Raw genomic sequence first — 260,785 nt, 5'->3', positions numbered from 1 at the left:
AATATGTGGTTGATTGATGGGTGTTTTTTTATTTCAAGTTTTTATTTAAATTCTAGCTACTTAACATATAGAATACTATTGGTTTCAGGAGTAGGATTTAGTTCTTTCATCACTTGCATATAATACCCAGTGCTCATCACAAGAAGTACCCTCCTTAATACCCATCACTCATTTAACTATCCCCCACCCATCTCCCTCCATCAACTCTGTTCTCTATAGTTAAGAGTCTCTTATGGTTTACTTCCCTGTCTTTTTTTTTTTTCCTTTCCATATGTTCCATATGTTTATTTGTTTTGTTTCTGAAGTTCCACATATGATTGAAATCATATATTTGTCTTTCTCTGACTGACTTATTTCACTTAGCTTAATACACTCTAGCTCCTTCCATGTCATTGCAAATGGTAATATTTCATTCTTTTTGATGATTGAGTAATATTCCATTATGTATTTATTTATTTCTACATATATGTATATATGTATTTATCCATTCATCAGTCTATGGATATTTGGGCTTTTTCCATGGTTTAACTATTGCTGATAATGCTGCTATAAACACCAGGATGCAGGTGCCCCTTCGAATCAATATTTTTGTATCCTTTGGGTAAATACCTACTAGTGTAATTGCAGGTCATAGGGTAGTTATATTTTTAACTTTTTGAGGAATCTCTATACTGTTTTCCAAGTGGCTGCACCAGTTTGTATTTCCACCAACAGTGTAAGAGGATTCCCCTTTCTTCACACCCTCACTAACATCTGTTGTTGCCTGTGTTGTTATTTTTAGCCATTCTGACAGGCGTGAAGTGGTATATCCTTGTGGTTTTGATTTATATTTCCCTGATGATGAGTGATGTTGAGCATCTTTTCATGTGTCTACTAGCCATCTGTATGTCTTCTTTGAAAAAGTGGCTATTTATGTCTTCTGTCCATTTCTTAACTGGATTATTTGTATTTTGGGTATCGAGTTTGATAGATTCTCTACAGATTTTGAATACTAACTCTTTATCAGATATGTCATTTGCAAATATCTTCTCCTATGCCATAGGTTTTTTAGTTTCGTTGCTTCCTTCACTGTGCAGAAATTTTTTATCTTGATGAAATCTCAGTAGTTCACTTTTCCTGTTGTTTCCCTTGCCTCTGGCAATGTGTGTAGTAAGAAGTTGCTATGGCAAGGTCAAAGAGGTTTCTGCCTGTGTTCTTCTCCAGAATTTTGTTGGTTTCTTGACTCACATTTAGGTATTTCATCCATTTTGAATTTATTTTTGTAATGGTGTAAGAAAGTGGTCCAGTTTCATTCTTCTGCATGTTGTTGTTCAGTTTTCCCAATGCCATTTGTTGAAGAAACTATCTTTTTTCCATTGGATATTCTTACCTGCTTTGTTGAAGATTAGTTGACCATATAGTTGCGGGTTCATGGATTTTTATTTATTCTTTTAAGTAATGATAGATTTTGTGCAGGTACACAGTTAATCAGTGGTATCCTGTCTAGGTTAACCTTTGTAAATATAAAGAATCCTTTAATCTGGAACTAATTCAGCTCTATTACTAAGGTGATGCCCTACTGAGAATTCTATCTAGTGACCATGTATTATGAAATCTTCCATTCTGACTGCTGAGAAGATGGATTATTTCAGTCTTGTGTGAACTCCAAAATTGTTTTGCCTCTCTCTCTTTGGTATTTTTTCCTCCTGACCTTGAATAATTTTCTTTTACATATTTGCAGATCAATACTCAGCCAAAGACTCAGTGGGATTCATCTATAGATCTATGGGGCTTTCTGTATAGAGCTTCCTTATCTTCATTACTTTGTCCAGCAAATTATTGTTGCTTTGATTTCTGTTACTGTCCTTCCTTCCTATTTTGTGGACTGGAAATGGCAGTCTGCAAGCAGTAAGCTGATGAGAATGTACAGCTCAACATGTTTGCTTCCCATCCCTCAAGGATCACAGTCCTATGCTGCTTGTTGCTATGTCTGGAAATTGTTTCTTCTATTTGCCCATGTATTTAGTCGTTTAAAGTAGGAGAGTAAATTTGGTCTTTATATTTCATCTGGTCAGAATTTGAAGTCTACAATATTATTTTTAATATGTTCATAGAATTCCATTTTAAGGATATACTGCAACTTAACTAGCTACCTGTTGTTGGATATTTACATTTTTCCAATCATAAAAATTCTTATGTATAAATATTAAGAAAATAATTATGCATACATATGACTACACTTCTTTAATTTTTTTTAGATAAAAATGTATGGGTCTGTATGGGTCAAATAATATAAAAACCAAGGCTCTTTGGTAAACTGAATGGATATTACTTTTCTCTCTTAAAATAGATACTGGAATTCGGAGGGAGGGGCAAGATGGTGGAAGAGTAAGGGTCCTCAACTCACCTAGACCCACTAACTTACCTAGATAACTTTCAAAACATCCTGAAGACCTATGAATTTGACCTTAGATTTTAAGAAAGAATAGTTGGAAAGCTACAGAGATAAGTTTTCACTTTTAACAAGATAGGAAGGTGGGGGGGAGGGGGAATAAAGTCGGGGTGGGGAACCGTGACTAGCGAGCCTCCGTGGCAGGAAAGCCCGCCCTGGAGAAGCTGGAACTTTAAAAATCAGCGCCAGAGTTTTCCCTGATGGAAAAGTGCTTAGCAAGAAGGGGGGTCAGTGAAGCCTCAAAACTGCTAGAGTCACTACAAGAGGAGGGGCACCCCGGAGACCTCAACCGAGGTCCGATTTCAGTAAAGAGCTGGAGCACCACAGCCCTCTGGGGTCATTTGGGAGAAGCCAGTCAATTAGGCGGGCCAGTTATGGAGCTCCCTTTACCGTATATCCTGGCAGTGGAAAGAGGTAGCTGTGCCCCCCATTCCCTTTGGGAAAGGCAGTCCCTGGGAATGTGGGTCCAGCAGCACAGGGCCCTGGATCCCAGGGTGCCCAAGTGGACAAGGTCAGAAATCTTCCATGCCCTCCGGAACAGGCAAAAGTGTGATGGGCACAGGAAAGCAAGAACTCTCCTGCCACTGGGTGTCCCCAATCTGTGCAGATCAGTGTACTCACGCCTTCCCCCAGGAGTATCTGGGCCAGTGTGGACTGGGAGCTGCAGTTGGTTACTCAGAGGGAGCTGATCCCAGGTCTGGAGATCTGGCTGCTGCCATTTTGTTTTTCCTTTTTGTTTCACCGTGTGCCTGGGAGGGGCGGGGCCACCAGGGAACAGAGGACTCACAGGGTAAACAGCTCACACTGATCCCGGCACCTGGCAGGGGGGACATCTCCCCCAGGTACACACACCTGAAAGTCAGCAAGGCAGACCCACCTTCCCCAGAAGATCAGCTGGAAGAATTAGGGAAGAGCAAGGTTATCAATCAAGTAGCACTGGAAAGCTCCAGGACTGAGGGAAAATAATATATATAACCAAAGGGTCTTTTTTATTTTTTCTTTTTCCATTATGACTCGTTTTTATTTCAGACTAAAATGTTCCAATACTTTTTCTCTTTTCTCACCTTAACTACAATATTTTGTAGTTATTTGTAGTTATCTTCACTTTTAAGGTTTTTCCTTCTTGACTTTTGTATTTCTACAATTACATGTTGTAGATATATTTTTGACTTCTGGATTCTCTTCAATGTATTTGATTTAATTTTGGTAGATAGGGCTGCATCTGTGTCCTCTCTCTCTGTGTGTCCCTCATGAATAAATAAATAAAATCTTTAAAAATAATGCTGGTAGATATACTAGATATGGGATTTTTTTTTCCTGCATCATTCTGTTTTATAAGGGTGGAAGTTAGTGCCTTCTAAAACACGACCAACATACACCCAGAACCAAGTGGAATACAATATTGGTTTATTCTATGAGATCATATTCTCTCTTCCTTCCCATTCTGCCCCCCTCTTTTATCTTGTTTATGTTTTGGTGGTCAATGTTGAGGCTTTCTATAGGTATTGTTGGTTTATATAAATTTAGGATTGAGCATCTTTTAAATATAGAACAAAATAAACTCAGAACCAAGAGGATCACCCTCTAGGACACTCAGGTAGACTATATTCTCTCTCCACTACCCCTTCCTCACCACCACCATCTTCTCCTTTTTCCCCTATTTTTCTTTCTCCTTTGTTTTTTTTTTTTTTTTGCCTTTTCTTTTCTTATTCTTCTTTTTTTTTAAAATCTTTACTCCTTTGTTTTAAAATTTGTTTTTCATTTTAGTGGTCCTTTTATTTTTTTCTGTTAATCTTTTCCTTTTATTTTCTGGACTCTGACCTCTTTGGAATCATCTAGGGTGTATTTTATTTAGGTCATGGTTGATATTTTTGACTCAGCCTACTCATACACCCACTCTGCACTGGACAAAATAACTAGAAGGAAGAATTCACCACAGAAGAAAGAACCAGAAACAACACTCTCTGCCACAGAGTTACAGAATATGGATTTCAATTTGATGTCAGAAATTCAATTCAGGAGTACAATTATAAAGCTACTGGTGGCCCTGGAAAAAAGCATAAAGGACACAGGAGACTTTGTTACTGCAGAATTGAGATCTAATCGGCCCAAATTACAAAAAGATTAAAAGAGATGCAATCCAAACTGGATGTTCTAACTGCTAGGGTTAATGAGATGGAAGAAAGAGTGAGTGACACAGAAGACAAGTTGATGGTAAGGAAGGAAGCTGAGGAAAAAAGAGAAAAACAATTAAGAACCCACAGGAAAGGCTTAGGGAAATAAATGATAGCTTGAGAAAGAATAGTATACATCTCATTTGGATTCCAGAAAAGACTGAGAGAGAAAGAGAGGGAGAGAGGGGACCACAAAATATATCTGAACAAGTCATAGCTGAGAACTTCCCATATCTGGAGAAGGAAACAGGCATTCAGATCGAAGAGATAGAGAGGTTTCCCTCCCAAATCAATAAAAACCATTCAATACCTCAACATTTAATAGTGAAACTTACAAATTTCAAAGATAAAGAGAAAAGTCTTAAAGAAGCATGAGACAAGAGATTCTTAACTTATATGGAGAGAAATATCAGATTAATAACAGGTATAGGTCTCTGTGTCTCTTGCCACAGAGACCTGGCAGGCCAGAAAGGGCTGCTGGATATATTCAGAGTCATAAATGAGAAGAACATGCAGCCAGGAATACTTTATCCAGCAAGGCTGCCATTCAGAAGAGAAGGAGAGATAAAGAGCTCCCAGAATAGGTGGAAAGTGAAAGAATATATGACCACCAAACCAACTCTCCAGGAAATATTAAGAGGGACCCTGTAAAAGAAAGAAGGAGCCCAAAGAAACAATCCACAAAAACAGAGACTAAATAGGTAATACGATGACATGAAATTCATATCTTTTAATAGTTACTCTCAACATGAATGGGCTAAATGATCCCATCAAAAGATGCAGGGTTTCAGACTGGATAAAAAAGCAAGACCCATCTATTTGCTGTCTACAACAGACTCATTTTAGACCTAAGGGCACCTAAAGCCTGAAAATGAAGGGGTGGAAAACCATTTACCATTCAAATGGTCCTCAAAAGAAAGCTGGGGTAGCAATACTCATATCAGATAAATCAAAGTTTATCTCAAAGACTGTAGTAAGAGATGAAGAAGGACACTATATCATACATACGGGGTCTATTCAACAAGAAGATCTAACAATCATGAATATTTATGCCCCTAATGTGGGAGCTGCCAAGTATACCAATCAGATAATAATCAAGGTAAGGAAATACTTAGATAATAATACAGTAATAGTAGGAGACTTCAACAAGGCACTTTCAGCAAATGGCAGATCTTCTAAGCAGAACATCAGCAAAGAAACAATGGCCCTAAGAGATACACTGGATCAGATGGATTTCAGATATATACAGAACTTTCCATATGAACACAACTGAATACATATCCTCAAGTGCACATGGAATTTTCTCCTGAATAGACCACATATTGCATCACAAATCAGGTCTTAACTGATACCAAAAGGTTGGGATTGTCCCTGCATATTTTCAGACCACAATACTTTGAAACTGGAACTCAATCACAAGAAGAAATTTGGAAGAAACTCAAACACATGGAGGTTAAAGAGCATCCTACTAAAAAATGAATGGGTCAACCAGGAAATTAGAGAAGAATTAAAAAGATTCATGGAAACTAATGAAAATGAAGATACAACCATTCAAAATCTTAGGGATGCAGTAAAAACAATCCTAAGAGGGAAATACATTGCAATATAAGCCTCCCTCAAAAAATTGGAAAAAACTGAAATACACAAGCTAACCTTGCACCCAAAGGAATCAGAGAAAGAAGACCAAGTAAAACCTACACTAGGCAGAAGAAGGGAGATAATAAAGATTCGAGCAGAACTCAAGGAAAGAGACACTAGAAGAACTGTAGAACAGATCAACAAAGCCAGGAGTTGGTTCTTTGAAAGAATTAATAAGATAGATAAACCATTAGCCAGCCTTATTAAAAAGAAAAAAGACTCAAATAAATAAAATCATGAAAAAAAAGAGGAGTGATCACCACCAATACCAAGGAAATATAAATGATTTTAAAAACATATTATGAATAGCTGTATGCCAAAAAATTAGGCAATCTAAAGAAATGAATGCATTTCTGGAAAACCACATGCTACCAAAACTGGAACAGGAAGAAATAGAAAACCTGAACAGGCCGATAACCAGTGAGAAAATTAAAGCAGTCATCAAAAACCTCCCAAGACACAAAAGTCCAGGGCCAGATGGCTTCCCAGAGGAATTCCATCAAACGTTTAAAGAAGAAATAATACCTATTCTACTAAAGCTGTTTCAAAAGATAGAAAGGGAGGGAATACTTCCAAACTCCTTTTATGAGGCCAGCATCACCTTAATTCCAAAACCAGACAGAGACCCCACCAAAGAGGAGAATTATAGACCAATATCCCTGATGAACACAGATGCAAAAATTCTCACCAAGATACTAGCCGATGGGATCCAATAATACATTAAGAAGATTATTCACCATGACCAAGTGGGATTTATCCCCGGGATGCAAGGCTGGTTCAATACTTGTAAAACAAATCAATGTGATAGATCACATCAACAAGAGAAAAAACAAGAACCCTATGATCCTCTCAATAGATGCAGAGAAAGCATTTGACAAAATACAGCATCCATTCTTGATCAAAATGCTTCAGATTATAGGGATAGAGCAAACGTTCCTCAATATCTTAAAAGCCATTTATTAAAAGCCCACAGAAAATATCATTCTCAGTGGGGAAAAACTGGGAGCCTTTCCCCTAAGATCAGAAACATGACAGGGATGTCCACGCTCACCACTGCTATTCAACATAATACTAGAAGTCCTAGCCTCAGCAATCAGACAACAAAAAGATATAAAAGGCATTTAAATTGGTAAAGAAGAAGTCAAACTCTCCCTCTTCACAGATGACATGTTACTGTGCATAGAAAACCCAAAAGACTCCACCCCAAGATTGCTAGAACTCATCCAGCAATTCGGCAGTGTGGCAGGATACAAAATCAATGCCCAGAAATCAGTGACATTTCTATACACTAACAATGAGATTGAAGAAAGAGAAACTAAGGAGTCAATCCCATTTACAATTGCACCCAAAAGCATAAGATACCTAGGAATAAACCCAACCAAAGAGGTAAAGGATCTATACCCTAAAACCTACAGAACACTTCTGAAAGAAATTGAGGAAGACACAAAGAGATGGAAAAACACTGCATGCTCATGGACTGGAAGAATAAATATTGTGAAGATCTCTATGGTACCCAGGGTAATCTACACATTCAGTGCAATCCCTGTCAAAATACCATGGACTTTCTTCACAGAGTTGGAGCAAATAATCTTAAGATTTGTGTGAAATCAGAGAGACCCGAATAGCCAGAGGAATATTGAAAAAGAAAACCAGAGCCGGGGGCATCACAATGCCAGATTTGAAGCTGTATGACAAAGCTGTGGTCATCAAGACAGTGTGGTACTGGCACAGAAACAGACACATAGATCAATGGAACAGAATAGAGAACCCACCCAGAAACAGGCCCTCAACTCTATTTTCAGCTGATATTTGACAAAGCAGGAAAGAATATCCACTGGAAAAAGGACAGTCTCTTCAATAAATGGTGCTGGGAAAATTGGACATCCATATGAAGAAGCATGAAACTAGACCATTCTCTTACACCATACACAAAGATAAACTCAAAATGGATGAAAGATCTAAATGTGAGACAAGAATCCTTCAAAATCCTAGAGGAGAACACAGGCAACACCTTTTTTGAACTTGGCCACAGTAACTTCTTGCAAGATACATCTATGAAGGCAAGGGAGACAAAAGCAAAAATGAACTATTGGGACTTAAGCAGGATAAAAAGCTTCTGCACAGCAAAAGAAACAGTCAACAAAACTAAAAGGCAACCTACAGAATGGGAGAAGATATTTGCAAATGACGTATCAGATAAAGGGCTAGTTTCCAAGATCTATAAAGAACTTATTAAACTCAACACCAAAGAAACAAACAATCCAATCATGAAATGGGCAGCGACATGAAAAGAAATATCTCAAAGAAGACCTCCACATGGCCAACAAGCACATGAGAAAATGCTCCGCATCCTTGCCATCAGGGAAATACAAATCAAAACAACAATGAGATACCACCTCACACCAGTGAGAATGGCGAAATTAACAAAGCAGGAAACCACAAATGTTGGAGAGGATGTGGAGAAAGGGGAACCCTCTTGCACTGTTGGTGGGAATATGAACTGGTGCAGCCACTCTGGAAAATTGTGTGGAGATTCCTCAAGAAGTTAAAAATAGATCTATTCTATGACCTAGCAATTGCACGACTGGGTATTTACCCCAAAGTTACAGATGCAGTGAAACTCCAGGACACCTGCACCACAATGTTCATAGCAGCAATGTCCACAATAGGCAAACTGTGGAAGTAGCCACGATGTTCTTTGACAGATGAATGGATAAAGATGTGGTCTATATATACAATGGAATATTACTCAACCATCAAATGGATGAATACCCACCATTTTCTTGACATGGATGGAACTGGAGAGTATTATGCTGAGTGAAGGAAGTCAATTGAAGGACAATCATCATATGGTTTCACTCATACAAGGAATATAAGAAGCAGTGAAAGGGATTATAAGGGAAAAGAGAAGGACCGAGTGGGAAAAGTTAGAGAGGGAGACTCATAACTCCGGGAAATGAACAAAGGGTTTTGTAAGGGGAGGTGTGTGGGGGGATTGGGATAACTGGGTGACGGGCACTGAGGAGACCACTGATGGGATGAGTACTGGGTGTTATACTATATGCTGACAAATCAAACTTAAATAAAATAAACCGGCGGTGCTTTCGGCGGTCCTGCGGATCTGTCTCTTGCTTCAACAGTGTTTGGACGGAACAGACCCAGGGACGCCCCTTCTACCAGCCAACGGCCACCCTCCAACCTTTTTTCCAGTCGCAACCTTCGGAGCCATCTTCCTGGCCGTCTTCTGCCACCGGCAGCGAACACCCAAGTTTGAATTTAATTCCTTGTCCAGGATCAACCATGAGCTCCCAGATTCGTCAGAATTATTCTACCGAGGTGGAGGCCGCCGTCAACCGCCTGGTCAACATGCACCTGCGGGCCTCCTACACCTACCTCTCTCTGGGCTTCTATTTCGACCGTGACGATGTGGCTCTGGAGGGTGTGGGCCACTTCTTCCGCGAGTTGGCTGAGGAGAAGCGCGAGGGCGCCGAGCGTTTCTTGAAGATGCAAAACCAGCGCGGCGGCCGCGCCCTCTTCCAGGACGTGCAGAAACCGTCCCAAGATGAGTGGGGGAAGACCCTGGACGCCATGGAAGCCGCCCTGCTTCTGGAGAAGAGCCTGAACCAGGCCCTCCTGGATCTGCATGCCCTGGGTTCTGCCCGCGCGGATCCCCATCTCTGTGACTTCCTGGAGAACCACTTCCTAGATGAGGAGGTAAAACTCATCAAGAAGATGGGCGACCACCTGACTAACCTCCGCAGGCTGGCCACCCCCCAGGCTGGGCTGGGCGAGTATCTTTTCGAAAGGCTCACTCTCAAGCACGACTAGGAGCCCCTGGAGACCAGCAGCCTTTGAGGGGCTCCTCTGGCAACCCCCCGGTGCCAGGGCTTGTGCCTGAACCTTTTCCCATGCAGCCACTAGGCAGCTTTTTAACCATTCTGGAGCCCTTTCCCAAAACGTGGACCAAATGGAGACAATAAAGCTTTTTGCAGCAAAAAAAAAAAAAATAAATAAATAAATAAATAAAATAAACCAAAAAAAAAAAATACTGGAATTCCTTGGAAACTCACGTGATGTAGCCATTTTCTTCACTACCTAAATTTTGAACAAATATACTAATGCAAAAAGTTATAGTTATAGGCCAAAATAGCATCTCTTTTGCCTAGATAGGGTAAGTTATATCATGTGAAGATTAAGTAAGTCAACCTTTTTACAGCACTCCAGGTGAGTAGAATTGCCCAAGAACAAATAGTGCTGGAGCATACGGAACTGCACCATAGGGATAGAGTTTGTCTCTCAGGGAGACATGGGTGGCATGTTCCCAGTAGGAAGCTACTAGCAACAGTTTTCCAAGAGGAAACGGGAAAAGAACTGACGTGACAACTCCAGTTTATTCTTCCCAAATCTACCAGTCAGATAAGTCATTTCACTCCCTGGGATAGATGGAGTGATGTTTTTTTAAAGACAACAGCAGGGCAGCTTGGTGGCCCAGAGATTTAGTGCCGCCTTCAGTCCAGGGCCTGAACTTGGAGACCCAGGATTCAGTCCCATGTTGGGCTCCCTGCATGGAGCCTGCTTCTCTCTCTGCCTCTCTGTCTCTCTGTGTTTTTTTTAGATTTTATTTTTTATTCATAAGAGACACAGAAAGAGAGAGAGGCAGAGACACAGGCAGAGGGAGAGGCAGGCTCCATGCAGGGAGCCCGACGTGGGACTCGATGCTGGGTTTCCAGGATCATGCCCTAGGCCGAAGGTGGAGCTAAACCGCTGGGCCACGGGGCTGCCCAAATAAATAAAATCTTTTTAAAAAATAAAGACAACAGCAGTTGCACTAATTAAGGTCTTTCAATATTTAGGAAAATATCAGGAAGAAGTAAGAAATATTTCACTGCTAATAGCATGTATTAATCATTGATAACTTACTAAATGCCAAGTAACGAGTATTATTTCATTAAATTCTTACCTTAATTCTATGAAGTAGGTATTATTTTAGAAGAGATACTGAAGATCTATACTGCAGGGGACTTAGAATTACTCAGAGTTCATGATATTTCTCAATGTGTGGTTTGCAGGCCACCTGCATCAAAAGTACCTAGGTAGCTTTTAAAAATGTAGTAGGTAATGCAATTCCCAACATCTGTGGAAAATATAACTTACATAAAATTTTCATGTACCTGAATTTAATTTATGCTTAGAACCACTATCCCCAATAGATGACAGAAATATTAATTTACTGACATTTAGTTAAAGCAATTCATGAATTGTTTTGTCATTGTAGGTTTAAATTTATTCATATTCAGTATTATGTTCCACCCCTTTTCCTAAGGCTGTATCTAAGTTCCAAAATTGTTTTTTTAATGATTCCATGGCATCAGAGCTTTGATCTTAATTGTCCACTAAACTTGATTCTTGCTGCCAGGAATTTCACATTACGGCTAATTCTATTCTCCTTCTGCAAGGTTTCTGTTTCTGTAATTGGGCAGATTTCATCTACTCTTGGTTTGGAGGTTGGGGAGCATGGGGATGCTATCTGACTCTTACCCAAATTCCATTGTCTATGTTGTAATCCCTGGATTATTACTGTTCAAACTAGGTTCCCCATCTCTTAAAGTTGTGGGCTCAGTGGAATTAAAATTTCTCTTGAAAACTAATAACTGGAGGCGCTGGGTGGCTCAGATGGCTAAGCAGCTGCCTTCAGCTCAGGCCATGATCTCCAGGCCCTGGGATTGAGCCCCATACCAGGTTTCTGGCTCAGCGGAGAGTCTGCTTCCCCTGTCTTTCTGCCCCCTACCCACTTGTGCTCAGGCACACTCTCACTCTCTCTCTCGCAAATGAATAAATAAAATCTTTAGAAAGAAAACTAATAATTAGATTCTTGTTAATTTTTTTGTCCTGAGATAATGCTGCCTGACTGAATAGGGAAAGGACAACAAGAAAATGTGGTGATAGGAGTGATAAATGGGGAGAGAAATCTCAGTTATTGTTTCAAAATATTAGTCTCTTTTGTAAAAATGCAGAAGGATATTTTGAATCACAACCTCTGGGCATGGGGCTGGGGAATCATCATTTTAGCAGAGTCCCCAGTTTGGACACTGGTGTCATATGGATTCCAGAGGTTGTTGAGGAAGTAGGAGATGATCTAAAGGGTGTTATAATAATGTGAATACTTGGCTTCTCAGACTAGACATAAACATTTACTCAGATTTATCAGAATGCATATGCTACAAAGCCTTCTGTAAAGTATTTTATCTTTCACTCTTTTATTCTGTACTTTTGCCTGGATCTCGGCTTTTTCCCTCTGTACTTTCAGTTTTATTTGCCCAGGGTTCTACTCCTTCCATCTCCTCGTTGTGGGAAGTGGGTTTGAATGGGGTAGAAAGATTAATAGTTATTGGGCATCTATGATGCTCCAGAAACTTTATATGATCTCAGTTAATCTGCAAAACATTCAGTTAATTCTCAGAAAGGTTAAATAAATTGCTCAAGATAGCACAGGTAGCAGGTGGCAGAGCTGGGATTAAAATCCAAACCCATCTGGTGTTGAAACTGGGCTTTAATTACTTTACGTTACTGCTGTCCTTGACAGAGGCTTTAGTGATACCCCTTATTCCCTCATCATCAACATTTCCCTACTTCCTAGCCCTATGGAAGACCAAATATTCACTTTTAATTTTTCCCATACTCATTATCATACTGAGTCTGTAAAAGAAATGTCATGTTATATTGTCTTTTCTATTTTAGATTTCTAGTAAGAGTACTCTTGTTTATATGGCACTTTACAAAGTACTCTACAGTTGTGATTTAAGGCATCTTTATTTATACTGACACAGGTTTGAATCTCAGGCTAACAGAGGGTGAACAAGTTAACCCCTGAGATCCCAATATTCCTCTTTCAGTTTCTGTGTTAGGACCCTTAGAGGCTTAAAAATACATATATTTTTAAAAGATTTTATTTATTTATTTGACAGAGAGTGTATGTGCAAAACAGCACAAGCAGGGAGAGAGGCATAGGGAGAAGCAGAAGCAGGGTCCCCACTATGCAGGACCCCAGGATCATGACCTGAGCCTAAGGCAGATGTTAAACTGACTGAGCCACCCAGGCACCCCCCCCAAATACATATTTTTAAAACACAATATATATATATATATATTTATATATATAGTATACATACATAAGACTCCACATACATATTGTATATATATTTCTTTTATATTTATTATATATTGTATTTAATATATAAATATATTAAATATATATTATATTTAATATATATTTCTTATATATTTATTTTCTTTAGAAAAGAAATCTAAACACGCAGAGGAGGTTCAGCAGGGCTCTTTCCAGCCCTGTGGAAAAAAAAATATATTTTTTATACACACACACTTCTTCTGAATGAACTTCTTCAGATCTGAGGTACCTAAAAATTCCCTTTGTGTGAGATTGTCTTTCTTAATAACATTTTGGCTCACAGTGGCTTAATTATGAATTGTTAAGAGAAGACATAGGAGAACTACAGGGGAAGTGGTAGGAAAAGAGTTTCCAGAGAGAAGGAGAAGGGACAGGGGCAGTTATTATTTGTTTTTTGGCTTTCTGGCCCTTTCAGGTTCTCCGAGGTCCAGCATCCTTTAACACACAATGTCACCTCTTTGCTGGTCTCAGGTGGGTGTGGCTGGATACATCCAAGGACTTTCCTTGTCCATGCAGCCTACTGAGCTGATGCATGTGCCTTCTGTTTTCTCTACATCTCTGGAAGGTGTATATTCATATACTTCTTGATGTACTTCAGGGCTGCGTAGTTTTTTTTTTTAATTTTTATTTATTTATGATAGTCACACACACAGAGAGAGGGGCAGAGACATAGGCAGAGGGAGAAGCAGGCTCCATGCCCCGGGAGCCCGCCGTGGGATTCGATCCCGGGTCTCCAGGATCGCGCCCTGGGCCAAAGGCAGGCGCTAAACCGCTGCGCCACCCAGGGATCCCCAGGGCTGCATAGTTTTAAAATTAGTTATCAAAAACATTTTTCCCTTAATAAATGAGGTAAAGTGTGGATCCAGTTACTTTTTGCATCTATGTAATGGGGGTGACATTAATATAAAAATCTTCCTTTTCAGCTCCGCTTTCCTGGGTTATATGGATTGTACCATAGCAAAATCTAAACTAGCCAATTAAAAGTATCTGTCTCTTGGTTTTAAGTGGTCTAATTTTGTGTATTCAGACATTTCAAAATTCAGCTTATAAGGGCTCCCCCTCTTCTATCCTATTGGAAGGATGATAACTGGATTTAAGAGGTCTTATATGCCCTGATGGTCTTTTTAAAAATATTTTATTTATTCATGAGAGATCTAGAGAAAGAGAGAGGCAGAGACATAGGCAGAGGGAGAAGCAGGCTCCCCACAGGGAGCCCAATGCGAGACTCAATCCTAGGACCCTGGGATCATGACCTGAGCCAAAGGAAGACACTCAATCTCTGACCCACCTAGATGTTTCATGTCCTGTTGGTCTTGGGAAATGAGGAGATTGAGCTTTGTGGGGGTTTGGGTTTTCTCTGAGCTCTGGGCAATGCTCCCTGTCCCTCCTCATCATAGGCACCTTCATGGACTCACTTAACAGAAGTCTGAGGCTAATGAAACCTGTGGTCTGGTCTCTGGATATGACCAGGGCGTGGTGATCCACCATTTACAGAGATAGCTCCACCTTATCTTTGTGGAATTGCTGAGCCTCAGCAGCTTCAACAGTGATGCTGCTTATTTCTCATGTCCTCCTAGTGGGCCTTCTGGCTCCTAGCTTTACTTCACAACAGTTTCTAAATCTCTTATAGACTCCACAGAAAAAGACTCAAAGGTGCTTATTCCTTGGCCGCTATGTTGCCCAAGTGTTACACCAGTTTCTAATCTCCGTGAGTTTTTCTGAGTTGATGATGGGCACCTTAGGTGGTGATCTGCTGGACTTTCAAATGAAAAAGAGAAGAGATTGTTTACCTCCCATTCTGCTTACTTGTATATCTTAATATGGATTCCTCCTCAGAAGCAGCCCCAGAAATACATATTCGAGTCACATATTTGGGAAAGAATCAATGGTAACAGCAGTAGGGGAAATGAGACCAGGAAGGGAGGAAAACCATGATAGAATGTATTATCCAGTGACTCATGATGTGGTTTGAAACAGAGGAGATAGAACATAATCCTCATAACATAGTTATACCATCCAAGGCAGCAGGGAATTGGGGTATTTATATACCATGTCCACCAGTCATTGGTTGAGGGTTGATCTTGTGGGGCATTCATTTTCAAGAATTTTCTGTTCACAGTGTGTGGAAGCAGAGCAGCAGGCTTTGATGGTCAGAGAAAGCCACCAGGCAAAAAGAGATGAAAATGCTGCAGTTGGAATTCAGGCTGGCATTATAGGGATATGGCTGGGGCATCATCAGCATCTGTTATAGTCTACTGTAACTCTTGATAACTCATGGCCTATGATGACTTTATTCTGTCCTGTCACTGATTCTTCAAATTTGTGGCTGGTCACAACTTCAAAAAAAACAAAACAAAAAAAAACAAAAACAAAATAATAGCTATACCCCCAAGTAAAGTATTTGACATAAAAGGGCTAGTGGGACAAATTACAGATCCCATTTCTGTTCTTATGCTGTGGCTATAACTGAAATTTATTTATTTTCCTCCTCTATTACATATTGTAGATTCTCCTCACCTGTGGACAACATTTTTGCTCACTCAAGTATTCCAAACCTTCATCCCTAAGGAGTCTGAGCTCCTAGTTACTATGCCTTTGTCTGGCTGTGGTTGCTGTAATTTTCTGCTTTTTTTTCTATTTGTTGTTACTAACAAGAATGTAGGCCCTGAGAGGCATGTCAGTGAATTTCCTGAATTCCAGACGTATTTTTTCTATTTGATACCAGCCAGTATAGCTACTGAGAAAGATAATCGGGTAATATAGTAGTTTTTCTCTATTGGAAACAGATAAGTGACAGCTGCAGCTTTAGGTTTATTGGAAAACTTACTGTATCTCCTGGTAGAAGAACTTGGGAGTTCTTGTAAGAGCTGACATTAAGGGCACCTGGGTGGCTCAGTTGGTTGGGCATCTGACTCTTGATTTCAGCTCAGATAATGATCTCAGGGTCCTGGGATGCAGCACTCTGTTGGGCTCCATGCTCAGTGGGAGTCTGGTTGAGGATTCTTTCTCTTTCCCTCTCCCCCTCTTCTTCACTCTCTCAAATAAATGAATAAATCTTTTTTTTAAGAGCTTACATTCCTTCAAATAAGTCATAAGGGGTAATGGTATGGGAGGCCATTCCCACTGCCATGGATTCAGCATCATATAATTGCCATAGTTTCAAAGATATAGCTCACCTTGAAGGACAGCAACTAGTGTGACTGGATGTCAACCCTATTTAGCAATAGGCTTCACCTTCAGAGGTCATTCTAGTGTTTTTTTAGGCTTGTAGCTTCTGGATAATGCTGTATCTGGTAGGATAGGAGATCCACTGATTGTGTGTCTTATTTACTTCATTATAAAATGTTTGCAATGTATTAGTACTATCTCAGTTTTTATCCAATAACCTTGTAGATTTTGGGGTATTTCACTTTCTTTTTTAAAAATATTTTTAATTTATTTATTCATGAGAGAGAAAGAGAGAGGCAGAGACACAGGCAGAGGGAGAAGCAGGCTCCATGCAGGGAGCCTGACGTGGGACTCGATCCCAGGACTGCAGGCTCATGCCCTGAGCCGAAGGCAGATGCTCAACGCTGAGCCACCCAGGTGTCCCATTTTACTTTCATCACTGTAAAAATTCTTTTGGAAATGGTTATGGGTTATTCTGGTGAAGTATAAGGGGAAATCACTATTATATATACTTGTAGTGTGCAGGTTCCTTCCTCAAGGAGTTTGGCTTTCCCTTTGATCAATGGGAGCTGGGTCTGAGCACTGGCCTGGATCTGGAACCTGGGTGAAGGATCATGACATTTAATTGCAGTGGCTGACACCTACCTTCTGCTTATTTACTCTTGATTTTTTTTTCGTTATATAGGTGAAGCAATATCCATATTTTCTGTCAAGGTTGCCTCTTGGAACTCCAAGGTATATTAGCTGTTGCCATATGGTCCTTGTGAGTGAAGAGCTCTCATTGTCATTTGAGTTTCACTGTCTGTATGTCCATCTTGCTTCTGGAAATTAAGTGCTACCACCTGGTCTGTCCTATTTTGGAATCCTATCTTCCCCCATTGAAACTAGGGGACCCAGTGCCACTAGAGTATGCCATGCTATTATCTCTGACTTAAAAAGAGCAGCCACTTCTACTCAGTGATGTGATACTGATGCCTTCCTTATTGCTCTAATGAAAGGAGCATTGTTAAGGCCCTTATGCAGAATATAGCTAATGTGTTCTCTGGTCATATATAATAAATCCATTTTAACGTCCTTTTCTCTGAGCCTTTTGACTCCATCATCAATACTTTCCCAAGGCAGTTCTATCTCATTTACTATAGGTTAGTATCATCTCCACATTTTAAGCAGCTACCCCAGCAGCATAGGATTGGCTCAAAGCATCTTTGTTCTGAGTCACAGGAGAGTGTCTGTGGATCAACAAACCGAAAACTGCTCTATACCTGCTCCTCTTCCATCCTAAACCCTAATATCCATTTTGGGGCATGTTTTGTTGGTTCTCACTATACACATTAGTCAGGTTATTTGGCCTTTTTTTGGTAAATAACATCTTTCTTTCCAACAGAGATAGTACTTCCCAAATGGGGATGGGCTGAAAGTTTTTCCTGAATATTATGCTAAAATGGTGGTTGTAGAAACTGATCTCCAGACCAAGCAGCATTAGCCTCACCTGGGATTTTGTTAGAAAATAAGATTCCCATGTCCCATCATAGACCTACTGAATCTGAAATTCTGTGGTTGGGAGTTCAGTATTCTGTGATTTCATATGCACTTCAAAGGATGCTGACGCAAGCTAGTTTGGAAGCCACTCATCTAGAAGCCATGAGCAAAAGTGGGGGCAGATCTGGAGGGAGGCAGAGATCATCTTATGGGGCATCTGCCTTAGGTGAGGACTTTTCATGGTCTCCAGCTAAGGAGGGGAGAGTTGCTTTTGCTACAGAGTTTTAGAAGATTTAGCATTCAGGGTTCATATGTGTGCATACCCAGAAGTTCTTATTTCAGATTTTAGGTCCCTTTCTTTCCTATTAGGGCAATAAATTTAGCATGAGGATTTGCCAGGGAATTGTAAATTCAGCTTTTATTTGTAACTGTGCCTTTTCTAATAAGACCTATAGCCTGATTTTTCAGCATACTCTACCTTCTGGCTCCTGAAGATGAAAAGTCTGTAAATACTGCTACAACAGACCAGTGGCTTTCACACTATGTCTTGAGTTGACAGGTGCCTGATATGACCTTGTGATTTTTTTCCTTTACCACTTTGATGGCCCAACAACACCCAAACACCTCCACAGGTCATATCATTACTACTGTCCCCTTGCTCTCAAATCTCTGGGATGTTGCATAAACCAGTGTATCTTCTCCGGCATGAATCCCATCCTAATTTGCCAGGGGTAAGTCTCATTGTGTTGCTGTAGTACTATAGTACACCATCTCATTGCTGTCTTAGTTTTGGTGTCTGTAGAAGAATGTTCTAAGACAAGCATTCAGTTGCATCTAGATTTAGCAACTCCCATCTCATTCCCCTGGAACTGTGGCACATGGCTTAATTGTATTGATGACTATTGAAGTATTTCATTTTCCTACTCACTATGATGGAAAGCAGCAGGAGAGGAGGGGAATAGAAGTGTATATTGACTCAGCCAAATAGCAATGTTTGCTTCATAAAGTATGTAAAAAACATTTCACGTGAACATACATGCATGTAAATGCATATATATTTTATTCTAGCTTCCATTCTTTTTCTTTTAATATTTTGTTTATTCATGAAAGACACACAGAGAGAAGCAGAGGCATAGGCAGAGGGAGAAGCAGGTTCCATGCAGGGAGCCTGATGTGGGACTCAATCCCAGGACCCCACAATCATGACCTGAGCCAAAGGCAGACACTCAATCACTGTGCCACCCAGGTATCCCTCTAGCTTCTGTTCTTATAATGATGTACATCTTTTAAAGTGTAGAATGAATAGTGGGATGATGGTTGATCAGAAGAGATGCTATAAATGACAGAAAAGTGGGGTCTGTATTTAGAAGGGCTGGAGGATCCCTGGGTGGCGCAGCGGTTTAGCCCTTGCCTTTGGCCCAGGGCGCGATCCTGGAGACCTGGGATCGAGTCCCACATCGGGCTCTCTGCTTGAAGCCTGCTTCTCCCTCTGCCTATGTCTCTGCCTCTCTCTCTCTCTCTCTGTGACTGTCATGAATAAATAAATAAAATCTTAAAAAAAAAAAGAAGGGCTGGAAATGGTGATGTGCTTCTGCAATACCAACAACAGTTTGTGGGGTTGTGGAAATTCTGTATAGACTTCTTTCTGTATTTAAAAGCAGTTTTAAGTAGATAGGAGTTGAGAGAGCAAAAAGTTTGCACAATAGATTACTGAGAGGCTGCTAAATCACAGAGAAAAAGATGGAATGCACAAAATAATGAGAAATGGAGAGGATGCACAAAAAGATTGCTCAACAATTTTTATTGACCAGAAATGAGTTTGAATTCTTACAATCCTGTAGACCTGAGTTGCTTAGACTAAATCAGGAAGTTCTTCATTTCCTGTTTAGGAAATTGAATGGTAAGGTTTACTTACCTGGTTGCCTTTCATATAGGGAAAACTCCTAGTGGTTTGCAGAACTTCATTTTTAAAAGGTAAGATAAAAAAATAAAAAATAAATAAAAAAATAAAAGGTAAGATAATATTAAATTAAAATTTGAAACCTGATTCTAAAAAGGAATTCTTTTCCCATGTCTTTTTCTAAGATTTGGTAACAATATTAGCATTCTGTCCTACAACAGCACAAACAAATGCTTAGAATTTTGTTTCCACTGAGAGAACCACATCTGAGGGTGGTTACCTCCATGTCTTCAAGTAGGAAAAAGTTAGGATTGGAAACAGCAAGTCTGAAATGTACAGTTTTTGTTAGACAACAAAGAAATTTTTAAGAATGTCAAGGGATAAAGACTAAAAAGACAAAGAAGCTATCTAATAACATCTAAGTTATGAAAATTTGAGCATCAAAACACAGTAATAATGATCATTAATTGACATAATTGAATGTATGAAAGCCTATGAATTCATAATCACATGTCAAAAAGAGTTATAAGTATGAAAAGTTTGAAAACCAAAAGGAAGACAATGTAGCAGAGTAGGATTATTTTTTATTTATTTTGAAAAGTAGAGGAAAGATTTGCTTCTTCTATTAAGCATATGAATTTTGAATATAGAGAACAGTGAGTAGAACAAATGATCAGTATAATACTGGTGTATGATCGGTGGTCATACACAATAACAAAGTAGACAGTAGAAAAATTGCCTGTGTATACTGAAATGACAGATTAGTTGAATTTCCTACAAAGGAGATTTACATTCACATAATTTATTATTTTTTTACATAATTATTCTTTAACTAGGTGATGAGACTTGTAGATGGCCCTACTGACTATCTGAGATACAGATATCAATAAATTTCTAATTGTAAGCATCCTTTCTAGATGATTCTTGTCTCCTAGTGTTCACATCCTTGTGTGATCTGGCCTTGCCAACTTATTTACATCTAATGAATAGACTAAAACAAAAGTGATGAGATATTATTTCCTAGATTATGTTTTAAAAAGTCTTTTAAAACTGGCGCCGTCATTCATGGTCTCTCTCTGGCTTTATTGGCTTGTTTGCTCTGATGAAGCCAACCCCAAGAGCCAGTATTGGCTCTTGACAGCCAAACTGTCAAGTTGTGAGCTGCTCTATAGAGTTCCCAACAGTCAGTAAAGTACTATTCCCAACAGTCAGTAAAGAACTGAATTCTACCAACAGCCAAATGAATAAGTTTGAGGGATCATTCACTTGAGCCTTGTGATAACTGCACTCCTGGATAACAGACCCCTTATTTGCAGCTGTGTGAGAGACTTTGAACCACAGGACCCAGCTAAGCCATGCCCAGATTCCTGACTTACAGTAACTGTGAGATAGCAAATCGTATCATAAGCCACTAAGTTTCAGAGTAATTTGTTGCTCGCTAATAGATAATGGATAATCAATATACCAACAATGATAATGCCAAAGAAATGAAGTTTAAGTGCATCCTTATCCCATGTCCAAACAGAAATAGACTGGCAGATGATCCAGAGTTTGTTATTTGTGCTAGAGACAAAACTTTTTTCATTTGTGTCTGTTGAGGTTTCTACTAGGAAGATACATCTGCTAAACTCACTCATATATAAGAATAAGAATGTGCATTAGGATAAGAAAAGAGCTAATAAAGAAAGAAAATGTAAGGATTTTATATATCTGAAAAAATTTAACTGGTTTTAGTGCAGGTGCAATAAATTCATATCACTGTTACTTTTGTGCATGTATTTTCTCTATTTCCTAAGATGTTTAAGGCATTAAGAGATTCTAATATAGTAATATATGAGATTCTGGTATAAATAGATTTAAATTAAGTTTTAGAATAATTTCAACAAATAAGTTTATAATCAATGTTCAGATGTTTGGGGGAAATGTTGGCTTATTAATTAAGCAATATAGTGTAGATATTTATAAGAATGTTAATTTTTAATTCTTGAAGGATTATTACATTTTAATATTTCCATTGGGTAAATAATTTGGATGTTAGGAATATTTTTCTTGATGCACTAAAGTTCCTTGGACATTAAAAAATCTTTCAATATTAGCTATTGATGAGGATTTCTTAAATTTTAAATGCCTATGAAATGCCAATGCCTCCTTAAGCTTTCTTCCCCCTGTTATAAATGTGAGTGACTTCTAATGACTTTTAGTGTTAACACATTCATATCCAATATAATTTCTCATTTACCTTTTAATGGTAATTATTGAAACTAGATGATATTCACTGTTGGTCAAAAATCAAAGGTGAGTATCTTGGTTATCAGATGTGTTATTGAACTGGTTATTGCTATGAATGAAGCCCAGCACTCTGCAGAGTCACACAGAATACACATAAACTTTTTTCTGCAAAAGACAAGAAAAGCCAAGGCTTTTATCCAGTCTGTCTCCATTTGGTTGAGTGTTGTCCTTCAGAATCTTTGTACTTCTGTCTAGGAATCCCAATCCAAATACATGCAAGGAAATCCAATTCAAATGAAAGAATTCAGAGTAACTCATTCTTAAGTAATTTTTTAGGTAGCTAATAAAGGGCTATATTTACTTTGTAATCTCCCATGTTATACTCAAATTCACCTTAACAAGTACTTTCTTTTTTTTCATAGAAACTAAATGCAGAATGGTGAGCATTGTAGGAGATTGTGTGATATATCAGTTAGTGACTGACCCAGAGAAACTTCTTTCCCAGCTATTGGGAGTGGGTATTTTTGCTTTTCCCCCACTCCTGAAGTCTCATTCTACAAGGAAGGAATAGTCATATCTCAGAGATATTGTGGGTTTGATTCTAGACCACTATAATTAAAAGGAAATATCACAATAAAGTGAATCAAATGAATTTTTTGGTTTTCTAGTGCATATAAAACTATGTTTGAGGCCTCCGAGTGGATTAGTTGTTTGAGCATCTGGCTCTTGGTTTCGGCTCAGGTCCTGATCTCGTGGTTGTGGGAATGAACTCCAATGTCAGGCTCAGTGTGGACTCTGACTCTTCCTCTCCCTTCCCACCTCCCTTCTTCTTGGCCCCTCCCCCACTCCCCACCCCCAGAGTGCATGTGCGCACACACACTCTCTCTGTGAAATCAGTAAAATCTTAAAAAATTATGTTTACACTATACGAAAGTCTGCTAAGTGTACAATAGCATTATATCTAAAAACTACATATCTCAATGAAAAATACTTTATTGCTAAAAAATGGCAACCATCATCTGAGCTTTAGTGAGTCATAATTGCTGATCACAGAGCACAATAACAAATATAATAATAATGACAAAGTTTGAAATATTGTGAAAATTACCAAAATGTGTTACAGAGACACTAAGTAAGCAAATGTTATTGGAAAAATGGTGCCAATAGACTTGCTCAGTTCAGAGTTGCCACAAACCTTCAATTACTGTAAAGCAAAGTGCAGTAAAATAGGGTATGCCTGTATTTAATTCAGGTGACATTCATGGCCTCTGCCCATGTCCTTGCTCCCCCCTTAGAGAAGAATGAGCAACTTATTTGATAGTTGGGTTTGAAAGGAGAAACTAGGCAAGCATGGTTGATACGTCTTGACTCCTGTTTCTTTTGGGATCTAGCTGTACAGAGAAAACACACTTAGGATTTGACTCTTCCTGCCGTAAGTTTTAGAGTTGTAGACCCCTCCACTCGAGGTGTGTGTGGTAAGTTGTTGGCTGTGATTTAATGAGTAAGTATGAGGAAAGCCCCTGGCCTGTTAGCAAGTCTCAGTGGTAAAGGTGATATTTTGATTTCTGTCTGCTTGATTCCTCTTTGTGTTTCTCCTAATTAATACAAAATATGGTTATGAAAAGAAAGATGTTCTCTATTATTCCTAACTTGACATTGTCCTACCTTTAAATCACAGAAATTTCCTGGCAGGCTTTTCCTTTTTGTTTATACTTACTTAGAAATGCCAATGACTATAAATGTTTTGGGACTTTTTCATGAATTTAGTTCCTCTTCCACAAATATCACATCTACAGTTAGATTTGCATTTTTTTTCCCAAGTCAGGTATACATCCCCACAACTTTGATAGAACTGTGATGTACCTTTAGTCATTCTTCTATGATTTTGCTTTCTCACAAAACCATTCTTAATGGACAAAAGATATTTTTCTTTTCTTGGTTAATAACAGTCATGTTGCCTGTGGTTAACTTTACTAATTGTTATTATGACAAATTGCCCTTTTTTCAGGTATTAAAATGGACTGTTTAATGACAATCATCTTCATATACAGATACTATGCTAATGTGGGTTCCCTGAGAAAGGCTGAGACAAGCCCTGTGGGTGCTGCTAGTTTCTTTGGCTGGAGTGAGGATGGAGGTGTGGTTAGAAGTTAGGAAAGTGTGAGAGGGAAGGAAAATCTATAAAGGGTATACTATTAATTTGGTTTCTGTTGTGTGTAACTGGAGCTTCATTCTACAGTGAGTCCTCTGAGGAGCCATATAGAAGGCACTCAGAATTGTTCCTCCAGGCCAGGTCATTTGTCATGTGAAATTTTCTCCTCAATTGATGAGGGTCACCCTTGGGAGAATTACCCCCCCCCCCAACTTCTGGGCTTCCTCTGCACAAGCAGAATGAGGCAAGGTGGAGTGATACGGCAGGGACTTGAGGAGGGTGGGGAGATGTGGATCTTGTTCCAGATCTGTCTGCCACAACAGCAGCTTAAGCCGAAATGAATGGAGGAGATGTAGCACTGGGCTCCAAAAGTGTCGGCTTCAAGTGTTCAGAAAATAGTTGAATGAGAGCAACCATTCACTACCTTAATCCCATCAATAAGCACTTTAGCTATCGACCTGATATGGCTAAACAATTGTTTGATTTTTCACAAATGAAAATTAACTAGCTTTGAGTCCTTCCAAATTCCAGAGCAGTCAGATACATCTGTATCTTTGTCTAGCTATCTCTATCTCTCTAATGACCTAGTCAAGACTTCCGTTATGTTTCACTGACTTCGAGTTAAAAATGTTATTTACTTGAGTAATAATTGTGTGTTCTTATTGACTTGTAAGTATCATCAATTGACAGTTACTTAAATTGGTCCTTATAAGAAAATTGCTCCTCCTTGAGTTTTGTATATGTGTAGCTCTGGTACAAAAGTTGGGATTGTCCCGTGATTTCATGATGGTGATTGTCCTGCTGTGACTTACTTCATGAGAGTTAAGTCAGGGATTCATAGGTCACAAGGTAGGTACCCTCTAGAATGGTGCTATTGACAGGGAAAGAGGGCTGTCTCCAGGGAGGGAACTAAATTTGAAAGTTTGGGTTATTGAGTGGTCGGTGCTGAAGAGAATCTCTCTCTTGGAAGCCAGTCATTCTGGATAGGATGAACAACTTAAGCTCCAGAAACAAAAATCATTATTTACAGTCCAGATTCTCTACATTGAGGTTTTTTTTTTTCTTTGTGTATTTTCCTTTGTTATCCTCTGGCATCAAATACGATCTTATTAAAATGTTTTAGTTTCTTTTCCATCATGATCATGGATATTCTTTTATTGCCACCCTAATTGTGGAAACTTCTATTTTTTATTTTTTAATTATTTTCTTTATTGAAGTTCAATTTGCCAACATATAGTATAACATTGAGTGTTCATTCCATGAAGTGCCCTCCTCAAGGCCCGTCACCCAGTTACCCCATCTCCCAACCCACATCCCCTTCCACTACCCTTTGTTCATTTTCCAGAGTTAGGAGTCTCGCATGGTTTGTCTTCCTCTCTAATTTGTCCCACTCATTTTCCCTCCTTTTCCTTTTAATTCCTTTCACTATTTCTTATATTACCCATATGAGTAAAACCATATGATGATTGTCCTTCTCCGATTGATTTACTTCACTCAGCATAAATCCTTCCAGTTCCATCCACGTTGAAGCAAATGGTGGATATTGGTCCTTTCTGATGGCTGAGTAATATTCCATTGTATATATAGACCACATCTTCCTTCTTTCGATGGACACCAAGGCTCCTTCACAGTTTGGCTATTGTGGACATTGCTGCTATGATCATTGGGGTGCAAGTGTCCCGGCATTTCACTGCATCTGTATCTTTGGGGTAAATACCCAGTCGTGCAATTGTTGGGTTGTAGGTTAGCTCTATTTTTAACTGTTTGAGGAAACTCCACACAGTTTTCCAGAGTGGCTGCACCAGTTCACATTCCCACCAACAGTGCAAGAGGTGCCCCTTTCTCCACACCCTCTCCAACATTTGTTGTTTGCTGTCTTGTTAATTTTCCCCATTCTCACTGGTGTGAGGTGGTATCTCATTGTGGTTTTGATTTGTATTTCCCTGATGGCAAGTGATGCGGAGCATTTTGTCATGTGCTTGTTGGCCATGTTTATGTCTTCTTTTTTTTTTTTTTGTTTATGTCTTCTTTGATGAAATTTCTGCTCATGTCTTCTGCCCATTTCATGATTGGATTGTTTGTTTCTTGGGTGTTGAGTTTCATAAGTTCTTTTTTTTTCACACTATAATAGTTAATTTATTTGTTCAAGGCTTATATTGTAAGTATTAAGCCAAGCTTGGGCTTTGATTCTGTGAGCCTGGATTCACATATTTAGGAAAATAAAAGCAAACTGTGATCCATGTATAGTGGATGAAAAGTTAAAGGCTCACAGTTAATCACATCATAGTTTTACATTTCTACAGCCTAGAAGCCAGAAGTCACAGATCTTTTAGGTCTTTCTGGATGTCCTACAAGGTATCTGCCCTTTTCTTGAGCTGGGTAACCTCATCATTCTTCAGCTTCTGGTTGATCACACTGGTTAAGCCCCGAGTGTTCAGGATACATGGAAGACTCAGGAAAACTTCATTCTCGATACCATACATGCCATTCACCATTGTTGACACTGGATAAATCCTGGAGAGATTTTTCAACATGGATTCAATGAGATCAGCCACACTTGAATCCAATAGCTCAGTTGGTATATCATTTTAGCTTGATGACTTCTTAGGTACTTTCAACAACCATCTTATGCACTTCCTTCCAATTTTCACTGTTGTTTTCTGTTCTCATTTCTGAATTGAGTTCCCGAAGAGAAACATTTGCCACATTCACTCCACTCCACACAGCCACATTTGAGTCGCCATGTTCTCCCAAAATCCATCCATGGCAGCTGCTGGGATGAATGCCGAGTTTTTCATTCATAAGATAGCAAAATCTAGCAGAATCCAGATTACACCCACTTCTATTCACACGGTGCTTGGGTAGTCCATTTAGTTTCCGGGTAACCAATGTAAGAATATCCACTGGGTTGGAGACCACAATTATGATACAACCAGGACTGTACTTGACTATCTGAGAAATAATGAATTTGAAAACATTAACATTCCTTTGCACCAGATTGAGGCAGCTCTCTCTCTCCTGCTGGCAGACTCCTGCAGTCACCACCACAATCTTAGATTTGGCAGTCACAGAGTAATCTTTATCTGCCACAATTTTAGGTGTCTGAAGAAATAAGCTCCCATGCTGTAGATCCATCATTTCTCCTTTGAGTTTATCTTCTAAAACATCCACAAGGGCAAGTTCATCAGCCAGAGACTGTCCCAGAATGCAGATGACACATGCCATACCAACTTCTCCAACACACACTACAGTGATATTATTGTTTGGGATCGCTGCCTCTTCTTCTGCAACTGGTGCAATCAGTTTTACTGTAAGAGTCGCCATTGTGCCATGTGACAACTGGCTTTAAGAGTCCTGTGAAGAAGACAATGTTAGCTGCGTGCATCTCCTCTGGCGCAGAATCTGCCTCATAAGTTCTTTATAGATCTTGGATACTAGCCCTTTATCTGATACGTCATTTGCAAATATCTTCACCCATTCTGTAGGTTGTCTTTTAGTTTTGTTGACTGTTTCTTTTGCTGTGCAGAAGCTTTTTATCCTGCTTAAGTCCCAATAGTTCTTTTTTGCTTTTGTCTCCCTTGCCTTCATAGATGCATCTTGCAAGAAGTTACTGTGGCCAAGTTCAAAAAAGGTGTTGCCTGTGTTCTCCTCTAGGATTTTGAAGGATTCTTGTCTCACATTTAGATCTTTCATCCATTTTGAGTTTATCTTTGTGTATGGTGTAAGAGAATGGTCTAGTTTCATTCCTCTGCACGTGGCTGTCCAATTTTCCCAGCACATTTATTGAAGAGACTGTCCTTTTTCCAGTGGATATTCTTTCCTGCTTTGTCAAATATCAGCTGAAAATAGAGTTGAGGGCCTGTTTCTGGGTGGGTTCTCTATTCTGTTCCATTGATCTATGTGTCTGTTTCTGTGCCAGTACCACACTGTCTTGATGACCACAGCTTTGTAATACAGCTTCAAATCCGGCATTGTGATGCCCCCGGCTCTGGTTTTCTTTTTCAATATTCCTCTGGCTATTCAGGTCTCTCTGATTTCACACAAATGTTTTTTTTTAAAGATTATTTTAAAAGATTTTATTTATTCATGAGTGACAGAGAGAGAGGGAGAGAAAGAGAGAGAGGCAGAGGGAGAAGCAGGCTCCATGCAGGGAGCCCGACGTGGCACTCGATCCCAAGACTCCAGGATCACACCCTGGGCTGCGGGCGGCACTACATGGCTGCACCACCGGGGCTGCCCTGATTTCAAACAAGTCTTAAGATTATTTGCTCCAACTCTGTGAAGAAAGTCCATGGTATTTTGACAGGGATTGCACTGAATGTGTAGATTGTCCTGGGTACCATAGAGATCTTCACAATATTTATTCTTCCAGTCCATGAGCATGCAGTGTTTTTCCATCTCTTTGTGTCTTCCTCAATTTCTTTCAGAAGTGTTCTGTAGGTTTTAGGGTATAGATCCTTTACCTCTTTGGTTGGGTTTATTCCTAGGTATCTTATGCTTTTGGGTGCAATTGTAAATGGGATTGACTCCTTAGTTTCTCTTTCTTCAGTCTCATTGTTAGTGTATAGAAATGTCACTGATTTCTGGGCATTGATTTTGTATCCTGCCACACTGCCGAATTGCTGGATGAGTTCTAGCAATCTTGGGGTGGAGTCTTTTGGGTTTTCTATGTACAGTAACATGTCATCTGTGAAGAGGGAGAGTTTGACTTCTTCTTTACCAATTTAAATGCCTTTTATATCTTTTTGTTGTCTGATTGCTGAGGCTAGGACTTCTAGTATTATGTTGAATAGCAGTGGTGAGCGTGGACATCCCTGTCATGTTTCTGATCTTAGGGGAAAGGCTCTCAGTTTTTCCCCATTGAGAATGATATTTTCTGTGGGCTTTTAATAAATGGCTTTTAAGATATTGAGGAACGTTTGCTATATCCCTATAATCTGAAGCATTTTGATCAAGAATGGATGCTGTCTTTGGTCAAATGCTTTCTCTGCATCTATTGAGAGGATCATAGGGTTCTTGTTTTTTCTCTTGTTGATGTGATCTATCACATTGATTTGTTTTACAAGTATTGAACCAGCCTTGCATCCCGGGGATAAATCCCACTTGGTCATGGTGAATAATCTTCTTAATGTATTATTGGATCCCATCGGCTAGTATCTTGGTGAGAATTTTTGCATCTGTGTTCATCAGGGATATTGGTCTATAATTCTCCTCTTTGATGGGGTCTCTGTCTGGTTTTGGAATTAAGGTGATGCTGGCCTCATAAAAGGAGTTTGGAAGTATTCCCTCCCTTTCTATCTTTTGAAACAGCTTTAGTAGAATAGGTATTATTTCTTCTTTAAACGTTTGATGGAATTCCTCTGGGAAGCTATCTGGCCCTGGACTTTTGTGTCTTGGGAGGTTTTTGATGACTGCTTTAATTTTCTCACTGGTTATTGGCCTGTTCAGGTTTTCTATTTCTTCCTGTTCCAGTTTTGGTAATTTGTGGTTTTCCAGAAATGCATTCATTTCTTCTAGATTGCCTAATTTTTTGGCATACAGCTATTCATAATATGTTTTTAAAATCATTTATATTTCCTTGGTATTGGTGGTGATCACTCCTCTTTTTTTCATGATTTTATTTATTTGAGTCTTTTTTCTTTTTAATAAAGCTGGCTAAGGGCTTATCTATCTTATTAATTCTTTCAAAGAACCAACTCCTGGCTTTGTTGATCTGTTCTACAGTTCTTCTAGTCTCTCTTTCATTGAGATCTGCTCGAATCTTTATTATCTCCCTTCTTCTGCCTAGTGTAGGTTTTACTTGGTCTTCTTTCTCCGATTCCTTTGGGTGCAAGGTTAGCTTGAGTATTTCAGTTTTTTTTCCAATATTTTGAGGGAGGCTTGTATTGCGATGTGTTTCCCTCTTAGGACCACTTTTGCTGCATCCCTAAGATTTTGAATGGTTGTATCTTCATTTTCATTAGTTTCCATGAACCTCTTTAATTCTTCTCTAATTTCCTGGTTGACCCATTCATCTTTTAGTAGGATGCTCTTTAACCTCCATGTGTTTGAGTTTCTTCCAAATTTCCTCTTGTGATTGAGTTCCAGTTTCAAAGTATTGTGGTCTGAAAATATGCAGGGACAATCCCAAACTTTTGGTATCGGTTGAGACCTGATTTGTGATGCAATATGCATTCTATTCTGGAGAAAGTTCCACGTGCACTTGAGAAGAATGTGTATTCAGTTGCATGGATGGAAAGTTCTGTATATATCTGTGAAATATATTTGGTCCAGTGTATCACTTCAGGCCCTGTTTCTTTGGTGATGTTCTGCTTAGAAAATCTGTCATTTGCAGAAAGTGCCGTGTTGAAGTCTCCTACTATTAGAGTACTATTATCTAAGTATCTATTTACTTTGGTTATTAATTGATTGATATACTTGGCAGCTCCCACATCCACAGTAGGGGCATAAGTATTCATTATTGTTATGTCTTCTTGTTGGATAGACCCTTAATTTATCTTGTATGAGGATTACTACCTCAGCTTTCTTTTGAGGACCATTTGAATTGTAAATGGTCCTCCATGCCTTCATTTTCAGGCTTGAGGTATCCTCAGGAATAAAAAGCGTCTCTTGTAGACAGCAAATAGATGGGATTTTATCCAGTCTGATACCATGCATCTTTTGATGGGATCACTTAGCCCATTCATGTTCAGAGTAACTATTGAAAGATATGAATTTAGTTTCATTGTAATACCTATTTAGTCCCTATTTCTGTGGATTATTTTTTGGGCATCCTCTTTCTTTTACAGGGTCCTCCTTAATGTTTCTTGCAGAGTCGGTCACATATTTTTTCAGTTTCTGTCTATCCTGGAAGCTCTTTATCTCTCCTATTCTGAATGGCAGCCTTGCTGGATAAAGTATTCTTGGCTGCATGTTCTTCTTGTTTAGTACCCTGAATATATCCTGCCAGCCCTTTCTGGCCTGCCAGGTCTCTGTGGAGAGGTCTGCTATTTCTCCTCATATAAGTTAAGAATCTCTTGTCTCTTGCTGCTTTAAGACCTTTCTCTTTATCTTTGGAATTTGCAAGTTTCACTACTAAATGTCGAGGTGCTAAATGGTTTTTATTGATTTTTTTGGGAGGTCCTCTCTATCACTTGGATCTGAATGCCTGTTTCCCTCCCCAAATTAGGAAAGTTCTCAGATATGATTTGTTCAAACATACTTTGTGGTCCTCTCTCTCCCTCTTGGCCTCTTCTGGAACTCCAGTTTTACATAGATTCTTCCTTCTCAAGCTATCATTTATTTCTCTAAGCCTTACCTCATGGTCTCCTAATTGCTTTTCTCTTTTATCCTCAGCTTCCTTTCTTACCATCAACTTGTTTTCTGTGTCACTCACTCTTTCTTCCATCTCATTAACTCTAGCAGTTAGAACATCCAGTTTGGATTGCATCTCATTTAATTGATTTTTAATTTCGGCCTGATTAGATCTCAATTCTGCAGTATTGGAGTCTCTAGTGTCATTTATGCCTTTTTCCAGAGCCACCAGTAGCTTGATAATTATACTTCTGAATTGGCTTTCTGACATCGAATTGAAATCCATATTCTGCAACTCTGTGGCATAGAGTACTGTTTCTGGTTCTTTCTTTTGTGGTGAATTCTTCCTTCTAGTTATTTTGTTCAGTGCAGAGTGGCTGTATGAGTGGGCTGAGTCAAAAATATCAACCACAACCTAAGTAAAATACACCCTAGATGATTCCAATGAGGTCAGAAACCAGAAAATGAAAAAGAATAACAGAAAAAAAATTTTAAAAAGGACCACTAAAATGAAAAACAATTTTAAAATAAAGCAGTAAAAAATAAAAGGCCAAAAACCCCGATGAAGAATAAAAAAGTAAAAGAAAATAAGAGATAAAAGAAACATAACTGGGGGAGACTGAGAGATAGTGGTGGTGAAGAAGTGGTAGTGGAAAGAGAATGTAGTCTACCTGTGTGGTCCTAGAGGGTGATCCTCTTGGTTCTGAGTGTATTAAGTTCTGTATGTTAGAAGATGCTCAAATTTATATAAACCAGCAATACTTGTAGAAAGCCCCAACACTGACCACCAAAACATAAACAAGACAAAGGAGGGGGGTAGAATGGGAAGGAAGAGAGTATATAATCTCACAGAATTAACCAACACTGTGTTCCACTTGGTTTTAGGTGTATATTGGTCGTGTTTTAGAAAGTATTAACCTCCACTATTGTAGAACAAAACAAGGCAGAAAAAACAAAAAAGAGAAAAGAAATACCCATATCTTGTATATCTCCCCAAATTAATGGAATATGTTGAAGGGAATCTAGAAGTGAAAAATATATCTAAGACATGTAATTGTAGAAATATGAAAGTCAAAAAGGAAAATGCTTAAAAATGAAGAGCTGGTAAAATATTGTAGTTAAGAGAAAAAATGTTGGAAAATTTTAGTCTGATATAAAAATGAGTTGTAATGGGAAAAGGAAAAAACAAATTTTAAAAAGGGACCCTTTAGTTCTATATACTGTTTCCCTCAGTCCTGGAGCTTTCTAGTGCTGGTTGGTCAAGAACTTGCTCTTCCCTTATTCTTCCAGCTGGTCTTCTGGGGGAGGGGCCTTTTGTGCTGACTCTCAGGTGTGTGCACCTGGGGGAGCTGCCCTGCCCCCTGCCGGGCTCAGTGGGGGCTGTTTATCCTGTGAGGCCTTTTTGTTCCCCGGAGGCCCTGCCTCTCCCAGGCACAAAGTGAAACAAAGAGGAATAACAACAATGGTGGGGGCCAGATTTACAGCTCTTGAGTCAGCTCCCCATGAGTAACTAACCACAGTCTCCCAGTCTGCACTGGCCCAGATGCACCTGGAGGAAGGCGTGGGTGCACTGATCTGCAGGGATCTTGAGGGTGCCTGGCGGCAGGAGAGTTATCACTGTCCTGTGCCTTCCCTGCTTCCACCTGTCCCAGGGGGAGTGCAGAATGGTAGGGTGTGTCTGCTTGCCCAGGGATCCTCAGCCCTGTGTTGCTGGACTCGGACTCCTGGGGGCCACCTCTCCCCAAGGGAATGAGCACAGCCACCTTCATCCAGAGCTGGCCCACCTAACCGACCGGCTTCTCCCAAATGCCCTGAGGGCTGCAGCGCTCCAGCCCTTTACCAATATCGGACTGTGGTTTGAGGTAAGCTTTCCCCTGGGCACACCTCCTCTAATAGTGACTCTGGGATTCTTGAGGCTTCACAGCCCCTCCCGGGATTTTGCCTAATTTCCCTACTAAGCACTTTTCCATCCAGGAAAACCGGCTTGGATTTTTAGAGTTCCCACTTCTCCAGGGCTGGGCTTTCCTGCCCCAGAGGCTCTCACCACTCTGCTTTAGCTCTGCTACTCATGGTGCCCCTCTCCTACTTTATTCTTATATTTATTTATTTATTTATTTATTTATTTATTTATTTATTTATTTTTTCCACCTTCCTACCTTGTTAGAAGCAAAAACGTTTCTCTCTATAGCATTCCAGCTGTTCTCTCTTTAAGTCTCAGGTTGAATTCATAGGTGTTCAGGATGTTTTGAAAGTTATCTAGGTAAGTTTGTGGGGCCAAGTGAGTTGAAGACTCTTACTCTTCAGCCATCTTGCCCCTCCTCCTGATCATGGATATTCAATTGATTGTGTTCAAAATTGGCCCTTAGCATTAAGAAATCATAACATTTATGTCTGGTGTACGGGTGGTGGTTTATGCATAAGGGAATCTCCAGTTCACACACGGAGAATTCCCCTTCTTTGTCTTTTGTTAAAGAACAACAAAGTACCTATTCTGCCCACTACCTTTGGATCTTACTATAAATAGTTAAAGGTCTCCTTAATTATTGTTTCACTTTCTACACCCATTGATTTCATTCATCTGTCTTCTAAATAACATTGATTCAAAACCATCTTTTGTACTGCGATAACAAATGTAGGGTTTAATTCTTCTCCATAAATTGCTTTACTTTAGTGATCTATTTAGCCACTTAGCATTAGGGATGAGTTCGGAGGCTGATCTTATTAGCATCTTAATAAATATGTGGGAAAGAAAGTGTTCACTACGACATTTCAGAGTTTTCCAGTGACCTTAAGTTCTGGTTAATGAAATACTGAGCTAATTGGGATAAGCTGCTGGAGGATCTCATGAAGCTGTGCGGATTGGACAGAAAATTGATATATGAACCTCAGAAAGGACAAAGATAAGATAACGAACCAGCACAGGTAGGAAGAAAACAGTCCAGAGTATACTTGCAAAGTAAATGGGCTTGAAGTTGTTCATTATAACTCCAGGATCATTGTAGACTCTTCTCTGAAGACAAAGATGAGTCCATTAGAGACTGATAAAATTCTGGCAATCACTAGAAAGGCGAAAGAAGAAAACAAAACATAGTATCCTTTTCTTACAGAAAATCATTGTGCAGATATACCTCTTATTCATAGTTCTGATCACTATATTCAAGAACATAATAAAAATAAAAGCAATATAGGGTAAAACATCTGAAACAACTGAGAAGAATGGCAAGACTACCATGTGATATAGTCTAAAAGATATAAACCTAAAATAGAATGTCAAAGTTTGAGAGAATAGAGCCAAAACCTCCAAAATATTCTGTATGTTAAAACTGGCTAATTCTCTTAAAAGAGGCAAAACAAAGACAAAAAAGCAAAGCCATTTTAATTGATAGATTCAACAGAGAGTGGATTTATGAAACTTATTTCTTGGAGACAGGGTTCCTGATGAAAGTAGAATTTCCAAAAAGAATTTAATAAACTCATGTGGCTTGCATTTAAGTTGTTATTTAAAGGGAAATGCTAATTGTGGATTTATTTCTAGCTTTAAGGAGAATATCAGTACGTATATATGCATCCTCATTACCTATTCTTTGGTATCCATCAGAGGCAGGAAAAAAAAAGGCTGCTCCTCAGGACCAATAGTTTCATGAGTTGTGAAGTTAAAAATGGATATGTATAATTAGTACACGAGTTTCTCAAACATCTGTCACATCATATTGTTTAGTTATTATTGAGACAAGGCAGTGAACATCTAACAGATTTAATCTTTGTAAAACAGAAACATTTCTCAACATTTTTCTTTTTTAAGAAAATCAATGAATTCTCATCTGGGGGAGACCAGTCAATATTAGCAAAATCTCTGTGGAAACAATCTGAAAACTCAGGAATTTCTTTATGATTTGGATTTATGTGTTTAAAAATACTGGATCAAAAAAAAAAAAAAACCAATACTGGACCACAACCTTAATTGTTTCCATACGGTTGATTTTCAATACCTAATTAAGAGTATCCTGAGTCAACTACAGTGTGACTCGCACTTGGTAATATTTGAAGACAATTTTAGAATGGTTAATTTGATAGCCCGGCATAGACACAGTCTACTTCTAGGAAAGTTATACTTTGCTAGCTACAATCTATTCTCATTTGTCTACTAGATTTTTTTTAAAGATTTAATTTATTTATCCATGAGAGACACATAGAGAGAGGCAGAGACATAGGCAGAGAGAGAAGCAGGCTCCCTATGGGGAGCCTAATGCAGGACCAGATCTGAGGACCCCAGGATGACGATCTGAGCCAAGCAGATGTTCAACCACTGAGCCATCCAGGTGCCCCTGTCTATTAGATTTTTAAGGGTGAACAATAGTAAAAAATGTTCTATGGTGGGGTCAACAAATATTTTTTGAAAAGGTCCAGATAAGAAACATATTAGGCCTTACGGATCATGTGGTACTTGTTGCAATTACTCAGCCCTGCTGTCATAACACAAAGACAGCCCTTGACAATACATGAAAAGTTAGGTGAGACTATTTGTCCTACAAAACTTACTTTCCCAAACAGGCACCAGACCTGATTTGAACTCTGGGTCAGCTGACATCTAAACTAAGGGGGAGATGAAATTAATGAAACATAACTTACTATGTAAGCTTTCCAAAGTAAAGGCAATAAATAGAAGCATCTATTTCACAGGAATCCCCTTTAATTTAACTTGTGTATGTGATACACTTTTACTTTTAAGACTTGTTCTGCTTAGCCTGGGTTTTATGTTGAAAAGAATCTGGGATTTGCAGAGAGATGGCCTGGATTCCAGCCCTGTACTTCCACTTGTTACCTGTGTGTCTTTTGAGTAAGGGGCTTAACTTTTCTAAGTTTTGGTTCTTTCTTCATGAAACGGGACTATAATAATATTTAGCTGTGAGAATCAAATAAGATTAACGTAAAGCATTTTGTTAAAATCACCCACAAATACTAAAATATAGTAGCAGTTACTGTTACCACCATCCAGGGTTGCTGGCCATTTTTCTCTCGGTATCTTTCTAAGCTTATCAGGTCCATGTACTTTCCCTAAATGAGAAAAATGCGAATGGAAGGAGGGTCTTGCAATATAATATACTTCATAAAAATAATTAAATTGTCCATTAATACTAAGCTTTTAAGAAATGTACATTTGTAGAGAAAAAGAAACCTTAAAGTTTATAAAAATAAAAATAAGAGAAGTCATAGTAGCTGACATAAGTGATAATAGAAATTTAAGAAGAAAAGAATATTAGAGGGTGAGAAGTTAGAGAAAATAAGTGGAAGATGAAAGATAACTCAAGGGGCAAAGCCAAATAGGGCTAACAGCGGGAGTTTAGGAGGGAAAAGAACTCAAAAGGCAAAGTTAATGAAAGTATGTTTCGTTCAAGACTAGTATTAGAGTCTGCAGCTAAGCACTGTATAGAAAGTTTGCAGCTCTGGGTTTATCAGTCCCCATTACCAGTGTGACCATTTGACTTCTATACTTTGTTTCAGTTATTAGACTTAGGACCTTTCCATTTGTATCTGTATTTACTGACAGGCATCCAAAGACAAGAACCAGGGAAGCATTTAAAATAATAGCCCACAGTTTCATTGGTTCTGTATTTCTAATCAGAGAAAGCTTCCTTGAGAAAAATGATGCCCATGTGCCCTGACTACAAAATGAGTTAAGATAAATGAAGATTAAATAGCAGACTTGTTAATCAGGATTTGGGGTAGACTTACATTTTCACAGTCCATTTTCTCGCTCTCACTTTCTCGCTCTCTCAAGCCTGCATTCCTGCTTATACATTCTCACAACACACATCCACACCCACGCACGCCTGTCATACTTTCTCTACCCAGATGGATGAAATGGACTGAAGTTGGGTGCACCAATGTGTCTTTTATAATCAGTATTCACTGTCTCAGAGTCAGACAAATGAGGAGAAAATAAAGAACATACTTTTTTTGAAAACAGAGAAATGACATTCCTATTTTTCTTCCTGATACGACTCAAACTAACCTATCTAGGTATCACGTTCATATTAAGTGGATATTCAGTTGTACCATCTGGCAAACAGAAGGTTAAAAGTATGACTGTTTGAGGAGAAACAAACAATTCAAGAGGGTTTTATTTTCACTTCAGAAAAGAAGTATTTGGAATATGTCTCCTTGTCCCCAAACACAGTTATTTTCAGTCATTGGATTATATGTGGACTTGGCTACACCAGCAAAAATATAAAAACATACTGAAGAACTGTGTCTTACTTCTGTTAATTTGGGTTTTTAGAGGATTTGGGAGTTTGAGCTTACTGGGAAAAGAAGAACAATTAAGTGACGGGAACAAGAAGATTAGGGGTGGCTTGATACGTGAGAGAAAGGAATTCATTGCTTCGTGGAGAAACATTCTGAAAATTTTATGAAATACTAACTAGGGTTCCCAAAGATAGAAATCTTTCAGAAAAAAATTTAAGGTCAAAACACTAATGACATTTTAATATTTTTTGTGAGTTTAAGAATGAAAGAGAATGTATTTTTGGATACGTCCTAAATATCCGGAGGGTGGGGAATACATATTCTGGTGATAGTACTATTTCTCTTTGTTTCATTTTCAGTGATTTAGGTATCACTCTGTAATGAAAAGCAGATTGAATAGGACTTTTCTCCCAGCCCCAGACCCTCCATTTTAATAAAATAAACCATTCTGTGTTCTTCTTTTACAGCATTTCTTCTTTTTTTTTTCTAATTCCAATTTATTTAAGCCCCTTCCATGCAAAGGAAAAAACTTACTAGGACTATGCTTTCAGTATATGTTCTTCCAAAACGATTGAGATAGTCCATCTAAATTTTATTATTTTTAGCCAAATTGATGGAGAAAGCAAGAAGAAAAGATGAAAGTGTTTCAGGTTTCCCTCAGAACTCTCCTCATCCCAAGTGGACAGTATGATCTTATCCCAATCATCCCAAATTACTCATAGAACAGTTTCTGAAAGTAACAAGACCATTACTTTAACCAGTAACCATAACTAAAGTGAAGACTTAAAGGAATGACCTGAATTGGATTGAAATTGCTTATCTCTAGTTTGCCTTTTAGATAATTATGGACACCTGAAGTAATCAAACACATGCATGTAAGCTTGCAGAGCAGCTTGTTAAGTCTGTTGCTTAAGAATATCCTGCTTTTGCTCTTTTTTTTAAAAAATGCATTACAGAAGAAACACTCCACTATGGTAACATATGATGAAAGTGACACTGATTTGGAATGTAAATATATGCAGGATGTTTAAAACCAACAGCATTCTGTATGAAAAAGTACTTTTACAAATATATACCGTATTTGAAATTCAATTGACAGAGAATAAAACAATAACAATCATTCTATTGTTATTTTTAAAGTGTACGTTGAAAGAGAATATTCACTCAAGAATATATATTTTTTTTACTTTGTAAGAAAAGAGTGAATATCTTACTCAGTTATTTTTTTTAACACTTGGCTATGAAGTGAAGCTGGTTGAAAAAATAGCTTTTTATTAGGTGAAATCATATGAAATTGCAGATATTCAAGTTTTTTAACCAACACAGAGGGTAATTTCACATGGTTCAACTTAAAATATAAGGCTTCCTTAAAGGAACAATATCTCTCCCTCAAAAAAAAAGGGATACTCTTTAAAGCAGTAACCCTTTTGTGATTTTTATATTTTGAGTGGTATCTAAAGATTTGCAATTATATCACTTATAATTTATTCCTGCAATATCTCAGGGCTATTTTCTGGAGATTGTATGTAAAATTTAGAATCCACATGGATTTAGGGCTCTAATCTAGACTCACATTTTTTAAAGTTTTGAATATAGCCACTCGTTTGCCAGGATAATTTAAAACAGTTTATTACATTTAAACACCCATAAATCCACCACCACAATCAAAATGTAAAACATTTCCTTCACCCACTTTTCGCTACCTTACAGTCAAAGCTGCCACATACCTAGGCAATCACTGATTTGACATCTGTCACTATAGATAAATTTTACTTTTTAAAAAATTATTATTGGAGTTCAATTTTCAACATATAGCATATAACCCAGTGCTCATTCCATCAAGTGCCACCCTCAGTGCACGTCACCCAGTCACTCCAACCTCCCACCTACCTCCCTTTCCACTACCCCTTGTTCGTTTCCCAGAGTTAGGAGTCTCTCATGTTCTGTCTCCCTCTCTGATATTTCCCGCTCATTTTCTCTCCTTTCCTCTGAATTCCCTTTCACTCTTTTTATATTCCCCAAATGAAAGGGACCATATAATGTTTGTGCTTCTTGGATTGACTTACTTCACTCAGCATAATACCCTCCAGGTCCATCCACCTTGAAGCAAATGGTGGGTATTTGTCGTTTCTAATGGCTGAGGAATATTCCATTGTATACATAGACCACATCTTCTTTATCCATTCATCTGCCGATGGACACTGGGGCTCCCTCCACAGTTTGGCTACTGTGGACATTGCTGCTAGAAACATTGGGGTGCAGGTGTCCCAGTGTTTCACTGCCTCTGTATCTTTGGGGTAAATCCCCAGCAGTGCAATTGCTGGGTCGTAGGACAGGTCTATTTTTAACTCTTTGAGGAACCTCCACACTGTTTTCCAGAGTGGCTGCACCAGTTCACATTCCCACCAGCAGTGCAAGAGGGTTCCCCTTTTTCCACATCCTTTACAACATTTGTTGTTTCCTGTCTTGTTAATTTTCCCCATTCTCACTGGTGTGAGGTGGTATCTCATTGTGGTTTTGATTTGTATTTCCCTATGGCTAGTGATGTGGAGCATTTTCTCATGTGCATGTTGGCCATATCTACGTCTTCCTCTGTGAGATTTCTGTTCATGTCTTTTGCCCATTTCATTATTGGATTGTTTGTTTCTTTGCTGTTGAGTTTCATAAGTTTTTTATAGCTCTTGGATACTAGCCCTTTATCTGATACATCATTTACAAATATCTTCTCCTATTCTGTAGCTTGTCTTTTAGTTTTGTTGACTGTTTCTTTTGCTGTGCTGAAGATTTTTATCCTGATTAAGTCCCAATAATTCATTTTTGCTTTTGTTTACCTTGCCTTCATAGATGTATCTTACAAAAAGTGACTTTGGCCAAGGTCAAAAAGGGTGTTGCTTGTGTTCTCCTCTAGGATTTTGATGGATTCTTGTTGCATATTTAGATCTTTCATCCCTTTTGAGTTTATCTTTGTGTATGGTATGAGAATGGTCCAGTTTCATTTCTCTGCATGTGGCTGTCCAATTTTCCCAGCACCATTTATTAAAGAGACTGTCCTTTTTCCAGTGGATAGTCTTTCCTACTTTGTTGAATATTAGTTGACCATAGAGTTGAGGGCCCATTTCTGGATTCTGTATCCTGTTCCATTACTCTCTGTGTCTGTTTTTGTGCCAGTACCACACTGTCTTGATGACCACAGCTTTGTAGTACAACCTGAAATCTGGCATTGAGATGCCCCCGGCTCTGGTTTTCTTTTTCAATATTCCTCTGGCTATTCAGGGTCTTTTCTGATTCCACACAAATCTTAAGATGATTTGTTCCAACTCTCTAAAGAAAGTTCATGGTATTTTGACAGGGATTGCATTGAATATGTAGATTGCCCTGGGTACCATAGAGATCTTCACAATATTTATTCTTCCAGTCCATGAGCATGCAGAGTTTTTTCCATATCTTTGTGTCTTCCTCAATTTCTTTCAGAAGTGTTCTGTAGGTTTTAGGGTATAGATTCTTTACCTCCTTCGTTAGCTTTATTCTTAGGTATCTTATACTTTTGGGTGCAATTGTAATGGGATTGACTCCTTAGTTTCTCTTTCTTCAGTCTCATTGTTAGTGTATAGAAATGTCACTGATTTCTGGGCATTGATTTTGTATCCTGCCACACTGCCAAATTGCTGTGAGTTCTAGCAATCTTGGGGTGGAGTCTTTTGGGTTTTCTATGTACAGTATCATGTCATCTGTGAAGAGGGAGAGTTTGACTTCTTCTTTGTCAATTTGAATGCCTTTTATTTCTTTTTGTTTTCTGATTGCTGAGGCTAGGACTTCTAGTACTATGTTGAATAGCAGTGGTTAGAGTTCCCCTAAGCCTTTCTTAGGGGAAAGGCTCCCAGTGTTTCCCCACTGAGAATGATATTTTCTGTGGGCTTTTCATAGATGGCTTTTAAGATGCTGAGGAATGTTCCCTCTATCCCTACACTCTGAAGAGTTTTGATCAGGAATGGATGCTGTCTTTTGTCAAATGCTTTCTCTGCATCTATTAAGAGGATCATATGGTTCTTGTTTTTTCTCTTGTTGATACGATCTATCACATTGATTGCTTTATGAGTGTTGAACCAGCCTTGCATCCCAGGGATAAATCCCACTTGGTCATGGTGAATAATCTTCTTAATGTACTGTTGGATCCTATTGGCTAGTATCTTGGTGAGAATTTTTGCATCTGTGTTCATCAGGGATTTTGGTCTATAATTCTCCCCTTTGGTGGGGTCTTTGTCTGGTTTTGGAGTTAAGGTGATGCAGGCCTCATAGAATGAGTTTGGAAGTATTCCATCCCTTTCTGTCTTTCGGAACAGCTTTAGTAGAATAAGTATTGTTTCTTCTTTAAACGTTTGATAGAATTCCCCTGGGAAGTCATCTGGCCCTGGACTTTTGTGTCTTGGAAGGTTTTGATGAATGCTTCAATTTCCTCCCTGGTTATTGGCCTATTCATGTTTTCTATTTCTTCGTGTTCCAGTTTTGGTAGCATGTGGTTTTCCAGAAATGCATCCATTTCTTCTAGATTGCCTAATTCAATGGTGTATAGCTGCTCATAATATGTTTTTAAAATTGTTTGTATTTCCTTGGTATCGGTGGGGATCTCTCCTTTTTCATTTGTGACTTTATTAATTAGAGTCTTTTCTCTTTTGTTTTTAATAAGGCTGGCTAATGGTTTATCTATCTTATTAATTCTTTCAAAGAACCAACTCTTCGTTTTGTTGATCTGTTCCACAGTTCTTCTGGTCTCTATTTCATTGAGTTCTGCTTGGATCTTTGTTAGCATTCTTCTTCTGCTGGGTGTATGTTTTATTTGCTGTTCTTTCTCCAGTTCCTTTATATGCAAGTTTGCTTATGTATTTCAGTTTTTTTTTTTCCAGTTTTTTGAGGAATGCTTGTATTGTGATGTATTTCCCTCTCAGGACTGATTTTGCTGTATTCCCAAGATTTTGAATGGTTGTATCTTCATCCTCATTAGTTTCCATGAATCTTTTTAATTCTTCTCCAATTTCCTGGTTGACGCTTTCATCTTTTAGCAGGATGCCCCCATGTGTTTGAGTTTCTTCCAAATTTCTTCTTGTGATGAGTTCCAGTTTCAAAGCATTATGGTCTGAAAATATGCAAGAGAGAATCCCAATCTTTTGGTATCTGTTAAGACCTGATTTGTGACCCAGTATGTGGTCTATTCTGGAGAAAGTTCCATGTGCACTTGAGAAGAATATGTATTCGGTTGTGTTTGGATGTAAAGTTCTGTAAATATCTGTGAAATCCATTTGGTCCAGTGTATCATTTAAAGCTCTTGTTTCTTGAGATGTTGTGCTTAGAAGACCTGTCTTTTACAGAAAGCACAGTGTTGAAGTCTCCCAGTATAATCTTTTTTTTTTTTAAGATTTATTTATTTATTCGTGAGAGACACAGAGAGAGGCAGAGGCACAGGCAGAGGGAGAAGCAGGCTCCATTCAGGGAGCCCAACATGGGACTCGACCCCGGTTCGCCAGGACCACACCCTGGGCTGCAGGCGGCACTAAACCGCTGCGCCACCGGGGCTGCCCTGAAGTCTCCCAGTATAAATGTATTATTATCTAAGTATGTCTTCACTTTGGTTATTAATTAATTGATATACTTGGCAGCTGCCACATTAGGAGCATAAATATTCATGACTGTTAGGTCCTCTTGTTGGATAGATCCTTTAAGTATGATATAGTGCCACTCTGCATCTCTTACTACAGTCTTTGGGATAAACTTTAATTTATCTGATATGAGGATTGCTACCCCTGCTTTTTTTTTTTGAGGACCGATTGAATGGTAAATGGTTTTCCAACCTTTTATTTTCAGGCTGTAGGTGTCCTTAGGTCAAATTGAGTCTCTTGTAGACAGCAAATAGATGGGTCTTGCTTTTTTATCCAGTCTGGAACGCTGCGCCTTTTGATGGGGTCATTAAGCCCATTCATGTTCAGAGTTACTATGGAAAGATATGAATTTAGTGTCATCATAATACCTATTCAGTCCCTCTTTCTGTGGATTGTTTCTTTGGATTTTCTCTTTCTTTTACAGAGTCCCCGTTAATATCTCTTGCAGAGCTGGTTTGGTGGTCACATATTCTTTCAGTTTCTGCCTATTTTGGAAGCTCTTTATCTCTCCTTCTATTCTGAGTGGGAGCCTTGTTGGATAAAGTATTCTTGGCTGCATGTTCTTCTCATTTAGGACCCTGAATATATCCTTCCAGCCCTTTCTGGCCTGCCAGGTGTCTGTGGAGAGGTCTGCTGTTAATCTAGTACTTTTCCCCATATAAGTTAGGGATCTCTTGTCTCTTCCTGCTTTAAGGATTTTCTCTTTATGTTTGGAATTTGCAAGTTTCACAATTAAATGTTGAGATGTTGAATGGTTTTTATGGATTTTTTTTTTGGGGGGGGGTCTCTCTATGTCCTGGATCTGAATGCCTGTTTCCCTCCCCAAGTTAGGCAAGTTCTCAGCTTTGATTTGTTCAAATACACTTTCTGGTCCTCTATCCCTTTTGGCGCCCTCTGGAACCCCAATTAAAAGTAGATTTTTCCTTCTGAGGCTGTCATTTATTTCCTTTAACTTTTCCTCATGGTCTTTTAATTGTTTTTCTCTTTTTTCCTTAGCTTCCTTCCTTGCCATCAACTTGTCTTCTATGTCGCTCACTCTTTCTTCTACCTCATTAACCCTCGTCGTTAGGATTTCCAGTTTGGATTGCATCTCATTTTATTGATTTTAAATTTTGACCTGATTAGATCTAAATTCTGCAGTCATGAAGTCTCTTGAATCTTTTATGCTTTTTTTCCAGAGCCACCAGTAGCTTTTTAATCGTGCTTCTGAATTGGCTTTCTGACATCGAATTGTAATCCAAATTCTGTAACTCTGTGGCAGAGAGTACTGTTTCTGATTCTTTCTTTTGTGGTGAGTTCTTCTTTCTAGTCATTTTGCTCAGTGCAGAGTGGCTAAAAACAAGTTGTACTTGTTAGAAGCGCAAACTCTTCTCTCTGTAGCGTTCCAGCTGTTATCTCTTTAAATCTCAGGCCGAATTCATGGGTTTTCAGGATTTGAATATTATCTAGGTAAGTTAGTGGTGAGAGGTGATTTGGGGACCCTACTCTTCTGCCATCTTGGCCACCCCCCAATTTTGCTTTATATAGAACTTAAGAAAGTGGAATTATATAGGATGTACTTTCTTGTTTCAGACTTCATCCAGCACAATGTTTTAGTCATTCATCCATGTTGTTGTATTAGCAGTTCATTTCTTTTTATGGCTATGTTGTAGTATTTCTTTATATGGATACATCATCATGTTGTTTATACATTTAGCTGTTGAATGGCTGTTATTAGTGTTTCGCTATTGTTAAAGATGCTATGAATACTTTTGTAAAAGACTATTTTTTCATTTCTCTTAAGCAAGTACCTAGCAGTAGATTTGTTGGACCATATAGTAAATGTATGTTTACCTTTGTGATAAATTATCAAATTATTTTTCAATGATTTTTGTTTCATAGCCTCTTTATTAATTTTCTCATTGCTGCTGTAACAAATTGTCATAAGTTTAGTGGTTTAAAACATCACATATTTATTATATTATAATCCTGAGCAAAAGTTGCTCTTTACATATAAGTTAATAGTCACGAGTTCCGGGGCTATGACCTGGATATTTTGGGGGCCCATTATTCAGCCTACCCTACTTTCTAACCTTGTAATCAAATAATTTCAATGAAAATCACTCATTCAGCCAAAACTCTAAGGTGCATACATTTTTTTTTGGTCTAACTTCCTTAGGCTTGGTAGCTACTTGCATTTAGTGGTTACTCTGTGCTAAATACTAGTGTGTAGAGTTGTCAAAACTACAGAATGATGTAGAATCTGTTTTTTTCTTTTTTGTCATTTGAAGGAGATGTAAGTGTGATCAGCTGGTGGGAAGATGGAAATCTGAGATGACATATTAGTAAGCTGTAGTGGTGACCAGAAAGGGCCCTACTTCCTTATATTTTGGGGAGTTTAAACCTCAGAGGGAAGGCAAAAGTCTGATCAAATCTATGGGGATCACAGAGCAGATGGGACCATAGTGGAATTCCATAAGTTTCAATTTCCAAATTGCGAAGTTTAGAGAAGCCCCAAGTCCAGCATCATACCTGAGAGGTAGATTGGCAATGCTGGTAAAGATATTTGATCACTAGGTTCAAGAACAACCACTCAGAGCCCCATGGCATGCTAGTGGGAGAGGCAAGAGCAAAATGTAAGTCAGTAATCCCCAAAAGGGCAAATAGCTTATCTGCTAATATCGGGAGGCTACAACAGGACTGGCTTGTCAAGGACAGGGCAGCATCAAGTGTTCCAAGTTTCCCCAAAGATTGAGTGAACAAAACCGTCATCGCTGGTCACGTGAAGACTGAGGATGCACATTTCATAGATATTCCTGGCCTGTCTAGAGACGTAATGTAAGCCTCATAGAATTTAGATTATCCTTAGGAAGAGGGAAAAAAGGAAAACAATGAAATAATAGATTTTTAAATCCAAAGAGATTGAGGCATATCTGGGAGTGACTGAGCAACCTTGGATTAGGAAGACTAAATTTTCCAATAAAACAAACTTGAGAGTTAAGTGAAAATCATTTATAGAAAAACAAAGGTTACATTTTAGCAAACCTGACATGTTGCCTGAGAGGGTCATGCTCCTTAAATAGGGAAAGATTTTATATAAATACTTTAACAAAGGTAATGCAATTACCAGGCTTGATGAAGATTATTTGACCATACATAATGTTCCTTGAGATTTCAGATTCTTTGTTCTTAGGATCATCAGGAGTGTTAGCTTTAAGATATTTTTTTTTCCCAGAGATTAATCTTAGAGGTTCACCTTCCTTAAGATCATGGGGAAGATTGTAAGAGGCAGTATGTGTGAAAAATTCATGGAAAGTCCTACTTGCATGTGAAAGACAATTTGTTGTCATTTTTTAAAAAGATTTTATATATTTATTCATGAGAGACACAGAGAGAGAGAGGCAAAGACACAGGCAGAGGGAGAAGCAGGCTCCCCTCAAGGTGCCTGACGCAGGACTCCATCCTGAGTCTCCAGGATCACACCCTGGGCCAAATGCGGAGCTAAACTTCTGAGCCACCCCGGCTGCCCTGTTTTCATTTTTTATTTTTATTTTTTAAAAGATTTATTTATTTATTCATGAGAGACATAGAGAGAGGCAGAGACACAGGCAGAGGGAGAAGCAGGCTCCATGCAGGGAGCCCGATGTGGGACTGGATCCTGGGATGTCAGGATGGCGCCCTGGCCCGAAGGCAGGCCCTAAACCACTGAGTCACCCAGGGATCCTTGTTTTCATTTTTTAAATGGCAAAGCCATATTCTCTTACCTGTGGTCCATTTATTTTTCTATAGTACCAGCTACATCATATTTCGTGTCATGAATTCCCTTTTTCTGCCTCAACCTACTATAAGATGACAGCATCATATGATGGGAAAAAGGAAAGTGCTCAAGTTCTTCCATTTTCGAATCACACAAAGCAAGGGAATATTATTGGGAGTCTGACTAGTTGTTGATAACAGCTTGAAAATGTGAGTGTCACTGGGCTGTGAGTATTTTTCTTAAGTTCACCATTTTGGCAATTTACTGTGAGATATTTCATGGGGCGGGGGTAGGAGAAGATGCCGATTTAGCCTAAATTTCTTGTTGATTGTAATCACGTTTGTCCCTCACCTGTTTGAACTGCTACAACCCTATAGGAAGCCTCCTGTTTAGTGGAAAAAAGTCTGTCCTGCCTCTTAGCAAATCATGGTAAACATGTCAACACATTATGGGATGTGGTAAACTTTTTAATATATGAACATCTGATGAGGAGATCTTTTTGATCGGAACTTTTATGTTGGTTCAATAGGCGGGACTAGTTATCCACTTTGTTTACTTTCAGGTATCTGTGACAGTTATGCACACATGCTGAGATCTGAGGGGTCAGCTCTCTGTGAAATGTATGGAAACACATCTAACACATGGGCTTTTGAGTTCCCCACCAAACCCGGCACTGCTCCTAGTATTTTAAATGGAGGTCCTGCCTCTACGATGGTGCCTAGATATTCTAAAATAGATACATTAAATCAAGTACAAAATGTGGTTAGATTTTTTTTCTGGGTTTTTGCAGCACATTTGCAAAAGTTGTTAAAAGACTTGTTTTGCTGAATTTTCCTTAGCACATTCTTAGTGAGATAGTAACATTCAATATCACTGACAAATATATTGGGCATCTCTAGTAAGAGTTTTTCTAATTATTGGGTCTGTAGTTATTCAGGAGTTGGCATAAATTCTAAATACTAATAATTTAAGGAATCTAGTGATTACTGTGATGACCTAATATTCTAAATAGTAATAACCCCAGCTACACTTGTTGAACATTTACTGTGTTCTGGGCATTTTTTACAGCGCTTTCCATGTGTTGCCTTATTATTCACAATGACCCTCTGAGGTAGGTGCCACTATTATCTGCCTTTTAAAGATGAGGAAACTGAGAATTTTTAAAAAACACTGTGCTCTAGTTTATAAAACTAGTGAGTGGTAAAGGTGTAATGTGAACAAAATCAGTCCAGCTCACTCTGTGGCTTTTCTTTTCATTGCCTTGGCATTGCCTATCCTGGAGCTCAAGCTTTTAATTTTAATAAAGTCCTGCTTATCAGTTATTTCTTTCATGGATTGTGCCTTTGGTGTTGTATCTAAAAAGTCCTTGCCCCACCCAAGGCCATGTGGATTTTCTCCTAAATTGTCTTCTAAACAATGGATTGGACTTCTAAACAATGTCTATAGTTTTAGATGTTACATTATATTTAAGATCCATTTTGAGTTAATTTTTGTGAAGTGTGTATGTTCTGTGTCTAGATTCATTTTTTTTCATGTGGATGTCCAATTGTCTCAGCATCATTTTTTTTTGTAGTTTTATACATTGGTTTGTTAATCAGTGGTTAGTTCTATTCCACAATAACTGTAGAATTCTGAAATGGTGGCAAGTACATAGGTAGCCAACACATAGAGCTTGTTTGGTGAATCTTTATCCTCATTAATTTTCTGGACAACTGCACATGGATACAGTATGGAATGTTCCTCATTCCTTTGGCCCAGATAGCTTTGTTGAGCATGGTGTCATTGCACACATCTGGAGTTCCCATCTCCTTCATGGCAAATTTCTGGATCTCTTTGAATGCCTGAAGGGCACGCTTCTTGAAACCACTCCATGGATGTGCTTGTGAATGTTGATGGTGTATTCCCTGGTCAGTACTGCTTTGGTGGCAGAATGGCTTTTTTCTTGCCACCTTTCTTTGTGGGAGCCATTCTGCAGGCCCTGGTTGGAAAGCTCAGCACCATTTATTAAAGAGAGTATCTTTGTTCCATGTATTGCCTTTTGTCTTCCTTCTATTTATAAGGGTCTATTTCTGTACTCTCTATTCTGTTCCATTGATCTGTTTGTCTATTTTTTTTTTTTACCAATACCACAGTATCTTGATTATTGTAGCTTTATAGTAAATCTTACCCCCCTCTTAGTGCTATCATAAAGGGGGGAATCTGAGCTTGGTAAAGGTTAGAATGTGAAACTGATATGACTTCCCTCTTTTTATCTTTTTTCTCTTTTTTCCTGCCATATCCCTAAGTCTTCAGATTAAAGGAACTTTAGAACACTGTGGATGAGAAAATATCCTAAGGTTTCCCTACTTAAAACTCACTATTGTTGGTTTTTTAAAAATCGATTTGAGAGAAAGAGAAAGAGAGAGCACACAGTGGGGAAGGACAGAGAGAAAGAGAGAGAAACTCAGTAAACTCGGTACTGAGCGAAGAGCTTGACTTGGGGCTTGATCTTGTGACCGGAGATGGTGACTGGAGCTTAAATCAAGTCAGAACTTGACTGACTGCACCATCCAGGCACCCCTAAAACTCACTGTCTTGAGGCTACTTTCCCAAATTGGTTCTAGCCCTTGTAAATAAGTGTTTATGTGTTTGTTCATTTTGGTGGTTTTGTTTTGTTTTTTTTTTCTTTAACTATTAGCATCCCATCAGTGGGGAAACTTAGGTTCTAAATCCCAGTGAATGGCTGGGCCATTGCTCCTACAGGTACAACCAGCCTTTCCACAAAGTTTTAAGAGGATTATACTCTATCCAGTTTTTACTGCTTTGTATCAAATGAACATCTTAGTGATAATCTAGTTTTCCCCTGATGCTGAGAACTGATGCTATCTAGAACTTAAATGCACTCAAATAGTTTCTTGAACTACTCCTGTCTCAGCACTTAACATAAAATTTACTTTCTTATCTTTCTCTAACCTCTTTGGAAAAGATGTTTTATTATTATTGTATCTTAAGGACCTAGTAATATTGATTGATTGACTACATAAAGGCCTGTATCAGGTACTGCTGTTTCTGGTTCAAACTAGCTTAAGCAAAAAAACAAAACAAAACAAAAACAAAACAACCCAAAACAAAGCAAAATCCTCCAGCACATTAGTTCACGTAACTGTGAAGTCCAAGACTCAAGTAATGTTCAAGAAGCTTGTCTTTTTTTTTTTTTTTTTAATTTTGCTCACTCTGCTGTGTTTGGTTTCATTCTCAGGCTGGCCTTTGGATGGAGGCCCTTGGTACAGCAAATGCAAATTTTAATTCTGATGGACCCAATTGAAGTCAGATAATATCAATAATCCAACTTTGCTCTTCTTTTTTCAGTATTGTGTTGAATAATCTGGGTCTTTTCTCTCCTTACAAATTTTAGAATTTGTTTGTTCATACTCACAAAACAACTTGCTGGTATTTTGATTGGGATTAAATTGAATCTATAGACTAGGTTGAGAAGAACTGAATTTCTTGAGTCTTCCTCAATATGAACATGGACTCTCTCTCCATTTATTTAGTTTTTTCATTTTACTCATCATACTTTTATAGCTCTCTTCATGTAGATTTTATACATATTTTAAAAGATTTATACCTAAGTATTTCATGTTTAGGTGTCAATATAAATGGCATTGTGTTTTAAATTTCAAATATCATTTGTTTATTGCTGGTGTAAAAGGAAGTAATTGGCTTTAACCTTGTGTCCTGCAAATGTGTTATCACTTCTTAGTTCCTGCAGGGGTGATGGTGGTTGTTGTTGCTGTTTTTTTTTTTTTTTTTTCAGATTTTCTGCAAAGAAAATCATGTCATTTGTGAACAAAGATAGTTTTATGTTTTTTTTCCCAATCAGTATTCCTTTTCTTTCTTTTTTCTTGTCTTGTTGCACTAGATTAAACTTTGGATATGATGTTACCTTGTACCTGATCTCAGTGGGAAAGTTTTGAGGTTTTCACCATTAAAGTAGGATGTTAGCTCTAGGATTTTATAGATATTCTTTATCAAGTTGAGTAATTCTCCTCTATTCCTAGTTTACTGAGAGTTTTTTTTTTTTAAGATTTTATTTATTTATTCATGAGAGACACACAGAGAGAAAGGCAGAGACACAGGCAGAGGGAGAAGCAGGCTCCATGCAGGGAGCCCGATGCAGGACTTGATCCTGGGCCTCCAGGATCACACCCTGGGCCAAAGGTGGCACTAAACCGCTGAGCCACCTGGGCTGCCCTTTACTGAGAGTTTTTATCATGAGTCAGTGCTGGATATTGTCAAATGCTTCTTCTGCATCTAAATAGATGCTCATATGATTTTTATTTTCTAGCCTGTTGATGAGATGTATTACATAGATTTTAGAACATTGAACTATATATATTTGCATACCTGGGATAAATCTTACATTTTATACATTGTTATATTCAATCAGATAATTTTTCATTGAGGATGTTTGTATCTTTGTTCATGAAAGATATTGGTCTGTAATTATCTTTTCTTGTTATGCCTTTGTCTAGTTTTGATATTAGCATAATGCTGGCCTCATAGAATGAATTATGAAGTATTCTCTGTGTTTCTATCCTCTGAAAGGGATTGCAGAAAATTGGTACAAATTTCTTCTTCTTTTTTTAAAAATATTTTATTTATTTATTCATGAGCAACAGAGAGAGAGAGACAGAGCATAGGCAGAGGGAGAAGCAGGCTCCCCACATGGAGCCCAATGTGGGACTCAATCCTAGGACCCTGGGACCACAACCTGAGCCAAAGGCAGATGCTCAATCACTGAGCCACCCAGGCATCCCACTGCAAATTTCTTCTTGAAATATTTTTTAGAATTTGCCAATGAGCCCATCTGGTTCTGGTGCTTTCTGTTTTGGAATGCTATTAATTATCGATTCAATTTCTTTAATAAATATAGGCTGTCCATATTGTCTATTTCTTCTTGTATGAATTTTGGCAAATGTGTCTTTCAGAAAATTATTCTATTTCATGAAGGTTATCAAATTCATGGATATTTTTTCATGGTATTCTTTTCATGGTATTCTTTTGTTATCCTTTTAATGTTTCTATGATTTGTAAAAATATCTCCTCTTTTATTTCTGATATTAGTAATTTGTGTCCATTCTTTTTTTTTCCTGAGTTAGCACGGCTTGAGATTTATCAATTTTGATATCTTTTCACAGAATCAGTTTTTGATTTTGTTGATTATTGATTTCTTATTATCAATTTCATTGATTTCCACTTCAATTCTTAATATTTCTTTTCTTCTGCTTACTTTGCTTTTCTGTTTCTAATTTCATGAGTGAAAACTTAGATTCTTAGTTTTATATTTTTCTTCTTCTATAGTAGATTAATTTAATGCTGTCCATTCCCATTTAGGCACTGCTTTTGTTGCATCCCACAAATTTAAATAAGTCCTAGTTTCTTTTTCCTTTAGTTCAAAATATTTTAAAATTTCTCTTGAGATTTCTTTTTTGATCCTTGTGTTATACTGAACACATATATTTTGGATTATCCAGTTATCTTTCTGTTACTGATTTCTAGTTCAATTCCACTCTAGCCTGAGAGATGTATGATTTCTGATCTTTAAAATTTGTTAAATGTGGTGTTGTCACACTGATTGTGCTCTGTCTTGTTCCATGTGACCTTGACAAGAATGTGTATTCTGTGGTTTCCAGATGAAGTTTTCTACAGCTGTCTATTGATTGATGGTACTGTTGAGTTTAGCTATAGTCTTACTAATTTTCTGACTGCTGATCTGTCCATTTCTGATAGAGAGGTGTAGAAGTTTTTCCCAACTATGATAGTGGGTTCATCTATTTCTTCTCGCAATTCTATTAGTTTTTGCCCCACTTAGTTTGATGGTCTATTGTTAACTGCATACATGTTATGTATTAGTATGTCCTCTTGGAGAATTGATCCTCTTATCATCACATTGTATCCTTTATCCCTAACAATTTTCCTTGTTTTGAAGTCTATTCCATCTGAATTTAATACAGCCCCTCTTGCTTTCTTTTGATTAGTGTTAGTATGACATATTTTTCTCCATTCTTTTGTTTTCTTCTATATGTGCCTTTATATTTAAAGTGGCTTTCTTGTAGAGAGCATATAGTTGGGTTGTGTTTTTTGATTGACTCTGACAATCAAATTAGTGCAATTAGACAATCAACAATAATTAGTGCATTTAGACTAGTGATTTCAAAGTAATTATGGTTATAGTTGGGTTAGTATCTATCTTATTTGTTACTATTTTCTTTTTGTTACCCTTGTTCTATATTGCTTTTTTTGTTTCCATTCTTTTTTTGCCTTTTGCATTTTAGCATTTTATATGGTTACATTTCATCTCCTTTCTTAGTTTATCAGTTATACTTCCTTCCTTATTTTTTTTTTCAGTAGTTGCCCTACATTTATAGCTAATCCAAGTCCACTTTCAAATAATACTGTACCACTTAACAGGTACTGTGAGTACCTGATAATAACAAAATAATCCTAATTCCTCCCTTGTATCATTGCTGTCATTAATTTCACTCATATAGAGGCATATATTAGCATAAGATATATCCATAAAATATTCATACAAGCATACATAATCAAATACTTTGTTGTTACTATCATTTTGAACAAACTGTTATTTGTTAGGTCAATTAAGAATAAGAAAAATAAAAGTTTCTATTTTAGTTTCATATATTCCTTCTTTGATATTCTTTCTTTCTTTATGCAGATCTGAGTGTCTGACCTACATTAAGAACTTTAACATTTCTTGGAAGGCAGATTTACTGGTAATCAATATCCTCAATTTTTATTTGTCTGAGAAAATTCCTCCTTCACTTTTGAAGAATATTTTCATAGAGTACAGAATTCTAGGGTTTTTTTTTTTCTTTATCAATACTTTAAATATTTCACTCCATTCTCCTCTTGCTTGCATGGTTTCTGAAGGGAAGTCAGATGTAATTTTTATCTTTGTTCCTCTGTATATAAAATGTTTTTCTTCCTCTGGATTTTTCTGTATTTTTTTCTCTATCTTTTTGTTTTGTTTTTTGTTTTTCTTTATCTTTGATTTTATGTAGTTTAAAAATGATATGCATAGGTTATAATTTTTTGATATTAAAAAAAATTTTTTTTTGTATTTATCCTGTTTGATATTCTCTTAGCTTCTTGGATCTCTGGTTTGTTGTCTGCTATTAATTTGGGAAAATGCTTAACCATTATCGTTTCAATAGTTCTTCTTTTCTTTTTTCTATCTTCTTCTGATATTCTTGTTGCATATATGTTATACCTTTTAAAGCTGTCCCACAGTCTTGATATTCTGGCTTATTTTTGTCAGTCTCTATCTGCTGCTTTTTTTTTTTTTAATTCTCAAAGATTCTACTGCTATCCTCTAGATCAGAGAGTCTTTCCTTAGCTCTGTCCAGTCTATCAATAAGTTTATCAAAGGAATTCTTTATTTCTGTTACAAAGTATTTTATCTCTAGCATTTCTTTTTGATTCTTTCTTAGGATTTTGTTTCTCTGCTTACATTGTTCACCTGTTCTTACATGCTGCCTACTTTATCCATCAGGTCTTAGCATATCAATTATAGTTGTTTTAAATCCTTGATCTGATCATTCCAGCATTCTTACCATGTGTAGTTCTGATGCTTGCTTTGTCTCTTCAATTTTTAAAAAATAAACAGACATGTTGTATTACTGCTATAAATAAGCTTTGAATAACATGGTGAGATGTCAAGGAGGGGAAATGAGTTTTTACTTTTTTCTTTTTTTTTTGAAATCTTATTTTATTTTTTTTAAAGATATTATTTTAGAGAGAGAGAATATGCGAGTGGGAAGGGGCAGAGAGAGAGGGAGAGAGAGAATCTCAATCAGACTCCCTGCTGAGCATGGAGCCCATGACGCTGAGATTATGACCTGAGCCAAAACCAAGAGTAGGACACTTAATGGACTGAGCCACTCAGGTGACCCAAAAGGGGACATGTTTTATAGTCTATGACTAGGTCTCAATCTTTGACTGTGTCTATGCCTCTGGACTAGGAACCCCACAAGTGTTTCTCAGTCTTTTCTTCCCCTTAGTTGGGATGAGATGTCTAGAGTGTGCTGGAGTTGAATATTACCCTCCTTTCACGTGGAAGAGTAGAGCTGGCTGGAGTTGAGTATTTCTCTTTTCCTGGAACCAGTTAGGCTCTGATAACAACCCAGTAGGTTAGGTTCTGGTTAAGTAGTTTCCCCCAAAGGAAGAGTGCTCTGGCATATTTCCAAATGGTTTCTTTTCTCCTCCCCTTGCTAGAAGCACAAGAGGATTTTTCTCTGGTATTTACTATGGGAACCTGGCCAAGCTCTTGTAGTTAAGTCTCACAATATTTTGGAGACCCCCTTATCATGGAGTTCCCCTGGAGTTTTAACTCCCTTATCATGGAGTTCCCCTGGAGTTTTAACTCTTAGGCTTGTCCTCACTGAGCCTCTATCAATTTTTCAATTACAGTTCTGGTTTCATACACCAGCATTTTCTTCCTTGATAGTGTCTTCTCATGAGTCTATCCTCTGGTAATCCATGACTCCTTGTATCCATTTGTCTGTCTTTCCAATCTTGCAGGCAGTGGTTTTCCCCCTCTTTTATAGATCCAAGAAGAATTGTTGATTTTTCAGTCTCTTCAACTTTGTACTTGTTAGAGTGGACTGGTGTCTTATGCATGGATAAGTGGCTTCTTATACATGGAACCAAAAACCATAAGTCTAATCTCTACCTTTTGCTTTCCTTTTTTATTTTTTTTAAAACTAATTCCCCCTAATTCTGTTTCTTGTTCTTCCTTTCTCTTTCTCTACATCTTCACTACCTCCTTTCCTCATTTTTACTGGTCTTCTTTGCTTCTCATGCTCCCCTTTTCCTTCTCTTTTTCCTCTTCACCTCACTTCTTCTAAGGTTACATTTTCCAAAGTGCTTTAAATGTAGAAAATGTATCACTAAACAAACATATACATTGGTACCAAGGTTTTAATTAGAGACTTATTTTTTAAAATAATATTTATTTATTTTTTCATGACAGACACAGAAAAAGAGGCAGAGACATAGGCAGAGAGAGAAGCAGGCTGTCTGCTGGGAGCCCAATGTGGGACTCAATCCCAGGACCCCAGGATTGCGACCTGAGCCAGAGGCAGATGCTCAACCACTGAGCAACCCAGGCACCCATCAATTAGAGACTTTTAAAGAAGAAAATAGGTTAGAATCATGAGTTCTAGCATTGAAAGAAGTGAGGTGAGGGAGATTATTTCACCATTTGGGTGGAGGCTCCATCCAAAGTTATTTAAGGCATTGAATTTCATTGGTATTCAATATTCTGGTCCCAAATATAGTTTTTCTTTTTTCTTTTCTTTCTCCAAGGGAATTAGGAGAGGAAAAAAGCAAATGATGAGGCAGTATATAGAAGTGATTCACTAACCATAGAATGGTTTAAAATGTGAACAAAACTGGGAGTGGGAAATGACTCATGAGAAGCAATCCAGAATAAATCTCCTATGAGAGAAAGAAAAATATTAGTTGAGAGATAGGTGGCCTTTGGCAAAGTTGTTTTAGGTCTTCAATAGGCAGAATACCTGGGAGGTTTGTTCGTGCCTGAAGTTTATCAGTAATTGTCTAATGTATTTTAAAATATAAGAATAAGGGAGCCTCGGTGGTTCTGGTGGTTGAGCATCCAACTCTTGGTTTCAGCTCGGGTTATGATCTCAACGTGGTGAGACAGAGCCCCATGTTGGGCTCCATGCTGAGCGTGGAGAATCTCTCCCTTTCCCTCCCATTCTGCCGCTCCCTCTGCTCCCACCTGCTTTCTGTCTCTCAAATAAATAAAATCTCTAAAATACAAAAATAAACTATAAACAGGCAATATTCATACAGAGCATCCTATGTACCAGGTACTTTCTTTTTTTTTTTTTTAAGATTTTATTTATTTATTCATGAGAGACATAGAGAGAGAGAGAGAGGCAGAGACAGAGGCAGAGGGAGAAGCAGGCTCCATGCAGGGAGCCCACGTGGGACTCCATCCCGGGTCTCCAGGATCACGTCCTGGACTGAAGGTGGCGCTAAACCGCTGAGCCACCAGGGCTGTCCTGTACCAGATACTTTCTATGAATTATTTTATACTCACGGTAACCCCATGAGGCATAGATATCTGCATTTTTAAGATAAGAAATCTGGGAAGTAAAGTATCTTGTCCAAGAATACACGGCAAGGATGTGACAAAGCCAGGACTAAGTTGAGGCCATCTGGCTCTAGAGTCCAAGCCTTACTCTGTTGGGCTGCTATCACAGAATACCATAATTTGGTGGCTTAAAGAATAAACATTTATTTCTTACAGTTCTAGAGGCTGAGAAATTCAAGATCAAGTCACCACAGAGTCAGTGTTTGATGAGAGCCCACTTCCTGGTTCATAGACAGCCTGTTCTCCATGTGAGGACATAGTAGAAGGGGTAAGGGAGCTCTCTGGAGTGAGTGTCTTTTATAAGGGCACTAATCCCATTCATGAGGGCTCTGCCTCAGGACTTAATTATTCACTTTGGAGATTAGGTTTCAACGTAAATTTGGTGAGGGGACATAAACATTAAGTCTGTAACAGCTCACCAGCATGAACACTTTTTAATATTGCTTTCTATTATCAATAAATGATTAATTCTTTATTGAAGGCATGGGAAGATAATAATCTCTTTTTTCTCTGATAGGAACGTTCTGAGAAAGGATAAGAGAGATTGAGTGACTGGAAGGGAAGAGAAAGGAAGGTGAAATATAGCAACCATTGAACAGGAGCAAAGGGTGATAATACTAAAAATAAAAATAATAATACAGTTCAAAAAAACAAATACTCTGATTTAAAAATGGGTAGAGGACCTGAATAGACATTTTTCCAAAGAAGACATACAGGTGGCCAACAGACACATGAAAAGATGCTCAACATCACTAATCATCAGGGAAATGCAAATTAAAACTACAATGATATATCACTTTATACTTGTCAGAATGGCTAAAATTAAAAATGCAAGAAAAAGGGATGCCTGGGTGGCTCACCTGTTGGCCATCTGCCCTCGGCTCAGGGTGTGGTCCTGGAGTCCTGGGATTGAGTCCCACATTGGACTCTCCTTGAGGAGCCTGCTTCTCCCTCTGCCTGTGTCTCTGCCTCTCTTTCTGTGTCTCTCATGAATAAATACACAAAGTCTTTTTAAGAAAAAGCAAAAAATAATGTGTTAGTGAGGATGTGGAGAAAAAGGAACCCTTGTGAACTATAGGTGAGATTGTAAATTGGTTCAGCCACTGTGGAAAAAAGTATGGAGATTCTTCAAGAATTTTAAAATAGGATTATTATATTATCCAGTAATTCTATTACTGGATATTTACTCGGAGAAAATGAAAACACTAATTTGAAAAGATATATGCACCCCTATATTTATTGCCATATTATCTACAATAGCTAAGATCCACCCAAGTGTCTAGTGAAGATGAATGGATAAAAAAAAGATGTTTTACACACACACACACACACATACACACACACACACAGTGGACTATAACTCAGCCATAAAAAAGGACGAAATATTGCCATTTGCAACAACATGGATGGACTTGGAAGGTAAAATGCTAAGTGAAATAAATCAGGGAAAGACAAATACCAAAGGATATCACTCAGATGTGGAATTTAAGAAACAAAACATAGGAGAAGGGACGGAAAAATAGAATAAGATAAAGACAGAGAGAGAGGCAAACCATAAGAGACTCTCAAATATAGGAAACAAACTGAGGGTCACTGGAGGGGATGAGGGAGGGGTGTTCGGGTAATAGGGTGTTGGGCATTAAGGAGGGCACTGGATGCAATGAACACTGGGTGTTACATGCAACTGATGAATCACTAAAATCTACCCTTGAAACTAATACTACATTATATGTGAACTTTAACTTGAATTTAAATAAATCTTGAAAGGAAAAAACAAATAAAACAAATGAACAGACAAAATAAAAAAAAGAGACAAAGAAACAAAGATAAAACCGGACTCTTAAATACAGAGAACAAACATGGTTGCCAGAGGGGAGGTACATACAGCGGCTGGATGAGGTAGATAAAGGAGATTAAGAGCACATTTATCTTGACAAACACTGAGAAATGTAGAGAGTTGTTGGTTTATTATAATGCACAATTGAAACTAGTATAACACTTTGTTAATTATATCTGCAATAAAAAACTATAATAATAACATTTCTTCTGTGTTCTGGTTAGGGAACTCTGTTAGGTAACTTGTATATATTACTTCATTAAATCTTCAAAAATACCTTATAGGTAGATGCTTTGATTTTACCTATATATATATGAAGAAACAGTCATGGAGAAGATAAGCAACTTGCCCAACATTGCACAGCTAATACATGGCAGAGCTAGGATTTGAACCCAAGCCCAACCATGCAACCATTTTACTGGGCAGATTGGAAAAAGCCTCATAATGATAATTTGGAGGTAAGTCTATCTCCGTGTAAAGGCATCTTTTGGGGTCTCTGATATTTTACTTACAGTTTAATCATTATAGTCTAAGTAATCTGTACTCCCCCCAAGAATTGTTATTGAGAATCACAAGATCGAGCAGAGATTAGAAGATTCATATGGGGATAGCTATGTTAAAATTTTAACAGGGAGGCCTAAATTTGTAATATTTTGACAGTCTTACTGACCATTCTCCCTTCACCCTGCCTGGGGGACATGTAGTTATAAAGGAGTGAATGAGGACTGCGATGCTGAGTCAGGAGGCATGCTTAACTGGAGAGTGGACAGTATGATCCAGTATAACATAACAGAAGGACTTTTTGAAGGGAAGATATTATGGAGATACAAGAATTTCAAAGTCTTGACAGAGGAAAAGGCTAGATTTGGCAGATAGTAAACAGTATTGGAGGTGGTTATGGTATCACTGTGGCTTCTACTCAAGTCAACTCTTCCTGATTTTATTTTATTTATTTATTTTTTAAGATGTTATTTATTTATTCTTGAGGCACAGGGAGAAGCAGAGACATAGGCAGAGGGAGAAACAGGCTTCCTGAGGGGAGCCCAATACGGGACTGACTCAATCCCAGGACCCCAGGATCATGACCTGAGCCAATGGCAGATGCTCAACTACTGAGCCACCCACATGCCCCTCTTCCTAATTTTAGATGGAAAGATGAAAGGATCTTGGTCTCTCAAGGACCCAGAGGACTAGAGGCCAGAGGCAGTATGTATAAAATGGATTGGAGCAGAGTCTGTGTTCAAACTTTATGGTTTAGTCTAAGGCCTATTTGTTGAAAAAGCAATACATCCTAGTGGAGACTGCAAAATTCTCTGAGTCTTTGAAGAAGCTTGAGTTCCGTGGAGTGGTTTGCTTGTGCAGTGGTTGACTACTCAGCATCCCAATTATGAATAGCCTCAGGAAAAGTTCTTCCCAGGTGGCAGCAACATTCACTTGTTTACTCAACAAACACTTGCATTATCATACTGCCAATAATGAGATGGAGAGATGGACTGAAGGAGGTTAGAGCAGAAACCAGAGGACCAAATGTCAAGTTAAAAATGCGAAGATAGAGATTTTTGTTTTTGTCAGCATTATAGATCATTTAAAGATAAAGCATTTATCCCCAATTTTCTAACTCCTGCTGTTTAACAAATTTGTGCCTTATTTTTAAGGAACTAACTTTTGACTTGACTGGTCCTCTTTATTTGTATGTTTGTTTTTATTAATTTTTTTTCTTACATGTTTTCTTCTCCCCCCGCCGCCTCTATTTTCTTTAGGCTGTTCTTTTCCTCTATTGAAATGGGAAAGGTGTGGGGGGGGGGGTGGGAGGGGAGACTGAGTGGCTCAATAGTTGAGCATCTGCCTTCAGCTCAGGTCCTGATCCCCAGGTCCTGGGATCCAGTCCCACATCAGGCTCCCTGCAGGGAGTCTGCTTCTCCAACTCTGCCTGTGTCTCTGCCTCTCTCTCTCTCTCTGTGTCTCTCATGAATAAATAAAATCTTTTTTTTTTTTTTAATGGGAAAGTGATGCTTAGATAATTGAATTTCAGCCTTGTTTTCTTTTGTATGTTCATTTAAGGATAATCTCAGATTTAGCTGCATTCTGTGAATTTTGATAAGTAGCATTTTTACTGTTACTCATTTATTTTCTGGACTTCAAGACTGCTTTCTTCTTTGGCCTTCCATTGTTTAGAAATGTATTTATTATTTTTCAAACAGATATATATATTTTTTATTATTGGTTTTAGTTTCTTTCCACTGTGGCCATCCTTTGTACATACTTTGTATACAATTTCAGTTTACAGTCCAGTGTATGGTCACTTTTTGGTCAGTATTCTGTGGGCATTCAAAAAGAATGTGTATTTTACAACTGTTGAATGCAGTGTCTGTTGTTACATGACAGTAGTTTATATTTGTTAACCATGTTGATAAAATCTTCTATACCTTTCTTAAACTTCGGATTGCCTATTCTATTAGTTTCTGAGAGAAGAATGTTATTATATCCTATTATGGTTATAGATCTATTTATTTTTCTCAATTCTGTTTATGTTTTTCACATTTAGAATTAATGTATCTTCCTGGTGGATTGAGCCTTTTATGAAGTGTTCTCTGGAGTCCCAGTAGTGTTTTTTGCCATAAAATCTTTTTGGTTTGATATTAATAGGGCCATATCAGCTTTATTTTGGTCAATATTTGCAGCACATATCTTATATCTTTTTACCTTCAATCTTTCTATATCCTTATATTTGTTTCTCTGTAGGCAGGACATGGTTGTTGTTTTTTTTAAATTTCACTTTGATAATCTGTCTTTTTTGGGGGACACTTAAGCCATTTACATTCAGTACAATTACTGATATATTTGGCTTTAAATTTCTATGTAATTTCTAATCATCCCAACTCATCTATTTTTTATCTCTTATTTTTCCTTCATTGGATTGATTCCATATTTTTTCTATTTTTCTAATTTCTCTCTCTGTGTTATCTAGTAGTCATATGTTCTTTTACTATTCTTTTAATGATTAAGCCAGAGATTAAGGCATGCATCCCTAAATTATCAAAGTAACTTAAATTAGTACTCTTTTCTTTTTTCTGGATTATATGAGAAGCTTAGTTTAGCATACTTTAACTCCATTTATCTTCGAAGCCTCATGGTTTTTATGCTATTGTTGCCATCTGTTTTGATTCTTAGTAAATATTAAAGTTCATAAAACATTATTATTTTTGTTTAAATAGCCAATATTTATTTAGAATTAGAAACTGCTTTTGATTTTTTTCTTCACTCTCTGAAATTCTAAGACTTTTCTTTTTGCTTTTGATTTTTTCTTCACTCTCTGAAATTCTAAGACTATATACCTCCCGGCTTCAATACTTCTTAGAATTTTCTTCAGTGTGAATTTGAAATAAAAATAATTTATTTCTCCTTAGTTTTTGGATATTGTTTTCTCTCAGTGGCAAATTCTGAGTTGAAGTTATTTTCCTTAAACTATTCCATGGCTCTGGCTTCCAACATTTCTATTCATCTTTCCCAAATCTCTATTTCCTTGCCTTCTTGGTTCTCTAGTTATACCTGTGTTATATTTTTCTTCAATGATTTTGTTTGTTTTTTTTTTAGAGAGAGAGAGAGAGCAGCGAGAGGGGCAAAGGGAGAGGGAGAGAAAGAATCTCAAACAGACTCCCCACCGAGCATGGAACAGGACCCTGAGATCTTGATCTGAGCTGAAATGAAGAGTTCATCACTTAACTCATTAAGCCACCCAGGTGCCTCTCTCCAATGTCTTTTATGCTTTTAACATATTTTCTCCATTTTTCATACTTTTGTCTTTCTTTGAATCTTTTCCTCTGACTCATCTTCAAGTTCATTAATGACCTCTTTACCTTATTTAATCCACTTATAAACCCGTTACATAAAGTTCCTAATTTTGGTTATTTGCATTTTTCTTTTCTAAAGTGTGCTTTATTTGTTCTCTGTCAAAATCATTTTATTTCCTTTACTGTATCAAGCGTAGTTATTTTAAAGTTACTGTTGACATCCCCGTGGCTCTCTTTTTATTTTCTTGTGTTTTTTCTTGTTTTTTTTTTTTTTTCTTCTTCTTGGTTTTGATCAGATTGTTATTTTATCTTCTCTTATTGCTCTTTTTCAAAGATTTTTATTTATTTGTGTGTTTGTTTATTTAGTGTGTGAGTTGGAGGAGGGGGAGGGGAAGAGGGAGAGCGAGAATCCCAATAGGACTCAGCACTGAACATGGAGCCAGAGGCAGGGCTCAATATTACAACTCCAAGATCATTACCTGAGCCAAAATCAAGTCAAAGGCTTCACTGATTGAGCCACCCAATAGCCCCTTCTCTTATTCCTCTTGAATTTGGATTGCATGTCTGACATTGCATATGGAACATTATAGAGATAATTTCAGCCCTAAGAGTTAGTGTCTTTCTACAGAGAGATTTTACATTGGCCTATAAGATGTAGGGGCACTCTTCAATGGCTTTATTTCAAGAAATTAAGATAATTTGAAGCTTGACTCCAAAAGACCTATTTTCCCTTCAGCTATCACTGACGTTTTCCAGTATTCTGAAAACATGCCTTAATTCTTACCCTACCACCCTACCACCAAAGAATGCACTAATATCTCTTGATTTTCTTTTGTGTTGGTAAGGCAGGTACTTTGGTCCTTTGTTACACATCCTCTTTGCCCCATTTAATATTAGCCCTTGCTACCATGTTTCATTTGTTTGTGTAGGCTCAGATTCAGTCATGTTGATAGCATTTACTATACTTAGTATTTCTACTTTCTTCTTCGGGGACTTCTCCGAAGCTATAGGAACCTTGAGTGGTGCTTCTTGGAAGTGTGGGGATATTAACACTCTCAGGGTGGCTCTCTATCAAAAGAGTCTGCAGGTAAATGCTGCAGACTCCTGTTTCTTGAGTGGACAGTTATGTGAGTGTTCTGTACAGAGGTAAATGGTTCTAGTGGAGTGAGGGGAGGGGATTGAGCTCCTATCAACTAGAAAGTAAACTTGATTATAAAACTTTATCTTGGGTTTTTTCCTCCCTGAATTCATCCCCTCCTCCCTCATTCCTGCTTCCAGAAGATGTTTTCCATATAAACTACATCAATCAGAGTCCTTGTCTGATGCTCTATTTTAGAAAACTCAGAGTAAGACAGGTAAATAGTTCTTTTTAATGAGTTTATGTATGGACTAGACTATATTCATTTAACAGGTATTCACTGAGGCCCACAGTATTCCAAGCACCACTCAAAGTTCTGCTAGAGATAAAGAATGAAAGACACAGACAAAGGAGCTCCCTTCATCAAGCTTATATTGTGGTGCAAATCACAATCAAGTCCTCAAGTTTTTCTGTAGAGAGTATATCTGGATTACGTGTGAAAAGGAGCAAAATTGGAGAAGAGGGAGAGAAAGATTCAGAATCTGAGATGGAGGAGCTGGTATTGGTTCCTTAAACCAAGAGAAGCAGGAAGCCACTAGATTCCTGGAGGGAGAGAAACATATTTACAATTTGTTAAAAGTTGAAGATGGGAAGGAGCCAGACCCAGCTCTGCCTCTGTCATGATTTTTCAGAAAGACTAAACTTAGTTAATAAATAGATGCTTAATAGTTATTGATCTGTGCACAAATTGAAGTCCAAATTCTACTGCTTACTTTTTAAAAAATATATGTGTTTATTTATTTATTTGAGAGAGAGCATGAGCAAGGAGGAGAGGCAGAGGGGGAAGCAGACTCCCCATTGAGCAGAGAGCCTGATGCAGGGTTCAATCCCAGGACCGCAACCTGAGCCAAAGGCAGCCACTTAACCTACTGAGTTATCCAGGTGCTCCTCCATTGCTTACTTTGACATGTAAGTTAACTTCTCTGTACTTATTTCCACATCTATAAATAAGGTTAATAGCAATACTGACTGTTGTGCAGTGTAAATAAAGGATTATAAGTGAAAAGCACATTTTAAATTATAAAGCAGATCTGAACATCAGTTGTAGGGTCTGAAGTATAAAAGAATACATCTATTAAAGTCAGGTTAGCAAATGTGTGTGCCAGCATAGTTCAAGGTTCATATGGAAGGTTCCATGACTACTGAATCAGTCATATTTTGCTTTCCCCACCTCCAATTATTATACAGTTGGGTCTAAGCACCTCAAAGGTCAAGCTACTTATTAATTTTGACATCTGATAGAGGCATTGTCAGTTTGCTATGGCTTATAGTTCATGCCTAATTTAAATGGTGCAGAGTTTTCCTTTGAAAATGACATTATAAGTGTGAACACAAGGAAAGCAAGAACACTGCGCTTTTAAGAATAACCACATAATGGTATTCTTTTCATTTGTGGACCAAGGTGGAAAAGCCTGAGCTTCACTGATGTTAAACAGCATGGCTCTATCACTCTGCATATTTTCTTTCTTTTCCCCTGCATGCTTGAAAATGCCAAATTAAAAAAGAAAACAGCATCCATGCGCTCCATTGTCCTCAGAACTATTAGGCAGCGAATGAGTATTTCATAGACTTAACGTGACAATGAATTACAACGTCCAAAACAGGTTGTGTGTGTGTGGCTTAGCAAAACAAAATTAAGAGTCATTCTAGGAAAGGACATTGCCACAGCTTTGGCATAATTAGGAATCATCATAATCAAATACAGGAAATTGGCACATCTGCTTTTCAGGCTGCTGATCCAACTGTGAGGCTGCCTGTGCTCACTGGCACAAGCAGTTCGGATGCATCTCGATGTGTTCTGCAAAGCTGTCTTTGCATAAATATTTACATAATTTTCTCCAAACACCACTATAAGCAGTTGTTTTTTATCACTTTTTCTCCCTTGGGTTATTATTTCTTCCCATCCCTACTCCTGGTGAAGGAGCGATCACTTGTTATTCTAGAGATTTCTCTTCCTTTAAGAGAAGTTGAGAGGAAAATCGTGGAACCTGAGAGTTTTATAAAATGACACTGAGATGGGAGCAGTACGTTTAAAATGGTACATTTTTCTAAATATGCAAAAAGAAAAACTAAACACAACCCAGCTGTGGGGAGTGCAAAGGAGAGGGACAAGAGAGAAGTTGGAGAGGACCTACTCAAGGTTTGAGACTGGTGAAGAACACAGGGTCAGGTTAAGTGAAGTGTGACCTTGAACAAGTGATCTACCTCTCCATCCCCCCACTTGTTCTGTTATTAAGGGTTTAAAAAGCCTTGCACAGAAGCACTGGTTGAGGAGTTCTTTCACCTTCTGTCACTTAGTTCTAAGATTTTCCTCTTTTTTTAAAATGGTCCAGAGGATCTCTTTTGTCTTTCTAGTTTTGATGTTTAGTCTTACATTTTTGAAACTACACATATTTTTAAATGATACATATTTTATGCTTTAAAAAAATCCAACTTTAAAAAACTACCATCTTTTCTATTTTTGAAGCATTGTTTTGCTTACTAGCATACACAAGCATTCTAGTTTTATTATTGTTTTATTAATAACATCTAAACTGCAACAGATCAAATAGTTGATAATGTTCTAAATCTTTGTATGTACTCTCCAATGTAGAAGGCCTATTTGTTTGGTTAATATGAACCCTTTGTCTTTGATGCAGACTTTTGCTGACATATCCTAGAGAGCATGGGATGTTTACATTTGATGGTGTTCTAGGATACATTTTCATAACAAAATGATTGGAGGGCTTACATGGAGGAAATGCTATGTTCATTTTTCCTTCCAAAAACATTAGAAAGGGGCTGATTTTCAACCATCTGGAAATAAAAGAGAAAAGATTCTAACTAGAAACAGGCAAGAAGTCTCCCTTAATCATATCCCCTACTCTGATTTACATTAATAAGCCAGTTACGAAGTATTGTCAGTTTTCAGTTGTATGGTTAGTTATGTGTATATATGAATAAGTGGGGTGTGTGTGTAAGGTGCTTATTTTGAACTTTTTTTAAAAAGATTTATTTATTTATTCATGAGAGACACAGAGACAGAGGCAGAGACATAGGCAGAGAAAGAAGCAAGCTCCTCGCTGGGAGCCTGATGTGGGACTCGATCCTAGATCCTGGGATCACGCCTTGAGCCAAAGGCAGACAGACGCTCAACCGCTAAGCCACCCAGGCATCCTTATTTTTAACTTTTTGATGAACTTTACATAGTTTGATTACAGAGTATAAATCACTTATTTTCAATAAATTCTTCTGTTATATAAAACCATATTGAATCATAAGAATCTTTACAAGTAATATTAAAAAGGCTTTTTCCTCTTGTTAATCTGTCATCTTTAGTGGTTTTTTTGTTTTTTGTTTTTGGGAAAGAGAGAAATAGAGAGAGTGCAAGCATGCCAGTGGGGTGGGGAGGGGTAGAGGCAGAAGGAGAGAGAATCTTAAGCAGGCTCCATGTTCAGCACGGAGCCCGTCATGGGGCTCAATCTCAGGACTCTGAGATCATGACCTGAGCTGAAATCAAGAGCAGAGTGCTCAACTGACTGAACCACCCAGGTGTCCCTTTAGTGTATTGCTTTTGGTTTTTGTACTGTTTCTTCAAGGACCCCAGGTAACTACTACAGCACCAAAATATGAAAGTTAGGTAAAGGGTGAGAGGTGGGCTATGTAAAGGCCTTGTGCTGAGGACCCAGTTTTGCTTTCTTTGAATCTCTTTTCTCCTGGTATCTGTCTTACCCTTCCCACTCCTCATGTAAGACTTCTCCTTTCAGTTTTCCATATGAACTAACTGTTAAAGGCTCCATGTCAGTACCACCGAGTGCTTCCATTTTGCCTGCAGAGACCTCTGGGAGTGTTCAGTACTCAAAATGATCCAATGAGTTAGAGTCAGATTTAGGAATAAAATCATGTGCCCAGACTTTGATCCTCAGTTGTCTTGTACTGACAACTCATTCAATCTTTTATAATTTTACAGTTTATCCAGACTTTTTTTGTGTGATGCACATGTACACCTATGGATATTTTTAAAACCTTAAAAACTCTTGCACACATATGGTGGTAGTGGTGGTGATGTATGTGTATCTTTACAAATCATTCTTGTCCCTCTATTAATGCAACATTAAAAGTTTCAATCTTTCAGGGCATCTGGGTGGCTCCTGATTTCATCTCAGGTCTTGATCTAGGAATCCTGAGTTTGAGCTCCATGCTGAGTGTGGAGTCTACTTAAAAATAAGTTTCAAAATTTCTCATTCCTCCTGAGAGCTGTGGATTTTGTTGCTCCCCCCCACCCCCCGCAGGTCCTGGGAGTAAATATCTACTTTAAAAAAAAGATTTTATTTATTTATTTTAGAGAGAGAAAACACAAGCAGGGATAGCAGCAGAGGGAGAGGGAGAAGCAGGTTCCCCACTGAGCAGCAAGCCCAATGTGGGGCTCTATCCCAAGACCTTAGGATCATGACCTGAGCTGAAGGCAGATGCTTAACTGACTGAGCCACCCAGTCATCCTAGTAAACACCTATGTTATGTCTTCAGCTGGTCATGGTTGTGATTTGATTTAAAAGCTGAGGAATTGTCAGCAACTTCTTTGATCCTATCTATATCTCACAATCAGTTAGCAATGTTAAATTTTTTCTGCTTGCATTTATCTAGGGCAAGACTTTTTTTAACTCCACATATGTCTTAGCATATTTGCATTTTATAATATAGTTATTATCATCCCTGTCTCTACTTAAAGTTAGTCTGAAAATGTGTAATACATACTTCAAAGTTTGAGAGACAGTGTTATGTGGTGAAAAGAGCTCTTTGCCAGGAATTTAGTGTATGTGTCCAGGAGCCACAGTTTCTCATCTGTAAGTGAGGAAATTGGACTAGAGAAAATTTAGTCAACATTCATTGAGCAACTACCATGTGCCAGCAACTGTTTAGGTGTTACTGAGACAGACTCTCAGAGCTTATGATATTATTGGAAGAAAAGTCAATTCATACACAATTACAATAAATTATAAAAAGTCTCTATTAGGAAATTCACAGACTGCTAAGCACGGATTTATATGTCTCCAGAGAGAGTCGAGGAAAAATTCTTAGGGTAAACAATGTTTATGATGAGAACAGAGAGTAACAAGTAGCAGTAAGATAAGGAGACATGGAGTAGTATTTAAGATAGAAGTTGTCATATGGTATAAAAATACTATTATTACATCATTTCAGCTGCATTTGTGTAACAGTTGAGAAAATAAGACCTTTTAGAAATATGCAACTTTGGGTTTGATCTGTAATGAAAGATCCTTACTTATTTTAATTTCCTGTTATATTTCTCTACTTCAAGAGCTCCCTCTCGGACTGCTAATTCAGAAAAGAAATGTTCATAATTTGAGCTACATGATTGACATAAAAGAATGTTCAAGCTGGAAAAAACTCATAAGTTTATTCAGTCTAGCTCTCTTGTTTTGCATATTTCTTTAAGACAAAGCTCAAGAGACATGTTTACTAATTTCTCATAGCTGGTTAGTGGTTGAGTTTGCACTGGATGCAGTTTCTTTTTTTTTTTAATATTTTATTTATCTATTTATTCATGAGAGACACAGGGAGAGAGGCAGAGACACAGACAGAGGGAGAAGCAGGCTCCATGCATGAAGCCTAATGTGGGACTCCATCCCGGGACCCCAGGATCACACCCTGAGCCAAAGGCAGACACTCAACCGCTGAGAAACCCAGGCGTCCCTGAATGCAGTTTCTGATTTTCAGCTTAGTGATGGGTCAGCTCTCTCAGAATGTCTTTTCATAACATGAAGATGAATAAATATACATTTCCATAGTATTTTATATCCAAGTACTAGAAGAAGAAAATTATAAAAAGGAATAGAGGCAGTAAATGGAATGGGATAGTTTTTTGGTTTATTTCTTTTGTTTTTGGCTCTCTGGCTAGTGATTTAATCATTGTGATAGTTATGAATGTGTTTCTAAAGTTAAAAAAAGGGATCCCTGGGTGGCGCAGCGGTTTAGTGCCTGCCTTTGGCCCAGGGCGCGATCCTGGAGACCCGGGATCAAATCCCACATCGGGCTCCCGATGCATGGAGCCTGCTTCTCCCTCTGCCTGTGTCTCTGCCTCTCTCTCTCTCTCTCTCTCTGTGACTATCATAAATAAATAAATAAATTAATTAATTAATAAAAAAAAATAAAGTTAAAAAAAACCAGACCCATTCACTCTTGCTTTCTTCAGATTATATTTTGCTGTTAATTATATATCTGTGCTAGTATTTCAATTGAGAAATAAAAATTGTTTCAACCTAGAATAGCTAATATGGGTTTGAAGTTCTCTTTTTGCTAATGATACCTATTTTTTTGGTACTATCTTTTAAGTTAGAGATTACTTAATAAATTCGTATGCCAGTTTAGTTGGCTGAATATGATAGTGGTTAAGAGTTCAGATTCTGGGACACCTGGGTGACTCAGTGGTTGGGCGTCTGCCTTCTGCTCAGGGCGTGATCCTGGCATCCTGGGATGGGGTCCTGCATCGGGCTCCCTGCATGGAGCCTGCTTCTCTCTTTCTGCCTGTGTCTCTGCCTGGCTCTCTCTCTCTCATGAATAAATAAAATCTTAAAAAAAAAAAAAAAGAGTTTAGATTCTGACATAATTCTTAGTTAATTCTGGACTCAATATTTACAAGTTATGTGACTTTACCAATACCAATAATGTAACTACTCTCTATAATCCCATTTCTTTATTTGTAAAATGGAGACGAGATTGTGATGGGGATTTAATGAGAAAGTTTATGTAAAACATTTAGCCTAAGCTCAGAAAAAAAGCTCACTGTATGTCAGTTGTTATTATTGTTATGATTCATAAAAAGACAAATTCTCAGTAAAAATATGTTGGAGGTGGTCTTCAGAAACACTGCTCACAAGAGCATTTGTCAAAGCAAATTTAAAAATTTTTACATTTGTGGAATGGACCAAACTAGTTTTCATATTGATGTTGCCACTGCTGTTGCTGGAAATCAGATTTAGTTTATGGGTCTTGGCTGCCAGATGAATAAAGTGGAGAGCCAATTTTGTACAAGTGGGCCCCACAGGATTCCTGGGAGTGTCCGGAATGTGAGGAAGGCGCAATGTGTGTTACTGTGCAAATCTCTCTTCCTGCCAGGAGTGACATTACCTGGATAGCTTGGCTCAGCCTGGTCATCCCTATTGGCAGCAGGACAACTGTGAGACAGAAACAAACAGCCTGGGCCAGGCACAGTCAACCACTGGGGAATGTGGGAAGGGGGTGCAGCATGCTGCTGGAAAGACAGGTAAGACAAGGAAGAAGTTTGGGCAAAAAGGCAATAAAATTAAAATTGAGGCAGATCAATGCCATGGGATTCCAAGTGAAAAAGGTTGGGTAATATTTTTGAGATATTAATAAAGCTTTTCTTGGCATTTTCTATTCCCAGTGTCCTTTCTCTTAAGCTCATCCTTCGTACCTCCCTCTTTGCTGAACTGGTTGCAGACTGAACTGGTTGGCACATGCCATGCACATAGATGACACCGAGAACCAGATTCTATCTGTCCATTCTTTATTCCTTCCATGTATATAAATGTCCTAGTACTAAAGAAGCCCCTCTGATTGGAGATGTACCCTGAAAAAAAAAAAGGAGTGGGGACTTATTGGGGTTGACTGAGACTGTTTAATTACTTGAGGGACTTTCTACCCCGGTAGAAATTTAGTACTTAGAACTAAGGAAATACTACTAACTTCTTGAACATCTGAGTTTGAAAATGAGATTCAAATGTGAGGCATATATAAATTTTTTAAAAAGACTTACTTATTTTGAGAGAGTGAGAGAGCATGAATGCAAGCAGGGGGAGGGGCAGAGGGACAGGGAGAGAAAGAATCTTAAGCAGGCTCCATATCCAGCACAGAGCCTGATGTGGGGCTTTTTCTCAAGACCCTGAGATCATGACCTGAGCTGAAATCAAGAGTCAGATGCTTAACCGACTGAACCACCCAGGCACCCCTAAAGCATGTATAAATGAGATTTATTTTTTCGTCTTAAATTTCCAGGGTCTATCCAAAGTAGACATTAGGTAGAATATCTTTAAAAGGACTCATATTGGGACGCCTGTGTGGCTCAGTGGTTGAGCGTCTGCCTTTGGGCTTGGATCCTAATCCCACTATCCGGGATCGAGTAGCACATCCAGCTCCTGTGAAGAGCCTGCTTCTCCCGCTGCCTGTGTCTCTGCCTCTCTCTCTCTCTCTGTGTGTCTCTCATGAATAAATAAATAAATCTTAAAAAATTAAAATAACTCATATTCTCATAATAATATTTTTAAAGATTATTTATTTATTTGAGAGGGAGAGAGAGAGAGAGAGAAAGAGAGAGAGAGAGCGTGATTTGGGGGGAGGGGCAGAGGGAGAGGGAGAAACAGACTCTCCACTGAGCCCAATGTGGGACTTTACCCCAGGACTCCAGGATCATGACCCACGCCTAAGCAAATGTTTAACCAACTGAACCACCCAGCCACAATCTCATAATAATATTATTTTTTTGGCTTCTCTGATTTCTCTCCACCTGGTCCAGAGATTCCTTGATTGCCATAACTTCAAGCTGACAGATGATCCTTTCTACTCAAGGAGATTCATATATATTGTCTACCTTGGATTCAGCTGCCTCTGCCTTTCATAACTCCTACATTCCCAACTGACCAATGTTGATCCGCAAATAGGGACATCTTTACCCTCCTATTCAGCAGGAAGACGTTATAGAAGATAAGACCTTCCACCCTCAGCAATCTTAAAGATTTAAAGGTCAAAAGTGTTTAGGGGGCAAATGATGGAGAGAACAAAGGCTAAAGAAATGCAGCTAAATTAAGTCTCCTTACAACTGCAGCCCACTGATAAGACTGTTGAGACATGCAGAGTGTGGCATTCCTCAAAGAACTCAGAGCTGCCTTAATGTTGATCTTTCATTAAATACTAAAACCAAATTTACTTTGACAATAGCTAGCCCTCCTGGGTTTTGGAGATCTCGCTTTCAACATGCACGATTCCTTAGAAACTTACGTTATCCCTAAGCCCCACGAAGTAAAAAGTTTATAATCAGTCACTCCTCACAAGCCCAGTACAGCTCTTTCTGCCCATGGGTCCTGTCCCTATGCTATAATAAAAGAATCTTTTGCAATGAAAAAGATAAAAATAAAAGGATTTATATTCTTGCAGTACTTGTGAACAAGGAAATACAAGGAAGTTTCTCATGAGGATTTCACTGCTGTTCTCTATAATCATGAATTGTAATCATTTGTCACTGAGCTGAACTAAACCTGTTCCTAAGGAGTAGATCTTTGTGTTCATTTTTCAGTATTTATTTATTTATTTATTTATTTATTTATTTTATTCATGAGAGACACAGAGAGAGGCAGAGTCATAGGCAGAGGAAGAAGCAGGCTTCAAAGAGGTAGCCCGATGTGGGACTTGATCCTGGGACCCTGGGATCATGATCTTAGCTGAAGGCAGATGATCAACCACTGAGCCACCCAGGCGTCCCCAGTAAACATCTATTGAGCACCAATTATAGGTTAGGCAGCATGCTTAGCATTGGGGATATACTGACAAGAGGCATGTATGGTCTCCTTGGAGACCATATATGCAAGTGGACAAGCTAAAATTCTATGTGAAATAATAGTGATGGAAGTATGGATCTTATAAGTAATTTTCACATAAGGTTACTTAATCATAGACTTAAATGGAATGGATAATCTGTAATTTCCTCTCTCAACCAACATTCCCTTTCCCTAAATAGTTTTGGAGAGGGCCAAGATACTGAGAACACTGTGGGCAAGTGTCTTCTCATTGGTTGGTCTGGCTTGCTAATTCGAAGTAAAAGACTTCACCTCTCAATCACTCACTAACATTCTGGTACATTTTTGGAACAACAGATAATTTTGGAAGCTGCCAAGCAGATGGATGAATGGTAACTGACTTAGCAGATCCAGAAAGCTGAAACCTAAGCCTACCAATAAGCTAATAAAAACTGCTGAACCCTGGAAAGGCTCCCTAATTGAAACCACCAGGTGCTTCTGAAGGTGGGAATGCAGGGCAGAGCTAAAAACAGGGAATGGGTTGACAGTGTTATAAAGAGTTCCCAATTCCTCTTTATTCCCAGTTTTTTCGAAGCAGAAGCCTGAAGGTTAACTGTTTGAATCCAAGGGTGTTCTGCTTTTGGAGATACTAGAAACAATTAAGTGTGGATATGCTGGAAAGACACCATAATAAAAATGGGGGAGATGTGGAGGTCTATATTCTCAAAACAGATCCTCAGAACACCTTCCCATGGGGTTCTTAATACCCAGAATATTGAAGGCCCGATTTATATTCTTTAGGCAGGAGACTGTAGGATTCTTCTCTGGAAAAATATAGCTCATGAAAAAGACCTACACATATTATCAGGAATACAGCTTTTTTTTTTTGGAATGGAAAGATGAGGGAAAGGAAATGTTTGTATGTGAGACAGTGGCATAGGGAGTTAAATCCCACCTTTCATAGCATGCAGTCATTAGTGAAAAATCAGTGTATATCACAATAAGCATGTTAGTTGTAATTACATAGTATTGAAAATATAGAGATAATACCAGAAAATGGTGCTAACATATTTGAAAATGGATTTATCAATTTTCCTCCTTCTATCAAGGATTGGGAGTTGGGTAAGTAAAGGAGAAATATTTTACTCATATATATATATATATATATATATATATATATATATATATATTTAGAGAGAAATATTTTACTCCTATATATGTATATATATATATTTAGAGAGAGAGAGAGAGAGAGGGAGACAATAAGTAGAATATCATGTGGTCAAATATCTGGATTCAAGTTTTAGCTTCTCTACCTCTAATCTCTGTGACCTTGGTCATGTTGCTTAAATTTTTTGAACTTTAGTTCCCTCTTTGGTAAGTGGGAAAATGAGACCAAGCAGACAGTAAGCAGTCAATAAATAATAGCTACATTTCAAGGTTATTTTGAATATTAAATGAGATAGCATATTTAAATACTTAGTATAATACACAATAAAGCTTAACTAATACTATTATAACAGTACTTTGTGAATGATGGGAAGAAAAAAATCAACTTACAGTAAGGAGAGGAATAAATATCTGGCTCTGAGTACACACACACGTACACACACACAGTATATAAAAAGGGGAAGTGAGTAAAGGGTGGAGCTATATTAAAAGAAAGAATGTCGATTCTAGGAAGAAAGAAAATGAGAGATAAATTTCCTAAATAATCTTTGTTGTCTCACCATAACTCCTTTGTGGAACAAGGTGACATAAATAAATCCAAAGTATTTATTGAGTACTTGCAATGCGGAAGGCACTATTTTCAATTACAAAAGTACATAGTTGTTTTATTTCATGTAAGTGCTTTCACTTACATGTTTTCACTTCATTTTTATAATTTCCCTGTAAAACAGGCAAGATAACAATTCACAGTTGGTTTATTAGGAGGCAAGAAATGAGGAAGAGGGGTAAAAAGAAAAAGAAACTATAAAAGTTGCCTAAACACTAGCATAGCTATGGAAGCAAGATAGAGATAATAATTTTGTTACAGCTACCTATTTTTATAACTCACTGTGACAGTTTATTAATTTTCAGTGAGAAGTACAGTTGCCAAATGAACTAAAATACTGATATCACCTGGTTTGCACATTCTTTCTCCTGTTAAAACCTAATACATTTCCAGGAAAATTCAAATGAGTTCGTAGAAATGCAATCAGAACAGTTATGGGGTGTTTAAATGGCTGATATCATCAAATTATGACACATCATGTCCCCCAACACACCCTAAGGGTATATTTGCCAAGCAACCAGAATGTCCATGTCAGCTGGCCAAGTCACCTTCATCTCTGGGTGGTGCTGAAGTACACTGACAGAATTGTGTTCCTTGACTTCATGCAGACCATCTGGTGACATTTATTCTTCAGCTATATCAGTACAGTTGGTTAGGTTAAAGCCTTCTCTTATATCAAGTCACATTCCAGGCGTGCTTTCTTGATGAGTATTATATATTTTAAGTGACAGTTGGAAAACTCAGCTCTGCAGGGATTGAAAATGAGTAATATATCCATATGGTTTTCTAATATTCTTTTAAGCACATTAAAAGAAAACCCACAATTAACTAAAATGAACTTGAATTAATTTTGATAAGAATGAAGCTAAAGATGATTAATCTATTGGATTAAACAAATATGGCATTAGAAGCGTAGGTGCTAGTGTCAGAGTATAGAATGCACAGTCTGTGATATTCTTTATATTGTGTGTACATTTAAGATACTATCAAACTCTTTTAATCACCACCCTTATGTTGGAAGCTTTGTTTGTCTTAGCTAGTAAAATGTCACTTCAACAAAACCAAAAGAATTAAAAAAAATACCCACATGCTTAGAAAGCAGAAAATAGCAAAATGTGGGAAAAAAGTCATCTTTGCAAAGAAAGGTCGGCAGAAACATATGGATCCCAAGTGAAATTAAAATAAGGTTTCTGTACAGACTAGATACTGTGGCAGATAACGATGCCACAGGCCAGACAGAAGGTTCCCAAGGCCCCAGGCTGCTTTCTTACTTCTGCTCGGCTGAAGACTTTATCCAACATTATTTTGGTGATAACACTTGTTATACATCCTCTGGATCCTCAGATGCTAAATCATCCTGTATTAGACTTCATCCAGGAAACCTAAAGGCCAACCATATTTCATCATTTCTTAAGTTTCAGTGATTATAAAACAGCCATCTGTACATGTCTGGAAGCATGTTTTTATTTGGGTTATTATTTGATAATGTACAGACAATCCAATCTCCAATCCTCTCTAATGTGTCTATTTTTTAAAAGTCCATAGGAAAATTTTTTAGTGGTTATATTTTTTATATTCATATTTTATTAGTTGAAATGTACATAAGACTTCTGCATCCATATTAAACAGGAAAAGAATAAGTAATTACATGGAATGACAAAGAATATGTTCATGGAAAACAATTTGACTATATTATCTCATTGATTTTTTTTTAAATTAAGCAAACTGCCCATGTACTTAGGGTTGGAGACCACATATAAGCATCCTATATAGAAGGCTTTTCTGGAACTTTCTATCTAAACACATTCTTTTACTCTTGCTTAATATTAATGTATTACCTATCACAGTCCAGCTTTTATTACCAATCAGATTCAAAGTAGGAAGAGAGTAATTTAGATGCTATAAAAGTAGCTTTGAAATTCAGCCGTAGCCAACAATTCCTCCCCTTAACTACAGATCTTTGAGCTTACATGGTCAAAAATATCTGACCCTAAGCCACCTGCAGCCGATACCTGGCATGCTGACATTAGTTGTTGAGAGTAAGGCAAATATGCAAATACTGTTGGCCAGTTTGGAGATGCGATAGAATGGTAATACAGTACACATTTATTAGTGATGAAAAGATTACTGTGAATTTTTTTGAAGAATCAGATTATTTTCTTATTATGAGGCAAGCTGAAGGAGCTTGTTTGTTTAGAACAAGGATCTCAGAGATGAGTAGTTCAATGGGAGCAAGGGCGAGAGCAATTGAGGTGGCACATGGTAGAAATGGGGAAGTGGGAAGGAAGATAGTAGAGTTGGAGAATGCTGTTTGGGGTTATGCTGTATGGGTCAGGTTCCCAGCAGGAAACAGAAAATATTCAAACTGGGTAATCCAATAGACAGAGGATTTATAAAGGATGGGGAATGAATAGATCAGAAAGGAGAAGGTTCTAGGAGCAGAGACCTGTGCAGAGAGGGCAGCCTGATTGAAGTTGTGCCCTTCAGTGGGAAGACCCTGCAGAGCAAGGGCCAAGGCAAGTGGAAAGCAAACTACATGTGGCATCCATCAAAAGACTCGTACTTAAGTCTCTGCTCTGCAATGTGTACTAGCTAAGTCTGGATTTTCTTATTCAGAAAAAACTATCTTTTCCAGAAAATAATTAATAATTAATAATTAATAATTTTGTAATAAAAGCTACATATGCCAAGCCTGCCAGAGAAGGAAGGTTGAAAGGAAATGAATGTTTAATCCCAAGTGGATGCAAAATGAAAAGGCACAGGTGAAAAGAAAAGAAGACCTTCTTTATCTGAGGCAGGTCCTAAGACTAATGCATGGGAAGTGATTAATCTACATATATGTGCTCACAGACAAATGTTTCAGAGACATACGTGTATAAATATGGGATTGATAAATCAGCAACATTAGGATGAGAGGAAGACAGAGAAGGGGAGGAAAAATACCTCCTCTCCCACCAAAATCCAAAACTTTTTCCTGAATCATTAGGATCAAGAATATTAAATATCTATTTTGTAGTGGAAATCCAACTAAAGAAAGAGCCAATAATGCAGATACAATCACAAGGTTCACCCCCCCCCCCCCCATATACTGGAAACGGAATAGCTTGTAGCTTTTAGCAAAGTGGTGATTGCAAGTATTTTGTCATATTTCTTCAGACATTTATTTCATTTTCACTTCTACATTTTTAGTCTGTACTATTAACTTTCTTAGTAAGCCACAGAAAAAGACTTAAAAACACTATTTTTTTCTATGTTTCCCTATGGAATTAGCTTTCAGTTTAAATCCTAGCATATAGTAATGTATGAAGAATGTCAATGCACTTTATTTCCTACAAGATACTCTTGTAAGAAAAATTACTGGTTGAAAGAGATGATACACTTCTTAAGTCTGCATCAGGGAAAAGAGAAATTATTTGTTTGATCTCATGAGTTTGGTATTGTGTTGTGATAGCATCTAACAGGAATGCAGTTTAAAATTCTATGTGAAGTCCCTCTGTTTGGACTGTCAATTCAGGGTGGAAAACCATTTTGTTAGAAGTGTCAAGAATATGATGAGTGGTGAAGATATCAACTGTGTTAGCTTATTTTTTTTGACTGCCACATGATTCTTCTTGTACTATATCATGTATGAACAAAAAAGGCATTAATTCAAAGACTAGAAATTCAATGAGTTTTAAACTAATCACCTCAAGGTGCAATGAATTTATCAGCAATATCTTTTACATATTGATGTCTGTGCATACTCGGCTCCCTTGGTTTATATTCAGTATTTGTGCCACAGAAAGGAAATTAATGAATGCCTTTAAAATGCAAATTTGTCAAGGTCAGATTTTCAAAAACAGAAGCTTGTTGGTGTACCATGCGCTGCATTTTATTTCTCTTTAGCTAGTTGGTTGGATTATCAATCAAAATGTTGACTATAATTGTTTAAAAATTAATTTATAAAAGCCATTTTCAGCCTTTCCTTTGTCTGATATGAGAGAGGAGATAGGATAGATTGGTATCTACAATACAGATTTTGCACTCTGTGGAACCGAGGTATCCTAAAGAACCTGAAAGCAGGAATTTTGCAGTGAATCTTGCTTCCTTGAGGACTCTATAAAAGAGGTGTTATGCTTCTTGTGGAGGACACCTTTTGAAGTATCTTCCTAGCACGCCATCACTAGGAAGCGTCTTCTTACCACCAGGGATGGTGCCCTGTCTGCCATGTTACATGTTCATGGTTGGGTACATGTTCATGCCTCTGAACTTGAGCTGTATACCTGATCCAAACAACATCAATACAGCAAAATCTTCTTGCTTGAGAATTGGAGATTGGGACCTGGACTTTCCAGTTTAGACTATAGTCCCATCCATAAGTGCCACATTTTATAACCTAACAGTGTTTCCTTCTGTCTTTACCTGGTTCACTTTGGTATCTGTTACTATAATCAAATTTCTTTCTTTCTAGGGATGACCTTCATGGATTGAATTCAAGACTGGCTTAGAAATGGCAGGCTTTCTATTTACTGCCAAGGCAGCCTGGGATCCTGTTCCAGCCATGTGTCCTTTCCTCTGAGCCTTCTCATCCAGTTCATGCATAGCTGCTCAGTCTCCCAACTTTTTCCCAGGCACATCTTACCTATGGACCACAACTCTGTCTCTGAAGCACAGAAATTCTCTTACCTTTCCACTCTTAAGAGAGTTATTCTTCTGATTTTGCTGTTAAATTCACAGTTTTGAATGAATCTAGGCTGTAGTATTTCATTGAAGACAAGGTAGAAAGCAAGAAAATAATACTAAATTTTATCTATTTTGAAAATAGTTTTAAAGCTCTTGGCTCTTCAGTGTCTTTCCTCTCTAACTAGTCTTGCCACAGCAACCTGAGCATTCTTCCAAAAGCATGGCTCTGTCCAAACCTCTCGGATGTTTAGAATTATTATGTTTCATTTTTCTGCACAAAGAGTATGTACACTAAAATGTTTTTTTTAAAATCTAAGGTAGAGGTTGGCAACCTATTTTATTAAAGGCCAGAGAGTAAATACTTTAAGCTTCTGGGCCTTATGGTTTCTGTCTCTACTATTGTAGCACAAAAGTAGCCACAGACAGTGAGTAAACAAATAGGCCTGGCTAGGTCCAATAAAACTTTATTTAGGGGAGCCTGGGTGACTTTGTTGGTAGAGCATCCAATTCTTGATCTCAGGGTCATGAGTTCAAGTCCCACATTGGGTGTGGAGCCTACTTAAAAAAGAAAAACAAAAAAACCCTTTTATTTCTAAAAACAGATGGTGGGCAGGATTGACTTAAGTACTCTACATATTAGACTTTATCCTATTTTGTCTGCTTTGCTTTCTCTTCTATCCTGTCATGGACTCAGTACTCAACTGAAAGTAAGTTCCTATGTCCTTCAGGTTCTCTGTACATTCATTATTCTATTCTTCTGTTCCCTTGGATGGGAGCTGGGGTAGGGCACAAGGAAAGTATCATTTCTCCAAGGACATTTCCTATACAAAATGCCTTTACATCAACTTTAAGATAACATGTAATCATACTCTCTGTTAAGAGTATGATGACAATATTCCGGAGAAAGAATAATAAAATGAATGATTAAATGCAATACTAATACTATGAAACAAGTAATAACTTGAGACAGATAAAGAAGGTAGTCAAAAAGTTGTGCTTATTTTTAAAAATATGCTTGCTTTTCTACTCATTTCAATAATTGATGCCATCCTTCTACCACCCTCCGTCCTCAGATAGAAGCAGGTTATGCCTTTTCTTCCTATAGTTTTCTTCCCTTCATCTGTGTTAATCTTAAAAGTATTACCCATCTTTCAATATGTAATTTAAATATCCTTTCCTTTATTAATTCTGATCTCTCCAGCTAAGAGTGATTTCTCATTCTTTGGAATTCCAATTACAATCTATCACATCATTTTAATCTTGGTGTTATGGTTATTTTCAATGTAAGACAGACATTAGGATTTGAAACTGGTGGCCAAGTATTCTTGAGATGTCTTTGGTGCAAAAAGATGGTTTTATTAAAGCACAGGACAGGACCCATGGGCAGAAAGAGCTGTACTGGGGTCAGGAGGAGTGGCTGATTATATATGTTCAAGTTGGGAGAGGGTTAGGGATAGTGTAAATCTCTAAGGACTTTTGGAAGCAAGGTTTCCAGGACTTTGAAGGGGCTAGCTATCGTTGGGAAAAGGTCATGTGTTATTGTCTAATAAAACCTTGGTTGTGAGACATTTCAGATATGTATTGGTGGGTTATATGTGTGGGGGATGATTGCCAACATGTATCTTGGGCATAGGGGGTTAGAGATAAAGGAAGTTTCTAAAATAATTTTTATATGTGAAAGTAGACTTATAGGATCCTGGGGGTCAGGCTAAGATTGCCTTCTGCATTCAACAAAGCATTAACACCAAGAGAGCAGAGTTTTTAGAGGAAGGTCACTCAGCCTGTTTCAAGGACTTGTCAGTGGGCTGCAGGTAGTAAGGAAATTTAATAATTTTTCTTCTGCCTTTGTTTCCCACATTGATTAAGTATTAAGTATTAAATACTAAGGTATTTAAGTACCTTAGTTCAATAATTAGAAGATACATCTGGAATATCTCTCTTAATAGGCTCTGGGTATCCCAAGGATCAGTGCTTTACAGAGAGTAGGCATTAAATATTTGATCAATAAATTTTAAAAATTTGTTAAAATGGATTTCTTCATTTGACGCTCCCTACGTGATGAAGAAGTATTAACTCTGTTTAAAGATCAGGGTCAAAAGCAAACCTCTGGTTTAGTTACCTTTAAAAAATATCCTCAAACACTTAACAGTCCAGTGTTATTGAACTTAAGTTGGTATTTTTGCTAGCCAAATTTGCTGCATATGAAACCCATTGGCCATTTGGGGATTGACAACTTTCCTACTGCTCCTTTCAAAGAACTTCCCAAGAAAACTGGGATAGATAATCTATGTGCCATATGTGCTGTTAAAATAAAGTTGGATATGCTCTAATCAAGCGGTTTCCATGAGAAACACAAGGACTCAAAACTATGAAAAATCTTTTTAATTGTAGTACTTATGGTAGGCACTCCAAATAGCAAAATTACATTTCAAACTTTTTTATCTAAAAAAATAGTTTATACCAAAGCTTAAATATCTTGGAGCAGAAACACTATGGCTGTTTAAATGTTATATAAAAAAGTTTGAAACAAGCAAAAAAAAAAAAAGTTTTCTTTTTCATGTTGCCTACAAAATCTTTAAATTAGTGCTTAGCTTAAAAGAGCCTTTGAGAATTTTTTTTTCGCTTTATGAAAATGATGGAGGCAAAGGTATAGAGTGTCTCTCTCCCACGATGGGTTGAAGGCAAGAAACAAGGACAGACACACTTGAATTCTCTCAGCTGCGTGGATTAGTTAAGAACCTTGCCATTTAGACATTTTCCTTAGGTATAAGTACCAGGATCATCCTGTCCCTTTTATTTGTTTTATTTGTTTGTTTATAAGGTGATAGGTATGGAAGGTGATAGATATGGAAGAATGAAGATTGAATGCTGTTAATTTTTAATGCACCCAGCATCAAAAGCTAGCTGGTTGAAAACCAGAAATGTTGATCAAAAAGACAATGTTGATAGAAGCATCTTAAAAACTATAAATTGCTTTCCACATTTGCTCCTATTGTTATTTCCCAAGTTCATTATTATTATAACACATGATAAAATGACTATTAAAAAGATGATTTAGGGGATCCATGGGTGGCTCAGCTGTTTGGCGCCTGCCTTCGGATCCTAGGTTCTGGGATCGAGTCCCATGTCGGCTCCCTGCATGGAGCCTGCTTCTCTCTCTGATATGTCTCTGCCTCTCTTTCTGTGTCTCTCATGAATAAATAAATAAAATCTTTTTTTTAAAAAAAGATAATTTAAACTCTTCTAAGTTATTCTCTATTGTAACCTCTTAAAAGTAGGTGCACACATGTGACTTGTTTGTTTAAAGTAATCTGGGAGCGGATTGAAAGATTACTTATGTCCTTGCAATTTTAATCATTCTTAGCTGTAACTTGTTTCGTCTCCCTTCTGAGTTGTCTGTTTCTATCTACAGTCACTCCTGTTCTTTGAATTTGTTTTTTAAAATTCCTAGTTGTGTGTCCATAATAAGTAGCTAAAAAGATTTGTAGTTGTCTTGCAAGATTTTCAGAGAAGTAGACTGGGTCTTCTTTTTTTAAAATCTAATTTCTTTTTTTCTTCCAGTCTGAGTTTACCAAGGAGAGGAATAGTATCAAATAAGGGCAATGGATAATTTAAAAATTCACAATTTCTTGTCTCTTTTCTTCCATTTATAACCCTTTATTGCAATTTTAAGTGCCAGCAAAATGACTAATTTAAGGTTCATAGAGATTACAGAATGTTAAAAACCGTAGACGTCTTTGGAAACAGAATCTGCTGTGGCTACTTTAAATGAAAGGGACTTCTTAAGGAGTAGAAGTAGCTCATAGAGTCATTTGGATTGTTGCAGAAGGAGAGTGGAGGCCAAACATTCAGGAGCAACTCCTCAAGAACACTCCAGCACTGGGCTGTAAGGAGCTGCTGGCCTGCTCTGCGGAGGTCAGGGAGGAGGTGAGCTGGAAACCACATAATGAGCCCCAGAGGCTGCCTCCTGCACACGGCTTCTGTCATGACCTCCTGCACACAGTGGCCCCAGCAAAACCGACACTCCATGTCCTGCCTCTCTCCTCAGGTAACTCGATTCTTTTTTTTTTTTTATAATAAATTTATTTTTTATTGGTGTTCAATTTGCCAACATACAGCATAACACCCAGTGCTCATCCCATCAAGTGCCCCCCTCAGTGCCCGTCACCCAGTCACCCCCACCCCCCGCCCACCTCCCCTTCCACCACCCCTACTTCGTTTCCCAGAGTTAGGAGTCTTTACGTTCTGTCTCCCTTTCTGATATTTCCCACACATTTCTTCTCCCTTCCCTTCTATTCCCTTTCACTATTATTTATATTCCCCAAATGAATGAGAACATATAATGTTTGTCCTTCTCCGACTGACTTACTTCACTCAGCATAATACCCTCCAGTTCCATCCACGTTGAAGCAAATGTGGGTATTTGTCGTTTCTAATGGCTGAGGAATATTCCATTGTATACATAAACCACATCCATCGAAAGATGAATGGATAAAGAAGGTAACTCGATTCTGATTCAAAGTCTGGCACTAGCGTAGGTGGGTAGATTCTGCCTAGAGGGCAGTTTGGGAAATGCCCATTTTCAGCTTTTTCTAGCCTGCAGAAGGACATGATAGAGCAGAGTTACATCAGTGCTAGGTGAGTGCATTCACGGGGTTTTCTGTTTCAGGCAACTTTTATCTTCTGTTTTCTTTGATTCTTACCTCTCCCCCAGCAGGGATGCTGATAAACAGCAAAATGACTAGTACTTGACATTTGGACTATGAATCAAGTTGTGTCACAATGCCTCAAGGACCTACTAGAATAAATATTTTCCCGTTTCCTTCTTGGTAACTTCCTTATGTGATGGTGAAAGATGTACCTTCCATTTTCTATATTCACTTAATTTGTCGATCCTTTTGTATGTAATCACTTTCTTATCACCATTGCTCCTTTCTCTCCAACACTAATTCCTTCATCCTGTAGGAGTTCCGACATTGTCATCACTCTACACCCCACACTCAGACTCTGACACTCTGAACCTGGCTGCTGCATTGCCTGGGCACTTCTTATACCCATATGGGCTCTGACATCCCATGGGTAGGGTGATCCTTGCAAAAAAGTCCTCCATATGATTACTTGGGTTTCATATTTCCTGCCAGGCTACTCCCTGTTCTGAAACTCTCCTTACTCTGCTTGGGTTCAGCCCCACACAAGGCTGGCACCCTTGTGCAGAATTCCTCTTTACACTGCTGGTTCTTATACCCTGCACTTTGCTGCCAGCTGCCCTCTTGCCCCACTCATGCTCCAACATTCTGGACAGCTTGTCTTCCAGGGTAGACTCTCATCTCTCCCTGTTCATGCTTTGACATCCTGCACTGGGGTGACAAGGTGCATAGAAGTCCACGCTTAACTCCAGCTACTCCACAATGAGCATCCCACCCTGTACAGAAGTTCTTCTCCCTTCGAGTATGCTCAGAAACCACACTGGTCTGTGCCACCTCTATTCACACACATGCATACACACCCTGATAACCTCTTCCCCTGGGCCATTCTTTAACTCCTCAGGTTCAATCACTACCCTCACCCTTCTTGGGTGCCAGTACCCCTTGCCAGGCAGACCCTCCCTGCACCAGAGGGATACTCCTCAATCTGCTTGGTCTCTGACACCCTGCTCTGGACTACTAGAGCTCCTGTCCACTCTGACACCATTTGTTTGCACCCATCTAATGGCTTTTGGCCTGAATTGATCTGTAAGGGAATGGAAAGGAAGAGAAAGAAGTGGAATTTGATACCTGGAACACAGTGTCAGAGAAATGGGGGTACAAATGAGGTAAGACTCAAGGTAGAGTTGTGTATGTGAGGACACAGGGACTATAATGATTTCCCTGGAGCACGGAATATGTGGGGGTCTTGTCAGAGGTGAGGATCTAGAGCTAATCTGTGCTGCTATGGTCGAGGGCCTTCAATCATTAGGAAATGATTTTTCATTGGCAGTTGTTAGGTAAGTGACTAATGTGATTATCTTTTCACTTCGAAAATAAATCACATTGAAGCAGGTTGGTGTGAGAAGACGGAAGACTCCTAGAATAATTCCTTTGAGCGTTGTTGAGGGAACTGACCTGGAGGGAGAAGGGAGGCAGCTATGTGACTTTCATTCCAGGACACCAGTCTGAGCCTGACTTAGTTTGTGAAGGTCTGACAATGCACATGAGATAAGACTTTTTATCAACCAGGCTGCCAGGTATCCTGGCTTTTTGTGGGTGTTCTGGCTGCTGTGGCTGGAACACCTAGATTCCTCCTTCAGGATTGAGGCACTCAATCCCCACAGCTGGGAGCTTGACTGCTGACAGCTCCCAGCAGAGTGCCTTCTTTTGATCGCCCTAAACCAAAGGAAGCTGCTTTGCCCAAGAGTATGCTTCCTCTGTAGGGGCAGCCCAAATTTAATGACTGGTCTGTGAGGGGACACAAAAATCACCGGCCCCTTTCCCTCACTCAATTCAGGACGACTGTAAAAGACCATCCACGCCCCAGAGCTACTACTGGGGTTGGCTGAGCCTTCCTTTGCAATTGTGTCAGGGTTCAATTTTCCCTCTGACCATTCCTGTCTGCTTCCCTCAGCCTTCAAAGTTTTGCTTCTGAGAGAGCATGCTCCAAGATAGCACCTGCATGCAAATCTCAAGAGTGTCAGATCTGTTTCTGGGAAACTGAATTTAAAACACATTTAATCCCAAATGCAGATCCTGTTGTCATGCATAGAGATGGTAAATTAGTAGTAACCCCACCTTCCAAAAGCATTTCCTCCACTCTCAGGAACTAGTTCAGGTACTGGAGAAGTCTACTGTAATGACTGTATTCAGTACAAGTTAAACAAGCTTTGTCACATACAGCTATGAAGATTTATTTTCTTCCTCTGAATCACTGTAGATATCATATAATGAATCACTCCACATGTAATGTGAATATGAATCACTTCCAGGATGGCACTTAACTTCCAGGAGAGTCATATTTGTCATTGTGGATGTCATACAAAGATATTTACTGGAAACAATATAGGTTTTGTGATTTTTTTAACACATAAAGGATACGTTTATTTTATTTTTCTATGTTTATTGTTGTTGCTTATTTGTCCCTTCTGTTAGTTGTGAGGGTGGGAGGAGATGGAAATAACTTGGTGATAAGGTATTGGAAAGGTGAACTCCTGAGAGCAGGGAATAAGATTTGTGCTTAGAACATCAATAGATACATGTAGGAACCAATAAACATTAGTTAAATGAGAGTCAGTAAAATAAAAATAAAATAAATAAATAAATAAATAAATAAATAAATAAATAAATAAATAAAATAAGTAAGTAAGTAAATAAATAAATAAATAAATAAATAAATAAATAAATAAAATCTAACATGAATCCCATAGGAGCTCTGCAGGTAAAAGAAGTAGACAATGATAGTGAACACTTTTAATTGTCAGGTGTCAATCTCAAGCAATTCTAACTGCATGAAACTGAGTTTAAAATGTTTTGGATTTATTAGCATTTTTGTGTAACTGTGATAAATTCTAATATTGAATTAGAAGTTTGGTTTGGTACAAAGAGTAATTTTCAGAGAATAGAGGCTTGCATGGATTGTGAAGCAAAATACTTCAGCAGAAGTCCAGATAATTTGATAAAAGCAAATCATTTTAGATTTGTTTATCTAGATAATTCACTCTAACCTCTTTCTCTCTGCTTAGACATCTGCATTCCCTATCTCATTCTTGATTTAAAATGGAAAGTTCCAACATGTCTACCGAGGTGCAAAAGTTGAAACCTTACCTGGCTAGTGTACAGCTGACATAATGGCCAAGGCCTCTCACCTGAGAGAGGGGAACAGAAAGGGTTGTCAATACCCCTCCTTCTTCATGCCTTGGTGAAACTCCCAAACCTGCCCTTGCTTTCACTGTCTCTCACTATTGCTTGGGAATAGGGTGACCAACAGCCTCCTTTACCATGGATCATCCCAGGGACTGCTCTAGTTTTAGCATTGAAAGCCCTATCTCCCTGGACACCCCTCAGTCTGGGGCAAATCTGGACAGTTGGTTGCCTCCATAATTAATGACCTTCCCTAATTTTTATTAGATAAAAGAGATTTGATTAATTATTTATCTCTGCAAGGTGAGGCCACTTCCCTACTTTATTGTAGATCTTACATGAGCAAATGAGTAAAATTTCCAGAAGTGGGCTCAATTAATTACCCAGACAAACAAATACACAAAAGAATGTGATATGCTTTAGTATGTCAATCACCTTTACTAATCTTGTAGTCAGGACAGAAGAACTGAGTAGGGAGACATGAGGAGGGCCTGGGAATTTTGAAGAACAAGTTTTGGTGTAGTTTAGGCCTAGGATATGATAGGTTCTTGGATCAGAAGATGAGCGGGCAATGAATCAAGCAGCTATGGGAGGCAGGAATGCAAACTGGTGCAAGTCACTTGCGAAAGCAATAGAGAAGTACCTTAAAAAGTTAAAAATAGAGCTATCCTACAACCCAGCAATTGTACTGTTAGGTATTTACCCAAAAGATACAAAATACTGATTCGAAGGGGCACATCCACTCTGGTGTTTATAGTAGCATTATCAACAATAGCCAAATTACGGAAAGGGCCCAAATGTCCATCTCTTAACTATAGAGAACTAACTGGGGGTTGATGGAGGGACGTGGGGGGGATGGGCTAAATGGGTGGTGGGTATTAAGGAGGGTACTTGCTGTGATGAGCACTGGATGTTATATGTATGTGATGAATCACTAAATTCTACTCCTGAAACCGATATGACCCTACATATGAACTCACTAGAATTTAAATAAATGCTGAAACAACAACAACAAAAAGGGGAAAAGAAAGCCACTAAATGTGGGGATTAAAATAATTTGTCATGAGGATAGAGTATACAGTAAGCATCCTGCCTCCTATTTCTTCATCTTCTGTCCCCTTTTAAATCTAGTTGTTATTACTTTCTGGCAGATTTCCCCCCCAGATTATATTCAGTCATGTTATTAATTGCCAAGTGTATATTATATCTTTGATTCTGTCTGGATTCAAAGTAAAGCTGAAAATGGAGATCAGTTTTAACCAACAGTAAATAATAAAAGCCTTGACAATAAACTTTAACAAGCTGTTGATAAGTTGGCTGAAGGTATGAGCCTGTTTAAGCTTTGTTGTGGAAAGGCAACGAGATGAGTGTATCCACAGTTGGACCCCAAGGTGAGCTAAGAGATGGTAGCACAGCTCCAGAGAACTGATGGCTACAGAGGAATCAAAATTTCAGAATCTCTAGAAAAGATGAAGCCAAAGGGGACAGAATTAGGATGCTTTGAATCCAGTCATCCCTTTCCTTAGACTTTCTCCTAGAGCTCAATTATTCAGAAGTAATGGAGGGTTTATGTTTGTTCCTAACAAAAGTGTAAGTTATCTTCCATTCAGTCAGCCAGCCACTTGTCCCATCAGTACCCTCTCCATCCCATCAGATAAGAAACGGATGGTACGGGAATTTCTATCTCCAAGTGGCCGATATTTCCAGACTGGGGGTCTGTCTGAGTTTATTAAAGCTTTCATCCATTCATATTCTTCAGTTTAGCTGCTACAGGGGTGGTGGTCTAAGGTACCATTTTATTGTGCCCCTGATACTGTAATAGCTTCCTGCCTGGTCTCCTTGCTTTTATTCTTGCTGCCTCCAAATCCACGGTGTCATATCAGCTAGAAAGATCTTTGAAAAGCAAAGATCGTAATACTTTATCCTCTATCTCACCTCCGGGTTAAAATCCTCTTAATGGGCTCCTATCACACTTAATATAAAATATCTGAATTGTTTGTCACAATCAACAAAGCACCACTATGATCTGGTCCCTGCCTTCCTTTCTTACTTCATCTTACCCACAAAGCTCTAGTCATTCTGCTTTTCTTTCTGTGTTTCTTCATCGGCTAAGCCAATCCCTATGGTGAGTTGTAAAAAGTAGGAATGTCTTCTCTTTTGGTTCTTGGAATAGCTGGTTGCCTTTTGAGTCACCTAGTCAGTCATTTTCTATCATATTACTATATTTTAACTCTCTGCAAACCATTTGCTAATATGGGCATTTACTTCTTTATTTTTGCTGTTTTTCCTCCTCAACCAGACTGCAAGCTTCATGTAAGCAGGGGCTTGTCATGTTGTTCTGTGCATTAACTGTGAGTCCTAGAACAGGGCCTAATAGGTTATTGATACCCAGTAAATCTTTGTTAAAGTGACTGGTTTCTTTTCTTTCTTTCTTTTTTTTTTTTTAAGTGACTGGTTTCTATTCGCAACCAGCTTACAAATTTGGTAGTATGTCAAAGATAATGTAAATGAAAATTTAAATATACATGACAACAAACAGAAGAGATGCTGAAAGGGCAATACGTGATTTCAGTACTATATGAACCTTTTATTATAAAGCATCAACTCAGATAAAACATCAAAGAGGAAGGACACCTCATATTCCCGTCAGTGAGGCTGCAAGTTCTAAAAGCCGGTTTCCACCAGGGGAAGGCAGAAGGCACGTGTGGAGGCGATGGGCAGGAGAGAGGATGCAGACGCAAAATGAGTAAGCAGAGAATGCGAGCGCGCTGGAACTTCAGCTCCAGCACAAGTTTGGCAAGGAGGGCCCGAGTTGCTGCAAGATGAAATTTTTAATTATCTGGAATTTGGGAGAAATGCCAGTTGGATGGAGTATCTTGAGGCACAACTTTCCACTCGTAAAGAGTCTTGCCAAGGGCCAGGCCTCGGGCCATCCCCCTCCCCTCGCCCTCGCCCTCCCCCACCCCCGGCTCCGCCCGGGCCAGTTTTGGCTCTTTGAGATGCAGCTGCAAAGCGGATTCATAAACAGAGGAAGTTGGCTGCTTTGGGTGGCCCTGCGGCCGGTGCAGCCCGGAGAGCCTGCGGCGGGGAGGGCGGGGAGGGCGGGGCGGAGTGGGGAGGCCCGGTCTGTCCCCGGCGGAGCGCGGCCGGGCCCGCGGGCCCTGGGAGGGGCTTTCGGTCCTGGACTCCTTCTGCCCTCCGTGGGGCCTGGCAAGCTCTAGCTCCGGACCCACAAGTGTGCGTGCGCGGCCTCGGCTCGGGCCCCGCCCGCCCTCGGACGCGCCCGGGCGCCTGCCTGGAGGGGCCCCGGCCCGGCCTGGTCGCGCTGCGGCTCCCCCGGCCTCCAGCCCAGGGCGGCTCCGGGGGGAAAGTGGGGCGCGCGGGGGTGGGGCCAGCCGGCGGGGAGCGCCCCTGCCCCGCGACCCCCGCGCAGACCAGAGGCGCGGCCAGAGGGCCAGGGCGCACCTCCCGAGCCTGTCGCCTGTCGCCTGGGCCCTCGCGGTGGGCAGGGACTCCGCGGAGCCGGGGGCGGGGGGGGCGCGCTCTGCCCCTGGGATTCGTCCGGAGTCCGGCGGCGGCGGCGGCGCTCTTTGTCTTCCCAGGACCTCCTCTCCTTCCTTTCACCCTCCCTGCAGCCGTCGGTGGCTCCCGCGGCCCCGGGCGCGGCCCCGGGAACCCCTGCCACCTCGGTGCCCCGCCGGGTCGGCCGAGGGGGCTGCGAGCGGGAGGCAGGGAGGATGCTGGCGGGGCGGACTCTGGCCCGCAGCCCCGGGAGCCGGCCGGTGCCCGGGCTGTGGCCGCCGCTGCTGCCGCTGCTGCTGCTGCCGCTGCTGCGCGCCCCCGGGGGGCCGGTGAGCGCCCAGGAGCAGCCCTCCTGCAGAGGAGCCTTTGACCTCTACTTCGTCCTGGACAAGTGAGTGCCCGGGGGAGGCCCAGGGGCTTGCGCGCCGCGGCCCTGGATGCGCCGGCGCCGGGGAGACGGAGACGCCCGCGCCCCGGGGAGCGGCGCCTGGAAGCGACCGCGGCTGCTCCCTGCCCTCCCCGACCCACGCGCGAGCGCTTCCTCGTGTGCGCCCGCTGGGCCGTGAGCGCTGGGCCCTCCGGGGAGGTTGGGGCAGTCACCGTTTGCCAGTCCCGGGGTCTCCGCCTGGGGCAGCCGTCTGCAGCTCCAGACCCCGGCCGGGCCCGGCTCGCGCCCCAGCTGGCCAAAGGTCGCCGGGTCCGACCCTGATCAGGGCGCTTTCCTCGTAGCCAGGAAAACCCTAGCGTCCGCATATACTCGGGGTGGTTTGCATGTCCTGCGAAGGAAAGTTGTGTTTGTTTTGAAGAGCCGGGAACCTACTCCAAAGGATTGGTCAGGTGGCCCCGAGGAGGTGGGGAGGGGGGGGCGGTTGGCTTCCTGGATTCTTTGAGTGCCTCAGTTTCAACCGTCTATACTGTTACTCTGCTGGAAGTAGAGGCCGGGTTACCCCCACGTAAATGTTTTGTGTTGTTTGTTTGCTTCTCATCAGTTCAATTTCATTTTACAGGTCTGGGAGTGTGGCAAATAATTGGATTGAAATTTACAATTTTGTCCAGCAACTTACAGAGAGATTCGTGAGGTATTTCTCCCACTTTACTCTGCAGGGGAATTTGAGGTGGAGGGAAGTAGACTGAAGTGTAAGGTATCCCTTTTTTGAGACCTTTTGTAGGGAAAGCTTCTCCAGAAATGTTGATTTTTCTTTTTTCTTTTTTTTTTTTTTAAGTGCCTCAAGATCACTATAACACACATGTAGTTATTAGGACAGCCCTTCAGTTGTTCAGGGCTTATTTTATCTGGATCCCAGAAACTTGGCTCAGGCTCTGGGGAAGCATCTTCAAATACTATTACAAATGTCTTTTCCTTTCTGAATTTTCATCTGTTTTGAATTTCAGTTACGCTTTCTCATAATTTATCACATTAAACAAATTTTATGCTAATAGTGTCCATGATATATTTTTCTTTCCACATAATTCGTAGCATTGTAGAGGTCATCATTAAAAAAGAAAAGTGTCGGTAAACTTCAAATGAACATGTGTTAATAACCCACTACCAGAAAAGGCACTGTGTGTGTTTAAAGAAAGACTTGTGTTTACCCAATGTGTGGGTGTGTGGCTGATTTAAAATTTAACTGTTCTATATATGCAATAAGCCTTACTAGGAAAGACTGGTTTTTTTCCTCCTATAAAAAGCATAACTGCTACGAAATCCAGCTTACTTGCTTATTTGGAGGTAACTAGGAATTAGTGGCATCTCTATTTAAAAATAACCCCAGGACACCAGACTTTTGAGCCTTTCTCTCTCTCTCTCTCTCTCTCTCTCTTTCTCTCTCTCTCTCTTTAAAGAAAAAAATGCAATGAGCAAATGCAAGTTTATCAAGATAATGGAAAGGACACAAAAAGGAGCTGTATCATTAAATATTGCTTCTTTCAGTCTTGTTAGCCCAAATGTTTTCTGTAAAACAGGCTTGGATGATCAAAACATTTTGAAAGTCATGTTGCAAGTAACTTCAAACAATCTGTAGAGGCCTAGGCAATCCTTGCTTTCAGTTATTGGCAGCAGTAAACTTATCCCTATAAAAATGTATGCTTGTCCATGTTCAATCATCAGTCTCCTGCTTAAGAAGCCAAGTATAACACTCTCATTTCTGGACAGGGTCTGAAGTAAAACTGTCTAGGAAAGAAAAATAAATAAGGCCCCATATTTTTAAATGTTAAAGGCAGTAGAGATAGCTTTTTATAAATGTTCTGATTTGATCTGAGAGTGTACAGAGAGTATCACATAGATTTTGATTGAAAGCAATGGATCATTTCAATACAACATTTTGAAGAGGTGGGGTTTTTATTTATTAGATCTGGCTTGCAAGCTGGAATTCTATAATACATAGTTCTCTAGCTCAAATTTAGTTGCTTAGTTATTGACTCATAATACATTGTAGAAAGTGAATCAAAGTTGACTACTGAAGAGAATGTCTTCCAATATGAATAGGACTTTGAGATCATTCTGATCTTCAGTTTATAGATATTAGTTTCCTATCTTTACTTTCAGATCTTAGTAACAGTTGTGTAGAGTGTCTTGGAGACAAGAACCATTCTGTGAGATCAATGCCTAAAGCTTAAAAGAGGTGGCTAACTGGGGCAGGTGTTGCCACTTGGAAGTGGGGTGTTTGAGACTTGGACAGCCTAATCAAAACTGATTTGTTAGTGTCTTTCAGATTGTCCATGATACTCTCTCTATGTATTTTTACCTCCAGATCACTTTTTTCTGAACTCATATCAATTATGATAATTAAATCAAATTATGGTAATTAAATCAAACTGACTGCTCTCCAGCGCTAAATATTGTTAGTGACACTCTCTCAGAAGGGTCTGGCCTCCTTTAAGGAGGTGAGATAGAATACCAAGGGAAGAAGTATTTTCTACAAAAGGATTTTACATTGGCCTAGAATTCATCTTTCTAGTTGTAGTCTCTTCCCTAAATGGCCCTATGGTTCATGGAGCATTGTTTGAGTGCTGAGAAGTACTGACTCAATCCAAAACGGCTTACGTGGTAAGGTTAAGCTGAATTAGTATATATACTTAGGGAGTTCCACTGAAAAGAAGTCTGGACCATCAGAGTCTGATTTTTTTTTTTTTTTCCAGAGTCTGATTTTAACTGAGACTCCATAGCTACAAGATACAAGTCTCTTATATTGTATTTTAACTGCCTCTTTTCTTATTTTGCAGCCCTCAAATGAGATTATCTTTCATTGTGTTTTCTTCTCAAGCAACCATTATTTTGCCATTAACTGGAGACAGGTTAGTGCATTATCATTTCACTGTAGGCTTTTAGTAGGGACTAATCTTGAAGGGATGATGGATATTTCCAAGTAGTGATTCAGGCCTCCCAGTGGAATCAAACAAATGCACAGACAATTCAGCTCTGTTTGCTAATAGAGGGGAAAGGAGGTATGAGTGATATAAAAGAGCAGATAATCTGAAAATATGTATCATTCTTGTTGGCTGTGGGATGTACAATGAAACCCAGATCTCTGCCTTAGTTGTATATTTACTACTTCCCATGTTTCCCCCTCTGTTTCTATAAGTACTTCTACATCTTTCTTGTTTAAATGTAATACGTTAATCAACTAGGAGTCTGCAGAACATTAGGGAGGAGAAAGATATGGATCTCTGGATAATTTACTAGATTCAGCCGACATCCCCCATCTCCAGTCTTACTCTGAGATCTACTGATGCTGAATATATTTGCCTTTGTAAAGGAACTTGCTTACTATTTTTTATTTTATATGTATATATAAAATATTATATACAAACTTGTAAATATATATAAATAATATATATTATATATTTAAATATATTGTACATATATTTTATGTACATAAATACATATAAATGAAAATATATATAATCTTATGATATTTCATATGGCCATTTTAATGTCATCTGAAATAATGGGTCGGGTTAGAGGTAGTCACTGACATATTTTAAAGAATGGCTGCTTTCCATGGGATCACCTTTGTGTAGTAGACTGAGTTCCAAAGTGGGAAGGGAGATTTTCCTTTTCATTCTTATATCTACTTTACTTATTTATCTATTTAATTTACTTTATTTAATACAAAGTATGAAAACATAGTTTTTGCTCAGTTCTTGCTGAAAGAATGGATGGGTTAGCATTTTTTTGAAATCATATTTCTCCAAACTGTCATTTTGGTGCAGGAAGCTGGTGTACTTTGTTTTGCCATAATATGTGGATTTCTGAAAAGTTATGCTTGAATGCAGCTTTTTTAATAAATGAATTTTTTCTCTGAAAATGTTAAAACGTAATATATATTTAGTGTTCTATTTGTTTCAATTTTTTATTTGAACTCTAGTTAAGGAAACATAACATTTAAAAGGACTCAGGGAGAGAACTTATTTATACTTGTCAGAATTAATTTGGGAGAAAAATATAAATCCTTCTAATTTGCTTGTGCTTTAAAGTTTTACTTTTCTGGAGAGGAAGTACCTCTGTAGATGACCTCAGTGTTCTCATTGATAGTTTCCTTCCGTACTTTCTTGTGTACATCTGGGTGTCATCAAGAGTCAGAGCAATAGTAGTCTCTTATACCCCACATAGAATAGCTTTCTATACCCAGTGATATAACACTCTTTGTCTCCATGAAAAGAAATTTTGTTCATTGCCCAGTTTAATTTTCAAAGAAACAGATCTTCCTAATGAAGTCTATTCATTAGGAAAAAGAAAGAATGTTGTTAACATTTATAGAGTGTATATGTAGGGAAAAGCACTTAGCATAACGCCAGACACAGTAGACTCTCAGTGATTGTCACCTGCATATGCTGTGCAAGGTTCTCTGTTAGGCACTTCACATATGGATCCTCCAGCACTTTGAGGGTGAAGTGTAGTGATTGGTCACCAAAACTGGTATTGCATGGAAATGCATGGAAAGGGTTTAACATGTTAATCTAAATCAGAGATTCTTCCTTTATCATTGGTTGAATCTAATAGAGGAGAGAGGTGGGATAAAGAGGCTTCCATTTGAAGACATAGCATAAAACAAGCATGTTGCAGTTAAGTCACAGAACCAATTTATTAGCCAAATGCTCATGGACAAGATACTTAACCTTTTTGTGCCTCAGTTTTGTCCACTTGTGTGATGGTGACAATGAGCATGGTGCTAACAATATCTACCCCATAAGACTATTGTGAGAATGAAGTCAGTGAATATGGAGAATGTGGGAGAGTCTGGTGTGTATGTATTCAAGAGAGAACGTTCTTGTAATTATTTATTTCTACTACGATTATTATTGTTTGGATCTAGGGAATATGTAGCATTTTCATGATTAGTGAGGAATTATTATTATTAATTAAAGGGATAATTATGCTGCTTGACAGAATTTATAATTTTCTAGGAGAAATATTGTTAAGGCTACTTACAATTTCTGTACGGTTGACTCTTTTTCTTTTGAAATAGAGATACATTCAGTTGTAACGAATTGCACTATTTGTGGCATGCTGAATTAGTGTGAGGTGGCCGAAAGTACACTAAGAAGGTCTAGGTAGATTACAGCTGTGCTACTTAAACTGATTTAGAGACTTGGGGCAAATCATCTACTCAGGTGTCAGTTTTTATGTGTGTAAACTGCAGACATAACTGGCCATGTTTTCTTTCTTTCTTTTTTTGAACCTTTATTGATACTCTTATGTGCTTTCTTAAGAGAGTTGTTCTAAGATGAAAATAAGACAATGCTTGGAAAAGTACTTTGTATATCACAGTCTCCATTAAAGGATATTATCTTCTGCTCCTCGTTGTTCTTTTACTAATTTAACTTTATTACATCAGTAACTTCTCAAACTTTTCTGTCCTGGGTATTTGGGTATATGGTGTCTTCATCCATTACCGGCTCTCAAGTGTGTAGAAACAGTCACATATTTAGATACAAACATCACTGAACAAATGTTTCCCCAACTATTGTGGATCTTTGTTTCAAAGCCTAGACATTGGAATTCTACGTATAAACTTTCTTGATGTCATAGATCACACTTACAAGGAGATCTGAGTAAATGAGAAACATAGCAGGTTTCATAATTTTAGTATGGTTATGAGAAGTACTTCTTTCAAGTTTTCAGAGTGTTGCTAGATATTTTCAGTAGAGATGAAGCAAGATTGGAAGCCAGTAAGTCCCTAAGATAGAGCAGTGTCTTCTTAGAGAATTTCAACATGGAGTCCAATACTATGTAAATACGTGAATAGAATAATACACTCGGCAAGAAATGATCAGTCATTTTGTATACTTGTAATATAAAAACTACTCTTTTAAGTGTTTCAGTTTGAACCACTCTCTTCTCCTCTCCTCTCTCCTCTCCTCTCCTCTCCTCTCCTCTCCTCTCCTCTCCTCTCCTCTCCTCTCCTCTCCTCTCCTCTCCTCTTCTCTCTTCTTCTCTTCTCTTCTCTTCTCTCTTCTCTTCTCTTCTCTTCTCTTCTCTTCTCTTCTCTTCTCTTCTCTTCTCTTCTCTCTCTTCTCTTCTCTTCTCCTCTCCTCTCCTCTCCTCTCCTCTCCTCTCCTCTCCTCTTCTCTTCTCTTCTCTTCTCTTCTCTTCTCTTCTCTTGCCACCATGATTTTTATCTTCTGTGTATCTGTTCACCCATTCATCCACCTACCCACCTACCTACCTGCTTGCCTACCTTATATATGATATATTGAGCATTATGGGCTCTGGAGACAATACAAACATGACTAATTTAGTGTGTGTGACAGTGAGGAGTGTGCACATACATTGAAATAGCTCAGGGTTGTGTTATAGGATCAGATAAGAAAAGTGCCATGTTGATTCAATACGGACAAATCTGGCCTCTCAATATTAGAGAATCTGAATCAAGAGTAATTTTAAAGAATATTTTTAGTTACTATGCTACATAATTGGGGATAGTGAATTATGCTCACATCTATTCAATATGATCTTAATGATGTAAAATGATTTAGTTGAAAACATTTAGTGAACAGTTATTATGTGCTAGGCAGTGTGCAAGATGCTTTCCATTTATTACCTCATTTAATCCTCATATTAATACATGTAATACATACTACAATTATCTTAACTTTACAAATGAGGAAATGGAAGCTGCGAAAGGTAATGTAGCTTATCCAAGGACATAGAGTTAAGATGTGGTGAGCAGAATCGTCTTTGAAAGTATAGAGTATGCCACTCTTGTGCTTATGACAGTTCTAATGGCTTAGAATGGAAAACACATGTCTCCTGATGGCCTAAGAGCCCTTCCTGATTGCCTTGCCCATCCTCTCCAGCTTGTGCCACAGTTTAGCCCACTGGTCTTTCCATTCCCTGAACAGGCCAACTTTGTTTCCACATTATGAATTTTGTTCTTTCTCTGCCCCAGAAATGCTCCTGGCTAGCTCATTCTTATTACTTAGGTGTCATCCCATGTGTCCCCTCCTCTGAGACCCTTAGTCTGGCCATCAAGTCTACAGGAACCCTGGCCTTCCTCCCCAGAAATCTGCCAGGATAGTCTATTTGGTTACTACTTTTTGAAATTATTCTGTTAATTAATATTATTTTTATTTCCATCACCCTAACATAAATTGCATGAGAGCTGAGGGGTCTTCTCTGTCTTGTTTACCAGTGTATTTGATACCAGAACAGAGTCTAGCACATAGTAGATACTCAACAAATTATTATTATTTTTTTAAAGATTTTATTTACTCATTCATGAGAGACACAGAGAGAGGCAGAGAGAGAGGCAGAGATAAGAGAAGCAGGCTCCATACAAGGAGCCCGATATGGGACTCGATTCCGGGACTCCAGGATCATGCCCTTTGCTGAAAGCAGATGCTCAACCGCTGAGCCACCCAGACATCCCGATGCTCAACAAATTCTTTTCTTTTTTATTTTTTTGGTTTTTTTTTTGGAGTTTGATTTGCCAACATATAGCATAACACCCAGTGCTCATCCCGCCAAGTGCCCCCCTCAGTGCCTGTCTCCCAGTCACCCCAACCTCCTGCCCACCTCCCTTTCCACCACCCCTTGTTCATTTCCCAGAGTTAGGTGTCTCTCATGTTCTGTCACCCTCACTGATATTTCCCACTCATTTTCTCCTTTCCCCTATATTCCCTTACTATTTTTTATATTCCCCAAATGAATGAGACCATATAATGTTTGTCCTTCTCTGATTGACTTACTTTATTCAGCATAGTACCCTCCAGTTCTATCCACGTTCAAGCAAATGGTGGGTATTTGTCGTTTCTAATGGCTGAGTAATACTCCATTGTATACATAGACCACATCTTCTTTATCAACAATTTCTTGTTGAGATGAATGGTAGAATTGGTGTGACTCTAGAACCTGAGTTATTTTAAAAAACATATTATTTAAATTCAGTTTGCCAACATATACGATAACACCCAGTACTCATCCCATCAGGTGCCCTCCTTAGTGCCTGTCACCCACTCACCCCATCCCCCCACTCTCCTCCTCTTCTGCAACCCTCTGTTTGTTTCCCAGAGTTAGGAGTCTCTCATGGTTTGTCCTCCTCTAATTTTTCCCCATTCAGTTTCCCTCCTTTCCTTTTTAGTCCCTTTCACTATTTCTTATATTTCACACATGAGTGAGACCATATGATAATTGTCTTTCTCCAACTGACTTATTTCACTCAGCATAATACCCTTCAGTTCCATCTATGTAAACGTAAATGGTGGGTATTCATCCTTTCTGACGGCTGAGTAGTAGTGCATTGTATATATAGACCACATCTTTATCCATTCATCTGTCAAAGGACATCATGGCTCCTTCCACAGATTTAGAATCTAAGTTATTAACTACTATCATGTATTTTCTCTCTTTCAGAAGTCATGACTTAGGTTTGCTAAGTTTCTTTCCCACTCTTATAGATCAGTTGTAAATATTTCCGACTCTCTTTTTAACATATTTGTCCCCAAATTGAAAAAGTCATATAATTGTTTGACCTGAGCACAATAATCAATTACTTAGGAAAAAATATTTCTTAGGTATAATTATAGGAAATTAAAGAGAAGTCATTTGATTAAATTTAGATAATATATACAGTTGTATTATTTGAAAAGTTTTCTTTTTTTTTTCCTTAAGATTTTATTTATTTATTCATGAGAGACACAGAGAGAGAGGCAGAGACACAGGCAGAGGGAGAAGCAGGCTCCCTGCAGGGAGCCTGATGTGGGACTCGATCCTGAGACTTCGGGATCACGCCCTGAGCCAAAGGCAGATGCTCAACCACTGAGCATCTGAGCCACCCAGGTGTCCCGAAAAGTTTTCTTATTCCTTAAAATCTGAATTAAAAGTTAACTTGTGATAAAACAGCCCTTCATAAGAATTGGTAACTTATAAATTGGTTCATTAATTTTGCACAGAAACTTGGCAGGATCTGTAAAAGTTTAGAAGGTTTCTATCAGTGATTCTACTTTTTAGAATTGTGTTCCACTGAAATACTAGCACCGGTGGGCAAAAATAAGTAAATGCAAAATTGGACACTGCAGTAGTGGTTCATAATAGTGAAAATTATATTCAATCTAAATGTATTTCAGTTGATGTAATGAAAAAAATGTATAGAATGGGATACTATGTAGATAATAGAAAAATTGGAAAATCTGTATATATTAACATAAAAATATATCTCAGATACATTAATCGAGAAGAACAGGTGGCAGAACACTAAGTATGATTTTATTTTTCTAAAATAAAAACAAAAAATACCTTTAACTGTTTTTGTGATGTATGTGTGTGAGTGTGTGTGTGTGTGTGTGTGTGTGAGATCATAAATGTATGGAAAAAAGCCTGAAAGATATGCAACGAATTGCTGACAATACCGTCTTAGCAGTGAGATTCAGGATGGGGAGGACCTTCCTTTTTTAATTTCCATACACCTTGGCTATTCCAGTTTTATTTCGACGTTATTCTTTGTAAAAAAAAAAAAAAAAGAAAAAAAAAAAAACATGCTCGAAAAAAGTTACTGCTTCTTTAGCCAGAGATAGCTATGTTGGAGTCAGAATGGAATTTAGGGGTTGGAAAGAGAAAGTATTCAGGAATAACACATTTCCAGTTGTTACCTCGGGGGATCCTGAAGGCTCCCTGTTAAAATGAAAACACAGGAGTGGACGTTGAGTCACGTAGACATGGAAGCTATATACTAGTTTTATGACCTTGTGTAAGTAATTTCACTTCTTGCTGGCCAGTTCTCTTGCCCATTAGAAGGCGCTAATCATTCCTACCATATTGCAATGTTGGGATGGTTAAATGCATCTGATGCATGAGAAGGCCTAATTGACGTGGGGAGGAGTCAAGGTTGAAAGGGGATTTGTGGGTTATCAGTGTACACCACCATCAGAATTTTCATTCTCATGTGCCAGAATTCTAACAGGAGTTTAGAGAGGTCAAATAAACTTGCTGGAAGTCACACAGCTAAGTAGTTAGAGCCAGGATTCACAAGATATTATTTGCATCTATACATATATTGCTTACAAAGCATTTAGCAAAGTGTCTGACACAAATAATAATGTTGAAATAAAATTGGAATAGCCAAGGTGTGTGGAAATTAAAAAATGAAGGTCCATTCCATCCTGAATCTAAGACGGTATTGACTCATGAGCGTGAGCACTTAACTACTGCATTGCCTCAGACTTTCTGTATTCCCCCTTCTCTGCCTTTCACAATTAGTCAGAATTTGTCATATTCAAAGACATATTCTTCCTCTAAATTTATGCTGTTCTCTTACAAACAGTGATGTGGTGAGAGGAAGTGAATGTAGTTTTTTTTTTTGTTGTTGTTGTAGTTAGAGAAATGATGACTCGTGTTGAGAAAAGTCAGTTTTGGCAACGCATTTGTGCTAATCCTGAGAGGTCTGGGCAAGATAGCAGCTCAGATTCTAGTCATGGATATGCTAAGAGTGAACTTTCATGCAGTCCCACATATGCTTTATATTCTAGGAAGTTAAATACATTGTTACTCATACCTGAGAGACAACCTGGCACACTGAAGTGTTCAAATGCAGAGGTCAATTTCTCATGACTCAATAGGTATTGAATGGGGGAAGTGGGGTGAAAAAATATACAGAATGCAGCCAGTTGGACTCAGGTGTGATCCATGTACCACATTTTGTAAGCATAGACTAAACTGGAGGGAATTTTTTCACAAAACCCAGATAGTGCGGAGCATTTTGTAAGCACGTATTTTTTGACCATGGATTCATTGGTCTAGATTCTGGACCACAGAGACATTGGCAATGTTGGCCTTAGAGTGACGTGTTAAATAAACAATAAGTACATTTTGATATCAAGTATAATAAGAGATAGGTAAACCTGTTAGTTCTGAAGATAATGGAATGTATTAGCGATGTTTGCATTTAGAAGATACTCCTTCACTGTCTTGTAAACTTTGAACATTTTTTAAGTTGAGGAGCTGGTAGAGAGCAATTACTTTTTTGTGATTTATCCTTTATACAGTATGTAATATAGTATATAATAACATAAATAAATAAATAGAAATGTGGGTATATTTGAATGAATGAACAGATTTTCCCTCATATAATTTTTTTCTAATTTTGTCAATTTGCTTAATATTGTGTTTTATTAATGGAAGGAGATAATAACAGTGGCAGATGAAATTTATTGAGCACTAACTGTGTGTCAGACACTTTGGTAAATGCTTTGTAAGCAGAAGCTCCGGTAAAGTACTAAAGTGCTAAATGGATTATAAATGACTAGTATATTTGTATAGATGCAAAATAACATCTTGAGAGCATTGTTTTGTTTCATATTTCAATGTACTAAGTTTTACCTTCTTAAAAACACTTAATTATGTAACTGGCTGATCATTACAAAATTACTGTGTATTGCTGCATTTTATTTGCAGTTACTGTTTGTTTCAAGAACTAATGTTCCTGATTAATAATCTCTTGAGGACAAAGGATGGAATTGACCTATGATACAAGTTTCTATAACATTTATACTCATGCACTAATGTACTTGTATTAATTGGCATTTGGTAGCATAGATAATATGCAGTTTTTTAGCTTTTGTCGTAGATTGTTCTGTGGCCTCCAGTTAAGCACAGAATACATATAAACATGTATGTGTGTATATATATTCTCTCTATATATATGTATACAGAATATATATATATATATACACACTACATATACAAATATATGTATATATACTTAAATATATTTAAGTCTATAAATTAAACTTATACACTTATTTAAATATATAATTTAAAAACTCTGGGCTGGGCCCATGGCTTACTTTAACTGATAGAATATAGCATACATAAACGTAGAAGAGTGCCAGTTCCAGGTCTAAGCCTTAATAAGGCATGGGAGTTTTCTTTCTTGTGCTCTCAGTAGCCAGCTGGCATATAAAAACTTTGATTACCCTGAGACCATCATGGTAGGAGGGAAACCAACCCAGCCATGTGGAAAAGCCATCTGGAAGAGAATGAAGACTACAGTCAACAGTCCTAGCTGTGCTCCTCTGCAGTAGCCAGCACCAGTGCCAACTTGCCAACCATGTGAGTGAGGTCATTTCAACCTTTCTAGCCATTCCTACTTCTCAGCTGACAATGTGTGAAACATAAGAACTGCCCATTCAATGCACAGTATCATAAAAAATAAGTTGTGTTTGCACCACTAATTTTAGGGTAGTTTATTAGGCAGCAATAGATGGCCAAAACAGAAATGTGATTAGTTAAGATGTTGTCTGTTGGAAAGTTCAAATGCTATACAGATAATATAATTATATGTATAAACATAATATCCTTAGTTATACGCAGAAGGTACTTAAAATAAAAAATTGTGCCTTAATTGTATTAGTTGAGCAAGTCAGAATTCTCTGCTAATCATTTTATTATGCTACCATTTACAATATATACTTATTTTAGTTATGACATCATAAATACCCTCCAAAATACAAAGTGTTCAATGGATGGAGAAGAGCCATTGATGTGCAGCATGTGGCAGTGTAGTTGCCCTCTTCTCTTCTCTTCTCTTCTCTTCTCTTCTCTTCTCTTCTCTTCTCTTCTCTTCTCTTCTCCTCTCCTCTCCTCTCCTCTCCTCTCCTCTCCTCTCCTCTCCTCTTCTCTTCTCTCTCTTCTCTTCTCTCTTTTTCTCTTTCTCTTCTCTCTCTTCTCTCTCTCTTCTCTTCTCTTCTCTTCTCTTCTCTTCTCTTCTCTTCTCTCTCTTCTCTTCTCTTCTCTTCTCTTCTCTTCTCTTCTCTTCTCTTCTCTCTTCTCTTCTCTTCTCTTCTCTTCTCTTCTCTTCTCTTCTCTTCTCCTCTCCTCTCCTCTCCTCTCCTCTCCTCTCCTCTCCTCTTCTCTCCTCTTCTCTTCTCTTCTCCTCTTCTCTTCTCTCTCTTTCTCCTCTCCTCTCCTCTCCTCTCCTCTCCTCTCCTCTCCTCTCCTCTCCTCTCCTCTCCTCTCTTCTTCTCTCCTCATCTTCTCTTTCCCACCCCTCCCCTCCCTTCTCTTCCCTTCCCTTCCCTTTTATCTCTCTTCCTTCCCCTACTCAGCAGAGAAATTTGGCAGGTACTAACAGAGCGGAAAGTGTTATTTTATAGATTAAAAAAAGAATCAGTATGTTTTTGCCTTTCTCTGATCAATATAATCATGAAATAAAAAAAGAAAGAGTTGATAGATTTTAGCTCACTGATTCTCAACAAAAAGAATCAGGTTTATCCCATTTTATTTGTTTCATTTTGCCTCTTTCCAAAAAGTATTTGAAGCTGAACATAATAACATTGCAGAAAGATAATAACATAAAAAGAAAAGTTAAGATCTTAGAAAAGAGTATGTAGCAATATGATAACCATAGGAACTTAGAATTTTGTGAATGAGTAAGAAATTTACTGTGGGCTTCCCAATAGTTAGGGCAAGAAATGGTTTACATACTTGTAGCTAGCAGGAAGGAGGAAGTGTATAGTGATTACTCAGGGATGACGAGAAACTTCTGCCACAAGATCTGAGAGGGGACATTTTGTGTTATGATAGCAGCACCCTTGACTACAGCTTCACAACAAATACCAAAGTAGTTTCAATATCACTATTCCTGTAGCTGAAGACATAACGTTAAAACCAAACTTGGTGAGGTTGATCTAAGATGTTGTTGGATTTGAGCTTTATAACATGTGCATTTTTTCTTTTGTTTTTGTCATTCCCTACTTGCTTTTTTTTTCTTTTAGAGGTTTCTTTAAGTCATAGTATAGATGGATGAGTTCTCTTTTTAACCTGTGACATCATTTTGCTTTCTCCCAATTAGCTGTTTACTACTAGACAAACTTAGAACTTACTTTTAGTTGCTTGGGATCTTTTGAAGGCCTGAGATCTGCTCTGTCTTGTTTTGGCTTTCATTTCCCCTAAAATGACACTTGGTAGAGGCTGACAGACTGTGTAGTTATACTGGAAGGAGATAAGACCAGAGCTCATGTGTGTTGATGTTATTGACTGTTGGCAAGAAACACTTTTCCTCCAGTGACGATGCAGCTGCAAAAGTAATGATGGAATTCAGTGCTACTTAGAATATTATGGTGTCAGGTATTGTCATGGATAGAAAAGCCAGGGACAGTGTTACTTCTCCCAGTGAAATAAGCTAGTTGAGTCTTATCTTCCAAAAACAATTCTGAATTCCACGTCCGGCAAGTTCTTGTAGCTTAGAGTCCTATTGTCTGGGTCTTAGAAGAAATTAAATGGTGAGGTGAATCTGAACTGAATGGACAAGGCAGCTTCTACCATGAAAAATCTATTTGTTGTGTGAACTTGAATTTCAGTTGTCTCTTCATTTCCCTTTTGGCAGCAAACATTAATGCTTGAGGACACGCTGCCACTCATTTCTTGGAAGTACCAAATATTTGGTTTTTGTCTGCATTCAGACAGAATCAGTTTCAAGTTTTGTCTGTAGATACTAAATATAAATATTTAGATAAAACAAACTTGTAAAGTAGGTAATTTAGTTCATCATCTGTGAATTTCTTTCCTATGGTAGATTGAAAAGTTTATTGAACGCTTACTTTGTTAAAGGCATTATTTAAGTAATAAGCGCAGAGTAGGAGGATACATCATAAATGATAGGGTGATAGTCCACTGTAAACTTCCAGTCTAGTTGAGAAGTGAAACACTAAATTAAATCAGTTACATTATTTTAAGGTATAAATTTGAGACAAAATTATTCATTGTAGTAGAAGTTGATCATGGATGTGTTTGGGACACCTTAGAAAAAATAGTATAATAAAGTCAAAGACAGGTTCAGAATAGGCTGATTTTAGACCAAGTATTAAAGGAAGCAATGTGGATTGGTAGAGATGACTGAGTCAGGAAGAAAGAGGATTAGGTCATACTTTGAAAGTTGTCTTATGTTTTTGGGAAACTCCTTGAGATGGAAGACTTGTCTGATACTAATTTTCATTACAGCATCAACATATAATCAGTAAGTTACTTTTAAAATATGAGTGAAGCTCTGGTGGATGATTCATTTATTTCAAGTGTTCGAAATACAACATTGCAGCTCGATGAAACCTTTTTTTTTTTTTTTTTTACTGTTTCGGACATACGTTTTAATGGTGTGTGGTATATGTTATATGTATATAATTTTATTTTAATAGTGTATGATGTGTGTGTGTGTGTGTGTGTATAACCTTTTATGTATGACTCTAGTAAGTTCCTTGATAATCAGATAATCTACTTTTTGTGATTAATGTTTCATCTATCATTGTTAGTAATGTGGGTGCTTTTCATGTTTTATTTAAAACATTATATTTCAGTTTACCATTGCAGGACTTTTTTATTTAGAAAGGTATTTTTCTTGAGGTGCCTGAGTAGCTTAGTTGGTCCAGCGTCTGACTCTTGGTTTTGGCTGGGGTCGTGATCTCGGGGTTGTGGGATTGAGCCCTATGTCGGGCTCCACGTGCGCTGAGTGTGGAGCCTGCTTGAGATTCTCTCTCACTTTCTGTTTCTCTTTCTCTCTGTCTCTCTCTCTGCTGGAGCATGCTCTTTCTGTCTCACTAAAAATAAAAAAAATAATAAAAAAAGAAAGGTATTTTTCTTTGCTTCTTTTTAAAAATTAAAATTCTATAAACAGTATATTAAGATCTCTCTTCTGATCCTTTAAATTTAAAAATTGAAAATGAAATTCTGAGTTTAGTTTGGATTGTTTTTGCAACATTATTGTATTTATCTCATATTATTCTTATGGTTTCTTTATTTTTCAAGGGTTCTTTGGAACCTATATTTAAAAAAACCTGAAAAATAGGTCTTATTTTACTTAATGCACACAAAATAGATTTTTTTTTAAAGATTTCATTTACTTATTAGAGAGAGAAAGACAGACAACAAACAGGGGGAGCAGCAGGTAGAGTGAGAAGCAGGCCCTCCGCTAAGCAAGGAGCCTGATGCAGAACTTGATCTCAGGACTCTGGGATCATGACCTGAGCTGAAGGCAGATGCTTAACCAACTGAGCCACCCAGGTGTCCCCAAAATAGCTTTTAATAATGTATTCATACTTCATTTAGATATACTGCATTGAGACACTAATTGGTCATGATGAAAAAGATTATTCTATAGTTTTTCAAGTTTTTTGTTCATATTGCCTGTTTCAAGAATCCATGACCATCCATCCATTTATTCTTTCAATTTGTTCATCAGAAATGTGCTAGTACATTGTAGTTACAATATTCAAGAGAATGAGTTGGTGTCTGCATGGAGGAGAAGATGCTACAAAGGTGACTAAATTTCTGAGACATGTGACTCTGGGAAACACAAAGTAGAAACTGAATTTCTATAAGTTAGGGTTAAGTAATATGCTTTAGAAATTTACAAATAACAAAGTAAATTTCCAACTTATAGGGAAGTGGGTGCGTGCTTCAGAAATACTTTTTCATTTAAGCTGACCTAAGCAACCCTTGTTTGTTTTGGATGAAGGAAAATGTTTCACTCCCTAGCATTTAGTCAAACAAATATGATAGAAGTTATCTGTTCTCAGCTCAAAATGTCTAGAATATACTTAGATTTTTCCAAGATATTTCATATTGTCAAATAAAATAATACTTTTATTTGTTGTATTTAAAATATGAGTGCTCTAATTTATTAAAATAGCAAAAAGTATGAGAAGTTATCTATCCTCAAAGCTCATGTTCTTTCCTCTTCCTGAAGAAACTTTAATTGTAACCCTGCCATGTTTTTTGATAAATACTTATTGTAATCTTTGCTCATTTTTCTTTCATTTAATTTTCATTATTTTTCAGAAGCAAAATCAGTAAAGGCTTAGAGGATTTAAAAAATGTTAGTCCAGTAGGAGAGACATACATCCACGAAGGACTAAAGCTAGTAAGTTCTTTAACATTTGTAAGTATGGAAGAGAATGTTTCCTTATTCTGGAATGCAAAAAACTGTAACTCTCTAGTAAAACTCCAATACCTCATTACAGGTTTATCTTTAAAAAATTTTTTAAAATGCTTTTAGTTGTTCTAAGGAGGAGACTGATTTACCATGGTGATAAGAAAAATTTGGATAGCATTTGGCTTTTTAAGGAATTTTTCATTTTTTGTGTGCTTATTTTCAGACTAGTCAATCAAAGCTTAAAATTTATATTCTTTACACCCAATTGTAACTGCTCTATAATGTGAATATATGCATATTTCAAATAAAATAGCTAACACAAAATACTCTTTTTTATTTTATTTTTAATATTTTATTTAAATTCAATTTGCCAACATATAGTAAAATACCCTGTTTTCAAAGCCAGTCTGTAATATTTTGATTTTGTCAGACTCATACATTCAGCTTGATGAAACATGCTGGTTAAAAGTTAAGATGAAATTGTTAGTGAGATAATTATTCTTCATTTTCAGGCAAATGAACAAATTCAGAAAGCAGGAGGCTTAAAAACCTCCAGCATCATAATTGCTCTGACAGATGGTAAGTTGGACGGTCTGGTGCCATCATATGCAGAGAAAGAGGTGAGTGTTGAACTGAAACTGTTCATTATACCCTGGTGTACTTTGCTGTGTGTCTCTGTATTCATAGCCCGATATTGGAATAATGCACCCCTCTCTCTGCACCCCCCTCCATAGGCAAAGATATCCAGGTCATTTGGGGCTAGAGTTTATTGTGTTGGTGTCCTTGACTTTGAACAAGCTCAGGTGAGTACAGCAGATCTGCAAACCTTAATCTAAATTACATCATCATCTTAAGGGTATTTTTTCAAATTCTTTTCACTGATGACCTACTGTGACACTAATCTGTTGCTAAAGATTTTTTATAAAATTATTTTGAACTCTGCATCAATTATGTCTGATTTTGAGAGGTTTCATTGCTGAAAACAACACTCTAAAATTTCCGGAATATTCATTTGGTTCAGAAGAAGTAATATTATGGTCACATATTTGGACTGAAATAATATGGATAATCCTTTTTGAACTCAACGGACAAGATTATTATGACAGTCTTATTTAGGTGTTTTAGTTTGATTTAAAACTTGACACTTAGGAGTGCAGGGATTTGGGAAATCTGTTTAGAGGAAATTTTTAATAGTTTTCATTCCAAAACCCCAATTTTTTCATAAGTTTTGGAGGTTTATATATTAATTTTTTTCCCTGCTCACTAGATGGTCTTACATTTAAATTTTTGGTTGAACATAACTAAGATTTCTGTGTCTAATGACATTTTTGGCTAGTAGAGCTCTGCAGTGTTTTGAGATTCAAACTTGAGGCCAGTGTAAAGGGGTTGTGGCTGATTCATTTCATTGTGATACATTTAGAATAACACTAGTGCCATCTCCTTCAATTCCTGACAGACTACACTGGTGAATTAATCCTGTGGTGTAATTTTCCAGATGAACATAACTGAAACATAATGAAGTGTATAAAATGTATGTCTCAACTACCCGTTAATTGAATGTTCCTCGTTTTTCTAAAGCTGGAAAGAATTGCTGATTCCAAGGAACAAGTTTTTCCTGTCAAGGGTGGATTTCAAGCTCTTAAAGGAATAATTAATTCTGTGAGTATTTTTCTGGGAGTAAGAAAGGCTTACGATTTTAGATACATTTTAAAACATAAGGAGTAATCTTGATATCCCTTCAGGTGATCATTATCTTGAAGAAAGAGATTAAGAAGGAGGTTTGTTTGGTATTGAGAACATGGCTTAATTCTAAAGATCTGGATTTTGTCTGGATTTTGTTTGTATTAATGGTTGGTATTAATTCTTGTAAATTTGACTCTGTGAGCTTGGGTTTGAGATTTCAAGTTTAGGATCTTCATAAACAGTCTTTGACACTTCCACTGTTTGAGCGTGGAGTTCCTGTCTTGATATCTTGAAAGTTTTATAGGCTTTAGAGAAGAAGTATAAAATAAAAATTTGGATTGGAATGTGTGATTTCTCCCTCTTCCAAAAATGGCGTCTCTTAGCTCTCAAGCAGACACCTTGCACAGTGGCTGAGTATTTGACTGCTGTTGTTCTTTCCATTTTAATGATTAATAGTTTCACTGGAGCTCATAATATTTCTGCTTGGAATTCAGTCGCATTCTCTCTGATGATTGTTAGAATCGGGGCATCCCTAAAGAGGGTAAGGGGAAGTATGATGATGAAATGCAAAGCAAAACTCCTAGGCTTTCAAAGCTGAGGTTTATGTTTCATTTTACTGCCTTTTTCTAGAAGCACTAGGAACAGTTGCTATTAAGTATTTATGATATTTTGGTAAACACCATCCTAAAATGGAAGTGAATAATATATACTCTCTAAGCCAAAGCTTTCCCTTTAATCTTTAGGTATTAACTGAAGGAAAAAATAAGTCTCAATATCTTTGGACATTTAAAATTTCTTTTTAAAGATTGTGTTTTTCAGAAACAGTGAGATTGATTGGTTTTGTTTTTAAGTAGCATGTAGGCTTTTTCCCCCTAATTCATGGAGCTTTTCGAAGAAAAAGATATGATTTGGTTCTATTACATGTCAGCACTTCTAGTGGACAGGCTGAATGTAAATACAGAATGGAACAGAAATTTTATTATTTTAGGAGTTTAATTATGTTTAGTTGGAAAAATTGCAATGGAAAAAATAGGAAATATTTGTATTCATATTTCTATGAATATTTCTATGGATTTATATTTGGATTCAAGGTAAATACTCTGTGATTTGGTTTAAAATACAGGAAAATTGGGTGGACAATGCAAAAGGGAGCATAATTTGATCCTGAAAATAAACAAACCATTGGATTGTATTTTAAATAGAATTTATTGTTTTTGGAGATTTGCAATTATTTTTAGAATTATAGTGGGGAGGAGAGGAGACTTCTCTGGGTTATTCCCTTTGGAATACTATACCAATGGGTATAGTGTTCATTCTTTTTTTTTTTCTTTTTTTACATTTTTAAAATTTAAATTCAATTTGCCAACATGTAGTGTAACACCCAGCGCTCACCCACCATGTGCCCTCCTCATTGCCCGTCATCCAGTTACCCCATCCCCCCAACCTCCCCTTCCGCAACCCTTTGTTCATTTCCCAGAGTTAGGAGTCTCTCATGGTTTTTCTCCCTCTCTAATTTTTCCCCACTCAGTTCTCCTCCTTTCTCTTATATTCCTTTTCACAATTTCTTATATTCCATGTATGAGTGAAACCATATGATGATTGTCCTTCTTTGAATTCTATCACTCAGCATAATACCTTCCAGTTCCATCCACGTTGAAGCAAATGGTGGGTATTGGTCCTTTCTGATGACGGAGTAATATTCCACTGTATATATAGACCACATCTTCTTTATCCATTCATCTTTCGATGGACACCGAGGCTCCTTCCACAGTTTGGCTATTGTGGACATTGCCGCTATGAGCACTGGGGTGCAGGTGTCTCAGTCTTTCACTGCATCTGTATCTTTGGGGTAAATCCCCAGCAGTACAATTGCTGGGTCGTAGGGTAGCTCTATTTTTAACTCTTTGAGGAAGAGTGGCTGTACCAGTTTGCATTCCCACCAACAGTGCACATCCTCTCCAACATTTGTTGTTTCCTGTCTTATTAATTTTCACCATTTTCACTGGTGTGAGGGTGGTATCTCATTGTGGTATTGATTTGTATTTCCTTGATGGCAAGGGATGCGGAGCATTTTCTCATGTGCTTGTTGGCCATGTGGAGATCTTCTTTGGAGAAATGTCTGTTCATGTCCCCTGCCCATTTTATGATTGGATTGTTTGTTTCTTGGGTTTTGAGTTTGATAAAAAATATGGAACCCTTCATGAATTTGTGTGTCATCCTTGTGCAGGGGCCGTGCTAATCTTCTCTGTATCGTTCCAATTTTAGTATACATGCTGCCGAAGAGAGCACTGTTCATTCTAATATAGTTAAACTTCTGCTTTTCTGTCAAAAAAGGAGGAGTAAATTATCCTCAGGGAAACCGGGAAGTAGTAACATGGCAGAGTTGACAGGTAGACAAATGAAATCATTACAACCTAAGTTGATCTCACTAATGGTTGAGATTTTTATCAACGTGATGGTAGCTTGGGATTTTTGATTACTTTATAGAAGTTTAAGGCAATTCAAGCACTTTATGTCTCTTCAAGGCAGAGTTTGCTCCATGTCTGATAATACACAAAAGCTATAATTCTGCCTTAAATTTGAATTGCACCTGATACTTACAAAAGTACCATCTTATCTTAAAAAAATTATATTTGGTATTTAAAACAAATATCCTCTGTTTTTCAGGGTAAGGGCAGAGAGGAAGAGACTATCCCTTTATTTTTGATTTAACAAACTAGTGGAGAAAATTGTACTGTGGAATAGATTTATGCAATGCTAAGCAAATGTAAATTATCAGAAAATTTAAGTCTTTCAGATGTCTGATACTTTGAAGGCAAAATATTTGCTAAATTGAGAGATTATTATTATTTTGTTAGTGATTGTTCAAATATATCTGACCTTATTGTCAAATGAATTAATTTCTTTGAAGTTAATCTTTAATTAGAAAAAAATGTAAGCCGATACTCTTGTTTTCTTTTTTTCTCCCTCCACTGGGCACCAAAGTCCAGTGACCTAGATGGTCTGGTCCTCTCGTACTGTAAATCACATTTTTTTCAGAATCAACTTCTTAGTCAGCAAGGTTAGGAGTTTCATTTTGGAACCTTCCTTCATTGTAATTAAAATAAAAAAAAAACACTATAGCAGTTCTATCTTTTATAACTTCAAACGTGAGTGACTGAAAAGGCCTTTGTTATGAACATTTTGCATGTTAACAATTTAATACCTTCTGTAAAATTTACTTAATTCAGAAAATCATTTTCACATTTTATTTTGATTTGGAATGAAATGGGACATTTCAAAATGTTTGGATTTCTGTCCAGGCAAACATGATATGTCACACTTTTGGGAATATTGGTTTAATCTCCAGTCTTAATTAGGAATATGAAAGTTTAAAATTCATTATTAGATCAAGTAGGTGCTGGTGAAAAACTTTTCCTCTTTTTCCCCTTCCTTCCCACTACATCCATTATCTACCTTATTCTTTCATCCACTCATTTATTGAGCTCTAACCGTGCTTAGGGCACTGCGTCAAGCTTGCAAGAGAGGATGTAAACTTAAATAAGACAAATTCTATGTTCTAAAGGAGCTTGAAAATAGTGATGACTTGAGGGTTGGAATATAGTGGTCACTACAAGAGTTATAAAATGTGGGGATAAAATGAAGCCAGGAAGTTCAGTGAGTGACGAGTGACTCTGGGTGACAGAGAGGAATCCTACCTTGCAGTTTGTGTGAAGATGCCAATATGGTGAGAGTCAAGTTAACAGAAGGATGGGATAAGTTTGGATATATGAAGTCATGGGAGACTTTTGGTGGTGCAGTTTGAACTGTGCTCTGACAATTGGAGTAAATTGGAAACAAGGAACATAGAACTTCAGAAAGAGCCTGGGCTGAGTGGCTGAGGCATAGGAGGGAGTGTGGCCTGGCTTGGATTATGGAGGAATACGAGGGATAGACCTTGACAGGTGGCCTGGATCCAGATTATGGAAACTTTCAAACGTTTGAATGGGGGAATTGGCATGTGTTTCCTAAGTACTCAGAGAAGGATGGAAAAGCATCAGAGGGATGAGATTTATATGATAGCTGAGAATGTTCAGGAAGAATATTCTTGTGGGAATACATAGGATAATTTGGAAGATGGAAAGGTGTGTCATAAGTCTCTTGCAATAGTCCTTGTGAGAGACATGGTGAAAAGAAACCTAATACAGTGAACGACAGTATGAAATTGGGAATAGGAAGAGCTGAGTGTGAGTTCCAACTCTGCCACTGCCTAGCTCTGTGATGTTTGTACTTTATACCATGTAATCTCTCCAAGTTCAAGATTCTCATCAAGTCAAATGGGGACAGTTCTATTTCATTGGATTGTTTTGTGAAATAAATGAGATCATGATTAAGAACAGTCTAACTCAGAAGGGCTGGGCTTGAAAACATTTGCTGGGAAGCTACGAATGTCAGGAAGTTGGGACTATGTATGATGAGGTTCTTGATCTTTCTGCAGGGCAGTCCACTGAGAGAGATGGCCGGATTTCTAAGTAATCAGTGACTTAGGTCTAAAAGGGCATGGCATGGATACATGGGAGGGTCAGATCCAACAAGTGGGGCATAACTACAAGGATGTCTAGGTGGTGTAGCTAACCAAAATCAAATACTTGGCTGTGCCCTAGTTCTGAATCCTCAGGCCTTAGGGCTTGGGCCCAGCCAACAACTGGGAAAGCAGATTCAAACATTATGTAGAATTTCAGGAACCTGCATTTAGAAAAGAGCTACGGTTCTCGTTGGGATAGAGACTTAGTTGTTAAGGGGGAAACCACATCTTAATGGACCATAGCTCCTTGGGGCTTATTTTAGGTATTGGGATTCTAGGTTCTAGATTCCCAGTAAAACTGGGTTAAGGACCACAAGGAAAACGTAATAAACTCTCTGCCCTGGTCAGAATCATGTTAGGAACAGGGTGGGGCAGAGCCTCCAGGGATAAAACGTTTCTCTTGCTGAGCCAGGCTCTGACGGCTCTGGAAAATATTAGCTGCTGTTGTTAGTATTGTGATGGCGGTGAAACTGGAAATAAGGAGGTGGATTTGGGAGACCTCGAAAAGTTCATAGAACCTGAGAGATCACTGCATATGAGATGAAAAGGACGGAGCGGGGAGTCCAGTGGAGCTTGGGCATTCTGCCCCCGAGTCCTCTGAGTAACTGGAAGCAGGGAGGGGGCGATCTGTTTTGCAGAGGGTGCCGGAGTGCTGGGGACGGTGGGATCGGGCAGAAGGGCTGAGGGAGACACTGAGTTGGCGCTGGGAAGTCCCTGTGGGCAATGTCCGTTAGGGATGTGAAGTCCCGGGAAATGTTCAAGTCAGAAAACTTCAGAATTGACTCATTGTTCCTCTTCCTGTGTTTTCTCCCATCCCATTACCTGCAAACACAGGATATAATTCTTCTATTATCCACGTTAGATTATCTTTAATGTCTTAAAATGCTAAACAATTATTTTTGGTTTCTTGGAAAGGTGATTGCAAGGCTTTTGTTTGAAAATGAAATTTAGGGGGTCCCTGGGTGGCTCAGCGGTTTAGCGCCTGCCTTTGGCCCAGGATGTGATCCTGGAGTCCCAGGATCGAGTCCCACGTCCGGCTCCCGGCATGGAGCCTGCTTCTCCCTCCTCCTGTGTCTCTGCCTCTCTCTCTCTCTCTCTCTCTATGTCTATCATAAATAAATAAACAAATCTTTAAAAAAAAAAGAAAGAAAATGAAATTTTATTTGAACTAGTCAGACTGACATGTGAATACCATGTGGTTCAGTGTTTCATTAGGCAGTGCTGTGTGGATGGTAGCATTAAAAATAAAACAAAACCACAGATTGGTGGATAACATGGAAAGAATAAAAATAAAAATACTATGTGGAAAACCTCCCTCTCTCTTTTTTCCCCCCTAAAATCAAGACCTTGGGATGTTGTACTCTGCAATTACTTGCACAATTGTTTTTTGATACAGTACCTCAGAAGTATTAAGCAGAAGAGATGAATCCGTTGTGAAACTGGTTTTATAAATAACTCTGATCCAAAAGAATTAAGAACACTATATCCTAGGTGATGGCAGCCAGTGCCAGAATTTTTAAATATCTAATGGGGAAATAGAGGAGCATAAATAGGAGGGGACGATCACTCATACATGTAGCAAATTTAAATAAAACTGAAATAGATTGTTTATAAAGGGAAAAAAGTGCAATATACATTTCAAAAAAGAACTTCATTCTAAGTGCTGGAAATGTAAGCTTCATCTGAACTTTGCACCAAATTGTTTTTCTCAGTAATGTCTATTTTTGTTGTTGTTTTCTCTCTCTCCTTTTTTTTTTTTTTGGAAAGTTTCTAAGAAAGGTGTCTACATTATGTTTTAATGAAATGAGAAGACACTGCAAAATCATATTCTTTATAGGAAATCATTTTCATAGAAGAGGAACCTAATGAACATTCTGCTAAGACATCAGTTTAAGTGATTTTAGCAGGTTTTGCTATGAATGCTGACTTAGTTGTGGAAATCTCTATTTATAAAGTCATGGTTTGATTAAAAAAATCTGAAGTCTGAGCTAACTGTAAAGATACATTCACAGGAAAAAAAAAAACAAACTGGTAGGACTTATTCGAAATTGGAAATCAGTTTCTAGGATTCTTTAAAAAAAGACTGGCTATAACATGAGGCTCACCATAAGTCAGCTTCTTCTGGGCTTCTATTTATCCAGGAATCTTTGGTACTGAATATAGATGAAGTGTCTTATTATAACATCATTCACATTAATGATAGGACGGTTGGGGCTGTGATTCATCTTCCTCCTTTTTTTTTTTTTTGTCCAGTGCCCTAATAGAGCATTGAGTAAGTAGTTATTGCTTAATTCATATTTATCAGTGAATGAGTAAATGAAATCTGTGCTTTTTGAACGTTTTTAAATACAGTTATGGTGTATTTACACGTTAAAAAAACCTTTATTTTGAATTGACTTATGATTCCGTATAACTTTGATTTCATCGTATTTGTATTCCACTGTATCATGACTTTGGTTACAAAACCCAAGTTCATACCAGCTTAAGAGGAAAAAAGCTATTGTCCTATATGACTAGGTGGTCTAGAGGGAGGAAATTGCCTCAAGTACATTTGGATCCAGAGAACCAATCTATGTTCTTAAGATCTCTCTTCATAAATTTTACCTATGATTTTACTCGCTTCATTCTTTTTCCTTGTTCAAATGAGTGTCAGATGAAGATAACTTCATCAAAAGTTTCAGGCTTACATGAGCCTCAATTAGAAGCACATTGGAAAGAGAGAGCTATCGTTTTTGGAGCATCAGAATACTCTGTCTCTCCCAGATGAGGACTCTGAGTGACTCAATTGAGTCAAGTGCTCAGTCCTGTTAACATTTAGGCTGGCCTGAGTAACATGCCTACCCGGTGACAAGAGGTTGGCTTCATGGGGAAGAAAGAGGGAGAAGGCATCATGATCCATAGCCTCACTAGGACCCCATAGAGTGGAGAACAGTTTCGTCAGTACAAAGGAAACACGGTTCATAGACATCTAAGGGTGAAAAACTGTTCATGGTAGGAAAAAAATTTAATAGCTGTTACAATCCATATATTCAAATACCTTTAAAATATGTTTGACACATACTCTACTAAGGCAATTCATTCCTTCCAAATTTGAATAAACTAAAAAATACAAATAGAAATCTTGTTTTAAGTTATTCATTTTATGTACTGAAATTTTATAATCTTGTGTCCGTAGTCCAGTGCTCTGTTTGCATTTGCATGATAATTTTACTTAATGATAACGTTATTCTTTTTCTTTATTTGGTTGGGTCTGTAGTCTAAGGAAATCAAATTTACTTTTAATAAATACAGCTTTGTGATATTTCATGAACTAAGCCAAATTAAACTATTTAACCAGGAATCTTTGCTACTGAATATAGATGAAACTAAACTGGTGCCATTGGGTTGTATTGCCAAAATGAAGTGCCAGTTGTTTACTTCTTAACATCATTTTGTTTGGGCTATAAAAGAAGACTCTTAGAGGCTCACCTCTACTTGAAAGCAAATTCAATCAAATAGAAGGACATTGAAAAGGAGGAAAAAATAGTTAAAATTTACCACCAGTATAAATTATTAAAATGCATGATTTTTCAGTTATATCTTATTTTTTCCTCAAATATAACAGTTCACGATTTATTTGGAAGCATTTTTTTAATGTTTTTGAACATTTTTTGAATGCTTTTAAGACACTTTTCTGGTGTTGAGTTACAAAGATGAACATGGTGCCCTCGACTTTTCGGAGTTCACTGTTTTTAGGCATAGGTGTTTGATTATGAAACTAATAGAAGACTCGGTAAGGCTTTGTATTTCTGTTCTTGTGGCATAGGAAGATATTTTATTTGTCACTCTGGATTTTGAGAAATCGAATAGAACAAAGATAGACCTAGAATGCTTGACAGATAGATTTCATGTTTCAGTTAATAAAACAAAAGAGTGGTCAAGTAAGACCAATATGAAATAATATATGTGTCAGAGTGAAAATTATGTTGAGATTCAATTTCTTTACATTCTAAAGCAAATAGTATATTTGTTTTAACTTTATCCATAATTTCAATGTACTTTTTATGGAAATCTATTTAGCCTTTAAGAAAGCATTAAATGATTATTTGGAGTTTGTGCTAACCAAAAAAAGAGAAAAAGGGTGGAATCAGATACACTTCTGTTTCAAATAACAATCAATTTTTGGCAGATTTCTATGTTGTAGTGGGAAAGGAAGCCCTTCTAACATGATTTGTTTTGAAAATTGCAATTGTGAGATGCAGAGGAACTTAAATGTTATTTGGGGCTTTTGTGTCGCAATTTGTGATATGGGCATATTTTCATCAACAGTATAATCACAACTATTCTTCTGTTGTGTTTGGAGCTGAGTAGAGTAAAAGGCAATGATTATAACTTATGTTCTTCCTTAGACTTCTTACAGTAAAAGTTTGTTTAAATATTTGTCACTTGTGCTTATACAACTCCCTCACTTGAGAAGGAAGACAGAATCTATTTTTCGCAATGGGCTGGGGCAAAGCCCACTCACTGTATTGTGCAACTGGTATTTTGAAGCTCCAAGCATTTTTTAAAAAAATGAACTCAACCAAAACATGTGATTACAAAATTTGTTTTAAAAGATTTTATTATTATTATTTTTTGAAGATTGTATTTATTTATTCATGAAAGACACACAGAGAGGGAGAGACACAGGCAGAGGGAGAAGCATGCTCCCTGCAGAGAGCCCAATGTGGGGGCTGGATCCCAGGACTCTGGGACCACAACCTGAGCCAAAGGCAGAGGTTCAACCACTGAGCCACCCAGGTGCCCCAGATTTAATTAGTTTTAAAGTAATCTCCATACCTGACATGGGGCTTGAACCCTCAAGTTTGCGACCTAGTGTCACATGCTCTATGGACTGAGCCAGCCAGGTGCCTCATGATTACAGATTATAATTGTTTTTCGTTTAAATACTACCACTTAAAGAAAAAGACGTTTGATAGGGATGTTTGACAGCCAGAAAGAAAATAAAGATCATCTGAATATTGAAATCTAAAAAGCAAACAAGGAAAGGTGAAAATATCCTTAAAATTGTTTTAGCTGCTTATTTTATGCGTACCTATGGCTAGTTACTAAGGCTTCATTTTGTTGCGACCTTGGGAATAATGACCTTCTGTATGAGGTATAAACTTGGAATCCTTCATATTAGGATGAACTCCTGTAGTGTTTAAAGCTGCTCAATGAGTAAGGAAGAAAAATGCTTGTTTTTTAGATTTATTATTATCCTTACTGATATATTCTCTGACATCCTGTATGTCATGGAAATTAGCAGTTTCTACCTGTTAAGGACATACCTAGGGTGCTTATAAATTATCTATAACGTTGTATTGTAGATCACATTATATACCCAAAGTCGGTTTTACAAATTTATTGCTAGAATGAATATTTTTAATTTTTAATAAAAATTTTAAAAATGTCTAGGTAGTGCTTTGAATATAAGTGTAGTGAACTAATCCATTTTTAAGAAAAAGTCTTTAATATTTAGAATTGACCTTTACAAATGAGATCACAAAGGAAACTGGTCGATGGGATTTAATTTTTTTTTTCACATATGTGTCTAGAATTAGCCCTCTTTTCTTGAGAAGACACATATATTAAGTTCATGTATCTTTTCGTGTTGTTTTTATTGTTTCTTAAATTATTTTTTCCATTTGGCTCAATGCCTTATTGATGCCATTGATTACCAAAATTTGTACCATACAAAAAGTTTTCCCTTCACTGTATGTAACTAAAGATGTGATTTGATTAATTCTAGTAGTGCCTAATTAAGCTCTGTATTTTTTTAAGCTCTGTATTTTTTTATATGCTTAACTGTTCAGTGTTACACACCTCATTTATTTGCCTTATAGTCAAAATGGTCTTGCCTTTTATTAGAAAGTTTTACATTTACTTTTCAATTAATTCAATAAACATTAATTGAGCAGCTGCTATTTTTAATATATTGTATTATCTACTTTTTATGTTAGATTGGCTTGGAACATATGGTATTGTCATTCATTAAAAAAGTATTTACCTAGTTTCTTCTGGAATGGGCTCTGTCCTATTTTCCAACTATAATAACCTTTCTATTGCCAGTTAGAAATTGGAAAAAGTACAGATTTTGAAATCTGTTTTGGTTTATATTAGTTGTGGGAAGTTTTATTGTTGATTTTTTTTTTAACTGATGCTTGATCTTCAAATCATAAAACCTAGATATTTCTCCAAAGTTCAACATCAACTTCAAAGACACTGCATGTCCTAAATCATATGTTGTTTTCATTTCCCCATCTTAACTAATTCCATGCTAAATTTTATCTTGGGTATATCTCAGTTTCCCGCCAATTAATCCCATTTTATCTTAAATGCCAGAAGAAATAAGCCACAACTATATACATTGTATGTATTTTTTCAGGCCATAGTATGGCTTTTATTACTTCTTCCAATGTCCCATATCTGCTATTACAGCATGTATTCATTATGTAAACGTGTTTAGGAACTTACAAGATCTCAAATCAATATATGGTTTCATATGCATCTTAAAAAAATCTCAGAAATAAGAAATTAAATATGATGCTGTCTGGTTATTTCTGGTGTAGATGGTTCCTTGATAATACTGTCACTTTACCTGATTATTATTCAGTGGTTATACAGATCTGATTGTAATTCTATTGTCAAGAAAGGTAAGAAATTAGTTTGTAACCAGTGGGATTCTTGAAAGAGTTGTGTCTGACTTTGCAATGGTTCACATCCCGCTCCTGCAAGTATTGCCAGTTCTAGCTCCAGAGTACACGTCTGCCGCTTGTTACCTTGTATGTAAATTTGGCCTGGAGTGAAATCCTGAGACCTGATCACATAATGTTAGATATAGACTCAGTCCAAATTAATTTGGAACATGCCTGGAGTAGCTAGGGTGAAACACCATTCTGATATTTCATTCAAATCACTCTGCAGAGAAGGGACAGTGCAATGGGATCTACTTTGATCTTCTGCCAAACATCTACAATCTCAGGCCAACAGGCCCAAGGTCAGAGCTGACTCTTAAGGCTGCATTTGGTCTTACTGCTGACCAAAAACGAACCCAGTGGGAGGCAAATAACCTTATCTTAATCTATACCCCTCCCTTGCCAAATAGAGAAATTCCATGAAATTAGTATTTGCCATGTATGCCGAACTAATGAGAGTATTTTGATGATCAGAATTACACAAGTAGTGGAATTAAAATTATGCACAATCAGTTAGAGGAAACAGAAAATAATCATAAATTGTAAGAGTGAATACTATTGTTCCATTTACGGTTTTATCCCAAACAACTTGGAAGAGGGGAAATATTTGGGTTTTGACTTTGTTATCATAATGCAGGACAGGCCTTTTACCATATGTTTAAAGGGAGCATCCAAGACAAATACAGTTTTTTAAAAAGATATTACTTATTTATTCACGAGAGGCAGAGAGACTCAGGCAGAGGGAGAAGCAGGCTCCATGCAGGGAGCCTGATGCAGGAGTCCATCCCGGGACTGCAGGATCACACCCTGAGCCAAAGGCAGATGCTCAACCACTGAGCCACTCAGGTGTCCCGACAAATACATTTTTAAAGAGGTTTTTATTTATTTATTTTTATATATTTATTTATTTGAGAGAGAGAAAATGTGTGTGCGTGTGCGAGCCAGCATCGTGCGAGGGTAGAGAGAGGAAAGGGAGAGAATCCCAAGTGGCCTCAGTGCTAAGTACAGAGTCCTATGCAGGACTCAGGCGAGGGCTCAATCCCACAACACTGAGGTCATGACCTGAGCTAAAACCAAAAGTCCCAGCCTTAACCGACTGAGCCACCCAGGTGCCTCAAGACAAATACATTTTAAATAGGACAGAATGTTTTGTTAATGAGAAAGGACAGTAACTGTGATTATAGAGATTAAATATATCAAACCATCTTTAGGATTTAATTCACAGTTTGGCCCAACATGTCGGAATATAGAATTTTTATACAGAGTATCAGAATTCAGATTCTATGTATTTTAACTTCTTTTCTGTTATAGATTTGTACTGGCTTATAAAGATTTTTTTTTTTTTTTTTTTATTAATGATAGTCACAGAGAGAGAGAGAGAGAGAGAGAGAGGCAGAGACACAGGCAGAGGGAGAAGCAGGCTCCATGCACCGGGAGCCTGACGTGGGATTCGATCCCGGGTCTCCAGGATCGCGCCCCGGGCCAAAGGCAGGCTCCAAACCGCTGCGCCACCCAGGGATCCCTGTACTGGCTTATAAACACTAGTCTTGTAGATGGTGTTATGTATACCAACAGCGACTCTGTCTAGACCTCTCTGTTTTGGAGTTCACACCTTCATCTCCTACCCAACCTGTGTCCCATGGGTGCAACTGTAGGTTAAGAAGTTTTTAAAAACTCTGTGGTTCACAAATATATATAGAAGGAAAAGAAACCAAGAAAAGAACAGCAGAGCAGCAGAACACTGTCAGGCAGACATATAAGCAGACCTCATTGTCCTTTTTAGAAAACATTTTCCCTCATGCTGCTTGCATTTCTTGCTTTACTGAATGGCTATGCTTCAGAATTTCCATACATAGGGATTTTTGTGGTTTAAAAAATTTATCTTTGGGGTATAACCCAATCTAGGTTGTTTGAAAGGTCATCATTTCATATATTTGCACTCATATGTATTATATGAATGAGTTCATAAGATGAGAACAGCTACATTGAAATGGAATCTTTTGCACAGTAGAAAACCCGGATACCGATTGTATTTAGAAAAGGAATGTGTGTGTTTGTCTAGCAACCTAGGTGAGACAATGAGTGTGTACGAGGGAAAGACTAACTTATTCTGTGTCAAAAATTCACCTAAAGTTTGTTCCATGTTCAGAAAAAATGGAAAAAAAAAAAAAACCCAAAAGAAAACAAAACAAAATACCCCAACCTTCTGCTGCTTGGCTCAGAATATCCTTTCTCTTCCCAGCACTCAGGCAAGCTCTAGAAATGTATGAAACCTTATACCCTTAAATGCCATTGACATCATTGCTTTTATGACTGAAAAAAAATGTGTTCAGATAACAATTTCTAAACAGTTTGATTTTCTTTTTTTAAGTGGCTATTGTGCCTCCAAAGCACAGTTAGGGCCTCTTGTTCTAGTATAGCCTCTCTTGTCTTTTAGGTTCTGGATTATGAATAAGTATTTGATCTATACAGAAAAACACTGAGATAGAAAGCAATAATAAGATGACAGAAAAAATCAAAAGAGAGAAGGCCCTAAGCATTTGTATTTCCTATATGTTACTAATTCAGAATATGATCTGGATTTTTGATTTATTCGAATCAATGGAATTGGAAATTTTTTTTCCTTTTAAGTAGGCTCCACACCCAGCGTGGAGCCAGATGCAAGGCTTGAACTCACGACCTTGAGATCAAGAGTCGGACACTTAACCAACTGAGCCACCCAGTTGCCTTGGAATTGGAAATTTTAAAACAAATTTATTAAAATCCCAACAAATGTAGGTGAGAGCTTAGTGACATACTTTTGAAGATAAAAAATAAGATAGGGATCCCTGGGTGGTGCAGCGGTTTAGTGCCTGCCTTTGGCCCAGGGCGCGATCCTGGAGACCCGGGATCGAATCCCACGTCAGGCTCCCGGTGCATGGAGCCTGCTTCTCCCTCTGTCTGTGTCTCTGCCTCTCTCTCTCTCTCTCTGTGACTATCATAAATAAAAAAAAAATTAAAAAAAAATAAAAAAAAATAAGATAGATTTTAGATGGTTTTGATAGTATAAAAGGAATCTGGTCAAGACAGGCAGATAAATTTTCACTAGTTTGTTAGCTATTAGAGTTTTGTAATGTTAGATTGTCAGAGTGCACTGGTTAGAACAGGCTTTAGAGTCAATCAAACCTGAGGAGATCTGGCTCTACTTTTTGAAAACTAATCGTTCTTATTTAAAAAATAAAATTAAAAAGATCTCTCTAAAAACCTCAGTTTTCTCATCTATAATGTGGAGATAAAAATAGTATATATTCATAAGATTTAGGAGGATTAACTGAAGAAAATCATATAAAGTGCTTAGCATACTGCCTGGAACATAGTTCCCAACAAATGATAATTATTATTACCATTGTTAGAAATTCTTTTGAATTTTTGGCTACTGATATTTGTACTAAATTTAGGGAGTTAACTTTCAGTAAATATGACTCTTGTTATGCCTATTAATTTTGAGGACTTAAAAGTAGGGAGTAGAGAATAATGTACCTATTATTTTCATTTGTAAATATTCCTTCACACTAATATCACTTTTTGAGTGAACAGATGCTTGTGAGTGAACAGATGCTTCAGTAGTATACTTTTTTTCATGGTGAGCATCAAGTTCTTTGCCAATTTATATATATATATATATATGTATATTTCAAAATCTCAAATGATGTAATTTTGCATCTAGGGTGTGCATGACTTAATGTGCCCTGGTTTTATTAATAGCATTTGGCTTGTCTTTAAATTTGGTCTATGGTGCTATTAGCTCTCTCTGATGTCAACCAAGGCTGACCTTCAGTGGAAACTATTTTCTGTTTCTATTGAGATATAATGAAGACAGATGGCAACACATATTTGAAGAAACATCCTTACAAGATGCTCTGTTGTACAAATGATGGAAGTGCAGAGTATGAAAGATAATGTGTCAATTATCATAGATGGGACACCTGATCCAATGTTCAATCAATCAATAACAGTATTTAATTTAGTAAAAATTAACTAGAGTGTTTAAAATATTTGTCCTCTATCGGTTGTCATTTAGTGATGACAGTTTTAATATAATGGACCTATTTTGATATCTTGAACATTTGAACTTGTGCAATTACTTGTCTTGAGACTAGATTATGAACTGCTTCATGTTTATGGAACTGATTTTTAAAAAAAATTTAATGATATAAACTATCTGCATACAAACATTGAATTATTTGACTTTCAGTTATTTTACTACAGGAACATGATAAACTTTAGATGGAAAAAACAAGTTTAGGACAAATTTTATTTTTTAAAAATGCACATGCTTTCTTTCTTTCCTCCCCAACACATTCTTGTTCCCTCTCTTTGATTGTTTTTCATTTGGAAATGGTTTGGGTGAACCTCTTATTTCAAATCATGGGTTTCTGTGTTTCCCGCACTCATTTTTTGGAGGGCTGGATGCCTTTTCACATAAATTAACTTTATTCTGCCTTATGTTTGTCATGAAATGGTTGTTGATTTGCTTGCTAGATAGATATTTTTTAATATTCTCATTAATTCATGCAATCAGTATTCCCTAAGCATTTATTGGTTGTACTTTATATGCAAAACAGTGTGCTGGTCCTGAAAGGATTGTACAACATACTGTCCTATCTTTATGCTCAAAGACTTTGTCTCCTAGTAGAGGTGATTCATATATCCAACTAATAGAACATAAGATACAGAGAAATTTTTCAAAAAATCAGAACAAACGTTAGAGAAGGGCACGTAATGTCCTGTGGGGAATTCAGCTGGATTCCTTCAAATGGTGATGCCACTTTTAGGACTCATGGTCTAAACTGCTTGTCTTTCTGTGAATGTGTTCCTTGGGTCACTTTGCCATTCAGTAATATCATTTCTATATAATTCATTTTTTAAAAATAAGTACATATATTAAACTAGTGGAAGTGTATTCTTAGGTATAAAAGTATATTATACAATTTACTGCAACATATCCCCAACCTTCAGCTATTCTTAGTTTCTCTTGATGTAACTTGATTTCTTTAATATTAGACGTGAAGTAGAAAATACATTTTTAAGTCATCTTGAATTTATCTTTATTTTTTTCTTTTTTCCCCTTTATTATTTTTTTATAATAAATCTATTTTTTATTAGTGTTCAATTTGCCAACATACAGAATAACACCCAGTGCTCATCCCATCAAATGCCCCCCTCAATGCCCGTCACTCATTCACCCTCATCCCTTGCCCTCCTGCCTGCCCTTCCACCACCCCTAGTTCGTTTCCCAGAGTTAGGAGTCTTTATGTTCTGTCTCCGTTTCTGATATTTCCCACACATTTCTTCTCCCTTCCCTTATATTCCCTCTCACTATTATTTATATTCCCCAAATGAATGAGAACATAAACTGTTTGTCCTTCTCCGACTGACTTACTTCACTCAGCATAATACCCTCCAGTTCCATCCATGTTGAAGCAAATGGTGGGTATTTTCGTTTCTAATGGCTGAAGAATATTCCATTGTATACATAAACCACATCTTTATCCATTCATCTTTCGATGGACACCGAGGCTCCTTCCACACTTTGGCTATTGTGGACATTGCTGCTAGAAACATCGGGGTGCAGGTGTCCCGGCGTTTCATTGCATCTGTATCTTTGGGGTAAATCCCCAGCAGTGCAATTGCTGGGTCGTAGGGCAGGTCTATTTTCAACTCTCTGAGGAACCTCCACACATTTTTCCAGAGTGGCTGCACCAGTTCACATTCCTACCAACAGTGTAAGAGGGTTGGTTCCCTTTTCTCCGCATCCTCTCCAACATTTGTGGTCTCCTGCCTTGTTAATTTTCCGCATTCTCACTGGTGTGAGGTGGTATCTCATTGTGGTTTTGACTTGTATTTCCCTGATGGCAAGTGATGCAGAGCATTTTCTCATGTGCTTGTTGGCCATGTCTATGTCTTCCTCTGTGAGATTTCTCTTCAAGTCTTTTGCCCATTTCATGATTGGATTGTTTGTTTCTTTGCTGTTGAGTTTAAGAAGTTCTTTATAGATCTTGGAAACTAGCCCTTTATCTGATATGTCATTTGCAAATCTCTTCTCCCATTCTGTAGGGTGTCTTTTAGTTTTGTTGACTGTATCCTTTGCTGTACAGAAGCTTCTTATCTTGATGAAGTCCCAATAGTTCATTTTTGCTTTTGTTTCTTTTGCCTTCGTGGATGTAACTTGCAAGAAGTTACTGTGGCCAAGTTCAAAAAGGGTGTTGCCTGTGTTCTCCTCTAGGATTTTGATGGAATCTTGTCTCACATTTAGATCTTTCATCCATTTTGAGTTTATCTTTCTGTCTGGTGCAAGAGAGTGGTCTAGTTTCATTCTTCTGCATGTGGATGTCCAATTTTCCCAGCACCATTTATTGAAGAGACTGTCTTTCTTCCAGTGGATAGTCTTTCCTCCTTTATCGAATATTAGTTGACCATAAAGTTGAGGGTCCACTTCTGGGTTCTCTGTTCTGTTCCATTGATCTATGTGTCTGTTTCTGTGCCAGTACCACACTGTCTTGATGACCACAGCTTTGTAGTCCAACCTGAAATCTGGCATTGTGATGCCCCCAGCTATGGTTTTCTTTTTTAAAATTCCCCTGGCTATTCGGGGTCTTTTCTGATTCCACACAAATCTTAAAATAATTTGTTCTAACTCTCTGAAGAAAGTCCACAGTATTTTGATAGGGATTGCATTAAACGTGTATATTGCCCTGGGTAACATTGACATTTTCACAATATTAATTCTGCCAATCCATGAGCATGGAATATTTTTCCATCTCTCTGTGTCTTCCTCAATTTTTTTCAGAAGTGTTCTATAGTTTTTAGGGTATAGATCCTTTACCTCTTTGGTGAGGTTTATTCCTAGGTATCTTATGCTTTTGGGTGCAATTGTAAATGGGATTGACTCCTTAATTTCACTTTCTTCAGTCTCATTGTTAGTGTATAGAAATGCCACTGATTTCTGGGCATTGATTTTGTATCCTGCCACGATGCCAAATTGCTGTATGAGTTCTAGCAATCTTGGGGTGGAGGCTTTTGGGTTTTCTATGTAGAGTATCATGTCATCGGCCAAGAGGGAGAGTTTGACTTCTTCTTTGCCAATTTGAATGCCTTTAATGTCTTTTTGTTGTCTGATTGCTGAGGCTAGGACTTCTAGTGCTATGTTGAATAGAGTGGTGAGAGTGGACATCCCTGTCGTGTTTCTGATCTTAGGGGAAAGGCTCCCAGTGCTTCCCCATTGAGAATGATATTTGCTGTGGGCTTTTTGTAGATGGCTTTTAAGATGTTGAGGAATGTTCCCTCTATCCCTACACTCTGAAGAGTTTTGATCAGGAATGGGTGCTGTATTTTGTCAAATGCTTTCTCTGCATCTAATGAGAGGATCATATGGTTCTTGGTTTTTCTCTTGCTGATATGATGAATCACATTGATTGTTTTATGAGTGTTGAACCAGCCTTGTGTCCCGGGTAAAATCCTACTTGGTTATGGTGAATAATTTTCTTAATGTACTGTTGGATCCTATTGGCTAGTATCTTGTTGAGAATTTTTGCAGCCATGTTCATCAGGGATATTGGTCTGTAATTCTCCTTTTTGGTGGGGTCTTTGTCTGGTTTTGGAAATAAGGTGATGCTGGCCTCATAGAACGAATTTGGAAGTACTCCATCTCTATCTTTCCAAACAGCTTTAGTAGAATAGGTATGGTTTCTTCTTTAAAGTTTGATAGAATTCCCCTGGGAAGCCATCTGGCCCTGGACTTTTGTGTCTTGGGAGGTTTTTGATGACTGCTTCAATTTCCTGCCTGGAGATTGCCTAATTTATTGGCGCATAGCTGTTCATAAGATGTTTTTAAATCATTTGTATTTCCTTGGTGTTGGTAGTGATGTCTCCTTTCTCATACATGATTTTATTAATTTGAGTCTTCTCTCTCTTCTTTTTAATAAGGCTGGCTAATGGTTAATCTATCTTATTAATTCTTTCAAAGAACCAACTCCTGGTTCTGTTGATCTGTTCCACAGTTCTTCTGGTCTCAATTTCATTGAGTTCTGCTTGAATCTTAATTAACTCTCTTCTTCTTCTGGGTGTAGGATCTATTTGCTGTTTTTTCTCTAGCTCCTTTAGGTGTAAGGTTAGCTTTTGTATTTGAGTTCTTTCCAGTTTTTGAATGGATGCTTGTATTGCGATGTATTTCCCCCTCAGGACTGCTTTTGCTGCATCCCAAAGATTTTGAACGGTTGTATCTTCATTCTCATTAGTTTCCATGAATCTTTTTAATTCTTCCTTATTTTCCTGGTTGACCCTTTCATCTTTTAGCAGGATGGTCCTTAACCTTCACGTGTTTGAGGTCCTTCCAAACTTCTTGTTGTGATTTGGTTCTAATTTCAAGGCATTATGGTCTGAGAATACACAGGGGACGATCCCAATCTTTTGGTATCGTTTCAGACCCGATTTGTGACCCAGTATGTGCTCTATTCTGGAGAAAGTTCCATGTGCACTTGAGAAGAATGTGTATTCAGTTGAGTTTGGATGTAAAGTTCTGTAGATATCTGTGAAATCCATCTGGTCCAGTGTATCATTTAAAGCTCTCGTTTCTTTGGAGATGTTGTGCTTAGAAGACCTATCGAGGGTAGAAAGAGCTAGATTGAAGTCACCAAGTATAAGTGTATTATTATCTAAGTATTTCTTCACTTTGGTTATTAATTGGTTTAAATATTTGGCAGCTCCCACATTCGGGGCATATATATTGAGGATTTTTAAGTCCTCTTGTTGGATAGATCCTTTAAGTATGAGATAGTGTCCCTCTTCATCTCTCACTACAGTCTTCAGGGTAAATTTTAGTTTATCTGATATAAGGATGGCTACCCCTGCTTTCTTTTGAGGACCATTTGAATGGTAAATGGTTCTCCAACCTTTTATTTTCAGGCTGTCAGTGTCCTTCTGTCTAAAATGAGTCTCTTGTAGACAGCAAATAGATGGGTCCTGCTTTTTTATCCAGTCTGAAACCCTGCGCTTTCTGATGGGGTCATTAAGCCCGTTCATGTTCAGAGTTACTATTGAAAGATATGAGTTTAGTGTCACCATGATATCTATTCAGTTCTTGTTTTTGTGGATTGTTCCAATGGATTTCTTCTTAAAGGGGAATTTGAGAGTCCCCTTAAAATTTCTTGCAGAGCTGGTTTGGAGGTCACATATTCTTTCAGTTCCTGCCTGTCTTGGAAGCTCTTTATCTCTCCTTCCATTTTGAATGAGAGCCTTGCTTGATAATGTATTCTTGGTTGAATGTTCTTCTCATTTAGGACCCTGAATATATCCTGCCAGCCCTTTCTGGCCTGCCAGGTCTCTGTGGAGAGGTCTGCTGCTACCCTAATACTCCTCCCCATAAAAGTCAGGGATTTCTTGTCTCTTGCTGCTTTAAGGATCTTCTCTTTATCTTTGGAATTTGCAAGCTTAACTATTAAATGTCGAGGTGTTGAACGGTTTTTATTGATTTTAGGGGGGGATTTCTCTATTTCCTGGATCTGGAGGCCTGTTTCCATTCCTAGATTAGGAAAGTTCTCAGCTATGATTTGTTCAAATACATATTCTGGCCCTCTGGCCCTTTCGGCACCCTCGGGAACCCCAATTAAACGTAGGTTTTTCTTCCTCAGGCTGTCACTTATTTCCCTTAATCTATCTTCCTGATCTTTTGTCTCTTTTTTCCTCAGTTTCCCTCTTTGCCATCAACTTGTCTTCTATGTCACTCACTTGTTCTTCCACCTCGTTAACCCTCCATCGTTAGGACTTCTAGTTTGGATTGCATCTCATTCAATTGATTTTTAATTTCTGCCTGATTAGCTTCTAAATTCTGCAGTCATGAAGTCTCTTGAATCCTTTATGCTTTTTTCTAGAGCCACCAGTAGCTGTATAATAGTGCTTCTGAATTGGCTTTCTGATATTGAATTGTAATCCAGATTTTGTAACTCTGTGGGAGAGAGGACGATTTGTGATTCTTTCTTTTGAGGTGAGGTTTTCCTTCTAGTCATTTTGCTCAGTGCAAAGTGGCCAAAAACAAGTTGTATTGGGAAAGGGAGAAAAACAAAGAAGATAAAGAGGGAAAGAAAAAGAAAAAAGGAAGAAAAAAAAAGAAAAAGAGAAGAAAAAGAGAAAAGAAAGAAAAAGAAAAAAAGGGAAGCAAACGGAAATCAAAAAGCAAAACAAAAACAAAAACAAAAACAAAAAACAAAAAACCAAAAAACAAAACAAAACAAAAAAACAAGGGGTAGTATCCTCTTATTCTGTATACTGTAAGTCCCTTGACTTCCCCTGGAACTTGTCCGTCTAGCTGGTCATCTCGGGGATGCGCCTGTTGTTCTATCTTCAGGTGTTAGCACCTGGGGGAGCTGCTCTGCCCCTGCCTGGTGCAGGGCTCAGTGGGGGTTGTTTACCCCGTGAGGTCCCAGGAGGAACAACCGCAGTGGCGGCGCCAGCTCTGCAGCTCTGGAGTCAGCTCCCGCAGTAACCACGGAGCTCTCGGTCTGCAGGGCCTGGAGGCTCTGGGGCGGGGCCGCTGATCTGCTCAGCTGGGGCAGGAGCGTCCTTGCGGTCCTGGGCCCTCCTGGCCTCTGCCTGTCCCGGGGGTGGCCGGATCCTGGGCTGTGTCCTGGCGCCCTGTGCTCCGGGGCCTGCGCTGGTGGATTCGCGCTCCCGCCCCGCCGCCCCCTCCGCGGAGCCGCCCCTGAGCCCCCGAGCTGCTCCTGCCCCGCAGCCCCTTCCGCGGAGCCGCCCCCGAGCCCCCCGAGCTGCTCCCGCCCCGCAGCCCCCTCCGCGGAGCCGCCCCCGAGCCCCCCGAGCTGCTCCGGGTCCCGCCGTGCGCGCTGCAGCCCTTAGGGAGCTCGGCGCATCTCCCGGGGCGCAGGTGTCTGTTAGTGTCCCCGGGAGCCCGAGGGCATCCCCGCCCTCCTGGGTCCTGCTCCACCTCCCCGCGAGCCCCTTTCCTCCCGGGAAGGTTGGTGCAGCTCCTGCTTCTCCGGGACGGGGATCTCCTGTCCTGGGGACACTCGCCCCGGCCTCAGCCCGGCTCCTCGTGGGGCCCCTCCCCCTTGGAGGCCTTTTGTGTCTTTCTTTCTTTTTCCCCGTCTTCCTACCTTGATAGAAGCGCGAACTCTTCTCACTGTAGCATTCCAGCTGGTCTCTCTTTAAATCTCAGGCCGAATTCGTAGATTTTCAGGATGATTTGAGGGTTATCTAGGTAATTTGGTGGGGACAGGTGACTTGGGGACCCTCCTCTTCCACAATCTTGCCCCTCCCTCCTGAATTTATCTTTAAAACCAAAATACCTTACATGGAGTAAATAAGGTCTGGCTTCAGAAATGGATACCAACAACAGCCCTTAAAAGTGTTTATTCTCCAGTTGTAAGGAGAGCACTGTAAGAATTGACCATTTGCTCTTACTGTTGGAACTATCATTTTATTTTTTGATTTTAATTAATTACTTAATTATTTATTTTTAGGAAGGTGGTTAAGAGGGGAAAAGTGCCAGAGAGAGCTAGAAAATCTTAAGCATGCTCCATGCCCAGTGTGGAGCCCAATGTGGGGCTCAATCTCACCGCCCTGAGAGCATGACTGGAGCCAAAATCACGAATGGGATGCTTAACTGACTGAGCCACGCAGGCACCCCTGGCACTATCATTTTAAAACTATTCAATGGATTACATCAAATTAAAAGAGGAAATCAAGATATACATACACTTTTGTCTTAAATATTTTGAGATCTGATTTGATTATGGTCGATACTGGTAGGATAGAGAAAAACAATACAGTTTTAGAAGTTTTACACAGATCATTCTGAGTTGTATGTTCTTTGACATGGTCTTTGGAAAATCTTGTAATTTCTTTGTTTACCTTCTTCTAAGGAATCTTTAAAGAACAGTTGCAATTTCCAATGGATTCAGTCTTTAAACCTCTCATAATTTTTCTTGATGCTTGAAACATTTCTCTGTAATGCTGCTAGAGGTGTGCCTAAAATAACTAATAAAGAAAGTGTGAACTGAAAAATGTTTCTTCATAGGAGCATCCTTAATGGGATCTGTTTTTAAGTAAATTCCTTCAGACTTGCTGGCAAGTAAAATAGATTTGGAGGCTTTGTGTTTTCCTTTTACCCTCTATTTGTGTGGCCCACTGTTCTCCTTTTATCTCACATTGGCCAAAGCCAAGGCTATAATGCTGCATTTTTGTTAGTTGGAACCTTTTGGCTCCATATTCCGTTAGCAAAACTTTTCCATTCTGTTCCCTTCAGAGTCTTGTTACTTGTGTAGTGTTAAAATATTTAAGGATATTACTGATTTAAGATACTTCCCTTCCTAGACGTGTGTTACCCTTTCACAGTGGCCCTCAATTCTTTCCCCAACTTTAAAAAAAAAAGATTTTATTTATTTATTCATGAAAGAGAGAGAGAGAGAGAGAGAGAGAGAGAGGGAGGCAGAGACATAGAGGAGAAGCAGACTCCATGCAGGGAGCCCGATGTGGGACTCAATCCTGGGACCCTGGGATCACACCATGGGCCGAAGGCAGACGGTCACCACTGAGCTGCCCAGGAGTCCATCTTTTTCCGAATTCTTAATTGAACCACAGTACGCATTCCTCAGAGGAGTGAGTGTTGATTATAGAAGATAAAATAGTAGACCAAGAGGAGGTCTTTGGGTGCTGAAATTTCTTTGGGGACTGTGGAGTCTGTCTCTTTGGTCATTTCTGAGTTTAAATTTCTCAGATACAAAATCTTACTGTATCTGTTTCCCTATCACTATAGCTTCAATTGCTTTGTGAAAAGTGGATTCACTGGGAAATGATCTTAAAAAGTACCAATGGTTTCCTGCCTCAGTGATGCATATTCAGCAACAAAGATTCCCAGCTGACAATTTACCATTCTACTGTTATTCAAGAAAGCACAGAAAGCATTTCTGTTTCCTTCCTTCCTGTTCTAGTTCTGAGCAGGAGATGCTAGAGCCCACTGTACATCATCTGTCTTCAACTCTGTCAAGAAAGGAATGCTGTTCAGAGATCATCTGGAATTTGTCTGAGTTTGATAATGTAGTGCAGAGCAGTTCTAAAAATAAAGACGGGATTGTTGTGTCCTTTGGGAGCAGCTGATTTCATCACTGTTGTTTTTCACTTGTAGCCTGTGCCTTGTAGGGTGGTTTCTGTTTCTTGGAACAAGCTAAGAAGAGCCATTCTGTTTCTGGAATGCTGGAGTACGGGGTCTGTTTTTAAGGATAATATTTGGCTCATACAAGGAGCCTGTGTTCCCCCAAGTGTAACGTTTGGTGCCTACAAGGAGGATTAGCATCTGTGGGAATTGAGGCTGAGAAATCGAATAGAAGTGCCACGGTCAAATAAAGAAGTGTTTATTTATTGATATTGTATTGAACCTCTTTGTGAAAAACATATTAAGTTCGCATAATTGAACAGGAGATCCAATTTGCTGTCTTGCTTTTGCCTGATAGGGAAGGTCAGCGTTAGGTTTTATGGCTTCCAAGAGAGTTCAGTTATTTTTGCATTCAAGGCTACCAGACTTTGAGGTAACATCTCCTTTATCTGTGCTTATCTGTATTTAATAATCAAACAAGGATTCCTACAGAATATAGTCTTGGGATATATACTGAAAGACAACATAGAAATTTCCTAAGAGCTTGGTAGCTGTATATACGATAGTAAAAGATTTTCTCTGTCATCTATTGAGGTTAAGGGGAGGACCTTATGATTATTAGCAATCTTATAACTCACTTTACATATTAGAATTTCATTCTCTATCTTGGTCTTCTTTTTTTTCCTTTTTAGATACTAGCTCAGTCATGCACTGAAATCCTGGAATTGCGGCCTTCAAGTGTCTGTGTGGGGGGTAAGTGGTTAGAATTTAAAAATACCGTGTAAGAAATTGTATTTTTTCCCCCTAGTTAAATTATATGATTTGAAACTCATGTTGGAAAGAGAATAACAAAATTAACTTTTTTGGCATCCTTTTCTGTAAGAATTTTTAAATAATTCCTTGAAATATTTCTATTTTAAATTCAAATTTTTTAAGATTGGAGTGTTATTTTAAATAATGAACATATTGTGTGACAGGCTTTTAGAATTTTCTGTATATTTAGTTCATGTTTGAGACCTTTCCTATGACAAGTAAAATAAAATATGAAATTTTTTCTTTTATCTAATTATATAAACAGTCGTGTATCTGTAGACTTTGAGCTCTGTGCTTTGATGACCCGGCCAAAGTACAGTCCCTCTGGCCTGGGGCACATGAAGAAGTGATGTATGGGTGGATGGCAGGAAAGAAGTAGGTGGCTTCATTAGCAGGTGCCAAGAACAGACTCAGGTTTTAGCACTTTGAAGCCATCCTTACCCAAAGAGAGTGCGATTCTGTTTCTTGTTCAAGTCTGACCTGGAGTTCATTTTAATATAGAAAAGGAAAAATATTGGGTCTAGTGGAAGAGGAAATGGGCTGTGTAATTTCCCACAGAGCCTCCCAGCCTCTGGGTATGGTCTGAAGTTCTGTATCTTTTAGACTTCCTGTTTAATGGGCTTTGAGATGTTTAAGAGGAATAGCGCATTTGGACATCCCAGAGCATCCCTCTGCTTTCATAATTTTACCTCATCTTCATAACGACACTATTTGACAGTTTTATAATCCCTGATTCACAGATGACAGAATTGGGGCAGAGAGGTTCAGTCCTTGTTTTACTAATTGTCCCATTTGACTCTTGTCTGTGGACTCTAAAGCCATGTTCTTTTCACTGAGTCACATTTTAAGTTTTACCTGCACTTTAAATAAAATTCCTTTTATAACCTGCTTCATGAGGAGAGGCAAAATGATATTTTCTTCCACAATAAATTACTATAAATATGTTAGATTCTGATAGATAAGCGATTGTTGGAGAAGATTGAGAGTTAATCACTGTTAAAATAGTTCATATATCATCTTATAGCTAAATAGCAAACATTTAAATGCCAATCAAGATATTTGATCAGTTAGCTTGTTTTCCTAGCATTTTATTTTACTCTCTAACATGTAGTGACTGCTCCTTTGATATAGAGTCCTGAGCAGTAAGTTGAATAAACTTCCTTTAGTGACAGGCCATAGACTATGAATAGTCCCAAATGCATGACTTCTGGTGAGTTATAAATATGTATGCAACAGAAAATGAAACTGGGATTAGCAATGTCAAGAAACTGTTAAAGAACTCTATAGGGAGTTTCAGAGAATAAAGAAAATACAACACATGACAGTTCTAAGAAAGAAATGAGTAAGTAATTTTCTTTACATTCCCATACCTTAATACCTGAGAGTAGAGAAGAACAAAGAAGCTTCTTTCCTGCTGATATTTTCCCAAGGATAGAATTTGGGGAAGTTTCTTTCTCTCTCTTTCTTTTTCTTCCTTTCTTTTTCTGGGGACAGAAATGAGGGGAGGGTAAGTTTCTGTGGTATGTGGGAATGACTGTTAGGCTTCAATTCAAGTATCTTGGTTACTACCGGAAAACACTTTGTTTAAAAAATAAAATAATGCCTTTTTATATGGCAATAGATGATATCTTCCCTGAATTTCCCTAGAGGGCCCAAGATAGAGAGTTGGAAATAAAGCAATGTCTTCATTGTTACTAGTAGGCTGAACGCTATGAAGAAATTCATTCTGTGCACCTTGACACTTTCAAGTTCTCTCTCTCTTTTTTTACAGCAGGGATTAAAATGTTATTTCTCTTTTTACTTCTAGATGAATTTCAAATTGTTTTGACTGGAAGAGGATTCAACTTGGGCAGTCGAAATGGGAGTGTTCTCTGTACCTACACTGTAAATGAAACCTACACAAAGAGTAGGTTCCTCAAGTGTTTCCTCCCCAAGTGTTCAAGTGTTTCCTCCTTTTTTTTCAATTGAAATCGACCATGCTATATTTTTAATCAAAGGAGAAAGAAATGAAGTCCAGTGGTAGTACAAATAGTAATAATATTTTTGTTATGTAATGATTATAACCTTTGTTTATAACTTAAGAAATGCTGAACCCTGTCCTAGGAAGCCTCATTTTACAAATAATGGTTCCAATTATCTGTAAGAGTAAAACAATTTGTCCATGGCAATATAGCCAGGAAAGGGCCAACCTGAAAGTTGAACCCAGTTTTCCTGACTATACTCTGTGTGGACCACATCAACTGCTTGATTTAATTGCTTCTTTCTCTAGATTTATTTATTATTACTCTTGCCTAAAAATCTAACTCTCTTGGACTATTCTACTACTTGTTGCTTTATTTTATTCTCACTCATTTTCTTTATCTAATTTCCCAATAACTTGCCAATCAGCTCCTCGACATAAGCTTTTTGTCTTACAGATATTTTATATATTTTATATATTTATATATTTCACATATTTTGATCTTCAGTGCCTGCTCAGCACAGTTTATTGATAGTTACCATATTTATGTAATTATGTTTTATTTTTCCTAATGTGTCTTTCAAAAAAGCAGATGAATATAATGTTTTAATCTTCATTCTGAGAAAAACTCCTTAAATAGATCTTAATATTCTGAGCATTTTGGATCTCTTTTAAGACATTTTTCTTCATCAATGATTGTAGTGGCTTCTAAAATTTTAATCTGTAATGCAGATGCTATAACTCTATGAACTCTGGTAGAATTATTTTTTGAAAGATTCATGTACAGTTTTGCTGTTTTCCTGATGGTACTAAATACTCCAGTAGCGCAGCTTTGCCTATGTACACAGCAACTGTTCAGTGTGTGTTTGTTGAATTAACGTGGTGAGGATCTCAGCATGGTAAATGTCATAATTAATTCTTCTCTTTCCTGTTAGGATCATCATTTTGGTGAGGCAAGACAATAATATTTGTAACAAATTCTTCATAGCAGATTCCACAATTGAAGAGGACAAAATAATTTTATTTTTATTCACTAGTCATCTGAATCTAAGACTTAGCTTTATGAGACTCCCTCTGAGTACATATTTGATTATAGTATGAACATATTTTTTCCTTCACTACATAAGATTAAGTTTATTAAAGTAAATCCCCAAACAAATAAGTGGAGTCAGATTGTATTTTCATCCCTTACATTCTAGGATTATCCATTTGATTATGGAACTTTTCTGAATATTTATAGTCCAAATTTTTTCTAATTTATTATTAAAATAGGATAATTTAAGCATTTAATTTTATTTATTTATTTATTTATTTAGGATACCACTATCTTATTAAACTCTTGAAATAAATTCATTCTCCTTTGGATATTCATCTATTCTCCATTATTTTTTATTTTTTTAATTTTGTTTATTCATGAGAGACACACACACACAGAGAGAGAGAGAGAGAGAGAGAGAGAGAGGTAGAGACACAGGCAGAGGGAGAACCAGGCTCTCCATGCAGGGAGCCCGATGCGGGACTCGATCCCAGGACTCCAGGATCGTGCCCTGGGCCAGTGGCAGGTGCTAAACCGCTGAGCCACCCAGGCTGCCCTCTCCATTATTTTTAAATTCTGCTTTTAAAATATATATCATTTCTCCTTCAAAGACTAAGATATTTGAAAAATGGAGGTGGAAAAGATGATAATTTTATAGTATCTACAAATATCCATGAATTTAGTCTAATAAAATATCATAACTTCTAACTTACCATTATTGCATATCAATGAGGCATATGATCTCTATTTTTTCATTTTCTTTTCCTTCTCTTTTTAGTTGAAAGTCTATTTAGTTCTTCATGGTAATATATCTAATGTTCCACTGTTGAACCCTGATTACCATTATGTTTTTCATACTGTTGATAAAACTTGTGTGAGATACGTAAAATTCTATATTAATTCAGTTGTGTTTTATTTTCTAGGTGTGAATCCAGTAAGTGTGGAGCTGAATTCTATGCTTTGTCCTGCACCTGCCCTGAGTAAAGTTGGAGAGTAAGCACTTCATTAACTTTTTGAAAACATGTTAGCTGTATAAATTATTAGGAAATGATGACAAATATACATTAATTATATACTACCTCTTTTTTTTTTTTTGATGTACAAAATGAACATGAAAATAGAAAGCTCAAGGCAAACCACTCTGGTTAGTACTTTATTTATAATATGCTTTTAGTAGGTTGAAAATGCTAAAGTCTGCTTTATCTGGTTTCTTAAATATTGATTAAAAGGCCCTATAAATATTTATCTGGATGGGTATGAGAACTATTGCTAGAGCCTTTAAATATTCAGAGCTACAGTCATTATTTCGAACTTGAGAGTATTACATTTACACATACACATTTACACACACACACACGAGTTCCAAAGTGAGATTTTGACTAATTACTATGGTAGTTAAATATCAAGATAAAAGAAGAAAAGGAACGTGGCTCAGTAAGGCATACCTTGGACTAGGAAATATTTGTGCTTTAATTTGTATCCAGGTCTTGTTAAGGTCTATTTTCTCATGTTTGTTAGTCTGGCAGTAAACCATAATGATAGCTGGTTAAAATAAGGGATGTTTAGTTTGGATGAAGAGCTTTTGTTTAAATCCCCTAAACACCGATAATTTCACTAGTCATTTAGTATTTCCATTTGTGATTTTCTTTTTACCCTATTATGAGGGAAATGATTGCAGACAGTTCAGATGTTCCCTAGTCCAACAATAGTGATGACAATATGTTTAGGATAATAAAAAAATTACAGGATTACTTTATATTGATCACACATATCCAGCAGAGGAAAAGAAAATATACAGAGTTTATTAGCTTCTCCTAGTTTTTCTGTTTCTGTCCTTGGCAGGAATGGTTTTGTTAAGATAATTCATTTATGTCACCCCCTCCACTTAAAATCCTTGATAATGGGTTCCCTATTCCCCTCAGAGTGAAAATCTAAATATTGCAATGTTCTACGAGGTTCTGTAGGATCTGGCCCCCCTCACTACGTCTTCCTTTTGCTCTTTCTGTTATGGTCACACTGATCTCTCTGCTGTTCTTTACAACTTTGGCACTTTTACACTTGTTCCCTATGCTTGAAATGCTTTGCTCCTCATTCACTCTCACTTTCTTCAGGCCTTGTTCAAATGTCACCTTGGGAAACCCTTCCTGATCACCCTATTTAATTGGTACAGTCTTCTCCCTCTGAAGTTTGGCACTCCCTCTTCCCTTTTCATGGTTAATTTTTTTCTCCCAAGCATTTATTTGTTCTTATATCTCTTTTCCTTCTAGGATAAATTTTGTTTTGTTTCTTGCTCTGTCTGTAACACCTAACACAATACTTGACACACAACAGATTCATAAATGTTTGTTAGATGAGAAGATGTCTGCATTTTTCTCAAATATTTTGAGTTACTAGTTATATAAGAAGCAAAAAGAGTACCTGTGATTGCTGGGGGGTCAGGGGCTTATATCAGGTAGGAGATAAATGACCAGAATCTTACTGGGGTGCATGTCATTTAAGAGAACAGGAAACTATCTTGGCTTTTTAATAACAGTGATTGGTTAAGGAGGACAGTTTACTTTCTTCTCCAGAGTAGTTATAAAATGCAGTATGCCTGTTCTGTCCCAGACACTGAATTTGTTTTGCCTTTCGACACTCTCATTTTGAAGAGGCTACTCTAGAAACTACTGATATTCTTCAGTGATTTGTAGATTGGCTAAATATGCAGGAGGCGTGATTTTAAAAAATCATATAGAACATAATAAATATGAGACATGAGAAGTTGTCATTGGTTTGGCTTTTGATGTTAATATTTCACCTACAAGCAAGCTGAGGATTTTGAGGGAAGGAGATCTGTCTAAAATAATAATTTTTGCTCGCTCTTTCTTTCTTTCTTTCTTCCTTTCTTTCTTTCTTTCTTTCTTTCTTTCTTTTTCTTCTTTTTTTCTTTTTTTCTTCTTTTCTTTCTTCTTTCTTTCTTCTCTTTCATTTTCTTTCTTTCTTTTTGGTATCAAGGACATGATACCACTGAGGCAAAGCATGAGAAGGTTTTATTTGTTAATGTATTGGGCATTACAATGATTGGAGACATCATTATTGTTCTTCTAAGTATGTTGTGAGTAATTTGGACCTTTCCTTTGCCTTGACTTTTATTCAGATACTTTTGTAGGTGATGAGCTCTCTTATGAGCTTGGATTAAAATCAACACAACGGAAACAGTTTAGCCTTGTAAGGTGACTGATGCTTAATATGTTTGCCTAATTAGCTTTTGGCTAAGAATTCAAGCCCATTAAGTAGCTAGTTAGTCTAGGTTTCAAACAAACACATCTGGCCCAACAATGAATGAAGGTTTTTCCTGTGTGAGGGTGACAGATGTGGTGATGGTTCCCCCTGTTCTCTCACTTAAATAATTAACAACACCCCAGTGAAGTAACCCTAGATAGACAGCCTCAAAGCCAGATGCGTAGTCTCAGAGCTGGATCCGTGGACATATGCCTCATCTCATTAGCCTGCTCTATCAGTTCCTTTCTCTTCTTTTTGTTACTTCCTGAATTCCATTGTGTTTGAGGATTATTCTTTTAAAAACCTAAAGGTTCCTGATTTTTTTTTTAAGATTTTATTTATTTATTCATGAGAGACAGAGAGAGAGAGAGAGAAAGAGAGAGGCAGAGACACAGGCAGAGGGAGAAGCATGCTCCATGCAGGGAGCCCGATGTGGGACTTGATCCCGGGACCCCAGGATTATGCCCTGGGCTGAAGGCAGGTGCTCAAACGCTGAGCCACCCAGGTGTCCCAGGTTCCTGAATTTTAATTTGTAAGAAGGTTAATGTGAAATTGCTTTACTTGGAGATGGGCAGCTAGGACAATAGATTTGCATTTGGAAATTGATCTTGTGGAGTGAACGAAGATTAAAGCTATCTGGGTAGATCTTATCCAGGTATATCATTGGTTAGCATTGTTGAAATGGGTCTTTGAAGTACTTTCTTTAAGAGAGATCTCTGTTTATCAAATTTCTTTATTTAATGTAGATTTCCAGGTTGACATGGATGGGTTTTTTTTTTTTTATTTTATGTATTTATTTGAGAGAGAGAGAGATCAGGAGAGAGAGTGGGAGAGGGAGAGAGCATGAGCAGGGGAGAGGGAGAGGAAGGGGCAGAGGGGGGAAGGGATAAGCAGACTCCCTGCTGAACTGGGGGCACAGGTGGAGGCAGAGGCAGAGTCAGGGTTCCATCCCAGGACCCTGGGATCATGACCTGAGCCAAAGGAAGAAGTTTCACCAACTGAGCCATCCAGGCGCCACTAAGGTAGATGGATTCTTAGTACTTAAACAGGAAGAATGCAAAGGCGGTAGTAATGAGGTCATTCTTTTGTATTTCTTTCGTTGGATGCAATTTAATTTTAAAATGTCATATGATTAAACATATTATCTTATCAAGAAAAATCTATAGATAGTTTGGGAGTTTATTTCCACCAGTGGCTCATTTGTACCGACATGTCTTAAGTTTGAATAGGAAGGACTCTGTGAAGTTCTTCACCTCCTTCTTTGGCAGGGCATTTACCTCATGGTGTGATGTGCAGGTGTCACCAGTGCTTGCAGTACAGGCTCATCCTCTGACCCCTGTTTAGTGAGACATCAACAATAGCACAGCTGCTCTGCAATAGTTGAGATCTCAAACCTGTAATTTGGCAAGAAGAACAGAGCAAATTGGGTAAATATACATAAACACATTGTGAAGGAAGAAAAACAGAACAGAATGAACCAGAGCCTTATCCTACAGCTTGTTTGATAGAGATGATTTAAGGAGGCATATGGTATAGTTAAATGTGCTTTCAAAAACATTGGCCAGAGTCTTCTGGCAAATATGAAATAAATATCTAAATCAGATGAAACTGATAGTATTAGTTCTTCTAAAAGGCAATGTGGGAAGAACTTGACAGAGTGTTTTGAGTAAGAAGTGGTGGGACATGAGTATATGTGGAAAATTTTAAGCATGTGATATTGAAGGGTCATTCAAATGAATGGTGTGGCAGACTTGGGGTTAGAGCCTGACTTGGTAATAGAATCTTTTTATTTTCTTTTTCAACGTTGTTATTTTTTTTCAATATAACTATTTTGCCTGGAATGAAATCTATTCATTCTGCTTCTCTTTCTTGGTTTGACAAATTCTGCTGTTAGCATAAATGAACACTTCTTTTCAAAAATATACCTATGTATGTATGTATTATACAATCTCTAATAACATTGTTTTAGTAGCAGGTGATATAATAATCCCTTATTCTCCTGTTCCTTATGAGGAATGAGACTTGATTTATTTATTTTTACCATGGATACTAGGACATTAGTTATATCTTTACTTTGAATGTAAACATCAAAATCTTGTGAGAGATCTAATCTAATCTAAACCTTTATAAGGCTGAGTTTCTTTATTTCTCAACCCCCCACCCCAATGGTAGAACATTTGTCTCTTCTTTCACATGATGTATTGCTTGCTAATTATACCTATAAATGTGATCAGTTCATCTAATCTGTATTGCATCTCTATCCCAAGTATTAGATTTGGTTCTGGAAATTGTCTTTTAAGAGGAACAACAGTCAATTTGGGCACATCGAAGGATGGCTCACAAGATGTTGCCTAGAATGGAAACATTAAATAGAGCATAATTTGAAATACTGAAAAATATATGATTCAAGGGTGACACATCAGCTGTCTGCAAACATCAGCTCTGTCATCTGAAAGACAGATTTGATTTATTCTTTATTGCTCCCAGGAAAGGAGAAGGAAAGAGTGGAAGGTAAAGGGAAGCACATTTCAGCTCAATGTAAAGAAGATCTTTCTAACAACTAGAATTACTTAGAGAGTGTTTTGGTAACCAGAAGTGTTCAAAGAGGAATAGATAGACGATGAGACAGAGGATATCCTTAAATATGTATTTAAATTCTCTTATATACTGCTTCTAAGTGTTATATTATCAATTTTTTTGATATTACTAAGGCATTTGACATTTTTGATGAAAAGCACTAAAAATCGAGTGATCATTTCAAAGTATATTTTTATATAATATTTTATTATTTTATTATAATAGGCAAAAACAGTTAAAGGGAGTTATTTTTGGTGTAATACTTCATCTCTGAAGATGGCTTTTTTTCCCTTTTGAAATCTAGCAGTCTTCACATATATTAGTTTACACATATATTGAAATATCTAAAAAAGAAGTTATTTTAATTCAAGAATCCTTTAACTTTAAAGAAAGTATCCTTAGACAAAACATTAATTTACATATATGCTCATCACTAGAAGTGAAATCTGTAAACTATTTGTAAATATAAAGACCTATTTTTTCAACTCATAATCTTTATTATGGATAAAAGTAACTTTTATAAAGCTCTGCAGAATAATAGTAGCACTCAATTTCAAAATTGTGCAAAATTGTGCAAAATTGTGTATGTGCAAACTGGAGGTAAATTATTTATTACTTCTAGCAAATGTCTTTCACAATTTTATTTAATTTTCTCAACTTTTTAATGGATCATAAAATGGCAATCTTTTATTGGATACACATAAAGTCAGTAGTAAATGAATACCTTGCAAATAAGTTACTATGGACCTAAATGTCAACCATATTTCATGGTGTATGAAATTTCTTAGTTCAAAGTAGCCCTGACATATGGCCCTGAGCTAGTTTATTTGGGAACTCCCCTACATCTTTAAACATTAAATAAACTCACTGTGACCATTAGGACTTACTGAATTTTATTTACTTACTTATATATCACAATACTATTTAATAATTTTTCATGTGGAACGAATTTAGTTTTATCACTGTTGAGTACCAACTGACGTTAAAATGCACTTCAAACAATCTTTTTGTTATGGTAATTTGTTTAAGTTTTTTCTATCCCTCTTCTTTTTTTTTTTCTTAAGTGAACTCTAGGCCCAATGTGGGGCTCGAACTTATGACTCTGAGATCAGGAGTCAGTGCAATATGAACTGAGCTAGCCAGGCATGCCTACCCTTCTACTCTGGAAAAATATTCTAAGGTTGGAACAAAGGGTGGATTAAGATATTTGTAAGCAATTCTAAGCAATGTAGAACCAATTTACAGAAAAGGATGTTGGAAGTTGTCAGTTCTCAGCCTTCTTTACCCTGACCACCCCTGCCTTATGCACCGTGGGCCAGTCCTGTCTCAGAAGTTCTCCCTTTGTCTTTCAGGACTTTATACTTTCACCTCCTTTGGCGGCAGCTTCTCAGATGTCACTGCAGGCTCCTCTTCTCAGAGTCCCTTAACTCAGTTATCATTATGCATCTTCTCTAAGGCTTTCTTTTCATGATGATGAGCTCCAAATCTCTAGACAGGATCTTTTCCTTAGCTCTCAACCCATGATCCAAAAGTCCACCATCCAAAAACAACAACAACAACAACAACAACAACAACAACAGTCCACCATCCACATGTCTGCTGACTCACTGGGATTTTTAATGGGCACATTCAACCTGAAATTCCCAAGTACAACTTATACTCCTTCTCCTGTGTTTTCTATGCAATCCACCTCACAATAAGACAGGGATTTTGATCATCTTTAATGATTTCTTTCCTCCTCCTCTTACATATCCAATAAATATCTGATCATTTTTATTCTGACTCCTTAATATCTCCCAGTTTTCATTTTCACACAACCCTTATTGCCACTATTTCAGTTCAGTCTGACTTTGGTTCTTATTTGAAATACACCAAGATATTCATATTTGGTCTTTCTACCGTAGAATTTACTCTTCCAATTCATGCTCTACCCTGTAAAAAGAATATTTGTAAAACACATAGTTTAAGAACTCTTAAGACTAATTCCAAATGTTTAAAAGATGGCATCCTGGGTTTTTCATGATCCTTCTCTACTCTCCTTTCCAGCCTCAGGCCACATATTCTCAGTTTCACACTCTGTGTTACTGCCATGTTGAATGGTTTTTAGTTCCTTGACTGCTTTGTGCCTTTCTTACCTTCCAGCCGGTCAAATAGCACTCCTTCCTCTTGGATCCCTTTCTAATCCCAGTTCCTCATCATTCATCTTTGAGTGACTTCCTGCAGGAAAGGAAACCTTGGTTGATGTGCCCGTGGCAAAGCCGAACTAGCCACACCTAAGCAGGAGGGGAAGGCAGAGGGAGAAGGAGAGGTAGACTCGCTGCTGAGCAGGGAGCCCCATTTGGGGCTGGATCCCAGGACCCTGAGACCATGACTTGAGCTGAAAGCAGACACTTAACTGACTGAGCCACCCCGGTGCCCCCTCTCTATAATTTTTATATTACAGTGAGTAGAAGTTTGTTAAGCCAAGAAGCATTAGGTAATGATTTTATTGCTGCTTTATATTCTTCTGTGTTATCTGTATTATTTTTTCAGCTTGGGTCTAAGAGATTTTATATAAAAAGTATCTTGTTATTCTAAATAATCTGTTAGAAAAATAGTCAGGTGTTACAATAATGTGAGAATACCTGCTGTGTTCTAGCCACTGTGTTGGCTATTTTATGCTTATTATTTTATCAAGCTCTCCTCCCCCAAATAACTCTGACATAGGTAAAATTATTCCCATTTTACAGATTGAGGAATGGAAGATTGAAAGTGCAGTGACTAGGCTTCGAACCCAGAATTCCTAATTCCTCAACTCCTGGCCTAGACCTTTCCCCTTTTATAATTTTAATTGATTTTGAGGATAAATAAAAATGAACTCTACCCTCACTTCTCACTTCTGTATGGAATTAAGTAAAACCAGCATGGACTTTCATACATTTCTATCCATAGTAAAGTCTCTATAACTGAGAGTGTGGGTTTTACTGTTAGTAATACACTAACCAGAAGTAGGAGTTATGTAGGAATGAGAAATCTGTAGATACTAACAAAACTGACATGAAAATATGATGGAAAACATTACATACATGTGTTGGAGTTTTAGGGTAATGAAAGATCAGGGCATTAGGTTTGGGTTAGAGGGTGGGGTGGCTTTATCAATCTGTGTGCCAGCAAAGGAGCAGCATAACTTTGGGCAAATGGTATCATTCATGGCAGTGCCGGTATCATACCAATAATTTCAAAAATGTTTTTCTAAAGAAATGAAAATGTTTAAAAACAGAAGTAACTTTAATAGTGTATTTTTCATGTTAGCTTAGCATTTAGTGAATGCCCTCCTACTTAACCATGAGCAATATATGAATATAACAAAAATCTGGAGGAACGTCACTCAGCTCTTGCCAATGAGAGACATTTAAATGTAAGACTCTAATGTATTTATCAAGGATTAAGGAATTATGGGGTAGAAATAAAAGCACTTTGACTACAGAGTCAGAGAAGTTCAATGTTTGGGCAAGTTACTTTCATAAGCTTGGGTTTCTTCACTTGGAAAGTGGAAAAAAAATGCTGCTGTCCGGCACAGTGGGTCTCTTGAAGGTTAAATGAAAAGATGAACGCAGTGTGCCTGGCTCATAGTAGGGACTTGATAAATGCCGTCGCGGTCAGTGCTGTTGTTGATGCCCATGCTCTGCTCTCAAGAAGGTGAAGATAATATTGTTTCAGTTGAGGACACATGTCCAAAGAATCATCAGATGACTTTCCATATCTGTGGAGATTCAACTCAGTTTTATGTGACACTAGCTACATCATACTGGGCTGAGATTTAGGGATAGTGCACAGTTGTTTTGGTTGCCTACAAGATCTTGTCAGGAAAGAGTGAACTTCTGTTCTTATTCCACTTAGATAAGCATTTGTTTTTTTTTTCTTCTTCTTTTTTTTCAGTCTGGAAGCATTAATATTTTTAATGTTTCCTTCATTAATTAGAGAAAAGATTTATTTCTGGTGAATTCTAAGTGCCAGATTTTAAACAACCTCAGTCTATATCTACTGAACCCATGAAAGCTGAGTCAGTAAGATTACTTGCAACAATCATACATTATGGTGAATCAGATCATCTTCCCCCAAACTAAAACCATGCCTACCATGTCATATGCTTTCTGGTACATGTTTTAAAAATAGAGGAATTGGAAACCAGGAGAGATTATTTTTGGATTCAACTATGCTTTGTCTTCAAAAAAAATAAAACAAAACAAGGGACTCAGTTCTGCAGAATAAGCAAATTGGGTTGAAGTTTTCTTTCTTAAATAAACCACTTGGCATTCTGTGGTGAACTAGTTCAAAAGTTCAAACAAGTTGATGTAAACATCTTAAGTTCTCATTTGTTTCTGGATATAGCTAAACTTGTTTTTAATATTTTGGAGGGAATGATTTACAAGAAATATTTTTAATAAGAGTATTTGTGAGTTTTGAAGAAGAGTTCAACTCTAAATTTGCTAGGAGTATCTTTCTTGGTGGCTCTGTCCTGTATGAATCCAAACTACATATCACGTTGAGCAAAGAAACACATTAAAGACTTTGATTTCAGCAAGCCTGTATGGTTTGATGGGAAGACTTCAAAATTAGTTAGAACCCTATGTAGCTTTACCAGTTTAGGCAAGGTAATTAGCATTTCTGAGCATTCTGTACCCCATCTGCACAACTGTGAAACTACTCCTTACTTTAAGGGCTATCGTGTGGATTAAATGAGATAACATCCATAAAATGCTGAGGGTGGTGTCTGGCACATAGCAGGGACTAAATAATATACTTTATCTCCCCTCTCTGGCATCATAATTGAAAATTTTATCCGTGGTTTGAGATTGCTTCTCTTTTGTCATAATTCTCTGTATCTAGTAGTATTTGGCTTTCAATTCAAGAGATAGGGAGGAAATCTTCTAAATATAACAAAATTTACTAATTCAGAGTAATCAGTAATTTACTAATTCAGTAATTCAGTAATAGCTAAAGTATCTTAGCTATTAATTCTTGGAATTTAGAATATTTTGTGAGAATGGGAGTATGCCACTGCATAGGAGCTAGATCACCAAAATGTTACCTACTACTTTCTACTTTAATGAGTGGATAGCTTTGAAATGTTGGCATACTGATCATTATAGGATAATATACTGTGTAAACTATTTTAGAAAAGGTCTGTTTCCTTAATATTTAAAAATCTCCTTGTCATTTTTTTTGCCTTTTGATATCTTGTTAGAGCTATTTTTTTTCCCTTGTTAGAGCTATTTAATAATAAAAAAGTTACCAGGGGGGCCTGGGTGGCTCAGTCAATTAAGCATCTGGACTCTTGGTTTTTGGCTTAGGTCATGATCTCAAGGTCGTGAGATCAGGCCCTGCATCGGGCTCTGCGGTGGGCATGGAGCCTCCTTAAGATTCTTTCTCTCTCCTCCCTCATCCCTCCTCTGATGTTTTGTGTGCCCTTGCTCTCTCTCTCTAAAAAAATTTTTAAAAAAATTTAAAAAGTTACCAACTCCTGGCTGACTGATCCCAAATAATTAATTACTAGAATCTGAATTAATGCAATTTTAATTATTACTAATTGTCTTATAGTTTGAAATCATGTTTCCAAAATAAGAGCTGCAGTCTAACTTTGATGTATCTTAGTCATGAAAAAAAATTATTCTTTCTTTTACCTTTGCTGAGATATTTTGATGTCCTGGGACCATCTACAATAAATACCCACAAGGAAATTGCATTCTCTTTTTTCTTCAGTTTATTTCTCTTGTATTATCACTTTCTCTATGTTTTACCCTTGAATGATTTATTATTTCCAATTTTTTTATTCTTAATAATCTTACGATGATAGTAATGTCTGAAGATAGGAAAAATAAGCTAAATAGGATGTAAGTAAGGGTTTTTCTCTTCTTTTTAGTTTTGGTGAAAACAGTCTTAGCATTTCTCTCAAGGAATTTTTTAATGTTCTTATTTACATTAATACTTCTGGAACGATTAGATCATTTAAGAGATTTGCCTCTGGCTACTAAGTAAGGACTGGACCAAAGGATGAAAGGAAAAAGCTGGGATAACTGATCAAAAATAGACTTTCCTACTAGTTTTGAATTACATAAGGAAATTAAAACCTCCTATAATCCTCTGGTTTTTAATTTGTTTTTAATGATTTTTTTTCATTTTCTTTCAGAACTCTCGATGTTTCGGTGAGCTTTAATGGAGGAAAATCTGTCATCTCGAGTTCATTAATAGTCACAGCCACAGAATGTGTAAGTAAAAAGTTTGCATAAAGTTACTTTTTAAAAATGATTCCATCCAGAAATAATTTATGGATTGTCAGTGTTGTTGCATGCTGTAATAAGGAAGATGTAAACAATGACAGTGGAGACTACCACAAAAACTCTGTATGGAATTTATTTTAGATTTTTTTTTAACCTTTAGCCTTATTAAAAAGAGATTTTAAGATAGTACAAATTTTATTTTGATATATATGAAATTCAAGTCATATTTAAATTAAAAATAAGGTAGGAGAATGATTTTCCAATGAAGCATTTTCCTTGAAACATTAAATATCAAAAAAAAAAGAAACATTAAATATCAAAATGGAATACAGTTTTTTCTCTCATGAAGGTTGAATTGTTGTCTAAGACTTGATTATGTTTTTGAAATTATTAGCATATCTTAATGATGACCTCACATTTTGTTTATTTTAAATGTTGGTGCTTTCTAATATGAGTAAGTAATTTGATTTTGATAGCTTGATATATCTAGATTAGAACTCTGTTTTGATTGAGATGATTAATTTGTATTACCTAAGATGCAATAGTTTAGAATGTAAACTTCATTGTTAAGACAGTGTTTTCCTTATAGTTAAGTTTTGGGGTTCATTTTTTTGATATTTGATTGTTGAACATGAAAACAGCACTAAAAGGAACTGATCACATGGCTATTATTTTTATGAGTATAGTATCTTTTTAAAAAGTGCATTACCCAAAGCAAAAACAACAACAACAAAAAAAACCCTAAATTTTTGCCCTTCAAAAGACCAAAATTATAAACCAAAACATTTTCTCACATCTCATGGTCTCACAGTTTTATATTTTGATCTTTTAATCAGAGAGATATCCTTCCTTCCAAAAACAAAATAATCCAATATTATCTGTATGGAGACAATGGTCTTTCTCATTGTAAGATAACATTACAAGGAAAACAAACATCTATAGGGACCCTTGGGCCATTATTGAATTCTCTGGATAAGTCTTTATCAACACCTGTCTCTGTTTTGAAAATACCTAGTTTTTGTTTTTTCTCTTTTTATTTGTAATTCATGTTGCAATTTGCAGATTTCCTTGTCTCTCAGGATGTGGTTGAGATAGCAAACATTTGTGGTAATAGAGTTTCTCAGTGTTGAGCTCACTGAAACAGTGTTCTTTCGCCATCCTTCCTCTTACTCTGTGCCTCTAAGCCATCTTATTTCACCTCTCTTCCATGCAAACAGGAAAATAAGTTTTTGTATTCTATAACTACTCACAGTTTTGGTGTGCAGGGATGCTGAGATTAAGTGACTCATTTGGAATTTACACGTCATGTACTTTTCTGAAAGTCTTCCGAGGCCTTTCCGGTTCTCAGGAAGAGTACATTTGTGACTCAAGTTTAAGAGTAAGGTGATTTTTAAAAAAGTGACGTTGGTTGTGTCAGTGAGAATGTGGAGGGCAAGTTGTTATATTAAGTAAGGGATCAAAGAAATTTTCATTATTCTGTCAAAGAATAAAGACTTGAGGAAGGTGAGGGAGTGAACCCTGAAAACTACCCAAGGGAAGAATGTTTTTTATGCAGCAGGAACAGCTAGAACAAAGCCTAAGGAAGCACTCTATCTGACAAGTTTAAAGGAAGGCTAGAGTGGAGATAGCTGGGGCGAGCAGGAGTTTCAAGATTGGTGGACAGAAGGGAATATATTACGTAGGGTTTTGCAAGGATTTGAGTTTTTCTTCTGAGTGAAATGGAGAACCATTGGATAGTGACATGATATGACTTAATACTTTGAAAAGATCATTCTGGCTACTGTGTAAAAATAGACTTTGTAGGGGGTGCAAATGTGGAAATACAGAGACCAAGTCCTTCCTTGGCTGTTTCAGTAATCTAAGAGAGGGGAGGATGGCTCCACTAAAAAGACAGCAGTGGAAATGGTAAGAAGTGATTGGATTTGGATATATTTGAGTAAATGTGGAGCACGTGGGATGCGTAGACAGATTATATGTGGCTATGAGAGAAGAACATTAAAGATAATTCTAAACTTTTCACCTGCGCAACTAGAAGGATGCGTTGTTGTCAGGTAGAGCAGTGTTTAGAAAAAGTGGCAGCTTCTGTTTTGGAAATGTTGAGTGAAAGATGTCTATATAGCCATTCGCAGTGGAAATATCATAAAAGCAGCTGAATACACAAGTCGGAATTCTAGAAAGAGGTCTGGATTGGAGATACACATTTGTGAGTTGTATAGAATGAAGTAGTCAACAAATTCCACATGATTTTTACTGAAAAAGAAAAAAAAAGAGAATGGCTTTCAGGAGCTTAAAGCAGAAGGGAAAGAATAACAGATAAAGGTTTTTTTTTTTTTAAATTAGAGAATAGTTGACATAATTGTATTAGTTTATGGTGTACAACATAGTGATTCCGATATTTATGTACATTTTGAAATGTATATAAGTAGTTATCATCTGTCACTACACAAAGTTGTACAATATTATCGACTATGTTCCCTGTGCTGTACATTACTTCCCTGTGTTTCATTTATTTTATTAAGATTTTATTTATTTATGAGAAACACAGAGAGAGAGAGGCAGAGAGCAGAGGGAGAAGCAGGCTCCGTGCAGGGAGCCCGATGTGGGGCTCAACCACTGAGCCATCCAGGTGCCCTTCATTTATTTTATAAGTGGAAGACTTTACTTTTTCATCCCCTTCACAAATTTCATCCATAGCCCCTCATGTCTCCCCTCTGGCAACCACTAGTTTGTTTCGGAAAGGTTTTGTATTCTTGGAGGAGTCTTGGATAAACCAGGTCCTGAAAGGAAAGCAAGATTTAGGCAAGAAGAGAGGAGGGGAAAGCAGATTATAGATTAATAGAAAAATGAAGTTGAGAGTTGATCTATTTGATTGGAGTGAGAAAGACTGGGAAGGAAGCTTGAAAATCGAAAATGTAGAACAGATAATCAGTGGCTTAAAGAAAGAAAATTACCAGGTGGAGTTTAAAGTTCATCTTATAGGTTTGTGGTTCCTAAAGCAGAGAAGTCAATGCTAAAATGTAAAAAGGAAAGAAAATGGATTATATTTTTCATAATGCTAAATCTATTCAACTTGAAAAAGATTTTATTCTGAAAGTTTTCTTTCTGCCATTTTAATTTAATTTATTTATTTTAAAGACTTTATTTATTTATGAGAGATACACAGAGAGAAGCAGAGACAGAGGCAAAGGGAGAAGCAGGCTCCGTGCAGGGAGCCTGATGTGGGACTCGATCCTGGGACTAGATCCTGGGACTAGATCCTGGGACTAGATCCTGGGACTCCAGAATCACACCCTGGGCCAAAGGCAGGCACTAAACTGCTGAGCCACCCAGGGATCCCCAACAATTAGCACTTTACTAAAGCAGATTTTCTACACAAAGGGAGACCAGGAGCCTATTGCCAGGAAAAAAATCTATCTAAAGTTTAATCAAGTTGACAGAAAATTTAAGTCCATCTTGGTCAACAGAATAAGTGAAGTGAATAGATAGCTCAAGAGATGGGAAAACCAGGACACTTACCAGGTAAAGGAGCCAAAGGAAAATGGAATTCCATATGAAAAGAAGGCAACATTAAGTGCTTCAGAGAGGTGAAGGAGAAAAGGTCAGAGGGGTCACAGTGAAGTCACTGTGAAGTCAAGTGTTGCTTCAGCTCAGAGTGATGATTTATAGTCTTCTATAAATCAATGATTATAAAATAATAAATACTATGATTCACTTTATTGTATTGCTAATAAACATGGTATAATTCATTTTTTCCCATTAGAATTAGCCATTATTTTGTATTCAAACTCAAATACCTCTAGTGTGTGGTAGTAATGTTATCATTTATAGATATGAAAAGTGAGACTGTTGCCTTGAGATGTATCTGCTGATGTGTCCATTAAATTTCTATTCAAAATAGAATAGGATACCCAGGCATTGCATTAAGTGATATTCAGTCTGTCAGGCATATTCAGAGTTGATGAGATGCAGTTAGTAGTATTACTCATTATAGGATGATGCCTTTGGCTTTCACAGGCATTTGAAAGCCAAACAAAATAAAACGCCATTACTTTGGGAATTGATTAATCCTTGTGGAAATCCCACAAATAAAGGAGCCCCTCTGTGTGCTCCAAGGGCATCCAGGCTCAGTTCTGTTAAAGGCACTTATGTCACTGAGCTGTAATTTCCTGTTTACTTCTGGGGTTTTCTTAGCCATTTTGAGTTGTTGACAGCAGGGCCTGTGCCTTGCTCGTTGCCTTCCTCCCAGTGTCTGGTCCTTATGTAAAGCTTGTGCTCCAAGATTATCTGTTAAATGAATGAGTGAAAGTAGCTGTACACCTAGTTTAAGAGTAGGGAAATGAAGGATGAGACTTAAGAGATTTAAGATTAGAGCCTGAGAAGCATTTGTACTTAGACAGTTATTTCTCTTCATCCATCTCAGAAGATCTCCTAAATGTGTCTCTGCTTCAAAAAATAGTGAAAGATATCTTTTTTCCCCCTTGGAACATCTGTTCTTCTGATTCTTTTGACATAACAGTATCAAGAATGTGTTTTCTGAGCATGTATTAAGTGCCAGACACTGTGCTAAGCACTGTACATGTGCTAAGCACTTAATGACTTTAACACACACAACTCAAGAGGAGGCTATTCCTATTACCTTAATTTTACTGATGAGGAACAGAGCCACGTCCAATTTCTAGTGCACATTTATGCAAACACATTAGAAAGTGCTGCTTCTGTTGTGTAGACCCAGCCCTCAGCAGGGCACCTGGCTTGATGAGTAAGAACATGGGCTGATTTCAGCCCTCACTGCCCCTGAGAGGGGGGTACTTGGGGCCTGGGGACTCTGGAGGTTAGATTTCCTCCCTGCTCAGTTTCACAGTCAAGTAAATGCTAGAATTGAGAATTGAATCCGAGTCTGTCCCCTCCCCCAACCCCCACCGACCTGAACACTTGTGCAATCTGCTATTTGCAACCAGGTTCTAATTTGATTTATATAAAACAGGGGTTGGCAATTTCATTTTTTCTGTAAAAGATCAGATAACAAATATTTCAGGGTTTGAGGACTACACAGTTTTCGTCACAACTACTCAACACTGCTGCTGTAGCACAAAGGCACCTATAAACATACTATGTAAACAAATGGGTAAGGCTGTGTTCAGCAAAGCTATTTACACTGAAATTTGAATTTTATGTAACATATTACTCTTGGATTTTTTTTTCAGCTACATAATACTGTAAAAAAAATATCATAGCTTGCCAGAGGTCTTAGGAAACAGATGCACTGATTTGGCCTTTGGGACATAGTTTGGTAATTCCTGATATCGAATCTTCCAGAAGAATCCAGAGCATGCAATTATCACCCATTTTTTGACTCTTTTTTCTTCCCCTAACTCTAAATCCATAGAAAAAAAAAATCGTGGAGATCCATTTCCCCTTTTTGCTTTGTTCTTTTTCGGTTGCAGTTGCTGTGATTATTTTCTAGGTAGATTGTGACAGCTTTGAAAATTTTTGAGTGAGTCTTCTTTCCAATAGTTATTTGAGTTTTGAAATGTTTGAGTGATTCCTCTTGCTCATAGTTATTTTTCAAGTACAGTAGTGACTGTTTTTATACTTTTGTGGTCCTCTTAGCTAGAATTTCAGTGACATTAGGCAGAGTGAAGTTTTTCATTGGAAAGCTTGCTTTTGATGAAGAAGAAGAAATTAGGTGCAAACCAAGTTAAAAAACTCAATGTGTCCAGGATGACTACTGAATATATTCCTTCTACCCTAATTTCAAGCTCAAGGTTTTGGTATGTCCATAGTTAACCTTTAAAAGAGTTTTGGCTCCATGTGTTGAACCATCATCTGAGTAGTAAGTCTCAAACTGGACTCCTCAGCTAATTTGTGCAATCTATTCTTTGTAGATATTTGAGAATGCCATTTTTTCAAAACTATAGTTAGAAAGATTCTATCCAACAAATGGCCGGTGGAAAGGTCATCTAACAAACGGATACTAATCCGTTGTAACGGATGGCCAAATCTCTCTGTATTATAAAGGACTACCACTTTTCAGAGATGTGTTTCCAACCTTCTCTTTAGCTTCTTTAGGTGCTACCAAGTCCTCTCAAACTCTGTGCTCCAGCCACCTTTGTCCTTGTCTTGTCTTTGCAAGAGGCCACTAATTCTGCACCACTTTCTCCCTGGGCTTTCTTACTTCCTCAGAACCCCAGACCAGGTTAGTCCCTACTGTTCCATGTCTCTATTTGTACCTGCCTCCCATCTCCTCACATTTGGGATTATTTGTTCCGTTTGTCTCTCCAGCTAACCCGTGGGCTTCATGAAGACTTGTGGAACTTTGTAATTTTAGCACCTACTTCCCTGGCTCAGATTTAAAGGGAAGCACACTTATCAGAAATTAAGTGACTTTTAGTTTCTGCCCATGACACAGATCTATGTGTAATCATGGCCAGTTTCATTTGACTCTGAAGTCTGTAGCTTGTGGCCTGCTATCTGCTCATAGGACTGAAGTCTATGTGTTTGACCTTTCCTTATTTTGTTTATAAAGCTATGTGAACAATGAAATTATTTCCCTTTCACGATTGAAGTCTTTCATGCTCTGATAAAGACTCTGCGCAAATGAAAACAATGGAAATGGGAAAGCCTGAGTTTATATATTCAGTTAACTGATCTCATGTCTGGGACTGGGGCATCCAGGGACTGTGTCTCATACACAATGGCAAGGTTGGGTTGCGTTACATTCTTGCTTCCTCTGAACCAGTTTTCCATCATGCTCAGCTTAAATATGATAAAGATTAGGTCTGCAGGTCTTTAGAAAATTTTCTTTTTAATTTTATTGAAGATGAACATTTGGAGTCAGTTGACATGATAATATTGCTATAATAAATGTATATTTACATCTGGATGTGTATAGTATTTTATTAATGTTCTTAACAGAGTCATCTTTATTGGAGGAAAAATCAAGAATTTTCATTGCTGGGATGCGTGGGTGGCTCAGCGGTTGAGCATCTGCCTTTGGCTCAGGTCATGATCCCCAGAGTCCCGGGATCGAGTCCCACATCGGGCTCCCCACAGGGACCCTGCTTCTCCCTCTGCCTATGTCTCTGCCTCTCTCTCTGTGTCTCTCATGAATAAATAAATAAAATCTTAAAAAAAAAAAAAAGAATTTTCACTGCCTATCATGGCGAGCCCATCTACTTTACATTCTGTCAATACAATTTTCTGATCTTCTTAATGACACGTCCATAGGAAGAAAAAAAAGGTAACCACTAAATTTTTAGCAGATTGATATCATTTAGTTGCAAGTTCCTATTTCTGAACACAGAGTTTGAGTTCTAAGAAAGGAGGAAGCCCAGTATTCATAGAACTTTTTTGAAAACTGTATAGCACAGACAAATGGTGAGCCATTTCCATGAGTGCTATGACTAGATCCTAATGTGGGAAAGGGCTAGTAGGGAATGCTGTATTCATTTCTATACATAAACAGGTTTGGGGGGGGTATCTCACATAAGAGGTGGGAACATGAATTTATGTATTTGGCAGCATTTCTCCCATAGGATATCACACTTTTCTATGTATTTCTTTGACATTCTTTTTCTGTTATATTCCTGTTTGCCTACTGTTTAGAACTAGAGTAGTCAATGCTGTGGAGAGTCACACAATTTGTTCATGAATGTTTAGAATTCTATGTAAAAAGATGCACTCTGAGTATTTCTTCAGTGACCTGATGTACGTTCTGAATTGTTTTCTTTGGCTTTAAGGACATAGAACTTAGATATTTACCTGAAAATTTTCTGTAAAGTATTTACATTCTCCTTCTCTTTCTCTCCCTCTCCACTTCCTTCTCTCTCTGTTACACACACACACGCACACACATACACACAGAAGTTTCTATGTGCCAGAAGTTTCTATGTGCCAAATATATCTAGATATTTAAGATATATTGGTAGTGAAATGTTGAGCTTGCATTTTCATTTAACCAAACTCTCCAACAGGAAGTCGCTAAATGAATCCATGTCTTTTTATTTCTTCTATTTTATGTTAATTCTTTATGGTGAATATCATCTAATAGCATCTTCTGTGCCTTAAGAATGGTCAGATAGTGAACAGTAGAATTTAGCAAACATAGTGTGTGCATGTGAAGTTGCCATAGTTATTCTTGCTGTCTTCTGAAAGATAAGATAAATAAAATTACCAAAGATTCGAAGTGATACTTTGGTGGTGCCGGTTGTGGTTAATTTGCAACCTTCCATCAGCTACATAAATGCCTCATATGCTTGTTCCTTCTTCTATTTAGATGCAAAATCAGAAACCAAAGGATCGCTTTAATTGTTCATGTGTAGTTGATTATTAATCTTCTGAACATTTCTAAAAGTAATGAGTGTTTTATGGTTTATGCTGCTCTGGGAATTAGTCATTTTAAAAATAGGTTCATTAAAACTGAAAGGCTGCTAGTAATCAATATCTATAAAAATGGAGTTGTTTTGGGATAGTCTCCATGCTGCTCTATGCTAATCTTTTTTCTTTTTCTTCCATTGTGATAATAACAGATGATACGGAGAAAGAATACACATGTAAAGATTGTTCTGATTAGCTGAACCAAGTATATTTTTCTGGCACTTCCTTGCCACTGCTTTTGAAAACTACCTTCTCTTCTCTTTTCTCAGTTGTTTACATGTAACTGTTTACATAAAGTTTATTATCTTTTTGTGCATTGGTCATTATGTATTGCATTTTATTTATGTTTTTTAACCAGATTTATTTGTTTATTGGGAGGGGGGCAGAAGGAAGGAGAGTCTCAAGCAGACTCCGCACTGAGCACATAGCACCATGTAGGGCTCGATCTCACCACTCTGGGGTCATGACCTGAGTTGGACCCTTAACTAGCTGTGCCTGGGTGCCTCGTATTGCACTTTAAATTCCATTATTCCATTATAAAATATTCTGACTGAATGCCACTACCATTGTCACTTAAACATCGGGAGGTCTCTCAGTTTTGATCAATCCCAACATTTCTCTATGTGGATTCTAGAGAACCCTAGATTTACAGGATACTTAAAATGTTATGAGAAAAAAGATGGTTCTGTGCTGATATAAGTTGAGTTTCTTTACTGCAAAACCAGTCAGAGCTTTATAAGTATGTTAATACGCAAAATGATTTTCTAAGAGAGATATCATAGTAATGACTTTTCCACAAAGAGTTTCATGCTTTGGGAACAACTAGCTTTCTTTTCATATGGATTAGAAAACAGAGGCTCCAAGAAATTAAGCAGCCTGTTAATACAGTGCCCTTCTAAGATGGATACAGGGAGTCCCCCCACACCTTGCCACCCCTCTATCAGCTCTAGGATAAAAGTGGCTCTTACTCTGACCTCTAGGCTTATACTTCTTATTTGTTTTTTTCGTTTGTTTGTTTTTTTTAAAGATTTTATTTATTCATGAGAGGGAGAAGGAGGCTCCCTGTGGGAAGCCTGATGCAGGACTTGACCCCAGGACTCTGGGATTATGACCTGAGTCAAGGGCAGGTGCTCAATCACTGAGCCCCTCAGGGGCCCTTTATTTGTTTTGAATGACAGGAAGTGTATCTCTGAAAAACTGCCCATGAAATCTCAAATTTCCACCTGGAGAGTGTATTGATTTATTTATATCTTTTCCCTCTGTACTCTTTCCCTTAAAAGAAAGCAAGCAAGAAAAAAAGGAAAAAGAAAAGAAAAAAAACAAAACAAAGAAAAACACACACACCAAACAGAACATTATTACTAGGGATACCAGAAAGTGGGGTTTGGGCGAGACAGCTTGTCCCCTGTGGAACTTTATACCCATACTAAAAATTCAGTGAATACTAGACTTTGCATTTATGGCTTTTGCAGTCTTATTTCTCTGGAGTTCGTTCTCTTAGTAAGTCATTTTAAATGCCAAGCACGGAGTATACATTAGTAAGTGGGTTGAACATAACCTCATGGCTTTCCTAGAGCTCACAATAAATAATGACAGAAAAGAGAAATTAAAGAAATAGTTTATCAGAAATGAACAGATAAATTGTGATAGTGATCAAGATTCAAGTATAGACAGTTATGAATTGTATAGTAAAGAGGGGCATTTTCTGGCCAGATGGTGCAAAGAAGTCTTCCTAGGGAAATGGCTGGAGCTGAGCTGTGCAAGATGACTAGGTGGTCGCTACAGGAAGGGGATTGGAGGCAGAGCCCAGAGCAGGTTCCTTAGGGCAGGAGGAGCTTTACATCAGGAAGTAAGAGGACAGCAGAGGACTACCCACAAGAACCATGTGTGGGTAGTCCTTAAGCTTCAGTGAGAAATCTGATATGTGAATGCATGAGGTTGCTTTCTTGTGTTGATGCGAATGTACCATTTGCCAACAAGAACTGTTGTTTTTGGTTTGTCACTTGCTTGGTGATTTTTGATATTTATCTTGACCCACAATTTAAATATATAATACATCTAGTGTCCTGTCATCAAAAGGGAAGAACGCTACATAAGTTCTGCCTAGAAGTAATCATGCTTGTAATCAAAATAACCCTTTCCCAGAGACAAATGATAGGGAACATTCAGCCTGTTTGTATAACCCCAGATATTGATTTTTCCTACATTCTTTTAAGGCATAATTTAAAACTGTCTGTAGCACCTGGGAAGATTTCATGTTTATTATTGCCTGTTTGAACGTAACAGGTATGAGATAGAATATAAGGGGATTTATAGAATTTAAAGGAATATAATGAAAATCTGATTTGACAGTATTATGCTTTCTGCATCATTATCTTGTGTTTCCTTAAAAAAATATGTGTTTGGGATTTAACCCCATGCTTTACTGACCACTTTGTTTTTGTCTTCTACCTCTTCCAGTCTAGCGGGACTGCAGCCATCATTGCTATTTTGGTGTTGCTGCTACTACTGGGCATTGGTTTGATGTGGTGGTTTTGGCCTCTTTGCTGCAAAGTGGTGAGTAAAGAGGATTTTCAACTCTACTCTTGTCAAGCGGTGAGATAGATGTAAAGTAAGGCCTTAAATGTGAGTCAATGCTAGTGTTCCAACAACGACAAAGTTTCAGTTATCATATTGAATTTTAATAGTTTGTTATTATGATAGGAAATTCTAGAAAACATGTATGCCGGTAAATGTGGATTATAAAACTTCATCTGAAACATTTCAAAATCAAGTTTGGAGGGAGAAGAGGAGAGGAAGATGGGTAGGAATAAAGGGTTTTCTACTGCAGCACAAAAGAGTCTCAAGTAAATTGAATGATATTTTCTGTTGGATTCGTGGGGAGAAGCTGGTAATCTGTCAGGTTTTCTTGTCAGTGCTTATTGAATCTTTTATTACCTCTTTGAAAAATCTATTTCAGGACCTTCTCTGTTTGCCTCTCAGAAAAACATTTTAGGAATAAGTCATGTGCACATGTTAGAGTGTCAAATAGGAAGTTTTGAAGCTGTGACAGTTGGTTTGTTTGTGTTATTTTTCATGTTTGAGTAAAACCTTTGAAAGAATACAGGTTTATATTTGTTTTCTATTGCTACTGTCACAAATTGCTAGACGTTTAGTGACTTAAAGCAACACAAGAATAGATTCTCTCAAGAATCTATTCTCTTGGCTTTTCCAGCTTCTAGAGGACACACACGTCCCTTTCCTCATGCACCCTTCCCTTCATCCTCAAAGCCACCAACATTGTATCTCCTTGACCATTCTTCTATAGTTAATCTCCCTCTGACTCTCACACCAACTAGGAAAGGACCTCCAATGTTAAGGAACCATGGGGAGAAATTGGACCCACCTGGATAATCCAGGAGACTATCCTCTCAAGATCCTTAACTTTCACATATGAAAATTATTCATTGTTCCAGGAACATCTTTGGTGGGAGAGCATTGTTCTGTCTACCACATGGTGGAATGTTGACTAGTAGAGTTCACATTTCAAGCCATCCAATTTGGATTGTTCAGGTTTCATAGAAAAGAGTATCCTGACAAAGCACTCATTGAAAACTTAACCTCCTACTTAGTTTGATAGTATTCCTTTTATCATGATCACATTATGTAGACCTTTATATTCTGTAGATCACAGTGGTATTGTATCTGGTATTCCTAGACTGCCTTTTTTCTCCTTCACCTTTGTTGACTAATTTCAGCTTCCTTGTAACTTCAGGCACTACTCTGCACTACTCCTGTATTTATTATTAATTGTACTTCAATCTGCTTTCATGAGTCAACTTTACAATCCTTTATCTCAGAACAGTTGGTCCACAGCGGAGGCACAGAATTAACTCAGACAACAGTAGAGACAAGAAGCATCCTGTCTCTTTGCTGAGCTAATCAGTTTTCTGCCATAGCAATTTATGCTCAAACGGTTTCCTGTTGTATTCTCGATTATCCTAGATAGCGGTTATTTTAGGGTGTCTAGCATTCTTGAGTCTCAAAAAGCAAAAACGTGCCCTGAGATGATTTGTGCTCCTTGGCTTTTTAATTTAAATTTTGCAGTGGTGGATTTCCTTCCTTCGTTACTTTGCAGTTTCATTTGTTATCGATCAGAGGGCTCAAAAGTGTAAAAGTATATGATTTTTTTAAACGATATATGTGAAAACTAAAATAGGCTTCTTTGGGGCATTGCTAGATGTGCTCAAACATAGTTCTTGACCATAATTTTGGATGTTACAGAGAGGACTCAATCTCCAGATGGTGGGAATAGGTTCATTACAACCCTGAGACTGCAGAGGTTGTAATCATGGAGTATATTTCTTTATGCAAGGCGTAGAGGGATGCCTTTAAAGTGTGTTGTCAGGATGTTAGGAGGGCTTCCTATCCTTACAAACATGAATGCTTACTAATTTCTGAAACCTACTTAATAGAGAGATCTGCCTGTGTTTGACATTTAGAACTATAGATTAAAGAGCAACTAGCCCTGAGTATGAACTTATATTTATACTTAGGTATAAATGAATCATAGCACATGTTTACTAAAGTAGATGTAAAGGCAGAGTAGAGGCAAAATTCTGTATTTAGCCCATGGCAATCTGTGTCACTACTATATTAGGAACTGGGGTTATGAAAATGACTATAATATGATATGGAAACTCACATTTTAATATGGAAACACAGAAATGTGGGCAAAGTATAATTGAAGGAGCTTGAGTGCCCCAACAGCAACATTTGTAAAGCACAGTAAGAACATACGGGATTGTCTCAGAGAAACCTTACCGGGCTGATGATTCCCAACTGAGCCCCCCCCCCCCTTTTTTTTTTAAGATTTTATTTATTTATTTATTTGAGAGGGAGAGAGAGTGAGTGAGAGAGAGAGAGAGAGAACAGAGGGAAAGGGAGAAGCAGACTCCCTGCTGGGCAGGGAGCTGGAGGTGGGGCTTGATCCCAGGACCCTGAGCTCTTGACCTGACTGAACCACCGAGCTGCCCCAAACTGAGTTTTAAATAATGAATGAGATATTTACAGTTGATGTGGGACATTTCAGATGAAGTGTGTGTGGAATTACATTGAATTATTCTGGTATGCTTTGGGAAGTGCTAGGCTGAGGCTTACCTAGCATGCCAGTGAAAGGGAGCAGTGAAAGATGGTTTGGGATTTAGGCAGGAATCCTATTTAGGGAGGCTTCCTCTGTCTTTTAGGAAGTTTGAACTCACCTCAGGGATGATGAGAAGCCACTGGAGAGATTTGATTAGTATAATCCCCTGAAAGAAGCTTTGCTTGTTTTACAGCAGTGTCTGCCTAGGTCTAGTCCTGGAGGGGATTAAGTTTGTAACCCAACTGAGTTTCCATAAACAATTGAAATGGAAAGCCAGTGACAGATAATGCATCTTAGATATGGCCAAAGCAAAGGATCGCTAACAAAGTAGATAGGAATATAAGATGGAAGCTGAATGAGCTAGAGAAAAATGAAGAGGTGATGTGAAAAAAAGGGGGCAAAGGGCCTTGTGAAAGAAATCCTGAATATCAATGGCAGGATATTCATTTTATTTTGTTTCTTTTTACAGAACATATATGCACAATGCAAATTCTTAGCGGTTAAATTACTAAGAAATAATTCTTAGCGGTTAAATTACTAGGGATCGATTTAACTTTGATTATTATTGTTATCAGTAATATTACTTTCCAATGGGAAATGAAATGCATTTATTTCAGCTTGGCATTGTATAAATTTTGTTTTAGGCGAGTTTTTTTTAATTCTTTTTAAAAAATCATTTATTTATTTATTTATTTATTAATTCATTCATTCACTCATTCATTCATTTGAGACAGAGACACAGACAGAGGGAGAAGCAGGCTCCATGCAGGGAGCCCGATGTGGGACTCGATCCCAGGACTCCAGGATCGTGCCCTGGGCCGAAGGCAGGCGCTAAACCGCTGAGCCACCCAGGGATCCTCGAGTGTTTTTAAAGTACTAGTGGCAAACATGTAAATCTAATCTTTCAACTGAAACATGACAAAACAGCTTAAAATGTCTGTTTTCAGGCACATTTAGATTATGTCAGCAGTCTACCTCCTTGGAATCATATGCTCAGGAGATCTTTTAAAGATAGAAAGTCTGGAAATAAAGTCCTGCACAGAAGCTCTAATGTTTGTCACACATTGTTATTCAGTCATTTCATATTTTATATAAATATCTTATGAAATGCTTTGTTCATTGTTCAGAGATTAAAATTTCACAGATCTCTAATGAAAAACTCAAAAATGACAGTGTTACATTTCAGACAGTGGTTCTCATTTTTTTTTTTTTTTTCCTGCCCTAAGTAACGGGAAACTCCCAGAGCAGTAGTGGTAAGATTTCCAGTGTTGGTGATTCTTCCAGAAGGGAAAGGGCTGGGCAGGTGAGGTTCTCCAGGATTCAGTGCCATTTGGAAAAGCCCCCATAGTAGGCTGAAGAATGGTCCCTAAAGATATGCAGGTCTTAATTTCTGGAAACTGTGAATGGTATCTTCTATGGCAAAAGGGACTTTGAGATGTGATTCAATTAAGGATCATTGAGCAATGATTAAATTAAGAACCCAAGAGTCAGATTAGCCTCCAGGAGGGGAAAAGGCAGTGTGACCTCAGAGGCAGAGATTGGAGGGTGCAGCTACTAGCCAGGGAATGCTGACGATCACCGGAAGCCTAGAGAGGCAAGCAACAGCCACAGCCCTGTAGCCTGTATCAAGGAACCGGTTCTACCAATACTTTATTTAGCTTTATAAATAAGCTTTATAAGACTCAGTTCAGACTCTGACTTCCATAGCTGTGAGAAAATAAATTTCTGTTGTTTTAATCCATTGAAATTGTGGTAATTTGTTACAGCAGCATTAAGAAACTTTCAAAGTCCTTAAATGATTCTCATATTCCCCGGGGTTGACAATCAGTGTTTAGGGCTATTGATTTTAGCAATTCTTATGTAATATGTTTGCAGATCAATCATTACAAAAACTGCTCACGGAGGAAGTATAAGAGGTTGTAAATGGAAGACAATGAAATATTTTTCAAAATGTTAGCAGTGGTTCCTAGGCTATTAAAAAAGTCAGTATGCAGTTTTTTTTTAAATATTTTTTAAAATTTTATTTATTATTTATGATAGTCACAGAGAGAGAGAGAGAGAGGCAGAGACATAGGCATAGGGAGACACAGGCTCCATGTACTGGGAGCCCGATGTGGGATTCGATCCCGGGTCTCCAGGATCGCGCCCTGGGCCAAAGGCAGGTGCCAAACTGCTGCGCCACCCAGGGATCCCCAGTATGCAGTTTTTAAAATTAGAATTACCTTTCTGTTTTGTTTTGAGTAACCATAAGATAAATGTGCATAATGTTTTATATATTGCGTAGAATTAATTAACTTACTGTTTCAGAGAGGCAAGGAATTTTTGGAGAAACAGGTTTCTAATTGTTAAAAGTATTTGAGATATATATGTTGTTAGAACCGCTGACAACAGGGATCCATGGACAGCTTTCTCTGGTGCTTGTTATTTGCTAGAAGAGGCCAGTACCATCCCATTCATATTCAGATATTGAGCCACTGAATCTCTTAAAAGCTAGAAAGTAACCTTCACTCTGCAGGGAAAAGCAAAGAACTTGAACGTTTAACTAAATACCCTGTCTCTAAAACTATGACATATACCTTACTTGTACGAATTTGGTTTCAGGAACAAGAAACATATCAAAGTTATAAATATCCCTCTATTTTCTATTTAATAGAAAATTAAATTTTCTATTAAAATTTTAACCAAAATCCTCAAAGTTCCCCTGTCAGGTTAGAAAATGGTACTTTTTTGGTGATACATAAATGAAATTAAGATTGCGCAATTATTTATGTGACTATTTGTTGAATACTTCTCTCATTTTATAGTCTAATAATTCCATGAAGTCAAGTACTGTGTGTATTTTACTCATCATTGTAAACCAGGCATGTTGCACAGTAAACACTTACCTTCTTTGAACTATTTTAATTCTTAAAATTGAAACACTTGACATCTCTTTATCTGGAAGACTGCTTCAATATAGGGTACCTTGTTGCCAGTTTTAATCAAAATTCTGTCAACTGCAGGGAAGCATTTTGCATGAGTGGCTTTATGGTACAATCTTAGTTCTTTGTGTGGTTTTCACTGATTTTATTTATTTATTTTTTTTCACTGATTTTATTTAAAAGGTATCCTTTATAATGTGTATACAATAGGATATGTGGCCTTCACCCTTCTATACAATGGGAACAAAGATACAAGTACATAAAAGTTGTTAAATGTAATAAAATTCTGAAATAGAAGCAATTTAACTTTTATCTAGTTGCTTTTAGATGTACCCTACAGGGATTTCTAACTTTTATTTTTCCGACCTTTATTTTTTCTAACCTTTATTTTTTACTTCCAACTGAAATTTATCATTTCCTTCACTTATAAATGTAAGCTACTACCCACAAAAGTATTGGCAGCTCCAGAGACTTGTCACAAATAAGTATCACAGATACCCTATATCACATGTAGTTCTTCGGATACTTTTTTTTTTCTTCAGATACTTTTGAAATGTTTTTTATAAGTATAACTGCAAAACTTAGGGTAGCTCCCAGACCTACTATTGTGTTTCATTATTTAATGAATTATTAATGAAGTAGCATAGGTTTCTATATCATAAATTTTGCAGATTTTTTTTACAGGTATGATAATTATATCTCGATGTAATTGTATTCCTTAAAATCCTTTGTATTTAAATTTAGCTTCATTATTCTGGGAAGGGATCCGGAGGTTCACCAGATTGCCAGAGAGGGGCATAGAATAAAAAAGGTTATGGAAAACCCCTACAATAGGAAACCTGGCCACACAGGGTGCTTTTATTATGAGATTACTTTAAAATTTTAAATCTTTCAGTTTATTTTACTGCATATTTTCAAGGGTAAAAGAGAAAGACAACGTCATTTAAAATTTTGCAGAGTAGTGTCCTCTGTGTACTCAGGCTTTTCACTGACAAAAGAAATCTAAACCAATGATAGCTGGAAGACTTGATCTAGTAATAATCATAGTAAAAGAGCCCTCATGCAAAGCAGACATTTTTAGGCACTATCATTAGTGAATTATAGAGTGTGTTGAGTTTGCAAACTATTCCATAAGGGGAAAAGTTCTCATTTTTTGTGTGAAGTTATTTCTCACCATCTGTTGAAGAGTCTGTATACTGCTTATTGAGGATCCTCATATCCATCCTTTACAGCTGCTTTTCGTTAACAAAGACATCAGCTGCATCCTTCCTTTTTCCTTAAGTTAAAAATGGGGGCAGGAGAGGTTAAAAAAAAACTTATCATGTACTGAATCATGAGTGAAATATTAGAAAATATGGATGTTTTCATCATTGTTTAGCTTAGAAGGTATGTTGAGTTTATGGCAGATTTGTTTTACTATCAGGATGGCAGAATGACAGTCCTATAGCTGTATCATTTGGCATAACCAGACACTCTGCAGAATTACAGATGTAAGGCTAATGAGGTGGCAAACAAAGGCTTTCTGGAATGTTGTCAATTAGAGTGTGTTATACAGCTGCAGATAAATATCTGAATATGCCGGAAATGATAAATGTTCACTTTGCTCTAGCATCCTTGGCCAAAGTTCTCCAACCTCGAGGGAAAATTGCAAGCTCATTTTTCCTTGGTGCGTTTAAGACATTACATAAAGATCTCATAAATCTTAATTTAAAAAACAATTTTAAAAAGTTATCTTTTTAAAGCCCAATTTGCTTATAAGTAAGTTGAGCTTTCATGATGAGGATATATCTGACTGGAACTCCACGGAATCATTTTCTTAGCCAGCAACAGCTGTGCTGTTCTTTCTAAATAGTAATAATACTTCTATACTGCACTTGTTTTTTATTGTTGAGGAGGGCTCTTGGTGCCTTTATTGAGTTACTTTGAGTGTAGCCTGATTTTTGGGGGAATGCACAATAAAACAGAAGTGATTTAAATTTTAATATGCCTTCCTTGTACCATTAATTAAAATGATTTATGTTTGATTGCCTCCTTGAAATGGAGTGTGCTGTTAGTACTTACTGCTTCCATGGTGATGTTTTCCAACAGAACACCATTTGCAAAACAGGGTATCGAACTCTTCTGAGTCTTAGTTTATTTGCTTTGCCAGCAGGACCTTTCCTTCACTCTTGGCAGAATATACGCTCACACTGTTCTTCCCAGTCCCCATTTGGCATTTTAAATTATATTTATTGTCCAGACCTCCCACCATTTATTTGTTCAAAGTAGGAATCTTTGATCACTGATGAGCCTGTCAAGGAGGAAGGGAGAGGGAGGATGAGATAGTTCAGACCATATTTTGATCTAGATGATGAAAGCATCTAACTTTGTGAAATTCAGAAGAAAACTTCCCAAATACTAATGTAAGAGAACTTTGTTTACGCACTTCAGAGGAAAGGCACTACACTTGCTCTCTGATCTTATCAAAAAGAAAAGGGAAGCCGAAAAGAAGACCCACATATTTCAAACAAATTTTTCTAAACATTAAGAGTGACTTCTTTATTGTGTGGGCTCTTAGTCACTTAGATGACATTGCTGATAAATTGGGCATTTGTTTTTGTCACTGGCAAGAATCCGTCCTGAAACACTACTTGATCTACAGGCATTGTACAGTGTCTTTTTTTTTTTTTTTTTTAATCCAAGGCAGTTCACTGTTGACAGTTCTTTTCACTCTTTTCTGAATATTGGAACATATGATTGCATCAAGCTGGCTGCAGGCTGCAATGCTGACATTTTCTAGCACAAAGAATGCCCACATCACTCGAACATTTGAAAAGTGTTAATGAGCAGATCAAAAGGACTGTTGCCTGAAGCAGCTAACTTTTTTTTTTTTTTTTAAGAAATCGGCTCTCCTCCAAACTGAAATCTTCATTCTAGCAGCTAAGTAGATGAGATGTAATCCTCCCTGATGATGATAATAACAAATGAAAAAAAAATTGGAGGAGAATCAAACTCTACATATGGTTCATAAAGTGGTGAAAGTGTTTTCCAGAATCTTCAATACAGAACTAAAGGATGCTAAGTGGAAAAAATCCTGGCAACTAGGCAATATTATGCCTTTTAAAATCTGCAAATTCTCATAAAATATGGTGCATATGAATACATCCTTTTCTGAAATGGATGTGTTCTTGCACTATTTAGTACAAGAATGGGATTCTCATGACTGTTATTTTTAAAGTATTTACACTGACAGTAAGGTTTCCTTTTTTTCCTGCACTGGTTTTGCTGAAATGCAGGAATATCAGTTGGACACAGATTTTTTCCATTTTGACTTTTGAGCCAAATGGATTCAGATTATTTTCATCCTTTTTTGTTACTTATGAGGCCCGCAGTAGAGTGGAGAGAGGAACATTTTGAAACATCACATAAAAATCATTTTATTTCCTGTTCCAACATTTCTAGGTCAGTGATGTTGGGCATATTAATTAACAAGTTATGTCTCTATAAAGTGGGAATGATAATCTCCATCTTTCATAGTATAAGCTTTAAATCAAACTCTATCTATATCTATATCTATTTGTCTATCTACCTACCTACCTACCTATTTCTACCTACCTACTTATTCATCCATCCACCCATTCATCCATCTATCCATCCATTCATGCATTCTAGCAATTATTATTATTTTTTTCATCCTAGCAATGATTAACTACTCAATACATCTTTGGCCTTTTCTTTTATATCCTTTCCCTTTGCAGTTCAAACCTTATTTTAAAAGGATGTCATTTGGGCAGCCCAGGTGGCTCGGTGGTTTAGCGCCGCCTTTGGCCCAGGGCGTGATCCCGGAGACCTGGAATCGAGTCCCGCATCAGGCTCCCTGCATGGAGCCTGCTTCTCCCTCTGCCTGTGTCTCTGCCTCTCTTTCTTTCCCTGTGTCTCTCATGAATAAATAAATAAAATCTTAAAAAAAAAAAAAAAAGACGGATGTCATTTAGCAGAAGAAGGTAAACTCAGAGTTTGGAGATAGATGGACCTGGGTCCTGGATTTGAGTCCTAATTCTGTTTTCTCTTTGTATATCCTTGGGCAAGTTATTGAAATTAGAGTCTCCCTCCTCTTAATATTTAAAATGGGGGTAAGTATAGTAACTTCACAGGGCCATTAGGAGAATAAGAGAAATGTTTGTGACATAGAGCAGCAACAATAAATGATGATTACTGTTAATAGTAATAAATTACAGCACAGAGATGACCCTTGGTTCTGGTTCAGTTTCTTAAGGTTTAGCCTTAGCTGTTTGTTGTGATGGTGGCTGTGTCCTTTGATTTACTTGATCAAAATTTGATTTAGATGTGGTTTTAAGGGCTGTGTTTCCATTGTTAACAATGTAGAAAATATACTTGCTAGAATTCAAAGTCAATTTAAACTCATAATAAGTCATTCATTTAGTCATACATAATATTAATTAGATATTATTGGAAAAAATGACCCTAATATTCTTTTCTGGAATAAGGTGAATACAAATGTATATTGATACATGGCCTGCGTAATTATGAGAAGGCATAGAATCAAAAGACCTGGTGGAAAAATTGTGATATGTATTTTTTTAATGTTCTATCCGAATTTTTATGTTAGAAATGACCTACAATTAATCAAATTTATTTCCTAGATGAAGAAACTTAAGATGGTCTATGACTTCCCATCTGCCATTGAGTTGATTAATTCTCTGATTTTATTGGTTGAAAGAGAAATTTGATGCTTCATTTTCTTTGAAACTAACAATATTTTAGTTTCATGGGAACCTATATCTATCTGTTTATCATTTATATATTTTTTCTCAGTATTTTTCTTTAAATTTAGAGGCTGGCTATGAGTCTTTGTGAACATTCTCAGCTAGTTCCTTCAAGTCATTGTCAATCATATTTTTTAGTATCTGCTATTTTCAGAGCACTTTATTAGGCACTGGTGATACTTATAAAGAAGGAAAAATGATTATTGCCCTTAAGAAATCTACATTCTTAAGGGATAATTGAAATTCCCAAATAAACATCTAAGTCCAAGTTAATGAAGCATGAATGATTCAACAGTGCAGCAACATTTATATTTTAGAAGTTTTTGAGCTTCTAGATAAAGCAGTAGGAGGTTGGGGGAACAGTTCTCTGAAGGTTGGATGGGACTTAACATGGAAATGGTCATTTTATTTGGGGCAAGCAAAAGGATCTTTACTTTTTCTAGAGTAGAGATACTTATAAAGGGATGTTTCTAGATAGGGTATGATGGCAAAACTACATCATACTGAGACATTTGAACAATGAGTATAGAAGAACTGGTCATATAAATGTGCTGTAAAAGAGCTTTGGTTTTCCAGGTTGTGGCTTATGTTACCAGATAAAGAGTCTCTAGTAAAGGGAATAAATGCAAAGGTGTCTTTTATTATCCTGTTGTGAGTTTGTCAATAGTGGTCATATGAGGACTTAGGTTATTTTATTTTTTTATTTTTAAGTGGGCTCCAACGCAGGGCTTGAACTCACAACCCTGAGATCAAGACCTGGGCTGAAATCAAGAGTCAGATGCTTAACCAACTACACCACCCAGGCACCCCATATTATATGAGGATTTTAAATTGAAATTCATTTGCCTATATCAATGCTAATTCTAGATGCTATGCAGGATAATGAGTATGACAAGTATGACATAAAGGATGAGTCATGGAGGAAGATGTTCAGTAATTTTCAGGAGGATATAATATAGAACCAGATTGGGGATATACTGTTTATGTTCTCAGAAATACATACTAATACATACTTGTACAAACTGGTACAAAATGTACAGGTAATAAGCAGAGTAAATTTGAAATCCTCACAAGAAAATGAAAATGAGTCCAGATACATTGTGCTCAGATTTAGTGAAATGAAGGATGTACCTTGTTCTTTTTCAAGTGAAAGAACTCCAGAGAGCACTTAAGGTAATCTGCAAAATTAAGAGTAGAAACATGATTTGTAAGGAGCTTATAATAAAAATCAGTAATTCATTGATTTCAATTGTGGTCATTGGACCCATTGACCCATTTTGAGAAGAAAACAATTAGGCTTCTGTTAGGAAAATATACCTGATTATACAGGTTAGAATGAGGGATGGGTTCGATATAGAAAAATAAGATAAATGTCTAGTTTAAGTAAGTAGAGTGTGTGGATTTTGGTGCCAAAAAAGCTTTGATAATTATCGACTATCAATCAATGTTATCAGTGTGTTATTACTTAAAATGTGTAGAATAGAAGTAAAGACTAATGGAGGTGCATCTGTTTGGTCTGAGTACCATACATTTACTTATAATGGCATGGCTACACATAAAATGCTATTATCACTTCCTTAAACCCCTGTAGAGATATTGACCAAATGAATGTGTACTAAAGAAATGGACTAAGATGACCAAATAACTTAGGACCATTGCATGAGAAATAGTAGTGATGTTTAGTTTCCAGATGAGCAGGGCTCAGTAGTTACACAGTTATTATCCTAGTATTCAAAAATAGAAACTGCTCTCTTCTGGAAGAAAGATTAGTTTGTGTGTGTGTGTGTGTGTGTGTGTGTGTGCGTGTGTGTGTGTGTTCACATCCTAGGATCAGGACTAAAGAGTGGAAACTACAGAAACTTTGGCTTCTTTTGGGGGAAAATCTTTCCAATGATGTGAATTCCTTGCCAATGGAATGAATTGCTTTGTGAGGTAGTGAATTTCTCTTTATTACAGGAATTAAAACATAGTTGGACTACAACTTGGTGGAACGTTTTCAGAATATTGAAGTTTTGATTGAATATGAATTGGAGAAGTTGAAAAATGTACTAGATATTTTTAAGGTCCAAAGAATTATGAGTTTATGCTTTTAGGTGGTAATAGTGGGAATAGAATGCAAAGAAGTCTTCCTTCTTCCCTTGTTCTTCCTCTCCTTCCTTCCTTCTTCCCTCTCTCTCTTTGTCCCTTCCTCCCTCTTTTTTCTCCCTTTTTCACCTCCATCCTTTTTCTCTCCTCTCTACCCCTTCCTTCCTTCCTTCCTTCCTTCCTTCCTTCCTTCCTTCCAAAATAGATAATCCACTTTGTGCCAGACACTTAACTAAGTCCTGGGAGTACAGTGAGCAACAAAGCAGATGTAAATTTCCTACTCATGGAAATTACACTTTTGTGGAGCTAGTTAAAAATGATCAACTCTGATAGATGCTAGGGAACAAATGGGGCATTTATGCATATGAAAGGAATCTTATGTGCATTGGGAAGATTGAGGGGAGTTCTGGGGTAGGAAGGTGAGGGAGAAAGAGAGAGAGAGAGAAAGAGAGAAATATTTCAAAGAATCTATTGGATATGGTAAATAATTTGGTAAAGTCATTTAGATAAGAAGAAGAAATTATAGATGTGAACATTCTGAGACTGCAACTAGAAGGAATAATTTCCTTCAAAGAAACAGGAAAGAAGAGTTGGCCTTTATGATCCCTTTGAGTATGAAATATTGATAGATCTGGTTTTCACTGACTGAGTTTGGACGTGCAGTTTGATAATGATGTGAGAGGTACTTCCTTTCTATAAAGGAAATACACCTGTAGCTTAATAATCTTTATTTTATTTTACTACAGCATTATTTTAAATCTTAATCCCCCACTGGCATTTATTTCTGGGCTAATTATAAAAGTTCAGTTTTTTTTTTTAATCTTTCAAAATGGCTATAAAGAATGGAAATTTTATGTTTATTGATAAAGTTGAATTAAATAAAAGGGCTGAATAGAAATAGTGGCATTATTAGTAGCACTGAAACTTTTGAATGAGTTAGAAATTTAGTCTAACTAAATGTCTTGATGTGTAGTCTAACTAAATGACTAGATGTCTAGTCACATCTTTGTGGAGATTGGATCTGTCAGAGATTTAGATCCAAAGTATAATTTGAACAATGAAATATTATACATAAAATTAAGAGTTCTCTAAACACTATCAATAGCATTACATTTTTAAAACCTTTCAGTATGGAAAATTTCAAACATGTACAAAGAGACAGTCTAAAATAGTGAATTCCCTCCTGTCTCTTTCAACTTCAATGATTCTCAGTTTATGGCTAATTTTATTTCATCTATAATCCGCTCCGCCTACCCACCCCAAATTATTTTGGTGAAATATCAGAATCATATCATTTCATATGAAAGATTTTAAGCATATATCTTTATTTATTTTTTTTAAAAGATTTTATTTATTTATTCATGAGAGACAGAGAGAGAGAGAGAGAGGCAGAGACACAGGCAGAGGGAGAAGCGGGCTCCATGCAGGGAGCCCGACGTGGGACTCGATCCCGGGCCTCCAGGATCACACCCCGGGCTGCAGGCGGCGCTAAACCGCTGCGCCACCAGGGCTGCCCAGCATATATCTTTAAAAGAAGGGCAGTCTTTTAAAAACATATCCAATGCAAGAAATACTAAGAGGGACCCTTTCAGCAGGAAAGAGACACCAAAAGCAACAAAAACTAGAAAGGAACAGAGATAATCTACAGAACAGTGACTTTATAGGTAATACAATGGCACTAAGTTCATACCTATCAATAATTACTCTGAATGTAAGTGGCCTGAATCCTCCAATCAAAAGAGATAGAGTATTGGAATGGATAAAAAAACAAGACCCATCAATTAGCTGCTTACAAGAGACTCATTTTAGACCCAAAGACACCTCCAGATTGAACGTGATAGGGTGGAGAACCTTTCTGTCATGCTAATGGGCATCAGAAGAAAGCTGGAGTAGGCATACTTATATCAGACAAACTAGATTTTAAACCAAAGACTGTAATAAGAGCTGAAGAAGGGCACTATATCATAATAAAGGTGTCTATCCAATAAGATCTAACAATTGTATATATCTGGCTGCTCCAACTTGGGAGCAGCCAGATATATAAATAAATTAATAACAAACTCGAAGAAACTCCTTGATAATAATCCAATAATAGTAGGGAACTTTAACATCTCACTCACAGCAATGGACAGATTATCTAAGCAGAAGGATCAGCAAGGAAACATTGACTTTGAATGACACACTGCACCAGATAGACTTAACAGATATTTTCAGAGTATTTCATCCTAAAGCAGCAGAGTACACATTCTTTTTGAGTGCACATGGAATATTCTCCAGACAGATCATATATACTGGGTCACAAATCAGGTCTTGACCAGTACAAAATGATGGAGATCATACCATGCATATTTTCAGACCACAATGCTATAAAACTTGAAGTCAACCACAAGAAAAAAAAAATTGGAAAGACCACAAATCCATGGAGGTTAAAGAACATCCTACCAAAGAATGAATGGATCAACCAGGAAATTAAAGAAAAAACAATACATGAAAGCAAATGAAAATGAAAACACAACAGTCCAAAACCTTTGGGATGCAGCAAAGGTCATCCTAAGAGGGAAGTATATAGCAATACAGGCCTTATTCAAGAAACAAGAAAAGTCTAAAATATACAACCTTACCTTACACCTAAAGGAGCTGGAAAAAGAACAGCAAATAAAGCATAAAACCAGCAGAAGAAGGGAAAGAATTAAGATTAGAGCAGAAATAAATGATGTAGAAATCAAATAGAACAGATCAATGAAACTAGGAGCTAATTCTTTGAAAGAATTAAGAAAATTGATAAACTCCTATCCAGACTTATCAAAAAGAAAAGAGAAAGGACCCAAATAAATAAAAGCACAAATGAAAGAGCAGAGATCAAAGCCAACACCTTAGAAATACAAACAATTATAAGATAATATTATGAGCAATTATATGCCAACAAATCGGGCAATCTGGAAGAAATGGATGAATTCCTAGGAACATTTAAACTACCACAACTGAAAGAGAAAGAAATAGAAAATTTGAACAGACACATAACCAGCAAAGAAATTGAAGCAGTAATCAAAAATCTCCTAACAAACAAGGATCTAGGGCCTGATGACTTCCCAGAAGAACTCTACCAAACACTTAAAGAAGAATTAATACTTATTCTTCTGAAGCTGTACCAAAAAAATAGAAATGGAGGGAAAACTTCCAGACTCATTCTATAAGGCCAGCAGTACCTTAATTCCAAAACTAGACAAAGACCTGACTAAAAAGAATTATAGACCAATATCCCTGATGTACATGGATGCAAAAGTTCTCAAGATATTAGCTAATCGAATCCAACAGTATAAAGGATTATTCACCATGATCAAGTGGGATTTATTCCTGGGCTACAGGGGTGGTTCAACATCCACAAATCAACAATGTGATACACTACATTAATAAAAGAAAGGGAAAAAAACCGTTTGATCTTCTCAATAGATGTAGAAAAAGCATTTGACAAAAATACAGCATTCTTTCTTGATAAAAACCCTCTGGAAAGTAGAGATAGAAGGAAAATATCTCAACATCATACAGGCCATATACAAAAGACCCACAGCTAATATCATCCTCAATGAGGAAAAACTGAGAGCTTTTCCATTAAGGTCAGGGACATCCATTATCACCACTGTTGTTCAACATAATACTGGAAGTTCTAGCCTCAGCAATCAGACAATAAAAATTAAAAAAAACAAAAGGCACCCAAATTGGCAAGGAAGAAGTCAAACTTTCACTATTTGCAGATGACATGATACTCATGTAGAAAACCTGAAAGAGTATCAAAAAATTACTAGAACTGATACACGAATTCAGCAAAGTTACAGGACATAAAATCAATGTACAGAAATCTGTTGTATTTCTATATGTCAATAATGAAGCAGCAGAAAGAGAAATCAAGGAATTATCCCATTTGCAGTTGCACCAAAAATCATAAGATACCTAGGAATAAACCTAGTCAAAGAGGTAAAAGATCTGTGTTGGAAACTATAGAACACTTATGAAAGAAATTGAAGATGACACAAAGAACTGGAAAAACATTCCATACTCTGGGATTGGAAGTATAAATATTGTTAAAATGTCTATAGTACCCAAAGAAATCTACACATTCTCTGCAATCCCTATAAAAATAACACCAGCTCATTTCACAAAGCTAGAACAAATAATTCTAAAATTTGTATGGAACCAGAAAGATCCTGAATAGCCAAAGCCATATTGAAAAAAGCAAAGCAAAGCAGGAGGTATTATAATTCTTCACTTTAAGATAGTATGGTACTGGCAAAAAACAGACACATAGATCAGTAGAACAGAACAAAGAACCCAGAGGTGGACCTACAGAAACATGGCTAACTAATCTTCAACAAAGCAGGAAAGAATATCAAATGGAAAAAAAAAAAAAAAAGACAACAATCTCCTCAACAACTGGTGTTGGGAAAACTTACATCACACACAAAAATAAATTCAAAATGGATGAAAGACCCTAAATGTAAGATAGGTAACCATCAAAATCCCAGAGGAGAAAACAGGCAGCAACCTCTTTGACCTGTGCTGGAGGCACTTTTTAATAGATACATCTCCAGAGGGAAGAGAAACAAAAGCAAAAATGAACTATTGGGACTTCATCAAAATAAAAAGCTTCTGCACAGCAAAGGAAACAATCAACAAAACAAAAAGGCAACCTTCAGAATGGGAGAAGTTATTTGCAAATGACATATCTAATGTCCAAAATCTATATAGAACTTATCAAACTCAATACCCCAAATAATCTGGTTAAGAAATGGGCAGAAGACATGAATAGACACTTTTCCAAAGAAGACATCCAAATGGCTAATAGACACATGAAAAGATTTTCAACATCACTCATCATTAGGGAAATACAAATGAAAGCCACAATGAGATACCAACTTATACCAGTCAGAATGGCTAAAATTAACAACATAGGAAACAATAGATGTTGGTGAAGATGTGGAGAAAGGGGAACCCTTTTGCACTGTTGGTGGGAATGCAAACTGGTGCAGCCACTCTGGAAAACAGTATGGAGGTTTCTCAAAAAGTTAAAAATAGAACTATGCTCTGAACCAGCAATTGCACTATTGGATATTTATCCAAGGGATACAAAAATGCTGACTCAAATATGCACATGATCCCCAATGTTTATGCAGCACTATCAACAAGAGCTAAATTACAGAAAGATCCCAGATGTCCATCAGCTGATGAATGGATACACACACACACACACACACACACACACACACACACACTGCAATCAAAAAGAATTAAATCTTACCATTTGTAAGTATGGATGGAACTGGAGTGTATTATGCTAAGCAAAATAAATCAGTCCATGAAAAACAAGTATCATATGATTTCATTCATATATGGAATTTAAGAAACAAAATGGATGAACACAGAGGAAGGGAAAGAAAGATAAAAACATCTGATAGGGAGGAAAGCCATAAGAGATTGTTAAAAATAAGGAACAAACAGACTTGCTGGACGGGAGGGTGGTAGGGGGGCAGGCTAAATAGGTGATGGGCATTAAGGAGGACACTTATTGGGATGAGCACTGGGTGTTATATGTAAGTGATAAATCACTAAAGTCTATCCCTGAAACCGATATTACACTATATGTTAACTAACTTGAACTTAAATTTAATAATATAAATTTTAAAAATTAAAAAAGTACTATTAAAAATAAATAAAAAATAAAAACACATCCATGATTATAGTAGCATACCTAAATAGTAATAACAATTATTTGATAATATTCATTTTCAAAATTATTGTTTTATTAAACTTTTGAAAATTTTAAAACATAATTGAATCATTTGACATTAAAGTGAAGCAGTTAAATTTTTAAAAAAATTTTCTTTAAACTAGAGACTTGGATGTATACTTGAATTATTAGAAGCCATTGGCACGTGATCAATAGTTTTCTTTTACTTTTTTTTAATTTGGGGGAGGGCAGAAGGAAAAGAGGTTTTTGTTTTTGTTTTGTTTTTTAGATTTTATTTATTTATTCATGAGAGACACAGAAAGAGGCAGAGATACAGGCAGAGGGAGGAGAGTAGGCTCCATGCAAGGAGCCCAATGCGGGACTCCTGGATCACGCCCTGAGTCAAAGGCAGATGCTCAACCACCGAGCCACCCAGGTGCCCCAGGGAGAGAGAATCTTAAGCAGGCTCCACACCTAACACAGAGCCTCACACAGGGCTTGATTTTATAACCCTAAGATCATGACCTGAGCAAAAATCAAGTTGGATGTTTAAGCCATGCAGGTACTCCTGGTCAATAATTTTAATTATGATGATGTGAAGGGTTAGCTACCCCAGTGCTGATAGAGGTCTTTAAGATTAGATCTCAGGCTTCATTCTTCTCACATAAAGAATCAGCCACATCTACAATTTCATGAAAGAATATATTGAGTAATGAGTCATAGAAAAGGATCTTGGTTAAAAAGTTGTTTTACTTCTAGATTAAGGGGTAGGAAAGAAAATAAGTTAGTTTCTCTATCATCTCTTGCAAAGCAAGTTAACTTGTACCTTGTAAATTTATGAAAAAGATGGGACGCCTGGGTGGCTCAGCGGTTTAGCGCCTGCCTTTGGCCCAGGGCGTGATCCTGGAGTCTCGGGATCAAGTCCCGCATCGGGCTCCCGGCATGGAGCCTGCTTCTCCCTCTGCCTGTGTCTCTGCCTCCTCTCTCTCCCTCTATGTCTATCATGTATAAATAAAATCTTTAAAAAAATTTATGAAAAAGTCAATGAGTCTTAGAAGGCAGATTTCAGTAGTAAATTCCTGCTCCGTTTGAAGGGACGTGGTAATCTAGTGGAAAATGTTTGCATTTGGACATTAGAAGAACAATTTAGTGAAACTTTGTGCAAGGTATTTGACAATTTTGGTCTTGTTATTCACCTGAAAAATAAAGGTAGTAATATGTCTATGGCATAAAGATAAAATGAATGAAGGAGTTTTGTGAATTGTTATCTAGCAGTGCCTACCAAACCACCCTGCAACCTAGTGTCTTCAAACAATTTAGTGTCTTCACGGTTCTGTGGAGACTGGCTCAGCTAGGAGATTCTCTGGGGGTTCTCTCACATGTGTGCAGTCAGGGGGCAGCTGTAGTGGAATCATTTGAAAGTTCGACAAGCCTCCTGGGCCAAGAAAGCTATGTTTGTCACGTCAGCTGGGATGACTGACATAGCTGGGGGCTGACCAGGCACCTCTCCTATCACCCAGCCTTTCCATAATGTTATCCTGGGTTTCTTCCTCCTTCTGGCCTGGTGGTCTCATGTCATGTCCTGACATGACAGCAGGCTTCCTCCAGAGTGAGTATCCCAAGGATATTAGGAGAATGGAAAAGCTTTTTCTGACTTAGCTGAAGAAGTCACCAGGTACTACTTCTATCTCAATACTAGTTAGTCAAAATACAAGCAAGCCTGCATTTAAAGGGAGAGGCATGCCCATTGAGAGACAAAGTTCACTGGAGACGTCTTTGGCACTACCACAGTATGCTACTAATCTGGTTGTTTTTATGCATCTTTGCTGTCACCTTCCTATGCCACCAAAATTTTTACATTTGATTTTTTTGTTGTTGTTGTTGGACAGGTTATCAAGGATCCTCCTCCACCACCACCTCCTGCACCAAAACAGGTAAATAGTGCCTAAGAAGTGATGTGGATATTTTTTCCTGTATTTACATACTATCCCCAAATTTGATCAATTACCTTGTTGTTAGATAACTCTGATACCTATGTATTAGACTTTTGAATTTATGAAAATTAATTGTTATTTTTAATCTTATGATTTCTTTCATGTGCTGGAGGAATGAATAGGACCTTCAAAAACTGATAAATATACACTGGCCATGAGGCTCAATACTGCATAGAGATTTACTTAACTTTTGCTATCCAGATACTAATAGTCCTGATGTTACTTATTTTATTTTTAAAAAGTTAGAAGATCCAAGCTGGAAGTGTAATGATATTAATACTCTCTTCAAAATGATTATTACTCTTGTATTACTCTATATGTTAACCAGAATTGTGTTAGCAACATGAACTATAGAAGTAGTGCATTCTCTAAACCTCTTAACTGCCAATCTGTTTTAGTACCACTTTTGCAGTTTAACTTAACATGTATGTTGATACTTGAAATGATTTTTGAAATGCTGTCCTAAATTTAATGTCTTATCTTTTTAAATATGAAATAATGAATAGAATTGGAAAAAAACCAAATGATGCTGCTCATAGTTGAGGAGCAATTTCTGGTAACCTGGTGAAACGAGAGAGATTCTTAAATTGGAAAGGCAGGAGTCCTTATATTCTGTAGAATTCCACTTGAAATTTATGCACATAAGCATAAGTACATCCAAACGCCCAGTATATAGTTGTTACTACATTTCTTCCATATCAATAGCATTATTCAGAAAAAAATGTTTAAATGTGTGTTAGTTCTTTTTTAAAAATATTTTATTTATTTATTTGAGAGAGAGAGTGCACAGAGGGAGAGGGAGAGGGAGAAGCAGACTCCCTGCTGAGCTGGAGGCTGAAGTCAACTCCCAGGACCCTGGGATCACTACCTAAACCCAAGGCAGATGCTTAACTGACTGAGCCACCTGGACACCCCTAAATGTGAGCTAATTCTGACTAAACAGTATTTTAAGAAATTAATTAAACCCATTTTTAAAAACTTGTGTCTACATAGGAGGAAGAAGAACCTCTGCCTACCAAGAAATGGCCAACTGTGGATGCTTCCTATTATGGTGGTCGAGGGGTTGGAGGAATTAAAAGAATGGAGGTTGGTATCTTTTAAAAAAACAGAAATTGCTAATCTGGAATGTGTAATTCTAGAACTGTTAAGCCATGGAGATTGTGCTTTTCAGCACGATCTTTTCAGAATGTAATAATACCATCCAATTTTATTTAGCACTGGGTCTTTCTTTGGATAATTTTTTGTCCTGTGGAATCATCCTGGCCATTTCAAAACTGTCCAAGAAGAACTGACTTCATTAGTCAAAGAACTGCATTGATAAGACATTTGAACTCTAAAGGGCAAAACAAAGTTAGGGTTTTTCTCACTATTTTGGAAAAAATTACTGCAGACAGCATCAACTTTGTAGAAGCCAGTCACTTAAAGTACCAACAATGCTTGTCTTTGAAAAGATCCAATAGTTATGTACTATTTAGGGATAAAAAATGTTAAAATATTCAGTAGTATGGGTATGATCTTAGCACAAATGTAGAAGAAGCGCATTTAAAAAAATTTTTTTACAGCTTTTAGTTACCACTTATGAACAATCATAATTAATTTTAAATATCATTTATAGAATATATTGAACTTTGAGACTGGCTCAAAGTGTGGATTAAAATTGAACTTTAATATTATATCTGACGTGGGACTCGATCCTGGGTCCCCAGGATCAGGCCCTGGACCAAAGGTGGTGCTAAACCGCTGAGCCACCCAGGCTGCCCCACTTCTTTTTTTTTTTTTTTTTTTTTTTAAGATTTTATTTATTTATTCATGAGACACACAGAGAGAGGTAGAGACACAGGCAGAGGGAGAAGCAGGCTCCATGCAGGGAACCCAACATGGGACTCCATCCCGAATCTCCAGGATCACGCCCTGGGCTGAAGGCGGCGCTAAACCCCTGAGCCACCTGGGCTGCCCAAACTTTACTTCTTGATAAGAAGGACTTTTTTATGTGTTCTGCAATCGTCGCACATGTCTCCTACTATCATATGGGCTTTGCCCTATTACTGCCAGCAAAAATCAGTAAGCTAATTAACCACCTCACAACTGTTAAAATTTTCTCTTTTTTCTACATTTCAATAAAATTCAGATTCCCATGGAGAGTTTCCCCTTTTCAGAATGAATTTCAGTATTCTTCTGAAGAAGCTCAGACCTACTTAACATGGTTATCATTGCCAAAGTGGTTATTCAAGTCATCTGATAGTGATTCTCACTTTCTTGACCACATTAGATCTTAAAATAATGCATGCTTTCCTTAAAAGCATGCCACTTTATTGCTGAAATAACCCCTGAGACACCTCACTGCTAGTAAGCCACGGAAAAGGCAGGTGCTAGGAGCTATTGCACTTGTCTTTTGGAGAAGATAGTGCATATGTGTTCACATGTGGATGATTGAGAATATTAAATAGTCCAAGAGAACATAGCTAGTCTGGCTTTAGTTGCTTGAGACAACTTCATTCTGAAGGCCATTTTCCTTCTGTTTCCCTTGGAGGGGTGAGGAAAGAGCAGATGGATAATCTTACATATATGAAAAATAAACTTGTAAATAAAATAGTTACATATGAATATGTAAACATAGTCTATCCCAACTTATTTTTTAATTTATTTCACCTCATTCCAAAATATATGTGTAAAAACTGTATGCAAGGGGAAAAAGGCTTGACAAGATATACTACAAAATGTTAGTAGCTTTCTCTGGGTGGAGTGATTTTCAATCTGTGCTATGTATTTCCCTACTTTTTCCTAACTCATTTGACAATGAGCGTGCGCTACTTTGATTTCAAAATAATAAATTTAATTCCATTTTGAAATCTTCACATGTAAAATACCACATGACAATGAGATAATGATATGCTAGTAAGTGAGCTTTAAAGAATAATATTTCTGCTGAAAGCACTAGGAGTTATGCCAGATTTTTGTTAGTCCAATATTCCAGTGTATTGAAGATTGAGATCTCTTTCCAAAGAAAAAAAAAGCATACCCATGAGTTTCTAGAGGAATAACATTGGTTTATGGTCAAGAAAGCCAAAGGGCTTGTGCACCTTCTTGAATAACTCACATTTCAAGTTTCAAGACTAATTCTTAATATGTGAAATACATTGCCTGTCCTTTTCAGTTTAAGAAAATCTGTGAAAAGGACTCACCCACTTTTAATAAACTAGGGTACATTTTATCTTTGGACCATTTTAGCTACATTGCATATGGTATTGGGTCAACATGGTGGAATGGGAATGAGAAAAAAATGAGAAAGTAAATGTGAACATTACGAAGGGGAAACAATACATAAAAAGACAATCGAGATCATAAAATTGAATTGAGAATTAAGCATCATTAAGTTCTCTCAAGTCTGATCTTATTTAAACTTAGGGAAAATAGAAAACATCATCTGTTTTAAAAACATACTTATTTAAACCTAGAAAGTATTTCCCTTAAAAAAGTGCCTTTAACTGGGAAAAATAAATGGAATCATAGAAATTATGTGCACATCTGAATTACAGAATAAATCTTCGTAACTGATGTTATTTTAAGCAAGGATAGGGATTTTACGTAGATTTTTTTTTTCTTACTCCTCCTTTAAATTAAATATTTAAATGCTACGGTAATGGCAATTTGGAGAAAGCTGGAACTGAGCTGATGTTAATAACAGCTGTTAGCACAACTGATCCGCAATACCTAATGACTTCAAATGTGTGTTTCTGCCAATTCAGTGTGAAACTGTTTTTGTTTCTTTTCTCAATTCTGAAATTGCTCCTTTATGATACAACCTCCAAGTCATCTAAATATACTCTGGAAATTATGGAATTTTATTGTTTATTATGGAAGCCAAGTAGACTTGGAAGAGTTTAGCTATCAAGTTTGCACTTATTTTTTTTTTCCATTGTAAAAAAGACAGGTATATTAATTCTGCTAAAGCTCTCTTTAGCAGTTTATTCTTGGTTTTTTTTTCTTAAAATACTTTATTTATTTATTCCTGAGAGACACAGAGAGGCAGAGACAAAGGCAGAGGGGGAAATGTGGGACTTCCCTGGCAGTGAGCCCAATGTGGGACTCGATCCCAGGACCGTAAAATCATGACCTGAGCCACTGAGCCACCCAGGTGCACCTATTCTTGTTTTTTTTCTTTTTTTTTTTTTTAATCCTTTTTGACTATTGCAATGTGGTTAAACTAAAATATTAAAACATATGTATACTTGTATGTATATTTATAGACAAACCTTGTTTTATTGCACTCTGCTTTATTGCACTTCACATACTGTGGTTTTTGTTTTTGTTTTGTTTTTGTTTTACAAATTGAAGGTTTCTGGCAACCCTGCACTGAGCAGCAAAGTCTATCAGCATCATTTTTCCAACAGCATTTGCTTACTTCGTGTCTTTGTGTCATGTCTTGGTAATTCTTGTAATATTTCAAACTTACTCATTGTTATTGTATTTGCTATGATGATCTGTGATCAGTGACTACCATTTACTAAAAGCTCAGATGACACTTAGAATTTTTTAGCCATAAAGTGTTTTTTTAAATAAGGTATGTACATTGTCTTTTTTAGACCTGACACTGTTGCACACTTACTAGACTACAGCATACTGCAAACATAACATTTATATGCACTGGGAAACCAAAACATTCATTTGAGTAATTTATTATGCTATTTGCTTTATTGTGGTGGTTTGGAACCAAACCTGCAGTATCTCTGAGGTATGCCTGTAATTGCTTCTGAGAGTTTTAGGAAAAATCTATAAATCATTTCGTAATTTATACTTTGGGATTGAGTGAGAATTATTTGTTGTGTTGTTTGTGATGATGGTGATAATGATGATGGAACAGCTACTTCATGAATCTAACTCTGAGGAATTAATTAATGAATTTCCTTTAGACCTTAGCAACTCTATTTCAGAGTACAGTTCTTTAAGGGGTGAGTCTCTAGAAATACACTGAGTCAAAACTCCAGTTTGGTTACTTTGTGTTCTTTATCTGAGAATGGTGCCAGTGATTCTTGGAGGATGAATACGATTACCATTATCTCTATGATATCAACTATGAAGGGTAGGCTGGGGAGGTGTGTATATTAAATCCACCATTTCTGAACACTTATCTACTTATATTTTTATTCTGAATTATTTTTCTGAGTTACGACATTTGCTTGTTTACTGAACTTTTTGTTGTTATTGTTGTTGTTTTCCCTCAAAATCGAGACTTCACAACTGCCAGGATATATATCCTGGTTTTAGAGTTTTTGAGCTCAGTTTAGCTATATCTAAAGATTTCAGAAGTTTTCATTTATCTAGATGAAGACACTGTGATTGGAACAAGAAGGTTATTTCTCTGGAAAGAAAGCCAACTACTAGCTCTAAAGGTTTAATGGTGTTTAAAACAATTTTAACAACCTTATAAAGAACATTCTAGTACCGCTGATCACACTGAAGGATACAGATACATTTTAATGACTCAACAGGGTCCACTTGAAGTGGAAAGCCTATTCTAAAATTGTAGTAAAAAAGGTAAAAACATCTAAGGAAGCCTTATCAAAAAGCCATGAATAGTTCTTTCCATGAAAAGTAATCATACACCTACTCACTAACTCAGGTCATTAAAATGCTTTACAGAGTATTTAATTTTTTTTTCCTTTGTGGAAATCACTTAATTCTGGTGAGTCAGTGTGTCCTGCACAGGCCTTCGTATTTCTTTGCAGAGCTTCACTTGCCTTATCTTTGTCATCTTTGTTCATGTCGTCTGTGGTTTTTGTAGGACTTCTCCACATTCCTGGCTGGACAAAGTCTTTCTCCAGTGGTCACATCCTATCCCCATGCCCATAAAGAGATCACATTTAGCTCTTAACTCCTGTTCATTGAAGAATAAAGAAAACAGTAATTTGACCCTATGATTTTTCAGTGTCTAGAGTTTTCAGAGAAGGATATACCCTAAAATTTGTGGGATTCTCTGGTGTCCCTGAAGTTTTCTTTTCAAAGTGGAGCCTTTTCAGATTTGCCTTCCTCAATGGAAAATTGATAATCGAATAACCATTCTCCGATATACATCAGAACTAAAGACTGAAAGCTACTTTACAAAGTCGAGTTTTACAAAAGTAAGGAAGAATCATATATAACTCTTTTACTTCCAAAGGCTAAATGTTTAAGTCATACTTTTTGACTTAGGCAAACTTAATGAAATAAATTGGGGAGGAACAATTTACTCCTTTGTGTAAAATACATTGGTAAAATACATGTAAAAATACATTTGTAATCCTATTTGAAACTTACTAACTTATTTAAGGTTCAAATCCCTGCCCTGTCACTTGCTAGCTGTGTGGCTTTGGACACATTACTTCATCTTTCCATGCCTTGGTTTCCTCATCTGGAAGGAAAAAAAAACTGGATACCTATATTATCTATCTCATTGCATTTTTTTTTTTTTTTTGTATGGATTAAGTGCAGTTGGCACATAGTAATTGTCACCATCACCATCTATTCCCTCCACTGCCATCAGTACGTAGGGGTACATACTTAGCTAGAAGGGGAATGTACCTAACTAAATCTCAGGAGAGGAGGAATTTATAGTTAGTATATGACTCCTCTCTTTACTTCAAGATGGTGAACCAAAGGACCATCTCCTCAATTTGTTCTTCTAGGACCCTGGATGTCGGATACAAGTATTTTCCCTTTGTTTTAAAGGTTCGTTGGGGTGATAAAGGATCTACTGAGGAAGGTGCAAGACTAGAGAAAGCCAAAAATGCTGTGGTAAAGATTCCTGAAGAAGTTGAGGAACCTGTCAGGCCTAGACCACCTCGGCCCAAACCCACATACCAGCCTCCTCAGACAAAGTGGTACACACCAATTAAGGTAATTGTGTAAATTTTGTGTGCTTTATTTATTTATTTTTTATGTATTTATTTTTAAAGATTTTATTTATTTATTTATTTATTTATTTATTTATTTATTTATTTATTTATTTATGAGAGGTATATAGAGAGAGGTAGAGACATAGGCAAAGGGAGAAGCAGGCTTCCTCTTGGGAGCCTGATGCAGGACTTGACCCCAGGACCCCAGTTTCAGGACCTGAGGCAAAGGCAGCCGCTCAACCGCTGAGTCACCCGGGCACCCCAATTTTGTGTGATTTAACTGAGAACCTGTAACAAGAGAAACTCTGACTTCTTTAGCTTACCCCCAGCTCCCAGCTGTGTGCATGAGGACCGAGGTCCATCAAGCAGCAGGCATTCATTATCCATTCTAATGACTATTTCTCAGCAAGAACCTCTGCTTTTGTTATTTATTTATTTGTTTAATTTAGGAAAGAAATGAGAGTAGAGAACAAAACTACTGTCTTCATTTTAACTCTTTATTAAATAAGTAGAGGTGGAATCTGTTCCCTAGAGATTTACAAAGCATGTTTCCGTTTAGGGTCGTCTTGATGCACTCTGGGCTCTGTTGCGGCGGCAGTACGACCGTGTTTCCTTGATGCGGCCTCAGGAGGGAGATGAGGTTTGTATGTGGGGATATGTTGGGAAAGAGCAGTGCATGGATCAGTATGTTGAAGGAAGTGAAATAATAATCAAAGAGAATTTAAAGCCCTCATTACACTTGGGGAAGGAATTACTGTCTTGTGCAAGTTCCCATTACATAGGGCACTTAATAAATTATTACCTGTTGTTAGAATACATCTTACAGCTATGGTTTAACACAAGTCCATTCTCAAGTAATATGGAAAAAACATGATCTGTGTACACATACTTTAATATGTACACTCATTACTTCAGCCTTTGACTTGGACAACATTACATTCTGAGGTTTTATCAGGTGGGAAGGACAGACTGAGGATCTGTAGTTGGAGTCTTTCTCTACCATTTACTATCAGCAAGCCCCAGGGAACATGCAGAGCCTCCATTTCTTCAGGTATAAATATATATTTCTATGCCTTCACCAGTTAATGCAAACTAATTTCTTAAATAGATGAAAGTGTCTTTTGGTAGTCCTGCCTTATCCACAGTTTCAGGTATCTGTAGTCAACCATGGCGCAGAAGCAGGTAATATCCTTCCCACATATGGTCAGAAGGTCAGTCGTAGCCTAACACCACATTGCAATGCCTACATTGTTCATCTCACTTTCTCTCATTACACAGACATTTTATCATCTCATGTCATCACAAGAAGTGTGGGTATAGTATGATAAGTTATTTTGAGAGGAGAACCACATTTACATAATTTTTATTACAGTATATCACTACAATTTTTCGATTTTATTATTAGGCATTTTTGCTAATCTCTCTCACAGCATTTAATTTATAAATTAAACGTTATCTTTGGTATGTATGTATAGGGAAAAACACAGGATTTTTATGATTTGGTACTATCTGTGGTTTCACGCAATCTACTGGGGGTCGTGGAACGTATCACTTGTGGATAAGGGACTGTAAAGCAATATAGAAATCTGTGATTTCTAGAACATACTCACATTGTAAAAATACATACATACACACATATATGTGTATACATTTTCCCTACCAAGGAAGCTTATTTGAGTTTTTTTTTTTTTGTTTATGGAAATTTGGCTAGAATTACTCTAGCATTATAATTTCTTTAATATATTAGCACTATTTTCTATAATATCAATGTAAAAAAATCGAAAACATTTTCATCACTATAGTTCAGACACATCACTATTAGTAGTAATAATAGAACCGTTTCATTGTGTGTCAACATGATCATCATCGTGATCACCAATTCTGAAGTGAGTGAACTTTATTTACCTCAACCTCAGAGGATTTTCAGTTCATTCAGGTTTGACAGACTATTATTTTTAAGTATGAAATGATTGATGAAATTAGTATTTATTCTATAGTGCCAAACTAAGTTATGCTTAGTGTTATATATTTTAGCATGGTGCTTCACATACAAAAACATGTAAATCTTTAAAATTTTACTTCTATGAAATGAAGGTCACTTTGAAAATATCTGAATTCAACCATTTAGGAAATCCAGTTTGTGAATTCTCCACAGACCTTTTAACCTTTGCTTGGACCATAGGCAGAGATAACCAGCCTCTTTCATTACCAGACCACTGTGGTTAATGGAAAGTTCTTAGGTTTATTGGAATTTGTGCCTCTGTTTAAATCACACATAATCTGGAGTTCTGCTTCTGGGACGCCATACAGCAACTCTATTTACTCTTTTTGTGCTAGGCTTTCACTGTTTGTATTTTCAAAGTGTTTTTGTGTATCACCCTGATTTTCTCTCCCCCAGATTAGACATTAGTTCATTTGTTCAATAATTTTCACCTTTAAATGTGTGGAGGATTGTGCTAGCACTAAAGATGTATTAGCTGGCAAAAGCAGATAGTAGTTCTAGCACTCTTGCCCATACTGGATATATTCTTTTAACTAGTGTCTAACATATGCCAAGCACTTTGTTAGATTCTAAACAAAGATTTCCTTTGTTCTGGTAATTTGGACACATTTTTGTATGTTATAGGCCCAAAGGATTTTATTCTAACTCTTAAGTTAGAAAATTCAGAATTTTTCAGATTTTAGGAAACTGATATAGTCCATATATCATATATTTATGTGAAACAGCACCTTGGGTTACATTATTTAGACATTTTTGTGATAAATATTAGTTACTGCAAGTAGACATAGACTATTAATAATCTCAAGTTCAAGTCAGGTTTGGCTTGCAAATGAATTTCGGTGATAAACTCAGCACAAAAGTTAGAGTTTTCAAAGATTTGTATTTCAAAGATGTAGATAAAAGATAGTAGCTCTTTACTGTGTATGACTAAGTCTCCAGTTTCTCTACCGTATACCTATATATGCTCTATCAAATACATATTATGATTGTATGTGTATCTGACACAGTATGATTTAGTCTTTTTCATAATACTTATTCTTGAATATACCTTTATTGCTTCCAACGTTTTGTCACCTGCAAGTTTTTGTTACTTATTTCAAACCCACTGTGAAAGCTTCAGTGTGGCACTCCGTGAAAGCTTTCCCCATAGGCTGACAATCCAGCTAATTGACATTTAGTATGGTAAAGCTAGAAACTCACCCAATGGTACAATCTCAGTTTACCATTTCAAGGGCTCTATTCTTATCCTCATGAGCACAGTAAATATTGTTGACAAAGCCAACCGTGTAACTCTGTGATATTTGTGTCCCGCAAAAATCTGCACCAATCATAAAACACAGAATCTGATCGACTTTAAAAGACTTTACAAGATAAAAGAGATACAAGATACTTTACAATATCTTTCTTTTTTTTTTTTAAAGTTTTTTTGTTTTTTATTTATTTATGATAGTCACACAGAGAGAGAGAGAGAGAGAGAGGCAGAGACATAGGCAGAGGGAGAAGCAGGCTCCATGCACCGGGAGCCCGACGTGGGATTCGATCCCGGGTCTCCAGGATCGCGCCCCGGGCCAAAGGCAGGCGCTAAACCGCTGCGCCACCCAGGGATCCCTACAATATCTTTCATTTGAGAAAGTGACTTACGTGGTGAGAAAATGAGGACCCAAACGTAGAAAGAGAATCAGGGTATTTTGCACTGTTAACTTTGATGTACATTTGGTGTATGATATTAAAATGGAATGATTTGCTTAGATAATGCTTTATTTATGCATGAGAAGAAGACCATGGTTCCCCATTACCTCCTACTTACTGTGGCTAGTTAAGCCCTCAAAATTCAATGGACTGAACTGTATGCTTTTCACCAATTCAGTGTATGTAGACGTGGTTTGTCTTCTAGGATTACATGGAGTAGACAAAACTTTAAATTTAGGGGATTGAGATATCCAAGTGTGGTGTCTTCCACTTTCCTGGCTATTCTTTGTGTTCAATACTCCAGGTAAGCCAGAGTGGAATCATTGAATGAGAAAACTGGGCTTGGAATTTTTTTGGATAGTTTTAGATACCCATATTCATCTGTGATTGGATACCATAGCACTGGGAAGGGTAAAATCCTGTCTTCAACCTTACTCCCCTGAAAGCAATTAATTAAGCTAAGTTAGATGACTCAGACTACTCGTGAAGGGTTTCATATATGTGTGTGTATAGGTGTATAAGTGTGTATACCTGTAGATAGTATATAGGATAATTGTTGTCCTTCCAAACTATCACTTTTATTTCACAAATCTATTTTTTCCATTAAATATTAGGAAATTGGTAAATAGTATTGTATTCGCTTAGATTAGATTCATTGATTACCCCGAAAACGTTTGTCTTTGCAGATATGCAAAATCAAATAATGCGTTGGGAAAATGTTACTGGCTATTCAAGGACAATCTTTTTAAAAGAAAATTTCTTATCAACGTATAAACTGGTGAAAGGTTTTGCAAATAATTTTATTTTCCTGTGCTCATAAAACCTTGTGCGTGTTTACTTTGGATTATACTTCTTAGAAGTATTTGTGTGATGGCGTGCAAGGCGTGTGTAGTATAAAGCAATCCTACATTGTAGAAATTAAGGAAAGGCTTCTGGAAGAATTTTCTAGTCGTCGGAAATGTTTGATATTTTCAGGAAATAAGCAGCAATGTTTTCTCATTTGTGAATTATAAAGGAGTCACATTCTCTTTCCTAGAAAGAAAGGCAAAACAGTGTGCTCGGGGAGACAATAAAACACTTGTTTTCCGGTTGTGGCTAATGGGTTCCAAGATAACAGAACCAATGCCTAGTCAACGGCACGTTTTCTACCTTGGAAAACGATCTTGTCATTTATTTATGGATTGTTTACTGCAGATTGTGCCTCTTGAGAGTTTAGTTCAATAAACAAATCAGCGTACGTGGAGCTAGACCGGGAGTCTAGCGCGCTTAGTCTGCAAGTCCCGTCACGCCGAATTTCCAGCCAAATGCTCTCCTTTTATGGCTCAGAGGCCGCACCGGGCTCATTGGCAGCAGAATTCACCGCTGAATTGAAGTCCTTGATCCAGTAATTGAAGTTCAGGCATAAAGTATCAAAGCGGCCCGCGGAGGCTCTGGCTCCGTCCCGGGCTCCCGCTCCCCTGGGCTCCCCTGGATGCTCCCGCTCCCCGGGATGCTCCCGCTCCCCTGGATGCTCCCGGTTCCCTGGGCTCCCGCTCCCCTGGGCGCTCCCGCTGCCCTGGATGCTCCCGGTGCCCTGGATGCTCCCGCTCCCCTGGGCGCTCCCGCTGCCCTGGATGCTCCCGCTGCCCTGGATGCTCCCGCTCCCCTGGGCGCTCCCGCTGCCCTGGATGCTCCCGCTCCCCTGGGCTCCCGCTCCCCTGGATGCTCCCGCTCCCCTGGGCTCCCGCTGTCCTAGATGCTCCCGCTGCCCTGGATGCTCCCGCTCCCCTGGGCTCCCGCTCCCCTGGATGCTCCCGCTGTCCTAGATGCTCCCGCTGCCCTGGATGCTCCCGCGGCCCTGGATGCTCCCGCTGCCCTGGGCTCCCGCTGCCCTGGGCTCCCGCTCCCCTAGATGCTCCCGCTGCCCTGGGTGCTCCCGCTGCCCTGGATGCTCCCGCTCCCCTGGGCTCCCGCTCCCCTGGATGCTCCCGCTCCCCTGGGCTCCCGCTGTCCTAGATGCTCCCGCTGTCCTAGATGCTCCCGCTGTCCTAGATGCTCCCGCTGCCCTGGATGCTCCCGCGGCCCTGGATGCTCCCGCTCCCCTGGGCTCCCGCTGCCCTGGGCTCCCGCTCCCCTAGATGCTCCCGCTGCCCTGGATGCTCCCGCTGCCCTGGATGCTCCCGCTCCCCTAGATGCTCCCTCTCCCCAGGATGCTCCCGCTCCCCTGGGCGCTCCATCCCCGGCTCCGCGGACGCGGCGCACACACCGGGCGCGGCTTTGGTGGCGGCCGCAGCTCCTCGAGCCCCGACGGGTGCAGGCGAGGAGCTGCCGGCCGGTGGGCGGAGGTGGCTGAGAGCGGCAGGACCGTTTTGGGCTCTCGCTCGCTGCCTGCAGGCCTCACACACCAAAGGTGGGAGTGGGGGTGGACACAGCTGCGCTCCCAAACTTGCCTTAGGCGCAAATAAAGAGATCTAATGCAGTTTGACTCCGCGGCGGTGGGGAGACGGGGACGGAAAGCCACTTCAGAGACAGCTTAGCGCTGCAACATCTGCCGCCCAGTTTCCCGGGAGTGACGGGGGACCGCAGGTACGCATTGAAGCCTCCGCGTAAACAACCTCCAGTAGGCCGTGGGCTCCTTTGAAGGGCCTCCATCAAACACGCCGGAGTCCGCGGCAGGAGTTTGTTTGGTTTTCAAAGCAGTGTTTTGTGTTTGCAATAACAAGGTAATTCATAAATCATGCATTACCACGCGTGCACCTTTTTTTTCCCCCTGTTTGAAAAGTGAGAGTTGGAGAAGCAAAAAAGGCAAAGAAAGAAGAAAGCGAAGCACTAGTTCTGGAGCTGTTCCTCGAACCGATTAAATCGCCGAGGAGCTGCTTGGCCCTAGTGGAGGTTACGTTGACCTTCAGACCGCAGCCCCTCGCTCACCAGGAAGCGCACAGGAGTGTACACGCTGCAATAGAAGAATCCTGCTGAGAGAGGCGCCCACGAAGGGCCTCCACTGTTTGTTTTTATACTTGGACCACGAGGCTGCTTACTACACGGAGGTGAAAGGAAATTTGATTATTTTCAGGCGGATGGAGATTTTTAGGAAAGTAAAATTTAGGACATCCCATTAGCTTTAGTTTCCTATGTACAAAGGCCTTATGCCTTGGAGTTGGATATTAAAAATAAGATTTTAAGTGAAAAGCCAGAATTGCATATTCAAGAAAACACTTTCTAAGGTGTTTTCCCACCCCCTCACCTAGGTTCAGCTAGAAAAAAAAAAAATTCAAGAATGTATATACTTTTCAGTGGGAAGACTGCAGAAGCTCCTAACTGTGCAGGCACTCCTAGAGCATAATTAGAATCCGTTTGGATGCTGGTCTGACAAATAAAGCTCCAGGGTGTGGTAACATAGTATTCTGTGGTATGCTAAACTGTTATTATTAATAAAATGTAGGCTCCCTCCCTTTGAAGGGGAGCACCTGCAAGGTTACTGGGAGATGAAGCAAAGGTGCTAAACTCAAAGGTATCCTTTGAGCGAGAGAGGGCAACAGATGCTAGATGGTGGCCAAGTTTTCATCAGTCGGTGGTGAAATAAGCAACAGAAGTGCATCGTGAGTTTCCAATTAAGCTAAATTTATTAGGTTGAGGGGACTTTTATTAATTGTGCAGATATAATTGTCACTTTTTTGGAAATGATTGATGGTAGCTGCTTTAAAAAATGGAAGTCCATTTTGACAGAATCCAATGTCAGTCCTCTGATTAAAAAAAAAAAAAAAGTCTATGGGGGAGAATATCTGAGAACAAAGATAGCACAGGTTCATTTAAAAGGCTCCAGAGAGAGGGCACCTGGGTGGTTCAGTCAGTCAAGCGTCTGCCTTCAGCTCAGGTTACCCTCCCAAGGTTCTGGGATCGAGACCCATATCCAGGCTCTGCCTGCTGATCCTCCTGCTTGTGCTCTCTCTATCCAATAAATAAAAATAAAACCTTCAAAAAAAAAAAAAAGGCTCCAGAGATACCTGATAACCTCAGTGTCAAATGATTAAGGCTGCACCTCCTTCTTAGATTTCTAATTTTAGCCTGTGTTCACTTTTCTGCCCGTCCTTCATCTGAATTCTCATACTCAAAACATAACTGGCCTCACTGTCTTCACTGGCGGCTTCTTCACTGATCCTAACCCTCCGGAGGGTCACTGTGAAGTCCATCATGCTTGCAAATCACCCAGTGCTCAGTGCTGTTAAACCACTTTATCTTCCCACTGAATCCCATTGCCCTGACAGAGATTTTGTGCTACACTGCCTTTAAATTCTCCATCACATTTGCAAAATGTGAACCACTTGTGGGTGTTTTGAAACCTTCACTCAAATGATTTGATATTTTAAATGCTTTCAGTGCTGGGAATTAGGCTGCTAATGACTACATTCTTACACTTTGTTTTTAGGTTCTGTCTTAATATTTTGTGTCTGGACTTTGCCATAAGTTTTAAAAGCTATGAGAAAACCTTTTATTTTAGCCTGAGTCATTCAGTCCTAGGGTACACAAAATGCCCCTGTTACTTTCAGACCTTTTCTGTTTTGAATTCTTAAATGAAAGAATGGAGAAAAAAAAAATCAAGATTTTAAAAAAGCTCCAGTGATTGCTTACCTTTTATTTTTGTAAGATATGAAATTTTATATGGCCCTTTAAACTAATTATCATGTGACATAACTGGGAAAGACTATCATCAGATTTTTCTACCCTTGGTGTTATCACTAGTATTGTTCATTCTGATTATCTCTTATCTTTATATTTTGGGGCACCCTTGAACTACCTGAAATATCCTGCTTAAATGAGTAGAAGTAATTCACTTTGGTTTATATATATTTGAAAGATAAATTTTTACTAGAATAACACAGAAGCATGCCATTATTTCTGTAGTCCCACTGAGTTTGGGTAATATGTGTGTGTTGCTATAAATATCTGTGTATATACCTGAAGAACTTATTTTGTCAGTGTGTATGTTATCAACTAATGCCTATTTCAGTGGAGAATCATAATTTCATGAAATAGAGTACTTTTTTGATACTATTTCTTAGGTTAAAGGAAACCATTTCTTAATTATGGATGTTCACTGGCAAAAGTATTGACTCAGTTCAGTTCCCTAAAGTGAAATACAGAATATATGAAAGGCAATCATTTAAATTACCCAAAAGACTTACGTTTTCAAGGAAAGTATAAATAGAATATGGAGACTAAATTGGATTTTAACCCCCCAAGCCAGCATAATTTGTGTGTAGTGGCCTCGTACATATTTTATGTGTTAACTTCTAAGTTTAGATTTTCTTGGTTAGATTTCTTGGTTAAAATTGACCAACAAGCTTTTGACACTCAAGAGACAAAAATTATTATAGTAGTGTAGATACCTTCTTCTCAGATTAGTGTGCTGGTTTTAGAAATAAACTTTTTTTTCATCATCAGTGAGTTTTGGCACAGTAAAACAATACTTTAAAATATCAACAGTTAATATTGTTTGTCCAGGCCTAAACACATTATTTTCTTAGCCTTAGTATACAGCATATCTGTAGACCATCTTGAGGATATCAGTTAAATCATCTAACTGGGAGCAGAAATGTTGGCATAGATAAAACTTGACTTTTTTTTTTAACTGTTTCAAGTACTATATAGTTTTTCATAATTTTAATTACAGAGGATTAAATATATTTAAGTACATCACTTTATAACTTCTAATAATTTATAAAAATCTATATAATTCAACATATATTAGGTTTTCAATTTAGAGCTCCAAGGACCCAGTCCAAGGGGGAAACATGCATTATTTTTGTAGACAATTTATTATTTTAACAAAGTACATTATGATGGTGCCTACATGTCTACCAGACCCTCATTTATAAATTTCCTTTAAGGAAAGCTTCATAACTCAGTTAAGGAAATTGGTTTAAGTAGGAAACTTTTATTGCTTCCTTATTCTTCAAAATGAATTTATATTAATACATTATATAAATATATACTTTAAGGAGAAATAAATGTTTTTTTTTGCTAATTATCTTTTATTTTTATTTCTAAATAAAACAAAACACTAGGATTTTTGTAATATCCATTTTTAATCTCTTAAGTCCTTTTTAAAAATTACTTCACATAAGCTTTATATTTTCCATTAATTCTGGACTGAATCAAATTGCAACCTTTAACACTTGAGAAATTTGAAACCGGCATAACTTTGAGGTATAAAATTAAAAATGATTTACTTTTCAAGCTTTGCAGGAAATTGTTTTTAAGAATACCAGTAGACATTCACTTGTTTATCATTATATGATTGGAGTAAAAAATTAACTCTTATTTCAAAGGGTTATGAGAAATTTCTTGTTTTTTTTTTCTTTTTTTAAAGATTTTCTTTATTTGAGAGAGAGCACAGCTGGGGGAGGGTCAGAAGCAGAAGGAGAAGCAGACTCCTGGCTGAGCAGGGAGCCAGAAGTGGGGCTGGATCTCAGGACCTTGGGATCATGACTTAGGCCATGCTTAACTGACTGAGTCACCCAGGTGCCTCCTTTTTGCTTTTAAAAATTAATAAAGTTGGGTTAGTTATTACTAATTTGTTCCCATTTCAAAACCATTTTACTCTCTGATACGCCTCTTATTTATCAGAGTTATTTTCACTTTGAGAATGCGGAAAAAAGATAGATTTGATTTCTTAAACTTTTGGATTCCCATAATGTTTTTTAGCAGGAGGTTAGTGCACTAAAAATAATATCTATTATATCTATATTTTAGAATCTTCTCCAGTATTAAGTACATTTTTGTTTTGAATCAAAATTAGAGACTTCAAATGGTTTTTTCTTAAATCAAGCTGTTTCCTTCTAACAGTAAATTCTTTTAGAGCCATTTCCTGACAGTAATGGTATCTTAACAAAGAGTTTATTATGAATTCAGTAAATTTTATTTATTTACTTTTATTAAGGTCTACACTAATGAGAATGGGCTATACACACACAGGATTATATGGTTTTGCAATTATCCACACTGAGATGTCATATATCAGGTCATATCTTACTTGCCTAACAAAGTAAATCTGTAAAACATATTTCAATAAAGAATCGAAACAGCACATTTATATTATTTACACGTGTGTGTGTGTGTGTGTGTATAGTGTACAGATAAAAGCTCTGTAGAGTTGAGTGTTTACTCTCTGATTTCTTTCTCTACATTGTTCATTTCTCTCTCTTCTCCCTCAGGCTAACTTTGGTTGATTCCTAAGGTTTAACCCTTGGTCTCTTGTTATTTTCACATCTCACTCTTCTCTGTAGAGAGCATATGGACTTGAACTACTTTGCTATCATCATTAATTACATAATTTTTAGACAATCCCATCCTCTCTTCTAAATTTTACTTAAATGTCTCTGAGAGCTTGTATGAATTTCCTTTTGGATGTCCTGTTGTCACCACATCATCTGTGTTCAACTGGACTTAAATGGTGTTTTCTATGTATGGCTTTCAAGCTGTAGTTACTGTATGACTTTTCTGTCAGTCTCTCTGTTCTTCACCTGGTGTATCTGAGTTAATGCCCAGCTGATTTCATGGTTTGTACAACTCAATGAGCAGGTTCGAGACTAGCTTTCTTATTCTGGGTACGAAATCTTATGCCAACAAATCAAAATATTTCACTATAATGCGTATAAGATGCTGAATTAATATACACACAATTCGGTTCAGTGTCTTTTCTTTTAAAAAAAGATTTATTTATTTATTCATGAGAGACAGAGAGAGAGGCAGAGTGTGTCTCTCACAGGCAGATGGAGAAGCCTGATGCAAGACTCGATCCTGAAACTCCCCAAGATCAGGCCCTAAGCCAAAAGCAGAGCTTAACCGCTGAGCCATCCAGGTGTCCCCATTCAGTATCTTTATGCATTATAGTTTCTCTTAGTTTCATAATTGATTATAAAGATAAAAATGAGCTATTGAAGAAAATATGCATTGGACTCTAGTGATTCTTAAAAGATACATCATTTTGATTTTGTACACTTTGAAAGTTTTTATCATGACTTATGATTTTAGGTTCATGATTCTTCCCCTGAGACTAAGCTACTAAGAAAATCAAGACATCAGAACAGTTCTGAAATTTGATAAATTTGAATTATTTCTTATTAAGATATGGCTGAGGATGCTGATACATAAAAATGTTATTTGTGTGGAGCTAAGATTTATCCTTTTGCATAATAATTAACTTTTAAGTTACAATTAACTCTATTAAACATTTTCTGAGTTATAAAAGCATGACACCATTTTCTTTTAGGTGGAATTCTGAACAGATAAAGGCTTACCATTTTTATTAGTTCTTTATATCAAGATATGTTTATTAGTTTGTTGCTTGCAATTGCATTGTTCTCATTTTTTTCTAAATTACATTTAATCTTGTTTCATATTTGATCCAAGAAGAGTTTTCGGTGATTGGAATTCTTGTGAGATCTGTATTTGTCCCAGTGAAATCATGCGTTCATATCAATTAATCATCTCTGTGCGGGGCTATATGTGGTTTATGCTAATCCTGAGTGCCTTCTTGGTCCAGTTTATGGAAATGCTAGCTCTTCTCAGCAAACAGAAGAGGGCTGGTGATTGAATTCAGTTCATACTGTCCAGAAGAGGTGTGACGGCTTTATCTGTCCTCTGAATCCAGATTTATGAACAAGTCCTATGCTCTTAACTAGATTAGTTCCTTTTCCATTAACTGCTTAAAGTAGCGCAGCTGTCTGAGCTGTTGGTTGTAAATTTGTTAATGTCTACTTCGTTAATCTCATACAAAAGGCAACAGATAACAGGAACAAACTTTTAGAGCCTAAGGTTTTCACAGCCTGAGATGAGCATGGAATGGTCACAGGAATGAGAAATTGAAGAGAGAGGAAGACCTGTTACAGTGAAGAAAAAGGGATGACTTCTGTTGTTATTCTTAATTAATTACCAAGAGTTTTAAACCTGAGTAATTAATACTGAAGTTAAGCCCTTAATACACTGTTCATGCTTTGGCATCAGATGCTCTCTTATGAGATAAGAGGTTTGGCGGCGGGGAGAGAAGGGTGAGAGAGAGAGAGAAGGAGAAAGAGAGACTTACATAAATATTTTCATTTACATCTTTCAAACATTTCCCTGGGTTAATATTCAGGCCTTCACCTTTTGACAGTTACTGTAGGGCAGTTAGGAATTATAGACAAGTAACAATAAATCCAAATAAAATCCCTAGATATAGCATCAGCAGTAAATCTGGATAATATTACTTTCATGGTTACCAGCATACAAAATACTTCCCTGAAGAGGAAATGTCAGATTATGGGCTAAAATAGAAGGAGGGACGATCAAGAGCAGAAAGAGGAAAAGAGGGGAAAAAGAGGAGAAAGAAATGAAAAACGGAAGAAAGATTATTCCTCTGAAAGCACATGTAGGCAATAGGAGATTCAAGTGCTTATTGAAATAATAAGCTGCAAATTTATATGTTTGTAAAGTTGCCTACTTCACTGTAATACAGCATTAATCATTTGGAATGAAATTGACCCTTGAAATGACTAAGCCATCTTCTTAAAATCTCTCTTTTTTTCCGTCCCCCTCTAGCTGTTCCATTCATGTTTGTCAGGTTAATCTCCCTTCGCTATTAAATCTTATGATATTATTCTGTGATATTTTTCAATGTAAAAATCACAAAAAAATATTAATTATGAGTATTTTGGCTATAGAAAAATGGCTTGTAATTCTTCCAGAAGAAAATCTTTAAAAGCACATAAGACTGGAAATTTAAGCGTTATGGTTTTAGGATTACATTTTAGGTTCTCCATGCACTTTAGACAAAATGAAAAACAAGAAGGTCTAAAATGAAAATATGCAACACTGTAAATTAGTTTTTACATGTATACCTTACTTTTGACAACTATGAACTAAATTTCAGTAGCAAGTTATGCAGCTTAGATATATATTGTCTACACATTTGAAATCACAGATTTGGCTGTGACACATGGATTTTATTCTCTGCAGCAATGTTTTCTTCATTTTACATTAGCTTTAAATGTGAATAGGGAAAAAACATGAAAGTGAAATCATTTTATTTATTCACCTGTTTATTTTTGTACATAGTAACTAATTATTGGAGATATAAGCAAAAATCTGCATTTGTCAAGGGTTTAGATTTTAATTTATAGTTAATAGACAAACCAGTAAAGGATTGGAGCTGGCCAGTAACATGATCAAATAAAATTAGAATTAGACTCTTGAAAGGTTCTCAAATAAGTTTGTGATAAAAGTGGAGAAATTTGTGTTTTCCTGTATAGCTTAGACCTGTTATCAGTGTTTTTTTGTCTTTGTATGTAGTCTCTTCATCGTGAGCCATAAAAAAGAATCATGAAAATTTTGATATAGTAAGTCTGGTGGATGGTCAAGTGGTCAAGTAACACTTTTTCCCATAGGAATCCTATCCTTTTCCCCCCTTTTTTGCTAGAGGGTGAATATCAACTTAGGTTTATTAGTTACAAAAAAAGAGATCCATGGTTTCAGATATTTTTCTTGTTTTTTCAGGAGTCTTCTTCCTTGCTTCTTAGGAATATATCGATAGATAAGCTCAGGCTTGTAATATCAATGTACATAAATGCGTGTGTGTTCATGTGTACAAATGCATGTGCATGCGGGGGGTGTTTATGTGTCTAATTTCAGGAAAGAGGAAATCTTTCATGGGAGAGATTTAGAACTCAAATGTAGCTAACAGTCACTGACTACCTACTGTGTCTGAGGTGTGTTCTGTTAGGTATGCTCAACTCTTTGTAGTGCCAAGAGTCAGCTGTCTGTCTATATTCCCATATTACAGATGAAGAATTTGAGACACAGAGATATTTAGTGAATTTCCCAAGGTTATATTGCTGGAAGGTAACAGAACTTAGATTCAAACCCAAGTGTTCTGATTTCTGGTGCGTGAGCACTCCATTATGCCATGCTGTCATTTTACAGTGCATCGCTTTATTTTTTCTCCCTATTCAGTCAATAACTAAATGAATTAAGACAATTGTACTGGTAGCAAAGTACTTTTAAAATTTCAATTTTGAAAAAAAAATAAAATTTCAATTTTGAATCTGATTCTTCTGGTATAGAAATTAATAATTTTGAATCTGTCTGTATCAGTAAACTGGAAATATAGACAGAATGCATGCATATTATCTCATTCTATATGTAATGCCCATTTAATTTTGCATGCACCTATAAATAGAAGATCACATTTAGAAATGGCAATGAACTCCATAAAAGGTTAATAAGCTGCATCTATAAATAAAAAATAATGTTTAGAATTGGCAATAAAGTGCCCAGAAAGTTAATAAGGATCTTTTGCATCATAAAGGACCTTAGAAATTGTCTAAGTCCTCCCCTTTTTGTACAGAAGCTTCCCCCCCAGTTCAATTCTATGCTCCAGAAGGAAGAGCATTTATTTTCAAAGGCACAAGAGGGATGAAATAGCTGTGGATTCCAGGAAGAGTAGTGTTCGAGGTTGGGGCATGAGCTTGGGAATTAGGGCAGTAAGTTATGAGAAGAAAGCAGGATTGGAGGAGTCCTAAAGCCCCTGGTGACATATTGGTAAAATTACTACATTGAGAGTCCGGAGACTTGGATCTCTATTCTGTCATTGATTAACTTGAAACCGAGCCCCAATTTCCTCTTCTCTCTGGTCCTCAGTTTTCTCATTTGGAGAAATAAGTGATAACAAAGATAACCATTGAATTCTAGCAATCTTGTCTTTTTTTCTAATTTCAAACCAGGCCAGCTCTATGAAGACAGGACTTTTCCTGTAATGTTCACAGGGGTATCCCCAGGACATTGTGCATTGCCTCTCAGACAGTAGGCTTTAATAAACTCTGATGAATGAAAAAAAATTGTGTATGTAAAAAGGTGGGTCTATTTTTTACAAACCTGTTTAAGCTAATTCATACTTTTGTAGTTATTAGACATATTTTAAGCCCATCAATAATTGAATAATACATAAAAACAACTTGAAACTAGTATGACATTGTATGTTAACTTCACTGGAATTAAGATAAAAATAGTAATACATATAAACATTTTAAAAGTTACTTTAAGAGTTAAAAAATTGCACATATGCCTCGCAGTGTTCCGAAACGTGTTTAAAAAACTATAACAATACTGTGATTCTAAATCCATACTGGATATTTTGCTATTATGCTTTAAATAAATTAAAAATAACTGCACGTGGAAGAAAGTAGAAAGAATACAGATTTAAGAGAGCAATATATTTAAATTTTATGCCAGTTTTCTGTCTTTATAAGACTAGTCAATTTCTTACTGCTTTTCTTCTTCCAGAAAAAGAGAAGATATTAATGTGTGATACTGGATTATCTCCATTGTCATTTTGATATGTTGCAATTTGCTGCCTTGTGTCACAACTGCAAAGTAATTTAAACACAGATTTTCTTTTATTTGGTGCTCTTATAAGTGGTGAAGTACTAATATGTTTCTGTCATTAAATATATATAGCTGCATGGAACCTTTTTCCTATTGGGTCACTCTGAAATTGATTTTCCAACTTGAGTTATCGGTGGACAAATGCTAAAAAAAAAAAAATCAACCATTTTGATTTAAATTAACCAAAAACAGTACTTTTATTAAGTGGTCTTTTCCCCTAACTAGATGACAACACTTTTGGCGATCTCTAGGTTTTGAATGCTTTTAAGATAAACCTTTAAGGACAATGGTTTGATTATGATTTTATTCTTATAGTAGAATTACCTTACTCTTGATCAGTTAAATAAAAATATATTTTAGATATTATTCATAAATAAAAGTACAGGATTAATGTTATTTTAATCTCAAATTTTTTGATCTTTAATATTTCAAATGTATATCAGAAATATTTCATTAAGAATACAGTATGGATAGAAACAGCAAAATAAAGGGAATTATAAAGATCAAGCAAGACACGGAAGCACAGCAGCCTTTAGCTTCTCTTTTTCTTCTTCTAATCCTTTTTTTTTGATGGATCATATGGTGGTTCTAATTCTTAATTTTTGGAGGAATCTCCGTACTACTTCCCATAGGCTGTACCTATTTATTTATTATTTTTAATTGCTTATTTTAAAAATTTATTTACTTATTTTAAAATTGAAATACAGTTGAGACACAATGTTACATTAGTTTCAGGTGTATAGTATAGTGATTCAACAAGGAGATGCTCTTCTTACAAGTGTAACTATCTGCCACCATACGATGCTGTTTCAATACCATTGACTATGTTCCCTATCTTGTGCCTTCTATCCCTATGACTTTAAAACAGGCAAATATAAAAAGTCAGGAAAGACTCTAATGCAACATATACCTAAGGTAATTATAGTGATGTTGGAACAGTGTTAGGATCCCAAACTGTTATGGCCAGCATGGAAAGTCAAAACTTGTAGATAGACTTAACTAAAAAAATTGTTTGAGAATATAATTGTATAGAAGACAGAACACATCACCATCATTATTGATATCATCATTAATAACAAACTCCAGTATAATCTATAGAAAAGTAGCTATGTGCCAGCATACTAGTGACCTTATGTATGTTGCTCTAATTTTCAAAGTAACTCACTGCAAAGTACATTTATCTCTCTTTTATAGAAGGAAACAGACTCAGAAAGGTCATGTAATTTGCCAGAGTCACACAGGTAGATAGTAAGTGATATTAACTTTCTTTGATTGGGAAATTAAGTTTGCTAATTAAATTCTACTTTATGTTTCAGATTTAATTGGCCAATTATATAGAAAATGCACCACAGCTTAAAATTCAGTGTTTTAGTTGTAATTTATAGGCTCATACATTGAATTGAGAAAATTATGCCAGTGAAATTAAATTGAAGAGACCAATATAGTAATGGGAAATACTAGTAAACTATTTAAATAACCTAAAATCGTTAGTGATTTTGCTTAACCACAGTTTTGGAAATATTGGGGTCAGAAAGTCATTTGTGGATTGATTTTTGAGCATCTACAGATACTGTGCAGGGACCAAGGCTAAGGAATAATTATGAAACATTTTTCTCTTAAAAAATATAAGTAGTGGTAATGAATAAATCAGTAGGTTACTCATTTATTTCTTAGAAAATTATAATTCCAGTGTGTTATTAGTTTTGGATGTAAAATATAGTGATTCAACAATTCTGTACATTATTTAGTGCTCATCACAGTAAGTGTACTCTTAATCCCCTTCATCTATTTCACCCATGCCCCCACCACCTCCCCTCAGTTTGTTCTCTTTTGTTAAGAGTTATTTTCTTGGTTTGTCTCTTTTTTCCTTTGTTTTTCTTTCTAAATTCCACATATGAGTGAAATCATGTGGTATTTGTCTTCCTTTAACTGACTTATTTCACTTAGTATTATTCTCTAGATCTATCCGTGTTGTTGCAAGTGGCAAGATTTCATTCTGTTTTATGACTGAATAATATTCCATTCTCTGTATGTACATCTTCTTTATTCATCTATCGATGGACACTTGGGCTGCTATCTAGTTTGGCTAGTTAAGGTAAATAATGATACGATGAATGTAGGGGTGCATATATTCCTTTAAATTAGCGTCTTTGTATTCTTTGAGTAAATACCCAGTAGTGCAATGACTGGATCACAGGGTAGTTATATCTATATTTTTTAAAGATTTTATTTATTTATTCATGAGAGACTCAGAGAGAGGCAGAGACCTAGGCAGAGGGAGAAGTAGGCTCCCCGGAGGGAGCCTGATGCGGCCCTACATCCTAGGACCCCGGGATCACAATCTGAGCCAAAGGCAGACGCTTGTCCACTGAGCCATCTAGGTGCCCTCATTTTTAAATATTTAATGTAGTGTCCATACTTTCCTCCACTGTAGCTGTAACAATTTGCGTTCCCACCAGTAGCGCTAGAGGGTTCCTTTTTCTCCACGTCCTTGCCAACACTTGCTGTTTCTTTTCTTTTTGATTTTAGCCATTCTGACAGATTTGAGGTGATAGATATCTCTTTGTGGTTTTTGCATTTTCCTGATAATGAGTGATGTTGATTATCTTTCCATGTGTCTGTTGGCCAACTCTGTCTTCTTTGGAGAAATGTCTATTCATGCCTTTCACCCATTTTTAAAAATATTTTTTATTGGAGTTCAATTTGCCAACATATAGCATATCACCCAGTGCTCATCCCATCAAGTGCCCCCCTCAGTGCCCATCACCCAGTCACCACCACCCCCGGACCACCTCCCTTTCTACCACCCCTTGTTCGTTTCCCAGAGTTAGGAGTCTCTCATGTTCTGTCACCCTCACTGATATTTCCCACTCATTTTCTCTCCTTTCCCCTTGATTTCCTTCCACTATTTTTTATATTCCCCAAATGAATGAGACCATATAATGTTTGTCCTTCTCCGAATGACTTACTTCACTCAGCATAATACACTCCAGTTCCAGCCACGTCGAAGCAAATGGTGACTATTCGTCTTTCTGATGACTGAGTAATATTCCATTGTATACATAGACCACATCTTCTTTATCCATTCATCTGTCGATGGACACCGAGGCTCCTTCCACAGCTTGGCTATTGTGGACATTGCTGCTAGAAGCATGGGGATGCAGGTGTCCCGACGTTTCACTGCATCTGTCTTTGAGGTAAATCCCCAGCAGTGCAATTGCTGGGTCATAGGGCAGGTCTATTTTTAACTCTTTGAGGAACCTCCACACAGTTTTCCAGAGTGGCTGCACCAGTTCCCATTCCCACCAACAGTGCAAGAGGGTTCCCCTTTCTCCACATCCTCTCCAACATTTGTTGTTTCCTGCCTTGTTAATTTTCCCCATTCTCACTGGTGTGAGGTGGTATCTCATTGTGGTTTTGATTTGTGTTTCCCTGATGGCAAGAGATGCGGAGCATTTTCTCATGTGCATGTTGGCCATGTCTATGTCTTCCTCTGTGAGATTTCTCTTCATGTCTTTTGCCCATTTCATGATTGGATTGTTTGTTTCTTTGATGTTGAGTTTAAAGATCTTGGATCTTGGATACTAGCCCTTTATCTGACAGGCCATTTAAAATATCTTCTCCCATTCTGTAGGTTGTCTTTTAGTTTTGTTGACTGTTTCTTTGGCTGTGCAGAAGATTTTTATCCAGATTAAGTCCCAAGAGTTCATTTTTTGCTTTTGTTTCCCTTGCCTTCATAGATGTATCTTGTAAGAAGTTGCTGTGGCCAAGTTCAAAAAGGGTGTTGCCTTGTGTTCTCCTCTAGGATTTTGATGGAATCTTGTCTCACATTCAGATCTTTCATCCATTTTGAGTTTATCTTTGTATATGGTCTAAGAGAATGGTCTAGTTTCATTCTTCTGCATACAGCTATCCAATTTTCCCAACACCATTTATTGAAGAGACTGTCCTTTTTCCAGTGGATAGTCTTTCCTGCTTTGTTGAATATTAATTGACCATAGAGTTGAGAGGCCATTTCTGGATTTTCTATTCTGTTCCATTGATCTATGTGTCTGTTTTTGTGCTACTACCACACTGTCTTGATGACCACAGCTTTTAGTACAACCTGAAATCTGGCATTGTGATGCCCCCGGCTCTCGTTTTCTTTTTTAATATTCCCCTGGCTATTCGGGGTCTTTTCTGATTCCATACACTCATCTTAAGATGAGTAGTTCCGGGTAGCCCTGGTGGCCAGTGGTTTAGCGCCGCCTTCAGCCCAGGGTGTGATCCTGGAGACCCAGGATGGAGTCCCACGTCAGGCTCCCAGCACGGAGCCTGGTTTTCCCTCTGCCTCTGTCTCTCTCTCTTTCTCTTTCTCTGTCTGTCATGAATAAATAAACAAATTTTTAAAAAAATTTAAAAAAAGATGATTTCCTCCAACTCTCTGAAGAAAGTCCATGGTATTTTGATAGGGATTGAATTGAATGTGTAAATTGCTCTGGGTCATTGACATTTTCACAATATTAATTCTTCCAATCCATGAGCATGGAATATTTTTCCATCTTTGTGTCTTTCTCAATTTCTTTCAGAAGTGTTCTGTAGTTTTTAGGGTACAGATCCTTTACCTCTTGGTTAGGTTTATTCCTAGATATCTTATGCTTTTGGGTGCAATTGTAAATGGGACTGACTCCTTAGTTTCTCTTTTTTCAGTCTCATTGTTAGTGTATAAAAATGCCACTGATTTCTGGGCATTGTTTTGTATCCTGCGGCACTGCCGAACTCTGTATGAATTCTAGCAATCTTGGAGTGGACTCTTGGGTTTTCTATGTAGAGTATCATGTCATCTGCAAAGAGTCAGAGTTTGACTTCTTCTTTGCCAATTTGAATGCCTTTTATTTCTTTTTGTTGCCTGATTGCTGAGGCTAGGACTTCTAGTACTATGTTGAATAGCAGTGGTGAGAGTGGACATCCCTGTCTTGTTCCTGATCTTAGGGGAAAGGCTCCCAGTGTTTCCCCATTGAAAATGATATTTGCTGTGGGCTTTTCATAGATGGCTTTTAAGATGCTGAGGAATGTTCCGTCTATCCCTACACTCTGAAGAGTTTTGATCAAGAATGGATCCTGTATTTTGTCAAATGTTTTCTCTGCATCTATTGAGAGGATCATATGGTTCTCGTTTTTTCTCTTGTTGATATGATCTATCACATTGATTGCTTTACGAGTGTTGAACCAGCCTTGCATCTCGGGGATAAATCCTACTTGGTCATTGTGAATAATCTTCTTAATGTACTGTTGGATCCTATTGGTTAGTATTTGGTGAGAATTTTTGCATCTGTGTTCATCAGGGATAGTGACCTATAATTCTACTTTTTGATAGGGTCTTTGGTTTTGGAATTAAGGTGATGCTGGCCTCATAGAACAAGTTTGGAAGTATTCCATCTCTTTCTATCTTTCCAAACAGCTTTAGTAGAATAGGTATTGTTTCTTCTATAAACGTTTGATAGAATTCCCCTGGGAAGTCATCTGGCCCTCGACTTTTGTGTCTTATAAGGTTTTTGATGACTGCTTCAATTTCCTCCCTGGTTATTGGCCTGTTCAGGTTTTCTGTTTCTTCCTGTTCCAGGATTGGTAGATTGTGGCATTCCAGAAATGCGTCCATTTCTTCTAGATCGCCTAATTTATTGGTGCATAGCAGCTCATAATATGTTTTTAAAATCGTTTGTATTTCCTTGGTAGTGGTGGTGATCTCTCCTTTTTCATGAGATTTTATTAATTAGAGTCTTTTTCTCTTTTGTTTTTAATAAGGCTGGCTAATGGTTTATCTATCTTATTAAGTCTTTCAGAGAACCAACTCCTGGTTTTGTTGATCTGTTGCACAGCTCTTCTGGTCTCTGTTTCATTGAGTTCTGCTCAAATCTTTATTAACTCTCTTCTTCTGTTTGGTGTAAGTTTTATTTGCTGTTCTTTCTCCAGTTCCTTTAGGTGCAAGGTTAGGTTATGTATTTCCGTTTTATCCAGTTTTTTGAGGAATGCTTGTATTGCGATGTATTTCCCTCTCAGGACTGCTTTTGCTGTATCCCAAAGATTTTGAATGGTAGTATCTTCATTCTCATTCTCATTCTCTTCTCTAACTTCCTGGTTGACCCATTCATCTTTTAAGAGGATGCTCTTTAACCTACATGTGTTTGAGTTTCTTCCAAATTCTTCTTATGATTGAGTTCTAGTTTCAAGGCAGTATGGTTTGAAAATATGCATGGGGGGATCCCTGGGTGGCTCAGTAGTTTGGTGCCTCCCTTCAGCCCAGGGTGTGATCCTGGTGTCTGTGGAGGTCTGCTGTTAATCTAATACTTCGTCCCATATAATTTAGGGATCTCTTGTGTCCTGCTGCTTTAAGGGTTTTCTCTTTATCTTTGGAATTTGCAAGTTTCACTATTAAATGTCGAGGTGTTGAAAGGTTTTTATTGATTTTAGGGCAAGATCGCTCTATCTCCTGGATCTGAATGCCTATTTCCCTACCCAAGTTATGGAAGTTCTCAGCTATGATTTGTTCAAACACACTTTCTGGTGCTCTGCCCCTTTCGGCGCCCTCTGGAACCCCAATTAAACATAGATTTTTTCCTTCTGAGGCTGTCATTTATTTTTCCTTAATCTTTTAATTGTTTTTCTCTTTTTTCCTCAGCTTCCTTCCTTGCCATCAACTTGTCTTCTATGTTGCTCACTCTTTCTTCTACCTCATTAACCCTCGTTGTAAGGACCTCGAGTATGGATTGCATCTCATTTAATGGATTTTTAATTTCGGCCTGATTAGATCTAAATTCTGTAGTCATGAAGTCTCTTGAATCCTTTATGCTTTTTTTCCAGAGCCACCAATAGCTTTATAATTGTGCTTCTGAATTGACTTTCTGACATCGAATTGTAATCCAAATTCTGTAACTCTGTGGCAGAGAGTACTGTTTTTGATTCTTTCATTTGTGGTGATTTCTTTCTAGTCATTTTGCTCAGTGCAGATTGGCTGAAAATGAGTTGTACTTGTTAGAAGCACAAACTCTTGTCTCTGTAGTGTTCCAGCTGTTCTCTCTTTAAATCTCAGGCCAAATTCATAGGTTTTCAGAGTTACTAGAAAGTTATCTAGGTAATATTGGGGACAGATGACGTGGGGATCCTACACTTCCACCATATTGCCCCGCCTTCTGCCCATTTTTTAATTGGATCATTTGGGGGGTTTTTGGTGTTGAGTTGTATAAGTTTTTTTTGTATATTTTGGATACTAACCCTTTATCAGCTATGTCATTTGCAGAATCTTTGCCCATTCCATAGATTGTCATTTAGTTGTGTTGGTTGTTTCCTTTGCTGTCCTTTTTATTTTGATGTAGTCCCAATCCCATTTATTTTTTTGCTGTTGCTTACCTTGCCTCAGGAGACATATTTGGAAAGATGTTGTTATGGTCAATTTAACAGGTTACTCATAATATTAAACTTTTAAAATCATTTTTTCTGATCTATAAAATCAAACTAAAAAGGAGAGTTCTACCCAGACACTTAGATTATTACACAGTCCCCAATTAAATTTTCCAAGTATGCTTGGTATCAAAATTCATATTCACTATAGAAAACCCATAATTTTTAGTTTCAGGGACTGTTTGCACAGTCTTGTAATTTATTATTTATAGTCCCTCTTAAAACCTACTTTTTTATATAGGTTTAAATTTTTTTTTTTTTCAGAATTCATCATCATCGTTTTAGACTGCAGTTAAATTTACATTAAATCTACTGTTTATTTTCTTGATCATCCTTTCTTGCTTCAGCTCTCATTTTGATCTATGTAGCAACTGATTCGATTTGTCAAAATTATCCTTTGATCTAGCTATAAATAGTATGCCCAGATTATTACTAAAGACCTCACTACAGTAATTTTTCAAGTGTCTCTCTTCTCGGGTACAGTAGTGAAAATTGAAGCAACTGGGTAGCTAGCCATTAGTTTTAAGGCAAATCCCTAGCATATAAGTAGTGAACTGAAAGTTAAACATGTCAAGGTCTGCTTCCTCTTCCTCTGCCTGCCATCAGTGCTGTGGACTTTCCTGACATAATGTATTGGTTCTTAGGTTTCTTACATGTCATGTTGAAGGTCAGGGCTTACTCATTTTAAAGCTGTCTTTGATTCCATTTTCAATGAGGAATCTTAAAAGATGTTTGTGTCATGGCCTGCTGACATTATTATTTTCGTTTTTATGTCCTAAGAAAATACCTCTTTACCAAACTGTAAGAAATGATAAGTCTTTCTTGTTCCCAAGATATCATTCTATGTGCTTCCGCCCATATAAAGATACTAATGTTATAATTGAAGGCATAAGAAGAATGTCCATATAAACCAAATTTTAAAGCTTCAGTCACAATATTTAGAATAAACACTTTTCTCATCCTTTCCAAACATATCCTGCTTTGTTTTTAGAATGTTTTTAGGAGTCAGAAATGGAAAACAAAGGAATAATTAATTGTACTAATTCAATTATATGGTTTATAAGATTACAGGTGACCATTTGATTTTTAAAAATGTTGTAAAAATAATAAAAAAAAATAAAAATGTTACTGCCATACAGGTGACTATTTGATTTTTAAAATTGTTGATGCCAGAATTTTTCTTTTTCATTGTGTTGAAAAACATGAGCATTTAAACATACTTCCTACTTTTGTTTTTTTTTTTTTTTAGAAATTAAGAGGTGGGGATATGTTGCTACTGGTGATGTGGCTGTGCTTCTAAAGCAATGAGAGTTTCATAAATGAACATGGGTAATAATTGAAAGATGAGGGTCTGTAGGTTCTTGTGAACTGTTGGATATGAAAACAGTGTTACAGACTCATGCTAATAATGATATTTGATGTGTTGATAGGAATGGTATAAATAGTAACTACTGAAGTCTTAAATAAATTGGGGGAAAGAGTAATGAATGAAGATATGATAAAGGAATTGGGGGCATATATTCTACAACCATATTAAACCATATTCATATTCTACAACCATTTCTAAGATTGATGATCCAACAAAGAATCTTAGGATTATTGTTCAGTTAAAAAAGAATGTAACATAGTGAGTAAGATAATGAATATTGAGTGGGAATTTTTAAAGAAATTTGTTAGTGATTTTATAGACTTGCATATTTAAAAAGGACAATACTGATATGATAGCCATTCTTTTCCTTTCCTAAGCATTTAAATATAGTCATCACTTGCATGCCTTATTTTTAAAATATACGTCTATAATTCATAAGTTATACTACTTGTAAGTTGATGTATTTTCAGCAAAACTTTTAAGAGTGACACACGTTCCCTAACAGTAAGTCTTAATCTAGACTTAACCAAAATACTCCGTGGCTAAGCAGATAACTAAACTTTATCCCATACCTTCTATGTGCCAGCTATGTTGCATTCCATTTTTAATTTAACCCTTATAAAAAGTAGGTTCTCTGCTATGCACAAAAGAATTTAACAAAGATCAAGCAGTGGTTTGTTTAAACTCACAGTTCAAACTCCGAGTTTGATGACGTCAACATTTGCACTTACAGTACCCTGCAGTTAGTGCTTTATGATGACATACTCCACCAAGAAGTAAATTCTTGGGGCACACGGTGCACACTGAGGTTTTATGTGCCTGTTTCTGTATCTGTGATTACATATGTTTCCTAACCTGCTGTATCAGCCTGCACTTTCCCAGGAAGGACCTCCATAGAGATAAGGAGTATGGCAGTAGGGTTGCCCACCTGGTACAGTGACAGCTGCTGCAGCGGAATCCAGCCCTTGTCATCATTAATGACCTGCATGTGACACTTTATCCCAGCCATCTTGGTTTAGTGCACAATGTATTGCATTAAAATAATTACTACCTGTCATCCTCTATTTAACAGACAGCTCTTAGTCATCCCAGACATGTGAATATCAGGTGACAACGTACCAAACCCACGTTAGCGCCTGCGCTTTCATCCTGTTTGTGGGTTCCTGTGTCTTCTGCCTTTCCGTTCTTCTCATGATGTTCAGACACACTTTACACTTTAATTGAAGCATTTTCATTCTGTCATCCATACTGGAAGCTAATTTCCTTTGTCTTTAAATAATAGCAAGACATTCAGGGATAATATTTTCTGAACATGAAGCATGGCCAAAGGATGTAGAGGCTCTCTTTGTCCTGCTAAAGATACTGGAGATCTAAAGTGGAAATCAGAGAATGAAAGAGGACTCAAAGGAAAGATGATGACTAAGTCCAAAGGGTATAAATCATGTACGGAGGGTATTATGATGCTGATATTAAAAACTTTGTTTTAATTTAAAGATCTGAATAATTGTTCCAAGGACAATTTTCTTTTCTTTCTCCCACCTTCCCTTCCTTGTTCCCTCCCTTGCTTCCTTGCTTTGCTGTCTTCTCTTTTCTTTTTTCCTGCCTTCCTGCCTTCCTACCTTCCTTCCTTCCTTTGTTACTGAAATGGAAAGGACTTCCATCATGATTTTAAGTCATTATAATATTGTTACAATATTTATTGAATGGGTTTAGAAATTGCTTTGTTCCAGAGATTGAAGAATGTGACTTTTTAAAAAAGACTTGTATTATCTTTGTGTTGCTTAAGACCTTACTCATAGGCATCTGTTATGGTTTATTTTACTTAAGAGAGTTAGTCTAAAATGTGCTTCTGAATTTCTGTGTATCTTAATTTGACAGCTTAAGAAAACAAAATAAGTCATGCCTGAAATTTGTAATAATGCATGCCTTGTGTTCATTATGTGATTTACCCCAGCTTTATTGTCAAAAGTCCAGATTCAAATATCAGCTTTTGAATTTACCAGCTGTTTGGCCTTGAGCAAGTTATATAACCTCTCTGAACCTTTTCTTTTTTTGTAAACTGAAATTTTCAGTTGAGTCTTCTTATCTGAATCACAGAACAGGAAATATTTTAAGGGATGATTTTTCATTCTCACAAGGATGCCATACAGTGAGCATAAGGCTTGGGTGAGAAGTTTGTCTATCATATACAAATAGATGCCTCCAAAGATCTTAAGGCACTCATGGAACTCTGGTTGAAAAAAAGCTAGTGAGGCTAACAAAATTTTCCACCTTACACATTTTTGCCATTGTTTTTCTCAGTAACTGATAAAGGCTTTGGTTTTGCAAGCTAGAAGTGAATGCAGTTGACTAGTAATTTATTTATTTTTTACTTCCCAGGTTATCACTCAAGGAAAAGTAGGTCAATTTCTCTGAAGCTAAAATTAATTTCTCAGTTATGTGCCTTCTGGATAAAGTATAATTTTATAATGCTAATGAATAGAGAGGACAGAAATCTGTTTTTAGATAGACGTATTCAAATTTATATTTGTGATATTAAGTTTATATATTGTTTGGAAAGCAACCTTTTATAAGAGTTTTGTGATATACTGACAAGATACTTTATAGTAGGTAATTATTGTGCATGTGTGTACGTTTTTGCAGTAAGTTGTATCATCACTCAACAGTGACCTTGTTAGGTGAGGGGGAAGGCAAGAGAGACATACACTGCCTCTTGAGAGCAAGTGGAGTGATGCTTATCAGGAGAAGACACTAAAGATTTATTGTCTGTGGCAAAGGAAACACAGATCTCTGCTTGTGCAGGAAGTGTTTTCGACATCACCCATAGTAAGGGTGTTTAGAAGCCCTAGGTTAGAAAATGTTCTACTGGAACAAAATAAACAATTTTATATTGTTTGTATTATGAGCTTATCTTGCTGTTTATTCTTTGTAGTGCTTAAAACGTGAATGATGGTCAAGCCAAACCAATCTTTGTTGTAAATAGGACCTTGCTGCCCAAATAATCATGTTTACCTGATTGAAACAGTATATAAGAACAAATTCGGCTTTAAGAGGAGGTAGCAGTGCAGAGCTGCATAATTATCTTTTTTTTTCTAGTGTCATGTTTTGCTTCTGTGAACTTTCTTCCCTGTTTACATCAGCTAGTCTAAAATAAGACTAGATGTGAAAGATGTGAATGATCCACTGAGCCCCAAATTTGAAGGAAGGAGGATGATTCCAATGGGAAGAACTTCTGTCCTGGGTACCTCTTCTCAACGGTCTCAACATAGCCCCATCTGGCTAAGAAATAGGGATTACCATTCAGTTATTATAGTTCGTCCCTATTTGCTTCTGTGGCCAGAAGAAGCAAGCATTTCACACATAGTAGAGATTCATAGCAATTTGAAATATTGTCTGTGTGAGTATATGAATCTTCACTTTAATAAGAAAAGAGATAGAGCATTGTGCCCTTTTCTATTTTATATGGTACCTGCTGTCTAATGTTTTAGGAGTAGGATATAAACTATCTGGTATGTATACCTTTAGGTGGCATTAACCATCCTGAAAAATAAATGCCTTCAGTTAAAAAACGAAAATTGGGTTTTCTCTCGTCCCCTATGCTCATTCTTCCTTCCTTCCTTCCTTCCTTCCTTCCTTCCTTCCTTCCTTCCTTCCTTCCTTCCATTGAGAAGTTCATGAAAATTATAGGAAAACTATTTCCTCTAATGGTTCAACAGGAACAGAGGAGGGCACCCACATTCAGGGACTGATTGATGTGGGGGTCCTCAGTTCAGAGCAATTTGAAGGGCCAGTCCCACTTCCCACTCCCTGGTGATGTGGGTGAGGTCTCCTGAAACTGGAACACAACATAGATTCTCGCTTTGCCCAGTCCTACTTCCCTCGCAGAAGCAGGGCTGTTTCTAAAAGCACTCCCAGTGAACATTTTGAAGACAGATAGTTCCCTTAGAGTCTGTTTACAGGGGGACATGACCTTACTTTTAGTCTCACTTTAACTGCATAAGGTGTCCCTGAAACACATTCTGAGGTACTCTAAAACTCATTTTCCTTTTTTCAATATTTAAAGTAGAAATTGTTATATAATAGCACTTTATCACATAGGGGTTGTTTGGAGATTTAATGAGATAGTACAGCACATAGCCCCGGGACTGAAATCCAGAAAGTTCTTAATAAATATTTGCTGTTATTATTTTTACCATGATAATTATTATATTTCCCAAATTGGCAGCTTCTGTTTCTTAATCTCATTCTAACTGCATTTTCCCACTTTACATATTCTGCTTTAGAAGAGCTTACTTTCCCCCCTTTTCAGCTTTTTTTGTTTTTATTTTTTTTTAAATTTTAGGTCATTATGTAGTGACAAAATCTGGGATATGTATTTTTGTATAAGAACAAATACATTAAAGTAAGGCCTATTTATGATGGCCAGAATAAATGTATTTTGGGTTCTAGTTTTTGTAATTCAGACCTTCTTGACCACATGGGGTCCTTCCTTCATTCTCATTATACCAGAGGCAGGATGGCTAAATCCCCTGGAGGAGTGCCAGAGGAACACCACAAAATGAGTCTGAACGCTCTGATACAAAGGTACCTAATAAAAACTGAGTATTTCAGTTTAACTTGTATTGAGGATCTCACATCAACAGATAGTAGTTTTCTTAAGGCAGAAAACATAAAACTGCCTCCCTGGCTTTATGTTATGTCATATAAATACCCTACTTCATTTCGTTGCCTGTGATGGAGTAAACACTCAGTAAATATTACCAACTATTTTAGCCATTAATTGCAGTACATAGGAAACCAGTGCATTTCTTCCAATGAAATAAGATGGGTAATGGTTGACCTAGGAAATCAGTGCGTTTCTTCTGATAAGATGATATGAGTACTGTATGACATGAAGATCTGGAAGCTGAAATTATAATGGGGATTTTGAGGAATAAGATGATTCCATATTTAGGTTAACTACTGCTATATAAAGAAACTCTGAGGCATACCTCTAAGAGATCTCCATATTGAACTTCTGCACACATTGCTTAACGTACTAAGTTGACTTCTCATTGGGCAAGAGATCTCCACGTACCTGCTCTCTCATCCCTCCCTTCAGTGGGTGGTGCCCTGCAGAAGGCATGTGGCAGAAAGAAGACCCACTCTCCCCAAAGCAGCTCTGCGATGGATGAGTCTGTCTCCAGTAAAGCTGCTGGAAACCACATCTAGATTCAGGAGTTAAATAAGTCACATAATGTTTTAAAAACCTAGAATGACCTGTTTGAAAAGCACTTAGGCTTAATTTTAGAAAGCTTAAGCGTAGAAAATTGTCATGTCTTCAGGCAATTACAAAACAACTTTGTAATTTTAACTGAATTTCTTTATCGTCCCATTGGCAAGAGTCACTCTGCTGCAACCTCTGGCTTCCCTTAAAAGGAAAGAGAATCCAAGGGGCAGGGAGTCTGGCAGCAGTGGTGGACATGCTTAATGTATTTAAAAGATTAATAGGCCATTGAAATGAAAATTGCCAACACAAAGCATGTTATCCCAAACGCACAAGGGTATGTATAACAACCATATGGGCTACAGCTTAGGCCAGTGGCTTGCTTTTATATTGTGATAGGCATAGAGTAGGCTGTGTGTGTGTGTGTGTGTGTGTGTGTGTGTGTGTGTGTAGGCTCAAAAAAAAAAAAAAACAACCTTTTATTTGTCACACAAATTAGAAATATACACTTAAGTACAAGAACTCATGTTCACGTTTTCCCCCCAAGCAGTGCAGTACATCATTCTTTTGGGGGTGGTGCCAGACTATGATACTGTAAAAATCGGAACATTTTTCTCCTACTGCAGCAGTTTAAAATGGTCTTGTGATTTAGTGGCTTTTAATGAGTATAACAGTAGTAATTATTCCTACATATAATACAATATATTAACCACCACGGATAACAAAGTAGCAAGACTTAAGGTAATGTACTACTTTCTCAGCATTATTTAAATTGTTCTGTAGGGACTGAGTTGGTTATAGAGAGGTTGCCATGAAAATACAGAAGCATTTTGGATACATTTAATGGGTTTGAATTCTAGAGCTCCCTTCTTTTCTCTGCTTTTCCATCACCGTTCTGCATTTCACAAAGATAATCCTCGAGAGTAAAATATTTTGTTAATTTGTATGAGTAGCCCTACCAGTGATGTTAGGCTTTGCAAAGCCTCTGGCAGGTTTTAATTAGCTTGATTCAAACTCAGAAATGAATGACATTTTGCCTTCAGACTCAGCGAGATTACTTGCCATTTTGCTCAGTGTTCTTTCCTTGTGACCAATCTCTGTCTAAATGGACAATAGTGATGTTTATAATCAACTTCATGGAAGGTTTTGCAAAATAGCTGAGACAACAAATTCCTAAAAATAAGGACTAGGTAAGACAGTCATATGAATAAAAACGAGAATGAAATAGTAACCAGCTGTCAAAATATTATTTCTTGTTTTTATTGAAAAGCAATGAATTATTCAGTAGTATTAGGGGGTCTTAAAGAATACCTGCACAGTGCTAGGTATACAGTTAGTGCTCAGTATAAACAAATGGCTCTATAGATACCTAACTCCTCAAGTTGTACTTTGTTAGTGACACACAACATTTGATGATTTCTCTATTTTTAGTTTGGATAATGAAACAGCGATGTATTTTTTGAGAATTGCACAATCTAGGCAACAGCTCCATCAGGGTAGATAAGTCACAACGTCAGAGTTGGGAAGAAGTAGCCCAAGTAAGTGGCAAAAAAAAAAAAAAAAAAAAAAAAAAAAAAAGGTCACTTGCAAATGGATAATTTTTGTGGATGTGCTACAATGAGAACTTTGATGAAAATATGTCCAAATGTCGATAATCAGAAACGCCTAAACCTTTATGGATACTGCAGTGTTCCAGAGAATTTCCTCTTCTGCTCTATTCTGTTCTGTTTTAGATAGTTATACGAGATTAGTTTTCAAGGAACTTAATTGAGCCAAATCTGAATCTTTTGAGGTTTTCCTATTACTGATAATTGGCTCATTAAGAAACTGAAATGGGCACCTTGTTTTCTTAATGCTACTTTTGAGACTATAGTGATTGATTCCTATTCTCTATAACTGAGTTAAAAGCTTAATTAAGTTTATGGGTGTTTTTAAACTGCATAAAATTAGGGCCAATTCATTTATTTCTTAAGAGTAAAGAGATCATCAGTACATTTTTCTTCTTTGTAACCAAAGATTAAAATGAGAAATGCCTTCAAATGATTGAGTGAACACATAATCAAATTATTCATTACTTGCTGACTTTGTTCCTCGAAGTCTATAAAAGATAGCAAAAAGAAAATAAAAGTATAATTTTTACTGTTAGATAGTCCCCTTGTGTATATAAGCATGCTTATAGATAAGTAGTATCCAAACCATGGATAGTACTATTGTACCTTGATTTTAAGTGCAAAGGTCATTATAATCTGCAGTGCAATAAATAACTGGAGCTTAAAGTGAATTATATTCAATATTGTGCAATCATTTTAAAGTTAATTGCTTTCTAATTATTTCATGTGTTAGTTTTTTTCTTCTTTACTATCTTTAGGTTTGATAAAGGATTTTTATTTCCTTTGTATCATTGTCCAGTCCCTGAGACCAACTTGAATACTGTTGAAATATCTCACTATTTTTTTCCATCAGCAATTATACCTGAACTTTTATGAGGAAATAAATCATCTTAAAAGGAAAAGAAACTTTAATAGAATTAGAAAAATGTGAGAACATTTGGGCTGTTCATTTGGGTTTTAGATGTGAGATTAAGCTACTTGTAACAGGATGTCTCAAAGTACTAATGTAGTGCTACCAATTATAGTGCTGACTTCGGAAAAAAGAATTGTAATAGTTTTGAAAGAGTAGCCAGGTTCAGATGACAGAAGATCTGAAAATAGCACAATTAAATAGCATTATATCATTTCAAAATTGATCTGATTAGAGATTAAATCCAGCAAAAATAAATATATACATATACACCTCAATAATTATATCATCATAATTATAATGGACTCAGTTTTATCATTTGTAGTATTTGAAAACCACTGAACCCCTTTAAAAAGTAACATCATAATAATACTGGCAATAATGTCTAGTTACTTCCTAAATTTTGAACTGAATGCTATCTCAATATTAGAACATGTGATCTGTAATTAGGTGGTAATATGGCAAATCCCGGTAAATCACATTTTCTTGCAACCCTAGAATGGGATCATAGCTCTTGGTCCTTTTTGGGGGTGGGGGAAATGTACTTGTAGTTGAAGAAGAGAGATCCTATTGGAAACTGAGTCATCTCTTGAGAGCATACCGACTGAAGTGTCACCCTTTAAAATGGCTATACAACAGCTAGACCATGACAGAAATGCACTACATATAATCGCAGTGATGTGAAATGGCCAGTGTTCCTTCCAAAACCAAGTGGCCACTTGTGTAGACACAAGTGGACACAGCATACTCCTTTCTAGTCCATATAATTTCAGGAATGCTGTTTCTGGTTGAGCAAAGTGTGTTTCACGTAAAGGTGGAAACCGAGGAAGTAATGGAGGGGCATTGAAATCCAGCCCACCTTGTGCTGGTCAAGCTGAGTCAAACTGGAAGAAAGGGTGCTTGTCATAATTGGCCAAGGTGGTGCCTAAAAAAAAAAAAAAAAGCAGGAACATATAATTTTTAAAATCTTAATCCTTCCCAAGGGAGGGCATGTGTTTTAATTTTAGGAGCATGTTATAAACCTATCTATTTTTTATTTTTTTAAGATTTATTTATTTATTTTAGAGAGGGGGGAAGGGGCAGAGGGAGAGGCAGTGAGAATCGTCAGCAGACTCCATGCTGCACGAGCCCAGCAGGAGGCTTGATCTCACGATCCTGAGATCACAACCCCAAGAGGCTGACACTCAACCAACTGCACCACCCAGATGCCCCTAAACCTGTCTCTTTTTAGCAATGGCCAGCGCTATTTTCTTGTTTTCTTAGAATGCTCAGAGTTAGTCCTCGGAACTCATGCAGGATCTCTCTCCAACAACTATGTGTATGAAAGAAGTTCTCAGTAGATAAGTATTTCTTTGGTTTGGAGCCTGACTAATGAAGGTTCTTTTTTCTCTATTATCTCCTTTGAAGTTATACATAAAATAATTCCATGCATCAAACTACTTGCCAGTTCATCTTTGTTAGATAGAAATAGTAGTAGGAGTAGTAGCAGCAGTAGGAATGGTGTTTATTAGTGTTTATCAAGTATCCAACATGGAGCTTCATGTGCAAGCCTGCAGTTTACCCACTCACTCTATGAGGCAGTACTACAACTTCCCACATTTTATAAATAAGTAAAATAGGGTGAAAGAGATAAGTTGTTCCAGGTCAGATGACTCTCAAATGGCAGATTTGGTTTTCAAAGACAAAAAAAGCCTCCATTCTTTTTTTTTTAAAGATTTATTTATTTATTTATTTTAAAGATTTATTTATTTTTTAGAGAGAGCATGCACACACAAGCAGGGGGAGGGGCAGAGAGAGAGAGAAATCCTCAAGCAGACTCCCCACTGAAGGCAGAGCCCAACATGGAGCTTGATGCGAGGACCCCAAGGTCATGACCTGAGCTGAACGAGTCCACTGCTTAACCAACTGAGCCACCCAGGTGCCCCCCAAAAGCCTCCATTCTTTCCACTCCTTTCATCTTACTCAAAAGTATTGACAGTCATTTGCTGATACTCTTGTCCCAGAAGCACTTTTCTGTTGCTTTTTCCATACACTTTTTTTTTAACATGCCTCTTATATCTGAGAAAAAATTAAAATTATCAGCAGCTATTTGGTTTCTTCCAATAATTTGATTTGGTGGGAAGACTGAGAAAAAGTAACTCCATTTTTGTGTGTGTATGTGGAAGGTGGGTATAATAAATAAGGTAGCAAGTTTTCTTTTAAATGTCTCTTATTACAGAGCAAATATGTACTCATTAAGAAAAATTTGCAAAAGTTTTTTGGCAGAGATGAAGAAAATATTGTCTCATATCATACAAACCAAAACTATTAAAGTATTACTTCAAACTTTTTCTCAACCTGTTTTTAAAGTATAAATGAAATCATATACTGATTTCTAGCCTTCTTTAAAATTATATGATTATCATTCTTTATATTGTTACATGGTTTTTATGATAACAATCATGCAACATTTTACCAAGCATTTTACTATAATCAGTTTAGGAACCTCTATGTTTGGATAATTTAATCATTTTTTCAATGATGGGAAGGACACCATTATAACTCATGTAGCAGTGATGACTTTTATTGCAAGGTCAGTATATTTGAGGAGAATATGAATAGTTTATAATGAAAAATTAGGAAGGAAAGTCTTTTTCCAAGGAAAACGCACCACTCCTTTATGCCATTAAGAGTTGTTGTGAGCCATTTAAATAATCACACAAGGAAATTCTTTCTGCACCTCTGTTCTACCTCCTGGAATGTCTCCTTCACTCATCTTTCTGCTCTTGCTAACTGAATCACACATTAAATGTTTAACCCTTTTCTCCTCTTGGTGGCAGTCTTCATGAAACAAACTTAACTATGAGATAGACACAGATAGGATTACCAAGCAAAGGTAATTTTATTAATGTTTTGTTTGTATTTAGAATCAACTGATGAATTCATTTAAGGAATATGCCTTTATAATGGATATTTGATGGACATTCCAGATTATGGTGATTTGACTTAATATTTTCTCTCTTTTTTTAAGACAATCTTCAAGGAATGTTATATTAGCAGTTTACAATAAATTTGAATGTGTGTCAGAAGAGTTTTAACATGTAAGCATATGTTATATCTGAGTACCTTTATTTTTCTTTGATAATCATTCAACCAACAGTTTATTACTGTGTACTAAGAGACAGCAGTAAAGAAGACAGATCAAGTCTCTCCTCTCCTCTTGGGGAGTTTACCTGTAGCTCAGGAGACAGAAAACAAAGATTTAACTATGGAATGTGAAGTCCTGTGAAGAATGATATAATAAGAGGAACTGGGGGAAGCATATTTGGTATATTAATAGGCAGCCAACAGTAATTTCAGGTAACAAGAACTATAAAGAAAACAAAATGAAGTTAGGGAATAGAGAATGGGTGGGAAGAGTCTCTAGATACCCAGATACATATGAATATGTGACTGTGTTCAGGCAGGTGCACTAAAGACATTATCCCCTTTTTGTATTCTTTCTAAGGATATCTCATTCATCTAAATACCATCTAAGTTAATACATTTGTGGCAAATAAGATGAATTAAATATGCTTACTTGCTCAAAAATTTCTATTGTTGATCTGGGAACAAATAGTGAGCTCTCGCAGTTGCAGCTTTAACCTTGCCAATCACAGACTTCCTGTAAGTGCACTGCAGTTATTTGGAATCTTTTCTGGGTTGGCGTTGGCATTCTTTTACTAGATTACATTTATGCATTAGTACCATCTGTGCCTGCTGTACCTTCTGTGAGTTAGCCCTGGCCAAATGACTGGCATTTATCTGGAAGGAGAGAAGGAGAGAGAGGGAGGGAAGGAGAGAGAAAGGAAGAGAAAAAGGAAAGATGGTGGGGGGAGGGGAGCGAGAGGGAGAGATCCAAGGGCATTTATTTTACTCTGTTGGCACAAGTGGAGTTTTGGAAAGGAGACACATCAGTGAGCATAAAATATTTGCAGCTGGTGTCCCTGACTTCAGCCCTTATAAAGTTAACTATTCATCTGCTTTCTCTTAAAAAACAAAATATAATAGTTATTTACTTTTAGCCTGGATATGCAAAAGAAGTTAAAAACCAAGCATTTAAATAAGGAAATATAACAAAGCACATTTGCAAAATTTTCAACTTGAGAAAAATTATGTACAATTTGAATATGTGTGCACTTATATGACAGTGAATATACATAATGTGAGTTTGGTTTTGTTGTGTAGATTTGGTAGACTGCTTGAATTGGACTCTATTTTGGTAAATGTGTTGAAATGTAGACTTAAGAATATTACAATCATGTAGGAAAAGTATGGCTCTATATTCAACATATAATCAGGAGATAGAATTTATTCTGTAGAATCTTCATGAGATTATGTTATCAACTACAGTTGACCTTCAAACAATATGAATTTGAACTGCATGGTCCTCTTATTAATAACATTTTCATTACCCTAGCTTACTTTATTGTAAGAATACAACATATAATACATATAGCATACAAGATATGTGTTGACTATTTTTGCTATCTGTGAGGCTTCCAGTCAGTAGTACATTGTTAGTAGTTAAGCTTTTGGAGAGTTGAAAGTTATACGTGGATTTTCAACCGTGGGGGGGCAGTGCATGGCAACGCCCCTAACCTCTGTGTTCTTCCAGTGAGAGTCAACTATATGTGGTATTACAGAATAGATCAGCAACTCCCATACCTAAAACATAATCTGGAAGTGTTAGTGGAAGTAAATAACTCTCTAATCAGTAAAATAAATGTTCAGAGAGTTCCAGCTCATACTATTATCCATTTTTATCTTATGCCTCTTTTTAGTGGGTTTGATTATCGGGTTTCCTTACCAGTGATACATTAGAAACAGGACAGTAGAATTGGGACAGAGAGGCTACAAAAGGGATACAACACAGTAATGAGACGTCAGCATTGCAAGGAAGAGAATGAGAGGACTGATAGACCCAAGACTTAGACCAACACGCCATTGGGGGGAGGGGTGTCATATAAAGGAAGAAAGAGCTTCACGTTCCCCATTATACCCTGAGGACATTACTGACAACATCCTGGTATAATAACCAATATTCATTATTACAGTTTTATCTTGAGAATGTGTGCTGACAACTCCACGTAGGAAGGTGAAAGTGTGAATATACATTCTCAAAGAGAGTTCCATCCAAAATGGAAAATCTATAAAGTTTTAGAACTTACTGTAGTTAGTCTACACTCTCACATACTGTCTTGTCTTGTGTTTTCAGTTCTAGAGATCTGAGACACTTTTTGTGGTCTCAAATAGGAAAGTCTCATATAAGTTCCCCTAATATATTTTATGTTCCTTTTCATAATGTTCTTGAGACTTAATTTATAATGTATTTAATTTCTGTGTTTACAGTGGATTTAAGTTTCATGAAAATGGGCTTTTTTTCCCTTCATTTTAATTCTGTAATATTTTGTTATCTCTAATGTAGTTTATTTTTTTTAAGATTTTATTTACTTATTTGAGAGAGAGGGAGCCTGAGTTGGAGGAGCAGAGGGAGAGGGACAAGTAGAGCCAAACGGGCTTAATCATGACCTGAGCTGAAACCAAGAGTTGAATATTTAACTGAGACACCCAGACACCCCTATCTCTAATGTAGTTTAAAAGATATTTAAGTTATATTAAGTTATATTAAGATATTAAGTTATATTAGTGCGATAGTGTTTATGATTATGAATGTTGGAAGCTGACTCCGATAGTTCCAAATCCAGGAGCTGCCATTTAATTGGGATGGAATTTTGAGTCAGTGATTTGCCTTCTCCAAACATCAATTTCCTCATCAATAAATTCAGAATATTAATACCTGCCACATCGGACCATTGTGATGACTAAGTACTTATTAAGTCCTCAGAAAAGCACTTGGTATACATAGTAAGGACTAAATTGTGTAATGGTTAGAATTATTGCTGCTGTTGTCAGGAAATTATAAATTATGTACATGTGGAGAGTAGCTAGGGTCTTTACATTTTTATCTTTGATGACCACATCTGCTAGCCCAGTGGTGGTTACCTATGTTTACCAGGTGATAGGCAATAGGGGAGAAGATCCCCTATTAGGGTCAACCAAAATGGCAGGAACAGAATAGAGGCTGGGGAAACCAGTAGCTCCTTTGCCTCCTACTCTCAATTAAAAGGGTACTTACTTATTTCACTCTGAATTATTTATTTCTCAACTACTACATACAGTTAAGATTTTGTTGGATTCTGTTAGAATCTATTTGGGTTAGGACAGCAATATATCTGAAATAGAATTTTGAGTTAATTTTTGAAATGTCAAATATTTTCTTGGCTACATGTCTTATAAAAATATATATTAACCAATAGCCATTTCTTTTGTACATGCCATCATTATAACATTAAAAGGAACTGACTAGGTTGATAAATATAATAATCATCATAAGTATGTATAGAAATATAACCACAATTTAAAAATTTATAGTAAGATTTTTATATTTTCAAAATAAATTAATAAATGTTTATTTAAACATAAATCTTCCATAATATTCCTAACTTAATTATTACTGGGGTATATGGGAATTTTCAATTTTTGTTTATCTCAAATTTACCTTATCACTGAATTCTACAAATTATGATATTTCAGCTGATTTTAAAATCCTATAAATAATAATTGTCTATTGTGGTAAAACACGTATAACATAGATTTACAACTTTAGCCATTTTTAAGTACACAACTCAGTAGCTTTAATTACATTGGCATTGTTGTGCAGTCATCACTAGAACTTTATCATCATCCCTATCAAATAATAACTACCCCCTTTCTCATTTCCCTAGCCCCTGGTAACCATCATTTTATTTTCTGTCTCTGTGAAATTGACTGTCTTAGGTAAAACATAAAAGACGAATCACATAACATTTGTCCTTATTTTACCTAACATAATGTTTTCAAAGTTCATTCATATTGTAGCATGTATCAGAATTTCATTGTTTTTAAGCCTGAATAATATTTCATTGCATGCATATGCCATATTCTCTTTAGCCATTCATCTGTCACTGGACTTTTTGGGTGTTGCATTTGGCTATTGTGAAAAATGCCACTATCAACACAAGTGTAGGATAAGACTGTACAGTCGGTACCTGTTTGAGTCCCTCCTTTCAGTTCTTGGGGGTATACACTCAGAAGTGGAATTGCTGGGTCATCTGATAATCCTGTTTAATTTTCGAGAAATCACCATTCTGTCTTCCACAGTGCACGGTTTTACCTATCCCCTAGCAATGTGTGAGAATTCCAATTCTCTACATCTTCTCCAACACTTGTTATATTGTATTCATTTATTCATCTATTTTTTGACAGTAGCTATCCTAATGGATGTAAAGTGGGATAACGAAAAGCTTTTTTTTAGTGTCTACTTTTCTTATTATTTTTCCATTTGTAAACAGGTAGTATATACTTCCAGCTCAGCATTTTGCTTGGCATTGGAATACAAAGATAAAAGACTTATATGATAAATTATGGTAACCTCATAGCAGCTTTCCCATATAAGAAACATAGTTGGATTTCTTAGTTCATTTAAAAATATCTACAGACATATTATGTTCAGCTGTCTCCACATTTGATGAAATTGATTTGTTTTTAAAATAAAATAGTTACTTTCATATGCAAGTCTTTACAGATCTTTATAAATTCTCATTTTCCTTTCTAAGCTTGAAATCAAATCTCTTAATTTGCTTCAATATGGCAACCATCTCACTTCTCGTTCAGCTCACATAAGCTAACACAACCTTCAAGACAGGAAGCTGACATGTGGTTTGTAAAATAATAAGGTTAGAACTCAAACCTTACTTCTAACATCAAGTTAGACACATTTCTCGTCTCATCAACAACATGGTACAATAAACTCATAGACATGATTGGGATTGCTGTGTTTTGGTAAGTTAAATATTTTGGTTAACTGAATTTTCTCAAAAACATGCCGAAGAACATACGAATCTTAAATGAATTATTAATTCTTACAGAAATTGGATTCAGAATCTCATTCACAAATATTGGCTGATTCATTCGATGCATATTAATCACTATTAATTCAGCACATCCTTCGCAATCTTGAAAGTTTTCCAAAGCCATCATTTTGAATAAATTTTTAGTATGCAGCTCTCCCAACATAAAGAACCCTAAGACATTGAAGTGATTGTTTAAGAACACACTGATTGGTGGAAGATTGTTTCTTTTTTTTGTTTTTTGTTTTTTTTTTTTTTTGGAAGATTGTTTCTAAGGTCATATTTTTTTAGGTATAATTTGTCTTCTCCCCATAAAAGTGAAAAGCAGCAACAAAGGAAAAATACTTTAGAATTTCTTCTTGTCTTGAGAACAGCTGAATGATGTTAAATTGTTTTGGTCAGACTTCAGTTGCTTAGTGCTTACTTTTTCATAGACATCACCTCTGTGATAATGCAGTTAAGTGGATAGATAGAAATTGCAACACTAAGATAACTCATTGGTTGCTGCTAATTTTTATTCACTGGCTGACTTATACAGGTGTTATTTTTAATACTGCTCAATACAAAATGACCTCAAGTCACACAAAAGTAAGGATTCTCATGATATAATCCTTTTAAAAATATGTGAATAAATTTTGTAGAACCTGAACAACGGGCTATTAACTGTGGAAATTTTAAGTCCTGAAAGTTAGTATGATTACGGCAAAGAGATTTATGTTTCTGTTAGTTCTCAGTCTCAGTAACCTGCATGGTTCGCAATTACTGTAAGGTAGCTTTTGAACCATTATTTAAGCCTGGAATTCAGATTATAGCATTTCCATATGCTCTATTTTAAAAGTATGTTAAATTGTATATTTAAAGCTAGAAGTACCAAAAAATCCACATAAAAATATGTTTTCTTCATTATCAAAAGCTTCAGTGCCATCGTCATTTGAGAAAAAAAAAAACCCCAGTGAATATAATTTAAGTCTGTAAAACAGACTTATAATAGCACTAAATAGAATGAACATCTGGTTTCCTTTTTGCAAGGTGCATTGATGTTGTCAGAAGAGGATAAAAATGCTCATACAGTTGTCCATGTTGGGGTTTGCCAATACAAGAATATTTTATTCATTCAATCTTCTCTAAGTTGCAAAGATAGGTGTTGACTTTGATGAAAAAATACAATGATATATATTTAGAATGACCAATCTTTCACATTTAAATCTAAAAATGTGCTACTGCAGTTGGATTTTTCTCAGGGATGCCATTCAAGCAACACATTACATTGTCATCTCACATAGCCTTTCTATCTGTGATGATGGGATGCCAGGTTAAAGTATGACAGCTTGGCACAGCTTTTATTATGGCATTGTACTGATGCATGACTACCTCTCTTTTGTTTCAGTCAAAGAGATATTTTAAAGGGGCACGGTCTTGAAAGCGAATTTTCATTGTCGTGTTTAAAAAGTCTACCAGAGGCTGAATTTAAAGAAAGCAAGTTTAATGAACACTAGATTTTTTGCAATTGCAAGAGACAGTTTCTTGCCTTTTCCTTTCATGTTTTCTGACTCTAAAGAATGTTCTGTGCTTCAGTCCTAACATGGAATGAATAACTTTCTAATACCTTCTGACCAAAGGAAGAGCAACTCCAACAATGAATTGAAGATTAAAGACATTCTCATTGATTTTAAATAAGATGTATTAGTTGAAATTGATTTATCAAGATGTATTTATTCTTTTAAAGAATATTTTCAGTCTTTTTAAGCCCAAATCTTTACTTGTTGATAGCCCAGTATTAATTAAATCCTAACTTTTCATATTTGTCAGCAAATGCCAGTGATACTGAGATTGTTTTAAAATATGTGTTTTGGAAAATCTGCATGAATTGGGTTATATTGTTTTCAAATTCAATGATGTTAATAACTAAAAAATGCAGAATAATCCCTCCTTGATGAATAACTTAGCCTCTGTAATTTTATTAACACATGTAGAGATAGCAAGTAGTATGCCACTTGTGTGAAGAAATATCATGTGTCTTCAAATATTGATTTCTTTGACAGGGAATAACTGAGAGATAAAGGAAAATAAATGCCCAGCAAATCAGTGAATTAACCAGGCATTGATTTAATGTTTCACTACTTCATGATATGCTTGCAGGTGGTTAGGTTGCTCGAAACGACTACTTCCTGCTTGTCAAACATGTGATGATTTAGATCTAAGAATCATAATGGACTTAGAATATATGCTTTTATCTCTATCTTCTCTTTTGGTGGTTTTGGGCATGAAACAGACCTCACTTTCTACCATCTGCTCTCCATTTAAAATTGACATCAAGTTCAGTTCCTCTCTGATGCCTACTTGTTTCCCAGCTTAGAACAATTCTATCCTGTAGTTCAGCCATCTCCCTGTTAGGCCTACCCATTGGGTTGGCATACAGAAAATGGGGCAACTATGATGACTTGAATGTTCATGTCTCAAAATAAGCCAGGAAGACTTTTGCCCATGGAGTGATGGCCACTATTGTTTAATTACAAGTCGGTTAGCAAAAATTGAAGTACAGTTTTAAAGTTTTGTGTTCCTATGTTTAGATAAGTGAACCATCCTATTTTATTTTATAGCTAGCTTGCTAATCATTCTATTGTTAGATTGAACTATCTCAATGTTTGTATGGTTCTCGATATCAGTTATATATTTCAGAGAGATAGTGGCTGCGTAGATCAAATTTAATATTTCAAATCTGGTAGATATTAAGTCAGCAAATATTGTTAAGCACTTAAACTGTAGGGTGAACACTCTTCTAGGCATTTGCAAAATGATTGGAAACAACATCATGGAACTTGCAGTCTGAGGAAAGAAGATGAATGGGGGCGTCGCCTGGGTGGCTCAGTGCACCTTTGGCTCAGGGTATGATTGTGGGGTCCTGGGTTCAAGTCCAACATCAGGTTCCCCAAGGGGAGGCTGCTTCTCCCTCTGCCTATGTCTCTGCCTCTGTATGTGTCTCTCATGAATGAATTCATTTATCTTTTTTTTTTTTTAAAAAGGAAAGACCATGAAGCTTAAAGAAATACTTAGATTTATTTATTAAAAATAAATTAGCAGGGCTGTTGTAATGCTGAACAAACTTTGCTATCATCCAGAGTCTTTATTTTGTGTAGTAGAATAAGATATTGGGCTAATATTATTTTTGGCTTAGAAAATCATTTTGTCATAGAATATCAGAATTTATTTTTCTAAGCTAACTGAAAATTGACTCTATATTCACTTTAGTATATCTATATATCTTATCTATCTGTTTATCTAGCTATCTAGCTATCTATCCATCTATCATCTATCATCTGTTTTGTGCAAACACTAGATCCAATATTTGTAGATAGACTAAACTCCAGGTTCTAGTCCTGGGATTTATGTTGAATAATTACATATAGACAGTCAAATGGAGATTAAAAATCAAAACCAATTACTTTTTGTTATTTGACTCTTTAATGTACATATCTTCAGCTTTTTTGAGTTCTCTGGACCAAGAAGCAAACTGTCCTTTGTATGTAGAAGTAATTTATTACACACAAGTAAGTTATTAGTAGTTGGAAACACTATGACATCAAGTCATATTTGCTTACTTACTTGAATGCATCTGTATGCTTTTAATGGGTGTAAATGTTTAAACTTTGTAAGTTTATTCTTTCTGTTTTGGGAAATTATGTTGGATTATGTTGGATATATTATATATATAATATTATATATTATAACCAATAACAATATAATAATATATATATAATATATAATATTATATATAAATTATGTTGGATATATCTCTGAGATGGTTTAATATTTCTACAGTTCTTTCAAGAGTCAGTCTAACTTGTTAGTCAGTATGTTATTTAGACTAGGAATGCTTGTATTGAGTAAGAGGAAGAATTAATTCCTATTTAGCTTCTTTTCAAACTATGAGTAAGGGATTCCCATTAAATGCATTGTATTGTAACTAATCTGTGAATTGACATCACGGGTTACAGTGCTATCTACCTTTGCAATATAAATCCCTGTGGCTATATTTGAAAAGTGTCAGCACATAGAAGCAGGGAGACTTCATGCTCTTATCAGCCTAATTTCAATATATACAATTTAAGGTGCCACTTGAAGTTTTGTTCTCCTTGGTATAAATTTAGCAATAAATGTAGTCATTTGGCTGCTGTGCTGGCAGTCTAGAATGTAGAGGTATAATGTGAAGAATTTTAATCCACATTACTTATGTGTTATAGAAAGGCATATATCATTTCATATCATACATCTAAATATTAGTCTCTAAGAAGCAAAATTAAATCCTGACTTTGGGGATTTGGATGTCTTCTCATTAGATATAAAACTTCAGCTGTTTAAAATTGTTTTTCCAAAATGTGATAAAAATAAATAAAGCATAGATTTGTTGCTCAAAAGTTTAATATATACATATGTCTTTTATTAAGACTGAATGCCAGGAATGAGTTCACTTAATACTTGCCATGCAAAAGAAGAATGTTTCACAGTAACTGATTTTCCAGATAAAGTGATAAGCAGATTTTTTCATAAAATTTTTTTGTTTATAATCTTCAAGAGAGTAATCTGTAATTGTCCTTCACAGTGAAGCTTTGAAAACTGTACATTTCTATAAAGTATCTTTAATTGACATTATCCATACACTATCAATTTAAAAACCTAAAGTGAAGTTTTCAGTAATTGGTTTTCTTTGAAAAATCCTTAGTTTCATGTTAGCTGAGAATTTAACCATCTGACAAATGACCCAAAGAACTGTGAATTCTTCTAAATAGAGCTAATAAAAATTTGTTTGAATCAAGTGCAAGCTGAAATCATCAACATATTTTTAGTTATTAATTTTCAAGTGGGACAACATATACTATTTCAGGGTCACAAAAGTGAGGATTTAATTCTCAGAAATTTAAGGTACCTAGAGACACATCACTGCATCCCTAGAGTCATATACATTAGGAAAATCTCTCAGTGAATGTTTTTCAGTGCTAATGTATATAATACGTATTTGAGATTTCTCTTAAATGTGCCAAAGGCAGTTTGATAAGCCAAATGACTTTCTCAATGCCTTATTTCTAGGAAAAATTAAGCAAATTACTTGTAAAAGTTTTGCTCTGTGATAGTAACATAAAATTTTAACTCTAGAAATACTCTAGTGAAAATTAGTATTTTCATGCAGCATTCTTCCACACTGAATAAATTAATTTATTCTCTTTCTCATGTAATTAAATAATAGTGGTGTAGTATAGCTTTCATTTGGATTTTTTTAAAAAAATTTCCTAAATGTGTAATTCAAATATGGATTGAGTTTTAAATTAGCCATTGTTTGATATAATAGTGAGAATTTGAGCTCTTTATTGTGATATATTGTCTGTTAATTGTGGGTATGTAAGAGGGGGAGGGAGGATATTTTGGTACAAAGTTCTTAAGAACTTTGAAAAGTGACTCATTTAACAGTTTAACTCAATCTACTGTAAAAGAGATGAGAGGGATCCAGATGTTAACTTTGTATAATTAGTAACTTTGCTTTTAAAAAGGAGGATTTGTAATAGTTCCCTTTACAAGGCTTTGCATGATAGGGTCTCTGCTTCATCTCTGACCTCATCTAACAGTTTCTCTGTTGCTCAGTCTGTACCTGCCACCTATATTGCTTCTCTATAGATATTCCAAAGACGCTTTCATCCCAGGGTCTTTGTGCTTGGTTTCTCTAACAGGATTATCCTTCCCCGGGTAGTCACTGTTTCATCTACTGCCTTTGAATCTCTGCTCAAGAGCTACCTTGAACACTTTTTTTATACAGTTACAACTCCTCCAGCACTGGTCTCCCAACACACACTCATATATACTGCTACTTTGTACCCCCTTACTCTGATTCAGATTTGCCTTTTTTCTTTTAGCAGGGATTATTCATAAGTGGTGTTGTGCACTTTCTAGTGCATCACATCAATTGTTCTACCATCAGGTATGTCAATATAGATCAGAGAAAAGCAGGTGGCAAATGCCTGATCCGTCATGTTAGTTATTACATATTTTTGACATGGCTCATGTTAATGTTTCATAAATTTATTTTATTTTGGCAGAATATGTCCCAGACTCATCTTTTTTTAATTTTTTTTCCCAGACTCATCTTTTACATTTTCTGTTTTAAAACTGGATTAAACTATTCAACTCCAAAGGACACTAGATGTTTTTACTAGATAATGGTATTTAGAGAACACATTTTGGATATTAGGGGTGCTAATTATTATTGGGCTGTCATTACTTCTAAGCATTTCAGCACATAAGGCTAGAAAATTCAATAGTTTTGAAAAAATCATGAGTTTATGGTATATTTTCAATTCTAACTTAGCATTAAGAAATTTTCCTGAATATTTAAATTTATACTTGCATCACCTTTCTCTTACATGAAAAGTCTTGGCCTTAACAATACTAAAGTACTTATTTGCTCTAATCTATTATATAAATAGCTACAAAATAATAATAAAATAGTAAAATGAAGTTTAATGAATGAAATAAAACATTTCTTTGCTGCTCTATTTATCCTGGATTATATTCTATTGTTGATATACAGGCCAAATACTGGTTTAGTCACTTGAAATAATATTTTTTTCTGAGTGTAGTTGTGTATCCAATTCATTTGTTTAGGTTTCTTTCCAGTTATTACATCTATATGTTTTGTTTCTATTTGTTCTGTCCATTCTTTATTCTGTTTCTCCTCTGCCCTCTTTTGGGTTAACAGTAATTTTTTTGTAATCCATTTCATGTTCTCTTTCTTCACTATATTTTTCTACTATTTTTTGTGATTGCTCTAGAGATAAATATACTTTTTTAACTTTTCACAATTTGCTATCAAGTAATATAGTAGTTTAAGAACAATATATAAACATTATAGTACTTGATCCCCATTTCCTCTAACTTTGTATGCTTTTATTGTCATATATTTTAATCCTACATATGTTAGGAATTCAATAACATATTTTTGCTTTAAGTAATCGTATTGTAATAAAGAAATTTAATTTCTTTTGTATTTTTGTACTTCCTGTTTATTCACATATTTACTCCTCTGTTTCCTTATTTCTTCCTACAACTCTAGGCTTCCATATAATGTCTTATCCTTTGGTTTCAAGAGTTTTTGGACTTGTTATTGTTGAGGTCTATTGTAGATAAAATTATGTGAAGTTTTGCATATCTTAAATGGTTTTACTTTGCCTACATCTTTTCTTTTTAATTTTTAAAATCTAGTTAGTTAATATATATAGTAAGGCTGGTCTCAAGTGTAGAATTTAGTGATTCATTACTTACATACAACACCCGGTCCTCATCACAAGTACCCTCCTTAATACAGATTACCCATTTAGCCTACCACCTTCCCTTCATCAACCCTCAGTTTGTTGTCTCTAGTTCAGGGTCTCTTATGGTTGGCCTCCTTCTCTCCCCCCCACCCTTCCTCTGTGTTCAACTGTTTTGTTTCTTAAATTCCACATATGAAAAAAAAAAAAAAATTCCACATATGAATGAAATCATACGGTATTTGCCTTTCTCTGTCTTATTTCACTTAGCATAATACACTTTAGCCCCTTCCACATTTTGCAGATTATTTTACCTACATTCTTAATGGATATTTTCTCTGGATATGGAAATTTAGGTTGACTTCCGTTCCTCAACCCCAGTTAGAATTTTGAGGGGAGTTCCATTGTGTTTTGTCCTTCACTGTTGCTGATGGAAAGTTGGCTGTCCTGCTTGTGTTTTCTCTATATATAATCTCTGGGGAAGGTAGGAGGAACAGAGAGGTATGTTTTTATGATATCCTTTGGTTTTCATAACTTTTATTAGATGTTCCTTGATGCAGTTTTCTGTGTACTTATCCTGCTTGAGGGTTACTAAGTTTCTTTGATCTGTAGGTTTACAACTTTCATCAATTTAAGGATGTTCTCAGCCATTACTTTTTCAAGGTTTTCTTCTACATTATTTCTCCTTTTCTTCTGGAACACCAATTTTTCATTAAGCTGTTAGATATGGTCCTCCAAGTCTTAGATTCTCTTTAATTATTTTTTTTTTCAGTTTGAACAATTTCTATTCCGCTACCTTCAAGTTCAATGAGATTTTCTTCTACTATGTCATCTATGTTTACATTAATCTAAAACATTTTTTAAAAGTTTTATTTGAGAGAGAGTGCATGCACAGAGGGAGGAAGGGGCAGATGTAGAGGGAGATAAAACCTCAAACAGGCTCCACAATCAGCTTAAGACTGTGCTGAGTGCGGAGACTGATGCAGGGCTTGATCTCACAACACTGAGATCATGACCTGAGCTGAAATCAAGAGTTCAGATGCTCAACTGACTGCACCACCCAGGTGTCCCAAAATACATTATTCTGATACTACATTTTCCTCTCTAGTTTTTCCATTTCATTATTTATAGTTTCTCCTGAAATTTACTATATTTTTATGCATGCTACCTATATCTTTCTCACTAGACTTTCTAATATTTTTATCATAGTTATTTTAAAGTTTGTATCTATTAACTACAGATTTACCCAAACTAACTGTTTCCCATTGATTATGGGCCATATTTTCCTGCTTCTGTGTGTGTACCACAATTTGTTATTTTGTGCTGTGAATTGTACATAAAAATAGAGACTAGATAATATTTACCTGTAGAAACATTTATCACTACGTCTGGCATGTTGCCAATCTGTAGCTGAGCTGGATCACAGTTTGTTGCCTTCTTAGTTATTTTTAGTTCACTACTGGCTTTAAACATTTGAGGGCAGTGTCAGGGATTTCTTTTCATCAGAGCTCTCTCTCTCTCTCTCTCTGCTATACAGCCCACCTGTGAGATTTTTGGATTGCAGGGGGGTTTTCTTTGCTCTCCAGCTGCTAGGATCCCATCTCCTCACTCACACCTTCTGCCACTTTTGTAGCTTGAGAGACAAGCTTCCATCTTAATTCCTGCCGCCAGCCTTTGACCAATGCCTTGCATTGTCAGAGGCCTCATGAACCTTGGAGGGATTTTTCTCAGTTCTCCTATTTCCAAGTTTCATCAGTCTGCTGCTTTATCATTGTAAAAGGACCTGGGTCCCTCAGAATTATTTTTCTCATTTCTCTTATTCTCCAAACCTAAAGCAAACTGTTTACTTTCCCTTGGGGAAAGTCCTTTTGGAGAGGGAAATAATTCTCTTCCTTCCTGACTTCTTCCCAGCTTTCAGTTGACTATCTCTTTGTTCTCAGGGAAAACCTCGTGTATAATGAGGGGTCTCTCTCAGCTTTTTTGTCATGTCCTCAGTTTTGGGCAGCATTCTGACTTGCTCATAGTGAAGGCTGTTTTAGTTTGTAGGAGTTTCTTTTCTATTAAATATTTTTTAATGTAAAATAGTTATTATTGCATTTGATAGCACATAACAAGATCTATTCAAAGATCTCATTTACATCCTTTTCCATTCCCACCTTGCACCTGTTAATAACTATTTTTATTTTTAAGGCAAATACTAGCTTTTGATTTCCATTTGAAAATATAAGTATTCCATTATCTATCTGTATCTCATAGTTTACTCATCTTGTCCATTACTAATGGATATTTGGATTGTTTCAGTCTTTTGTTATATACCCATAATGCTACACTGTGCATGTATGGAATTTATATACTGTTTTTCTGTAGCTTTAAGTTATATTTTTAAGTAGATTTTTCTTTTTTCTTTTTTTTTTACTGTTGATTTAAGACTTAAGATACAATTAGTACTCTAATCGAGATTAGGAAAAGGGAAATTATTTCTACACTACTTATGATGTTCCCACCTAAAAGGATGTACAGAGTTCTGATTTTACATATATGATTCTTTTGGGTACCTTTTCCCCATTACAATCCATCATGAGGCTCAAGAAGGAACTGCCAACAATGTTTTTGGAAAACTACCAAAATTGTATGTCTGTCTGTCTATCTTACAAGTAATAATCTTGAAAGGTCAATTTCATATATTATTATTATGAGGTATGGATTGCATATTTTATTAGCTTCCAACTATATTCCCGAATCTTAAGAAAAACTAGTGGGAGAACTGAATATTTGCAAAGTAAATGTTAACAGTATGTGTAGAGTCATTAAAATTTTGCAGATGCTATAATAGAATAAAAAGGGGAAAAAAACCATTTGAAAGTAAATTTCTCAAGTAAACTCAGCACTTCACTTCATGACATCTACTGAATATCCATGTGGTATGTGGTCTCTCCTGTAAAATGGGGCATATATAGGTTGAGCTTTCATTACAAAAGAGTATGTGGAATTTATATTTCAGCTCAGAATCTTGCACTTTTAGTTTGAGCAGAGGATACTACAGATTATCTCATATATATATGTGTGTGTGTGTGTATATATAATCTCATATATATATTACCTCATATATATATTCTATATCTCATATATAGATAGATCTCTGTCACATATATATGAGAGAGAAAGATAATAGTTTGTGCCCTCTCTTCAGTCTTGCATCTTCAGTTGCTGCAGAAAATCTCCATCCAAAGAGCCTATTGTTTCCTCAAGTTGACATTCTTACCTGATAAGCAGGATTTCTTGGACCTCTAGAATTGTTTTGTGTTTGTTTCTATATGCATGGGTGCTTTGTATACAATTTGAAATTTGAATCACTGTTTAAAGTTGCACAAAACATGAAGGTTTAGTAAATTCTTTTTAGAAATGGAGATACAAATAAATCAGCTATCTGTGTTTGAAAAGTCTAAACTAAAGTGCAGTTGTATGCTTCAGCTTGTCAATGGATATTTATGAGGTGAGCATAATACTGTAACAGTTATAGCAGTGAAATATATCCTGTGCAGATAGCTAGTAAAGGAGTTCACTAACGTTAATGCCAGCAGAATTTTAATGCTCAAGAGATGGGAAACATGGCACTTGCTCTGGCTAACACTACTGTTCCTGGCTACAGTGAAAATGAATGGGTGAAATCAGTTTTCAAAGATTGCAGCAGAGTTGGTGGTCTATATACGTAACCAACAGCAAATATATCAGTTTCTACTGTTATCTTGTTTTCATCTCTCATTTTGTTAAGTGCAAAGTAGTAACAGCACCAGGCAATTTTATTTTGAGCATCAATTTCCCATTTCTACTTATGATGAGACCCAAGAGAAGGAAGGTATTGCCAACAAGGATTTCTGGAGAAATATCAGTGAACTTCTTACTCCAATAGATACTTGTTAAATGCCTGAAAGTCCCTCAGTGAAGCTAAAGCTGACAGATTCCAATTGTGAATTTAGACTTTGTTACGACCAAAATTTTATTTGTGTTTTATCCTGGGTACATTTTGTTCCTTCTTAGGTGGAGAGAAAGTGGGTAATGGAGTAAAGCTTCTGCACAGAGCTCTGCTCTAAGAGATGAGCTGGTATGCTAAGACATTTCAAGTTTATAAAAAATGAATTGTATTGTACTTATTTTTTTTTAGAAGCCAAAACAAAGTAAAGTTTTGCAGTCTTTAGACTTAGGGTATTTACTTATAGGAGAACTTCTGGGATTTTATGAAGAATATTATAGTTTTAATATGCCTGCATGTATAAACTTCAAGTTCATATTAATTATGTAAGTTACCTCAGATTAAGTCATATTAATCCTCATTTGACATCAGCTGTCTGCAGAGTACTTCATTAAGTCCCATCAGAATAAGAAAAGGCAACAAAGAAGGGAAGTAGACCTGAGATTATCTTTTTGTATAAGGTAGAAGTTGAGATAATTTATTTGTTGGGGGGTTTTGAAGGTTTAACTGAATATGGAGCCTTCATAAATAAGAAAGTTGAGATTTAAGAAAGAAGTATGTATATTAGTTTACATTTACTTATAGCTGGTCTACTTCTAAAGAAAAAAACCTATCATAAAATTTCAGAATAAAAAATAAATAATTATGGGCTGAAGTCAAGATAGGGCTATACCAGAAAGTGAACACTAAGGGCAGCAAAACTTCTAGTACATCATATGCCTGAGCTTTTTGAAACCCAAATCACAAAGAGAAGGGCTGAGTCATGGCTGCCATTATAGAATATAAAGGAAGTGCATAAACTTAACGGAAGTGACAAGCTTTTTTCTAGCTGGCACTTAATCTTAAGAATTGATCCTTTAATATCTGTGTCCTCAGTAGCAATTTTCCAAAATAAAAAATTCTTTATATGACCAGAAGTCATCTGGGCTCTTCATATGACCACAGGTTGAGGAAATGGTGTCGTAGATCTAGATGTAGGAAGGCACTTCTAAGTTCAGGTATGTAAAGAAACCAAGTTCAGGTATGTAAATAGTTTATTGGTGACCTGCCCTTAACATAGGCAGGAATATCTTGAATAATAGTTATCAAAATACATTTTTAATGGAAACATAAACAAAATCTTTTAGTGAATTACAGTTTTAAAGGTAGGTGAGATTGTGTTCTTTGAGCCAAATGAGCATTGAGAGGCTGCATTGTGCCTGCTCATTCCCATCCAGTGTACCTTACCAGCCACGGTAACCCCCCGAGGCACCTTGTAGAACCCAGGGGTCTTCAGGGACTTCATTGTGTGGAAAACTCAACCTAGAGAACTAGATGGCTAGCATTTCACTTAGAACTTACCTCTTCAAGATAGTTTTGCCAACTGATCTGGAGAGAAATGATTCCAAAGTTACCATTATTAGTGCCTGAGGTATGAATCTGTTACATTGAATGGAGAAATATATGTCCTAGCTACTAGGGAAATGGTTAGAAAGATTGATGTGGTATGAAAATTGAAGAGCTCCCTATATTTTTATGTAAATCAATCCCAGTATGCATAGCACTTGAGATGGGCTGTGTGTACACATGTGAGCACACACACATGCATTTTTAAAAGTTACGTTGCTGTTTGTGACCTGAACAAGTGCTTGAACAGGCATTTCATGGAAACTCTTAGAGCTGTGTATCATAAGAATGAAAATGCTAACTAGGTTGTAAGATATTTTGGTCATTGGTTTGTGTCATACCCATGTACTCTTGAGTAGAATTGCTTTGGATGGGCTCAACCAGGATGTTAAATGAATATAATCCAGAGACAAGTAAACAGATTCAACTATGGAAACATGGAATGCTGAAACACTTTGGCACAGTGGTTGTTGGAGGTTACCCTAAGAGTAAGAGTAATTGGCAGATTCCTCTAGGAATAATACTCCTCTAGGAATAATACTCCTCTGGTGGAGTACTGAATAAAAATTCCCTATTCTAGCCAATAGTTTTCTTTTTTTCTTAATTACTCCATTTTTATCCTTTCATCTTTAGGGCTGTTCTCTTCCAGTTTCTATTTTCTTCTAGCCTTTCCCATGGCTATATTTTTCTCCTTGGTAATCCTTTTTCTCTTTCAAACTTACACTTCTGTCTTCCTATTTTTGAGGTCTAGTCATTATGTATTTATTTATTTATATGTTCATCATCCATCCATTTGTTCCTAAGTGAGTATTTATTATCAGTTTGCTCTGTTAGACACTGCGATGACATTGTAGAGGAGGTATGGATAATGGGTACCTATTTTTTATTGAGAGTTTACTAAGTGCAAGGTAGTATTCTAAGTGCCCTCTGCATATTAATTGATACAATCTTTATAGCAGTCCTAAGAATGGGTCCGATTTTTATTTCTTATTGTACTGATCAGGAAACTGAGGCACACAGGATATAAATGAGTTGCCCACAGTCACACAGTTAACAAGTGGCAAAGCTGCGTTACATACCTTGGGCTGTGGAAACCTTAGACTTAATCACTGTTACCTTTCTTTTTAGATATTCAAGCAGACAATTACTACATAATGTGGTTTGGCTATAGTGGAAATGCTATGGGAATTTTGAGGGAAAGAGCCCCTTGACTGGGAGAACAGGGTAATGTAAACATATACAGAGAAAGTAACTCTTGAACATAACTCCTCCAGGTTACCATCTGTTAGAGTTCTATAAAATAAAAATACACCCCCACATGATCAACTCTTGATAAAAAGTGAAAAATATCGAGTCCTTGATTAGGAGGGGGAAAGGTTATTTGTTTTTATTTTTATTTTTTTGTTAATGAACGTGTGTTAAAACACAGGACGATATGTTGATTTAACAGTTTTTTTTAGACATTTGACAGCTGATGATCAGTATTTAATCCCAAACTTTGGAAGAGTGGAAATAAGGACCTCAGAGTTAAAATCAGTAGGGTCCTCTTCATTTGAGTTTCTATGTCTATAATTAAATGATGCCAAATGAAATGAAAAATAATTAGGTCTGGCATAATTTAGGCATTGAAGTGATTTTAAGAATTCAGGTGAACTATGAATCTCATTTTTTTAAACTATCTAATTGCTTAAAGTATATGAATCAGAGTCACTAAGATTAATCTGATGTGTAGAACAAAAGTGATCAGAGAAGAGGCCCTCTATCCAGATCTAGTTAATTAGCGATGACACTCAAGTAAAAGTAGAGATTCATGATAACTTTTTTTCAAAATTATGCAGAAGAGAGAAAATTTTTACTTTTTTGGTCCATTAAATACACAACAAAGAGGTGCAATTAATTCATATCCTTGTTGCCATAATAAAATTCTTCATGTATTTGTTGGTTTCTCAAAAGACTTCAGAAGATAGTATTTTTGATGTTCATTCTATTGTAGTCAGATCTATTTCTTATTGTATATATAGTTACACTATTGTGGCTTAGAAGCATTGTTTTATTGCTCTGTTCAAATATTTATTAATCATGTCATTTTTCCTACTTGTTCCCCCTTGAAAAATTAGAAAGGGGATATGAAATAAAAATAACATTTTTAATGTTTCCATGGCTTTTGGTGTCATACTTAGCTAATCTGGAGAAAAGCATCTTTTTACTTAATAGTCATTTTAAAGATCTTGTTTGAAAGTTCAAGACAATACAAAAATATAGTCTGAGTGCATGACCTGAGACCATTGCATTACCATGGAATTTCAACCTCATTCTCATATCTTCTCTCTGCTTTTCTCAAACTCCCTTTTGCACAGATATTATTTGTAGATATCAGGTATGAAGTAAGTAATAAAATTGACAATTATAATAATAATGTTGCCTCCAGAATTATTTAGAAGATACATAATTTGGTGAATGTGTCTGCCTTTAGCCAAAAGTTAATGGAAACTAGTTTGCTTTTTGGCTTTTCTCCTTCTTCATTAATTTCTGAAATATCTACTTTTATTTAGCAGACATTTTTGAGAGGAAGATGGACCAAAATCCTGTTTTGGTGTTCCAGTCTTTCTTCTCCAACAATATTTGTTGTTCTTTTTTAATATTATCCTGTATTTGATATTTAAAACAAACATATTATTCACATTTAGAGAGAAATAAAGAGAAGTTCTAAAATCTGAAGTTAGAGAGCACATATTATGACAAATAGGAAAGTCTCAATAAGATGATAATCCTTACCCTAAACTAGAAAGTGGTATGTGAGCTTTTGGCCTGTTGAGAAATCTGAATGTGATTTGTGTGGTACAGGGTATCAGCAGGGTCATACTAAGGAGAGGGAAAGAGGCGATCCTTTACCAATAATTGAAAACTTTGTTTTCAAATAATTCTTGGATTATTTACAATTACATATGAAACAATGTGTCTCCCTAGCTTTTCTTGAAGTGCTACGGAATTAGAATGCCAAAGTCTCTTTGAAAATGTGGAATGAAAATAAATAGTTACAATTTGGAGAGGACACGTAATGATGATGTGTAGTTGTGCACAGGGAAATGGTCAACAACAGAGGACTATTTTTCTAAGTCTTTTAAAGAAGCCTATTATAAAATGGAATCACAAAGAGATGGCATCTCTTCCCTTTCTCCCTGACTCCTTATCCTCAGCCTCTTAATACTTCTCAAGTACATTTCTCATGTATGCATTTTAGAAGCACCAGTTTTATATCAGTTTTAAAAGCACCAGATTGCATAAAGGAGTGCTTTCATTTAAATCCATTATAGAAGGAAACATAGGGTTTGGCTTTGATATTTTTATTGCTAAGATAGTAATGCTGTACTTTAAATAGCAATAACATAGTTCTATTTTACATAGCTTTTTTTGCACTCTAATTTTACCATACCATTGTAGATGAACTTGGTATGGAAAAGATCTGAATGAACCACCATGCTTTGATCTGAGGAGGATAAATATGACTTCATGGTTTATCTTAACATTGACCTGTTCTTGAGTAATTGTTTATTATTGTGGTAGTAAAACTAGGTATTCTTATGCTTTTATAATTGCTTTAATATTTCAATATTGATTTTTTTTTTTTCTTTTCTAGGGCCGGTGCATAAACTTCTCCCGAGTTCCATCTCAGTAAAAGGAAAGCAGGAAGACCAAGGAGGTATGAAGATACATCTTCACACTGCTGATTTCCAACCAAATGAAAAAAAAAATAGTAATAAGTACATTTCAGAAGATTTTGGAAGAACAGCTTTATTCTTCTCAGTCAGGAAATGTTTTCTCTGCCTTCTGCTTTGCTTGCACCAAACATTTTTAAATACTTGTTCTGCCATCTACGCAAGAATTGATGAAACCCAGTGGTAGCTCATGATTCATGACATTGAAAATAAAGACTAATGTTAATCTACATGCTATGTTTTATATAAGCAAGTTTGTTGGAATGTGGAGAGGAGGAAAAAGCAACAGCATGAAGATGATATCAAAACGGGGACCATAGAACAACTGGCCGTGATGGATCTGTAATGGAGAGAGGAGTCTTTTACAAGGAGACATGGCACTTGTGTTTTCACATCACAAGATTGTTAGCTACAGGCAGGGTATGAAATTTCCCACCAGCCAAGCAGATACAGGTCCATTGCCTTATAACTATGTCAGATTACAAAATCCTCCCAAGTCCCTATCACAGTGTGCCTTACAGGAAGCCTCTGACTGGGCAATCTTGTCATTCTAACACTGAAAAGTGCACACGCATGACAAAATGTAGACAGGACGCCTCAAGGTATTGGTAGCAAGCAAGATTTTGCCCTTTAGTGTTTGAAAACACCTTTCTTTCACTATGCACTTGGGAAAAGAAGAAAATTAATAGAGCATTATTCCATAGGAAGACGGCCTCTAACCAGGGATCTTAAGTGGAGTTTAAGGGACTTGTGCTTTGAGAACTTATCCCTAGGATGGTAGATTTATCCCCACTCTCAATGTTTAGGGTGTAGTAGTGCATAAAGCATTAATATCTGTAAACATACCGGGACTTAGTTTTGCTTTTAATTTAAAGGAAGCAGTAACCACAAAGCTTCTGCTCAGGGTTTTTCCTTCCTCCAAGTCTCCAAGGGCTCTTCAGCGTCACAAGCCAGCAACTCTCTTTGCATGAAAATTTCAAAGTTTAATTAATATAATTAAAGGCAACAGCAAGCAGCAGCCTGTGAAGATTTTGCTCATCTTTTTTATGTCTTTTGACATTGAATGACCTATTACTGTATGCGCATTACTTGGATTTTGAGGGGCACTCTTACCTTGGTGATGATTCAGTAGAGAAAGAAAAAGACCTCCTCTCATCAATTTATAAATTAAATTTTCAGGAGGGTCCGCCACCTCAAAACATCGAAATGTATGTATTATAATTCTTTAGAAAACCCACCATCGTGTCACGTCGACGATGCCAAATTATGTTAGCGTGAGTGGAAACACTATGGGGGAGGGAGGAGGCAGCAGCTGAAGAAAAAAGCTCAAATGATCTAGTCACTTTCGATACTGTACTTCAGATGCGAAATGGATATTCGACTCGAAACCTGACAAAGCGCGCCTGCTTTGATGTGAACTGGGATAGACAATGACCAGTGGCTGGGTCAGTGGGATGTCTCTCTGCGAGCACAAAGGCTTATCAAATGACACTAAAAATAAGTTCAACAACCATCACATTGGAAGGGAGAAGGCGAACGTTTCATGTTTGGCGGGCATGTAAGTGCACAGGATGGAAAGAGCGATTTGGAACATCCCAGTGTAATTACCCCCATTGTGCTCTTAATGGAAATTTCAGAGGACGGGAGTGATTCTGTTGGTTGGTGTCCAGATTTGTGACACTGATCCAAGAAGCCTTACTCACACACACAAATATATATATTTGTATATATATATATGCATATTGTCTAGCTTGAATCTTTTGCTCAAGTTTATTTATGTCACTGGCTGGCTGGATCCAAAGTCATGTGTCTGCATACTCAGAAATAAAATTTTACCTGTGCCTCTGCTACCATTTTATTGTAAGCCCACATACACTCAAGCTTTGTTTGGCTAAATATATAATTGTCCTGATTAGTTTCAGGACGGAATGATACCCAGTTCTAAGATGTCGCTTAATGTTCACAAATGATACTATTGGCATTAAAAATCCATGTCTACAAGTGTGACTTGGAAGCCTGATATACGCCCAATGAGTTCTTCTCATAGACCTTTGTTCTAGCTTTGCATCTGGCACAGCACTTATTGTTGTCTTCTTAAATTTTGGTGCTTCTTTTCTGGTCTGTGCACACCCATAAATGATATTTAAGAGCACCAAAGATTCTACAGAAGCTAAGGCTGTTTCTTTGGTAGTCACTTGGAATTTGTCTACTATCATGGCATTTGTATTTTGCTACATGAACAATGAAAGTAGACTTCTGTCTTTAGAAGACAAAATAGCTTTCTGTAGATTGTAACATAAATAGGTTTCCAGTTCTAATACCACTATGAAGAGTTCTCAGTGAAGAGGGAGAGGCAACGGTTTATATGTACACTAAAAAAGTACCATTCATAAAGTTCAAAGATAGACGGAATTTCATTGCACTTAAGGACATGAAACCAGATCTATGCTCTTTTCTCTCATTTTGCCATCTAGCATGTAGAAGAATCTTCTTTGAAAGGGAGCTGTTTACTCACCAAAGAACTAAATAAAAAACCTCTATATCTCCTAAACAGGAAAATAGAAGGTTAGAATAAAAGCCATTTCTATAAGTTTAATACCATTTTTAATATTTTATAGAGAGAAATAGTTCCTATTTAATTTTTTGGACCTAATGTCAGTCAAGATCTACTTTCTATGTATAAACAAGTAAGTCTTTATCCATAATCCATTTGTGTTGCATAAGGTTGCAACAACAATTAAGTGGGAAATGATTCCTAACTTATGTGTCTACTCTGCCTGGAAAGAAAGTTTTGAAGGCATCTATATATATTTCATAACAATGTCTGTTCTTTATGGATTTGATCCATAAATATTTATCTATCTGAAAACTTTGATACTTGGAATGTTTTCCTTAAAGCATTTGGTGCTCCAAGAAAAAACATTTGGTGCTAAGAGTTGCAGCACTGATGCCTTTCCCCAAGTTAATTCTATTTTAAAAATTTATATTTCCTTCCCAATGAGATGCAGAGTAAAAATTGAGACCCTCCATTAAGTAGGGAGCAGCATCTGTCACCTATAGATAATTCTTATTTTGGCAGAAATACAGAAGGCTTAAGCCTTCTATATTTCAAATTGTTTGAGAAATGATTTGATTATATTCTCCCTCAGATCTTTATTTGAAACATTTTAAATCATAAATTATTTAATATTTGTTTTTCTAATAAATCCTTACTGGATATAAGATCTGGGTGTCTCTGAAGTTAATAACTTTATTATCTAAATATCACTGACCATTGTTTACTGCTCAGAAGCAATTTATTAATTTATTTCTAAAAACACTGTCTATATTATGGCCAAAAGGTATCTAAAACATGTTTTGATTCATCAGTTTCTATACATCATCTTTGAATTTAAGAGAACAAAATATAATTAGGTCACATTTATAAGCATTGTAAAGCACTGTAACCCTCTTCTATGACAAAGCCTGTCACGTTTACTAGGTTTCGGACAGCTCTACTTTAGGAAGTTTATTAGTGTTATATGACTAAAAAAAAATTTGGTGGGTATGTAATTCAGGAGAGAAATATATACATTCTTTAAATATGAAAGGAAATATATAATGTAGAATCAGAATAAGTGGTGTATCTGTCATATATTTAAGAAAAGAAAGACAGATGAGGCTAGACAATGTCTATTCGCTGATAATGAAGTTGAGTACAGCCATGTATTCTAGTTTTGGGGTTAGATTAATATTTTTCTTGGAGAATTTCTATGGCATATTTCTAAGAACACTTCAATTTCGGTATATTCCTACACTTTCTAGGGTATAATTCAGTCAAATTAAGCAAAGGAAAATAATCGTGAGAACTCATAATGCAGCAAACCCTGGGCTGTTTTTTTCTAAAATATATTTTTGTGCGGTTCTGCCAAAAGAAAACGATGATAAAAAAACCTACACAGTAGAACATGCAAGTTTATATTAAAATGTGCTTATTTAGATTACTTTACAAGACCTATATTAAGGTAATGTATGTGTTTGAGAGAGAGTCAGTATGACATGCTACACATCATCTTCGCTTAGGAAACGGGTGATGAATGGCTTAGCCCATAGAGCTCGCCACAACTAACTTGCTGAAATTGAACTGATGAGCTTCTCAACCATAGACTAGAGATGGACAGGAGATGTCTCAAGGTCCTTCCAGCATGGACAATATTTCTGTGAATATAGTCATATTGGAAGTTTTAGTATTTATGTATTTCATATTTTTAATGACTGGCCTCATTTGGAGAGCACAGCAATATTAGCTCCGTAAACTGCCATTTAGTTACCAAAAAGACATTGAACCATAGTACATAATTTTATAATTGTCCATAATAGAGTAATTTCTCAGTTAATTTATTACAATTAGAATTTGTCAAAGAGGCAACTGATAATAAAATTTATATTTGATGAAATCTTTGAAACGAGTAAAAAATATTGGGAAGTATATCTATGTGTATTTTACTCTGACTTTACAGTCATACCAAGTTCTCAAAGGCATATTTAAATACGTATAGACATTGTTACAATATATTTATGGTACCGATTTTAATGATGTACTTTTTACACTGCAGAAAGTTACATTATTAAGCTTTTCTTTCCTTAGTGAAAATTGGAAAACAATCTTAATTGACAATAACTGCTATGTTCCCCATAGGAAGTATTAAATGGAAAACATTTTACTCACTAATTTGAATAATACTTAGGATATGCAGTATATTAGAATTGCTAAACTTTGACAAAATTACCATTGTTTTGTTGTAGGAGAAAACTATGGAACTAAGAATTTAAAAAGGATGCTTAACGTTGTCTCCTTAATTGCTATAAAGTTATGTTTTGGGTGAATTGTATTTGCAAGATTGTAAATGTCAGTGGTTAATCCAAAATAAATTGTAAACGTTATTAATATGTACATTTAAGTAGATCTCAATTTGTTTAGGAACATTAGTTAATCTTGTAGAATATATATATTATCCAAAAGGTAATGCCCAAAAGGCAAGGTGATTGAACAATGTAGATGCAAAACAAAGGAACAGAGAGCTTCCAAAGTCTTAGATAATAGAAAAAGGAAATTGTTACATCATGTGCTAAATTAGAAGCGAATGTAAATCTCTAGCCATGCTTTTGTACTCCACCATCTGATTTGTGGAAGTAACTGGGGAAAGAAAAACTCATAAAATAAGATTGACTAGTTCTACCAGATGACACCTGTAAACAGAATTTTTGCCAGTTGAAATTCTGATGTGAACGAGAGGATTATCATTATCACACTAAAGTATTCTTTTGAGATCTTTTTTTAACATCCTATAATCCTAAAAGTCTCTGATAATTAGAGTAATGACAGACCTTCATCTTCTTTAAATACTTTGTTTGTGTGAGCCTGTCACCTGGAAAGAAAGATTATATTTTAAACAATATGTTCAAGTGTAAAAAATCGTCAACAAATTCTTAATGTTTAAAAAAAAAAAAATGGGCAAAAGTTCCAGGACTTTTTAAATTAACATCTTGGGATTCTTCATAAGGAGCTGAATATTTCAGATAGATTGAAAAGATTTTAAATATGTTTCTTAAAGAGGATATCAAAGACTATATTACTCAATATTTGGTGTGTTTTATCTCATTTTAAAGGATATTGGTATGATTAAATATGGCACAACACTAAAAACAGAAGAAAATCACAGTGGCATTAATGTTTGTTCAGTATCTCTCTATTCCTGCCACCATCCAGAAAGCACTGAAATGATTTATTTATATCAATGATTTAAAAACATTTAATTCAAATGATAAAGACCAGTTCACAAGTGGTTTCAAAATTACTAAATCTATTGTGCTGATAGGGTAAAAATAGTATAGTCACCAAGTTATTTTTTCTAATTTTTCTAATTAAGTACATTTGTATAAAATGGAAGGGATTACTGTGCTTTAGAAAAGATTTCCCTCAACTCTCCAAAAATCAGTCCACTAGTCTCAACCCAAGGTCATTATGCATGTGTTTATAATTTCCAACTTTGAAAAAATGTTCTTAGTATCAATTACACTGAGAAGAGAGGGCTTGCATTACTTTTCTATTGCTTCTATCGCAAATTACCACAAACTCAGTTACTTAAAACAACACAAACGTCTTCTCTTAACAGTCTGGAGGTCAGAAGTCCAAAATCCCTTTCGATGTACTAAAAAAATTTCAGCAGCATTAGTTCCTTCTGGAGGCTCTGAGAAGAGAACTTGTTTTCTTGTCTTTTTCAGCCTCTAGTGGCCACCTGTTGGCTTGTGGCCCCTTCTTCCACCTTCAAAACGTATCAGTCCAACCTCTGCTACAATCATCACATCACCTTTTGTTTTCCTGATTTCTTTCCTCAAAACTCTTCCCATCATCCCATCTGCAGAGTCCCTTTGCCATGAGCAGTAACAGTCACAGGTTCTGGAGAGTAGAATATGGATGTCTTGTGGGGCATTATTCAGCCTGCCACAAAGATTAGACTGATCTACCTTTCATTAAAATTTTCCCTTGTATCTAACACCCTAAGAAAATACAAGTTGAATTCAACCGTCTCCATTAAATCCTTGCCTGTCCATGTTCTATAGATCTTGTCATCACACAAGTGATTTTGTTTTCGGAGGAATTCCATTTGTCCCCATTCTACTTCATATTTTGCTCGAAATTTTTCTCAGAAAAGGAAAAATGCCAGAGAATAAATTCTTCGAAGATTTTTTTGCCAGATGATAACCTTGCACAAGGCTGAGAAGCATATGGGCAGTTTTTTTGTTGCCTCTGGAGAATTTACCTGGCCTTTCCAAACAAGCCCAGAAGTTAACCTAGATTTAGTCTCTGTGATACTTTCTGCTGTCCTACTGAAAATCTATTTAGAAGATATGGAAATACCACTAGAGACAAAGGACAAAAAATAAGTTGATGTTACTAACATCAGTAATACACATATAAAATGAACTCGTTAAACATTTCTTAAATTATTGTATTTTAACTATTTAGTTCTAAATCATGTGGCATTCACATGTGGCACACCCTGTGTTTACATAGGTCATTAGTCACAATCTTCTCATGCATTGTATGTATATGTGTGTGTGTGTGTGTGTAAACGTATTTGTAGGGGTGCATATATATAATACATAATGTATATGTATAGGTCATATATATATATGTATAGGACCAAGTATGATGTCCCTCCAGAACATATATTCCACAACCAAAATTCAACAGATAATTACTGAATTCCTACTGAGGGCCAGACAATATGTGGATCACTAGGGAAGTAGTATAATGAATAAGCTTAGCTTATTCTAGTGGAGAAGAAAAGACCTTCAGTGCATAGGTAACAAATGGGATGAGTATTTTAAATGTGTGAGTGCTGTGGTTGCAAACACCGATGATTTAATAGGATTGTGGGTTTCCGGGAAAAACTAGAACTTTGAAGGATTAGGACACAAAAGGGGAAGGAAAGAAGAATGCTATGGACCGTGGAAAAGCATGCCCTAGAGTTAATAGAAACAGGCGATCTGTGAGGACCAAGAGATATGAAATACAGAAAAGAGAGCCAAAAAGAGTGGGGAAAGATGGGGCAGGGTGGTTTAGGAAGGGATTAGAAGATGTAGGGCCATTTTAATTTAAAAATTAAAAATTTTAATTTTTTTACTATATCTTCAGGATGGAAAGAAGTCATTGAGCAGATGTCGGAGGTCTAAAGCGGGAAAGCAGTATCAGCATGTTGCCATTTTGAAGCATAGAGTAGGGAGGAAAGGGTGCAACACAGAAACTTCCAACATCTCCCCTCAAACTCCACATCACTGTGCACTGTCTGGATATTATATTTCTGAGCTTGTCATACCTCCTTCAATTATGGAGCATTTGTTTTCTACTGCCTCAATTAAAGCCTACCCCTCAGTTTTAAACAGATGCCATGTGTTTTAAGTTAGAACTAGTCATTCTTGCTTCACTCTTGTATTTTTCTCCATTACTTTTAAAGATTCAAAAAGAGTACTATTGTTTTGAACAATTTGGCCCACAGTACTACCTCCCCCCCACACCCCATCTCTATGGGACCTCTCAGCCCTGGGCCTAGATAGATCCCTGGGGGTCTAGCCTCCACTAGGTCTCTTGTTGCCACTCTAAATTCCTCAGCCTTCCCCTCACATTAGCTAAAGGTGACCTGTGACACTAGTGCAACAACTTCCATGATCACTGTCTGTCCTGCCCAGAAGACCTAGTGAAATACTCATTAGGATGTCACTCCTATGAAATTATCCTTCACTTTTGGGGCTTCTGCTGCAACTGAGACAAAACATCCCATTTTAATGTTATAATTTACTAAAAAGTCACCATTCTTGGTGCTGGGGAAACAGTAGTGAAAAAAGACCAGTCTCTGCCATTGTGGATTTTACATTCAAGTGGGGAACTAGAAAATAAACAAGGAGACTTCCAGAGATGTTCTCATAAGGTGTCAAATATATAATACTTTTTTCACATATGTTGTGAAGGAAATAAAGGAGGATGAGCTACAAACCTGAGTATGTAGAAAAGGATTTACAGTTGAGGTGGTGAGGGAAGGTGTCTCAGAAGGTATGAGAATTCCAGGTAGAGGGAAGAGCACGTTCCCAGGGGCTGAGAAATGAGCTTGGTGAGAACAAGCTGTTGAATGGTGAAGGGCAGAAAAGGGTTGAGAGAGTCTGTGATAGGAGAAGGTGAGGTGGCAAGAAGCAGAGCTTGGAGAGCTCCTAAGAACTTGTAGGGAAATGAGATGATACTCCCACTGTGGTAGGAAGCCAGCCCTTGGAGCAGTTGAGCAGGAAAGTGATACATTCTTCTTTATACTAGGAAAAAAAAAAAGACTCTAACTTCTGGGTGGGGAATAAGCTTTCGGAGGCCAAAAGGGAAGCAGATGTGTAAGAAGCATTGAGAGATCTTTTCTTTAAAATCCTGTGCATGTATAGTTCATATATGTGTTTTCCAAACAACAGTGATCAATATAGAAGAACTGTATTTCATATTTTAAGTTGATATTATGAAAAGCAATACCAGAGAGGTAAAAATATCTTGTACTCCAGTTGTTTGTGTGTTTGGGTACCTGGAATAATAAACTGCCTTTCCCCTCTTTCTTTTTTTAAAGGATTTTATTTATTTACTCATGAGAGACACAGGGAGAGAAACAGAGACCTAGGCAGAGGGAGATGCAGGTTCCCCATGGGGAGCCCGATGTGGGACTCTATCCCAGGACCCCAAGGTCATGACCTGAGCTCAAGGCAGATGCTCAACTACTGAGCCACCCAGATGCCCCCCCCCCCCTTTGTAGTGAATAAAGGAGCATGACAGGCTTTGTCTAAGAACTTACCTCAGTGAAGAGGGACTCTTGTAAGTCATCCCTTGGAAGCTTCAGCTGAGTTCTCCCACCTGAAGTGAATCTCAGATTTGAGCTCTGCAATAGTGGCTGAACAAAACTGAATTTCTCTGCATAAAACAAACCTTGGAGGCATTTCTCCCTCCCCTGAAATAGAAGGGAAATAAAATGGAGAAAAAAGAGGAGAGAGAAGAAGGGCTGAACAACATTATAGGAGGTTAGAGCATAAATGAGAAAATGACAGAGAGAATTTTGGGTTTTTAAGAATGGGGTTGCCTGGTGCTCTGTTTCCACAGCATGCATACCTGCATGCAAAGCCTACTGTCTCATAATTTCCTCTGCTAACTCTGTTTTTGTGTTACTTAAGGGAGTTGCTTGAGTTCGGGAAAAGCTTTCAAGGGGTGATAAAATGATCCTTAAGATTAATCTAAAAATGAACCCTCTGAAAATGTGCAAAAATATTGAGAATTGGCCATTCCAAAACTGATGAATGGGTTTAAGGTAATATTATATGAATTTTAAACAGCAAGTTGCCCCCACCCATTAACTGTTTTTCTAGATTATATATATATATTATTTATATATACAATAAGAAAGGAGAGTGATTTTAAAGTCAATCAAACTAACATATATTTCAAATATTGTTCAAGTAGCAATCTTGAACAAGACAGCCATAAAATTGATAAACTCAAAAATGATAGACATAAAAGGGATCAGAGTCTCCAAATTCCCCTAAAATATTACATCATGTGCCAATGAACCTTGAGTTCTCAGGAACAAATTATTAGATTCTATACAGCAAAAAGGATAGCATTTACATCTCATATTTTTTATTTTATATAGCTGCATACACACACACACACACACACTCCTTTTTAGAAAACACATTTGTATTAAAAAGTGCTATAAATGACTCAAAATATGAACCTTTGTGTACTTCACAATTCTAAGGATATCCCTGATTATTATGTGAAGCATTATTAGATCTGAAAATAATCATTTCTTAGCATGTTTAAAGAAAACAAGGTAAATCATTTAACATTAATAACTTGCATTTATATATCCTTTTGTAATTTTCCAAAGTATTTCCACATTTATTTTTTATTGTTTTTATTTAATAAATATGTACTGGCTATATACTATGTATACTGTGCAAATTTGGTGAAAAACTATGCAAATTTTATGTGAAATTATGGTGCAAGGTATGGGTGGAAGGTGGAAAAAATGGCTTTCCCATGATGCTCAGTAAAAGGAGTCTTGCAGTATGAATCCTGAGTGGCCCATTTAAAAATAAACTCTGATCACATAAAACGAGATTTAATGCTAAATGAGGCCTGCTTTATATGGGCAACCCTAGATAAACTCTGGACCGCTGAGAGTATCTCATTTTGCTGCCACACAATTTTCTGTGTATATTAACAGCCTTCCTGAGGAAGCAAAATACTTTTAAATCATTTAATGTACTTTAAAACATTACTTAGGTCTAACTCACAGATAAGTTAAGCCACATAAAAATTTAATATCCCCCAAGGATAAACAAAACAAAACAAAATACCATAAAAATGATGAGGTTAAGAAGGTTGACATGATTCCTAGAAAAAAAGGTTTCTGTAGGAAATTGTTTTCAGGGCCAGCTGAAGGACATTATGATAAAGATCATTGCTTTAACATAATTTCAGAGGCAGTTAATGTTGAACAAGAAAGGCAAGAAAACCCAAGACAGTGAAAGGATAATTAATTCAGTCTTGGTTTTAATTTCCAAGGATCATATGGTGAGGTGACCCTTCATAATAGAAAACTGAACTAGATTTATATTTTGCTTTTTTACCTTGTGATGTTTAACTCTTCCAGGTATTTATTGTATTTTGACATCAGTGTTTCCTGTACATTTTACCAACTGACCTACACAAAGCAGGTGAAGAACAATGTTGCAGAGGACACAGGCACCAAAATCTTTCTGCCTCCACAGCACCCTAATTTTCTGAATGCCCCTGGAGATGGCATGATGTGTCTGAGGTGGAGTCCTGTGGGTAGAGGAGATTAGCGGAGCTTAGTAGCCAGAAAGACCCCAGATTAATGCAAACCATGCCTAACTAAATTCAGGGAGTTGTTTCTGCTGCCAAAAAAAACAAACCAAGAAGGTCAGAAGCCAAAGCCCAGTTTTACAAGTGATGAAAAGCAAAGGTAAGAACAAAGTCAGAGAGGACGCTGCCTTGAATTTGCATATTCTTTGGCTTACGTAGTGAATATCAGTGGGTGCCTCCCTTGGGCTCACCTCTGCACTAGGCAGTGCAGTGAGAAAGATAGAGGTCTCGGCAGTCTTACTGGCAAGTGGGGATGGACACTGAACAAGACAATGTGAAGTCATGAGTTCTCTAAAGGGGAAATGTGAAGTGCTACAGGGGCATGTAATGGGAGGGGGCTAACCTCATCTGAGTAATTAGGGAATGCAGTGAAGTTGTCACTGAGACTGGGGGCAGGGTGCGTAGTGTTTCCTTCCTTCCCTCCTTTCTTTGGTCCTACTCACTTTGCCACATAAATATAACAGGACAGCCAACTGCCTGGCACACAATAGGCTCTCAATGAATATTTGTTAGTGAGTTAGAAAATGATTATTCAGATTTCCAGTTCCTCCACAACTGAATAGTCCCGGTTCCTTCTTTGTCCTCCCTATTACAGCCCCAAATTCCTGCACATAACACAACAAAAACATAGGAAGGCCATGAAAGGTGGAAAGAAGGTAGAGGCCCTAGAACTCATAGGTGAATCCCTGGCTTTCCTTAGTGCCTTACCTTGGAGAGGGTGCCACAGAAACCTCCACCAGCCAGACAGAGAAAGCCCCAAGGAAAGCCGCTTTCAACCACCCAAAGAATTGGGAAAGGGCTGCCTACCAGCAGAAAGCCTTTCTGGAAATCCATGGTCAAATCCAATCAAATGACTACAGAAAAAAAAACAAAAACAAAAACAAAAAAAACCCTCACCCACCCCTGGTGTTTTGAGCAGAGCTGAGTGGGAATTTGCTGTTCCAAGCCCCCATGCCTCCACCACTCAACCCCTCACAACAACACGGAAGCAGGCAGTGAGCTCTCATTTGCCTGCTAGATTCATCTCCCATCTCTAGTGGAAATGAGTGACAGTGAGTTGAGGGGTTACTCTGAACTAGAAGCCATAAAACTTAACTCGGGGTCGCAAGGCTGGACCAGTCACCACTACGCTTTGCCCCCATCCCGTGCGAGCATCAGTAAGGTCCAGTTGGACCTCCATATGCCAAAATTCCATTTTTGGAATTGTTTAACATGCATCATGTTTGATTACTTTTGTCATATTTACAAATAAGCCAATGTGCCATTTCTTTTTTTTTAATTGTAGCATGAGTTAAACTTTCCTTTGTGAGAGAGTATAATTAATACATTTGTGTGTGAACATTCTTTTGAGCTAACATAACTTGTTTGTTCCCATTCGACATTAAAAGTCCTCAAGACCACAGCTGTAATGAGATTCACATTTTGGAGGCAACATTACTATGGGAATGCATTTCATGCTGTTGTTCCATAATTTGCCTAATCAAATAAACTGAGATCAAGCATTACGTTGGGAAGGTCCAGCCTCCCCATTCATACAAAGTTATATTTAGCTAATCATAGAAGAAATTACTCTTTTCCCAGGGTTTTGTTTATATTTTTAAGCTAGTTAGAAGTCAATTCAATCACTGTTTTCTATTCTTCATCAAACTCTAGTGAGACCATTTCCCCTACTAAGTAAAGCCAAAATAATGAAAATAATTCCAAGCCTTAATTAATTAAGTCAATAGATATTTATTGATTACTGGCAACATACTAGGACACATGATCCTTGACTGTGAGGAAGCATCTTATCTCTAGTTTTAATAGTTTTTTATTGCGATGTAACAAACTACCATAACTCTTATGTTGTCAAACAACACAACTGTATTATTTTCCAGTTCTGTAGATCAGAAGTCTGTCTACATTTTTTATGGAAGCTCTAAGGGAAAACATGTTTCTTTTTTTTTTTTTTAAGATTTTATTTATGAGAGACGTGCACGCACACACACACACACACACACACACACACAGAGGCAGAGACACAAGCAGAGGGCAAAGCAGGCTCCATGCACGGAGCCCGACGTGGGACTCCATCCCCGGTCTCCAGGATCATACCCTGGGCTAAAGGCAGACGCTAAACTGCTGAGCCACCCAGGCTGCCCAAGGGAGAATATGTTTCTTTGAGGTTTTAGGGTTAAGGTGTCTGGTTTTTCCCTTGGCTGTCAGCGACTGCCACTCCAGTAACCAGAAAGTACCCCATTCTGTTGCTCATGGCTGTCTTCCTCCACCTTCAAAGCCAGCAATGGCAAGTTAGACCTTCCTCACTTTGCATCTCTTGGACTCAGTCTTTTGCCTTTCTCTTCCACTTTTAAGAAATGATTATATTGGGTAGATAACTCAGGATAAACTGCTCATTTCAGGGACCTTCATCTTAATCACATCTGCAAAGTTCTCTTTGACATGTAAGGTAACATATTCACAGGGTCTGGACATCTTTGGGTGAGGGGAGCATTATTCAGTCTACTGCATAGAGAATGAATTTAAGAATTTGGCCTCTGAACATATTTTCTTGAAATAAATTTATTTCAAGTAACAGTTTAAATTCATATCATGTGCTTTGAGAATGGAACCAAATTAAAAATTACTCAGATTCATAATGAATGGCATTTGAAAATTTATATTTGTTTTAATTGCAGATACATCCGATTTATTTAAACTCAGGTGGAAAAATTCTGGTTTTCCTCATGCTAAACAAGGCCTCTTTTCTAGTAATTTTGAAAGGCTCAACATTCTCAGGTTCTTGGTCTACAGCCATTGGCCACATCCACCATACCTAATTCTGAATTACTGCTTTCAGTTTTCCTGTTACAAAGCTAGGGAACACAGCCGAGGACTTTGAGTCAGTTACCAATTGGCACCATTAAAAAAAAAGAATATGTGTGTGTGTGTGTGAGTAGTTTTCCGGTCTCATACACAGCTCTACTGCTGTTGAGAATAAATAACTCTTCTGGAAGACAATCAACATGTGCATTCTCTAGAGTCAAATGGGTTCACTTCATGTTTCCTAAAAAAGAAAAAAAAACATGGACATAAACAAAAATATAACCGTATGATTAAAATTGCAGTATAATCAATAATAATAAAATATTGGAACCCATCTAAATAACAATAGGGCAGTTATAAATTCTAGTACATATGACATATGAAGAATACTTGATTACATGGGAAATGTGTATCATATATATGTAAGTGTGTATATATGTATCATATATATTATATATATCATAGGTACATATATGTAAATATGTATATATGTGTGTATCATATATATTTGTATATACTTATTTAAAAATACTAGGTTATAAAATGTAGTGTGAGATACAAAGTGAAGGTGTGAGACACAATAATGTGAGATACCAAGAATATAATAGTGAGATGAAGATGGAGTTGAATGAGTTAAGGTAAAAATTAGAAAGAAAGTGAAATTTGAATAGCTAGATCAACAAAAATCAACAGTATCAGAAGAGATGCTACAGAATACTTAGGCACATGGAAAACACAGAGAAGCTCTTTTAAAATTGAGAAAAAAAAGAGACAAAAGATAACAACCATGA

General features: G+C 37.1%; 3 protein-coding genes and 1 non-coding gene across 5 annotated transcripts; 2 read left to right on the top strand and 2 right to left on the bottom strand.

The window, feature by feature from the left end:
• Positions 1-9,335: 9,335 nt before the first annotated feature.
• LOC144304168 (ferritin light chain) lies at positions 9,336-10,092 on the top strand. Its single transcript, XM_077882632.1, has one exon. The coding sequence runs from the start codon at positions 9,544-9,546 to the stop codon at positions 10,069-10,071; it is 528 nt and encodes a 175-aa protein (XP_077738758.1). The 5' UTR covers positions 9,336-9,543; the 3' UTR covers positions 10,072-10,092.
• A 16,572-nt stretch (positions 10,093-26,664) lies between these two features.
• LOC144304045 (L-lactate dehydrogenase B chain-like) lies at positions 26,665-27,681 on the bottom strand. The gene has a single exon (XM_077882480.1). It carries the CDS (start codon positions 27,679-27,681, stop codon positions 26,962-26,964), a length of 720 nt encoding a protein of 239 aa, XP_077738606.1. The 3' UTR covers positions 26,665-26,961.
• A 63,712-nt stretch (positions 27,682-91,393) lies between these two features.
• On the top strand, positions 91,394-250,673 carry ANTXR2 (ANTXR cell adhesion molecule 2). 2 transcript variants are annotated; one of them, XM_077882636.1, is made up of 17 exons: positions 91,394-91,943; positions 92,560-92,631; positions 94,775-94,846; positions 108,819-108,900; positions 109,425-109,532; positions 109,647-109,715; positions 110,491-110,571; positions 135,709-135,769; positions 137,637-137,735; positions 139,749-139,818; positions 150,833-150,911; positions 161,760-161,855; positions 181,805-181,849; positions 182,903-182,995; positions 188,615-188,782; positions 189,341-189,421; positions 245,662-250,673. In XM_077882636.1, exons 1-17 carry the CDS (start codon positions 91,768-91,770, stop codon positions 245,698-245,700), a joined length of 1,491 nt encoding a protein of 496 aa, XP_077738762.1. In that variant the 5' UTR covers positions 91,394-91,767; the 3' UTR covers positions 245,701-250,673. The 2 variants fall into 2 exon arrangements, with proteins under 2 accessions (XP_077738762.1, XP_077738763.1); XM_077882637.1 differs by lacking the exon at positions 91,394-91,943 and adding an exon at positions 92,270-92,337 and having other exon boundaries at positions 92,561-92,631.
• Positions 112,778-112,884, bottom strand: LOC144304409 (U6 spliceosomal RNA). Its single transcript, XR_013371322.1, has one exon. It is a non-coding gene; the product is annotated as a U6 spliceosomal RNA (small nuclear RNA).
• Positions 250,674-260,785: the final 10,112 nt, after the last annotated feature.

The sequence above is a fragment of the Canis aureus genome, chromosome 33, assembly GCF_053574225.1.
Source record: "Canis aureus isolate CA01 chromosome 33, VMU_Caureus_v.1.0, whole genome shotgun sequence".
Lineage (NCBI taxonomy): Eukaryota > Metazoa > Chordata > Mammalia > Carnivora > Canidae > Canis > Canis aureus.
This window is presented reverse-complemented; position numbering and strand designations above follow the sequence as displayed.

Excerpts from the sequence above, each read along its gene's own strand:
- LOC144304168 (XM_077882632.1), top strand. The coding sequence starts at position 9,544 with ATGAGCTCCCAGATTCGTCAGAATTATTCTACCGAGGTGGAGGCCGCC.
- LOC144304045 (XM_077882480.1), bottom strand. The coding sequence starts at position 27,681 with ATGGCGACTCTTACAGTAAAACTGATTGCACCAGTTGCAGAAGAAGAG.
- ANTXR2 (XM_077882636.1), top strand. The coding sequence starts at position 91,768 with ATGCTGGCGGGGCGGACTCTGGCCCGCAGCCCCGGGAGCCGGCCGGTG. Across the intron at positions 139,819-150,832 it reads GCCCTGAGTAAAGTTGGAGA|AACTCTCGATGTTTCGGTGA; the intron begins GTAAGCACTTCA and ends ATTTTCTTTCAG. Across the intron at positions 189,422-245,661 it reads GGCCTCAGGAGGGAGATGAG|GGCCGGTGCATAAACTTCTC; the intron begins GTTTGTATGTGG and ends TTTCTTTTCTAG.